The 288,358-nt window shown below is 41.9% G+C and overlaps 5 protein-coding genes across 23 annotated transcripts; 3 read left to right on the top strand and 2 right to left on the bottom strand.

The window, feature by feature from the left end:
* Positions 1-13,868: 13,868 nt before the first annotated feature.
* On the top strand, positions 13,869-140,762 carry MTSS1 (MTSS I-BAR domain containing 1). Of its 14 annotated transcripts, XM_074898442.1 has the most exons (16): positions 13,869-14,652; positions 29,691-29,752; positions 32,445-32,518; positions 105,504-105,588; positions 106,823-106,914; positions 108,667-108,741; positions 114,428-114,439; positions 119,676-119,833; positions 121,078-121,185; positions 122,111-122,208; positions 124,224-124,434; positions 132,002-132,121; positions 133,141-133,335; positions 135,467-135,631; positions 135,991-136,153; positions 137,505-140,762. In XM_074898442.1, exons 1-16 carry the CDS (start codon positions 14,581-14,583, stop codon positions 138,200-138,202), a joined length of 2,388 nt encoding a protein of 795 aa, XP_074754543.1. In that variant the 5' UTR covers positions 13,869-14,580; the 3' UTR covers positions 138,203-140,762. The 14 variants fall into 14 exon arrangements, with proteins under 14 accessions (XP_074754543.1, XP_074754549.1, XP_074754546.1 ...); XM_074898448.1 differs by lacking the exon at positions 133,141-133,335; XM_074898445.1 differs by lacking the exon at positions 132,002-132,121.
* Positions 140,763-144,846: 4,084 nt separating this feature from the next.
* NDUFB9 (NADH:ubiquinone oxidoreductase subunit B9) lies at positions 144,847-148,905 on the bottom strand. Of its 2 annotated transcripts, none has more exons than XM_074898462.1 (4): positions 148,777-148,905; positions 148,201-148,393; positions 146,119-146,232; positions 144,847-145,102 (listed from the first exon to the last, which is right to left on the bottom strand). In XM_074898462.1, exons 1-4 carry the CDS (start codon positions 148,860-148,862, stop codon positions 144,971-144,973), a joined length of 525 nt encoding a protein of 174 aa, XP_074754563.1. In that variant the 5' UTR covers positions 148,863-148,905; the 3' UTR covers positions 144,847-144,970. The 2 variants fall into 2 exon arrangements, with proteins under 2 accessions (XP_074754563.1, XP_074754564.1); XM_074898463.1 differs by having other exon boundaries at positions 148,201-148,360; positions 148,777-148,898.
* Positions 148,906-148,920: 15 nt separating this feature from the next.
* TATDN1 (TatD DNase domain containing 1) lies at positions 148,921-167,234 on the top strand. 3 transcript variants are annotated; one of them, XM_074898459.1, is made up of 12 exons: positions 148,921-149,007; positions 150,161-150,226; positions 150,863-150,912; positions 152,868-152,931; positions 154,141-154,284; positions 154,379-154,421; positions 160,461-160,546; positions 160,671-160,711; positions 162,118-162,194; positions 162,884-162,954; positions 163,876-164,002; positions 166,983-167,234. In XM_074898459.1, exons 1-12 carry the CDS (start codon positions 148,986-148,988, stop codon positions 167,083-167,085), a joined length of 894 nt encoding a protein of 297 aa, XP_074754560.1. In that variant the 5' UTR covers positions 148,921-148,985; the 3' UTR covers positions 167,086-167,234. The 3 variants fall into 3 exon arrangements, with proteins under 3 accessions (XP_074754560.1, XP_074754561.1, XP_074754562.1); XM_074898460.1 differs by lacking the exon at positions 148,921-149,007 and adding an exon at positions 149,046-149,457; XM_074898461.1 differs by lacking the exons at positions 148,921-149,007; positions 150,161-150,226 and having other exon boundaries at positions 154,154-154,284.
* Positions 167,235-167,365: 131 nt separating this feature from the next.
* RNF139 (ring finger protein 139) lies at positions 167,366-175,168 on the bottom strand. Its single transcript, XM_074898457.1, has 2 exons — positions 174,873-175,168; positions 167,366-169,814 (listed from the first exon to the last, which is right to left on the bottom strand). The coding sequence occupies exons 1-2, from the start codon at positions 175,051-175,053 to the stop codon at positions 168,004-168,006; spliced, it is 1,992 nt and encodes a 663-aa protein (XP_074754558.1). The 5' UTR covers positions 175,054-175,168; the 3' UTR covers positions 167,366-168,003.
* Positions 175,169-208,005: 32,837 nt separating this feature from the next.
* On the top strand, positions 208,006-242,510 carry TMEM65 (transmembrane protein 65). Of its 3 annotated transcripts, none has more exons than XM_074898464.1 (8): positions 208,006-208,549; positions 211,562-211,801; positions 230,856-230,900; positions 233,018-233,085; positions 234,364-234,418; positions 235,587-235,629; positions 236,633-236,738; positions 238,265-242,510. In XM_074898464.1, the coding sequence occupies exons 1-8, from the start codon at positions 208,207-208,209 to the stop codon at positions 238,358-238,360; spliced, it is 996 nt and encodes a 331-aa protein (XP_074754565.1). In that variant the 5' UTR covers positions 208,006-208,206; the 3' UTR covers positions 238,361-242,510. The 3 variants fall into 3 exon arrangements, with proteins under 3 accessions (XP_074754565.1, XP_074754566.1, XP_074754567.1); XM_074898465.1 differs by lacking the exon at positions 211,562-211,801 and adding an exon at positions 216,029-216,109; XM_074898466.1 differs by lacking the exon at positions 211,562-211,801.
* The last annotated feature ends 45,848 nt before the right edge of the window (positions 242,511-288,358 follow it).

A 288,358-nucleotide genomic window follows, 5' to 3' on the forward strand; every position in this document is an offset into this window, starting at 1 on the left:
GCCAAGTTTTCCTCCAAAGAATTCCTACGTATATTTCAGTTCCCTGGAGGTTTGCTTTAACAGAAACGTTTTCCCCATGGGACTAGAAATAGAGAGGAAAAGAAAGGGCAGTGAAGGCATGTGGGAGAGAGAGGAATCAAAGCTTCCCTCCCCCATTCCTTTCATGGGGAGAAGCTCCTGGTTATACCCTCAGGTGTCCACATCTCCCTGTTCTTCTCCACCTTTTGCTATTAAAAGTCTTCTCCCTTCAGAGCAAAAGAGCCCACAGGCAGCCAACTGCCTCAGCCTGGTAATGCTCTACCACTGGCACTTCTTACTCAGCGGGATCAGCCAAGTTCCTTAACAGCATCTTGCTTTCTTATCACATTTATACTTAGTCTTAAAATGTTGACAAGACTAACATGCGATGGCTTCACTGCTTTGTGCCCACAAGTGAAGCAAAGATGATGATTTCTTCTTCCAAGGTCCAGCTTACAAATGGCTTTAAGTGGGACTTTAGCTGAGGCATCCTACTAAGATCCTTCACCAAGTGCTTCAGCATGTTGTAGGCAGTCAGTGCTAAAGAGGGAGAAGAAAGAAACACGGCAAGGCATGTTTATGACAACCTGTTTCTCATGAATGTCTTGCCTTTAATCACAGATAATCAAAGCCTGACTTAGTCCCCAAACAGGAAACTTATTTCTCTTTTCCAAAATGTTTTTGTTTACAAACTGTCATTAGATGGTCTTGCTACCTATAGAATTGGCCAGGTCTCTTTAATTTGATATCAATAACAATCTACAGCCAGGCCATCCACAGCCAAACTATATGTGAAATAAAAGCAATTTCCTTATTTTGGTGAAAGGTATTTGCTATTTCAGTTATATGTGAGTGGTAGTGCTTTAGGATGATGTGGACCCTGGAGTTTCAGAAGATGTTTTTCCATGAAATTACTGCTTGGAGAAAAGTTGCTTGCAGCAGTACACCTTTAAGTCCTCTCCTCCTCTTCTTTTTTAACTTTTTTTTTTTTCAGGAAATCATCATTCCCACAGCTTGGAGAAGGAGGGAGAGCGGCATTCATAAGACCTGCAAGAAGAGCCACTGCTCCCAGTGAGCTACTGCAAACACATTGCAGCTGGTGAGGAGCAGCACTGTCTGTCACTGAGACCAGGTCCCACCAGCCAGCTGATGGTGATTTCCTGCTTCTGGGACAGGCTGGAGCAATTGGTTTGTAATCCGATTGAATTTTGGCTGGAACGCAGCCCGGGAGACTCACTGCTGAACCATTTCACTTTGACAGCTGGCAACAATTTGTGGACCGCAGGAACGCCTGCTGAGCTTTCTGCTCAGAGGTGGATATGGGCTTTTGCAGAGCTTGCCAATGTGAGAGACACCTGCTCCTGCCTCCCAGCTCCCACCTGGAGATGAAAGCCTCAGCGTCTCTGGAGACAGAAATTTTCCTATCACTTGTGAAATGCAGGAGCCCTCAGCATATAAACAATCCTTCTTTTTTATTTCCTTCTCTGTTTTGACCATTGCAAAAAATAATTTGATAGACATCTGCTTTAGTTTCAAGGACTAAGTTTAGCCGAGGGTCTTGCTCCAGATCAAGGTATGGAAAATAAATTAAATCAATTAAATCAGTGCAGTGCCATATCTACAAAATCCTCATTATCACATTTCACATACAATATGTTGTTATAGCAATAGACAATTCCTCCTCTCAGCGTTGTAAGTGGGAGACTTGCTACTACCATCAATAGAAAGTACACCGAATCCTGAAGAAATAAAATGGCAATCTGGCAGAACAAGTCTCAGCCATTGCGTAGACTGCAATAGTATAAATAACCACCTACATCTTGAAAAATTAATGTTCAAAAAGTTCTCTTTTATTGGGATATCAGAGAGACAAGCTGACATAGTGTTTCAAAGAGCTTATGCTGCAGCAGCCATGCATGTAATGTGCCCTCTGTGTATGGTCCACGTGGGAGCAGGAGGACCAGCTTTCACACAATAGTGTGGCACAGATGCGTTGCAAACCCCTGTTCCTCCTTGGCACGTTCAGTTTCTTGCCTGCGATGGAGAGAGGGGATGGAGAAGGAAAGCAAGCCCAACGAGTGATCTCAGTGGCAGAGAAATAAAAAAATCTGGAAGCGTATTTCCTATTTGTTCTTCGGCACCACTATCTCGGATTGCATTGGCAATCAATGCATGATTAATGCAAGGAAATAATATTATGCTCCTTGTAAAATTACTTCATCTAGCTGCATTTAAGTAAACTCATAAATAGAAATAGGGGAATGGAATATATTTATTGCACTACCCTGATAAATATTTTAAATGCACTGCTTGCCATCTTTGCATTTACTTTATTACTTGGAAAGCTCAGTACCTTTAAGAGCGAAGTTGCTGAATTCTACTGAAATTTAGACTCTTGGCAGGTGACAGACAAACCAGCTCACTGGCTTCTCGTGTTACCTTATTTTTAATCCACTGGTGCCACTGCAGTGCTCTGCAGTGTATTTTGTATTTTTTATGTAAAAATGAAGCATTTACATTTTTCAGTGAGATACTCTAATTCAACAATTTGAATACAAAAGCTTCTAATAACAGGCTCATCATAAAGAGATGGGGAAAGCAAGTCAGTTCTCAGCTTCAGGAGCCCTTTGTGGGAAAGACAGAAACAAAAGATTGGACTGGTTTGTCCAAACTGTCCAGCTCAGTTTGGATCTGCTCAGCTGAAATGCAGCCTTGTGGCACAGGGTGGGAGCAAAGCCTTCCCCCAGAGTAGCAGAGCACCAAAGTTTTAGTGTGTTGTGTCCTCTGTCACCTGACAAACCTAGCAAAAGTCAGCTGGGCACGGGATTTAAACGCTGCTGGTCTTCTTCTGATGGAAGTCCAGCCCCTGTCCCTAACCACAGAAATTCTTCAGACAGTGGGAAAACATTTTGTACACACTTGTTCCTCTAGGAGCTCTTCTCAAAACCCAGTCCTGCTGCCACCCAGCTTCCCCATCACTCCCTCCTCCCACCCAGCTTTGTCACTGAGACTTCACCGTGGGGTTGGAGATTTGGCCATGGAAAGACTGGATGTAAAAGAAAGATTTCTTCAAATCAGAGGTTAGTGAGGGAGGAAAAAGAAGTGGCATGAGGCGAAAATGGGGCTGATATCTCCCTTGGCCAATGCTTGCCACAGTCACTCCATCAGCAAGAGCACTTCTGAAAACACTGTTATTTTTATTACCTCAAGAAGAAAAGCATCAGCCAAAGAGCACAGGGCAGGGCTGTCACCAGCCCTCACCTCCTTTGTGCTTCCCCCTTCTTTAGGAAAAGATGTCTCCTGAATTCAACAAATCCCTCGCTTCTCTCAAGATGCTGGTCTTTACAGGAATTTTTTTTTGAATTCTAAGATATTATCAGGCTCCAATGTTATATTTTTATATACCTTGGAATAAAGTTGCATTGTTTCCCCTTGCTTCTGCGTTATTCACCTTGCCCTGCAAATTCTGCTGAGTGAATTACGATGTTTATTGCTCTGCCTTGCAGTATTTTTTTCCCACTTATCTGAACAATCTGCAAGAAAACCTGTAGGTAATGGTCTCTCCTCCTGTCATATGTGGTTGAATGACTGGTGGGACTGTTCACTCTGTCTCACCAAATGCCAAGCCAAAACCACACCCTCCATCCTGCTGGACAGATGCCACCATAGCTCTGGTGCAGCACACAGGGGTGTCTGGTCCCTCTGAGGCTGCAGTAGCCTTGTAACAAATATAGGAAGACAAGGGACAGAGTTTGAGCATTTTTGCATTAATTATTCACTTCAGGCCACATGAAAGTTGCACAGAGCTGCAGAGAACCGAGCCTGTGGCTTCGTGTGGCCCGGAGCAGAAAGGAGGGCAGCGATTTCATTCAGAGCAGTTTGTAGTGCTCTAGGTTCAACCAAGGGGTCTCCAGGTCCAGGCAGCTTTTCTCCTTGAACTACTGAGGAAGGCAAGGCAGTGCAGCACCGTGCTTCATCATGTCCCAGGGTGTTCAGTTTGAGGAAGAGAAGGCTGAGGGGAGACCTCATCACTCTCTACAGCTCCCTGAAAGGACACTGCAGAGAGGTTGGTGCTGGTCTCTTCTCACAAGTGATCAGTGACACAACAAGGGGGAACGGCTTTAAACTTCAACAGAGGAGATTTAAAATGGACATTAGGAAAAAATTTTTCACAGAAAGAGTGGTCAGACAGGGGAATAGGCTGCCCAGGGAGGTGGTGGAGTCACCATCCCTGGATGTGTTTAAGGGTTGTTTAGATGAGATGTTGGGGGATATGGTGTAGGGGAGAACTTTGTAGAGTAGGGCTGATGGTTGGACTCGATGATCCTGAGGGTCTTTTCCAACCTGAATGATTCTGTGATTCTCAAGGCCTAACACTGTCATATGAAGCAAAAATGTAGGAGAAAATTTGCCTTCTGGGATGCTCTGCTGTTGCTGGCCCTGTAGCCCTCTACAGCAAGACTGCAAGTATGAACATTCCCTTCTACTGATAAACCCAGATGTACCTTTACAAATGTTAATTTTTTTAGAGGAAAAATTAGATATACCAATCTAATTTGACACTAGTGAAATTTTAGAGGCAATTAAGTTGTGTTTGGGTTTTTTTTTTTTTCATTTCTTATCTAGTGCAAATCAGAGGCTACAAAAACACTTTCATATTATCAGCTGTACTTCTCAAGCTGGACTGAGTGCCCTGTTAATAATATGCCACCAGAGTGCAATGCAGACATCTCAGATGGCTGCTGTCAGAGGTCCAGGCTTACCCTCTCTCTGGGCCCTCCTTTTTATCTTAAAAATTGCCCTCCCCACTCTCTGCTGATGCACTGTAGAGAACATCATGTAGATGTACTATAGAGGGTGGACATTCAAGGAAAGGAGGGAATGGAGGTGGCACGTTTCTCTTCTCTTGAGGACAGTGTATGTTTGAAACATGGTGGGATTTTCTGAGATAACGCAACATAATGAGACAGCAGGGAAGGGGAGGGGAGCAGTAGCGGAAGATAAAGGCAACAGATTACAGGTTTCCCTGGGAAACTCTGTTTTCCAGAAAAATCATTGGAGGAAAATGTTATTCTGATTAATGTTAATTTGTCCCTCTTCTTTTTATCTCCAGGGCAGGATATAGGGCAGAGCAGAGACCAAGGAAATGGCAGCCACATCACCAAGCCAGCATTGCAGCAGAGTTGATGGAGTATCTAGGTCAGCATGCAGCAATTCTTCGCAGATGACTGAGATCTTCAGAGCTGAAGGCCAGCCTTGACGGTGAAGCCAAGCACTCCTTTTGCAATTGAAGGGCGTGAAATCTGCTCCCCATTTCAAGCAGCGTTGGTGGGAGGGCAGCCCGTGCCACAGCCTCTGTTGGCTGGAACTAATGCCCATTGGCCCTGCTCACCCATCCCTGCTCAGCAGAGCACAGGCTGGGAAATCAGCGTTGCCATAGGATTCACATACAAAAGGCCAAAAGATGTGGATGTCAACAAAGTACCCAGATATCCAGGGAGGATATTTTCAGCCCTAAAACCAAAACTGATGTGGAAGCTGTCCTCTAGAAAACGACATTTTGCTTTCTCACACAAGAGCAAAGTCAAATGTTAGCCAGAAATAATTTTTGTGTTTTAAATGTCTTCACTTAACTTCAAAGTTTGTTGCATTTTACGCAAAGTTCATTCACTCAAACACTTGTCTACTTTTTCCAAATATCCTACTTGGCCTAATGAAAGATATTACCTCTGCTGACAGCCTTAGTGTCCCCAGAAAAGATAGAGCTTTGGAGACCAGCACACTGTCCACTGGGCATGCACAGAGCATATATCACAGGATCTTTCTCCCTCTTGCTGCTATGCCTCAACCCACTGGGACAAGAGCATGAAAGGATCAGTGCTTTCCCTATATATCAACCCGGAGCATCAATAAGACTGGCAGCTGTCTCTTAAGATTTGTGCTAAGCCGTAGGTCTTCTTTAGAGTTTGGCTGACACAGCCATAGCCTTCAAAGTCAGAAGACACTGCTATGTCATCCTGTCGGCTAGCACAGGCCATCAGGACTTGTGCTAATTTGTGTTTTGTTAAAACATGCCCTTCATAAAAAGATGGTCCACTCTTGATTTGACAGCCACAGAAGAGGGAAGATCTGTTATTTCTCTGTACCGACAGAAGTTGAGAAAGTCATTCACGAGGTTCAACAACCTGGGTTGTTGAAAGAACCAGGTCTTGATTCCTGGCAGAAGAATACTTTTTGTGCTCAGGACCTAAACTGTTAAACTGTGATGCCAACCAGCTAACTAACCTGCCCTACCACTGAAGATTTAAAGACTTACTGTAGATGAAGTCCCCTTTAATTCAGGATTTTGAGTAGGAGTATTGAGAAAAGGACAGTGCCAGAAGAAATGTTCATGTTTCTAGAAAAAATGTGGCTGCTTCTGCATATGCTGTGATAGGAGGGTGGCTATTAACACAAGGATTTGGGGGCAGAAAATATCTGTTATTTGTATTTTGGATTATAACCACCACATTATAGGTGTTGATCTATTAATATTCACCCTGTCTAATAGCAGTATGCTTTGTCTGAACTAGTCAGCCTAACACAGATCACTCCTTTGTTTCTGCCATAGCAGAACTTGCTAGAATGGCATTTTTTATTATGAACATTTCTGCTTAAATCCTCCATGTTCTGATGCTGGGTAACTTCCTCTTCAAACTGGCATTATAGCTGAAAGAACAAAAAGATCCAGAGTAGAAAACACTTAATTTAGTGAGCACACAGTACTGTACTCTTTTTATGGGCACATATAGAGGTATGGCATTTGATAAGACCTCACACCAACCTCAGACCTGTCCGTGCATCTTTATTTGGTCCATAGAAATGACCCCGTGAGTTAAGTGCAGAGATGGTTGTGCATAGTCTGAGTGATGAAAACAGACGCATGTTTTGAACACCATACAATGCACATTTAATTGCATTTATTTAGTGGCCATGGTTAGAAAGAGATGTGGCTTTTGCACTTTTTCTGCTTGTAGGCATGTTACATTGAAAAGCTGTTCCGTTGCTAGCTCCTGCATAGGGATATACTCACTGGGGGCTAGCAGAAAGTAAGAAGGCAAGAACGATCTCCTGTAATCTCTGTACACTTTGCATCCTGCTAAAGTTGCACACAACTGCCTACTAAGACCAAAAAAAAGGCTGTTATGTGGCCCAGAAGACAGTTTTACCCAGCGTCTGATGGAGTTGGGAGTATTGCAATCCACATGATTAAACTGGTACAAAATGTTAATAATCAAAGACTGAAAGAAGATGAAGGGGAGAGGGAACGAAACTGTTATTATCCACTATTCTGACTGTTGAATCTGGACTATTCATAGTAACACACTAAGTGTATCTGTCCAACTGTAATGAGTGACAGCTGACTACTTAGCAATTAGGTTTTCCTTCCCCACCTCTGAAATTAAGGTCATAACCTTTTCTATTTACTTTTGGGATGTGGTAAATTAGAGCTTTGGCTTCATTACAAAAATTAATTAAAATAGTCACACAATGGCACCATTCATCGCTGCGCTTGTCCCTCCCTGCAGTATGTCCTCATGTCAGCTCTCTTTGGTTTTAGTCCCAAATTCCAGTACGTGCTAGTCTGCCTGTATTATTTGGATCAGTAAATTAGATTTTTCTTTTTGTCCATCTCCTTTGCTTCATTAGAAGGGCTCCTCTTTTTTTCTAATTCTTCTGTTTCTGTTTTTGAAGAAACTGCACATAGCAAGCTCTCAGCATGATCTTATCTCCCCTGAATGCTTTCTGGCCATGGAGTTTACAGCAGAACTTTAACTTGGACTCATAGCAGAAACCTCTACCTAATAATTTCTCCTTACTGGCATCCCAGGTGTCTAGATCTGGAAAAGAGGATTACCGTTCAAGTTGTTTTCATCAGAATTTCAAAAACTAAACACAACTAAAGAGATAGGAAAAAAAAAAGCGCCTGACTATTCCACATGTACAGAGAGTTGGAGGTCTGCCCATTGAAATATGTGGGTTTTTTTTCTAATACATTTTATTTTTTCTAAACCATTTCTTTGTGAATGTAGTGCTTGTATTAAAAGCTGGATTTATGGACTGCCAAAAGATAATGTTTTCTTTTATAGGAGAAAGTGTTGCATTATGTTTCACATGACTGTGTCCTGAGGTGGTTCAACACACTGAGTTCTGTGCGTACCAATAAATACAGATCGCAGAGATTTCAGGAACAGTGACCTACGAAAAATTGTTACTTGATGGGATGTACGGAAGAACTCAGATTCATTTTATATCACATTTAAAGGGAGAAATGGCTGACAAAGGCTTGGGCTAACGTTTGTGCTGGAGATATAGCCCAACAGGCAACTTTGATATCTATGTGTAATTATACTGAAGTCAAAGTTGTTGTTGCTTTAAGGAAAAGAACATGAACTATTTGAAAAAGTGACACCTATTACAGGCTTTACTTCTTCAGAGCATTTAAGTATGTATGTAATTGCAAGTATAACCTGATTTTTTTTTTTTAAACTTACTGCTTGTCTACACAGGTGCACTCAGGAAATTTTATCCAAATTAATTTAGGGTGTGACTTAAAGATGCATCAGCTAAACAGCTTTCAAACATAAAAGCAAGGCCAGTTTTTGTGGAGTGAATGTGTCCATGCCAGAACCTGATATAAGGTATTGAAGCCAGTTTGAAAGAGAGTTCAGGTCAACGGTTCTGGATATTTAAACCTGTGTTGGCTGTAGGGGAGACACAAGAAGGTATCTACTGGGGAATGAGCATGGGAATGCTTATACAGGCTGCCCCTTCTTTGTGAAACACAAAAAGGCAGGGTCCTCATCTGGGCTAAAATAGTCTTTCTTTGTAGGCTTAGTTTTCCACCAAATCAGGTCCTTGTGTGACCCATCCATCCATCATATGGCTGCCTGAACTCCAGTGCAGTGACATGGGGTGGTGCAGGAAGGAGGCTTGCACAGGGTGAAGGTGACCACGTAACCTCAGCCATGGGAACACCCTTGGCCATTTATTGAATTTCATCATGAAAGTGTTAAGAGTTTGGAAGGAGGTAGTGGACCTGTGCACCTTTTCTGAAACTACCAGCCTGAGATGGCCAATCTGAGGGAGAACATTTCACATTCCCACTACTGAAAAATGTGGCCTATCTGTAAAGCCCTTGATATAACATGCAAACCCTGAATGATGCTCAGCTTTTGTGCCTTGTACACAAAGATAGCTGGGGGAAGGCCTTTTTTTTTCCTACTTGTGGGCAAGAGGGAAAGGGAAGACTAATTTAGTCCCTTAAAAATAAGCATCTCGTCCTCTATATGCTCTAAATGAATGACATCCTGTGTTGGACTTTGCTGAAAATGTTGTGGTTTTTTTTTCTTCTGAGAAAAGCTTACAGCTGAAAATGAGACTGCATTGATGTTTTGCTGCAGAGTTGTTGCCTGTAGGTAGGCTTTAGATGGAGCTGTTCTATGGAAATCAATCCTGGTAAAGCAATAGCAGCTGTTATTTTGCCAGCAAGCAGCAAGCAGAAACAATTGCAGAGGTACTCCCACTACAGCAATGCTACTTGGCAATTTGAAAACAATTTGGGACATAAAAATAACCCAAATAACGCTGGAGAACCACAACATTGTTATTTCTTATATTCTGAAACCAGAGACTGTAAATACCTGCTCCTGAAAAAAAGTGAATTCTCCTTCATCAGGTCCCCACCTTCAAGTACAACCAGTGAAGAATTAAGCCTCTTTAGATACAACACAGATTTTTCACCAGTGATAAGGAGGGCATCATTATTTAATATTTGTAATGATGTTGGCATGGCTGACTCACATGGATTCTGTTGGGTTTGCTCCATTTTTCATCAATTCCTTTTGTCATCTTTCTGGTTGTATGGCCTGCCACCTTACCTCTCCATCCAATTAGGCAATGTAGAGTGAACTCATCTGCTTTTACAGACAGAGCAGGATTGTACCTGGTGAGCACTCTGAGGAATGAAGGAAATCATGTCAAGGACTGCATCTCTTGGAAGCTCTTGGGCTCTATTTCTTCAGCCTACAAAGAAGAAAACACCATCATCCTTCAAAATATATTATTAGAAAGCCTGAAACAGGGACAGAATGCTGGTTCCATTAAAAAAAAAAAAAGTATACATTTGTTTTTCAAGTTTATTAATATATTCTTACGAAGGCTTGAGGATGAAAGATGTGGCAATATAATGGAGTAGTATAATATTAATTTGCATCAATTTCTTAGAGATAATTCAATTAAACAGTTCAGCCTTTAGCAACCTATTTTTTTAAAATCACATCTCTTTTTGAACTGTCAACCACTTGAAGGAACAGCCCTTGATTCTTTCTTGATTGTATGCTAGATGAGGCAATTTTTCCTTGGGGAATAACATTAGCTAAATTAGGAACACTGTAATTTAAAGGTGATTAAATACCTTTTGTGATTGTTGTTCTATGACTTCAATCTGATAACACTTAAGTGCACGTGTAATCTAGTCTTCCACGGGGCTACTCACATTCCTAAGAGGACTGAAATCTTTGTAAGATCAGGACCCTAAATAAGCACCACAGTTAAGTGTTTTACGGCACATTGACAGAGTATATGTTTGTTCTGATTGCAATGACATTTCACACTTATGCTTGATGCAAAAACACTCAGAATGCTTTTAAAAATTGAGATTTTCATTTTAAGGAAGGAAAAAGCAAGGCACAGGAATGTGAATGGGTAGATAGTGGTCAAAATGCAAGTCCACCAACAGACCTGGGAACATGCTGCGGACTCTTGACCCTCACGGATTTGTGCCCTGGTTCTCTCTTCTGTACTTTGTGCCTTAGTGCTCAGCATGGGAGGAGCAGCAGGAACAATCCAGGCCAGGCAAACTGACCAAATCATTGCTCAACCTGCCCACTTATCTCCAGAGAAATTCTTTCTTAACCATCAGCCTTCTTGCGGTTTCAGTGGAATAGGCTTCTTGTCAGCAGAGTACCCAACACGTTGAAGGATGTCAGAACATGGGCTACTATTGTGCTGTTGACAAATTTTAAGGTTGACATCTGTTGGGGGTTGCCAAGTAAGGTGCACTCAGCCAATCCACTGTCAAGAAGTGGTGCTGGCATTTGCTCATGCACCAGGATATTTTACAGAATGTCATCACTTGGTAATGAAATGTTCCCCGGTAACGATGGCTCACAAACACAGAAATAGCCTTTGCCCATAAAAAAGTTTTGCAAATAATGCTTGCAGGAAGCAATTTGCTAAGAATCAATCAAGCAGATCCCAGAAATTATGTGACAGATGGTAACCCGACATTACCGCAACATCACCAAACTACTTTTTACTCGCACTTTAAACAACCATTTGGACTCAGGTCTTTAAAGAAAAATGTTAACTCTCACTCTTCAGCTGGTTGAAGCTGAATTGCCATCCCGCAGAAAATTCTATCATTAAAACTCACTAAAAGGCAGAATAAAATTAATAGTCTGAAATTTCCTTCAATGTAAGAGAAAAAAAAAGTTTCAGTTATCAAGAACCTATTTTGATGGCTTTAGGTTATATGCGCTTGCTTTATTTTTGCTGCTATGAACAAGCAAAACTTTTAAAATATAACATTAACACAATCATTATTCTAAGTGATATATATAATGAAAATTTAACAAAATAGATTTTGAAATAAAAAATACTGGAAAGAACAAATATTTTTCTGTTTGCAATGCTTCATTTTGATTTTTTTGTCCTATGAAGTTTGTTGAAATCATCTTGTCTCCATTTTTCACGACCTAGCACCTTCTGACAGAAAAATATTCCACCTGAACAGTTTTGATAAGATCACTCTAGAATGGAACTGGGTACATCTGAGTAACGGTGGTTTAGCAAGTTACTCATCATAACCAGCAATGTGCACAGTTTCTCCTTTCAAATTTGCAAGGTAAAAACTAATTCTCTTACATTGTATGCTTAATTTATTTCTTGTAATTTATCAAGGCTTGAAACTCTTATTTAATTTTCTATTGTATACCTGCATGCTGTTCCATTGGTGCATGAAGACTTGTTGCTTGCTACGGAGCAGACAGCCTTGATTTATTAACTAAAGCATTAACGCAGTCCTTAAACAACAGCCTTTTCTTCATAGAAGCTTTTTTCTCCCTCTTGTCCCACATGCATGGTGCACTCTGTTAGCTTTACTCCTGTAAAGCCTTTTACATTGGAAATTCTCATTCCCAGAAAGGGGGTTAGCCAAAACACTAATTATGCTAAAACAAGGATCATCCCAGAAACGGAGCAGCTGAAGAAAGCAAAGTGGGCCACCAACTCTCCCTGTCGAATTGCTGGCTGTGACTCTGTCCGCGGGGGAACACTGTCACGCTGGTTATGTGACAGCACCTAAAGCTCTGCACGTGATGAGCAGGTGTTATTATCACAAGCGGCAGGGATGTTTCCTGGGCTATTCTTTGGGAGTGAGGGTCATACAGAGCCACAAAATGAATTGCTCGGTCAGACCTGGGCAGGGTGTTTCCTCCCCACAGTAAGTGGGGAAAAGCAAGAGGGAAATTGCTGCAGCAGCCTGTGCTGTCACGGTCTCACTGGAGGCAGGGCACCTGTCCAGCCTTTTCCTCCAGGGCTAAATTAACACAGAGAATGTAATCTGTCACGTGCACGTACCTAGATACTGGCTGAAATGAAGCAAAATATGCTGGTGCGCACAGTGGCTCTTCTCTGGCAGAGTTTGTAGGATAAATTTTAATAACTCAAATTTCTAAACTTCCCTCTCAGCCATGGTTGTGCATGTACCTGTGTGTGTATGTATATATGAAGACAGACACCCCTCTCCACTTCAAGGTCCAAGTCTTATTCTTCCATACTTGCATTTTCCTCGTTCTACATCTGGTTCTTACTAAATCGCGTAGCAATGCACCCTGTTTCCCCCGTGAGTGTGGCTCCCCTTGGGTTAGCAGCAACAAGCTCTTTAGACCTCAGGTCCTCAAAAACTGATGAGCAGAGCTGGATTTTAGAGCAACGAAGAGTCTCGGGGACCCTCAGGACATTCAGCGTATGCTGCTGTCCCTGCGCTACGCACACCCATCAGTGTTCGCAAGACGTGAGCCACAGTCTGTACGCATGTATAAATACATCATTTTGACCGCGATGTTTCGCAAAATTTGGCACAGTGAATGTGAAAACTGTATCATTTTTAAAAACCCCATGGTTTATATAAGTTACTCTAACACCCTTGAATATCATCTCGTGATATTTATGACCTCATGTTTGTGGGACAGGACGAATAAACAGCCCCACGTAATCTACGACTAAAGGTGCTGTCGGCCTTACTACGCCAGGGTTGCACCATCCGCCGCCTGCCGCTCGGCTGAGGACTTTCAGCTCAATGTTCTAAACGGGTGGGCTCAGGCAGATGTTTTTCACCAGGAACGGCCGAATGTTGGCAATTTCGGTGAATGTCACCAGAAAAGCAGTTTCTTCGCGGAGTGCCCCGGCTCCCGGCGGGATGACGGTCACAGCCCCGGCGCCCGGCGGGATCGCGATCCCGATCCCGATCCCGATCCCGACCCCGGTCCCGGTCCCGGTCCCGGCCCCGCCGCCCGCGCCCACCGGGGGAGGCTCCGCTCGCGCCGCGACAGCACGCGCCGCCGCCCGGGCGCGAACCCACCACCCCGGCGCCCAGCGGCCGGGCGGAGCCAATCAGCGGCCGCGCCGGTGACGCGCAGGGGCGGGGCGGGGCGTTCCGCGCGGGCGGGCGCGGCGCGGCGCGGCGCGGCGCGGCGCGGGGCGGGGCGGGGCGGGGCGGGGCGGGCTCCGCCGCCGGGGGAGCGGCGGTCGGTCGGTCTGTCGGTCGGTCGGGCAGAGCTTTTACTGGAGAGGGCAGGCAGCGCGTCGGGGCGTTAGGTGCAGCCTGGTGCGCTGGGGCTGGCAGGGACCCCCTAGGCTGCGCCCTGAGGAGCGGCTTAACGCGCAATCCAAGCTCTTTTTATAGAGCTATAGATATATTTTTTTTTTCCTGTTTTTTTTCGGGGGTGTGTGCGTTTGCATCTGCCCGGTGCCGCGGAGCTGGCGGGCTGCGGGCTGCCGCTGCCCTGAGCGCGCCGCCGTGCCGGGAGGCGCGGGGGGCCGGGGCGGCCGCTCGGGGCCGCCGCCGCCGGGCTCGGGCCGTTATGCGCGGAGATGGATTCGGTGGCCGCCCGCGCGTGGGAGGGTAGTGCCCGCTCGGCTCCGAGTCCCCCGGCGCTCCTGAGCGGGGCGGGGAGCCGCCTGTAGCAGAGCCGCCAGTACCACTGGATTTTATTTTTCCCCCCCTTGGTAAATCTTTAGAGGTGTAGGCAGATAGGGGTTCAGGTGTATTGTTTTTATTTCTCTTTCCTTCTTGCCTACATCGGCTTATTTGCCCGCCCCCACCCCTTTTTTTTTTCTGTTTTTTTTTTTTTTTTTTTTTTTCGCGTGAGGTGGGACACCGGGGTGTCTAATTTATCTTTAGCTCAGTAGTGAAATTGCAGCAGTTTCTGCCTCCTCCAGTGTGCTCGAGCGAGGAAAATGGAGGCTGTGATAGAGAAGGAATGTAGTGCGCTCGGAGGGCTCTTCCAGACCATCATAAGCGACATGAAGGTAAGAGACTGAAGGGGCGGGGGGGGCGGGGGGCAGGTGAGAGGAAACCTCTCCCCACCTGCCCCGTCGAAACTTTGCACCGTGAGCTGCAGCTGCATGGGGGCGGTGGCGGTGGAGCGACCTCCCAGCCCGCCCCGGCCCTGGGCTGCTGCCGGGGGCACCCTGCCCCAGCCCTGGGTGCCTGTCCCCGCCGGCGGAGGCAGCCTGGCGGGGGCTCCGTGTAAACGCTTCACCCCCGTGGTTTGGGGCTTGCGAGTTGCTTGCAGGACACCCCCTCTCCCTCCCTCCCTCCTTCCCTCTTTTCTCTGTCTCTCCTGCTCAAACATGCAGGCTATTACCTTGCACCAGGGGCAGCGTTTTCCAAACCTCTTTTTAATTTATTTTTTTTCTCCTCCTACACCTCTTCTTATTTTTTGTTCTATTTTGGTCTGTCAGATCTCCAGCAGAATAAATGCAGTGAGGCAGGAGTGTTGTATGGAGGAGATGGGCACGGTGCATGTCAGCCGTGGGGTGGGGCTGGAAAGGGCAGTGTAGGGATTTCTGTGCCATGCTGGTGGGCACGATAGAAAAAAAAAAAAATCAGCCTGGAGATGCTCAAAAGTTGATGTGTGCCTGGGTTAAAATTGCTGCTCAGTCGGTTATGTGGTGTTATTTTCATGCTGTGTATACTCATGGAGGTGGCATTTGCTTCTTTCTGGGGATGAATGCAAAGGTCTCAACTTGCCGGCTCTCTCCTCTCTACTAGCCACCAGGAATCTCAGGCTGCGCCGTCCCCTTCTGCCAGAGGGTTCCTTTGAGAGAGGCGCTCCCCATCTCTCCTTGGCAGCCAAGGGCACTTCTGCAGGGTTTTCTTTGCGCGAGTGGGTGCCTCACGCCTTTCTCTCGTGGAAATAAACAGCGTAGAAGGTGGCTGTGTTCTGCCAGTCATGCCTCCCCCGAACCCCGGGGCCTCCGGCGCAGGGCCATGCTGCAGAATACTGCAGTGTTCCCCCGGACAAGGACGGCTTGTCTCCCTCCCAGGGCCGGCTGCGAAGGATGCAGTTGTCGGAGATGTTGAGGGACGCGTCAGATAATGGGGGACCGCCGTAGTTTAAAGACAGCCACCCTGCCCGCTGTGCTTCTCCCAGCCAGGGGCACGCGATTTCTCTGGGTGTCTTATCGCTGATGAGCGGGGGGGCTGCGGGAGAAAGAGCCGCCAAGTAGTGCTGGGGGAGGATGGGGTCTGCCCTAGGAGGGAGCCTGGCAGGGGTGAAGGGCTTCTCGTGTATTTTGGGGAAGAGGTGGAGAAGCTGCACTGGAAGTTATTTTTTGGCAAGTGTTCATATGCACTTTCCTCTCGACAGATCTTAGGAGACGTTTAATTAAAAGCATGGCTTGTCAAGAGCAGGCAGATTGCGGAGAGGAGGGGGAGTGTGTGTGTATCTGTCAAGACAATGCTGCAGTCCTGGCCGTGGTGTTCCTCCTCAGCCCCCTCGGTTTTTTAGTAACAACCTCACTTTAAAATAAAACAACAAACCTCCCTAAAAGCAAGAAACAATCACAAATTGTGGAATCGTTTTAGTGGGCTGTGCAGGGAGCACGCAGGAGATGTTCTGTTCCAGATGAAGTGCGGTTTTGGGTTTCAGCACAGAGGGACACTGAGTATGTTTATTCTCTGCTTCTTTCCATAAGTGATGCATTGGATTTTTCTTGCTCTTAAGCAAATAGGCCTTTGCTGTGTGGATTTTTTTTTTCTTTTACACATTGTTACTTGCATGGGAATGCTGCTCATCAGAAACATGTTGACATGAGCTTATGGAGATGGGCACAGGTGTGAATATTTTTTTCTTAATCCTCCGTAGTAGTGGAACCTGTTTTGTGAACTGGTAATTTACTGGTGGGGGGGAAGGTTTGGGAGGAATCACAGCAGATCTTTAGCAGCATGGTGGTTGTTACAGTCTAAAAAAATCTTGTTATTTAGCATGAACAGAACAAATAATTTTTACCTGTAGTTCAGTTTGATGCAGCTAATGCCCTACTGCTGATGAGATGATGAGATGCACTAGGGTTCTTTGTGAATTGTGCACAAAGGATCGTGACAATTTCTAAGAAAAAGTAGCTATTTTTGACAGCTAACCAGAACCTTTCAACTAATCATACCTTTAGTAGTAAAATGAAAATTAGCATTTTAAGAGCTGTTTCACGTAGTCAGGTCTGCGTGGGCAGGCTTCTGGCAGAATCTTGAAGATGTTGCGTAGGGGTCTGCCCACACATACTCAAGTGCACTATCTGTGCCTATTTCTCATCACAGGCTGTGATCAAGGCCCCACGTGCCCTGCAGTGCTGAGGGATTTGCTGCAGCATCTGCATTGTTTTTTTAACTAAATAATTTGCAGATTCTTTTTATCATATGTATTGCTCTGTAGTAAACTTCGTTGTAAAGATGGTAGGGTTAATCAACAGTGTATTAAAATTACTCTGAAGTCTTGCCAGTGGATGCAGATGGGTGCTGCAGCCGAGGTGATGAAGATACGGTACGCGTGGACTGATTTTTCTCTTTGTTCGCAGTAACACAGGACTGGCTCAGGTGTACCTGTTGTTAATTTTGAGCTCTCCTTGATCTTGACAAGGTTACAGAAACTGGAATTATAATCCTGAATAATGTGATTGTTTCCATTTACCTCTGTGCTGTGTTAACTTTGAAACTTAATGAGGGCAATATATGCTGGTATGACTAATCCATCACATTTTTTGATAGCAAGAGTCTCTTGCTGGCTGAGGTCTCTTGAACTGCCTTTAATATTTTCTCCAGAAACTCCAGATTTCTCTCCATCCTCTACCAAAAATAATTTTGTGGTTAATACTCAACAAAACAAGTTCCAAAGCAATACAGCGTATGGCTAAGTGATTTAGAGAAATGATGTTATTGAGTTAAATGTAACAATGGTTAATAAACATCCCATTTATCCAGCACTTTAATGTACATCTGGAACTTCAGTCTCCTGACAAGGGAAGTCCATGTCTTTCATGCAAAACAAGGGTCCCATTTGTTGAGTAGTGTGTGGTGTACATGGTGACAGGGTTGTTTGTGGAAAGTCCACAATAGGAATTATACTTGACCATTGTGCTCTAGAATTGGACTTCGATGCTTTGAGATTTCAAGATCAGATTAAAGAATCATAAAGGTGTGGGAAAAGTCTTCCCATTCCATCCTTAAATTTTGGTCCATTGTCACAGCCCTGGTGTTTCCTATGATACGTTACTGAGTACGTGGCACTTCTGACTTGTTATACTCTAATGAAAGATCTTTTTCAAAGCAATCGAAGTTTATAAAAGCAAAAATAAAACGTGTTTGTCCCATTGGAGGAGTAGTTTTGTGCATTGCATGCAAACGCTGTGTGGTTTCTCTTTGAACATGGCATACTTTCTGTAGCTCCCAGTGGGAAGGGAGCATTTGATCTGAATGGTTTGTAACTCATTTCTGGCAATTGAGAAATGAGGTGCTGTAATGTGCTGTTAATTTCAATATTTCTTGTAGTGCAAAGCAAATCAGTGCAGATAATTTTTGGGAGGGCCTGCTGCGGATGGGCTTTGAAAGATCTTGTCTTCTCATGCAGAGCAGATTCTCTTTAATGCTGCTTTTCCTTCTGAGTCTTGATTTTGCGTTCCTTTTAATTGCCTTGTTCTCTGCTATCTTGAAGGAAAACAAGAAAACACTTCTGAAAATGTTGAAATTGGCAGTGTTTGTAGTTCATCACCTGCTTGATGCTGGTTCTTTTGTTTTTTGCATGTTCTTTATTTGTCTCAACTCTTTTGCCAGCATGTGTTTTGGCAGGGCAGGGGCTTGCTGTATGTATACGGCACCTGACGCCCTTGGGGTGGGCATGGGGGAAAGATAAGTAATGAGTGGCTGATTAACACAGGTTGTCTGTGACTTCATTTACAGCAAGTGGGAGGATTTACTAAATTCTTACGGATCTGGTGTGGATTTACCAATTGGTCTCATCTCACCACATGCAAGGGATGTACAGCTATGAGAGGGACTGCAGATGTCATTCTGTCAGTGAACAAAACCAAGGCTCCCAAAGGAGGAGAAATTTTAGAAAATTTTAGCAAATCTTTTGTTTTAAATATGTGCTTTATTTATAGTCATTTAGCTGAAAACCTAATGAAATCAACCTTTTGCTTTTGGCAGTAACCTCTACTTCAATACTATAAAGCAGGTGAACCCTTCCCTTTACTCCATTACTTCTGCCGGGACTCTTGAACAAGACAGTGGTGCATCTTTGCTTTCAGTCATGCAAAGCTCTTGGTCAAAGCAGAAGAGAAAGACATGAACGTATGGCCATGAGAAACATTTATGTTTTTACAGCGTCTTATCTCTTGTTAGGAAGTGACCGGTGAGAAGCAGCATTTTAATCTTGCTTTTTATGGAAGATGGAGGCGGGGGTGGCCGCATCAAGGATTAAGAGCTGTTTGTTAAGTAGGCCTGATTTGCTTGTGAAGGATGGCCTTGTTCTGTTCACACAAATAATATAAACGGAGTGGAAAAAAATATTTGATAGAAATTCTGAGACAATTACTATGGCAAGTACAGTTGCAGGTCTTCTTGCATTCATGTTAATCCAAGGGACTGCCCACATGTATTGGAGAATCTGAGCAAATTTGTTGTATCCTGATGTGTTGTAATACGACAGCTCTTCTGCAGCTGTGCTTTATTTGAAGCTTGGGATCTCTGTGGAGATTAGGAATGTTCAGCTCAATGATTTTTAAGGTCTAGTTTCAATCCAGCTGTTAAGGATGATAGCTATTGTAAGGAAAAACAAATGTGCAATGGACAGGTACAGGTTTGGACAGAAAATGATATCTCTGTCCTCCCTTTCCCACGTGTGCTGGCCCTTGCATTTCGGACTTTCGGGCAACTGATCTGTTCCAAACCTAGCAAATCAACATTTCTTCGCCTTCCCCAGAAAGTGTGAAATTAGTTCATTTCCGCTCCATGTATCTTTCCGATTTTTTTTTTTTTTTTCCCCCTTAAAGGTTTCACCACCAGGGCATTTTGGGTGTAGCTGGCTGCTCTGATTTCTTAATCCTGCTGCCTTCCAACAACTTGCTTGCCCAAATGGTTGTTTGCATACACTGAAATTCCTTGCCTTTTCTAAGCAGCTGCAGTATCTTTCTGCATCCCAGAGGGGGAGGGATTGATGTGCAACGAAGGCAGAAGGATGGTGCAGGAAGAGAGCCACTGTGTGCCTGCTTAAATACTGGGGTTCAAGCAACAGGGCATAGCTGGGAAGATACTTACAAGTAATTTAGTCTTTAGGGACGTGTTCTTTCTTGCTCCAAATATTCTTGTGTGAGTGTTAACAATTTATACAACTGCTGAGCATTCACTACCTAAGTGTCTACGAGGCTGGCTTATTCTGTGGCATACCCAGGGCAAGGATTTTTGATTTCTCTTAAGAGTACTCTTTTTAGATCTGGCAGAATGCCAAGAGCTGCATAGTAAGGTTTGAGAGGTTTTAAGTGTGGAAAGAGTTGTGCAGTGCTGCATGAAACACAATTGACTGAACAAATGTTGGAAGACAAGAAGTCTGTGTAATTACAGGCTCTGTGCTGGTTAATACCTAACAGGGTGATATCTGGGAGAGTTTGCTGCTTCCTTCCTTAGTTCTGAGTGTGCATGAACTGTACAAAATATTTGATATAAAATACCCTAAACCCAAAAATTTTGTTTGCTATGTAAAGTACAGAAGTTCCAACAGTTGCTGGAATATTCCTGTGAATATGTAAATAGCATCTTCTGCTTAACAGCCTGTGTGTTTTCACCTTCTGAAAAACATTTTTAAGGTTCATGGTCTACCCAGAGACAGTGTGGTCTTGAAGATAAGCAGAAAGCATTACTCGGCAGAGAGCGGAACAGGAACTGTATCTAAAAAGGATTTTTGGTCTAATTCAGCACAGGCAAAGATGGGTACAGAGAGGTTTGAGTTAGTACTATAAAGAGGCTACTCTAGAGAGTAGAGTAGCTTCTTTAGGCTCCATACAGAAATGCATTTCCCTCTTCAAGTGTATGATTTCAATTTCAAAATTCTGTCTACCTTGATAATGTAAGGTGCTGAGCACTGCCCTGTTTACTGGCATCTGTGCTGACCTTTAAGGATGTTGACTGACTTCTTCCTGCTGGGCTGTGAGATAGCTTGAATGCTGAAATATTTGGAAGGATTGGAGACAAAATGTCTGGTAGCTTTGTGGTTAAGACCATAGCAGCTTTCATCTTCAAAGTGCTCTGTGTCTGACTTAGCTCCAAAGAATGGCTCCCATTTTATAGAAAGGCAGGCTATGGCTGCAGGTTCAGTGACTTCTACTCCTTTCCCCTAGGACAAGAAGGAATTGAGTGCATGGAGAGCACGAAGTTAATGAGGGGATGATTTTTTAAGCTCCCAGTATAATACATGTTTCTGTCCACACATACACACCGCTTTGGTACTGCTTAAGATGTATTACTCTTCGCTCCCTGTGATAACCCAGTGTTTGCAGACAGAAGAGATGACATCTACAAATGACTGATCAACTCTCAACACCTTGAACTCCTCTTCCGTAACTGAAATTACAAGACATCTCAGTTTCTTCGTGGAGAAGTCTGAGTGGAGTGTCTTAGCCATAGGCTGGTAGATCATGAAGAATTTGGCCATCTGTCTTGAGGCTGCATGTGAGCTCTGTATTTTTCACTCTTCTGGTTAATAATCATAAATGTGTTTTAGTTCATTTTAATTCTAGGGTGCTCTCTGGAGTACAAACCTCACTTAACAAATCACCTTGGATATTTTTAAAAAGAACACTTGCAGGAATGAACTTGTGTTGGTGTGCACAATGCTAGCAATGAGTGTTTAACTAGAGACATTTGGTTTGTGGTACAGAAAGGTTCAGATTTGTTCCCACTTTTGTCTTTGACATAAACTGCCATGATGCTTCTCACCCAAGCATGAGAATTATTTTTTTTCCACAAGACACATATGTGCTTTGTATTGTCACTGAAGGCCTTTGTGTAGTGGCTTAATTTGGGATTTTTTTTGTTAATAAAGCTTTATTTGTGCTGAGATGCCTCCTAACAGAATCGACCATGAACAAACCTCATGGATTCTTATTGTCCATGAGCAAACCAAGTGCCTTACTTGGAGCTTGAAAGTGATTATTTGTCTTCTCATGAGTGAAATGAAGAGAAGGTAGCCTGTGACGAGTGTAGTTGCACTTTACTGTCTGGCAAGAGCCAAAGTTCATAAAGTGCTAAACTTTGCTGCCTGCCTGCTGCCTTTTTTCCAGTGAGGTACTTCTGTGCTCAACTTGGGTGCTTGTCAGTACTTTGGCAATAGATACTGCCACTTCTTGAGTCCTGGAAAGTGTTTTGACTGCTTGTGTGATGGAGATTGTGTTGAGTGAACGCTCAGAAATTAGGGTTTGTCCTTGCTTGGGAAGAAGTGCTGAGACCTCAGTGGTGTTGGTGGCATTGCTGACACTGACTTGAGGCTATTCTGTGTGGGCATTAACTTGAATGACTGTCTCCTGATATTTTAATTATCTTTGTTTTGATCTAGCTGAAATATTGTGGGTTTAGAAAATAGCTGCTGAGTATGCACAGTGGACACTTAACGATTGAGTGGATGAAGAGTGGTATTGATGAATCTCTGAGAAGAAATCTGCTATTCAGGCTTGCAAACTTGTTCAGACCTGCGGGGTAAAATGTGGAACTAAAAGCTTCCTCTGGACGACCACTTAATGTCCCACTTTTTTAATGTAGCATGGGATAAAAGGTCTAGTTGTCGGCTAGTTGTTCCCCCCTCCTTGTGAGTAACTTCCTGTGTTTAGAGAGGAAGAGAGACTGTATGTTTGTGTGATGTATTTTCTTACAGTAACTTTTGTTTAATTACCTGATCCTGAATTTAAGCCACACCATGGCTGCTTTAGAACTGAGTTTCTTCATCTTGCAAACTATGAAATGGGACTGTGCACAGTACAGATTTGACGTGGTCCCTATTGATGTAGCAAGGGTGCCCACAAGTTGGGTTGTAACCCAGGATGCCATGCAGCAACCAAAGAGTATAAGTTTTCACAGGTCCTTGCTGTACTACAAATTGAAGTCACAACCATGGGGCAGCTGGTACCCTCCACTAGGAATGTTTAAATATTGGTTAGTGCAGTGTAGGCTTTATTATAATACAAATTAAAGACTCTAGAGCTCTAACAACAAAATGGTACCAGATGTAGGTTCCCTCCCCCTTTAAATAGTTAGTGAGGTCTAATAAATACCTGTGTTCATGCTAAGAAGTGCTGCATTTCAGTGCTTCGGGAACTGGGTATTACTTAGAGTTCTTCCAGTGGTTTGGGAATGTAGAGATGACTGATACCTATGTGATTTTTTTTTTTTTTTTTTTTTTTTTTTTCCCCAGTGGGGTGATTGCCCTTTTCTGGACTTTTCTGCTTGGATTTTAGTCTTGACTTTCTCAAGGTACCATGCTATAACCTGTTTTTCTCAATGTCCTAATGCTTTGTTTAGACTAAAAACCAAACAGTTCTGAAAATACTAAATGAGTGGTTCTGTGATGCGTTGAATACCTAGTTGACAGTTTTTTTTAATAGCATATGAGATGTCTTCAGTAGTGTTTTGTTGCATAATTTGCAATGTTGTGATAATATATTGCCTTGTGAAAACAAAGCTTGTCATGCATATTTATACTGTGTGTGCTGAGGGGAAACTAATTTCTAACCCTACAGTTCCCTAAACAAGTGGCAGAAATAATGGTGGTAGATGTATGGATACAAGACTTTAGGTACCTCTGCTTTCTTTCCTGAAGGGTAGTTGCAGGTTAAATGACATCTTAATCTGATCTTTGATATGCTTTCACTTGCATGCTCTATAATCTTTCAAACTCTAGTGAAAGATGCCTCTGTCTGTGGAAGGGGTGTTGGGCTAGATTTAAAGGTCCCTTCCAACTCAAATCATTCTATGATTCTTTATATTTGAAATGAGGTAAATGAAAGCAAAGAAGTCTTGGAATAACTGTTGTATACACCTGTGTCCTCATAAAGAGTGAAGTCTTTCTCACCAGCAAAACTTATGTTTTGGTCTGTTGAAAGATTGAGACTTACTATGGTGAGTGATTGGGAAATGGATGCAGCTTAGAAAGGTTCATGAGACAGGCTCTTGAATTGTTTATTTTTCAACATAAAGAGGCAAAGCAGAATTTTTTGGATGGAGAGGAGCAGTTATGAACTTTGTGTAAGGTCATGTTCATTCTCTGCTCACCTGTGTGTTGCTGGAGCTTTTGTGGTTTATTAAAGGACAGGGCAGTCCTATTGATGAGTCATGGGCTTGGCTGAATCTGTGGGTTGCACAGACGAATGTGTTAGTGTTTGGTAGCGCTTTGTAAATCTTGCAGTTGTGGCTGGCCAAGTGCCTTTTTCCCCAGTTGACTACTGATTCTTTTAGAAAAGAGGAAAAACTTCCAGTGCCAGATGTTAGCAGGGAAGGGAAACTGATTGTCAACCATTGCATCTTCCCATATGTTGAGACATCTGTGGCTGCAACACTTTTTTTAGACTGTCATTGTTTTCCTCTACTCCTCCACTTTTTCCTGTTTTTGCCTGTTGAAGACCCCCTGGAAAAGTGATAATCTCTATGTACAAACCATACTTGCTTATCCAGGCCATTCTTTTTGTGTAACATCTGCGACTTTGTGTGGTGTCTAGCACAATAAAGTCTCTTTGCTATTTGGAGGTAGTGTAGTAAATGCCACAAATGAGACATTTATAATAATCTTTGTGATTCTGATATCTGATAAAACTATATAAAAATATTTTGTCTTCAGCATAATTTATTTTGGAGGGGTAGGAGGACACACGCAGGAGCAAAGTGACAATTTTTGTTCCAAAGAGATGTATGTCACTTGGATGTGTTACTAGGGTGTGAAGCTTGATAGGTGATATGTGTTTGGGACTCTGCTTTTTTAGCTGGTCATAGCTGAATGACTACACTGAAGTGGAGAAGTCCTAACTCCTGTAACCTGTGTAGTTTTTTTTTTCCCTTTTACTGAAGTCTGTAGATAGTCATTGTTCACTACTCTTCTGGAAGGCATACAGCTCTTGCTTTGATAACTGGTGAGACAAAATCAAGGCACTGCCCGCCTGGTCCCTTTCTCTCCTACCTCTTTAGCTGGAACAGCCAAAAATAGATTCTGAATTTGCTTTACTGTAGAGCAGCTGGCGCTCTCCTTCTCCCTGCCCCAAAGTTTGGATGGGTTATTGCTGTGAACAAGCTACCAAACTGTTTCTGCTGCCTTTGTACTCGGTGGCCCAGCAAAAGCTGATAATAGGGCTGGAAAGCCTTTCTGATAAATGAAAGCACTTAAAAGAATTCTGTCAAGGGTTTTTAGAAGATGTGAGGCATTTCATCTGTGGGAGTTGGGGTGCATGGAAATGAATTACTAAAGGAGGTGTCTTCTAATGGAAAAAGAAGAATCATAACTCCTTAGCAGGAGTGACAGAACAGTTTTAAACTGTCAAGACTGCTGATACTTAAGTTGTAATCTTAAATAAATACAACAATCTGGGTTCCTATTCTTGCTGTTAGATGTAATCAATAACAATTTCAGTAAATATGATTCTTTGCTGCAAGTTTACCCTTCCTTTATTGAGAAATCGCTGAGAATCATCTCTTCTCACTCCTACTGCAGGATTGCTGGCCTGAAAAGAAGCAGAAAACAAACTTGTAGAGCTGTGTTTGTGTAGGGTGGCTGGTTCGCACAAAAAAAATTCTTCATCCAAGGTTTAAATGCTCCTTCCAAAGCTGCCTGTTAGTGATCACTGCCTGCTGTTCCTGGTGTGGTGGGCTGACCTTGGCCAGGTGCCCACCCAGCCACACTCTTGATCTTCAGTGGGACAGGGGAGAAAATAAGATGAAGCAGCTCATGGGTTGAGGCAAAGACAAGGAAAGAGCCTACCAGTTCCTGTCATGAGCAAACCAGACTCAACTAGGGAAGATGAAATTTGCTGCCAATTAAAATAGATTTGAATGATGACAGACAAAAATTAAAACGTCTGCCCAAGTCCATGGGTCTGGATGTTGGATGGGATTTCATGGAATCCCCAGCAGCCCACGGGGAGGATCCATCCCCAGGAGCTGCAGCTAAGGACAATGCTGCCTGGATGGACAGTGGCGGCTCTGGGTGTAGATGTCTGGCACTTGCAGGTGCTTTGCCAGCTCAGCCTGGTGCCTTTCAAAAACTTGTTGTGGTGCCTGTCCCTGAGGGAAAGTTGTTTCATGTCCCTAATTGCAGACTGGCTACATCAGTGACAGGCACGAGGCACCATTTTGTTCTTCAGCCCTGAGGTGGAAAGGTGGTTCCCTGCCTGTGTTTGGTGCAGATTAGCTGGAGGGGGCCCTTGGATCAGGTGACTAATCACCTGTAAACTGTCTAATTGAGCAGTAGGTAGGATAATGGCGTGTTATGGCTCTACTGGCCTTGATGGGTGGGTGAGCAGTGCTGAGCAGCTTGAGGGGACTTGGCACCATGGAGCGCTGTACAGTAATGGTGAAACACCCATTTCACAGAAGACATGTCAAATTTCTTTGTCCGATGGTGAAGAAATAATTGGGCACGAAGTTGTTTGGGGCAGAATAGTCCCCAGATTAAACCATTAATGATTTTCAAGAAAACTATTCAAACAAACCTGCACCATAACTGATTTCTCTTTTAAGCCACGAGGAGTTAAAAAGAGGATTTGTGATCCAGAGTCCTGTAACAGCTCTTCTCCGAGTGGGGCTGGAGGTGGAGGAGGCCTGCTGCTTTCACAGATAATGCCAGGGCCTGAGTAACCCTGAAATTTAAAGGGGGGAAAATTGATTTTCTTTATCAGCTGGTTGAAATTGGAAACTGCGAAAGGAGAAGAGGAAGCTCTTGGAGAGCCAGCATTTAAAAATACTGTGTTATTACTCTTTGTAAGTGGCTTTTGGTTGCAAAAGCACTTCATAACCAAAGACGTTTAATTCCACCTGCTATTTCTTTGCATTTAAATTGCGAAAGTATGTATGTCAAATCAAGGATTAAGTTTTATGGCTCTCTTAGCATGTGGTTTCCGCTACTGTTAACATTTCTCTTGATGGCTGCTTTGACAAAAGCGAGAACTATTGCAAACACAGAGGTGAGACACGGAGTGGCGGAGTGGCGGCAGGACTGCCATGCTTAAGGTGGCATGTGAAGAGGGCTTTGAGAAGGAGCTGCTCCCCAGGGTACTGGAGCCTTGCAATACTTACAGCACTAGTCTGATTCCTATGTCATGTCTTTGGTTTGCCCCCACAAACATCCCTAAATGGCTTCCTTGTTTCCTAGGTTCTGGCGATGGGATAAAACTCCAGTTACTAGGTCCTGTGAAGTGGTAGGCATTGTGCATTTATGCTGTGGGTAGGAATCAAGGGGGCTTTGGTTCCAGTCAAAAAATGTGGTGCTGGAAGTCTTTTTTTGGAAAAGCTCAGAGGGATCACAGAATTTATGTGGCAAGACTTGAGTTGTGTTCCTGACAGAGCTTGTGGACAGAGCCGGGAAGAGTGAAAGCAATTCTACTGGAACACAGATAAACTCCTCTTAATTTGCAGCTGAGTTTATTAGAATTCAGGGTTGTAGAAAACAAATCAAGATATCATAAGCTGAGTAGATAATTCAGGAATTTGTCATTGGTGTAGTACAGCTGAAAGGTTTTCTTAACAATTAAAAAAAACCCACAAAAAGCCCCCCAACAAACCCCACCACCCAAGTTATTGATTCAGTGATATTTTTTTTAAAATGCTGCATTTTTCTACTGCTCCAAATGAGGTCAGGTGCTTTTGGCCAGTAGGAGTGCCCATGTGAAGAGATTGTGTTGTTTTCAACCAACCAAATACAGCAAACTATTTAAGTGAGCTCTTAAGAGTTTATTTAAGTAGGCTTGGCTTAAAGAGAACATTTTAAAAGACATAGAATAAATAGTCGTGGAATTGTGTGGTGACTATTCTAATTTTGCTTGCTTTGTGGCCAGCCTGGCCACAAAAAAAAAGGTGTTTTCTTCCTGAGCTGTGTTTTGATAGGAGTATCTTAAGCTTCCCTATGAAGCAGCTAAACACAAGGCTGGTGTCAATCTCCTGCATGCCATCAGGCACGTTTAGCTGGGTAATACACCACTGAGATGGAAACATAATCAGGCTGCTTTGGTATCCTCTGCTTGCCGGCTTCGTTTTGCTCCAGAATCCAGTAAAGCCTTAGGCCCTGCTGTTAATTGTCAGGGCTTTCAGGGCTCCTGGCATACACATGCATAATGCATATACGGCATGCAGACAAACATTGAGAGACGTTCAGAGTAGGGGATTTCAGTAAGACTAATAGGTTTAAGGAAATAGCATTTTTTTCCTCTTTCAAATAACTGTTGGGTTTCTTTCACTTTCTTAAATGTCTGACAGTTTCTGCTTAGTACAAAGCACTTTATATTCTAGGTCTTGCCACCCAAATAACTCCTATTTTCTCTTCTGCATTTCCCACTGGCTCTGTCATGTGTAGGTACAATGAGGGTTTATGAACACCTGTTTTATATTGGGGTTTTTTGATTTTTTTTTTCCTTAAGTAAAAAACCCAAAAGCCTTGCTGAAAAAATGTAGAGTACCAGTAGGCTCCCTAGTGGATGTCAGGGAGCTGCCTTGTCAGGGTGTACCATGGAGCTGGAATTTGGCTGTCAGCTTTTGGGAAAGGGGCCGTCTTTGCTCTGCACAAAATGTGGCCTTTCATGGCAGTATGGGCAATGGATTTTGTTTTACTTAGAAGAAGAAGAAAAAAAATGGCAGACCAGTTTATCGAGGTGGATCCAGTTTGCTCCAAGCAACTGCACTTGCTTGCAACCTGTTCCAGTGAGAGCTGGAGTAATGTTATAGCCTTGAGGATCTGCTGTATCTGAGTTTTATTGTGTCGTTGCTTTGGTAACAGCAAGTTTTATACCTTTATTAAAGGAAGCAGTGATATTTTATTTTACTCCCTAGACTCCAATCACAGGGAAACTTTGAGGTTTCTTTCTACCACAATTTCTGCTGTTAACAGAAAATTTGCACTTGCTCTGCAGGGAGCAAGTTAACCTTTTTTTTTGTCTAAAATGGATGATTTTTTTAACCATAAAAATCAGTACTTTTTTTAAACTTTGCAGAATATCAGAACTTGCAAGAACACTTGGTGTCCATATTCTAAACAAAAATCTGGGCTTTTAATACAGTTTAAAACATGGAAAATAAATTTGCAGAAAACTTCAAGTCAGGAAGAACTAAACCTTCTTACAAACTTTGCATACACTCAGTGACACACTGCTTTATCAGCTTCAACTCAGAAATCAGCTCCGAGGTCGTTTGGGACTGTTTTGGAAGCAGGTCTTGTAGTTACAGTGCAGCTGTTGAGAAATTTTGTTGTCTTACGGCCATTGTGCATTTTCTGTGCCAGATTGCTGAGTTACCTTGAGACAATGTTTGAGGTGGTCTCTTGGTCAACTCAGACCTTTATTATAAAGGTTTTTAAAATTTAATTTTTTTAAAAAGAGGATGGGAACCTGGTAATGACACAGAGAATCCATTTGTAGAGAAGAACAACTGGAGTCATGCATTTGGTTTTGGGAGCTTCTGTGTACATGTTGTTGGAAAATCCTACCACCCCACTTCTGATAGGTTGGCTTTGCTGTGTCCATCTGAAGTAAGGCATTTCTTTGCTTTAGTTGAAATCCCTCTTCTTGCTCAGTGTTTCTATTTAGAAAATCTGTAAGGTCTCCTCAGAGGACCTTCTGTTTCATCTAGATTCAGAAACACTTGATGTTCCATCTGCTTGGGACGGGTGTCTAAGGATGCAAGAGAGAATTTTCTGGAAAAACACGTTTTGGTGTTAATAGATTAGGATTTAGTAAAGTTTTAGTTGTTGCTTTGCTTCTAGTTTCATTTAATCTGGAGTAGCAAAACCAGAATTCTCAAATTAAGTATTCATTACTGTGTCTTGTTCTTCTTGCAGGGAAGTTACCCAGTCTGGGAAGATTTTATAAACAAAGCTGGAAAACTGCAGTCTCAGCTCCGGTAAGTTTTGTGTGACTGAGTCAAGATCCCTTATAACTCCTTCTGCGTGCAAACATTAACTGCAGTTTCTGCCAGGATAATTTGCAAAGTATGTCCCAGTAAAATTGTGCATATTGGTCAACACCCATGCATGTAATTTTTTTGCATACTACTATTTCTGTTTTCATATATTTAGGAAAATACATAATTTACTACCAGATGTACATAATAAACATAAAATGAGCTAAATCACATGGCTTCTGAGGGAAAACTGGAAAGTTTATTGTTACTTAGCCCTATGTCGTCCTTTTTATTGTTGCAGAATACAGCAGGTTTATATTAGAAGAGGTATCAAAATACTGAGTCTGTGGTAGTCTTAACAGCATTTTCTTCTGCTTTAAAAATGAAGAGAATTCCTGTGGTGGATCATTCATTGGTGATTGTTAAAACTTTATCGGGGTTTAATTTGCAAATGGCTTTCTGCATTGCTTAATAAGTGCCATGTGTCATACTCAGACCAATTCTACTATCTCTAGAATTCATTCACTTGTAAAATCTGTTTCTGCTAATATGAATCTGAGCTCCATTTCTTCACAACTCTCCCTGAACCACAATCTGGCTGTGCTTTGCAGATCATCGGTGGTTTTTTTCACAGCAGCAGTGGTAATGGGTATGGTTATTGGCAGTCTATTTTGGGGTTCTGCATTGCGTTGTGAACCATTCCTGAAGAAGCTAGGGTTTAGGCTCATTTGCCCTAAACAACTCGAGTATGCTGTTCTGCCACACCATGCCTAAAATATCACACTTGCATGTGGTTTTTCCTTTTCTAGCAATCACATCCCGTTGAGTGAGTGTGGAAGAAGCAGGGGAAGTAGAGAAAGAGGAGGAATGGAGAACTTTCCTAGCCCTTTGTACTCTTTAAACACAGGCCTTCTGGGAAGGCATGAGGGGTATTTTTGTTTATCTCCCAGTCCTGTGGTGTTGCATTCAATCAATGGTAGTGCTTTTCTAGCTACAGGAACGTGCAAGCAGGCAGCTTGAAAGCCTGTGTGCGAGGATTTGCTGTTCATTTCTAGCAAATGTGAGCCTTTTACCTCTGGTTCATTTCTGTGTGCTCGGATAAAGGACAGCAGATGTCATCTGAGCTGGAGCCAGGTCTTCCTGGATCTTGTTACTGGAGAAATAGAACTTTGTTATTAGCAATAGAATGAATAATTAACAACATGGTATGTGAATAATGGCATGACCCACAAGTTTGGAAGATGAAGAACACAAACACTGTTAAGGAGAATCCCAGAAAAGATTATCTGGTTCCAGGGCTCAATATTTCTAGCTAGCTGTCAGGGGTTTTTTTTGCTCCCCCCTTTAATCTCCTGGGCATGTGGAGTCCTTGTGCATTTGTTTGGTCCTCTCAAGCCTGTTTTTTGTGTTCAAATCTTTAGTGCTGAGTGTAGGCTACTTACTACAGTGCCAGTTACGTCCTCTATATCTTGAGCATGTTTGGAGTGAGACTTGCATAAAACCTGACCTAATTAAGCAGTCCTGTGGTCCTTCTGGCTGAGGTCCTGCAGGTCTCTTGGGGGTTTTTTGAGGGTAGCAAGGAGCTCTTGAAACAAAGTGAAGTTGATTGTCCTCCTTCAGGATTTTGCCTGGGGAGGATGACTGTTACTGTCAGGAGAGGAAATCAGAATTATTGGCAGACAAGATATGCAGAAGCAGAATGACAAGGTAACTGTGGAGAGGGCACAGTTTTGCTTTACCTGTAGAGCCCTGGCCTACTTTCACTTAAACTGGGTCAACCAGAATATAAACCATAGGACATCTGGTACTGACCTGAGGTGTTTGGGGCTCTAGGACCTACTTTGTAGAACAAACATGTAGGAAAATTGTAACTCACGTTTGCTGTCCACTTGAACAGACATGTGGTCTGTATGTGCTTTCCAAACCTGGATGGAGATTGGGCTAGAGGGGTTTACGCTTTGGATTGTAGAGTGTCCACGATTGCTGGTGTACCCCTTGAGAAGGGGCTTGCTTGGAGGAGCACTGGATCAGAAAGGGGTTTTAAAATTTGGTTTGTTTGGGAGATTTGGGGGTTGTTTGTGGTGCTGTGTGGTGGGTTTTTTTTTTTATTGAAGTGGATATTTTTTCCTCCTTCTCTGTTCACCCAAGAACTCCAGACCAGTCCGATTTCCAAGAAGTTTCTATTTTCTGTTTCAAGGGATTCTCATGCTCCTCAGTTGAGAAATTAAGGAAGGTGTTTGATCAGGATCCTAGATAAAAGGAAGGTCCTTCATATTTATTCTTAAAACATGTATGTTCTCTGGAAATAGTGACTGTAATTTGTACACTAATGGGTGCAATATAATGTGTGTTAGATTTGTTTTTCATGTTTGACTGCTTAATATTAGTTCATCAGAGGAAATCAGCTAGAAGGGGGTGGGGAGGTGGCTGTGCTCTTTTGAAATAGCACCTGTCCTGTGCAATTCACAGCACAGAATTAGCGTGACTGCCTCCAAGTCCATAGTGCTAACACAAAGCGAGGAAGGGATTAAGAAATCGAGGGAAAAGGCTAAATTCAGATATAAAAGAGGATATTTTTTGTGGCCTCTGCAAGTTCACAGTGGTATTCTTTATAAGCCTAAATGTTTTTGGCAATAATTAAATAGGCAGCAATGAGACACTGCTAATGTTTTGTTATCTGTATGCATTTCAGGACTACAGTAGTAGCAGCTGCTGCCTTTTTGGATGCCTTTCAGAAAGTGGCTGACATGGCTACTAATACACGTGGTAAGCAGATGTGTCAATATTGAGTTTAACAAAATGCTGTGTGGTTTATACCATTTATCGTAATAAAAAAAGTCTAACTTGTTACATTGACAAGCAGATCTGTGAGACATCTGTTAGATGGACTTGCACTTTGGAAAAGCGGTATGTGAAAAAGGAAGTAATCTTGTCTACTAAAAAAAATGCTGGAAACCTGTAATTTAAATGTGTCATCAATCATGTGAACACTTCTTAATTACCATTTGAATTATATGTTGATGAATAATATTTTAGAAAGCAAGAGTTACTGAAATCTGTATTCACTGATGCTTCTGTACCTTAAGTAAATGTAAAAGGCTTGATATTCAGCTGGTATAAGTAAGCACAGGGTTGCTGAAGGTGGAGCTGATGCTATGGCCTTTGGGGTCTGCAGATAATGATAATAGTAGCCTGTACTTGTATCTTTGAGTAAAATCTTTGCTTGTCCTTACTTTTCTTGAAATCTGACATTACTGGTCAAAATTAATTTTCCTGGTCTGTGGGCCTCTCTGAGTAACAGTCTAAGCTTGTTGGTGAGTATGGAGGCCAAAATAGTGCAGCTGGCAATCTTTCCAGGCTGCTGAGTTGGAAGGAAACAAAAGGCTGCTTTTCTCTGATGTTGGATGCCCAGTGACCAAGGCATTACATGCAGATGTCCCTGCAGCAGTAGGGCATTCCCCATGGTCACAGTGTCCCTGTGCGCTGCTGCTGAAGGGCAAATCCAAAATGCATATGTCACTGCTGAGAGTGGCATTTGGTCACCTCTAACCTTAGAGGTTTTGTAACTTTTTAAAAAGTTTTAATGTGTCCTTATTTAACTTGGAGGGTAAGAAAGGAATATGCTAATACAAAGAGAGTGCATTTCCATTATCAGTGTGCAAGCTCTGTCAGACTTCCGTTTCCCTCCATTTCTGGCTAACAGGAGTAGTGGTAGCTGCTGGAACAAGTATCAAGCCACAGAATGACAAGAGGGAACCGTATTTTTTTCCTTTTTAAAGCTAATATTTACATTCTAGTAAGAAGTTCATCATTATATGTATACCTTCTGTAAATAATGGGTAATCTACTCCCATAAAATAATAAACACTTCAGAAAGTGGAATAAACGAAGGATGAGACCCAAGGCAGAACTTTACTTGGATTTCTAGCATGTCTTTCCTTTGAGCATGCTCTCTAATGTTTCTTATCCTTCCCCCAAAAGAGAAAACAAAGTAAACCTTACCAAAATCCTTGAAACTTTTCTTCTGGCTGTGCTGGCAGGCTTATAGAACTTGCATTCAGATACCAGAACGACTGAAACTCTCCTCAAACAAAAATGGCTTGTGTGGAATCTTGAAGGGTATTTTGCACTTTCTGCTGTGTTATTTGGACCATGTCCAACAAGCATCGTGTCTTGTTTCTTATCTCTTCAAACACATCCTTTACAAAAGGAGCTCTGTAAATTCAGGCCTGCCAAATTTGTATAGCTCCTCTGTCTTTCTGCCTTTCCTGACTGAAAGGATAGAAGGGAATCTTGTTTTTATTTTTAGAAAGTGGTGTTCTGGGCAAAGAGTCAAAATTCCAAGCTGGTGGTTCTGATCTGCCTCCCAACCCAACTTCCACTCGTGCTCATTCAAGTATTTACATATAAATCATCTATTGCCTTAGAGCATCTCTGAGGTTGCACATTGGTCTTTTAACAATACAAATCCTTCTAGCTTGCTGTGAAACAGGGATAAAAGCCTGGTCCCATTCAAGATGATGGCAAAACTCCCTATGACTTAATAGGGCACAATTTCATAAAAGTATATTTTGCTGTTAGTATAGACAACTATATTCAGAAAACAAATCTGAACAAACTTAATGGTTTTCTTCTCTGATGTGGGGATTTTAATGGACTCCCATTTTTCCTTTTGTGGAGTTATCTAACTTGGAACAATTCTTCATTACATTTTTACCTGTTACAGTTTTTATAAAATCATGCATCTGATTTGTCTAATTGAACACTTGACTATGCTTCACACTGTTTAAAGGGTTCTCAGTTAAGAGATTAACCAAAATCAGGAAAGATCATGTTCAACTTCTGGAGATACACAAGACTTGTATAGCACTTCCCATGACAAGGGCAGGGAGGGTCGGTGTATCTTAAATCATAAGGCTGGCTTGTTGCATGAGCCAGGTTCGGCTTCTGGAAACTGTATATGAAAATGCTGAAGCAGATGCCTGTTCTGGATTAGTTCCTTGTAGGATGACTGAAGCATTGTGAAGGTGGGTGCTGCGTTTTATTTGTAATTGCTTATAGTTTTACAGAAAGTGGTCTGTTATTTTAAGACCCACTGATGTAGGTGATGAAAGCGTTTCATCAGTCAGCAGAAGCACTCTCTGGCTACTCTTTAATCTGTTTGCATCAGCATTAGCTTTGAAAGAAGAAAAAGTGTTTACATGGATGTACATGTCCACACACACGTGAGAAGAGATGATTACCTTTGCAGACACCCAGTGCATATGTCCATCAGCTCCAGTCTTTGTTCCAGCTGATATCTTTTTCTACATTGTGTGCCATTACCGCTGCTTCCAAACATTTTTTGACTTGTGGTGCATCTTTCTGTGTCATTTACTTTCTTCTAATTCTGCAACGGTAACAATGTTTATCTTCACATTCCCATTTTGAGCTCAAATAGAGGTCATAACTGGAGCTCTGCCTACAGTAAAACCTGTGGTTGGATGAGTCAGATAACCTGTACTTTGCTGTATTTTCTTCACGTTGTAGCTTTTGAAGAAGGAAAAGCCATGAATGTAAAATATCCAGTGTTTTGAGGTGACTCAGTGCACAAATGAATTTCATGACCAGCTCATTTCAGCTTTTGCTTCCTTCTTTGCTGTCTCTCCATTTAGATGCCTGTCAACCCAAAGTTTAGTCTCTCTTTTTCCTTGAGTTCAGTTCCTTCAGTTCAATGATTTTTGATTTCAGCTTGACAAGGAAAAACATGGGGAAAGTAGCTCTGATGCATCTATTGCTAAAAGGTTTTATTTCTGTGGGTCTGATCATATGAAAACATACTTTGGATGGGAGACTCTGTGAAATTACGTTGCTAATTCTCTAATAATGCTAGCTAAATAGCAGCATGTGCTGTTTTTTGCTGGTACCAGAGATTTTAAAAACAGAATTCCTTCAGATGCTTTGACTTCTGAGCTCTGACAAGATACACACATCTATCTAGCGGCTTGTATTATTCAAGCTACATCTGTTTGGCATACAGCCTGGCAGAACTTGATAGTCTGAAGTGGTATCTGGTATTATTTCTCACTATGATTGCTAAAGAGAATACTCACAAAATCTTAATGTAAATAGATACTTCAGGATACCTTTAAATCCCAGTGACATTTCCTTTTGGGGAGGTGCGTGCTTGTGAGTTTTTCTAATATGGCTTAAGTCTTCCAGTATTTGAAGTTCTGAATGTTTTTATCCATATCAGTTCTAACTGAAGCATGAAAGAGATTTAAGTCTAATTTCATTTAACACTGTTTACCTGATATTTTGTGCATTAAAAATTTATTCTCTTAGGAAAGCAAGAACAGTGTATCCCAAATATAAACATATATCACACAAACATATTGTAAGTTGAGTTTGAACAGTATGTAAAAGGATGTGTGTAAATTGATCTGTATTTTGTATGCTAGTATTCTTCTGCTTCCCCTGCATTTCAGTGTCCTTTGTAGATAAGTGCTGGAATTCAGGAACTTGAAAAAGGAGGTGAGAAGAGTAACTATTTGTCTTGTGTTATGAGGGAGATTAATGTGAAGATGTGCACACTTCTGTATCTACATAATACACCATCAGTGGCTTCCGTGGAAAAAAAACTGTCCCTGTTTTAACCTACTTGCATCTTCACAGGTGTAAATTAAAATTTCTGGAAAGATGATCTAAAAGCTTTGATTTACCCTGAAGCTTAAAATTGGTCTTCAAAGTGAGATTGTTAATGAGGCAGCTGATACCCAGTCTTGTGGGTTTTTTGTTTTTCATTCATATTGAAGGGTTTTGCATATACATAGGTGTGTGTGATATTGGCAGATTAGTTAAATCACTTTAGGATACATTTCAGCGTATCACATGGCTTTCTCTGGCCAGTTGGATTCCACGGATTGTAATGCCTTGTTTCAACTTGGCAAGTGCTACTAAAGGTATGTTTTCCCTGCCTTTGGTAAATTTGACATCTGTCACACTGGTTGGTGCTATTTATGTTTTCCATCTGTTTCATTTTACAGATGTCTGAGAGGACTTTAAGGCAATGCAAAGCTACTGACAAGAGTTGCAGGAAATTCTGATTGAGGGTGCCTGGTGGGCAGAGAGGGTCTGAGGCTGGGGGAGGGAAGAGCTGTGGATGGTCATCAACCAGCTACAAAGGGACCCTGAGCAGACCTGGGAGCAAAAGTCAGCCTGAGCCTGCATGGCATGCAGCAGGGTCAGGGTACCAAACCAGCATAGCCATTTAAATGTTACCCTTTTGAGAAGCAGGGTATATCAGCCTGGAAGAAGTGCTGCATTGAAGTGTCTGTACTTTTTTTCAGGCCCATTAAACTTTATCAGCAAGCGGATATGTAAATACGGTTTAATGCTTTTACTTGCAAAAGTAAATCTGATTAATAATGGTGAGTGTCTGCCTCCGGTAGCTCTTGTCCTGCAGTATTCATTGACTGCTCTTCATGTTTAAAAAAGTTGCTTAAAATAGTACCTTTGCTGCAGATCTGTGTTCCTAGGCAGACTCTGCATCCATGTTGCTCCAGGTATTATGTGAGGTAGTCCCTCCTCTGGGTGTTTCATTGTCATCTTAACCAGGATATAAATGGTATGTATTGAAGTGGTTTTCCAAGGTGACAAGCTGCACAAAGTGTTGCAGTGCTGGAATTAGCATCTGTTATCTCCCAAGTAAGTGTGCCTTCTGAACCAGTATCTCGCTCGCTGCAAATAAGTCATAGTGTGACCCCAGGGATAAATTCTTGGTGCCACAGCAAAATGTTATGGATGGTACTGAAAGGTGGGTTTTTATTTGTTTATTTTCATGGCAAAAAAAAAAAGAGGGGATCATGGGGAGGGCAAGGACCACAATCTATAGCAGTAGACCTAAAATCTGTATAACATTTTTGAAATAAACTCTTATGCTCCTGGCTATGGTCTGGGGAGCTGTGATGATAATGTGTGCATAATTTCAGAGTGAAAGCAAAGCTTGGGCACGAGAGGAAAGGGGTTCTCATTGTCCAATTCTTTTGTCATTCTATCTCCTCTTTAAATTCAGATGCTCTTACTCAGATAACGAAACCTTTGTTTGAGCTTCCTGTCAGTTAAGATAAGACTTTGTAATAAGCATTTATTCCTCCCATGGAGTCTTTGAAGTGAAGTAATACAGTCCAGCCTTTTTCTTTGTGGATTTTCAAATATAAAATAATCAGGAAGAAAATTATTTAAATGAACCATTCAGTCTTCCATTATACTTTCATGAAGATGATGCAAAACACAGGACCAATTCAAAATTGTTGGCAGATAATTTTGAAGCTAGATGAGTATTACACATCTGTTGCATTTTGAAAAGTGGAACTTGAAAATTCCACTTAGAACTACGAAAGCTACAAAACACATACATGGCAGGAACTACTGTGTTATTTTCTGGTTTTGTACTTCCATCTTTCTCTAGACGAGTAGCAAATGTCAGTCCGTGTCTTTAACAAGTGTGGCACCCTGAGAACTCTGCGGCTGATGTGAGCCAGTTTGGCTGGAGCAGTCAGAATGGGATGAACATTTTATATGCCAAAACACAGGAAAAGTAATTTGGTTATTAATGACTAGATTTTTTTATTTAGGGGATTAACAGGACTGCTCTGCAGACAAAACATTACCATTGCCATTTCTTCAGGTGGGTGCATGCATTACAGCATAGAGAAATTTTAGTTATTTTGACCTTGTTTTTTTTCCTTTTTCCCCTAGCTCAGGGACCTTGGCAACGTTTGCACTGCTTTGATGTTCCTGCTTAAGGAGAAATTTTCAGGGCAATAGATATAAATAATTGCTATAATAACTTACGTAGTCTGCTACCCCTTGGTATGGTGCACAGTGTGATGCATAAGTAGAGTTTGTGTTTGCCCTACAACCCAGTATTTTTTTTGAGCTTAAGATGCTTTGCTAAGAGACTGAAGTGTTGTTAGGAAAGGGCTGAAACTGCCAGGTGATTGTGTATGCTAACAGAAGCAGAAAATTTGAATGCGAAGCTATCTTCTGTAAAGGAGAAAAATAAAAGGATGAGGGGGGAAGAAGCAAATAAGCTTTTTTAATACTTCATCCAAGGAGTGGGCAGGTGTGTCAAGGTAAGGCAGGCCTTTTTTTTTTTTTAATGACAATGTAAATCTACTATCACTTGAATCGGAAATCTTTTGGAGTGTGGGGAGTGGGAACAACACAAAGTTAACTATTCATATAGTCAATCTTAGTTATAGTTCCTTCCCTTCCTTATGCAGCTGTGTTGCTTGTAGTAAGGTAGGATACGAGGTCCTGGTTTTTCTGCAGGCTTGGGATGGATGGATTGATTGTTGTTCCGAACTACATGATGACTTTGTATCTCCGTGGGCATCTTCATGCAGAGCACCTACACTTCAGTAACTAAATACTGGTTTTGTAGCTCCGAAGAGTTTTCTCAGTCTTAACAATAGAAGCAAATTTTTGATGTCTTAAACATCCAGTTTGGGAAATAATGAGGAAAAATCACAAATGGTTCTGAGAATTTCCTTCAGATAATCTATTAGGTTAGAAGCAAAGATGCAAGGGCATCCTTTTGATAATGGATTTGAATGTGGATTTGAAAATGGAGGCTGAGGTTTTGGTTGGTGGTTGGTTTTCCCAGTGTAGCACATGTTCTTGTGGTGGGAGATCCCCTTTCAGGCTAATTTAGTCAGCCCTTTGATGTGATAAATTGCTAGTTGGCACATAGTAGCAATTCTATAGTAACCACAACAAGAGAGTTGTTGCAGTTGTTTTTCCTTTTAAATCTGTCACCAGTTGGATAGCAAAGGTAGCTGAAGATCTGCTTCCATTGCATTCTATTTAGTATCTTACTTATTTGCCATGAGACAGGAAGGGAGATGGTGTGTGGTGTGGGAGGATAAATAAAAAAATCAGTTCAGAGTAAGCTAGGTTTCTGTAAAGTAGGGTAGTGCTTCTTGCCTTGTGGACCTTACCATAATGTACTGTAGAGACAGCAGAGCAGTTGCAGTGCTTCTGCTGTGCTTTACAGCTGTCTTGAAATGCAGGTTCAGCGGTGGTTCTCTTGTTGGTCACCCCAGAGGCAGCTTCCAAGAAGAGATAATGTGTTGGTGAAGGATCAGGTGGGGCGATCAACTGGCCTCATGCAAGACGTCTCTGGGGAGGTGAGTGTGGACCTGACCAGACTCCAGGCAGTTACCTCAGCCTCACTGCACCCCACTCTGTAGGTTCCTAGAACCACTCGCAGAATTTCTTTATATCAGCAAGGTAATTTGTGCAAAGGCTGTGGCATAAAAATGCTTGCTTTGACTTGGGATGTCTTCTGTAACTCCCTAAGTCTATTCCTACCCTAGCTGGACAGAAATTATGTTTGTTTGTTTCTGATGACGTAAGAGGCGTACAAAAGTGAAATTACAGAAGACTAATATAGAGTGGAGTGTCCAGAACAATGTAGCTCTAGCTAATGATTAACAAAATTCATTAACAGAAGCACCAGTGACATTTGAATTGTGTAACAGGTTTTTTTGCTCTCTGTAAAGCAGTCTGCCTCTCAGGAGGATGTTCCTCCACGCGCTGTCGGGACAGTGTCAGGAGTAGATCGTATGTTTGCTCTGTGTGTGTCCATGCAAACTAGCTTTCCTACTGCCAGGTGATTTACTCAGTGATATGATTCATCTCATGTTTGCATACCTGCTGCTTTGCAGGGAAGCAGTGCATGCTCATGGTAATAATGACGTCTTGCTTAAAAATAGACCAGCATCCTTAATTTTCTTGTCCTTCTGTTTGCTTGATGATTTGTTGGGTGTTGCCAGCACAAATGTTTGTCCCTGTTGCTGTGCAAGCTGTTCACCCCTTCCCTCTTCCCCTACATGTTAGTTTTCTTCAGTGAAGCAGTTCCATGCTCTTTTTTTCCCTGGTTGAGATAGGAAAAACTTGCACTGTTCAGGCTTACAGGCTCATTTAGAGAGGTGGGGAAGAGTCCTTGCTGGTTCTTGAACTTCACTAGAAAATTAGCATCTGCCTAGGACAAGTAGTGCATTGTGCTGTATGTCTTCCTCTTCCACTCCCACGCCTGATGGAAGTTCAACCTGTAGAACTACTTCTGAAAAGTTAAAATAATATAATTACCTCACTGTTTTACTTCAGGGCTTAGAGATGTCCTCTTGTCTTTGTGCTTTCTACAGTGGTTTTTTCTACAAATTAATCTGTGACCTGCCCTCCATTGGAGTTGCTTTTTTGGATAGGGTGGAGAGGGAAGGGAAGATGGGCTGTTTCCAAAGGAGCTTTGGGTTGTTACCTGACTGTACTTCCTGTAAAATGTTTGGACTCTGTGTGCTTATATAAGCTTAAATTTTTTTACTGCCTTGCAGTTTTTGCTTTCATTATTGTTTTCACTTGGGCTTCTTGCATGTGAAAACAACTATGTTTTCTAATCTAATGAAGCCATTGAAAAATGCTGCAACCTTTGTAGCAGCCATCCCAACGCAGGCTTTGTGGAAACCACTTCAAAACTAATAGCAGTGGCAATTGTCTGTGTGGGAGGGGAGGAGAGCACGTTCATCTGCAGTGTGGTGGTGTCACAGGGTAGAAGTGGTCCGGGTTTGTACAATCAACCCCTGCAATTGTTGTGAAATTCTCCTCTCCTGCAGCATCTATTACTATGTAAAATTGAAATCTGCATGATTTCCTGCTGTGAGTGCCTGTGCCAAGGGACTGGTTTCTATAGTAACTAATATCAAGGAGCTGGCTGGCACTTCGCCTCAGAGCTGTATTTGAGCGTATTTTGTGGTTTGATGCAATCCTGTATGACTATTTGATTGATAACAAACAAGAAGTCCGAGATTGTGGCTGCCATTACTACAGTAGTAGTGCTGTGCACCTCGGCATATGTTGAGGTCTAAAAATAGGCATTTTGCAAAATGGAGTTGGAGGTGAGGTAGGGGTGTGTCTTTTTTTTTGCCCTCTTTTTAATTTATTTTTTTTCCTGAGGGAGAGCTGCTGAATGGAAACACTGAAGAATACACCGATGAGTGTTTGTTCTGGAGTCACTTCAGCCCACACCAGTGAAATCTAAGCCTAGGAACTGGGTCCGTTTTCTCCCAAGAATAACAGCCATTGCTGTTGCCACTATTCTGTTTTGAAGCAGAGCTGGTGTTTGTTCTGCTGAGCATAATAAATAGCACTGTTAATGTGGTTTCATCTGCAGGACTAGCTTCTGCCCTCACTTAGGCCCAGACACACCTACTAAATGTATTTGTTTTGCAGGGTTAAGCATGGAAGGGGATAGAGAGGATTGAAGCTTGATTTGTAGGTTGTAGACTCTCAGGGTGCCAGGCAATATGGAAAGCCTGGTTTGCACAGATTGCAAGTAGTTCAGAAAGGCATAGTGGGGTCAGGTGCATGAAAATTAAACTTAATCTTCCATTTAAGATCACTTTCAAAAAAAAACCAACCCCAAAACTTTTATCACCTTATGGAGGTGGAGGAGGAATTCAGAACAGTGGTCTACATCCAGAGAAGTACTCTAAATACAGAAACTGGACCTAGGCAGGCAGCAATGGTTTGGGTTTTCCCTTCACTCCCCCCCAAGTAGTTCCCCAGAATTGTGTTGAAGCCAAGCTTGAACTGTATTATGGTACTGCTGAAAGTATCAAGTGTGAAGATGTGTTTGTGTATGACTGAAGGTCAGTTTTCATGGCTGTCCTAGAAAAGAGGGTGTGTATGAGCGTGTACTCCCCCTGCTTCTCACCCAAGCCCTCTCCCCCACAAAGCAAACATCTTTGAGGAGAGGGTGAAGTTGTATGTCTTATGTACCTGTAGGCATGCACACGAGTGTGCACACACCTGGTTAAGTGAGGAGTGCCACTTGCTCAGCCAGCTCAAGGGAAACCCTAACTTGGCCACCCCAAGAATAGCCTCTTACTCATTTGGGGATGCTGGAGGGGGCTGAAGAAGAGTGTAGAGGGGAATAAATAGATGGAGGACAAAGAGGGCCTGCATGTGTTGTGCTAGGAATATTTAGGGGACATCAGGTACATATTCATGAAAAAATGAGGCTTTTTATTAAAAAAAAAAATGTTCAGACAGGTCATCTTTTATATTTGCTGTTTACATGTGCAAGTCCATAGTAAAAAAGTAATAGCGATGGAAAAAAAATATTACTGAATTAAGCTGGTTCTATTAAGAGTAATGATGCATTTGAATAATCTGAGACAATTTGACACTGAGATGACATGATTTAACAGTTTGAGAAGCAGGATTGGAAACTATCATTCAAGAATATAATGACCCATGTTGCTGAGAAATCATTTTTGTCTATATACTTTTGTAGAAGTAAAAGAAATTTCCCTTCCTTGCAAGCAGGTACTAAGTACTGAGAAATGAGGTCTTAGAACAAGAATTTGTTAATTTTACACAACATAGTAATGCAAGTCTGGAACACTGAGTTGTTATAAATAAATTAAATCTGAAGTACATTTACTAAATACTTAAAATGCATATTGTGATGGATTATCCCTGTTTTTAATGCTTGTTCATTTTCTACTAGTTTGCAAAATCACTGGAGTCCGATAGAGCATTCTTCCTTCTGATGCTGTTGTGAGTGTGTATTCATTTTAAATCTAGGTTATCTTGCATGGAGAATAGCAGCTCAGTGTGAGCATTGGTCACTTTGGTTCAAAGGTAAAGAGTTCATGTGTAGCTACTGTAGAAGCAGGAGTCTTGGTTATGAGTATAGTCAAGGGAATGTTTGAGCTATTAAGCTGAAATTTAGCTTGCTGCTGGGGAAATGAGTGCTGTCACTGAGTGTGTACCGTGATGCAAAGCTCTCTCCAGACCCTGTGATTCAAATGCACCGTGCACATTCAGGTTGGATAATTGATTTAGACGAACAGATTTTAATCTTTCATTGTAAGCTTGAGGTTGGCCTTAGTAGGAGTTATAAACTCCATGCTTCTCAAGCTGCATTTTAACAGTTGTCTCCAAAGTGGCTGCCTGTTTTCAGAGACTGTTCTTCACAATATATTTTTTGTTGTTGTTGGCAACCTCACTAATTTAATGGCTTCCAAAATTAGGAGTGGCATAAAAAGCATGGTGTATGTTCCCAGCTAGGGTGGAAACGTTCAACTTCTGGTGTGCGTCTGTAGAGACAGTGAAGAAGGTGGTTGGAAGGCTACTGTAGGGTGACTATGTACAGTGTAATTGAGTATTTTAAAATAAATTTACTTCTTAGAATAAAGGTTTCTTGATAAGGCTTTGTTTTAGAGTTAATGGGTTCTCTCAAGGGAAAAAAGCTAATACCTTCAAGAGTGCATACAACCACCTATCCGCGTGCCCATTGTGAATATTGCCAAGGAATTTTGGAACCAGCATGGCAAGACGTCTGTCCTGTGCTCTCTGAAGAGGTTGGTTAATGAAGGTGTGGTCAGGTTAAAAAGTACAATTATTCAGTATCATTTTCAAAGCTCTCCCCCTCTGTAATGTACTACTTTGACTGTTGCCTAATCTGTTGAAAATGGTCAGAATTTCAGCCTCTCTAGATCTCAGTTTTTGAGGTCATGATTGTCATGAATAAAGTGAGGTATGTTTTTGTGTTAATGCTTAACTTCTGTTTACTTAAGGTTAGTCCTAGTTTGGTTCCAAGTTATTTTCACATATGATTTTTGTCAAAAAAAAAGGAATCTGGACTCAAAATTTGTGCCCTCTAGATCTATGCAGAAGATGAAGGATGTATGAATAGCTTTCTTCTCTTGCTTTCTTTAAGAGAAAGATCATCTCTTAAATGAAATGTAAAAAGCTTCTCATGACCAATGGGAATAAACATTAAACATTAATGATGCAGCTTTAAGTTGCATGGAAACAAACTGGGGCAAGTCAGTTCATTTTACCTTTGATTCACTGCTTCCAACAGTTAGAGAAAGGTTGAAGGGACACAAGGCAAATAATCTCTTCCTTTAGCTCTTTTTTGTAATGATGTATCTTGCCACAAACAATAGTTTCAGTATGTAGATGCACAGAATTTATAATTTCAAGTATAATTTGGATATGGTTTTTTTTAAGCAAGCAATGTGACAACGGCAATTTACATAATTGCAATGATTTGTAGTTAAATGGAGATTTAGTTCTAGTTAAAGGGAGAGTAAAATAAAGACTTCCAACTTCCTAGAATAGTCCTGGATTGTAGAGGGTTTGAACATCCCCTGGGATGAAGGTGTGAAGTGGTAGTTTGACCACAAGACTTAGATGTCAAATATTGCCAGGCTCATCTCTCTTGTATGACCCATTTATAGCAGTAAGAGTTTCTTCTGGTCTTAATGTATGCAAAGTTTGTGCAAGTTACATAATTGTTTTGGAGATCCATTGTGAGATGCTATGTAACTACAGCAAAGTGACCGCATGAAAAATGCAGGGTCTGGAATTCCTGCCACCTGATTTCTTCAGTAATGTTATTTAGGATCCTAGATATGCTCTTTTGCATGCCCCTAACTACCCCAGAACATTACTGGGACTGAACAGGTGGATACCTGTTCACAGGATCTTGAGGGCAGCTAGATTTCTTACACATGCCCCCCCCCCCTTTTTTTTTTTTAAGTAAGAAGTCTTGAGTAACTGTTTTCTGGTGTTTCGTGGGTCTGTTTGGTTCAGTTATTTCTGCTTTGCAGAGGGCATTGTTTGTTTTCATTGGGAAGAGGCTTACCTGTGTTTTTTTGTTTTCAACTTCTGCTGTGGGTTTCAGTGCTTTTTCCTTTCTGTGGCACTACATGTTTCCTGCAGCATTTTCAGCATACTTGCATTAAGTTGGATGACTCAATAGTATGTAATTTGAAGAATAGCCTGGTTTTGCCAGAGGACCGGTAATAACAATGAGAGTACTGCATCTTGTTCATCTCTTGTTTGAATGGCGTTAGGCCTAGCTATGGCTTTGTAATTCTTTCTTGATCCCTAAAAACCTCAGGTGGTGCTCATATAACACATGCAGACCTTTCTCAGTGGTTGTATAGGAAGGATTAAGGCAGACAAACTTGTTTCTGCCACTAAAGAAGGTGTCAGACTAGACAATCCTGAAAGCCTTGTTCTTAAAACTCCACTTCCCTGGCCATATTAGTTCAGGTTTTAATTACACAATATTAAGATTTCTTAAATGCAGTATATTTGGACAAAGGCCTTTCCATGTAGCAATGAATGCTTCACTTGTAGTAATTTACCTCCTCTTTGTTTTCTGTTAACTTGTTTTAGATTTCAGTTCTGTAGGCAGAGCTACAACTCTTCTTAGGATATTTAAAAAAGGTCTACAGGGAGCTTGCTATGTGGGAAGAGTTGTCGAAGCTATCTGACTAGTTTAAGCTATGATGAAAACCATTTTAATATTTTTGTAAGGCTATTTTTAGACTCAGTTATGCTGGAGGAAGAGTAGGAGTAGAATTGCTTTGGCAGGAACGTGAGGAACAGCATCGCTAGGTTGGTTGAATATGTTCTCAATGTAACTTATCAGATAATTAAATCTGTTTGGGAAGATTTCTGCAGGAACACTAAACAGCAATGGCCTCATGATTTAAATATTGCTGAGCCACCTTAGTATGGACAACTGGACAGGTAGATGTTGGAGGAAAAAGTAGTTTTTAAGGTTAAAAAAAAGCCTCATTAGTTACCCTTATTAATAGCTGTCTAGTGAATAATTTTTTTTAAAGTATTAGGATGAAGCATGATTAGAGAATAAGTTGTTCATGCCACTGACCTGTCCAAGAGGCAAAGATGGCATGTTCCACCCAGTTGATGAGAGAACTGTGCTTTTATAAGTAGGGGTGAGTGAATGAATGGTGGCGGACAGGTGACTGCCACTTCAGGGTTTACATGTGGAAAGCATCAAGGCCAGGAAGCATCCCTCAGGCTCCTTGTCTCCATACATTTTTGTTTCTTAGCCAACTGAATGCCTCTGTGTCCTGCAGACAGTGAGCAGCTGGTCTAGCTTTACCCCTCTTCCCTGCTCATCTGCTTCACCTTGGTTTTGTCTGAAATACGTATGGCTGCAGCCATGTGCTGCTGACCACAGAAGTAAAACTTGGCTTTGATTTCAGTTTCATCTTGCAGTGGCTGGTCTCAGTCTGTGGGAGAAACTGTACCAGAGTTTCAAAGCATCGAAGTGATTCACAGCTAATTTTCTTTTTAAGGACCAGAAGGACCATTAGATCATCTGACCTGATTATCTCTGGAGGACTGGTCAGGGCTTAGTCTTACCACAAGCCTTGTGCTGGACGCAGCCATGGCTGCAGCCCTCCAGCAGAGAGAAGCGTGGGAATGGGCAGTGTCTGTGGAATTGCAGATGCTCTGGAAAAATACTCTGGCAGCATTTTTTTAATATAAAAATATATGTAAAAATTTTTAAACCAAACTACTACTCACAAGAAGTCTTGTTTGGATTGTCTTCTTTGACTTGAGTCCTGAAGGAAGTACACACACTGGATTCGGTGGTGTCTGTTGTCTCTGGATTTTGCATAAAATTTCCAGGTAGGGGAGGGATTGTCTTGCCACATCTCAGACTGGGCACAAAAACGTACTGCTTTCTGTAACATGTGAAGCTCATGGAAACAGCAGTGCCAAGCCATGGCCTGGAATGAAATGTCATGCCCAGGAATAACTAATGTGTGTAGAGAGCTGGTAACTCCCATTTTGCTGTGGCTAGCAGCAGCGAGAGTCTTTAAATAAAACTGCAGTGAAGAGATCTGCTTTTGTCCTTGCAGGGCTCATGACAACCTGTTTAGCACAGAGCTCCTGTGGTTCATGCTGGTGTTGGTGACCAAGTTCTCTTCAGAACTATCAATTCTGTATGCTTTCTTTTTGACCTCCCTCTGTTGGGTTGAGATTTAAAATTAACCCACCCCTCCCCATCCCCTTGGTAACTGATCTTGACCAAACTGCCTGAAGATTACCTCTTCCTATGGTACAAGCAGAGCTGTGACAGTGGCAACAGAGCCAAGAGTGGAAGATTGCAACTTGATTTCCTACAGACTTACTTCATTAATGAAATAGATGGTGGTAGTGGGTCACTTAACGCTTGCATATTTTGCAGCTTTTCTCTGTGTGAGGATGAGAGGAGACAAAAAGCACAGCTGCAACAGGGGTTGAGAAGTTGCAGGTGTGAGGTTGGCTGGAGGATGCCAAACTGCCATCTGTGGTGATGCTTTGTGATATTTTTTTTTTTTTTTTTTTTTGCAGTCCACTTGCCTAGAAATGAGAGCAAGAATATGAAGTAGCAGTGACTAACTGAATATAGCTTTCCTTCAATTTTGGCTGCCTTGTGTTTATCCAGAAGTCTGAAAGTTTAAGAGTTGAAATTGCATCAGGCTTAAGGGATGAATGTAGGTGGTGCCCTGTCAGTGTTCCATTTTTCAGGTACTTTTTCCTGTGTTGCTTTAAGCATGTGGAGAACCAGAAGAAAAGCTGCAGGTGTTACTTGCATGAAGTTGTATGAGGAGAAGAAAAGCAACAGCATAATGCTTTGATTATTTGTGTGGTTAGTACCCCTTTTTGTGCCTGTGTTCTGAAATGTTAAAGTGGATAAGTAGGGTAAGTAACCTTAAGCATTAAAAAAAAAGTGTGACAGTTGCCATAATTAAGTCAGTGATGTCCTGTATGCATTTTAAATTCCTAGTTCTTTATATGCTGTTAAATCTTTGTCTGGTATGCAGCATGTCTGCTTGTTTACAAAATGCCTTGGAGCTGCACGGACTCCCTCATACTGCGTGCAGAGTGGTTTATAACACCGTTAAGCATGTGTTGCTCTGACTAGAGAGATGTACTTGGAGCCGTGCTTTGGATTGCAGAGATAATAGTTTCCAGGGATGGTCATGAGGATCAGCAGAAGGAGCTTTGAGGAGTGCGTGGATACAGCATGATCTTTAGCTGAAGGGAAGCCCTTTGCTAATGACTGGGGTAGTTCAGGCTACTCTGAAATGCAGAGCCTGAGCAGCTATTTTTCCAAACAGCTTCCTAAAATAAGAGGGGGAATCTGAGCATGCTGACTTTCCTCTTTTCCTCATTTGCACTACAAGAAGGAGCTAGGCACAGAGGGAACTAGTTTTCTTTTAAAGTTGGGGGACATTTGCATAGGGCAAGTTACGTTCACTGCTGTCTACTTTTGAGACAATCCTCTTGGAAGTAGAGGCTTCAAGCAGCTGTGAGAGCAGAAATACGCAGCGCAGTGCATTATTTACTGTATTTGTCATTCTCATCTAGAGAGAAAATGTGCTGATTACATTCAGCAATTTATTTTTTTAATTGGAGAGAAATGAGATGCTGGTCTCCATTCAGCTTGGGGGGGAAAAAGGAAAATACTGCTTTGTGTATGTGCAAATTGAAATTTCGAGTATCTGGACAAAAGTGATGGACACCTAACAATAATAAACAAGTTAATATCTTAGTATCTGTTCATGGAGTTGATTGACTAGTCTTTTCATAACAGAGAAATTTACATATTTATGGAATGGTCTTACAATTTGGGCAATTTTTTTATTGAATTAAATTTAATTATATCAACTACTGATAGATTATTTTTCTTTTTATAGAGGGTGAGAGATTTTCCATTTAAAAACACTCAGAAGAATTAACAGATCATTTGGCAACACATGTCCAGCAGCTTGTAAAATGCAATTTTCATTTGCACTCCAGACCTCTTCAATTGGATGTGTCCACTATATCTGGAGAAAACAGCCTTAGACCTTGCAGACTTGCTAGCACTGCTATGCAGCTGCCAGACTGGAAGGGAATATTTTTATTACATGATATTTGAAATAATATCTTAAGGCTACTTTCTTGTGCTGCACATTTAGTAGTCTGTTACTTGCTTCAAAGCCTGTCTTTCAGTGGTAAGCATTGTATTTTTGGAGTTAAAAGCAGCAACAACTTCAACTGCTAGATCTCTGGTTTGTCTCCAATTCCTGTGACCTGTACAGTTAGTCTGTATGACAGGCTGTGACCTTCATGTGTCTTACATTCACAGTGGGTCCTAAAACTGCAGGTGGTATGACCTGTCATCACTTGGTGTAAAGGGACTGAAATGAGCTGTTCGAAGGCTTCATTGAAAGGATGTGCAGCTCCTCCAAGTTAGCAGATGGAAATGACTGGTGTGGTGCCTTAATAGATCTGCTGAATTAATTACTGCGATGGGCAGGAAAAAAATTGTGGACCAAGACATCATGTAAGACAACAGAGAATCCCAGGGTACCTGTTACCCAGCTGGACCATCATCTTTCTTCATGAGCAAGGTTTGTGGAGCCAAGTAGAAAGTATGGTCAGATTCAGAATATTCTTTGCAGAATTTGCTGCTTTGGGCACACAGGACCTCTTTAGCAGTAAATAGTGGCCATCCTAGTGGTTAGAGGAGCTTTTCTTACCTGCTGGTTGATTGAAGATGGAATTGCACAGATCTGCAGAGGTTTGTCTGAGGATTGAGGTTCAGTGCTTTATTTTAAATGGGATGCTCTGCAGGAGGAGTTAGTGCTGGATCCATGCATCTGCCATGCTTTGAGCTTTGTCAAGGCGCTGATCCTGCCAGTTATGAAATGTTCTGAAAACATGAGGCTAAACTGTGTTCAGAGCTGGATGAGCATGGAGGCTGAGTGACAATGCAATTGCAGGTCAGTAAACTGGAGGTTAATAGTTAACAGTGATTTAATGAACTTTCTGATTGTGAGACCTTTGAAACAGTGCTTGCATGCTCAGCACTGTGTATGTGGCTGGGCTTGCCTTGGAACAAGAATGTCAGGGGGAGAAATTTTGTTCATAGTACCATCAAAATAAGTTTGAGAACTTCTAGCTCTTCTGATTCCTGAGACATTTACACCACAGAAGTACTGAAAATGTAGGGGTTTAGTCAAGAAGCATGGTTTCTTTTAATCCATGAACCTTAATTTTTTTTCTAAAAGTAACAATGTTTTTTTAAGGTTTGCAAAACATAGGTCTTGAATTTTTTGTGTAGGTCCTACTGGTTCAGACCTCTCTAATAGCTCAGATGTGTTTCATTCAAATTAAAAAATACAGCAGCCTGTTTATAAACCTCCAGAGCAGTTTTATGGCATGGACACTAACTGAGGCTGCTTGTTCATTGCAAGAGTGGATTGGATATTTAGCTCTTAATTCCTATGAATAGAGTTTTTCTTAGCTAACCTCATTTGAATGGAAGTGGGAGAGTGGGGGAGGAAAAAGAAATGGGAGGAGTGTTCACATTTGTGGAGGCAGGTTTTTTTTTTTTAAAAAAAACCCCAAATGTTCTGTGATGTAAATATGCTGTAATACACACAGCATTGAAGTGTATGAAGTATATTGAATTTTTGTAGTTGCTGGAATAAACATGTTTGACCCTTTGAGATGAATAATAAGTTATAATACTAAATTTATCACTTTGTAATTAAGGAACCTGCCTTGGTAATTTGTACCACTGACTGGAATATGGGGAGTGCATTGAAAACATACCCTTAAATTTTGGCAGTTCTGTTTGTGATTATGTGCTGCTGTGTGATATTCTGTAGAAGACACAAATGAATCAGGATGGCTTCTGGGGCAGTACCCTGATGTTCAGGGATGTCCCAGTGCAAATTCTTGAATTCATCACACGTTTTGATCTTTGTGCTCACGTGTTTTATGTTTTCCAGTTGGTGGCAAATGTAACTTTCATGTGGGCAAGGGGGGTGGTTAATGTGGTAGGTAAAGGAAAAATCATAGGAAGGGGAAATCTCTTGTTTGCTTTATAAAGTATTTTCTCATAAACATTATTGGTGGAAAGTACTGCAAACTTACAGCAACATAAAAAGGAATTTTACTACACCCTCTTTGACACACTTGGAAGCTGGTTGTGGCACAGCAAGTCAATTTTCTGGACCTATTGGTATCTTCACTCTTACAGAGAATGCTTGGGTTTTGTTTAAATTTTTATCTCCGACTTCTGAAGACAGGATGCATTGCTTAAAAGTGACAGTACTTAATTTAAAACAAAATCTTCAACAAAATGGTTATCTTGCAGCTAGCATACATATCAGAAGAAAGGCTTGCTGCTAATTCAGTCAGGATTTGTTCCTGCAGTTTAAACAAGCTGAGAACATGGACAGAGTAAGTGTTTTTCCAGCTATAGATTTTTGTTGTTGGCTTCAGAATGTCTTCAGACTTGATGGTCAGACAGAATATAATGTAAGTATTTATATAAACAAATATTCTGCTCCAATGATAATGCAGCAAATCCTATTGGTTCCATTGTTTGTATGGCTGCAACCTTGGGTGCAAAAGTGTTGGGTTTTTTTCACTTGTTCTACACGTCTTTTTCCAACTCTGTGAATCGATAGAGCACATCTGTGCTACTTGAGAACAAACAAGTATGAAGTCATAGTCCCCTAAATAGCTTGTAGGATGGAAATGCTGAAGACAGCCTTCTTTTCATCTTCTGTGGGTCCTCTTGTACAGGACTCTGGAATCTTGGCTTTGATTCTTCGTGCAGAGTCTTCACAATATCCACATCTGGGCTGAGAACAGATCTGCTTTAGATCTTCATGGCTAATAATAACTTTAAAAAACAAAAGCTTCTAGCAGAAGAATGTTTGTGTGGTCTTTAATACAGACTAAGTTAAGATGAAAAAGAGAATCCAGTAGTATCCAAATAGCCTTGAACTGGTATCAGATGCCAGAGTTGTTCAGGCAATTTTCTCTCAATTGACAAAGAATCTATTTTTAATGTCTTGCTGAATCTTCTTTGTCACAGTTAAAATTACTATCTCATCTTTCTTTTCTGATATCTGCATATTCTCCCAGATATTCTGCATTGTATTCACCACAGTCTCTGTTTAAAACAGGGCATTTTGCAGAGCTTATTGTTTCCATTGTTTCCTTTTTGTAATAACATATTAGAACCTTTTCACTACCATATGTTTTTAATCATATTTTCTTGGTTAGCAGGATATTATCTATTTAAATGTTGCTGCTCAGTGTTTCTGAATAACTGGTAAAAGATGAATCTGTGTTTGACTAATTGCTTTGAATACACCTGCATCTTGTAAAACTACCAGTAATATACCAAGTATCACTATTTCAGGCACAGAAAAATATCAATTTAAATATTTGAGTAAACATATCAAATGTATAGCAGGTGAGAGGAAGAGAAAATCGATGGTCAGACATTTTTATTTTTAAATGTCATGAGGGTTGTGCCTAATTGTGAAATAGTGACTGAAAATGAGAGGAGGAAAAGCGATTGGCAGCGTTTCCTCATTCTTCTAAGAGGAAGCAGCATCACACTGCTGACCTGAGAATGTGTGCCAAGAGATGACATGAACATCTTGGATTCAAGTAAATGTTTGCTGAGGTCTGTGCAGTGACTGGGGGGGTAGGGTGAAGTGGGGAGGAGGACTTTGGGACTTCCAGTGTTTGAACAGAATAGGAAACAAGATTCAGATGAACCTTCTGATGAAAGGTCGAAGAATTCAAGGTGGCAGCAAATGCATTGCAGGTGTCAGCAGTGACTTGCGTTGAGCATGAACTTGCTCCTGGGTGCCCAGAGGAAGAAGAAAATTCTAATTGGATTGGGATGTTTTACACTATTTTTTCTTTGAAAACAGGCAAGTTCAACAACAAATTCATAACATCAAATTAATTGAAGTTCATGTGGCTTTAAAAGCAAGTCTGGCTCAATTGGTTTGTATGTGTTTTTATAAAAAAAGTATGAGTAAAGTTTTAAAATTCAAGAATAAACCTGTCTTTTCCTGGATTAAGCACCAGCTGTTGCCAGTGGATGTGGTGTGCAGTACATGAGATGTGGCCTTAATAAGTCACCTGTGATAGTTTTAAGCCCTGCTGGGACCAGAGACCACAGTGCTGTTGTCCCTCCCCCACCTCGGACACAAGTAGGGCACAAACCCTGGGATTGAAATAAGAAATTTAATACAACAGTGTAATAATCTGAACAACACAATAGCGATAATAACAACGAACAGTAGTAACAGTAAACAGGACAAAAGATATACAGAGAAATACTGCAGTGATACAGCCAGCCCGCTGCGTGTGCTTTCTGCTACCAAAGCCACAAAGGAAAGCTTCCCGTGCTGCCGTGCGCGGAACCTGACATCAGCATGGTGTGAGTAACCTGGCTAGAGATCCCTTCCCACTGCTGGGGAGAAACTTAACCCTATCCTAGTTGAACCAGGACATCACCCTTTGAGAGCATGCCTTGGTGCCACACCCTTGTTTGCTGGTACCATTTTTAGAAATAAATGACAGTCCATAAAGAAGCATGGACACAGACTCTGACATTCTGTATCTTTGGTCATGGGGGAAATGCTGTAATTTTGTCTTTGTGGAAGCAAAATGTAAATCTGTTACTGTATAATTAGGACTACACAGATTGTTTTGACTTCTCGTTCATTATGTCCACCCAACAGTAAATTTTCAAAACTATCAACATCTTAAACAGGGAGACAGAAAGGAAGACTGAGAAGTTTCATATAACCTCATGTGGAGGTGGAAGAAGTAAGGGTTAAAGAGATATATGAATTTAGTGGTAGCAGGTTTTTTAAATAATTGTTTATTCTGCCTTACTCATTTAATTACAGTTGTGTATTAAACTTTGTGTTTGCCATGAAGTAACCAATAACAGGCATGTTGAAGTTACTTTTTTCCAGAGACAAGTCTCTGCAAAAAAGTGTATTTGCACACCCATGTAGGTGTAATAGGTGTTTGCTTTTAGCTTCATGTACTTGTTGCACAGCCAAAAATGGGTTTCTGGACTCTGACACTTTTGAAAACCAGAGCTTGAATGGGAGGCCAAGGTTCACATTGGTCATGCAAGACACAGTTTGTTAACAAATATACTCTATGACAAGGAAACCAAATCTGGGGGATTACTTTGGAGGCTTCCCAGGCATGTAAAAGGAATGTTCAATCCTTTTAGTTTGATGTAAACTTGAGCTAATTTTCAAGTTCATATAGATCTTTGGCTCTTCCGTACCTCCTCAATATTCTGTTGGATCTGAAATCCTTGATTCAGTAGTAGTCCTAATTCAGTAGAATAAAGGGAAATTTTGGATTTTGAGGTAGCTGATTTTCGGTTGCTGCTCTTTCTGTGCATTTTCTCAGAACCAAAATACTGCTGAAGTAGCACAGTGGCACTGTTAATATTAAGCAGGAGGGGGGATTAGGGTGTAGTTCAGTTTTTGCTGTCATTACCCATTTTCACATGTTGCTACCAAAAACGTTTTGACTTCCTCTGCCAAGAAGCAGATTAGTTTGTTGCTTCAATTGTGAAATCTAATTTTCCTTTTAAAATACTGCATCATAAAGTTCTGGTTCATGGTCAGGAAAACTTTCTTGCAAAGTCTTTTGAGTCTCTCTCCCACAGAAACAAAATGGGAATTGAGTAGATATTAAATCAAGCAGCATCTGAATATGTAATTAGTCACCCAGGCCTTCAAATAGAAAGCCACTTGGAAGCTTAAATTTTCTTATTCAATTCTCAAGCCAAACAAATGTCTAATAACAGCATTAATTCTGGAATTTGGAACTGTTTTTTCACTACCATAAAAAGGTACACTTGATAACCATTAATACAGTTTGTAACTATTCCAGCAGTAGTTTACAAAAAGACTTTTTTTTCCCCTGCCTAGTTAATTTGTGAAAAGAAAATAACTATTTTCAGAAATCTAAAAGGAGGGGTTCAAATAGGCGTCCTGTTTGATGAATTAATTACTGAATATCCCTTTAGTTCTGAGGGGGCATTTTGTTTCCTTGTGACTATTTTCAAGAGGAAAATCAACTCCTGGGAAGGAAGCTATGGAGAAATAGTTTAACAATGGGACACACGGAATACATTAATCTAAATGTGAGTGCTTAAATGGCATGAAATGTGTTCTGGAAGATATCCCTCGGACAGAGGTAACCTGTGCTTGCTAGCAGAAAGCTGCATCCTGTTGATGTCAACCAACTGTGAGGAAATACTGCTGGCTTCTACTTAAAATAGGATTAGAATAGGCTGTATGGCTTCTATGAAAGCATATCGTTCTTGGCTTCCTGAGAGTGGTCACTTCATGAAGAATACAAAAAAAATTCCTTGCCTATCTCTTAAGAAGCTCAACTTTGGTTCCCCCCAAACTGCATGTGTCTGCAATTGCCAAATGGCTGATACCAGCTGTCTGCAGTCTGACTTGTAACCCCTTGGGAGGTAGTTAGCTGGTTAAATGGTTCCCAATGCTTTTAAGCACTTATGGCTGTGGTGTAGTGGGAACTGTCAGGTTAATGGTTGGACTAGGTGATCTTCAAGGTCTTTTCCAACCTAGACGATTCTGTGAAATATAGCAACACAAAGAACAGTGAAACTGTAAAGGTATAATAATATTTTAGGACGAGTAAAGCTTTGATATCTAACCATCTTGTTTGCTTCCTACAGACTAGCAGGACTTGATTTATATGGTTTAATTTATGCCAGTATTCTTTCACGCATTGCCTAACTTACTTTCTGAAGATAGCTGCCTGCTCTATAAGGAGTGGTAAGCATGCCTGGTCTATGCACTTAGAGCAGTGAATTTCATTATCTTTAATTAACTTTCAAAAAGATATTAAAACAGAGTTGCACTTGGTTAAGGACATGGCTTTGGGAAAAATAAATACCTGTGGAGTGCCTGATCAGAGATAAACAGATTTATTGCCATGGCTTTACTGAAAATCTGGTTTTGGCAAAATACTTTGTCTGAGTACCTGTAACTTCAGTGGGACAGGGAAGAAGGCGTATCAAGCTGAATCTTTCTCATGTGATCAGGTTCTTATGGGTGTGTACACCCAAAATAGAGAAACCACCAGAATAAATAGCACCAGTGTTTATTGCAGAACTGTATGTTCTGTTTGGCGTGCTAACATAGTGAGTAGTGTGAAATAGTAGCGATAAAGATGTGAGTATTTATGTAATTCAGTAATTCTTACAGTACTGTCCTCGTTCTTCTCCAGCTACAGCACTTGTTGCATGAGAACCCCACTTTATGCCATAGGATGTGATTTCATTTATTTATTGCATCCAGGGATTAATTTTGGGCCTGACAGTTCTGTGTAGCCACTTACGAATGATGTAGATTGTTTTGACCAGATTTAGCAAATGGAAATGTTTCTCCACATCAGTGACTAAAAATCTCCCTCATAGTACCTGAAAAATATGGGCTTTCTTGCCTTCTTCCTGGGGAATCACCATTTTGGCTTCTGTGGTCTTCCACATTACGATTACGACTTGTCATAATGTTCCACATATAGCCTGATGAGATAAATGGGATCTCTTCACAGAGGTAACATAATTGGAATAAACATAAAAATCATAGCCAAATCCTATCCATTGTTCTTGTCATTTTCTTCTGGCCTCTTTTATGGGAACATTGCTGTACTATTCACCCTCACTTTTTTATTAACTGAAATTTTGGCACATGTGACTCAGTTCATGTTAAGGTGGGATGATACAGGGGAAACTGACTTTCCTCATGACACTTCAGGGTGGTTCTTTGCACAGTGTTTTGTCCTTAAGATTTTCACTGCAACTGAACTCAGCACGTAAGGAAACAGTGGGATGGATTTGCTTTATTTGGGTTTAAGCCTATAGTGTGATGCCCATTTCCCCTGCAATACCCAAATTCTGCTTCCCTGAGTCTCTTCTGTGGTCTGTGTTTCTCAGTGGCAGTGGGTATGCTACTGCCTTGGTGAAATAAATACCTGCAGAGGTTCTAAAATGTGCTATAAATTTTCTATATAAATGTTTTGGTTTTGTTTTTGTTCTAGCCCTGATTCTGTTGCCAAATACTATTATCATCATTGGTCAAAGGAAATGAGGGGCCCAGGCTTCTACCAGAAATAGCATCTCTTTTTAATATACAGCCGCTTGTTGCATCCGTGCTTCTTGCACCTCACTGCTCTAGGAGGCAGCTGGTTGTGTTGCTTGCTTTGTGATTTCTGGGAGGCTGCCTTTGTTTATATCAGAACTAGTTTTGGGAAAAGGAGAGTTCACTCCTGATCTCTTCTCCAGAAAGCTGGTACTTGGTTATCTGATAAGGGTTTGTATCAGAGGAGGGCATTCATGTGATTGTTCTTGCTGGGGAAAAGAGATACACTGGTAGTTTAAATAATTAATCCCGTTCTTTTGGTCACTATTTTTTCAGGTGTGGTGTGTGTCTTCATTAAATCTTGCATGAGTGCTGTGTGATGAGCGGAATTCATTCCTGGCATTAGATGCAGAATGCAAACTATTTGGGACAGTAAGTGACCATGGGTAGGTGTGGAGTGCTGTGGCAGCACCTTCGTCTGCCCTGTCCCAGCCCCATAAGCTGGGGAAGGGCTGTGTTGGTTATTGCAACAAACAGCAGCAAATAAGCTGTCTTTGCAACAGGATAAGAAGGCTTTGAGAAGGATTGAAGTTCACAATTTAAGAACCACTTTAGGCTCCGTTCTGCTCCTGTAACTCTCCATACACTGCTGCTGTTTGCGTACCCAGCGGGTCTCAGTCTGTCTCACCCCTCAGTATGAGAAGATTCCCCCAAAAAATGCTCTTTGTGCTGTGGCTGACAGGAAGGTGAGGCCGAGGCCGTGTTCTACATCTTGTTGTGAAGCTGTTGTTTGTGGTTGCTCTCGACTCCTCTCAGAGCTTGTTTCCAAAATAAGCCGCTGTCTTTGTGTGCCGCAGTCTGGCGATTGTTTCCACAGGAACGTGTGGATGGTGGTGGCAGGCAGACAAAGCTCACGGTCAGCCCCCCAAAAAGAGGAGGGTGCCAAGCAAAACCCCAAACTTGAGTTTCAGTGAGGAACTGGCAGCTGTGCCTGCAAGGCTCAGCTGTGTTCTGTGAAGATGCACTGGAGCATCAAGGTGCTCTGGGGTTTGGAGCTGCTTCCAGCTGTGCCGTCATAGCAGGCGAAAGAGTCTCTTGTATTTGAAGACAACTGTCACTGTGCGCCCTGATGTGCTTGCATTTGTTGGTCTGAAATAGTACTGACACATGTAGTGCTGCATTAGTGCCTTCACACAACAAATGGGATGAAGTGATGGCTTTCATCACACCCCAAGTACTTCAGTACACTTTGTAATGGGTTTTCACTTCCCTCGGAGGTTTTCCTTGGCTTTGTCTTCAAAACAAAATCTCGAAATTTTTTTGATCCTTGAGAACAACACAGCATTTTTTCTTCTCATCCCCTTCCCCATGCCCCAAGGGGTGGAAGCAGTGATACTGCAGGCAGAGGCAAGGGTATTTATTGCCTTGGGGCTAGGCAGCTTCATGTGCAGGAGTTTGGAGTGGTGACAGTTTAACCCTTTGGAGCCCATTAAGCATATGGCCAAACAGCTGTTGCCTATTTCTGTCCTACAGCAGCTGCCCTCAGCCCTTGCAGCCGTAGCCCTTCCACAGCACCAGCTGCTGGGGAATCTGGGGAGAAAAGGGAGTTTTCATTCTCTGTGCACCCCCATGCTCCTGTTTCTCTGAACTGCCTGCCTGTGGGTCACTGGCCAGCTGGGAGGTTTTGTTGCAGGTTAATAAAGAGCACGGAAGTTTGGTGTGCTTTGGAAATACACAGGTGTTTCTGTGAGTAGCCACTTTAAAATTGAGGGGAAAATACAGATGCTTTTTCTATTATAATCAGTTTTTCTGTGAGTGGTGGTTTCATTTGTGGGAAAGCATTCACATTAGCAGAGAAGTTGGTTTTCATGCTGCATTTTGTATCTGTTTGTCAGCTTCTCCCTGTCTTAAGATGCTTTGCTTGCCCTTTTGATCCCTGAAACCCTCTCTGACCTGGGAACTTACTTATTTTCTTTTACTGCCTTTTAGGCCTCATCCATCCTTAGTGTTGCATTTTATTTTAACGATATAGGAATTAAGTATCTGAATCCACCTGTGGACTGTTCCCAGTAGCTCAGCTCCTGGTAGTCCCTAGCTCAGTATCAAGAACGCGTGGCTTGGTTTCCATGTCTCTAGGGAGTATCTTTCCAAGGTAAGCGTTGAGCAAGTACTTTCCTCAGCTGTGTCTTCTGACAAGCTGGTGAGAGGAAGCCTGGTTTCAGTAAATCACGGGAGGATGACCCACCATGGCCAAGCTCTGATGTGGTGTTGCACTGGCATAAAGAAGCTATTGAATGCTGAATTATGCCATTGCTGATTGGGATCAGTGAGCTGCCTCCTGATACTCTGATTTAGTCATGGGACAAAAGCCCAGTGGTAGAAATCTGTATTTCTTCACTGCCATTTTAAAATAACCCAAACAAAAGAGTTTGAGCTTAGTTGATGCACAGATGCCTTTGAGCTGGAAAAGCAGGGGTGAGACACAATGTGAGCAGTGGTTTGTGTTCTCAGCAGGGCTGTAGTCCTGTGACTAATGCAAGTTTGGGATATTTTTAGTGTTCTTCCTTGAGTTGTTTGCCTGGACCTCTCTGTGCTTGGGTAGCGCCATGAAGGTCACACACAGATATTAGACAGTTGTAAAGAGTGCTGAGAGGGCCAGCTGGGTGGGATGGCACTCAACCAGCAACGCTTCTGCTTTTGAGATAGAGGGGTCGGGGAAGGGCTGAGAAGTACTGGCGTGCTGCTTTCAAGATATCAAACCCAGCTTTCTTCACACCTCTAAGCTAAGGAATAGGTATGTGCCAGGAAACAAATCCAGGCATCAGAAAAGGAACGATGTAGTCTGTTTGTCTGAAGGGATTAGGAAATAATGTACAGTCTGCAACCCAATAGTCTGTATCTCTTATCTTGCACACTTCTATTCAGCAGGGAGTAGCACTACCCTCTCTGTGGACGGGAGAAGATATGCCATCACTGAATATATCAACAAAATTAAATGACAGGAAGCTCTGCTTACTGCATTAGTAGCTGGACTCCTCTGTAATCGGGTTCCCCCAAGCATTTGTTTTTCTGCTTCTTAGCTTTCATCTTGCATTGTGGGCGTTAAAATTGCTGTTGGCAGAGGGAGAAATTAAACCAGCCCTAGGACTGCTGCTGTCCTTACAAAATACTACTGTTAAATGAGTCTGGGAACTAAATGGTGTGACACCATCTCATGAAAAGATCCTAAAACTTACTGAGGGGACCAGGATTGAAGGGAAAGTATATAACTGAAGCTGTCCGAGTGTCTTATTGGGAGAAGCCTCTGGGAAAAGTGGGGATAAAAGTTGGGGAAAAAATGAGTCAGCCAAAATGACAGTTTATTTTCTTTATTTTTGCATAACTGGAAGGAAAGGATATTCTTAGGAGCAAATAAGAATACAAATAATAAATTGATTTTTTTTGTGTATATTAGATATTGAATGAAATATGCTGGACTACCTTCAAAGTACATATTTGCAAGAGCCATGATGAATTGTCCGAATTTACATTGCAAATCAGAGTAGTTCTTGTTATGTCCTCCTGTCTTGAAATGCCTCATGCAAGAGATGTTCAGCAGAAGCTGGCCTCTACTCCCAGTCATTCCCTCTGCTTCCCCTCCTTGTTTGTTCTTCTCTCTGTTTACCCACATTCTCTTGAGGGATGAGAGATGCTTTTCATTTTTTGGAAACTTCTGGCCCTGCCGTTGAGTCTGTGGTTTCCTGAGGAATGGTTGTGCGGGGTTTCTGAACAGCTGCTCAGGGCAGACGGGCTGATGGCATATGAGCCTTAAATCTCTTTCCATTACAGTAACGGCATTTCCCCCGGAGGCAGGACAGCTATCTGTCTAATGGAATGACACTTTTTTCAGTGCTGTCATTCCTTAAATATCAAATAAGTAAATTAATAGAGAGCAGCTGAATGTTTCTTCAGAAGAAAGTTTAATGTCACATAGCTGTTTGATGCATTGCCTCTGGCTCAACCACCTTGTCATAAAACCTGACATCATTTGTTCAGTTGTCTCTCAGAATTATTTGCTGCTTTTCAGGTTTGTTAATTATAAGTGATGTTACACATAGTCTGATATGAGCTAGAATTACAATGTTCAGATTGACTGCATGGAAAGAAAGCACACTTCAGTCATAGACAATGCAGCCTCCATCAATGTACCCGTCTGTTGATTGACGAATAGCTGAAGAAATGACTTATTAGGATTGCTCTAGCTCCAGCTTCCAGTACAAATAGGTCTTTTTGAGTAGTGTGGCACTGCCATAGGAGCCTTTCAAAAGATTTGAATGGGTTTTCTACTCTGTAGTCACTGCCTTAATCCAGTGATGCAGGTGTGAAACCACACTGCAGACTGAGCAGCTGTAGTGTTGGGTGGAGACTGATTTAGCTAAGCTGTGGTTGCTTGCCCTGTTGTGGAGCATGAACCTGTAACTGTTGTCTGAAGCACTCTTCCTCCCAAGGAAGCTTTATATTCCAAAACCAGAAGGCAACAACAAAAGCCCCACACCTTTCTCCCAGCTAACGGTTTGGAATAAGTGTGAATCAACTGTTAGTACAGTATGTCCCTAAAATGCTGTAAATTCAATAGGAAAAAAGGGGGTTAGAAAATCAGATTTCCAATAAATTGATACCTAAATGGAAGTAGGAGCTGTTAGCAGCATGTGCATTAACTGCTGACTGCAGTTGAGGGTCAAAGCAGATAAATGTCTTCTGCCATAGCTTGCTGCAGGACAGGTGGCTTATAAGGGCATAAATGCAACAGTGTGGAATGAGTGTTCATAGGAGTTCACATGGTTGTCATCTTGAGAGGTGTTCAAAGCAAGCCTGGCCATAGAACAGGGAATTGTTAAACCTACTCATTAAACCCCGAACTCTGAAGAGCTCTGAGAAAATCCCGAGGGAAATTTAGATCATTAGAATTGCCCCTGTTGGGAAGAACTCCGTGTGTTGAGCAGATAGCTTTCCGTGTTTCACAGAGGGCCTTTGTCCCACTGCTTTTTTTTCCCCAAGACCACAAGCTTCATGTAAATGTGTCAGTGTAAAATGGAGTCCTCAGTGTACCATTGAGCCAAGTGTTCTCGCACTACTGTGCGTGCCCTTAGCCTTCAGCTTGCTTTAACTGGGCTGCCTGACTGTTTATATGATGATGCTGTATTGCATATTATTTTCTAGAAAGTAAGTATCATATACTTTTCCCTATCTTTAAGTAGGTCAACTGTTAATCTAGTTGATTAACTTTGTAGCTAGTCAGTTAAATTGATTTACTCATATAAAGGGGACATATTTACCCACTGTATTGGTGTAACTCTCTCTGTAGTTTTATATAGAAGAATTGCAAAAATCTTTGCTGGGCAGAACCTCAAGGGGAAAACCCAAAGTGGTAAAAAACTAAAATAGGGAAGTTATTGCAAAAAGCAGTGGAAGACTTAGCTGTTTTCTAAAAACAAGTTTAAAGATGTTTTTGCCTGAAATTTCAGGCTATTAGCTCATAGGTATCTTAATTGGATGGTGATAATTCAAGGGTATTACAAGGCAGTACTTTTCAGAAACTAAACCATGAAATGTCCTTACACTTTGACAAAGGAATCACTGCAAGATAATGTTAGAGAGATTAGATCCTTTGGGGAGTTAAGCAGCCACTACAGTTTCATAGGGTAAGCCCGAAGTAGCTACAACAGCTTGTTTGTGTTGAGGAATGCACAGTGTATTATGGACCATCATACAAAAGCTGCCATGAATTATCCATGGAAAAGTGCCCTCAGATAAGAGCCCCTTGATGGTTGGTTAGTATAATTAATACAAACATCTCGCCGCAGCTTTACATTTTGGTTTAGCAACTCCTCAATTTGAGAAGAGTCTTGGGACTGCCTGGATTTCAATTATCTCCCTGATGCTGGAGGTACAGTTTTAACTTCATGTTAATTATGTTCCTCAAGGGAAATCCAGACAGCAAGCAATGGTTAGGGTTGTGCTGACAGCAGTGTGCCCCAAAGTAAATATCCCTTTAAGGAGTTAAAAGTGTAATGGTACTTTGTTGCTGGTTTAGAGAAGACTTTTTTTAAGGCCCTCTTTGTAGGATGTTCCAAATACAGAGTATTACTGGGCTTATATTCGAATAATTTATTCCACATCTTGCAGTTTTTGTGTGAATTTATGAATTATTTGATTAAAAAGAACTCAGCATTCTTGAGGAGAAAACTTGAAAATGTGAACTAAATGTGCTGTAAATAGTATAAAAAATTAGAAAATAGAAAAAACCTAGAAAATAGAAAAATTCTTAAATTGCAGTACATTTTTATTAGTGATGTTGGCTGTGCTGCAGTCATGGTAAGCAGCTAAGCCTTTGCTGTAAAAATGATAGAATTAAGCAAGTTTGAGCCTTCAGCTCAGTGCTCTCCCTTTGAGCCTGTTCAGATGGCAGCACTCAGGAACTGCCATGTAACAAAGCCCTTGGGAAACATTTTAGGCATTGCTGTCCAGAATAGGGTTGGCTTTGGAGAAAGACCAGGTAGAAGATGGAAGGGAATTTGAGGACAGAGCAGACAGAGCCCTTTCATCTAATAAGCAGAGGCAGCAGCTTCAGCCAGACCCATGGTCGCAGATCAAATCACAGGGGTCATCTTGCTCTCTGTAGCATTCCCAATTTAACAGAGCTCACTTATCCAACATACCCCAGAATGCTATTTAGTGATGCTGTGAATTACTGCTATTTTCTGTTCATGGGAAAGAAATGATGCTGGAGTGGCGACCTGGAAGGATACAAACACCCTTGGTACTGACGTGTGGGGAGGCACAGGGGGATGGCTGCGCTGAAGCTGCTCTTTCATAGTGGGGAGCTTGCGAGGGTGGAGAAAGGGAGGCAAGCAGTGCCTGGCAGTTCGGAGTTAATTTGAAGAATGTGTGTTTTTTTTTCTGTCAACACAGCCTCCTCCCAGTTTTCTTGCACAATTTCATAATTACAAATATTTCAGCTCTGGCTTCTACAACTATTACAGTTTCTGGAGGCAGATGTGCTGAATTTTGCTGGTTTTTGCTTTAGCAGGTAGCCTGGCACGTGGGCCTTTATGCTGGGTAGTTCCTCAGTATTCAAAGCATGGGGGATATGGGAAAGGCTTAGCTCTCTATGTGAACAGCAAAGCATACACCCTTCTGAGAAACATCCTTGTGCTGTAAATGCCATTGCTCCCACAGCCTGCTAGAATAGGGGTGGGTATTGATATCTCTTAATAGATGGAGCAAATCAGCTTAGTGCTGTTTTTATGGCCTTTTTTTAAGAGGGGAAACTGAGTTGGTGTTGTCATGACCAGATTTTCATGTGAAGCTTCCATTTGCAAAGCTGCTTCTCACTGTACTTTATCAGCTGGGGCCAGATCTTATTAAAACTCAAACAGTAGCCAGCTCTGACTATTAGCTTAATGGTTTAATACCAGCTTCTCCATAAAGTAAAAGCAGCAGGTTATTTAAAACATGTAGGTCAGATTGGCCTGGTGTTTTCCAGTGAGATTATGTAAAGACAGTGTTGTTGTAACTCTTGGGTTCAGCAGGTGTACCTGGTAAGGGGCATTTTTTTGTTGTTCCCCTTTGCTTTCTGAGGTCCTGTGCAAAGTATACTCACAACAGATTTTTAGTCTTTACTTCCAAATGTGATATTAACACCACAGTGTTTCTGACTCTTGTGGAATGGTATTCTTAATGTAAATGTTTCACTACAAGTCATTTAGCCTCAAGTTTAAAATGAGAATGTTTTCCTGTGAGAAATCTCTTACTCTTTCTTCTGCATGACGGCTGCAGTATAAAAAAAAATGGAAAATGAATGCTAAGTAGCCAGCCCATCCCCAATTTTTGGTTATTGAAGCTAGTAGCTGCAGAAAGTGATTTAAGTGACCTGCGTTTTTAATTCAGTGTTTCTTCAAGGATATTACTTACAATTTAAGGTGCTGGGTTATTTTTTGTTGTTCTAAGGACAGTTTACTATGCAGTATACCTCCTGTGTTATGGAAAAAATAGTCTTCGTTATAACAAGTAGATGTTTATGTACACTTAGGGCTATTTGCTGTAAAACTCCAAAAGGATCCTTAAATATTTAGAGCAGCCTGTTTCCTGAGATGGTAAAATCCTTAGGTGCCTTCTGTAGGAAGTAAGGAAAAGGGCAGTATTTACATGCTTAGAGGAGACAGATGCTCATCTGTAGGAACCTCAGCGCTGCAGAAAAGGTACTATTAACAATCTGTTGTAAACTTTGGTGTTCAAAGGGCAACAATAAAACTACCACTCAGCACTGGAACTCCAGTAAGTCTTTCTACAAATCTATCTCCTTGCTTAGTTGCTGTTAATTGGTTTGGTAATTGGTGTGACAGCTTTTTCTGGGAGCAGCAAGCCACTGCATTCTGGAAACAGCTTGGTATGTTCTTGCCATTTTAACTGGCTGGATTTAATATTACCAATTCACAAAGCAAGGATGGGGAAAATAGATTTTTGGTGTGACTTTGAGGTCACAGGCAGGTAACAGGGTGAATTTTATCATTCCAAGAAAATGACAGTTGTTACAGTCTTTATAGGCAGGTTCAAAATACATAACCCATTTAAAAAATAATTCTTAAGATTCACAGAAATTGCTTTTTGTGAGAAAGCAGTGATGGAAAACTGCAGTACCCTTGGAGGAAGGAAACAGATGGCAGGAAGAGCTTCCAGATACTTGACAGGCTGCAACAGACTTAAATGCAGGCAGTGATAAATGGGCACGAGATTGGGTTTTGCTGTAGTTATTGTAGTTTAGTCTTGCTAAAATGCCTGATGTGCTGTATGTTAGCAGTACCAGAGTTTTATGTCCTCCCTGCCTTGGTGGCCCCTGTGTAGCTGCAGTGGCCACTGGAGTGCTGTGAATGGGAATGAGGATCCAGACACTTACATGAAAAATAAAGTTTCTACATCTGACTAATAGCAGGACTTAATGTTGAGTAACAGTGAGAAGTGAAACGGAATTTAATTCCTGCATCTAGATTATTCAAAGCTGTGTGGCAAAAATGGCCATGTGAGGCTAATAATTAAAGAAGAAAACTTTTTTATTGTACATGCAGATGAAGAATCATCCCTCCACTTTCATCAAGTGTAAAGGTATGGATGCTGGGATTTCCGATCTTGGGAGTTTTATCAGGCACACAAGTGGCAGTTGCTATTCTATACCTCACTAAGACTGCTGGGAATACTAGAGAGCAGCCTGCTGCGCAGTCAGGACCTTTCCTGTAAAGGGTGCCAAATTTCACATTATTGACTGTAATAGGTAACAGACTAATGCATACTGAGGAAATCTTATAGCTTCTGATAGGAGCTACCAAGTGAGACTTCTGCGAGGCTGTCTGAACATGAGCAATTAAACAAAGCACCTCCTCCTTTTAGATACAGGTATGGCACAGCTAGCTTTTCTTCCTGGGATCACCCTGCCATTGTGCAAAAAAGATGGCTGTGCTGCAATGTAAGGCTAAAATCTTCAGGCCTTGGCATGAAGATACAACTCCACAGGGTTGTTTAGGCATGTGATTTCCCATTGCTTAAAGGCTCTGATACTTAACAAAGGCTTCCTCCTAGGAGTTTACAAAGTGTTTTTGTAGGGCAGTTTAGTCTTTTTACAGTGAGTGTTGTTTTTCCCCTCTGTTAAACAGTCTTTTGGCCTGTCAGACCTTCTGTATGAGTTTGCTTTCAATTGTGAGGTAGAGTTACTCAAAATCAGCTCAAGAAGAAGCTGCTTTATTTCCAGGCAAGGTGGAGCGTGGGCAGGGAGTTGTGCAAGCTGCGTACGTGACCAAGGACAGCTAAGTAAGCAGGTACTTACCATGAGCAAGCAGTTGAAGGAATGCAGACCGGGACAAATGACTTTGGGGTAATCTGTGGAACAGGAAAAGCAATTAAGTTGAAAAGTATCTGCCTGAGCTCAGGAGCCTGGGTGTTCTTACGGTTCTGGTTTTCACTGAAATCTGGATAGATTCTGAATAATGGTGCAGTGCTGCCTGAAGTGATTGGTTTCACATCCACTGTTTAACTGTGTGCAACCAAAACTCAGTTTGTGGCATTTGGGCTGAGGCAAAAGCGGGGTATGTATAGATGGGACACTCTGTCTCAAGTTCTGGAAGTTAATTCTGAAAAACATGGCCAGAAGGGACTTAAAGCCAGAGTCCACTTTAACAGCGACTGTTAAAATGAAACCATCTGGATGAGATGCTGTTAGTCCCACACAGAGTACCCAGACCCTACTCAGCACAGGCAATGGTGTAGAACAGCCCATAGGGAATATCTTTGAGAGAACCTGGTCCTGGACCACTTAGGGCTGTAAGCACTACAGATAGTTAAGTGTGAATATGATAGCCTCCTCTGAACATGGAAAAAAGCCCGAAGAAATTGCTCCTCTTTTGCAAAGCCTCAATTAAAGGAGAAAGTTAAATGGCTGTGTCCTCACTTGACTTGCTGATGTAATATTAGACTGGACTGTAGGAAGAATCTGATGGAGCAACCTTGATGATACCAGTGATCTGCCACAGAGATAAGTTGCTACTTAGTATCTGATTGAAAAGGTCATGAGATAAGATTTGTGTATTTGTAATCTGCTTTATTGCTTGCTGCTTCTTTTGCAGTGGCCACATTTAATGTTAGTCTGAAATGATTGTGCCCTGTAGCAAAATAATTTCACGAAATTTGGTGCTATGTTCATCAGGTTCTTAAAACAACATTTTCAGGTGGTGGGTTACTTCAGCCAGAGCTTGCTGTTCAAATGCATAGCTTTTGCATTTTGGTTTAGAAATGTAATGACAGTTCTTCAAGACTGAGTTGCTTTTGTTGTGCATGTTTTAATTTGAATGGCTCATGTTAGGTAACTCAAAGGGCTCCGTGCAGAAGAGGACTCCTTCTGTCTGTGCAGTGTCTACATAGCCAAATGGAGCTGCTTTTTAAGTCTGTGGCAACAGTTCACATGGAGCAAAGGACTACAGAATGCCTTTTGTTTGGAGGAAATACTGACAAAGATGCCTGGGTTGCTTTTTTATTTTTTTATTGATAGTTGGATTGCTCTTTTCTTAATGTCTTGAAAGTTTGAGTTTTGTTTCACCATCCATCCAAAGAAGGGGAAAAATTAACCTGCTAGTGTGAAATAGGGTCTAAGTGTATTATCTTTTTGCCCACTCTTGCTAGCCTGGAAGAGCGAAAAGAAGTAGGGGTGTCATTAAACTTTCCTCCATGGGCAATAAAGATCGCAAATAACATATTTAGTCACACCAGGATTACAGTTAATCCTATAGGTCACATCAAAGTAGGTCTCTATCATTGAAGTTGCGCACCCGGGTTTTTGCCTCCAAGGCTTGTCCACTCCTGGAGTCTATAATCTGCCTGTGTAGTATTTACTAGGAAGAGCTACCCTGGGGAGCTGCCAGTCTGCCCTGTGTGGAACAATTAAAACACCACCAGAAGAGATCTGGCAGGCATCTCCCTGGTGAGTCACTGGGCAGAGGGAGCGCAGCGCTCTGCATCATTCTCCCCAGCCTTGCTGGGTGCTTCACTATCTGCTTGGGGATACAGATACTTCATTTTTCAGAAATGAAGCTGCTCCTTTGTGATCCAGGCACAAAACTGTTGTCACTTAAGCCAAAATGGAATTCCTTCCTGGTTTTGTTTTGTCTCCTTCGGTGTTTGTATTGGCTTGGCATTTTCATATTTTGTATCCAGTGTCAGTATTTGTTTCTGGGAAGAAAGTTTTGCTTAAACTTTAATTTCTGCAATTTGTTTGTTTAAACTTGTTGGCAACTTTAAAAAGCTGCAATCTGCTCCATATGCTAGTATCAGTGCTGCTATTAATGTGACTGACTTCCAAAGTAAAAAGCAGCAATCAGGCAGGGAATGTTTTTTATGAAATAGTTGAGAGTATTTTCAGTTATAATAATATTTGGGAATATTTTGAGCTACTTTGTGGCCAGTTTTTAATAAATGTAGGGTTACTTTGGCTTGTACTGAGTCAAGTTTGTATAGTGCTTAACCCAGGAAAAGCTTTTTTCCACCATATACTTAGTGTATAACCATGACAACAGTATCAATATGATAGGCAACAACTGAAAATTACTGATTGAGCCCAGCAAAAGCTCCAAGGACAGACAGACATGTATTGTAGATAACAGGATGAACAGTTATCTCATTAGAGAAAAATCGTGATGGTATATGTTGGAAGTTTACCAGATGAACAGTGAAGTCTATGTGGGTTGGCCTACCTGAGACTGGAGCTGACACTTCAATAACAGTGTAGTCTGAAGGTCGAAATAGCAAAAGCCTGATGGAGGCACTGAAGAAGTCCAAAACCAGAATGAAAGATACGATTTTAAGTGCATTGGTAAAGCTAGATCAGGGGAAGGAAAGCTAAGTCGGAACAAAGCAACGGGACACATGTATCAAAAAAGGAGATATTAGCATTACCAAACCCCAAACTCAGTTACAGGTTTCAATACTAGGATGGATGGGAAAAGCACATCTTTGCTGCTTCTCAGAAGGAATCCAGAAGCACAGCCTGGACGTAACAGTCTGGAGAAAGGGTTAAACAGAAAGGGGCTCCCCATTAGCTGGGTCTGCCAGTTGGGTGGCCATGTCTCCAGCAATCAGGAAATGGGGCTAAGAACGTGCTTTGAGTCTGCCTTTTTTTTGGCAGTGTTTCATGCCTGAACTTCATCAAAAAATGGAAATAATCCAAGACGTTTAAGATGGGGAACAAGACTGAAAAGGAGAGCTAATCTGAGTCATCCGTGCCAAGCTGTTTATGTTTATATTTGAGAATACTGAAAACACAGATATTTTTTTCAAGGGTTGAGGATGCTGCACTCCTGCTGATCACAATAAAATTATTTCAGTGAGAGTTTGATCCCCCAGGAAGAAGCTGAGCAGAGTGCAGAAAGCCTGGGGATGAAGCCTTGTATAACCCCTGTAAAAAGCTGAAGTGGGAAGATGAGGAGAAAAATGGGAAAAGGCTAAACCACAAGAAACAAAGGAGTGGATAATTAAAAGGGGGAACATGGTTGCTTGTGCTGAAGGCAGCTGGCAGGCCGGGGAAGAAGGGAATGGGTTGCTGAATGTTGTCCAGAGAAGGTAATTATTTCTGGCTTCAAGTTATGGCTCTGATTCATATAATACATAAGGAATGTGTCTGTATTTTTCATGATGATCAGTCTGAAAGCAAATGCTGGAAATTTGCCATATGTGTAGAAACTTCTTTGCTGTAGATGTATGCCATGAAAGTGAGTGGGACTGAAGCAAAGTCCATTAACAAATTCCTTTATTGAAGGGAGTGAGAGGTGAATGCTCTGGACCAGATGAAATAGTTTTAAAAAGTGCTTAACTGTTGAATTCCTTTTCAGAAAAAAAAAATAAATTAGTATACACAGGTTTCTCAATAGTAAAATCAGTTTTCAAGTTAAAAAAAAAGCTGTTGGACAAAGGCAGTACAGGGTATATTTCAAACATTAGGGTTAAGATGCAAGAAAAATATCATACTTCATGTTGGATTGGCCAACTATTACAATAAATTGGGATACTCTAGACAGTTGGCTTTGCTGTGAGTACTTCATTGTGCAGTTTCCCACTTGTCTAGGCTTATTCCACGATCTTGGGAGCAGTCACTGGTGCAGCTGATGTACTGATCTGTAGTCCTAGGTAGATATATTAACTTCTGCATCTATTCAGAGAGCATGTGTACTTTGAGGAGGCTTTTGAAAATAGCCTGTGTCATTGTTATCTGATCTCTTAACTCCATTCAGACTGAGAATTTCACATAGGAATTCCTGTGATGAGATCTCCCTGGTGCAAATGGAAAGCTTGTGTGCCCAAAACCTTTGGGTAGGCTGTCCAAATCTCAGTGGTCTTGGAAGCCTGAGTGCTGATGAATTTATTACTTCCCTTGGTACACTGGTTAATCTAGCCCAGTTTGCTTCCATAAAATAGAAGCAAGAAGGCAAGAATTTGTAAAACAAACTCAAATGTTCGCTTATACTGTCATTTGGGAAGAATACCCTTCTAACTAGCTATTTCAACAAATCCAGACGAGAAAGGGAGAGTTGGGGTGGTTGTATTCAGATTGCATTATACAGCAATGAAGACACATACAGTCACGTACCCATGGCGTCTTCATTCAAGAGAACAAATTTCAAAACGGGCTTCCTGCTGAACAGGGCTGCTGGCTCCTTTTGCAGGCGGAGACAGGCACAACATCTCAGTTAGGCTACTGTACCAGCGGGTCTGAAAACAGGCTCTGCTATACAGGGAGCCAGGATCTACCAGCCTCGCAGTGCAGGAAATCTTAAATACCACTCTGGAGGTCTGCGATGATGTAGTTGCTGCTCTGACTGTGACCCTTCATGTCTAGAGATAATTTTGGCCCAGCTGTTATAAATTAGGAACCACATTAGACTTTATCTCATCTGACACGTAGTCAATGATCTACTTCTGCATATAGTTATTAATACAGAAAAGTAGGAGGCAGTTTTTAGCCCTACGTCACAACTTCAGACTAAAAACCTACGTGCTTTGAATTGCGTGGCATGTATAACCTGGGTAACAGGTTACGGGACTGTGCTGCTTCCTACATGGTAACACTTACACATCTTGAATATTACCACAGAAGATGGTCCCTGAGGACTGTTCAGGATGGTTGAATATGCAGTAAGTTTGCAGTTTGTTGAAAATGTCTAGCAGCAGTCTCTCATATTTAAGTGTATATGCATTTGTAATGGGTTTCTGTGGCTGTCTCTTTAGGATATGGGTTTCTTCTGCTAACCTGAAATGCAATCTCTGAAACATAAAAATGCCAAAACAAGATTTGTTTTCTGTGGAGTATAACTAGTTGGATTTTGTATATTAAACTTTCAAGTTTGGGGTTTGTGTAGATGGATTCATATTGTCTAGGGAAAAGTCCATAGCTGTATCTATGCATGTGGTTTCTTACAACAGCAGGGGTGAAGCTGTGATGGTACTTGCAGAGCAGATTCTGATTGTGCTGAAAATCCTCCTAAATCATTCATGTCTGAAGATGCCATATACGAAATTTGGCGGTATTGTGAGCTGCCCAGGAGAATATAACATAGAGGGTATAAAGCCTTCATGGGAGGTTGCTGGCTTTTAATGTCTCTGTGAATGGGAGATAACTCATTTGAAGACTCCACCCAAACGATGAATGTCGACGGGAAGGGGGGAACATTTAACATATAAGCTGCTGCCCCCCATCTGAGGTTACCATTCTAGGTTATGATGGAAGAAACCTTGGGGAGAGAGCACTTCAATGTTGCTGTGTGGCATCTGAAAAGAGGGCTTTCTTTTACAAAGCTGCTTGTCTGGGTCCCATCTCATGTTTTTTAAATTCTGTGTTTAAAATCATCTTCATAGGAAGAAATCTCTCTTGTTGCTTAATAGCTTCAGGCTGGCTTTTGAATGTTGATTTTCCATTTACACACCTGATTTAAATGAGTTGCATCAGATTTAAGAAACAGCACGTTATTGGGTGGACAACTTCTTTGCACATCAAATGGTTGTAGAGGGTTGCAGGTATTATAACTGGGAACTGTGTAATAAGAACAAAGTCTTGCCACACTGGTGGGAGCTCTCAGGCATCTGGGGAGGTCTGGATCCAAACTGTGTGGCTTGGATCTGTCTCCAGTAGGGAAGGCTAGCTTGCTCCCAGACTTTGCTCTGACGTCTAGTGCTGCTGCAGCAAAGCTGTGGGTCCTCTGCAGAACTGGGGGCTTGGTTTATTTATGTACTTGTTAACTTCATTACACAGCCAGCTACCTGAATGCAAAAGGTAATTAAAGAAAATAGGGTGGGTAGGGAGTGGGGGAAACCTTTGGTTTCTCTGTGGCACTAGAATTGACATTTTTCAGATTGTTTAGGCCTTGTCAGAAAATGTTTTGTTCAGCCTTTGTTTTCTGTTGAATCCTGTGTGCTTGGTTAGCCTCTTTTCAAATTAAAAAAAAAAAAGGCAAAAAGCTCCATACATGGATTGAAAGCTTTATCTGTTTATCTCCTCATTAAAAAGACTGTCTATGAAATGTGCTGACAGGGCTTTTACTCTCTTGCTTTCTATTCTCATCACATTTTCCACTGAAAGCCTTCCCTCTGCTATTTCTGTTCCATAGTAAATGGGGCTTTCTGGTGGTAGAGGCTCTGGACACTGTTCCTGGCTCCTCACAGGCTATGTCCATCACCATGGATGGGAAACCTCGAATGTGCAATTTGGACTTCAAGGAGGCCAGTTTGGGTGCAAGGGTTCAATTGCCCGAAAGGCAGTTTTCACAGCCTGTAGGTCCCAGTATCAAACGTGGTGGCAAACACATCACAGGTCATCTTCCAGTTAGATATTTAAGCAAGAGGCCATATTTTGAGAACTGTGTGCTGAGTGAGCTGCCAGAGCTGGTGAGAGAGCGCCTCAGTGGAAGCTGAGCTTCTCGTGAAACTCAGTCTCAGGACTTCTGGAGCGCTTTGATGGAATCATTAAGCAATTGATGGGCAATTTGCTTGGGGGAAAAAAAAAAATAGGTCTGTCAAGCATTATACAGTTTGAACCATTTAGAGAATGCTAGTGGCTGACTCTCCTTGCAGCCATATCATTAATATTGGTATTCTGATGAAATGATGGAGAGTAAATTTTGGTTACAGAAGAAATTGTGAAGAGTTACTTGTGGTATAAGCTGTCTTTTCACTAATGTAGTTGAAATTCTACCTGTGCAACCAATAAAAATGCCAACTGCTACCCCAGCAGTGATAATGTCAGATCTAGATTTGAGACACTGGACCAGTGGTATTTGCTGGTCTCCATCATTGACATGGATCATCCACCACTGTTTGCTCTGCTTTGGCTTTAACTTCCATTGCACCTGAGCAGTTTGAGAGACCTTGCTGGTTTAACTACCATGCTATGCTATGCCATTATAAAAAGATACACATTTTTATATATGTCTCTAATTAAAGTGTGTCTATTTTTGTTTCCATTTGCAGATAAGGGAGTTAGTAGATTAAACCAAATAAATACTGTGTTTCACTCACATGCAGTGCTGTGCCTCATTCTCCACTGCAACAAACGAACTTAAAAGGAAAAAGCTTCTTGCTGTCATAAACAGAAATGTAAAATCAGTGCAGGAGATGCATCAAAGTGCTCACGTGCCAAGTCCTGTAAAAGACAGTCGCCTGCAGGGTAAAAGTGTGGTCATGGATGAGCAGAGTAAACACTTTGTTCTGTTTTTTGTGTTGCTTTTACTGGCTCATCTCTTGTACAAAAAAAAAAATCCTGTGCAGCAACATGAACGTTGTCATGTTTGATATGTAGACAGCTGCAGGCTCAATTAATTCCCCCCTTCGATATTTTATGTTTTGTTTTTTTTTTTTCCAGAACTGTAGTGACTTCCAAACCCTCACGGGTGAGTGGCATTTATGGCTTGTTGACTTTGATTGAAATGAAGCGCAGAGTCCTGTTGACAAAGAGAGCGGGTGTGCATGTGGAAGTCTTCACTTGGGTGTCTTCCGAGTGGGTGGACGGCTGCTGGGTAATCCCTGGGTGTGCTTCCCGTAGCTTCACTGGCATTCGTCTAGCCCAAAGCAAATGAAATTTTGGGTGCTGGATGCATGAGGCTGAGTCTGCTCGGAGTAAAAGCGAGCCCTGGGAGGTGAGAGCAAGCAGCAGGCTGTGCAAGTGGAGGGGAAAGCAAAGCATGGCAGTCTGATGGGCAGCTCTCATGCACCCTCTTTGGAGCCTTGTGTACTGTAAACACATCCAAGGAGAAGTCATCTGTCGCCTCTTCCCCTCCACCCACCCATGCAGTCTCCCTGTGCCTTCTCTGGCAAGCAGGAGGAAAAGCTCATTAGTGTGCTCTGCCAGCACACACACCTGTAATTTTGAACACGTTTGTCGATGACAGCCTGACGTGCCTGGTGGTGTCTGACACTTGGATGCTGTGATACCTGCGTGTGGGAGGGAGGTGTGGATGAGGAGCGCAGCCAAGGGCAGAGCTGGGTGGGGGACTTGCTGCAGAGCCCTTACTGGGTTGCTGATAACATGGGGAAGGGGGCAAAGCATGGGGCAGCGTGTGGGCATTCTTCTGGGAGGAGGAGTGGGAACCTGCCCGTTCCTGTCCAGATGTTTGCTTTAAAAACCTTCCTTCTTGAATGCTTCATCCATGCCCATGGATCTGTATATTGGTTTTGTAGTCATAAGGGTTGTGTTGGCTTTTGGTTTTTTTAATAATAAAAAGTGATTAAAGAACAGGCTATCCTAGGCTGATTAACTAACTTCATTTTTTAGCTAATAAATAAGATTTTGTCAAAAGCACTGTCTCCCCTTCCCCAGTAGTAAAGCAGCGTGATGATGGATACATGCCTGCTATATGGTACTGTTTTTTTTAAGCTTCTGGCATTTCACATAGGTGACTGTGGGATATTCTAATGAAGCTGGAGTTATTAAAAAAAATTATTACATTTCAGGGATGTTTGGGCGTCACGCTTCAATACTGCTAATTAGATATGTGACCCATTTTCATTCTGCTTTAACGCTTGGGGATGGTGAAGCCTCATTATAAATACAAGGATACAGAATGCCCATGTTCCTTACTCTAAATAGCTTCTTCAAAACATGCCCAAAGGGCTTGAGGGTGTTTTTTTCGTGTGGACACTGATTATGTTTTCTTTTTCTTATAAGTGGGGAAGTGAGACAGGGGGATATTTCTTCCCAGAAATAATTGAACATTTTTTTTTTTCTTTAATTTGGAAAATCTAGTGGCAAATCAAGGTCCCGTTGAATTTTGTTTGCCTTGTTTTCATTGAAAAGTGAATCAATCTGAAGGCTTTTTAAGCTTAAAAATGCTTTTAATACTATAGTAGCTTCCTGTTAACTGATGTTTTCATCTAATAGAGTCAGTTCAGCTCATCTCTTCATGAAATATGCCAAGTGTCTGGCTGGATGCTGACGAGGTAGCAGCCATGAGAAGTACTTGTTGAGAAATAGCCAGCCAAAATGCATGTTGTGATGCAAAACTGAGGATGGAAGGAGCAGACAGCCCCTTCCAAAAACTGCTCTCAGAAAGCTCTTGAGTTTTGTGCTCTTTTCAGCAGAACTCACTTGTTTCCAGAAGGCTTGTAGACAGCAAACACCCCCCTCAATGACAGAAAATGCCAAACTCATTTGGGGGAGAACCCTGGGTGAGACCTGGGGATAAGTGTAAGTGTATTAAAAATAATATAAATGAATATAAGGTAACAGAGCGTTGCCAGGCAACTGTCAAAGGAGCTCTGGCTCCTGCGTCTCTGGGCTTTGCTGAAATGACCTCTTGCATTTCGAGCATCTTGCCTGCCTATGTATGAAGTGGTTGTTCTGAACTTTGCTGGTACACCTCAGAGGCAGCAATTTAGCTTGTGAGTGCTGCTCTACTTAGTGTTACAGTACTGACGTCCTCTGGGTGTTCTGCACTATCTTTAAAAACAAAAATAAAAAATTCAAGGAATAAAGGTGTAAAGACTAGCTGGAGTCAGCTCTCAGCAGCACACTGGTCACGACTAAATAAGTAAATTTTTGTGATTTGGCTGTGTTGGTGGGGTTAATCTGAAAGCAGGTGGGAGGAACTCTTCCTGGCACTCAGTTTTTAATGACTACACTAAATGAAGAGGTAAGCTGGGTTTTACCTCCGAATTTACTGGTTTGAGAACTTGACTTGTTAATAAATCCATGCCCAAGAGGCTTGCTTTAAAACTAAGCCTACTAAACAAGCAGGCTGTGGCAGAGGGGTTTGAGGCAGGTTACTGTAACTTTAGGATGGTTTTTTGGCTGTTTTGCTGGGATGCTTTAACAGGCTTTTTGGTGCAGAGGAACACAGGGCTGTGCTCTTTGCAGCACCTTCCTTTGCATGATAGTTTGACGTGTGCGCAGCAGATGATGAAGTTAACCTTTTCTGTTTGCCGAGGGGGAGGGGAAATAACCTTTTCAAAAGATGTGTTTATCAGGATAAACGTAACTTTTTACATTGTAAACATGGGCAACATGACTAGACTTTGGGCAGCTGCTTTATTGCTTGTATCATGTTCCCATTTGGAGTATGTTAGGTGATACTGTCAATCTCCACCATGAGAAAACCTGCTGTCTAAAAATGCCCAGTGTACAACAGGGTGAGAAGGACTCCATGTAGGAGTGATTTAAGCTGGAATCCTACAGTTATTTAAGCCGATTCTTAGCTTAATTCACTGTAAATATGCAGGGCTACACAGAGCAAGTAAAGGTTAACGCATTTATAAGCCTTTGAAGATCAGAAACAAACTTGATTTCATTTTGAAATTTGTGTTCAGTTGTGTGATGCCTCGCTGCTAAATATTCCTCAGAAGATGTTGGTGGCACATTGCATGGCTATTTGCTTTGGTCACAGGCTATTTTCCAGTTTTTAATAAAAAATACATTTCCATGTTTTTCCTTGTTTTCACCACTTTTTTCTTAATCCCTCTTGATTTTCTTTTTTTCCTGCATATCTTATTCTCAGAAATCTGAGCTGTTTTGGCTCACTGAAGAGTTTGAAAAGGAAAACAGAAGTTACTGAAAATAACTTTTGAAGATTTTCCCTGCATTATTCCCTGCACTCTATAGAAGTTACCTACTGCCTGGGCAGAGTCTTCAGCCTCAGCTGATGGTGTACTGAGAGTTAGTTAATACTGCACTGCTCAAATGTACTGTTCTCTGCAGCTGTTGATAAACTAATTTTCCTTGCAAAGAAAAGTGGGGAAAACTGCCTTTCAAGCAATGATTTGGATGAATTTGTTGAGTGTCTATACCCAAACCCAGTTTACTCCCCAGGAAAACATCTGAGTCGTGCTTCAGTGGAGGGAGGCTTGCCTGCTTGCTTGGGTAGGAATGCAGCTCCGTGTCAGGCCCTGCGTGCCACGCTGGTGTTTTGCATTCCACCAGAGATAGTGCCTGGGACTCTCTCTTGAGAAGAAAACCAGATAACACCTGTTACTGCTGGCAGCTGGTGCCTCAACAGCAAACAGACAGACAAACGGATGGATGAGGGCTCCGGCATTCCTGCCTACAGGACGCATAGGCTTGTAATGTCCTGCTTGGGAACAGATAGTTTGTCATGAAGAAAAATGAGTGATATTTTATGGTGTGACTAAATGGATTAGACACGCTGTGGATGTGTTATCCAGGAATTTTCAAGGAAGCTGATGGCCACATCCCAGGGATTTTTTTTTTCCCGTTAAATTAGCTCACCAAATAAATATGTTGAAACGGTGCATGTATAATTGACTGAAGCTTTCTTCTTTGGTGGAGCTGAAGTATAAGGGGGGTAAGGAAAGGGTTCTTACGAACCCTTGTAGGTATCTTATAGATACGTATGCAAGATTTTTCTCTGAAGATCACAAAGTCCAAATGTGTTCTCAGGAATAAAGACAGGTTTCAAAAAAAGAGTTAATATATATGTTTAGTTTTTCAAAAGAATATTTCAGGCTACATGAAAGGACTTTCACATCTCCTGGATTAAACTAGACAGAGTAAACATCTCTAAATATCACGTTCTCCTGTGAGCGCTGCATTCGGCAACCTGCCATACAGGGAAGGGTTGAAGAGTTTAAAGCATTTTAACGAGATTTTGTTGTTCCGCTGGTTGAAAAAGAGCTGAGATAATACAGTAAACACCTGAAGAAGCTATTGGTGCATATTAACAAATGTGGGTTTTTTTTTAAGACTTGGTATTGTTACAGGGGAACCATTTAAACAGGTTGAGCTGTGCAAGATGCTTTGTTTTACCGTGTGGCTGAATGGCTGGGTGCATTCTCTGGTGTGGGGATCATGATGTGCCAGTAATTGCAGTTAAATGAACATGGCTGGCTCTCAGGCAAATGAAACCTAATTTGTCACAGCTGTCAGAATGATCATGTCATGTTTGTTGCCTTCAGGAACAGTTTTAGGCTGCAAATCCTGTTAAGGTCCCAGCTTTTTCTTGTTAAATATTGCACAGCATGTTTGCTGACCCTAATATTTATCTTGGTGGCTTTTTTTAAAGGCAAACACACCAATTCTGTGTCTTATGTAAGCTGGGGTTGAACTTCTGTGAACCTTAGTCATGTGGGCTAGAGTTTGTTAATTTGGTGGACCTCAAGGACTTGAGCATAGCAGTAATTTGAGGGCTTGCATAGAACAGTAGAGAAATTTGCTCATGGATTTGTACAGTCAGGATTTTGGAAATCATGCTTCAAATTAGCTTTCAAAGAGCAGCCCTCCCAGGCTGGATTGAACATGTAGTTACACTTTACATTAGCAGCAGCAGACAAAAGCAGCACAGCAGCTTTGGATTTTGCATTTGTGCCAGCAAGAAATACAGTAGAATAAATGCAAGACTATTCGTAATACCTCAAAAAAGCACAGTAAGGTGTAGGCCATTTGAAATCCCCCTTAGTCATAATTTTGGTATTTACTTTTGTTTGTAGATTAACAGATTGGGTCTAAATTGGATAGAGCAAGTCCTGTTCTGTAAAACAAACAAATGCTAATTTTTGGAAGTCAAGCCTGAGGGAGCAGAGAGCTTTCCTGCTCTATTCTTCTTCTAAAAAAAGGAAACAGTGTTTTAAAAATAATATTTGGATCCCTAAAATACCTACAAGGCTGACTTCTCCTCCCCTCTCTCCTGGTGTCTGTGGTACTGCCCCAGAGAAAGAGGTGAAGGGTCTCTGTCCATAGTGTGTTACAGTGCAAGTCTGGAAAATGTCAGCGGTGTTTATGGAGCTACCTGGGGCGGGAAGAGCTCTGAGCCCTCAACAGAGAGGTCATGCAAACACATTGCTCGTGATGCAACACTGCCTGCCCCCTTTCTTGGTCACTGTAGGGTCTTGGGGAAATAGCAGCGTGTCTCTTTGGGCTGCAGCTGCCCCTCTCTACGCCACCTGCCCCAGCCTCTTGGGGATGATGTTGGGGGCACAGCTATCTGTACCTGCCATCAGCTTAATCCTGCAGCGTCTGCCCTGGTGGGATGTCTCCAGGGCTGTCCTTTCCTTTCTCCACCATTGCTTCTGTGGAGCAGTGCCCCAGTCCTTGTGCTTCCCATCTCCCCAGCAATGCTGGGGCTCGGGAGGGAGAGCAAGGCTGGCTGGGGGAGGAGCAGTGCCATTTGCAAGGGAAGGTGTAGGAAAGCAACTGCTGACCCTGGAACCTCCTTCTGCTCTTGAAATGGGTCTTCCTTCTTCTAGTCTTTCTGCCTGACGGCCCCTACCACCTCCCCCGGGTAGAAGCGCCATGGCCACACAGGACTTTGCCTTTGTTGCTGGGGGGCCTTGCACCGGCTCTGGTGCTGCCTGTGCATCAGTGTATATATAATACACTTGGAAATGTCGGATGGGGTGTACTGGAAGAAGAATAAATCAGGGAAGGTGGAACAGAACTGGTAAAAATGATCCCACAGAGCTGCCTTGTTACTGAAGCTTTGAGCACGTCTAGCTGCCAGAGCATGAGCAGGTGAACAGCCTCTCCTTCAAAAGTTTGTTTCCATATATTTTATCTCCAGTTCCTCTCGCATGATATGGATTGGCGTGAAAGTATCACTTCCATGACAAGAAACTGCAATCCCTGATGCTCAGTGCTTTTAAAAAGAAGTCTCAATCTTCTGTAATGGCTACATGACAGTTTAATAGTTGATAAAAGAAAAACAAAAAGTTACGCATCTTCTTTTGTAGATTGTAGGGACATGACATTGCAGATAAACATTATGAGCTTTAGCTTAATGATTTATTGAAGCTCATTTCTTCATTTTATTGTAGCTTTCAGTCTCTTACTATGCAGCTGTCTCGTTTCCCCAGAGAACAGAAGACTAGCTCAGAGATATAAATCTCTGTTAATGATTTTAAACAGCTATCTATTTGTATATAATATGAAACTTTTTTTCTTTTGCTCTGGGCACTCAATCATGGGATTAGGAGAGGATAATCAATAATCCTGAATGCACAGCAGAGCCACTCTTGGTGGTGAGCCTGGGTGCACTTAGGCTACATAGAGCTGTTGCAAAACCTCCTTGCCTTCTTTCAGCCTCTCAGTCATAGGCCTGGCTCCCCGTTCAGCATCTGAAGGTTTCCAGCTGAAACAGTCCCTCCAAGACCTGAAGCCTGCACTGTGTGCCAGAGGAGGTGAATATTTTTCCTGAGTGCTCACGTGAGATGGTTGCCTTCTACAACAAGAGAAATAAAGACAAAACTGTGCCATAGCTGGTTGGGAGCACTGTGGTGTTCTGTTCAGTTTTGTTTGTCCTTGGCAGATGAAGGTTGAATGAGGTTTGTCCAAACAGGAGGACCTGTTGTGAAATAAGAGATACTGTAGGCAGATGTACTGAGGAGCGTGCAGTGAATGTGAACAGATCCCTGGGTGTTAGCCAGGATGTTCCTCATCTCCTGTAGTATGTGTCTGAACCAGCCCTGGAGGGACCTTTTTCATCATGGAAAAAATACATAGACCTTGGAGCTAACATTTCCATCTATGTTTCGCCGTGATCCCAGGTCAGCTCCCATAATTGGGATGCAGGACCAGCAAATACAAGGTGTGTTTGGATGGGAATGACAATTACAGCTTTGCTATCTTTTCTTTTGTTTTACACACATTAATGATTTATCAGAAAGTTAGTGGTTTAGGAGATGAAGTGGGGCTGCGGGGTCCTTAGCTGTATTTTGTACAGGGAGCACACTGGTAGTGACTGAATATTGCTTCACCTTCAAAGCTCTCCGAAGGCTTGTGCAAATAAATTTCGTTAACATCCTGTTTGCACCAGAGACATGCTCCCAGTAGAGAAGGCAGCACCAAATTTAGCATTAAATGGAAGTGTCTACTTGTGGACTGAAGGTATAGATACCGCTTTACATCAGGTGATCTGGTGGTGTCGCTTCCAACAAGAGCAACACGGAGGCTTGTGGAGCACAGCAAACAAGCTTCTGAGACTGCCTGTAAAAGGTGGTGAGCTGGTGGTGTAGGACTTCCTAGAAGGTCACTGTCACCAGTACTGAATATACCTAGCACCAGAGGGCTCATCTGTGCTCTGGTGTAAGTTATGAAAAATCTACTGCTAAATCTTCTGTAGCCTCAAGGAGATGTGGCGAACCTGCCATGCAGAGGAGTCTGGTTGTGATGGCAGGTGTGTAATCATTTTGTGTGGAAAACAGAAAAAACCCAAATGTGCCATTGGTGGCTTTGCACTTGGAAAGTACTCTTCCTTCCTCCTGTTGCTCCTTGTAGCTTCCTTAGACCATTTACTGCTGGTAGTGACAGTCCTGCCCTTCATGGCATCATTGCTATGGTGTCTTTTGCTGGCCCTTTTGGTATACCTGCAAACAGGACTCACTGGAATAGCCCGTCTTCCCCTCCAACACGCTTTGTCCAGCAGTGTTTGCAGGCCAGCTCTAACAGTGACACCAGCATCAATTCCTGTAATGCTTGCCTTGATTTTTGAAGGTTCAGATCAAGGTTCCCAAAGAAATGGGTTCTTGGAGGTAAGGTTACCTGCTGTGAGTGTTCCTGTGATCAGTGGCTCATTTGTGTGTCTAATGTGTGTCATGAACTTACTGGACATAGCAGGGCAGTCCTTGCCTAGCAAATTGCTTGTCAACCCTGTGAGCTCACCAGCTTGGAGAGACTGTGGGACTTCTTCATCTTTTTCCACCAAAGTAGCTAATTTTTGGATTAACACAAGTGAATTGGGAAGGGTTAGAAGCAAAACACTGCAGGTGAATCCCTGCATGGTATGTTTCTGAGCTAAGTGAACTTTTATCATTGACTTAAAGATGTACGTGGGTAGCAAATAGGACATCATTAAGATTCACGATGCTGTTAGAGCCTGAGACTTAATAAATCTTCTTACGTGTGCCTTGTACTTAGTTCATGTACTTATTCTGGCCCCTGGGATTTATTTTTAGCCCAGCTTTTTTTTTTTTTTTTTTTCAGGAATTGCTGTGCCTCTGTTAAATGGGAGCAATACGCAGACTGTATCCTGGGTCAGATTTGCAGTGGCTTGTCTCAACCAGGCACAGATAGGGGTGGAAGATGCCTTGGAAAATGGAAGGGAGGGAGGGAAGGGGCAGGTTGGAAGATGGAAAGGACTGGATCTGGCCTCCTTCTTCTGCTTCCTGAATTAATGCACATTTGACATTTTCAGAAAGTCAATAAATACTCACAGGAAAAAGATTTGTCCACCTCTTTACTTACTTGCCCTGTCCATGACTCTGTATTTAGCTCTTCTGGGAATTTGCATGTGTTGTTTTACATATTAGGATCTCAGGAATATGAGTACTCGACCTGTCTGTCTTCATAAGGAAAGTGAATCTTTTTGCTAGTTTCTATGCTCTTGAGTGTGCAGTTATTGCGTGTACTCTGGGACTTATGTTCATGAATTTAATTCCAGGAGTAGGAACGTATTAGGAGTAATTGGAGGAGTATGTGTCAGTATTGACACTACTGGTACTGCTTTTTCTCTGTTACTGGAATGTTAGTAATAAGTTCTTATTGACTTTAAAAAACCAAGATGCTTACTTCCTGAGAACAGAGAGAAACATAAATAAACTAGCCCTACAGAAACTTGGTTGACAAATTCTCAAGTGTCTTTGCGCATGAGAGGGAATGTATGAGTTTTGGTGCAGTGGTTCTGTTTTGGTTCAGGAGAACCCAGAAGGAGCTGCACTTCCTGATGGTGCCTGACCTTCCTTTGACTTGAGTTTTGTTTTCAAGTAAGTCTGCCTATATCTCATATTTATATCTTTTTGTCTTTGCTTAAGTATTTGTCTTGTTTTGTTTCAATGCTGACACAGTCCATCTGAAATGGAAATGGTGATGCTGAGCTACGTCCAATTGGTGACTGGAGTTACCCACGTTGGCTTTTTCTGGAAGTGGCTTTAGAGGGTATCAGGGTTGAACCCAGCTGGTACAACAGGAGCTCTCCCATCTGCTCTGCTCTGGGGTGCAGTGGCACAGTAACAAGCCTGACTGAGCTGGTGGTGTGTTATTTAAGTTAAGGCACTTGCTGACTCATTTGCAGAAAGGCAGTAATGGGGAAACACTCTGCCTGCCAACAGACCGTGTACTGTTACAGTCACTCTGGCAACACGGCAGTGCTGCCTGTCAGGGGTGCCCACTACCTGCCTTTATTTTAATACAAAATTAAAAAAAACCTGAAATGGCAAGGAAGAAGAGTTGCAAAGCTGATTAAGGCTGCTCAAGCTGGTCTGTGGGGAGCAATTGGGTTTCTGGAGTGCAGATCCCCCTCATTTCATCCTTCCCTGTCTTTCTCCCCATGAGCTGCCCAGAAGTTTGGACAGGTACCCCGGACCTTGACCTTATGTTGACACAGACTAAATTATTCTTCTCCATTGCTTCTACATCATCTCCTATGCTAATTACTGCTCTACAAATCTACCCTCTGGTCTGATTTCTAAATACATTCAGGAGGCTGAGCAGCTCTGAGTATCTGCTGTAAACATGACTTATCCAGGAGGCAGTAAAGCTGCTCTCAAACTCTCGGAGGAGAATTAAGCCTTCATGAAAGCGACTGTCTGTTGGGCAGCTGGTTTTATCAGTCTGTGTTGGCAGATTAAAACATGTTTTGCTGTCCCTTCTATCAAATCAGGAAGAAAAAAAAAGTGTTCTCGTTACCAGCTCCCCAGCTGCATGTTAATAGAGAACTAATTGACCAAACGTCAGTCACTTGTGCTCCTTGAAGGAAAGGGCCGTCTCCCATGTGCTGAGCATAGAAGAGCACAACCTGTGTCTTTTCTCAGGCTGACAGTGGTTTTTACATCTTACCCAGCAGAGGCAGGAGCTGCTCGGGTTACATTGCAGAGCCCAGACTGCCGTGCCAGGGATGTATCTGCTCCCACGCTCCCTGGGATGTGGGATGTGTTGTGGAGTCTGCATTGCTTTTAGAAGGGAAAGGTTTATGGCCTCTTCTAGCCCAGCTGTTAAACATATACTTTATTCTGAGTTTTCCCACTGTAAACCTCCACTTGTGACGACTGTGGCATACCTCATTTTGTCAGAAAGCTCTAGAAGTCACCAGTTCAAGTTTTGAAGGCAGTTATGCCATTTCAAAATTGGCTGGTGTCTATTGAAGAGATAAAATTTTCTAAGTTGAAGAGCTTCTCAGCCCTGCACAGGTCACAGGTATTTGGGCGTTTTGGTTGCTTGCAGTGACTCACCAGGTTTTTCTTGTAGGAGTGCTGAGAGGTTGAAACATTGAAAGTGATTTTCAGAGGAGTTGGAAACAGGAGATCATGGTGCCTACATGCTGTGCCTTTATGTTGTTGGACAAACCAAAGTACAAGTTTGTAATGGCACATAAGAGTCTTGGTTTAAGGCCTTCTTAGAAAGAAGTATGAGATTTTGGACTTACGTGGAAACCAGATAGATTGCAATTTTCTTGCTTTCTAGTCATGAGGTTGATACATGACTTTACCAGCTTTTATTTGTTGCCAGCTTATCTTCTTGTTGTGTAAGATGAATTTCTTTTGTCTTGATTCACTTTCTATTGTGAGGCCACAGTTTTAGTTTTTTACCCTTGTAAAACTAAACGTCTCCCATTCATATAGGTAGGGATGTCTGTAACATAAATCTGCTGTAACTAGTCCTGGAGCCCTTTTTCAGTACAGTGTTGCAAAACTTTAATTAGGGCTTCCCTGTGTCATGGTAATATTAGACCCATTAAGCTGTAACCCTGCTTTAACACTTCTGTGAATAGAGTGCAATGCCTAATGAAAATGCAGTTTTTACTGGGATGAATGTGTTTATGTTGATGAAGCTATGTGCATAAGTGCTGGATCTTACAGATACTTTCCTTGCAAACCCCCGACTGATGTGTTGATAAGACTCTTGGTGAGCATAATCCTGGATTAAAAAAACATCTTATACTAAACATGGCCTTAAAATACAACCAGGGTAGGTATGAGATAAAAAGAACCCTTTCCACAGTGCAGAACACTTGGTTTAAGAAGTGAAAGAACATTTAATAAAAGGCTTTGATCACACTACCTGCTGTAGAACAAAAAGGTTTCGTTGCTCTCTGTGAAAGTTTGTAATTCGTTTTTTCTTAGTTGTTATGACTGTACAACCCCAATGAACAGACCATGGCTGTGGAGTTTGAACCCTGGATCAAAACCCACAAGCAGATGTTGTCTGAGGTAAAGTACTTAGCTTGCAGCCAGTAACAGATTCCTAAGCTTTATGAAATGGTCAGTAAAGGGTGACCAAAGGTAATTTTTAAGCTAAAACTTAGAAAAGTAAATTTTTAAACTTAACCTCTGTGCCCCGTGGTGCAGGCTTAGAAGAGATACTTCTGTAGTTTGATTCTTGGTAAATGTATTGGGCCATGGATTGGTGGAAAGAACATTTATCCTTCCCGCTAATTTATATTTGTGTTTTGGTAAACCTCTGGACTGTGAGCAGAGGTCAGGGGCTGGTCCTGAGAGTACAAGTGAACTTGAGTACATTGTGCCTGTGTCTGGGTTTGGAGAACTCAGGTGTTGAGGAAAAGTGAACCAATTTTAGAGGTCCAGAGGTCAGCAGGGTACATGCATGCTCTGGGAGTTTGCTGTTGCCATTGCTGACTCAGCTGTGTGGAGGAGGAAAATATGTTTTTCCTTTTTAGAATTGCTTATCAAGCTGTTGGGGGGAAAAAGAAATTACTCTGGAGGAGAGGGAAGAGCCTTGGCTGTCAAGAACACAGTTCAACCTTGCAGATACTTTCCTGTATAACTCCTAAAATCCAGGTGTGGTCGAGTGACAATGAAGTTGTATGTTACATATTATGCAGGAAACTTTATTCAGCTGCTCCAGCAATTTCCTGATACTGCAACACCAGCTGAGGAATGGATCAGGCAGAAGGTGAAGGTGGGTAGGTGTTCACACACACCACCACATTGAAGCCAATTCTGGAGATGTGAGACAGCCCCTTAAGAGTATATTTGCAGCAGCTACAACAGAAAATAAGGAATATGGTGTCTGATTTAGCTGCAAGATAGTGGATAGCCTGAGCAAGTGGAATAAGTGTATCATGAGATCAGTGAGTAGAAGAGGTCAGAGTCTTGCTTGTAGCTCACTGAAAGCTTGCAGCTTGTATCCAGGCACAAGCTCTGGACCTTCTTCCAGAGCTTCTGCTCACAGTATCTCCTCCAGAAACACCAGCCCCATTTCTTGGAGCATCTGGGATTTTCTGAGGCCTCTCCTTCAGTCCAGCACTGACCTGGACTAACACTGCTTAGTTTGCGAGGCAGAACAAAACTGTAGCTAGGGAACTATGATTCTAGTAAGCAGATCCTGAACAAAATTGAAGGCTATTAAAGTGTCTTAATTGAATTATTGCACTACAGGGCCATAGTGACTCATAGTGAAGCTAATCACCTGCTGCCTTATCTTGACTGCAAAGAATAGATGGCTAGTTAAACATTTAAAGGTCATAGTAATAGAAATTGTAATAGTGTTGCATTCACCCCCCACCCCCCCCCCCCCCCCCCCCCTCCCCTGAGTGTTATGCCTGAAGTTACTAGGGGAAGTCGAGAAGATGCTCTTTGGAGATCTGTATTCTGAAGATGAGTCTCAGTACGCTTATCTTTCAGGCTCACACTGTGGACCTCGATGAGTTCATTTATGAGAGAGGCCATGCTGAAAAATGTTGCATTGGCTTTGCACAAATTTCCCCAAAACACTACCAGTATGGCATTGGTGTTCTGTGGAGAATCAAATTATCCTAAAATTTGAATCACAGATATTTGGGGGATTCATTCTTGTTCATCACAGTGAATTCCAGGAGTAAAACTGGAGCTCATGTCTCTATTCTCACAGCCAGGCAGCTTCAGTATTTTCAATTTAATAGTTCTTTATTGTTCACTGGGCCAAGAGCCATCTCACAGGGTTTTCCTAGTTCTTCCTAAAGATGCTGTAGACCTCTAGTTTTACTGCATTGGCTAAGAAAAGAACAGACACTTTCCTTCTGGAGTTCACTTGTCCATGCAGACTATCATTCCTGTCCCTGTGGTTGGCCCTGCGGTCACCAAAGCAATTGTTGGGAAGGTTTTATAGAGAGAGGACTTGGCTCTTTGCCTGGGGGATCCTCCCATGCTTCCTGCTGTAGAAGAGTCTTCCAGGTTGATGAAGGTGATACACTTTTCTTATCAAAATGCTGGACGTGCTCTAAATAGCTCTTCTCAGTGATTCATTGTCCTTAGATTGCATCCAGTTCACTGCCAGGAGTCACCAGGACAGGTGGTGTCTGTCTTGGCAGCTCTCCTGGAGAAGCATTCAGATGATGATGGAGGAAAACTTACAGATGAAGTAACAAAGAGCTGCGCTAAAGCATCTAAACCTCTAGCTCGCTTAAAAAGTCAGTGGTGAGCAGGGAATATCAGCAGTGTGTTATCACTCCAATTTAAATATAGATTTGGAAGGAAATTTGTAGTATTTGCTGCATATGGATGTTTTATGGCAGGAAGCATATCCTGCTATAAAATGTATTGGCCTGTTTGAAAGACTGGGTTAAAGACTTAAGCCTGAAAGATTTTCCTTTCGGAAGTGTTGGCTGTACTAAATTGTTAAACCACTGGCATATTTTGAGCTTGACCATTTCCTTACTTTTTGGAATGGGTTGGAAAGAGCACAGTGCCGGAAGAATGTGTTTCCTATCATCTGCCAAGTTCTTGTACCTTGGTGGCCAACAAGCACATGAAGCTGAGCAGCACATTATCTAGAGGAGAGGTCTGGGCTGCAGACAACTGTTCTGTGATCTGGGAGAGGATGGACCTTTGTGACATCTGATGAGGTGCTGGGTGATGTTCTGTGTTGCTTTCTCTCTTTATGTCCATCTTTCTAGTGGGTATTCTCATCTCTAGTAGCTGTTACTTTTAGGAGACACCCTTGGATGAGTTAGTGACCTTTTCCAGGGCTACAGAACTGCTAGAACTGCTGTTGGGAGATGTTGATGCCAGTCCTGTAGAGACAGAAGGAGCCAAAACATCTGAAGGAATAGGATACATAACAGCATCCAGCTGTAGATCCAGAGATCCACATTTGTGCCTGGGTCTGCACTGTGCCAGAGGCTGTCCCTGATCAGCCTTGCTGCAAATGCACCATGTCACATGGGCCAGAGAGCCAAAGGAAGCTGACTGAGATCCTGAGCCCATCAAACACTTGTGCACTGCTGGCTGCAGAAAGTAGGGCGCCTCACCCATGAGGGCTGGTGGCTTGCCTAGATTGCAGATGGACCTTTCACCCCACTAACAAACGGCAGAATAAATTGGTGGGGGATGTATTTTTAAAAGAAAATTGCACAGGACTTTTACTTTTGGTCTCTGCCCACTTCTCAGAATACTTTTGCTTGAAGTGTGCCTTGGCAAAGAAATGACGAAGGTAAGTGCTCGTCTTGCCCCAAGTGGCTCTAGTGCCCCCAGTTTGACTTCTCCAGGTTAGAGATAGCTCAGTGTTTCACGCTATTGCCTGGCAAAGCCCAGCAGCATCAAAGTTGTTTGAAATGTGTCCAGTGTGGCTCTGTTAACAACACCTTAAAGCAAAGGTGCATTTTCAGTACCCAGCAGCTATGTTGGGATGAGGAGCACCCTGTCTGTGTGACTCCTTGGAAGCTGCCCCGCACAGGGTTCGGGCCAAAGGAAGGTGGTGCACTCTTGGAAAATAGCTTCTGCTGAAACTATCTCTTCCCCTTTTCTTGCAAGCTCATGTCTTTAGTATTTTTTGTTCCTTTTGCAAACGGCAGTTAAACTTCAAAGGAAGCTGTATCATACTGCCTTCTGTATGCACTTTAAGTTTAAAGCAGAGTCTTTTCACGTTTGATTCTTGGTAGAAAGTGTCCCTGGGGATCTTCTCCCTCCTTCTGCCCATCACAACTGCTGACTTGACTTGGAAGATCTGCCTCTAATAGAGGAGAGGAGTCATTGGATGTGTAATTGCTGATGCTGATTTGTACCTATTTTCTCTTCAGTCACTTTAAGTGCTTTAAAATAGTGTTAGGTTTAATTTTGTTTTCATAGCAGGTAACTTGCCATGTCCCCCTTTGGAGCTCAATACATTTTTTTATTTATTTGATGTGTACATTTGTCCCTAGTTCGCATACATTTTAGCAGACGTGGTGTAAAGCTTTCTTAGTAGAGAAACTGGAGCTCCTGGAGTGTGATTCTGGTTTTATTAATATTTACAATTCATCAGTCTCCACAGAATTTTTTAGTGCTTCCCACTTCTGCTGCCGTAGGGTTTTGCCACATCTCCTGTATAGGAAAATAATGCATGGCATAGAATACATTCCATGTGTATCCCTGGTTTATCCTGGGTTGCCAACTGAGGTGCCTTGTTTTTACACAGTCTGACCTGCGAGACGTGCCTTTCACAGCCTTTTGATTCTTTTGAGAACGGCAGATTAACTGCTTTCTTTGGACAGATTTTTTTCTGAACTGTAGTAATACTGCTTACATCAAGACCCATTTATACTGTCCTTACTCCCGTACCAAAAACCAGTTCTTTGGGGGCTATCTTTTTAATTGAATCATTTATTTTACCTACTTTAAACAAACCATTACAGAAATCTAGGCTAAAGCCTATTGCAAGCAGTTGCATCTGAAATGGATTGCAGCTGGACAGGTTAAACATGGCAATTATTTCTGTTCAAGGCATGCCCTTGAGTTCGCTCAGGATGAGTGACAGTGCTGCTGCCTCAGAAGACAAGTTCAGAGATAATCGGTGCCCATGCGAGTGCTGCATTGCAGTTACTGTCAGCTTACGTCACGGACAGATACTCCGGCAGCCGAAGGGCTGCTTAGGAGCCTGAGGAGAGCGTGGCTTTAGTACCACATAACAGATCTCACGGTCCGTGTTTTCTGTGCTTATTGCATATCTTGTGCTTTCTGCACAGGGCAGCCTTTATCAGCGGCTCTCTGTTCTCTTTAATGCAGTGTAAAAAGCTGGAGTGCTTATCCCTTTACAGAGTTCTGGTTGGAGGGCTTTTTAGCCTCATTTTTTTAATATGTATATTTAGAGACTTACACATGTCATACTGTGATTACAGCTTTTACACCATTTGAACCTGTCTGCTTTAATTAGCAGTTGGTGTTGCCATATTTATAGATAGATGCAAAAAGCACAAGCTAGCCATAGTTTTCAGTGCAGGCTGTATTTTCTTCTGTTGGCAAGTAGTTTGTATCCATTTTTCCATAGATAAACCAGCTTGGCAACGTGCAGATGTTGCAAGCGTTGGGTACTGATGCTTGAAATAGAAATGGACTCCGAAGAGGATGTGGAATGGAGGGAAATAAATCAGAAACTGCTGTTGCATTGGAAGTCTATTAAGACTGATGATACGTCACGCTTACCGGAGTGTAGCTCCAGAAGTTGACCACATTAAAAATGAGCACATTGAAAATACATATTTTTTAAAATTTTATCACATTATTAAGGTTTGTTTTCATTCTGGCATGCTGTGGTAATAAAACTAGTTTACCAGTACAAGTGTTTGGCTGTTTAGCATCATTTTGGTGGGTATTTGTATGAGTGGGAGAAATGGATTGATTCTTTCTGGAACAAGTTGTGTCTGGTCTATAGATGATGTGAAAAGCATGTGTGTGTTTTTCTTTTCAACTAAAACTTTAAATTTGCAAAAGTTTTGGCCTGCGTTGACCCTGCAATGCCCAGGAGAATGTCAGGGAACAAGAATGGTGTCATGTTATTAAACTCCAGTGTGTTAGCTGCTCCTCAGGAACTGTCTGCAGATGTTACTCTGGGGAAAACAATTTAAGGCACCTTTGACCTCTTTCAAGAAGCTCCCCTTAAATAAAAGCATAAATTACCTCTCAGTGCAGACGTTAAATATAGGCATGTGAGTGTTGTTGAGCAGCTCATGTGGGGGTCACTCGATGGGTATGTGGTGAGAAGATGCTTTGCTGTGTATGGCATTTGGTTGCCATGATACAGTTGCAATACATTTGTATTGCAGCCTGGGCTTTGCACTGCTTGTGGACTTGGAGTAGAGTACACACCATCATCTTGAAAAACACAGTTCATGAATCAGTGCCTTAAAGCGTTACTACCCATCAGGGGAAGGTGGGCAATTTTGTAACTGCCTCTTTCCTGCACATCTTCTCAGAGCAGCTGCGTCCTTATTTTGTGGATTGTATTTTTCACTGTCTTGCAAGATTTCTGCCTTTCAGTCTAGGACAGCTGAACATGCTGGTGAGCAGCAGATGGATTTGAGTCAAGCTTACACTTGGGGATTTGGGACTAGAGCCCAAGTCATAGAGCTTCCAAAACTTGGGGGCTCTCACTTCAGTTAACAAAATAAAATCTCATCATCTCTGTTGGCCCTGTGTGTTACAAACTGGTTTTGAGAACACATGGAAAGATGACTTTCTGTTGAGTGATATAAGGCTTTTCTTCCCCAGCATGTCCAGCACTGCGCTACAAATGTTGGTGCTGTGATTTAACCCTGGCCCATGTCTAAGCCCCAAATAGCCGCTCTCTCCCCTCTGGGTGGGGATGGAGGAGAGAATCGAAAGAGTAAAAGTGAGAAAACTCATGGGTTGAGATAAAGATAGTTTAATAGGTAAAGTAAAATCTGTGCACACCAGCAAAGCAAAATAACGAATTCATTCACCCCTTCCCATCAGCAGATGGGTGTTCAGCCATCCCCAGGAAAGGAGAGCTGCCATCGCATGTAATGGTTACTTGGGAAGACAAAAGCCGTTACTCTGAATGTCCCCTCCCTTCTTCTTCCCCCATCTTTGTATGCTGAGCATGCCACCATATGGTATGGGATATCCCTTTGGTCAGTTGGGGTCAGCTGTCCCAGCTGTGTCCCCTCCCAACTGCTTGTGCACCCCCAGCCTACTCACTGGTGGGATGGGGTGAGAAGCAGAAAGGCCTTGACTCTGTGTAAGCACTGCTCAGCAGTAACAAAACCACCCCTGTATTATCAACACTGTTTTCAGCACAAATCCAAAACAAAGCCTCATACTAGCTCCTGTGAAGAGAATTAACTCTGTCCCAGGCAAAACCAGCACAGTGAGTTTCCTCAAACTCTCTGTAACCATGTGCACATTTGTGTGTATGTAATTTCTGAGACCATCTTTGGGAGGATAGCTGGGTGAATTGTTCGTTCCTGCTTCACATGGCTGAGCAGCAAGGGAGAAAAACCTTTCGTGTAACAGTATCACTGCGAAATGTGGGAATATGGGTTACATGGTATAAATCAAGATGGTCTCTGGGGGGACTAAATAGGAGGTGACCTTTCCTGAGCATTTTCCTCTAAACTTGTAATTTATATGCTAGTCCTATGTATTGCAGTGCTTAAAGCCTAGGTCAGAAATCCTCCATCCAACTTTGACACTTTCTTTTGTCTTTAATGGACAAATTAATAGCAATAGGTCACAGCCAACTGTGTATTGTAGGTGTGGGTTGATGAGGTCTGTTAAAAGAACAAGGGAGCATCAGAGCGTGTGAGGAGCTGTGAGGTTTAGATGGATTTCCTGTATTACCAGAGATGTCAAATGACCAGATGAATGTTTCTGTATTAAAATCGGATTAACCACAAAGTACCATGAATTCATTTTTTGATAAATTCTAAGATACGCCACAAAAGTAAATGTACATGGATGCATTTGGATAAGTTAGCACTTGGGCTGATTGCTTTTTGTAGGTGAGCTTTAATTGGTTTTATATCATTTTGAAAATACCACAAATGCTATTTTTTCCCAGATTGGGTTGTGACAGTGCTGTTTTAGCTGTGTAAGGTGGATGTTTGGATTCCTTTGACATCAAAGCTTTTACTTGGATAAAACCAATAAACACTTTCCACATGTAACTACTGTGTTATGTTGACAAAGCAGTGTGAGGGGAGCACAGCCTTCCAAGAGGCTCTTAGAAAACTAGGTTTGAACTGCTGGGACAATGGACTCTGGAATTTAGGTAAGGAAAACAATTTTCACAGTGGCACTAGTCAGCAACTGGAAGAGGAGCCCAGGAATCTCCACCCCTAGAGACACTCAAAGTTGGACTGTAAGGACCCTAGGAACCTCATCAAAGTTGGCTCTGCTTGTAGTGGGGAAGCAGACCACACAGCCTCCTGGGGTCTCCTCCAGTTTTGTCTCCCTGTTTTTTCCATGAGATGCTGAAAGGAAGGACCAATAACCAAACACGTTACACCAGTATTTGGAGGGGAGCAGTCCAGGCACATGGACTTCTCTGCTGTGGAAGGAGGGACATCCCCTAAGAAGGGTCTTAACATAGTTTTGCATGCAGTTGCTACGAAGCCTTAGCAGCACTCTGTATATGGATCGCAGCCTTGTTTAAAATTGCCCAGCCCCAATTGGTTTGGTGATTAAGGACTTTAAGATGAGTAGGACTTGACTGTAATGGTAATAGTACTCTGAAGGTTTGTTCTGCGTGGAGTGTAAGGTGCAAATCCCCTCCTGCTCCTCTCCTAGGGGCTGTTTGGTGGGAGGAGGTACAGAAAGTGTTCTGTACTGCAGTGAGGAATGGCTAAAATGATGGAGAAATCGTGCTGTAAAGCAGCTTCTGTGGGCACAGTTAGTTTCTGCTCCCTTTTTAAGGCTTAAATTTCAGGATTTCCAGAGCCCTGTTCTTAATTCATCTTTGTTTTCCTTCTGCCTTTTGGCTTCTAGTCTTTTTCATTGATTCAAATCCTAGTTTCCTGAAGCTTCTTGCAGTTGTTCTTAGTAAGGGTGATTGAGTGATAGTTTAAAACTAGCTTTCTTGCACAGGTCTTATAAACCTGGTGTGCATTACATGTGTGTGTGTCACAGCAGTCAAATACAGCAGAATTACATGCATGTGCTCTTACAGTGGTTGGGACATGTTCACTACATGTCCAGCAGAGCTTGTTTGGAAGAAGAAAAGCAGTTGCTCTGTCCTCACAGAAAAAGATAAGCACGTCCTTGGTGTTTTCATGCCAGTCAGCACTGCTAAGTGTCTTGCTGTATGCTGTGTTTGTAATGTCGTACACCTCTGCAGCTTCATTTGATCTTTTCTACAAGATGTGCTTTTTTTCTTTTTGTAAATCAAAGAACTCTTGAAGCTTTTCTCCTGCTGCACTCTTCATGGTTTAAGCAGGCACACTTCAAATGCAGCCTGACAGCATAGGTTGTTTGGAAGGATTTGTGGGATAAACAGGAGTTTGCCTGTGGAGCATGTGAATCTGTGCATTCAAAGCAGCCAAAGATCTGGGGAGCACAGTCCTGTGCTTGTAAGCTGTCTCACCTGATCTGCATGAAGCCTTGTTCTTGTGTGCAGCTTGCTTCATTTGCTACTTACCAGTAAAGGAGAAAATGCCTGTACCTTTTCTAAATTCAAAAGTATGAATTCAGATTTTGCTGTGTCTTTTGATGAGTGTGTTTATTGAGTTTATGGCCAAAAGCACAAAGACCTCTGGTTTCTGTGCTTGGAGATGACTGTCCTCATTTCACTCTATGTAACAGGTGGAATATTACTTTTTTTTCAAAGCCGCGTTCAGTGTTGTGTATCAAATTCCTTCATACTGCGGGCTTAAGCAGCCAGCTGGTGTCAAACCCATGCGGTGAATTTCTCCTTTGCTTTTGTGAAAATTCATTATATTGTAGTAAAGCTGAGGAAGCTGAAGTTGAAAATAAGTGGGATGCTGCCAAAAATAAAAGCCCATCACTGAGGACAAAACTAGTTAACTCTTTGAGAACTTACCTGAGGAACAGTGCAACTGTCTTTATATATAGCAGTGGGCAAAATGAGCTTTGAGGCCATTCAGATAACTGTAAACATTAGTGCCCTGGATTCTTGTTACTCTTTTATTATCTGCCACTCTATTAAAGAGGTGTGCAGGTTCTCCACGTGTCTGCTGATGAGTGTCCTGGGTTTTAGAGGAGAAGTCTGCAAAGTCAGTGTGTTTTTAATCTCTAGGTTTCTAGCAGGCCATGTTGAAATGAGTTTGGAGGTGCACTAAATAAATCAGGGGGGATGAAGTTGAGCCATGGGTATTTCAATATATATTTGAAATTATTTTTAAATGACCTTTGGAGCACACAGAGCAGCTGCCTTGAGAAAGTACCAGAAAGAGTATGTATTACCTCTTGAAGCATCACCACCAGCATCCACCCCATATATGCCAGCTGCAGTTAGAGATCATTAATGCTGAGCAAAGCAGGAGGTTGCACCAGTGAGAGGGAACCATGTCCCTGAATACCTGGGGCGGGGGAAGAGCTTCTCCTTGCATCCAGGGACTAAGATGCTGCGTTCAATGCTTAGGTGTGCATTGAGTCTTTTGATGGTTTGATGATGCTGTATCTCTCTATAACTGAAATGTAACAGACTTTCTCTAAAATTTCTTGAACTGATAATTTCTTAAGGTGATTTGGATGATTTTTACTTCCCATTATGCCTCCATGATCTTTTCCTCCATTCACTAAGGAAGTGTGCTCTGTTGGAAGAAGTGGCAGCATGTAAAAATAGCACTGCCTTATCCTGCAGATCTGCTTGCTGTAGGGTTTCAGTTAGATCTGCTGACTTGAATTTAAAAAAAAAAATCTTCTGCTTTTTGCACCTGCTTGTTCTGGTTGTGCTTCATTCTGTGTTTTGGAGGCAGCAGCCATTTGGTCATAGCTGAAATCCTTGCTGGATTGGGATCAGCAGCACAGGTGGTTGGGAGACCTGAGTTAAGGAGCTTTTGACTTTTGGGGCCAGAAGTATTTACAAGGCCGATAACTAAACACAAAGAGGAGAGTTACCTGTGGGCGTTTCACAGCCTCTGTGGAAGTTGCCAGTTCAAAATAAGCCATGCGTGTTTTGCTGAGCATGTGGTAGAATTGCTTTTGGTGTTCCAAGCCATTTGCTCTAAGTGTATTATCCTTTCCCCTCATTGAATATTGCTGGCATCTAATCAGATTACATCGCAGTTCAAAGCTGTGCCCAGATGAAATAAGAGCCGTACTTCAGAAGTAACAATTTTGAGTTACTGCCTTCTTCACACATTGAGCCGACATTAAATGTTCATTTAGAGCCAGATTCACGAAGGTATGGAGATCAATGAGTCTGGCTATCTAAATAGGGCTGAACCACATCTCTGTCTTTTCACCATCTGGAACACGCAGTGGAGCGTGGTCCTTGGTGCAGTGAGTATCCCTGGCTGATGGAGCCAGCCTTTAGATACCCGTCAGCTGGCAGCTTGGCTCTGGGGTGCTGCACAGGTAAGGGTTTACCCTGAAATAGCAAGCAGGCTTGACCTTGCATACTTCAGCAGCTTCAGGAATTCCCTTTTCATTACAAAGAGTCCCTTCTATTAGCATGCTGCTTTTTTTTTTTTTGGAGAACAAGCTTGATGACTCACATTGCCTGCCTTTCTTAAACCATTAGTGGGTGTAGCACTGGGAGCAAAGCAGTTGGATCTGCTCAGATTAAGACCATTAGGTTTATGTAACTATTCTTAGAATGTTTTTGGAAATACATTTAACTATAAATTTGAAAAGAAAGAAATGGGGAAAAGGTATGGACAGTATTATTGGGTGCAGCTTTATTGTAATTACAGATGTTTAGCAGACCCTGTATGTTTTCAGTAATGAAATTATTTGTATTTCAAAGAATAAAATGTAAATAATGGCCCTTGGAAAACACAAGAGTGGTATTTACTCTTCTAAACAAATCTGTTTCTAATGATGCTTTATTTTTGTGGCATTAGAGCTTGGATGCGGGACTCAGGGTTTATAAAAATGGGCGACAAGCACCTGCGAGGTGGGGTGGATATTAATTTTTGAAAGAAACCTCCAGAAGCAAAAGGTTGCTGTCTATGCTGGCAACACCATCTATGAAAAGGAGAGGAGGAGGGACCAAGCCAGCTTGCACTCCTGACAAAAACATGCTCAGACTCGAGGCTTTTGTTACTGGGAAGCCCTTCTGCCTGGACTTTTATTGCTCTCTAACAGGATGTCATGGTTCAGTGATGCATTTTGTGTCTCTTACAAGTTTGTGAATCAATGACAGACTTCTAGGTTTCTCCAAAATTGAATCGATGTATCCTATGTCAACTTAACCTAAACCTTCCAAAAGCATTTTCAGCAATCTGTGTGACATCTTCTTTAAGCAGAGGGCCACAGGTGAGCTTTTCAGCATACCCTGAAGGCTGACTAAATCCAGACTTCCAAAGATCATAGCATGGCTTGTTCATGACCATATTTGATATGTTGGACATACTCTGTAGTGACCTCTGTGTGCATGGGTGAAATTCTGACCCTGCATTTTTAATGGCAACATTCATGTTGGCTCCCATGGGGCGAGGATTTTGCCGAGTGCTCTGCTAGGAGAACAGTTAGGGTAAGCAAAAATGCTGCTGAGCAGAGGAATAAGCTGCATCAGAAGAAGTCATGAGAGCTTTCTTGCATGTTCTTTAACGTACTGACTGAAACATGGTCATAGTCTGTTTTAAGGACTTCCTAAAGCTGGTGGTTTCCAGGGCAGGCTGTGGGCTAGGGATGGCTCACGTTTCCTGTTCCTTTTGCTTCTCTACTGCTTTAACTAGCTGCCACTGCCACTCTTCCTCTTAACTCTTCTTTCTCCTTTAAAATCAATGCAAATGCAATTTGAGGTCCTGCAAGTCCCATCCATGAGCAAATTGCTAGTTTCTTCTGCAAAAGAGAAAATAAACCACCTACTGCATCTTCTTTTCAGGATCATCTGAACTGCAAGGGGCTCTAGCAAATGTGACAACTTCGTATCAGGTCTCTATAAGTATGTTTTCCAAGTAATTTGCCCAAAAGGGCACTCGACTGAACACTGCAAGCAAGCTGTTCCCTTGCAGTGACAACTGCAGATGCAGTACATGACAGTGGCCTGCCAGGGTTGTTTTATTAAATACAGTTAATCTGAAAAGCTTAGGTGAGTTTGACCTTGAATCTGCATTTGTTGATCCAGTCTTCTCTGAAAGATGTCTAAACAAAAACTTTTTAAAAAAAATTCTTCAGGAAATGTTTTTTTGCTGGTTTTGAGCATCAACCTTCAGGACTTTGCCAAGCACTGCTCAGAAGGGCTCATAGTAGCTGTAGGAATAAGGGTGTCCTGTTTTCTTTTTCCAGCTGGTAGATACTGAGCAACATCCCTCTGTGGTCTGCAGTTCTTGATGTGTTTTTCCAACTTACAAGCCTTACCTGGAGGCGGTTGACACCGTGAAACATAAAGTGCTACCATCACTCCACTTTCAGGTTTCTGTCCCACCAGTTATGCTTACCATCCCTGTGCTGGCCACTTTTAGTCAAAAGCCCTCCTTTTCCCTGGCACTGATACCATCATCCTTGAGTTTCACAGAGGTATCTGGCATAAACAGTTTTGCAAGATCAAGGTTTGTGCCCCGTGTAATCAGTGATGGAAGCTGCTTGCTCTCCTAACAGCATGAGTTTGGATAAGAGTTGAGTAATGACCATTAACTTAAAATGTCCTACTGTTAGTCATCCTGTCATAGCCTCCATGTTCAGAGTTGTATTTAATAATCTAGCCTCTGTTCCGCTCCCGCTTTAATCTTTGCTCAAAAATGGAAGCCTCTTCTGATAACTTTGAAATTACAGAAGTATTACACCCATTTTTCATCATTCTTTCCCTTTTGGGAAAGAGGGAAATAGCTGGCACATTTGGACTCTGCCCTTGAAGATAAAGATGAGCTCGTTAATAAGTTGGAGCCTTAAAGGCACTTCCTGAAAGGCAGTCATCTTCTGAGCCTTCTGGGGTTGCTCAACAGTGAAGCAAGAGGAGGAAGATAAGAGGTCAATTGTAGTGGGTTGTTTGGAGTATACAGAGGCCATGCAGTTGTACAGCTGCACATTTCATCAAATAATCATTTCCTTGATATATGATCATTATTAAATACAAACATGATGACTCCAATAAAACAATTGAGTCTCTTTCCTACAATCTTTCTCTGTTGTCTCTCTGCAATGTTGAATGACAAGCAAGCATCGAAAGAAAATCATTCATGCCTTTATAGTGGACTCATTGTAGTGTCATGATCCATAGGCTTTCATTTAATTATCTTGCATGAAAATGGTTTTTGGTCTTTTACAGGCTTGGACAGGAATAGGGAGAAGCAGGGAAGGTGAGAGCAAAAGCACGTTTTGCCTTGCAGAGTTGCCTTTTACTTATAAGGCTGATGTTATCATCCGCTTTCTAATCAAATTTGACAGGAGCGTTTTGTTAAGCCACTTTCTCTGAGTGGGAATTCTGATGAATACAGCTCTCGTCTCTGGTTTCGAAGTATTACTTTACACCGTTCCCAAGCATTGTTTGTTTTAATGGATGAATTACTGTAGTATGTCAGAGAAGTAGGTAATTCATAGCCTCATTTTATAAACTGAGAGTCCAAGGCACAGTAGTGTAATTTGCAAATGCAGAGCTGTGAGTGGAGCCCAGGTCACCCACCCAACATACTCTTGGTTTGATGAAAAGTTTGCTAATGTGGCCGCGGTATTTCTCTTCAGGAAATTATAGCTACTGGAGAATGTCATGACTTTTTGCCAGAGGCCTGCTTGTATGTGAAGTGGAGACGGGCAGTGCTTTCATCATACTCTTGACACACTTTTGTTTCAGATGCTCTTTTTGCCACTAAGTTTGTGCGTTGATAGCAATGAAAAAGGAGTTATCTCCACTTGGTCTTCTGCCTGCCTGGCTCATGGCTCTGGCCTTGAGTAAGTGGGCAGTTGGTCACTTACGGAGCTGGTCTTTTTGAAAAGATAAACCGTAAATTAATTTGGAGACTGAAGCAGGTTTTGTATGACCATGGCATAGCCCAGTGCAATAAACTTCTTACCAGATTTTGAATACTCAGCTGTACGACTAATACCAGGACTTGCACACACGTTAATGTTGCTTGTAAGATCCATCTCTGTTTGCAGAGTATGCATTTTGGCCACCCACTCCTTCTGTGAGCAAACAACTACTGTAACATTGAATGATAATTTATATAAAGCATATGTTACTCTTGTTCCCTAAGGCTGTCTGGCTGAGGCTGGGTAAAACAGGCAAATCCAAATTATGTCCCTTGTTATGTTTGGACATTTTCAAACCACTACAGTGGTACAAAATGGTTCCCTTCTGCCACTTTGTGTAGCTAGCTGATCCCAGCCCTGTGGAAACAGAAGCATCACTGCAGTTCTGCTGGTGGGAACCAGCCTTCACAGAAACCTCCTGGCAGTTGAGGTAAACTGTTTGTACCGCACATGTTCCTGGAAGGACTGCTGAACGCATTGCTGATGGCTGCGGTGCTCCAACGCAATAAATCAAGGGGTGGTGAGAGGCTTGTATTCAATTTTTTTTGCCTTCTCAGGAAGTATTTTGATTCTTCACAGATAATATAGTTGGAAACAGGATGGTAAAGCTCTGTTTGGTGCTGCTAGAGTACTTAATAGATTGAGGAGGAGCAGTGGGATTCAGGCGTGGGAGGAGATGAGCTGTACTGTCCTTCCTTCAGACTGGTGGCAGATTTTTAACAAGGGATTGCTGAGGCACCCCCAAAATGCAAATTGCTTTGGCATATCTGAGGAAGCGATCATTTTCAAAATGCTGCTGCTGCTGTTTCAGCATCCAGAAACTCCGCGGGAGGTGCATCTGTACCTCTGTGGTCTGTCTCACCTAGATGGGTATATAGGGAAGCTTGGACATTGTTCTTGCCTCTGCTAATCGAGTGAGTGCCAAAATTAAAAACGCCCCTTGTCTCCTGCAAAGGTTTTCTCTCTCTCCTACACTTAATTAAACACCAGTAACATTGTCTTTTAAACAGGAATTGGAAATGCATATGACTTTATTGTAGGAGCAGGCGTTGAACAGAGACCGGTTCCCCTTTGCTGGGGCAGAAGCTTCTGGCACACAACAGCCTTTCAGTGGGCACCTGCCTCCTGTCCCCCTCTACCCTTGATGGAGCTGAATGGGACTGCATGTCCTTTAGCTGCCAGGCACGTGGTGGGATAGCAGTGGGTTGTGAATGAGGTGGCTCTGAGGAATAGAAGCAAAGCTCGCTCCTGTCTGTGTCCAACAGCATTGTAAGCCTTGCAGTGAGAGGCTGTAGAGAACTCTTGAAATGGTCCCATACATAGCAGGAGGAGCAGAGAGGGCAGCTGGGAAGACTGTATAGGGGACATGCATTCACTGCAAGTGTTATGTTGATATTTTGCAGTACTGCAGTAATCTCATTTCCAAGGTAGTTAAACTTGGTTTATTCTGAATTCAGATTACTGTAAACTCAGTTTATTTAAACTCAGTTTATTGATTGTAGCGAGTTACGGTTTTGCAGAGGAACAGGAATCCTTTCTTCTCGTAGCTATTTGGAGTGATTGTGTTCCCCAACGCTTCACTTTGAGGCAGGTTGAGTTTATCATTTAAGTGCAGTTTGGGAGGGATTTACAGTCTTTAGGGAGGGCTGAGCAGCACCTTTCTCAACAAATGGTTGGCAAGAGCTGCTGCTTCAGAAGTTCAAGTCACCTCGCTGACCCTCACCAGCACTCTCCGACTCCCTGCACACCTCGGCATGGGACGTTAAAATGGAGCCTCGCCAGCCCCAACCCACTCCCCGCAGCCCTCCCTGGGTCCACGCTGACGGAGCTGAGGTGCTGGCTCAGCCCTCCCAAACTTTCCAGCAGCGCCCCTCATTCCTCTTCCTGAGCAGGGGCCTAAACCCATCTTCTGCAAAACCTTGTATCCAGAAGGGGCATTAAAATCTTCTCAAAATTACTTTTTCCCCCTTTGCTTTGTTAGAATAGTCTTTATTCACAGAATAGAATTAACACCTCATACTTCCATGCTCTTGTAAACACTTATGGGTAACATGAAGTTTCAAAAGGTGGGAAGAACCAGTAACCCCCTCGTCCTCAACCAGCTGGGTTTGTTTTTTTCCTATGGAATAACTTTTTTGTTACATGCTTTATTTATTTTGTTCTGTGTTTTTTTAACAAGCACAACTACCAATGTATAGACCTAATTTGTATAGCTGTTCTGGTGACCTTGCCCATCCATTTGTACTACATGTTGAGGCAATATATTTATACTTTGGTTATTGGGATTTCAGTTAAATTTTTTTTATCTTGCAGTTTAATATTAATAGTAACTGACCCTTGTTTCCTAGTCTTCAAAACACATGGTACCTTATTTCCTATTTATTGTTCTGAAATTACTCTTCCTTTCTTCATGTAATGGGCTTAGGAAGGCAGTGTCACTTAACCATTGACAGTCCTTAATATTTCAGTTTTTCAATGAGTTTTCATCCTGAAAAAACTGCTTGTTGCTTAAACTCAATTGGGAATTGCTCTGCTGATGACTGTGGAAGTTTTTGGTTCATTTCTCCATCTGTTCCGTTGGAGTTGTGCTTCATTAGGCTCTGAGTTACTTTTCTTTGGCAGTGGCTCCAGAGAAAAATGCACATGTTTTGGGACAGAGATCTACTTTTTATTGTGGAGGTTGTCCTCTTCCTCCGGTTGTCTTATCTCCATTACACCTCTCCCCATCTTCTGTATTGTTTTCAAGTTACCGGAGTCTATGGCAGCTTGTGCAAGTGCAGCATTGCCAGAAGAGATGGGTCCGGATCCAGGCTGGATTCCATATGCTTTTCCCAGCCACCCGTATGCAGCAAGGCTACAGCTTTTCAGACTTACCAAATAATTTTATTTCAAAAGCTCCTTATAAAAACATGAGCAATTGGGCAAGTGACAAAGGACTTTCTGTTTATCTTTTTGAACAATGGAAAATACCAAATAGCCACAATTTGTTCCAGTTATTTAGTGTCTTTGTTCCAGAGCCATTTTGTGGGCACAGGATTTAATTCTGCAAGAATGCAGGGAGATGTTGACTTGGTTTTGTGCTTAAAAAATAAATTTGAAAAATTTTTTCAAGTTTCATTACTATGAAAATACTTTTTACTTGCACAATACCATTTTTAAAGCCTAAGGAAGATATTTTATTGTATATTACAAGTCTAAGGTTATTTTAATAATCAAATGAAACTTCTAAATAGATGCTGGTATCTTTGCCATTTCAGAGAATACTACAGTTCGGAAAAGCTTTGTACAAAGGTTGGTGTTTGAGCCCTGAGAGCAGTAGATGTGGCTAGTAGATAGGAACTAAGCAATTATCAAAACTAACTCTAACCAAAACAAAATGATATTGAAATTTAATAGACTGATCAAAGTTGGTAATGCTGATTGAAGTGGGAAATGGAGGAACATGTGCTTTTAAAAGGGAAAACTTCAGAGGAGGAACACTTGAAAAAATTATTCTTGCTGTCATGCAGTTGTCAGAAACTGAAATGAGTGAGGGTATGGAGCAAATAGTGCCACCTTCTGGCAATGTAATGAAAAATATGTGTGATCTGAGATGGTAGGTACGTGTGATACACTGATGGAATGTGTCAGTGATGTAGGATTTGTTACATATTCAGGAGGAGCAAAATCCTTCTGAGTCATTGGGTCTGAAGGATCTGGAGATGGGAAAATTGGATCGAATCCCCTAGGTTTGTTTCTAGAGTGTTGAAATAAACTGTCCATAGACACCCACTTGCTTGCCAGCTTTGCTTCTTGTTGTTTGACATCTCGAGCTCTTTTCTTTTAACTCTTCTGCCACGGAGTTGGGCCTCGTGGCACACAAAGCTGCTGGGAAGAACTGTGTTTTAATTGTGTTTAATTGGTCAGTTCTGGTCTCTGGATGAACAAGAATTAATCTCTACCCAAGGTGGTAGATATCCCTGAGGTCTGCCCAGTTAATAGCCTGATCAATTCTACTGTTATGAGTCTGGTTTACAGTTGTTCCGGAAGACTTGGCATCTGCCTCCTGGTTGGCATGCCTCTACACCACAGGCAGGAGTCTCATCGGGGTCTCACCTGCCTTGCGTTTTGTTTTTTAGGTGGTACCAGAGAGATTGGGTCTGCTCTCACCAGGATGTGTATGAGGCACAGAAGTATAGAGTCCAAACTCCGGCAGTTCTCAAGGTGAGTGGCTCTGTACCTGGACCGGAGCTCGAGGTTCATCTTCCGTTTGCTACTGGGAAACACCTGAAGCTGTTCTTTTCAGCTGATCTCTGGCCGTGTCACTGAGAACAGTAGTTGTTTCCTCCCCCTCAGCACAGCAGATGTGTCAACATGCAGGATTTCACTGCATGTTCTGGGGACTGGGCTGATCACCTCAAACCACTCTAAATGCTGCATATTCCTGCTGTAGGTTCCTGTTGCTTGGTGCTGAGCAGGCAGCTACTGATGTGACCAACCTGTCTTTGTTTCAGGACTTAAAGTTTTGTCACTGAGTTTTAAGGCAGCAGCAAGTATTGTGTTGCTTCCTCAGCTTACTGGAGAGCCCAAATAGTTTGTAGCCAAGAGAGAAACTTTCAGCAAACAAGTATGGAAAACACAAATTCTCTCACTCCCTTTTTGTAGTTAAAGTTAGACCATAGAAGTAATGGGAGAGAATTAGCTCGTGTAAGCTGGTCTATACATAAACGACCTACTTCTGTAGTAAGTAGTAATTTGCACTTGTGCCTTTTTTAACCAGACTTAGAAGTTATAATTGACCTGATGTGAAACAAAATGATGCTTCACCCTTTGCCTGACAACCTGGTGTTTTTTTTCCTGTTTAAAATAAAGATATATGTGAAATTGGCTGTGAGGAGACAACTTTAGTCTCCAGTTACCCCAGAGTTAGCTGTTTAAATGATTCAATCCCAATCTCATTAATTAGTGGAACATTACTAGTGCTGTATCATGGACTCGACTGGTGAGAGGTGAGGCACAGGACGTTGTTTGCTTGTACAACTGCTCTGTCTTCTTGTGCATATACATGTGTTATTTAAGTTTATAATCTTCATGGCTGCATGAACCTTTCTGGTCTCTGTGGAGTATCCATTTAGACTGCTCTTTGTGTGACAGATGAGTAGGATCTGTTTACATTGGCCCTGTTTTGGGTCACTCCTCTGGTTTACGCTCTGTTCCTCACTGTCCTGAACTTCTGTGCAGTAATTCTGGTTATCTTGTGATGTGGATTTTTTTTGATCCAGTCCTTTCTTTTGCTTTCTCCAGCGTAAACATTTTTATGTTCTGATATTTACATTGTGACACTGGTAGCTGTCGCAGCAAAAAGTAAAAATACTCCAATATTGACCTTGGCTCTCTATATAAGAATAGGGGCATCTGCAGGATTTGATTGCTCTTTGTGTTTTTTCAACAAAATTAGTGCTTTAATTGACTGTCTGATAAACCCACTTCAAGAACAGATGGAAGAGTGGAAGAAAGTGGCCAATCAACTGGATAAAGACCATGCAAAAGGTAGTTACAGAGGAAGAATTCTTTAATAGGAGTAAGATTGTAATATCAGCTTTTCTTCCTCTTTTCATGTTTGTACTGGGGAACTGAATGACGTGCTTAAATATGTATAGCAACTTTTCTCTTCTAAAACACTCCTCTCCCAAAGTGCCTAACAAATTTTTAACCCTTGCATATACATTTTTAAGGTTTAGTTTGTAGAGCCCCAAGGGATGGGTTGTTTTTCTAGACTGGTAAGAACTGACTAGCTTTGACTCTGTTAGCCCACTCTTACTGTATGATCTCCAACAGTGCTGAGGATTGCAGATGCTGCATCTATCCCTGCAAAGCCCCAGGGTGTAGTTAAAAGCTAACTATAAGATCATGTTATGTCTCAGACATAGTGTCCTCCAGAGAATGCACAGCCCTGTAAAACATTCAGCATCGTCACTTTATATCTGGTACAATACAGAAATGTGCACCTGGGGAAGGGGAAAGCTGTGTCGTTGCACATGGGATGCTCAGAGCTGCAGTACTGATGATGGCTCCAGAGGCTTTCCTGGGTGAACGAGCAGGAGGCAGCAGTCTTGCACAGCAAGAGCATGTTGATAGATGCCTTTGACTTTACAAAACTTGTATTTGGGATGATGGCCCTCTAGCACAGGTGCTGGAAGCAGGCTGCAGTTTACCACTGACCCTTGAAAACTGAAGGCTTTTACTGTGTCTGAAACAAGCAACAAAATCATAATTTATTTTGGGAAGGGTGAGAACTGATAGAAAGAAGTGTGCTTGGCCTCCAAAACAGGACTTGTTTCTTGCCTCACTATTGCTGTGGTCAGGTAGAAGCAGCTGAGCCAGCAGCTCTTGAAAAAATTTCCACGTTGTGCTGCAGAGGGTGTTAAGCGGGTAACGAGCAAGAGGGAGGAATCACCTGGGTTCCTGCAGGTAGGGGTGATCCCAGCCAAAGTGGCAGTGAGATTTAGTGTTTAGGGGGTAGACCTGGGTGTTGGGGGTGCAGTTGGCCCTGATACAGTTCCTGTCCCCGCCACCAGCCTGCTTGTTTTTCCATCTATAGAAGAGTAATAACATTGGCCTCCTTTGTTAAAGTATATGTGTATATGTATATACATGCATACATGCATACATGCATTTTATCTTTTTTTTTCTTTTCAAAGTATCAGTTTTCATATCTGGTACCTTTAGTATGCTTGGACTAGAGGTGGGATATTTTGTTCTGGGATTTTAGTTCTCCTGGGATTTGCAGCTCATCTGAAAATGAGGACAACTGCAGTGTGCTCCACTTCATCAGCAAGAGCTGGCAATGTGACCCTTCCTTGGGCAAAGTTTTAGCACCCTCTCCCTCTGCCTGACTCTCATGCTGGAGAGGGATCACAGGATATTCTCTGCCTTGCCATTTCTGGATACTTGTTTTTGAACACAGATGTTTCGAGAAACCTGTCATCTCTGTTTTCCATTCCTGAGAGTGGATGAGTCTCTGAAATGAAAAGCACTCTAATTTTGTACTGTGTTCTCAGTTGTTATTTCTGTAAAGGTTTTGTTTATTTGAGAAAGATTTTGGTATGTGAATGTACTCACACCCTAAAATGTTATATTAAGCCAAACGTATAGGCACTACAAAATGCAAGTTCTAAGTCACTTTGGTTAATAGTAGCTGTCTGCTTAAAATCTGTAGTCTAATGTCTATAAACATAGCCTTTTATGTGAAAACATTTGTTTTGTCATTATGTTGATAATAGAGACTGTGTGTTTTTTTAGAATACAAAAAAGCCCGCCAAGAGATAAAAAAGAAATCATCTGATACACTGAAACTACAGAAGAAAGCGAAGAAAGGTAACTTGCTTCATGCTTGTACTGTTAAAAACCTTTTGTGTGCTGTGCTCATTGACAAAGATTGAACAGCGATAGGACTTTCTACTATAATAATTCGGTCCCCTGTATTGTATTCCCGGTACATACTTGAACACCAGGGTACAATTATTATGTGTCATTTAAATCATATTCTGAAGCTGGTATCGAATGTTCTTATACAAAAGTCTTAAAACTGTTTGTACAAAGTCAGTCATGTTTAAAATAGAGCACTTGCTGCTAACTTATTCCTGTTAGGAACGTTGACACTGTAACATGACTTGTGCAGATACCTGTAAAATTTTCTAGAATCTTTTGGAATAATATAAAAAAGCGCCATTACATAAATGTTCTGTAACTATTAACATTTCTCACTGTTCTCCCTTTCTACCACCTTTCTTCTTTTTTTTTTTTTTTTTTTTTTTTTTTTTAACAGCCTATAATCTCCTAAACCTTACGTTATTCCTCAGAGTGTGAGAAGGTGGCATGGGTTGTTGTCAGGGGGTGGGCACTTGGCAACCATAGAAAACTAAAGATGAGTAAGAAAAGAAAGGGAGTTCTCCACAAAGGCAATTTGTCTTTTTTAGCAGCTGAATCCCATGCTCTGTTGCTCTCCCACCACCATCTTGTCACAGGAATTTCATCATTATGTTGATGGCAATGTGCATCACTGATAGCTGCAGCATTGCCGTCACTAAGGGTTTTACTTGGCTAAGTGCAAACCCCGCCAAGCTTTGCAAGAATGATATGGAGCTTGTACAGAAGCAGACTTTCTGGTACCCTTTCCCGGCACTGGGCTCTTCCTAGCTGGGTAGAAAGTGTGGTTTGAGCAGCTCTCAGCCTGCAGGTTGCAACTTGTGCTTCCCCTTTTGCCTAAAAAACTGTGAGCCCAGGGACAAGCAAAATAAATGCTGAGGCGGGGAGTTTCTTGAGCTTACACTTAAATTGTGTAAATGTTCTCCAGAACAGGTGAGCTGTCTCTAACTGTCCTTCCTAATAGGTGAGTCAATAATTACTCTGGTAGAAAGCCACATGACTGGAAAATTGCTCTTGAATTTTAGCTGACTTTAGATGAGGGAGAGATTGAACCCAGCAAGAGGAAGCTTAACTCAGTGGGCTGTGTGTCTGTATGTCTGTGCAGAAGTTTAGTGTTTTAAATCAGAATGGTCATCTTCAGGAGGACGTGATTTTTTGGGTGATGTGTAAACATGTTTCTCATTTTGTGTGATGAATTGTCTGACTTCAGATCAACAGCTTTAGAGAGTCTGCGATATTCCCTCTGTTTCCTTCCCTTTCTTCTCCCTTTTCTGGTCTCATTGCTTCTTGTCCCTGTGTGATAGAAACAATCCCTCAGTGCATGGTAGGTGAGAGCTGAGAAAACCATGTCAGTGATCTGGGAAGAAGGAACAATTTTTTGAACCTGTTTGTGTGGATTGACAGTTATCTGGCTCCATCTTCCTTTTATCCTGCTTCTGAGTATTGAATAAATCAATCTGCAGTCTTGGAGGAGGAGGCAGAATTTTCTGTAAGGTAGGAAGAGGAGAGAGAAGCACACAAAGCCTTCTGAATAAAAACCCCACTGTTCTCATACTGCAGACTCCACCATAGGTGCCTTTCAGCAGTGGTTAAAGCAAATGGACTTTCTCCTTGGATTTTCTGGGTTCCTATCTCCCTCCCAAAAGTGTGCCATGTCTGGTGCCGAAGGTCAGCACACTGGTGTCTTGTCCTCCCTCAGGATTAAATATCTTTGAGCAGGGAGTGGAACAGGCCTCATTTTGCTACCATTTTTATAGCAGCCATGCTATGATTGAAGACTTTTTAAAAATGTAATTTCCTTGATTAATTTTGCTGTTATGACATGCTTCTAGAGTCGTCAGTGAACCTGCTGTATCTCTGTGCTGTATCCCTCAGAACTGCTGTCACACACATGGTGTTTGGGCCCAGAGCACAAATCCAGTGGGGTTGAAGCTGGTTGCGGAGGGACGTGTATGGGGAAGGTGGGAACAATGGAGGCTGGCAGGGGAAAGGAGGAGCTGCAGTATTTTTGAGGAGCTGAGAGTTGTTCTCACAGCTCCTGGGGAAGAGCGGTGTAGTGAGGTGCTGAGGCTCTCATGGATGTGAGAACGTATACTCAGAGCTGCTGGCCCTGTGGGTTCCCATCACGAGTGGGTGGGAGGTGGGAGGGAATTCACCCTGTCTTCTTGCAAGTTATCTACAGCATTTAAATATAGAAAAAGTAGCAGATGCTTTTTCCCCTCTTTGCCTTTTCGATCCCTACCTTGAAAGAATAAAGCATTGGTCCGTTGTTATGAAAACTCTTTTGTATGTGCCCACCTTGACAGATCTGTTTAATGTACTACATGGTGAAGTACGTTGCTCTTGCTGTCACTGAGAGATTAAAAAAAAATCAAGAGGAGGTTTATTTGTAAAATGAAAGAGCTGCAGAAATGATTTTGCTTTAGGTCACAAATGAAGTTTAAACTATGGGAGGGCAACTCTTGGGTGAAACTGTCCTGGCAGGCATGTGGCTGAGTGCATGAATGTGTCTTACTGTGTCTTCAGCTTTCCTGTTTCCCTGTTGCTCAGACTTACTTTTTTTGTTCTGTTCTTCCTCAAGCAGGACCTGTCCCTTTGATTTTTCTGTAAAGTTACTGACTCACCTATGGGAACTCTAAAACAACCAATTCATTCCCTTCCTAGCGCTTGTAAGAATATTTTTGAATTAACCTTATGATGATCTGTGGGCAAGTGAGATGTTTGCTGAATTCTGGATTTGCTTAAATACTGATGCATGCTACTAAAAATGTCCTTCAAGCTTTCTCTGCTGTGACTGGATGGGAAAGTGGTTTTCTTCTGCTTTGGGCAGTTTCAGATCTAGGAACTCAAATATAACCCTCTACTTTTCTCATTCGTGTCATGGCAGTGGTGTCCTCTCTCCCTGCCGCAGCAGGCTGCAGAGGCTCCCTCTCGTAGCCGACGGCTGCAGCATGCACAGCAGCTCCTCGCTCCTTGCCTGCATCTCAAGGACACTTGGGAGAGAGGGCCATGGGCTGCGTGGCTTGTCCTGGCAGGAGTGCTACAGGTTGGGCACCCCACCTTAGTGCTAAGGGGCTGATACACTGGGGTTTGCCTGTTCTCTGACTTGTGCACGGTCTGTTTGTTCTGGTTCCATGCGGCCAAGATGAAAGTTCAGGCTGGGCACTTAAGATCATTTATTAGAAATTATGTTCGTAGAGTAGGTGTGTTAATTGCAGTAAAGGTGTTACCAGAGCTTGAAGTGATGGGGAAAACACCAAAACAAAAACGTGTTAGGGGTCCTTTTTGGAAGTTTGCTAGAGTGTATCTGGTAAAATGGCAAGTCTCTGTGTAAATGAAGGTCTTGCATTTCAAAAGACCTTATGGGGATCATTTCCATTCTTTTTGTTGTCTTTGACTATTAAAAAAATCCATATGAAGTCTAACTGTATGTACTCTAAATATGATCATGGTACACCTCCCAGATCCATGCAGTCCCTGGGCGTGTCGTGATCTTCAAGGTGCATCCTTATCCTTACGCCCTAGTTCCCAAGGGGAACAGGCCTGCAGGGCATGTTGCCCACCCCAGCATTGAAACTTAGCTCTCGTCTGAGCAGATGAAGCTACATAGTGCATGGAACTGCATATATCTTCTAAATTGCTCTTTGTTTTCAGACAAACATTGGACATCAGAAGTCAGCCCAGCTAACCTGAATCAGCAGAATAATTATGCATATATTTAAAATAAATTCCATGTTTAGGTTTCTGCTGAGTCAAGGCCTCATAAGTGGATCCATAGCTGCTAGAAGCTGTTGATGCTATATTGAATTCAGAAGAGAGACAGCAGCTGTGGCTCTGCATGTAACCAATTTGGAAGGTTAACAAAATGCATGATTCTTAGTTTTTTTAAAAAAAAAGCATCAAGTGACTCACTTAAAATACAACTGAATGTACATGTAAAATCTGGAGTGCATGTTGGCTTTATTTTCTGTATCTCAGCTTGGCTATTAATGATAAAATAGACAGGTTTCCCTTCTGCCTGTAACTTGATTGGTAGGTTTCATTTTCAGGTTCTTCATGTGACACTGTGTGTGAGTTTTGAGGAAAATGTTTAAATCCAGGTGGATTTGTGAAAAGGAGTTATATATAATGCTCCCAATAATATAACATGTGTTAATGTGAAAACTGAGTTTTATCTCTAAGCCATTTGTAGAAGTTTCTGCAGAGTGCCCTTAACATTCAGTACAACATTTCATCTGTGTCCCATCAACATTGAGTTGAGTGTCCAAACTCACAACCTCTACTTTTGACTATGCAGCAGTTTTGTAAAGTATTCTTACTTTTAATGAAGTTGAGAGATTAGAACATGATTATTAATTTACTGTAATACTGCCAAAAGTGCTTTTTCTTCTCCTCCTCCCGGTTAGCAAAGATGACATGTTTATGTATTAGAAAATTGTAATAGTGTTATACTCCTCTCAAGGATGACTGTGCAAACGCTGTGACTCTTAACTGAAAAACATAAAGCTCTTCAGTGTAGTTATCACTGAAAAACATCTCAGTTCTTAAAGCAAATGCAGACCTTGCCATTCAAGTACTTTTCACTCTTTCTATACTTGGCACTTGCCCTGTCTGGAGTGGCAGGCTGGGGAGAGAGGACCCCTGGCCAGAGCCTTTCCCTGCCAGGAGACAGCCTTATTCCTCTGAATTGATCAGCTGTGGCATGACCACTGAAGTGAGGGCCGGGACTCACTGTGGAGTCAGTATGGTACAGCTCAGGAGGGAAGCTAATGAGCAAATAACCCTTGTCAGCTGCAGGGAGAAAATCCTATGTGGATGAGGCCATAAGTGCCTGCAGGTTTTTATTTGTGTTTTTTTCTCCCCCCACCCCCCTGCAAGCTTATAACGTAAGCTCCGTTTCATAAAAATTCAGTGGAGACATTGCAAAATCAGTGGCTGGAGATATTTCTTTGATTTATTTTCATTCCTTGAGTTTTGAATGCCTCTTGGTAGTTCCCCTCTTTTTGACATTGAGCCAAGTTTATTGCAAAACTTTATATATAAAGTTTTTTAATTAAAATACGCATATCATGGTTAATCTTTTTGATGTTCTTCCACATTGCATCAGCAATTAGTTTTTTGCTTAATTAACAATCTATTAATGTAATTGCAATAGAGACCATCAAAAAGCACTGTGGTTACTGATGCAGCACCCGCCTGGAGTTTTGCAAGTTTGAGTTCCCTCTTGCCTATGAGGGGATGAGCTTTGTGCCACTTCATCAGTTTGACCAGAGTTTGACAGTTGTCTGTGTTGTGCACTTTCTCTGAAGCACAGTTTAACATGTTCTCACCTAGGAATCTGCAGGCTAAACAAAGTTCCTAAACTGGTTTAAGTCTCTTAAAATAAAACTGTATGGTAAATAACTGGGAGTTTAATTTGAAACAGCTCATCAGGAAGCAAAACTAATGCATTTGTCTTTATCATCAACGGAAGAAGTCAAAATAGTCTAGTCCAAACTGCTCGCTCTCTTGTCTTGGCACTGATGATAATGTCTAAACTCTAGGAATGCTGGAATACCAGTTTGACTTTTTTTATTTTCCTTTCTGTGTCAATTTTGTGTCCTGCAATTTCTCACCATGCGCACCTGCCTGACAGCTGAGGCTCTGGGTAAGTCTGTGCCATGCTGTAACCCTGGTGGCTGGTTTATTGTAGCCCTTGCTGTGGCCTCTTTATGGTGTCTGGTCTCTACTAACTGCCTAGACTTTAATTTCTAATGAAACTAAAATATTGCCTAATCTTAATGAACAAACCATCTTTTGATTTATTTTCTTTTGGCATCTAATTGGAACACTGTAAAAGAAGAAAATCAGTATTGTAGATAAACCTCTGGTTTATTTTAGAAAGGGATTAACATGGACTGATATGTCACAGTTGGGATAGACGTTAAATGGAATAGACACGTCATCAAGGTGATTTTCAAATAATTGAATATCTTATTGTTAATATGACTTTTAAAGTCTAGAGCTTAAAGTCCTTAGTGTTGTTCTTTGTAAACCTGTGATCCAAGTCCCCCTTTTTTCTGAAAATCGCATGCACCTTTTTTAACTGATAGATAAGAAATCACAGTATTTAACTTCCTGATGGGAAACGGGTGGAAATCAGCATCACAATTGTCTCTTCTTCAGCTGCCTGATCACATCACAAATCTGCTTAAATTGGAAGTTTTGTTTCAGTTGTATTGCAAATTTAAAGTAGCTGCCTTGAGATCTTCTTGTGAATGAAACGTGGTGTTTCTGAATTTGAGAGAAATAATCATACCTCCACTTGTAGGTGTAACAGTGTAGGTGTTGCCCTTTGGAGAAGCCTGGACTGATTAGATCAGGACCTCAGCTGGTGCTCCTGAAGCTGGGCACTGGTGCATGCTGCTTGTCTGCTTTTTTGAAACCACACTGTTTGTTTTTCCTGGTTTGTAATTCAATCTGGAAGTTTTCTTCGGTAACCTGAAACTCTTCTTTTAAGGGCCAAGGTAGCACTTTTGAACATGAGCAGCTGATTCAGATCTGGTAGCCACCAGAAAGACTCAGATTTGATTGCTGAAGGGGTCTGAAGTTAACCCCAACAACGCAGTTTTCCACGTTTCCGTAAACGGTGACAGAATTCTTCTGTTTTCAGCCTAGATCCATATTAGTTTATTTGTTGGCTTTACTGTGCAGGATTTAGAGGGGTTATTCATCGTGGCAGCTGAAGCAGGCCTGCTCTTGTAAAGAAGGTGGTTTGGGAATGAATGACTTGGAGCCTGCTTTGGTTTGAATGAGTAGAAGTGTACTCAGCATTGTCGCATACAGTGTAAATTCTGCCACTCTGTAAAATGTCCAATATTGGATATTCAAGTTCTGTGCAGACACATAAAAAAGTGCAAGGGAGTACTCTTTAAGTGAGAATGTGGTAAATAATAATTGTGCCAATATTTGCTATATTACTTTGTCAGGAACAGCATTAACTTTAGCAGTGAGACTTGCACTGAGAGCATTTAAAAATCATTATTCTCCTTTGCTGTTGCTGACAGCTTTGCTAGTTTAAGTTGTCTTATAAAGTAGAGGCATGAAATTGGGTTGAAAATTCGATTTACCTTTTTCCTTCTCCCTAAGACATTTCCTTTACTAAAGTTCTTTTCAAATGATGGTTATTTAAGATGCTGCATGAGGCTTTCAGGCAGGATTCACACAGAACTCTGTAAAACTGAGGTTTTAATGCATGTTGGTGCTTTAAAGCTCTTGCATGTCATGGCAATGATGTGAAGCACCTGCTCTGAAGGTAACATATGAAGACTGTCCTTGGAGTAGCAGCGGATTCATGTTAATATTGATGAGAAGCAGTTCAGCTCTCTGCAGTTCATTAGCTGCCACTTGCCTGTGTCAAGCCTCAAGTCCCCGAGCTGTCAGAGCATGGTGCTGTTGGGGCAGTCAGCCCACAACTTCTGGTCTTGCATTTCTGCTCCTCCCTGCAACACCAAAGTTCCACTTTGAGAAAGGCTGGATTTGAATTTCTCCTCAGTTTTCAGGTTGTTGACTCGTTCTTCTGAGTGCAACTTGACATGCTCTGCAGAACCATCCCTACATCGTGTTCATGTCTGGCTGGTTGCAGACCACAGACCTGTGACTACATTTGATGCTAATTGCTGATGCTGTTTGCTTTAGTGGGTCAGTCAAGCCTGTCTGCAGTTGGGGTAGGAGTGTCCTTCCAGGTGCACTTTTACAGATGAGACTGTTCTGCAGCTATTTTCTGTCATTACCATAGTTGTGTTGGTTTGGAAATGTTTCCAAATGGGTAACCTGAAGGCCGGAGAATGTGGGCTGGAGAGAATAATCATCTGCTGATGTTCCTTACGAAAGCATGCCTCATGTTCACAGGAAAAATAGTGCAATCAGTTGTCAGGGATGCCATAGACAAGTGGCCTTCCCCTTGTGATTCAAAGGGGAAAAGCCCTGCATTGCTCTCCAATGGTCATTGTTCCCTTCTGAGATAAGTAGCGGATTCAAACTAGCAGAGACCCAAGATGGGTGAGAGCAGAGGTGATCGACAGCTGGCCCTCACACCGTCAGTGTTTTCTGGGTGTAGGAGTGCTGTTGAGGGGCTATGCTCTGCTCTGCTTAGCAAAGGAAACTGGTTAAATTGGACAGAGATCTCGTCCTTCAAATTCCCGAGCTGTCTGAGTGCCATGGGAGGCAGCTGGCGATTCAGAGAGTGGGAAGAATTATGCCTGATTTCAAAAGACTTATTAGATTGATGTCTGCATTATGGAGCTTTCAAAGGATGTTAATAAAGCTTTCCTACTTCTAAAAGATGAGTTGCAAGGAGACATCAGGAGAGAGCTGTATTCATGCCATGTAAACATCTGCCTTCAGAGCCTCATCTAAATAATTCACCTAAGCTTGTTTCCTGCTCTGAATTATACCCCGGACAGCTTGTGTGTTTTCACTGACTGCAGAGGTGCCCAAAAGCCGTAGCATAAAAAAGGGTCTGTGAAAGTAGCAGTGAGGAGATGGTACATCTGTTAATGTCCCGACTACTGAATGGAATAAAATGGATCTTTGTAGAGGTACAGAGGATGCTGGAGAGTGATGCGGTTTTACATGCGCTTTTGCCAAAGGGTTAAAATACACAGCTTGAACATTGTCCTGATAACTTTGTTGAATTGAGTGGGTTACATAGGTGTAAATGAGGTTTATTTTTGCCCCATGTTTTGGGTGCTCTTCTTGCTCTGGTCCAAGACATAGTGCTCTGTGAGGTCCACATAAATCACCAAAATTCACTGCAAGTGAGCTCACTTTGTCAGTGTATCTTCTGTGTGTATCTTCTCACTGCATAGACAGATGCATTTAACAAGAATTTACTTCATTAAGGGCATTATCATATGCTGGAGCAGCTGAACTGAATAGGCAGTTCTCCAGAGCTAAACTAATGAGTGTGTGATTTAGTTTGCAATTAACGTATTTTGCATTTGGTACATCCACAGCAGTGAGCCAGTATCTAGGTTTGAACAACAGGACATTATTTAACCTGTTGTAATTTCCAGGCAGCTCTCAAAATAAGGGGTCTGAGTGATAATGCAAGTCCAAATGTGATAAGGAGTTTGAAAGAACAACTCCAGAGAAATATAATGCTTAATCGCTGCATCTAATAGCAAAGAAGAATATGGGGAAGGACCTGAAATGTACAGAACTGTCTTCAAGCAGAATGGCCCAGTTTGTCTCCTAAGGATGACAGATGAGAAGGCACAGGACCTTCAGGGAGTTCCCCCAAACTCTTCTGTAACTTGTTTCTGGCAGCTGTTAATTTTGAGAGAGAAATCAGGTGACTGCAACTTTCAGAGTCTGTTGTTGTTATTTACTTCCAAAACAGTTTTATGACCACATTACACGAGTCAGCCTGATCTAGAGGATCAGACATGGGGTGTTCCTGCTGGCAGCTTGGTACCCAGGTGGCCTTGGCGGTGGCTGTGCCAGTGTTGCACTGTACATGATTCTTCAAGGATCCATTGCAGAGCTCTGCTTGTGGGTATCTGTGCAGTTTTATCTGGACTATGTCTAACTCTTTACAGAGGAGATTTGGATACATCCAGTCTGTAATGCCACTAAGCCAGTGTGATTCTTTTTGCTTCCATTGCTACTCTCTTTCCTGCAGCTCTGGCTGTGTATCAGTGCAGGGGAGCTGATGACTTCTCCTCACTCTGGAGTACTGAAGAAATACATATGATAATAAGGCAAAGGTTTTCCTTTGTAACCTTGACCTTCAGTCATCTGCATTGTGTACTACACACATAAAGAGACTTTTTTTCTTCCACTTGCTCATAGCTTTAAATCCTCCATGCAGAAAGGTTATTGCCCATAAAAATAGATTTTTGGGGAGCAAACTGTAACTCACCCACTATTTTTCAATGTTGCCTTCCTGGTATTTAGCAACAGCAGCATGGAATATGTACCTGGATACCTAATTTGCATGTGATGGTGCTTCTGGGAGACGTAAGACAAATCTACATAACTGAGGTTTTAAAAAATATTTAGGGGTATAAGCTCCATGAAAACATTTGCAATTGGCTCAGTAATACTATGGCTAAAGCAGCAGCTCTTAGTTCCCAGAAGACTAAATTTTTGGCATGATGCAGAGTGAGCAGTTGTTGCAGAATAAGGTACTTAACTGTCACAGAAAGTTTTGGTATTATGGGTTTGCAGTAATTAACACAGTGAAGCTTTTTGATTGCAAAATATTGTTGGGGTTTTTTTATTTCCATAGACAAATACTGGACATTAGTATGTATTTAGGATGTTGGTAGATTTTTGTTGTTGTTGTTGTTTTGAATTGGAAACAAAGAAAACTGTTTTAGCCATTGCTTGTGTAGAGTACTTGAATGCAGTGGTCCAGTGATCCGTAACGTGTCCTTAATACCATCTCATATAGGAGATCATTCCCTCATTTAGTGACTCCACAGAGTTGTCATTAGGACCTTGACAAGCACAAAAGTAGAAAGGAAGAGGATTATACCTGAGGTTAGTGATTAATACTCTCGCAGTTAGTAAGATGTTGATTTTCAGCAAGGGTGATGTGAAGGGTTTCTGCAGCTAACATTTTGAGAAAATTCTTATGTGAAATGCTGTCTTTGGCTTGTTGAAACCTTTTGAATGGAGCTGGATTTCTATTCTGTGCAAAAGGGGAAAAAAAATGCTACGAAATGCTTAATTTATTTGGGAGAAAAACCCTTACTAATTTGAATTAAGGGAAAATGCTGGTTGAGAATTCATTGCAAAAGCACAATCCGGTAGCAGTGCTGGCTGAAAATAAGGTCTTCCTCTATGGATGTCAACAGTTTTCACAAAATGTACTCTTGATTGTTTCCTGCATACAGGACGGGGTGACATTCAGCCCCAGTTGGATAGTGCTTTACAAGATGTCAATGATAAGTACCTGCTGCTTGAAGAAACTGAGAAGCAAGCTGTCAGAAAAGCTCTGATTGAGGAGCGTGGTCGATTCTGTACTTTCATCTCGATGCTGCGGCCCGTGATAGTAAGAGCTCTCCCTTTTAAGTGGGTAAAATTCACAAACTAGATAAGTGGCCAAAAGCCTTTAAAAAGAGTAGCTCATTATGTCTTAGGAATGAAATTCCAGAGCCAAAATTCAACCTACATCTCTGCCTAGGAAGAGTTGGGACATTTCTTGTAGGCATTTGGAGTAATTCAGGGACTGAAGACACTGAATACTTTCAAGGTGACTAATGGGGAAACAATGGATGCAAAGACTTAAGTGGGCTTGAGTTCCCTATGCATACCGACCTGAGACATTGCTAATGCAGTTTTTTCCACTGCTTTTTTTCTTAACATCACTTTTTAATATAAATTGTCCTTACTTCTACTCCAGTGCTAGGTCTGATAAATGTTTCAAGACCTCCCTGTGTATATAATGACATTATCTGACAGATTGCAGGCTGCTTCCATGCAGTTTTCTGGCAGCTCTTTTCCTCCTACATGACAGCTTTTTCAGTTCATTGAAAAGGTTTGAGTATGTTTTCATCTTCTCGGGTTGTCTGAAGCCCAGCAATGAATCGTTTGTGGCTTTGTGCAAGCATGATGCGTTTCTGAAAGGTCTCCACAATGCTTGTTTACAAAGAGCATCAGTCTCAACAAAAAACCATGGTTAGAGAAGTAGGGAGGTGACGGCTGAGCAGGAGGAGGTGAATTCCAGACTCCGAGGACCTGGATGAAATTACCATGGTAGCTAAGGGATTACTATGGTAACTTACAGTGCAGAAATCATTTTGAGTTAGCTGTTAATGTAGCTTGATCCAGAATTAATCATAGATATATTAATGCTTTGTCCCTGTATAGTGCCTTTATCTCAGAAGTTTCCAAAAACTAGCAAAAACTATGAATTTAACCCCTGTTTATGTTCAAGATTAAAATCCTTAGGGTACATTAGTGAGTATACATAGAAGAGTTAAATCTTTTCCAAATGCAGCAAAAATTACACTCTCTTCCTGAAGATGTCACAAAAAGAACGCTGAGACTTACTTATCTCATTGATGAGAGAAAAGATTTCTGGGCCTCAGAACTTAGAGCGATCTTAAAGTAGTTACAAAACTCTAATATTTTTAACCCTCTTTCATAAGACATGACTGCTTAATGGGCACAGAAAAAGCAACTCCATTGACCACTCCCACAGTCATCAGCAAAAAGAAAAAGATAATGTGTTGTATTATGGGTGTGATTTTTAAAACCAAGGCTGTGATTAGCCTTGTTCTTTTGTCTTTTCAGGAAGAAGAAATATCAATGCTGGGAGAAATAACCCATTTACAAACCATATCAGATGACCTGAAAAGTCTTACCATGGATCCACACAAATTGCCATCTTCAAGTGAACAGGTTAGCTCTTGTTACTTGGAAAACATTTTTATCCGTAGCTTGTACCAGTTTTCCTTCTGTGCTATGAGAAATATTGCCTCCTAGCATTTAGTGGCTTAATGTTATGCTTGGTGGATGCATCACTAAAGCAAGGTCATTTTTAACATAAGCATTTAAAAAAAAAATGATTTTGAAGTACCAGCTGAGTGCTCCTGAAGTATTTGGTGAGACCGGGGTGAAGTAGCACTTTAAAGATGCCTAATTTGTGCTGAGAGTACATAAGGAATGAGCATCATCACCTCAACCTACATTTCAGCACCCCTGGTCTTCATGTGGTCGCAAGATTGCTGGGATTAGATAGCTTGACATAGTCTAACATTTGAGCATTTTTCCATGATGTCTTTAAAATGTGTAGGAAAATGCGATTCATTAAATCACTCCAAATAGGACCTTTTTTCCCACCCCTGCTCTGTGAACTCAGTTTTCTTGTAATACCTTAATTACCTCATCATTGACATAGAAGTGTAAGGGAGGGAAGCTTTCCTGTGGTTAAATATTGGATCTTCAATTAAGTTTTTAAAATACAACAGTTTTAAAACTGTAATAGTTTTTTAAAGGAAAAAACAAAACCAAACAAAACAGCTTTACTGCATGTATAAAATAAATCTCCAGTTGACTTTTTAAAGACTTTTCCATTCAAATCTGAATTTTGCTTCTGTGATAGCAGCCCTAGTGTTGAAGTATGGTAGCTCCTGGAAAGCCAAGGATGAAGCTGACTCTCCTGTGTAATATGCACAGTGTAATTCTGGAAGAGAACTGAGGCTGGGTCAGTTGGCACTGAAAGTTTGTGGTGGTGATGAATGTTGTATGAGAAGCGGATGCTTTCTGTTAATAGAGGGAATTTTTTTTTTCCACGTCCTTGATGCTATTGATTATCTTTCATCAGGTAATTTTAGATTTGAAAGGTTCTGATTACAGCTGGTCTTATCAGACTCCTCCATCCTCTCCCAGTACTACCATGTCCAGAAAATCTAGCGTTTGCAGGTAAGTAGACTGGTAATATTTAATTTTAACCTGTTTGGGGGCAAGGGGAGGCACATTCCGATTGTTTTATGGATTTGTGTGCATACTTAAATCTTAAATAACAACTGTTAATGAAATCAATCCCTCATGGTCTTTATCCGTTTAAGTGTGTGACTGGGAATATTAAAAAGGATGGGAATGACTGAACAACTTTGGAACTCAAAACAACTTGGAGGTGCTTTTGATTCAGTTCTTTTGAATCCATTTCAGATCAAAGAGCAGACTGTACTGAACTAAGCTCTGAGATTGTTCATTCATAATTTCCTTTCCTGTTTTTCATGTGATGACTTTTTAGATTATTCTAAGTAGCCATTACTAATCAGTAAGTTAAACTGTTTGAAAAGGAAAAACATCCTTGGCAATTGCCCTTTCAGTCTGGTAGATGGAAATGCTTTTTTGATACAGTTTTTTTTGACTGTTTAATGCTGTCTAATGCTGTCCTGAAATATGTTGAAACACTGGATTCTGTCTATGCTTTCTCCATAAAAACTGTTTTCTCTCATAAAACAGTTTATTAGCATGTTGCCCCCATACCCTGATGTCTATATTTACTCTTTCCTTTTACTGAAAAGGAAGATATCCTATTGTGTATTCTGCTCAACACCTTTCTAGCTGCTCTCAGATGATTATCTTTTAGTTTGCTTTATGAATAATGTACTACAGGTTCCCTGTGTATGAGCAAAGTTGCCTATAGCATGTCAGAGCAAGTGAACATGACTTCTTCTATGTACCTACTTGTCTCTGCATGCAGATATATATAAAAAAACTAAAGTACTTTTATATATATATGTGAAAACATGCATATTTAGAGCAATGAGCACAGGCTTAAAGATGCAATATCCTGAAGCTGTAAAAGAAAATGGCAAAAAAAATCGCCCCAATTCCATCATGTGTTCCTAATCAGCCTCATCTTTTTGTGTGGTATACCTGTATGACAACAGACTGTTGAGTATGGGTAAAACTAGGTAGAGCTCCTCTTACCCTTCTCCAAGCTGGCTGGTACATGTCGTGTGTTACATGGAGTCTGTGAGCAGGAGGTGTAGTCCTTGCCCACGTACCCTTTAGAGCCATCCCTTCAGCTAGTTAATGGGCTCCTGCCAACGGAGGTAGGAAGGTGCCTTCAGATTGATGCATCCTGCTAGTCCTGCTCAGCCACCCCAGCAGGAAACTTCAGAGGCGCCCACATTGCAGCTGTCATGTCGCTGCTGTCATTCATGGATAGTGGCGATTAGAAATCAATCTCTTTGTTTGGAAAATCAAATTTTTTTTTAATGGATATTAATTTGGAATATTTAATTCTCTGATCATCTTTCTTAGTAACTGAAGCTGCATACCCAGAGGCTTTACTTCAGTCAATATGCCATCACATGCTTTTTTTCTGGTAGAAAGCCTTCATATGTGAGTGAAACTTGTCCCAGGTACTCTGAAGCTTGGAGTTTGGTGATGCTTTCAAAGGTCTCACAAGTTGGCCTGCTGACTGACTGCAATGGCATGCCTTGAGACAGACTTTTAGATGAGCTATGATGCCTCTGAACCACCTGCTAGAGATCCTATTGAAAACTTGGGCCATGGTGCAAGAGCAACAAGGTGTAAGTCAGGAATAGGAGAGAGTTGTCAGCAGACATTTTCTGTGCAAGTGCTGTGCAAATCTTAGAGAGGGCATGCAGCAATCCCTTTGTCCCTAACCTGACTTTGAGTGGTTAGAGAATTTGATCATATGTGTGAAATCCAAGGTAAAACGCCATTTTCTCTCTGGTCGCAAGGGATACTGCAGCTGCTTATGGTTCTTTACTGATATATATGTGCGTATATATATATAAATTTAATTTGTCAACATTTTTTTCTTTTCCGGTTTATGCTGCCTGTTGCTAGAGACATGTGGAATGTTAATTGTACTGTATATGGGTCTCTCCCCACCCCGCCCTTGTGTCTTTTCCTCTCCCCTTTCCTTTCTTTGTTCCTTTTGTCTCTCACAGCAGTCTGAACAGCGTTAACAGTAGTGATTCCCGGTCCAGTGGCTCGCACTCGCACTCACCTAGTTCACACTATCGCTATCGCAGCTCCAATCTGCCTCAGCAGGCACCCATGAGGCTGTCCAGTGTGTCCTCCCATGATTCTGGATTCATGTCCCAGGATGCTTTCCAGTCCAAATCGCCATCCCCCATGCCACCAGAAGCACCTAACCAGGTACGTGCAAGCATGAGAACAAAAACCTGAGCGTGAGCTGGACTCTGTAACTTGGCTCACCTTTCAGAAAAAGGATCTGGTGTGGTTTCGGGGTACATTGGAATCAGGTTAAACACTGAGAGTAAGGTTTGTCTTACTGCACTTCATCCATCTGAAAGCTGGGCCTCTAGCTGGAGTTGTTTATGCTGCTTTTGCAGTTAGCACTGAAGTAAGGGATGAGTCGCTCACTCTCAGGGGATTTGGTTTTCACTCTAGCCCTGGAGGTAGCCTAGATGCCTAACTTTCAGATACATACTGATGAGAAATAGCAAGAAGTCCCACCTTACAGGAGGGAGCAATATTCACTTTACCCACTGAAGTTACCAATTAATATCCTGCACAGATTGCAAGTTGTTAATGTCCCGTGGCTGTTTGCTGTTTAATGGACAAATATCAGTGCCAGAACAGCCTTCTGACAGCTTTAGTATTGATACTGGCGGCTTCAGCATCAGAAAGACTACTTTTATTCCTCCCCTGCAAAGGGCCTGGAATACTCAAAATACCATTAGCGGCATCATATGAAATTGGTTTTACTGGGTTTTATGGTATCTCTTTCTGTGGATAGGCTTGCTCTTTTTGACTCTCAACTGAGCACCTTGCAGAAATAAGGTTTCTGCATGAAAATGAGAGGTATTTTTAATTCTTTATGGAATTCATAAGAAATGAGCATTTGTGTAGTTATATATGATTATGTCCTGAACCCAGTCAAACTAAGAGAATTTCACTATAAATATAATAAAAACTTTTCCAGGCATTTTTTGGTCTGCTGAAGAAAGTTGCTGCTGTGTATGTTCATGGCATCATTCCTATAAAAACTAACTGGCCACCTGCAGGCAGAGGTTTGCATCCCTCCATGGCAGGTATCTTCCAGTGCCTGAATTCTTTTTTCTGTTTTGTTTTTTTTTTTTTAATAACAAACCACACAGCAACTGCGGTATTTTTTAAACAAGGCTGAACTGCCATCTCACATTATAAATGCCATTGTAAATCTTAGTTACAATCAGAAACGGACCTAATATCCTGTTGCTGAGTATCACTCATTTTTAATACACCCTGATGTCGCTGGAGAAGATTGTCCTTTAGTTTAATAAATGTAGTTGCACTACTCCTTTACATGTGTTGGGGAGTAGATGGTTTTAATCCTTACAGTCAGCAAGTAGCCAACAATATCAGTGTTAGCAGTTACCAGGTGTCACCTGCACACTTAAGCTACTCTTAGACCACCTTTGACAGCACACTGACCCTTACTTTTTGCAGAACATTTAGTAAGTAGCAACCTTAGTGAAATTTTCGGGATATCATCCAAAACAACACTGGTTCATTTAGGCTTGGAACATGTTCTCAAGGGAAGTTGATCCATTTTAAAATATATTGACCTCTTTCATTTTAATAGAAATGCCTTCTTTTCAAATGAATACATGTCCTGCACTGTCCCAAGTCTGGACACATCAGCGTATTTTTATAGATGACATCCTAAAGAACTTTGAACTCACTAATAAAATGAATGTTTTGTTTCGATTGGCTATGGCTAACCTAAGTGAAATGCAAAAAGTAAATGAACAGTAACAAAGTAAACTGGAATAGTAACAAGGTAAGGAAGTTGCTTTTAAGATACATACATCAGTTATACATGCTAGCATCATCTTTGGTTTTCATAGTATCCACTGCACTTGCATAAAAGGGCAGTAATCTACATGATGATGCTATGTTTGCAGATGACGATGTAACTTCGCAATTGCCCTTAGCATGGGAAAACCCCAACACCTCTCTTTGCAAGTTCCCCTGTTAAGCAGGGAAGAGAACTTAGGCTGGTATCAGCTGGCAGAGCATCCTGAATGTTGATGGGAGTCATGCTGATTTGCGCCAGCTAGGTTGGTATGCTTTCACTTCATTTCAGAAACTGTCCATAAAGTTGCAAACTGATCCAAGCATCACTTGAGCTATTCATGAGCTGTAGAAGGCTGCAGCAGTGTGGTGTTGACCTGACAAGTGTAGTGTGTTGGTATAACAAATAGGTATGTGCTCTGTATGTCTCTAGTTCTGTATACCTTTACACAGAGGAAAAGGTAACAGATCATTGCCTGGCCGCTTCATCTTTGCTTAAGTGTCTTGCTTTATATGTTCAGCACTAAGTAAATCGTGTGTGTTGTGCTGACAGATAATTGTGATCGTGAGCTTACCAAGAAGCTGTTTAATTTACAGCGTTATTTCGTGTTGTGTGTCTCTAACCAACTGACAGATCTTCCTTGTGGTATTGTGCTTTTGAGGCTTGGTGGTGGGTGGGGAGGAGCAGCAATATGGGCTGCTGTTTCTAAAACACTGATGTCATCGTTTCTAGTAGTGACACTGAGAAAGCAAAAAAGCAAGCTCTGGAATCAACAAAGGAAATTAAAAGCTGTATATCTTGCGCAGGTGGATATTTAGCTGATGTTTGCTAGCTACGTGCTGTGACACCTGCTGGGGCAACAAAGCCTATTTTCTTTTAATAATGGATTAAAAAAAAAAAAAGTAAAAGGGGGCTACATAAAATCCCCGTATTATGGGAATGAGAATATATGAGCTCTGTGAAGCTTTTATGCTATTTTAGACAAGCAAGTGTCACTGAAAATTAAACCGAATTTATTCAAAATCACAGATGGGGGAAAAAAAATACCTCAAACAAGGAATTAGTAGAGACTTAAACAAGATACAGACTATACCAGAGGAGAGATGACTGGCAAAATGAAGACTGCTTTTCAGCCTGTAGTTTGAGTAGTAAGTCCTTACAGTTACCACACTCTGCATAAAAAATAGGAAAAGGAGCAATTATAAAACCAGACTCTGCCCTTACACTGGCTTAGTATGATCTCTTTTCTGCAGCGTTGCTGTTAACATCACTGGGACTAAAAGTGTTAGTCAGTAACAGATAGCTCTACATGTGGAAAGGTCACTGTAAAATGCTTTAATCTTAATTAAGAAAGTACGTTTGCAGATAGCTGAACAGCTGGAGAAGCATCACAGGTCGCTTTCTGGAGCAGAACAGTTTCTTTAAATGCCAGGTTTGAGGTGAGCCATGGTCAGCGTTGTCCATGGCATGTACTGACACCATGTAAAGCCCTCTGACACACCTGGGGAGCACAGAGTAGCTCTCGGATGGACACTGAATGTAGCTGGTGCTGCCAAACCCACACGTTGCCCTATGGAGTAGGCAAACTGAGGTCTGAGAGTGTCTGTGATGAAGTAATATGGTAGTAGTACAGTTATTTGATTTAGTACAATTTGATTTAGGAGGATTATAGAAGGAGCCAGTGGACTTGGAGTGAACACGCATGGGGGAAGCAATTATACAGTTGGATTTTAGAGGCTGCTTATGATTTTGTGGGGATGAAAGCAGAGAGAGAAAAAGAAGCAGATGAAGAAGAGAAAAAAAAAACTGTTGATGTGCTGTCAAACAGCGGAGGACTAAGTCTTTATTGTTAGAGTATTCTGGAAATCACTTTCCCTAAACAGTGAAGTAGAGGGAAACTGAATATGAACTTGCTTATGCATGTACAGATTAGCAGGCTGGAAAGATTCTGCTTTTGAGGAGACTCCATTGCTTGACATAGCTTGAAGTTAACAGGGGAAATATGTTGTTACAACTATGCAGTTTTCCATGTAAATTAATAAATTATTTTACATGAGACCTTAAAAAAAAAACAAACAAAACCAACAACCCCCAAAATAACTGAAATGCATCTGTAATTTATCAAGTATTATAAGTATTTGTTTCTCCTAAACTTCCTTTTTTAAGTTAAGTTTCCCAACAGTTTGTCCCTGACTAGAAAAGAGGGGACAGTAGAGACATGTTCCTGGAAGTGAGACAAATCAAGGAGGTGACCTCAAGTCACTATTCAAAGCTTTTTGAAAGGCAACTGAGATGTCTTCCACTGAGTGTAGAGGGACAGTGGACGAAGCTCTTCATTAGGATTTGGTCTCCTGGGAAGCCCTGGCCCAGGAAGCTCTGTCTAGCAGTTGAAGAAGGGAAGCGTTTAAGAAAGCAATATTATATTTGAATGGAAAACAGCAAAGGGTGCAAGTGCTCCACGATAACTGCAGTCATTTTATAGGTTAGTAGGACAACAGATGGAAAATATGATCATACAGTCCAGTAGCCCAAATTACAGGGGTTTTTTATATCCTTTCTGGAATTCATACATACCACACCAAGCAGTGGGACGCTGTCCAAGAACAAGCCATGGCACAATATCTGAGAGACAGACTGGATACCAAGCTACATATGTATAATGTACATTTGAGGAACTGGTTGTTACTGTGCAGAACATGGTTTTAGATTTCTGCTGATACTGTTAACTTCAAGGTTTTTCTCAGAAGAGGTGGTTTGAGAGAGAGCAGAACCACCATTATCACAGTTATGGGGAAAAAAAAAAAAAAAGTCCCAGGATTAAGATAGCTAAAATGAAAGAATTTATTTTAAAAATCATTCAAACTAAACAATCATTTGAAAAAGGAGTTGACTAAAATAAGTTGAAAAAATTCGATGGGATGTGAAAGTAGAAATTGCTCCGCCCAGTGTTTGCCTGTGCCTGTGCTCCCAGGTGTGTGTGTGCATCTAGAACAAGCACTCAAAACTTTGTAGACTTTTTGCCCAAGCAGTAACTGTGCAGTTTCTGTTTTCAGCCCCTTGTGTACTTTCTGCTAAGAAATGAAGGGTGGTCTGTGCTTCCCACACCCGGGTCCAACCCATGCATTCAAGACTGTTTCTGCATCTGATCCAGGCAGCCTTTGACCTGTTGCCACTCCACATTTTCTTTACACTTTTCTTACAGGAGTTCAATATTCTTCTATCTCCCTCTCTATTATTTTCTTAGTGTTATAATCCTTTTTTAGCAAGACCAGAGGCTCCCCTACCCTGTGCCTTGCAAGTTTGTCAAGATGAGGAGGAGACCCTGTTTCCCTACCACCACCTCTTGCATTTTCTTCAACTACCAAGGTGTTTTCCCCATGGCATCTTGGTTCATCCTTTGTCTAGCTTTGCCTGCTGAAAATGTCCATGCTGAGTTAGTGGGAGAGTCCGTCCTTTCATCTCTTTTCACTTTGGAGTCGCTTTATTGCAAAAATAAGTTAACCACTTACAGTCTTTTTTCCCCCATACCTGACATAAATTGAGTAGTTCTTTGCATCTTCAGAACTTGCGTTTTGGCCTTTTTCCATCTGTTTGCTACATGCAGCTTTGTTGCTAATAAACCTAATTTATGACCCATTTCTACCATTACTTGACATAATCTCATATAAGTTTCTGGCTTGTAATCAGGAATAGTCATATCAGATGTAAACTCCAAATTCTCACTTGTCATCATTGAGGCATCTGCAGAAAACAGGGTGGCATGATACTATATTTGGAACTCAGACCCTTCATTGCCTGTCCTGCCACGTGCAGAGTATGCAGAGCCAGGAACGTCTTTCAGGCAATAAGCATGGGGTAGTGTAAAAGCTAATTTTCTATAATGTATTTTTCTCTACAGATAGAAGCAATAGGCTCATCTCCATTTAGTGTACTATAGTTATGTCTGATGGCGGTCAACTGCAGCCCATGTTTGTCAGTGTTCTTATTTCTAGAGGTTTTTCTCCTGTGAAAGGAGTTGCATTAAATCAAGAATGTGACAAGTTCCAAAAGACATCAAGCCACTGCATCACTGGGTACCCCACTGCATACTTTCCGTTTGTCTCCTTACCAGCTACATGTCATTTGTTGTAGTTTCTTCTGATCTTACGTTCACCTCAACTCTTACTGCACTTTGAATATGAGCCTTGTTAGCTGAGCTTACTTGTACCCTAAACACATTTAATAGGTCACCTGCAGATCTGATCTAATGTCAGCATAAGATGGGATATGCGTTATTTCTATAAAATAATCCACCACATTATATGGTTTTAAAAATTTGTTAACAGCCTTTGCAAAGTTTCACTTACATACACAGTTTGCTACTAAACTTAAGATGCTGATACTGGATTGGTTTCTCACCAGCCCCAGTAGTCTTCAACAAAATCTTTATGGTGATTCTGTCTCAGGAGACCAGCATCTCCTTTTACCTAGGCAATTAGCTGTACAGTCCTTATATGTAGCTTCTGGTGACCAGTGAGACAACTTCTGGGTGTTAACAGTAATTACTCCTCTACAGTGCCTCTTATCCAGCTATATTTTATTGAAAACCCACACCAAGATCTCATCTAGGGTTAACTGATGAAATTTTACTTCAAATGAGATTTCTCTTTCTTTTCAAAATGCCATTCCTTGAAATCTGGGGCTTTGCCACACAAACTTGATACAAGAGTGCATTATCTCTGCTGTCATAAAATAAAATGCCAGGAATATCCTTAGACAGACTTGTTTCACAGGTCTTGGGCTACCAGATGATGAATTAGTCTTGCTAGTGTCCAATTTCCTGGCAGTAAATAGAGCCCAGTACTCTTCTGACAACTTTGCAGGTATTCTTGACCATTTCGAAGCTCTCGGTTAGACTTGCATGCACACCCCTACTGAGGGGAATGCTGCTTTCAAGAGGGAAAGATATAAGAGCACTGTAGTTGTTAAAATGGTCCATGTGGTTATTCACCTTGGCCTGCCTGTAGGTGAGTTAGATGCTGTTGTAGAGGTCTTACAGCAGCAAATGTACATAAACGCATGTGCTGGAAGAGAAGTTCCTAGCTAGGAGTAAAACGTTTAAGGTTTTTGATGAACACTCTATGTCCTGCACTTTCCTCTGCTCTCCATCCAAACCCCTGATATTTCTCTGTGTGCTGTTAAGAGAAAGCAGGTGGCAAGCACATGCCACCACTTATGCACTCAGCAGAGTACATGCACCTTCATACTGGCTGCTGGGCAGAAAAGTTTGAGTGAGAGTGGTTTTGGTGTATGCATACTACTCACAGAGGCACATGCATACAGATAATGCACTTTGGAAACCTCCAGTTTTGGTAAGTATCACTTATTTCTCTGTTCCATAATATTTGAACTCAGATGAGCTTTTCACAAGCACTTTTGCAGATAAGAATATCCAAGAACTTGTGAATGTAAGTGACGTTTGCTGCTCCATGTTTTAAATCTAAACTTTGTGTCTTTGAAGTACTGATGATCTGCTTTTCTGTATAAATCAGTTGTCTCAGTATATTGCATGTTTGGACTGTAGGTGGCCCCAGCTCCCTCAGCTGCTTGCTCTGAGACAGCTAACAGAATTGAGACGCTGAAATTGCAATGAGGAGTTGAGATCGCTGCCTTGATTCCCTCATTCTAAAGCAGTGTGGCAAGTTCTCGCATTAAGCAAATGGCTTATTTTGTTTCTCATAGATTTCCTGAACATTAGCAATGGTTTTGAGCAGTTTCTAATTGATTTTTAAAACCCTAACCCTTTGCTTCTCTCATCCTTCCCTCTCTCCTGTGTGTGTCTCTGTGTACGTGCTTTTTGTCTTTTTTTTTGTTTGTGTTTTTTTTCTTTCTTGACGGCTTGTGTATCCTTTCCCTGCGTTGCGGTGCTGTTTTATGCTGCAGAATTCGTCCAGCTCTGCCTCTTCAGAAGCCTCTGAAACCTGCCAGTCAGTGAGCGAGTGCAGTTCCCCCACCTCAGTCAGCTCAGGCTCCACCATGGGGGCTTGGGCCTCCACAGATAAGGTGAAAAACTTCATCTCAAAGACATACAAACCTAATAGCTTGTTATCCAAACTCAGCAACATTTGGACAAAAAAATTTTTAAAAAAGTGCATGGGACGCAGCCAGGATTCCACTCTGTGAAGATGAGAATAGGAACTGTTGCATGCTTCTGTAGAAATGAATCTGTTTGAATAAGCCACAGCAACACTTGCCTTTAAACTAGCTGCTGGGGAAAGCTACAAATTGGGCATTTTACAAAGGTACTTTTCTAAGAAAAGCTCCTTGTCCACCTTTTCTACTTAAAAAGATTGTGGAACACTGCCCAAATCCAGCTGGTTGCCTGACAAAGAGCATCTTGCCCAGGTTGTACTGTTTGTGGCTTCTCCCTTCTTTCCCGTTAGATAGCACGCATTAAACTGAGCAACTGGGGTTTGTTTTTGACCAAAACAAAAAAGAAAACAAAACACACATGGTTGGAATAAATTACGGGGGATACAGTTTGTATCAGGGGAGGAAGTGATAGCAATCTCCATTCTCATCTGGTAAATCCTTGCTGTTGTTTTTTTCTTTTTTTTTTCTTCCATATCATCACACAGCCAGAACACGTCATGTTTAAAGGCTGTATGCTTTTCCTCTCTGTCCAGCTACATAGAATAAACGCCACCAATGCAAATGCCTCCAGTATTGGAAATGTTTTGTTTCTATGTCCGCGGTCTGCAGGGTACCTAAATTGCAAAGGCTTTTTCACAGTGTGCTGCTTTCATGGACAGAAGGCAAAGCTTCTCAGCCTGGAGACCATGACTGCTAGATTGATGTCTGAAATTTGTTATACCAAATAACAACTTTCAAGCAATCTCACTTCTGAACCAAGCATTGTTTCAATTTTCTGTTGTTTATTTGCAGCAAAGCTAAGATTTTTCTTTCTTTTGTTTTAAGATACAGAAGTTTTCTCCCCAGAACATCAGTCGCAGTATATTTTCATATTCATTCTGTTTATATTAATTTCTCTGTTTTTGTTTGTTTATTTGTTTCGTTTCCAGTTGTCTAATGGGTTTTATCACTGTAGTTTATCAAGTGACCCATCCGTAGCTTCAGTTGGTGCAGGTCCTTTCCCTCATTTCCCGCCTGTCTCCCGCGCGTGGACTCGGGCTCCCTCAGCCCTCCTTCCAGACTACGTTCATTATTACACCATTGGGCCAGGCATGTTACCATCATCTAAGATCCCTAGCTGGAAGGTTTGTGTTCCTTTTGTTGTGGCAGTCCTCACCTCCTCATACCAACAGTGTGCACACGGCAGTTGTTGCTACCTTTCGATCCATGTAATTACTTGTTGATTTGCTCTGTTTAATATCACTCTGAATGGGCACTGCATGGTGATAATCAGAGAGCTGAAATCTGGTAGTAGATATTTCTGAATGACCTTGTCTATTCTGGCACTGCCTAAAACATATTAAAGCTGACAACACCTACGTAGGAAGGAACAGTTTAGCTCTGGAACATTGGTGAAAGCACTCTGGGCTCTATTCAGCGACAAAAGAGCTTGTTTAGCACCATCAAAGCGCTCACTTGAGCAGGGAAGTGCAGGCTTGGCATCCCGTTGGCTTAGTGAAACCATACATTGAACAACATGATGCTCTCACTGCGGCGGCTGTGCTTGGCCCCTGCCTTGGGGGTAGGCAGGCAGGCATGCTCTTGTAGATCTAGCTGGAGTGGTTTAAGAATGTGCTCGTCACCAGGGGAGCATAAGTGATGACCAAAGCTATCTCAGCTCTACTGCCACAGACTGAAAGTGCTCACCCAGCTTGCTTTGCTCTCTTGGGTGAGACCACCAAAACAGTCAGAGTGCAGTAACTTCTTTCAGTTGCTCCAGCTGGATCTGCGGGGATCTTCCTTGGCATCAAAATATCTCTGCTCTGCCAGAGCCTTGACTTTCATCCCTGCCAGGCGATTTCCCTGGGAGACTTCCCCAGAGCAAGGGGAGAAGGTCTCTTGTCTGTTGTCCTCAATCTTCACAAGGCTGATGTGCAGTTGATAGTAGCTGCACAGGTCTTAGGTGCCTGTGGATGGTTATATGATACTGCATATGCACCCTTGGACCTTCTTAGACATGTAAATTGAGATACTTGTTACAGATCTCCCTAACTTCTCTCTCCAGCAGCTGGAGACTGTTGAGACATACACACAGGGTGGCCACAATGGTCCTGGAGCTTCAGGGTAATTAGTTGTGTCTATGCTAGAAGCACTTTGCCAGTATATTTCACAGCAAAACACTTACAGCAAAGACACAGCTGCTAAGGCAAAGCGGAGTTTCATACGTGTTAATAAAACCAGAATACCTGTCTGCACAAGGGGCCTCTGTCAGTACAGCTGCCTTGCACTTCTCATACCTTGGACTGAGACGCATCAGTAAATTTTATAGTGTGGTCTTAGCCCATCATTAATTGTTTATCAGGAGGCTGTGCAGAGGCTGCCCAGCAGCCAGCTGCTGCCCGTGGTGGGGTGTGTGTGACCTGTTCTCAAGCAAAAGTTGTTTCTTCTATTTTTATTTTTAAAGCACCCTTTGTTTTGGTGAGGGAAAACTCTCTTAGCATTGGACTTGCCCCTGCAGCAGCTTGCATTTGGGGAGCAGCTGCTCAGCAGTGGTTCTGCGTCCCAGCACAGGTCACTGGTCAGTCCTGCTCGTTGTGTACAACGTGTGGTTTCTGGACACTCTCAGGACTTTGCTTAATAGAGCCCTGAGTGAATATAGTCCTCATGGCCTGAGGAATTTCTGTTTCAAATTTGGCACCAGTAATTCAGAGTGAAGTTAGTCTTTCTTCAGTACAGATCATTATTACAAACTAGATTTCAGCTAGTAAGTAAATTAAGAGGTTACTCAGAGTAATTTGCTCCTCTAATATCTATTAAAAATTCTGTGCAAGCCTAATTTTACAGAATTGAAGATGTGCGTAGCAGCACGTAATACTATAACTTGTGTACATCTAGACCAGCTGCATCACTGATTGGACATTTCTGTACGTTTTCTGCTGTTGTGCCAGTGATTTTGCATTTGAATTTCTGAAAATAAAGGCTTTAACACAATGGAATTTCATTCAGAGAAAGCTACAGTATTAAAATGTTAAATATCTTCATATAAGAATGCTTAGGTAGAATAGGAAATCTGGATTCCCTTTAATAAAGGAGATAGGTTGTATAAGTGAAGATTTTTAATACCCTCAAAATTAATTTATTTCTGGCCTTATTCAGAAAGGCACACCCAGTTTGATACATAATCTGTTGCATTAAAATTGTCCTTTTGCATAGTTTTACATGTAATTAAAGCACAGTTACTGATGCAAGCTATCACTAACAAACACATTTCCTTAGGACTGGGCCAAACCAGGCCCATATGATCAACCAATGGTGAACACGTTGCAACGTCGCAAAGAAAAGCGTGAACCAGAACTCAATGGAGGAGCTCAGAGCGGGCCACCAGTGCCCCCTGAGGATGCCCAGAGACCTCGGAGCATGACGGTGTCAGCTGCCACAAGGGTGAAACTCTAATTTTGAATATGCTGTTTGGTGCAAATGAAGTGGATGTGCTAGCTCCTGCCAGTACTTTTTCATGTGCTTTATGCTGGCACACGTTTATCTGACAAGCTGTACTGGTGTGGTGTTGGTGTGGTCAGTGGAAATTGCCTGGGCATGAGAGAATACGCCACTGGGTACTGGCATTTGCAGAGCAACACCACTCAAAGTGTGTCTGTTTCTAAGCCCTGGTAAATGGCTGGACACAATCCTGGAGGGTTGCAACGGTGACACGCTCTGCTTGGGAGGAGAGACAGCTAAAAGTCAGTGAATGTAGCCTAGCCCTTCTAGACGTAATGATTCTCTTTCCTGTGTGTAACCAGCAGGGTGAGGAGATGGAGGCCTGCGAGGAGCTGGCGCTCGCTCTGACGAGAGGGCTGCAGCTGGACACCCAGAGGAGCAGTCGGGACTCTTTGCAGTGCTCCAGTGGCTACAGCACCCAGACAACAACTCCGTGCTGTTCAGAGGACACCATCCCATCTCAAGGTACCCATCCAAGAGATGCTTTTTTTCGGAGTGTTCCCAGCTCGGCCATCATACACTCACCCCGTGGTGCCAAGGAGTTACATTCTAGCACCTGTCACTCACTGGCTTTGTAGTCAGGTGGGGAGAAAGGGGTGAACCTTGCTGTTGTGAACTTTTTTCCAGCTTGGAAAGCAGCCTGGATTTATTAACTAAATAGAAACCTGGATTGCTGCATAGTGTACTGAATGATCATATTTTCTCATGTATTACTAGAATTTTAGTATTGCTAGAGTTTCAGTTTAAGGATGCTACCATTTTAAAGAAGATGCTGGAATTATATTTCATGGGCTCATAGAATCACAGAATGGTTTGGGTTGGAAGGGACCTTAAAGATCATCTAGTCCAACCTCCCCCTGCCATGGGCAGGGACACCTTCCACTAGCCCAGGTTGCCCAAAGCCCCGTCCAACCTGGCCTTGAACACTGCCAGGGAGGGGGCAGACACAGCTTCTCTGGGAAACCTGTGCCAGTGTCTCACCACCCTCATGATGAAGAACTTCTTTATATCTAATCTAAATCTACCTTCTTGCGGTTTGGAGACCTTAACTTGGGCATACCCAGGAAGCTCCAATAAGGTGTTGGGTTTTGTACCCTGTTTCATAGCCAGCAGCAAGCTGAGAGGGGCCAAGTTTGGTGTTTGCAGTTCAGCAACTGCCGTGTTTGCTCAGCTGAGGTTGGTTGTGCTGTGCCATCACAGGAGGCAGTAGGACTTGCGGGACCTAGCCTGGCACAGCAGTTACCTGGAAAGGAAGGAACCCAATGCAATTATTAAAGCTGAGGCTTGGATTTCAGAGCTGACAGCTGGGATTTACTTTGTTTGCAAAATAAGCCAATTTGTTGCTGAAATCACTGGTACACAGTCCCCTGAGCCCCATGTTGTAGTCTGAAGTACACTTTTTAGTCACTGACTTGTTTTAAGTATTTGTATCTACAAGTGGTAACATATGGCTTGTAGGATGCTGGTTTTGGTATCTTATTGGCAACAAACATTGAGTTTTCACTACTTAATTAGTTCTTTTCAGAGAAGGTACTGAATGTGTACAGTTCTCCTTCTCTTTCACAAGAGATGTGGGCACCCTGCAGCAGCTTTAGGGCCGGACTGCCGTAGTGCCTGCCTTCAGTCATGCAGTCTGAGAGCCTTGGTCACAATGTCTCAGGCTTCCTTCCTCCTAAAGGTGAAACCTTTCTTAATGGGTGTTGACCTCCAGGCTTTTTTGGTTTTATATACTTCTTTGGTGACATGTACTGTAGATTTACTGATGTGATTCATCTGTCTTCTCCAGCTTGTTCCTAACTGTGTCTTTTGGCATCAGTTTCAGATTATGATTATTTCTCTGTGAGTGGTGACCAGGAGGCAGAACAACAAGAGTTTGACAAATCTTCCACCATCCCGAGAAACAGCGACATTAGCCAGTCCTATCGCAGAATGTTTCAAACCAAGCGTCCTGCTTCCACCGCAGGCCTGCCGACCACGCTTGGGCCTGTCATCGTCACCCCCGGCGTCGCCACCATCAGACGGACCCCTTCCACCAAGCCGTCGGTCAGACGCGGTACCATCGGGGGGGGTCCGATTCCCATCAAGACGCCGGTGATTCCTGTCAAAACACCAACTGTCCCAGATATCCCAGGAGGGTTGCCCGGCACCCTCGCTGGGACAGAAGAATGTCCCGAGCAAAGTCCCGAGTCTCCAGCAACAGGAGATGGTGGGCAAGGTGTCACCAGCATGCCCTCGTCCTCATGGAGCGGACAAGCATCTGTCAACCCTCCGCCGTCAAGCCAGAAACTGAGCGCTGCCGACGAGCAGAGGCAAGTGGTTCCTGAGAGCGAGGGGGAAGAAAGCGACCGGGATGGTGTCAGCAGCCTCGCACCTGCGGGCCAGCCGGAGCTCGATCCCGGAGACCTGAGTCCTGGGGATGTCCCGCAGGGGGAAGATATGCTGAACGCCATTCGGCGCGGCGTCAAACTGAAGAAGACGACCACGAATGATCGCTCAGCACCTCGTATTTCCTAGGAGTGGAGAAGCTGCCAGAGTACTAGCTGCCGAGAAGGAACTGTGAGGAAACTAATTTGTCTCTATCCATTCCAATCTGTAATCAATGAATTTTTTAAGATACTCGGTAACAGACAGTCTGAAAGTACTCTAAAAGAGAAAACAAGGTGAAAGAGCATAGTAAGACATAATCTTCACTGGTGTTTTAATTTGTAAATATCAATGATTTTTTTTCTGCATTTTTTTGATCTAAGTTACACTTTTAATTTTTTCTGAAGGTGCCAAATCCCATTTACCTTTTTTATAACTCTCTTTGTAAAGTTTTAAATCATAGGAGAAAAAAAAATGTCAAGTAGTTAACTTCAGCAAAGGGATTTAATGAAAATTTGGCTTTTTTGCAAGCTTTTGTAGAGCGCCTTGTAATAGTGAGGTTAAAAAATAAAACAAAACAATGGGACTTATTTTAAGGTTTAAGTCAAGCTGTAAGGAACAGATCCTTGTTTAAGTGTTAAAAAAAGTTTGAAAAGCAGGAATAAAAATTGACAATAAAAGCAATATATAATGCAAGGAAGAAACCTGCAGTTGGTAGAGTATTTGGGGGGTAGTGGGGGGAGGGAGATGCCATCAAAATAGCAGATGCTGTTGCACAAAAGTAGCCTAGTAGGATTAATTACTAGTAGCTTCATGGTAAATGCATCAGAATAAGCCATATTGGATTGCAGTGTTTTGTTTCTGTAGGGTGTTTTAAAGACTGGGGTTTTTCCACGTTTCTTTTTTGACTGCACAGCAACAACTCTCAGTCACATGCATGCAGCCTTAACTGTATAGGCTTGGTTCTTCCACCTTCACTTTTTGTTCCACTCATCCTTTCACTGAATACAAACAAGGACGACAGGCTTAAGGCAGTTATAAATGTGAAAACATTTTTAAAATGCAAGCAGGGAGTTCTTAGATATTATCAAAATGCCTTTTTCTGACTGTGCCCAGCAGGCTGGGCACCTTGGAAAGCCCAAATATTTTGAGAAAACACTTAACAATTTGACAGGTGTAACCAGCTTGTGATCTAATAAACTGCGAATGTTTCTTTCCAATACAGGGGCTTGTTTTTCTTAACTTCTTTTAAATGGCAGTTGATTGGCTTTTATTAAATACCGAAAAGAAAGGGGTGAAGGGTGGGGGGTGGGGAGAGATACCGTTTTTTTGATAATACTGGGAGTCTGACCACTATATTCTCTTTTTTTGTACTTTAAGTCATGTTTTTTGGAACGTTATTGATAGAATTATTAAGAGTCGGATTTTTTCCTTAAAGTAAAAGTAAGTTATTGCTGCAATACCCGTCTCCTAAAGCTGATAGAAATATGCAGACACCAGGGCACGACTCGTGTTCTGATCAGACAGTCCAGAAGGATGCCATCTGCCCACCCACAGCAGACCCAGACGTGGATGGACACCAGACTTCCGCATCCAGGATTGTTTAAAAATGCACCAAATAATACATATAAGGGGCCAGTTTCCACCGCACACTCTGCAGATTTCTGTTGGCTCTAGACTTGCCTACATAACCTCTTATGCTTTAATACATAACTGCATTGGATGTGAAACTTCTAGTAACTGTGTAGTCACTGTGTTCTATATAACATTTTACACTGCTGTGGTTGCTAACCTTTTTTTTTTGTTATGGCTTAAAAGCAAAAAGAAAAAAAAAAGGCATGATTCTTAGAAAATATTAAACCTTCCTTTCTTTGAAAAACAAGCTCCTTATTACAGATTATAATAAACAGTAGTGCCTGTGGTGTAGCCCACCAATCTTGATACAGTAGCTGATGCATTGTGCAAATGAGGCTTTGAGATGGTTTTTGCATAAACAAAAACTGCTAGGAGATAATCTCAATAGTTAAAAGTGTTATTTAAACCTTTGAAATAAATGGATGTAACTGTACCCGAGTACAGCTTTTCACTTGTTTAGTTCTTAAACGTTAGTATAATCAGTAAAATTTAATATAAAATGTTGCCAAATTCAATGTAGAAAGAATGTGACAAAACACTTTGGATAGTTCTATTGTTTGTGTTTTTGCATATTGTAAAAGCAGTGTCACAGCTAAAAAATAAAATGTTTCTAATGGTAAATTATTGTGGTTTAGTTGCTAGTTTGTACTGAGAGTTGACCTCTCCCTGTGCAGTTTTTTGTTCTAAACTGGTATAAATAATTGCTGTAAGTGTGTCTCCCTTCTACATTGTAATGATTGCTTAAGCCTACATTATAAATAAAGAACTGCTGGAAAACTTCTGTATTTCGGTTCTTAAAGACTTTCTGCTTCCAGAGCTTTGGAGATCAATGGTGTCCTTCATCAGACTTCTGAAGATCACGCAGGTTCCATCTGCATGTGGTAGAAGCAAGAGACAGTTGAAAAACAAGCAAATAAAATCACATATAGCTGTGTCTCACTGATGTGCACGGGAAGGGTACTAGTGGAACAAAGGTGCAGTGCTAACAGTGGAAATTCACGTTAAATAATAACTGATGACATTTCTCTGTCCCTTGCAGTTGTTATCTGGCCAGGAAGCACAGCCAGCTCGACATGTTTGTGCATCTGCTTCAGTGCTGGACTTCCTTTTGCCAGAGGAGAAAAATTGCTGCTGTCAACATTGCCTGTGCTTACAGCCAGAATTTATCAAGCACGCCACCAGTGCCGCCTCCTACATGCCCCTGAGTGATTGAAGACTCTTTTGTTCAGCTTTCTCAGGAACAAAGGTAGAGAGGGATGTTGTTCCTGCCTGCAGCTACCGTGCAGTGGCCCAATTTATTTCCTTGCCACTGCAATAGATTTATTTATGTCCAGAGGTTTCCATTTGTTATGGTATTGGGTTTGCATGTCGAGGTTCTGGAAGCAGGGTGGGCTGCAGGGGTGGCTTCTGTGAGCAGCTGCCAGAAGCTTCCCTCATGTCTGACAGAGCCAACGCCAGCCGGCTCCAAGACAGACCCGCTGCTGGCCAAGGCCGAGCCCATCAGTGAGGGTGGTAGCACCTCTGTGATAATCACAGAATCGTCTAGGTTGGAAAAGACCTTGAAGATCATCCAGTCCAACCACTGACCTAGCACTGACAGTTCCCAACTACACCATACCCCTCAGCACTATGTCGACTCTACTCTTAAACACCTCCAGGGATGGGGACTCCACCACCTCCCTGGGCAGCCCATTCCAACACCCAACAACCCCTTCTGTAAAGAAATGCTTCTTAATATCCAGTCTAAACCTTCCCTGGTGCAACTTGAGGCTATTTCTTCTTGTCCTATTGCTTGTTACTTGGTTAAAGAGACTCATCCCCAGCTCTCTGCACCCTCCTGTCAGGGAGCTGTAGAGGGCGATGAGGTCTCCCCTCAGCCCCCCAGTTCCCTCAGCCGCTCCTCCTACGACCTGTGCTCCAGACCCTGCACCAGCTCCGTTGCCCTTCTCTGGACACGCTCGAGTCATTCAATGTCCTTTTTGTAGTGAGGGGCCCAAAACTGAACACAGGAATCGAGGTGCGGCCTCACCAGTGCCGAGTACAGGGGTCAGATCCCTTCCCTGTCCCTGCTGGCCATGCTATTGCTGACACAAGCCAGGATGCCATTGGCCTTCTTGGCCACCTGGGCACACTGCTGGCTCCTGTTCAGCCGGCTGTCAATCACCCCCCCAGGTCCCTCTCTGACTGGCTCTACTCTAATAATGTATTTAAGAAGGGGAAAAAAACCTGCTGCACAACAGCAGCTGGAGACAGGAGTGAGAATATGAGAAAAACACCCTTGCAGACACCAAGGTCAGTGAGGAAGGAGGGGCAGGAGGTGCTCCAGGCATGGAGCAGAGGTTCCCCTGCAGCCCGTGGTGAGGCAGCTGTGCCCTGCACCCGTGGAGGTCCATGGTGGAGCAGATTCCCAACTGCAGCCCGTGGAGGACCCCACGCCAGAGCAGGTGGATGCACCCGAAGGAGGCTGTGACCCCATGGGAAGGCCACGCCAGAGCAGGCTCCTGGCAGGACCTGTGGCCCATGGATAGAGGAGCCCACACACTTTGGTCAGTTTGGGTCAGCTGTCCTGACTATGTTCCCTCCCAAGGTCTTGCCCACCCCCAGCCTACTGGTGAGGGGGGATGGAGAGACAGCCTTGATGCTGTGCCAGAACTGCACCGTGGTACCAAACACTGGTGTGTTATCAACACTGTTCTAGCTACCAGTGCAAAGCACAGCACTGTGAGGGCTGCTGTGGGGAAAATTAACTCCATCTCACCTAGAGTTGAGTCATGAAGACATTAAAGGAGAACTCAAGGTGGTTGGGCTGGAAGTATGTCCCATCTCCAGAAGTTTTTAGTTTCATTCCTCCTGTCTCTCTGTGGCTGTATCTCACATACTGCTTGGCCAGGTGCTCTCATTTTGAATTTTATCTCTGCTGCTTCTACAGGGAATCCAATTCACTTGCATCTGCAAGTGCAAAACATTTATTTTGTTGTGGGGTGTGGGTTTTTGGTGTTGGTTTTAATGCTGGCATGTGGGGTACCCATCATGTTACAGAGTATGTCAGACCTGCTTGAGTGCTTGTAAAAGTCAGGAGGATCTTTTTGTTGTTTTATAGCTCCCCAAAAAATGATGCGGTTGGTTGACTGGAGGGTGCAAAATTGCACATAATTAAAAAACTGAGTGTTTTGGTGTTTGCATAATTTCTGAATACAGTTACCAGGCAAGCAAAGCACAGAAATAGGGTTTTGGTGGAGGAAGAGGGGGCAGTTTTTGTAAGCTTGTATTTGAATAGAAGTTAAGACCCACCTGGTGTATACCCACCGACTGCCCCACCACGGTGCAGAGCACTCTAGCACCAGCCCGCCTGTGCCACCACCACAGCCCGTTACGGCTCTGGCTCCGAGCCCAGGGCTGCTTGAGCCAGGCTGGTGGAGATGGCAAAGCAGGCTCAGGGGCAGGGCAGGTGAGCTGGGTTTGCTTGTGAGGTTGTATTTCCCAATGAATTTTGCCCACATGTAGTTGTGGCCTTTCATATTCTGGCTAATGCAAGTAGCTGCTAAAGCAAATCAGCCTTTTTCATTTGGGGAAGTGCATCGCTGGTGGTGCAGACCCGGTGTTAGAAACCTGTACCAAGTTCGAAAAAGGGGCACAGGCAGGAACTCTCTGAACAAGCACCTTCAATATTGAAAAACAGCAGCGCAAAGCACGGGTACCCGAGCAGAGAGAAGACACAGCTCCGTGCTGAGCAGGTGAACAGCCTGGAGGCGGGGGTATGCTGCACAGCCCTGCTGGAAAAGGGCACACCTCGACCCTGCCACTGCCTTGGGACCAAGGGAGCACAGGCAGATCCTGCCTCCTGGTAGGAATGGAAATTTCAGCAGTGGAATATGTGAAGCCATTTTTCTGGAGGTTAGGATTTGTTTGGGTTTTTTTCCAAAATTCAGGAATATTTAGTACATAAGCTTTCTGAAGAGGGCTGTGTAAAATTTCTGAAAACCAGTCAGATTAAAGCCTTTTCTTATGCCCAAGCTAAGTACATTTAGTCCTTAAAACACCTGAAGTTAGTGCCTTTGCCATCTGTTATCTTCAAGCCTTAAGTTGGGAGTTCATGGAAAAACTGGCCTTAGGGTTAAATATGGTACAATCAAATAACTTCTGTAGAATGGACTGCAGTTGAGGTAACCCAAATCTCTCTTCCAGCCCTAAAAATGGGAGAACAGCAGAAGAGTCAGGAAGGTTTTCCTGTGAACTTTTACTAGGTGGCTATATCCCAGCTCTTCTCTTAGGGGAAGGTTAGTGAGTGCTGGTCAGCAAAATTTCCTGTCTTGTATTGATGCTTTGCAAACGTGTCCAGAATCACACAGCTTTTTGTACCGGTCCGTTGCATCGCATTGCCTGCCAGAACTGCTGGTGCCCCATCAACGAGCACACAGCAGCCCTGAGCCTCAGCAGGCCACTTGTTTTAACCAATACCACTCTGTAGTTACCCACGATCCAGTTTATACGGGGATGAAATTTCTTCCAGTGTTCTACATGTTATCTGTGCCAGCAAGAAAGTGTGGCGTTTTAAGGAAAGTTTATGTCTTGTGAGATTTGATACCCAAGTGAAAAACGCAGCAAAGAGCCTAACAAGGTAAGGAAGGAGGGCAACAAGTCATTATCCCTGAGCAAAGTTACAACTACCCTCACTCCAGGAGCAACCAAAGCCCACGGCTGTTGCTGTCAGTAGCTTGAAACTTCAGCTTTAACACCTTGCCTGTATTTAGTTCCAGATTCCAAGTTACGAGGCTGACTGATACAAATTTATTAATTTTTATCCACTCCCCCCACCTTTTCTGCAGCAGGAAACAGGCTCTTGGCAGAGTTATTTTCAGTTTAGTTGCTTATCATGTGATCCAGTAAATCTGCTTCTCCCACCCTTCAAGCTCACATTCTTTCTCTGAGAATGTGAGCGTTTGTGTGGCCAAATTTTTCACCCTCATATTTGAGTTTTCTAACTCTTTCTGTGAAAGCTGCAATAAAATTCGCTCTGGTGTCAGTACCCCAGTAAGACTGCTTCACAGGCTACTCAGCGCACTCTGACATCTTCGCTATACTGTGTGGATGTTAACAGTTATCTGTTCTACGCTGCACAAACTGAAGGGAAGCATGTGCATGTTACAGCAAACAGTATGTCAGAAAAATGCCTTCTCTTTTACTTTAGCTTTATTGTGTATTACTTAGAGTAGCATGCAGTCACTGACACATCAACTGCCTACAGAAGCCAGACCACTTCAATTCTCAAGTGGAACAATGCTTTCACATGGGTATCTCACGAGGTCTTGTAACATAGTGCCACCACAGCGGTGGCAGATGCCCTTCCTTACGAGCTGGAGGCAGAGCTTCAGTTCTTGGACCATCAGCTGGAGTTTCTTCCTCTAACTGCTTAATCTAGAAGACAAGACAAAGTTTCTTTAGTTCATAAATGCACATTTCCATAATGTGCCTCTCAGTGGCCTGGCACTAAGCAAAACTGGCCCCTGTTTCAGAAGGGAAGAACCAGCAGTGACATCGGCGGTTCACAGACAGGTTTCATGCTTCCCAGTATTCTAAACGCAGTAATCACTGCATGCTCCTATTACCTAATTAAGAAGGAAATTTTAGGAGTAAAAAATGATTTACAAAAGCAATCTCATTTAAAAGGTCATTATTTCCACATGATTCATGTCTACTACTGCTACACTAAACAGACGTAATTCTCTTGCTGCTTTGAAAGCTGCCAGATGATTACGAGTCCTGAACGACTTCCACCCCAGCCTGCAGACCACTATTTCTGCACGCCGCCAGCAGCCCTCTAGATGTTTTCAAAACATGTTTCTTGAAGCAGGCTTCACAGTTTCTTGAAGCAGCATAAGTGCTGGCTGCCGCTATTGTTAATTCTGGTAAAAGTGTCATACTGCAATCCAACTATTTCTCTACAACTGGAGAACTATTCTAAGAACATCAACTTTTCCCAACTGAACCTCAGTTTAAGATGGCCAGAAATTAGTCTTGATTCCCAACTGATGTCAACACTGTGGTAAGACACCTTCAAAGGTGCAACCAGAAACTGTGAGAGCTTCCCAGCAACAGAAAAGAAATTCTGTGGTCATTAATCTCCTCTCATCTCACTGTGGAATTTCTTTTAGCAAAACTGCTGCAACAGCCCTGCATTATCTGAAATATGGTTGGAGGTTCAGTTTTAACTTCAGAATCCCTTCACAGTCTTTGAGTTACAGCTTCTTAAAGATCTCTGTGTAGGCATTTTAGATCAAGTCAGTGTTTCACACTGACAAGAGTTCTAATAAAGCAGACTCTAACTGAGACTGCAGCAGGCATTCAATAATTTTTTCCAAGAACATATCTAGATTTAGCACAAAAGTATTTTGTGCTAAAGCAGCTTTACTTTGCACTGAGCAAGCACTGACCTCTTTATCCCAGCTCTCCTGCCGCAGCTTCTTCCATTGCTCTCGTTTGGCAAAGTAATCAGGATACATTGCCTTCTCAGAAGGATGCCAGTAATCCAAGCACCACTCAGGTAACTGTTAACAAAAACCATGATTTTTATATATTACTTTTATATGTGAAATCATACACAGTACACGCACACACAAAAACCTAAATGCAATTGCTGAAGCCAGTATTAAAATGGATAAATAACCCAGGAAATAAAGTACTACATAAAACCACCATTTAAGAGCTACCTGGCTATTGTTAGTCTCAAGGCCTTGTATGGCAGAGGTCAAGTACTTTCAATCTTTGTTTCAGACATTATCCTAAGTCACAGGAAAACATCATAGAGACCTGCTTAAATCACAGCATCCCAAAGAAAAGTCCCAGGTCATCTCTGTTTGCTCTAAGGTTCTCAAAATAATTCCATCTGGTGGAAGGGAAAATCTCATTTCTTCCCTTCCTTCTCCCAAAGGCAGCAGGTTAGACACATTCTTTTCTCCAACTCCTTATTTATTTTATTTGACAGAGACAGAACCTTACAGCTCATTTCTGCTTGTCTACAACAACTAAAAAAATAGTGACCTTTAAGATCTTGATAATGGTCAGACCTCTAAGACGTCCAGTCAAGAAAAAAGCCAAATTTAAAATACTGCATCAGCGTATCACTAAATGTTAACATTTTAAAGACAAGAACATTGATTAAAAAAACAAAACTAAACCTCACCAAAAAACCCCATTCTTAAAAAAATAAAATTAACAAGTTGCTCCAAAACTACCACTAAGTAACATTTACATTTCCAGTTTCCTACTGTATCATCACTGAGTAAACCTTTGACTGAACAGAAATAGCAGAGCTGTCAATAATATAAAAAGAAATCCACACACAGCAAACAGCAATTAAAACCATCAAACAGCCTGAGATCTAAAATATCACATTTTATAGTAGCATCCACAATGGACACTCACTGATCTATCAACAAGCCAAATCCCCGTGACAGCCATTTTGTGAAATGACAGTTTGAGCATATCAAATAGGGCAAAGAAGAGAGAACATAAACCAGTTTGTATTTCTACATGAAGACTGGTCTTGACCATTTATTCCTCAACTGGCCTTTTTGCTGTCCAGATTCACTGTTATCTCTACTACTGCTAAGGCTCACAACCTTGGTATAAGCTTAAATTCTCCTCTTCCCTTTTCACTCGTAGCTTCTTTTTTCTGCCTCTGATAACTACGTCAGATTCTCCCTTTCACATGGCTTCTTATGCATAAAGATCTGATCAGATCTAATCTTGTGTCAGCACTTTCTTCAAATCCAGGAGAAAATGGGTGCATGCACTCTCTAGGTTAGTATTAATTTCTTGTAGTACATTAAAAGAGCCAATGCCAATAAAGTGAAAACCCTGCGTTTTTCTATGAAACCTGTTTCTTTACTCCTAAATAGAACAATCTACCAGGGAAAAAAAGCCTCTAGAAATGCCTTAGGTTCTAAAAATACAGCTTCTATTTTTAGAGATACCACTTATCACAGTGACGCACAGATACGTATCTAGCACTACAGCATATGAAGGGAAATGATAATTTGTACCATTACTCAAAACGCTGGAAGAATGACGGGACCGAATGAAGTCCCCCGGCAGCCAAGCTGATATCTGACAAGACCAGAGAGAAACCAAAGCTGTGACCAGATGGCACCACAGCGGGCAGCACAGCTTCCTCCACACTGCTTACTCTCACAGCTCAGTTCCAACCCTTTCACTGTGCCTGCCTGACCCGTCGCTGAGCAGCTTCTATTTGGCAAAAGAGCAACGACTGTCCCTGCATAAAGAAGCTAGCTGTGTTCAGGCAGACCACCAAACTCCATTTTCCAGGATCTGACAAGCAGGACAGCTTCTTCCACACAAGCAGCAAGATGTTCAGCACCAGTAAACTACTACTGAAATGATACTGTTGAGCCAAGCTGCAGTGCTATGGAAGTCCACTTAAAGCACTCACTTTACATTCACTAAAAGAAGAGCAAGGCAAGCACAGTAATACAGAACTTCACAGGCCACCTTACCTTGTAGCACTCATATCTCTCATAGGCAGTGCCCCCCGGGGAGTCAGGGAAGACGTACGGCTGAGGATGCTGGTTCGCCCAGAACTCCTCCTCGCCTGCCCTCAGCAGCTCTGTAGCTTTCACCATATCCTTCACATCCTTGTTCTTATCGAATCGTTCTCTCAGGAGGCAGGCAAAGTAGCGGTACTTGTCTCTACAGAGATTGAGTGACGTACGCAAGAAAACACTAATCGCATACAGAAACGAAGTTTGGCAACATCACCAGTCACCCCTGAGCAAAGACAGGATTTGGTCAAGGGCCTCTGAGGAGCTCCTGTTCCTACATCGCCCTTTACTGTGGCAGGCGCTCCCAAGTGACTCTAGAGGAGGTTTCCTCACCCCTTCAGCCACTCCTGGGCCAAGGGAAAGATAGAGGACAAAGCGCCAGTCAAGTCCAACGCCCTGTCTCAGCAAGGAAGGGAAGGGAAGGGCAGGCCAGACCCCGCGCCAGGCCCCCGCCCAGCTAAGCACGGAGCTAGACAGCCCCGCTCCCAGGAAGGCCAGGCTTCCCCAGGCCCGTTTCCCTTCACCTCTTACCGGTAGATGCACCAGGACTCCAGGTGCCGCAGGGATTTCTTATAGAGCCGCAGCACCTTCTGCTGGTGCGTCAGGTAGGCCGCCATTTCGGGCCGTCCTACCCCTCACCTTCGCGCGCGGGGGCTGACGGGAAGCTGGAGGCTGTCACCGCGCGCAGGCGCGTCGCTCGCGCTTCAGCCGCCGCCACCATCATCATCATCGTCATCGTCATGAGTCGCGCCAAGTTCATCGGTGAGGGGCGAGCGGAGGGGGGTGGGGGGTAGGGGGTCCGCGCTCCTGGCCGCGGCGGGGCCGGTCGCCTCGCCGCCTGTGCCCGCCGCGGGGGGGGAGCCCCCCCTCTCCGCTCCGCTCCGCGGCGAGGGGCCGGGCGCGAGCCGCGCCGGTGGCAGGGCCTGACCCTGATCCAGGGCTTGTCGCCTCTGTGGTCCCTCTCAGTGTCGCCGGGGCCGCGATGCAGGCTGCCTCTGAGCCTGCAAGGAGCGTTTGGGAACGTTTCTAACATCGTTGGGGGCTTATCGGGGGGCTGCTGTGTGGCTCTTCAATCTCCAGGTTTTCTGCTTTTCTGACTTTTTCGCTTTGGTGCGTTAACCGTGGTTGTTTCCAATTGCATGGAAATGGCTTGGATGTATACGTTAATGTTCTGAGGCAATTCGGCAGGAAGTATGCAAATAACTTCAGAAGGTGGGTTCAGATTGACGCTTTATTTGTGGCTAAGCAGCCTAATATTACCTTGGAAAATTTCCCGTCCCGCTAGAAAACCCTGCTAGAAACGTGGGCTCTGGCAGCTGAGAGGTGGTTGTTCTGAGGCCTGTGCTTCAGGCGGGTCTGCAGGCTGCGGCTCGGGGAGAGCCCCGGCAGCCGAGCGAGCCGCACCGCGGGGCTGGCCGGGCTGCATTGCAGGTTCTCTTGTTCCAGCTGCTGGCCCGGCCGAATGGGCGCGGGCAGTGGGAGGGAAAACGGGCACTTACATGAGGCAGTCTGCTGCTGATCCCACCCGTGTAAAGGCTGTATGTGAGGTGTTGCAGTTTCTCTTCCCTGTTACTGCTTGTTGTCAGAGACAAATTTGTATTTTCATGTGAAAAGCAGAACTGCAATAAACAGTGTATGTGTATTCAGTCTGGTGATTATAAGGGCATATCTCATACACTCCAGAATAAGTCTGGAGTTTCACAGAAGGCCAAAATTTTATTTTTCTGACATTTCTAGTAAGGAGTAAACTCTCAAGTTATGCAAGTAAACTTATGCTTAAGCTTTATATGGCCTGTCAATGTAGTAGTCAGGGACAACTATGAAATGCTTTTCATTGTCTTCTCAAGTTGGCTAATGCTCAGAATTGAAATGTAGAATGACTAACATCTCATTTTCTATATTTGATTCTTCATAGATATCGGTATTAACCTAACAGATCCTATGTTCAGAGGAATCTACAGGGGAACACAAAAACATCAAGGTAAACATTTCTTTGTATCTGCTGAAAGACAGGATCAGTCTTATTAAAATCGAAGCCTCTTGTCAGAAAGTGAGGTTAGATTTTTTTTTTCTGCTCAGAAACTGGATGCTTATTTACTGTGGCTTGAAGAAGACTGTGGCTCGAAGAAGAAAGCATGACAAAATAAGTTAGATGTCCTAAGCAAAATATATTCTTTTCTACAGAATTGCTATTAAGTTGTCTTACTGGTAGCTCTGCTTCTAGAGCAAAATGGAAAATTGCTGATGTATTTATGTTAGGATTGCATGGAAGAAACTGATCTGAGAATTATGAACAATAAACTACCAAAGTGTAGTATTGCTGAATTGTAGCTACTAATCATAACTAATGCTTTTTTGCTTTCACAGCCTGTAGATACAGATGTAGAAACAGTCTCTACTAAAGTATGAGAAAAACTTCTGTTGACTTCTTGTGATTTAAAGTGGGTCTTCAGTTACTACATTTCGTTCGTGTCTTCTAAAGATTAATAAAGTGTGGTTTAAAGATTGTTCATGATAGGCATTTTGACTGCATGAAAGTGATTTTTAGTTGAAAAGTAGTTAAATTATACTGTAAAATCTTAAGTTAAATTTATGGCATTTTTATGAACTTTCACAGATGACTTTTTGGATGTGGTGGAGAGAGCAGTCAAAGTTGGTGTTAAAAAGGTAATTTCTTGTCATAAAATTTCTTTAATGTTTTTAACTGCTTTCTAATACTTTGCTTTTTAGTGCTTAGTATTAAAAGTTTCTGGAACTTGCAATGGAAAATGCAGTAACTTTGTTCAATAGCATAAAGCAAAAGTGTTCTGTGCAGAGGGTTTTCTTTCATTTACACAGATCGTTAGAAACTGATTATTGCAGTTCAGTGGTATCATACGTGATAGGTATGTAGAATTTCTTTTGTACAGTTTCAAAAGAAAGATGTTTTCCTCTGACCTACTGCAGTCGAGTACATAATTTTCCATGTTAGCTGTATTATAGGCAGCCTGTCATCTTGTATTCTGAGTGATTCAGTCAACAGTTACCCCTACAGATCAAAACTGAAAAATTGGTCTGGTCGTAATCCCTCAGATATTTCTCTGTATAAAGGAAATTTTTAATTGCAGAAGAGCCAGGAGTGCCCATAAAGTCTTACAATTGAGACATCTGAATGTCAGCTAGTAAATACTAGCTTATGTGTATTTAAATTGCATTATGAGCAGGTTTGTAACTCTTAGCTTGAAATCAGCGCGTTCAGCCGTGGACCACACTCCTTTAGTTATAATAGTCCAGCCTGCTTATACATCTCTCTCTAAACTGAATAAATTGTCAACACAAAAATATGAATTAAAAAAGAATACAGTGCACATAGTCACAAACTGTTGTACTGATCTAATATGGATTAGGAATAAAGAAATAAACCCACCTCTAGAAGAGGAACAGACATCTTGAATGTTTGCTCAAAGACTCTCATCTGAAAAGAGTAGGAAATAAACTGGGAGACAAAAAAAGAAAACTAGTGATGGAGAAGTTACCACACTGCAGCAAGTCCAGAATCATAGTAACTTTTACTGCATTTATATGTGCTGTGTAAGTAGTGTTTAATCTTTATACCACCCTCTGAAAGTGGCAATTTTCCTATTTTATCATCAAAAGTAGATTGGCTGCATAACTTTTTCAAGGTGCACAGTGGATTCAGAACTGGAGTTCGGGAGTTCTGTGCCCTTAGCTATGTCTTGAGTCTTGCTGCTGGCCTGTACAGTGTCAGAAGTCTATTTCATCCCAGACTGTTTCTACTTGCCTATAAGATTAATCTCTTTATTTGAAAATACTTCTATTTTTCCATATAGCTGCTGATTTATGGTAAATTTTTTGTGAAGTTTTGCCCTGTGCTGTATGTACGCTGACACAATTGCAGTTTAATTTCTTTTTCTGGTTATGTTGTTGGGACATGTCTGTCTCTAACAGCATACTGCAGAAATGTCTGACTTGGTGCTGATCAAGTCTGGTGTAGCATGTATAGGGATAAGAGTTGTCCAAAAGCAGTGTAGTCATGATATATTAGGACCTAGGCTGCAAGATCCTGCAAGTGGTAGTTCCAAAAACACTCTGAGCAACAATTCTGGTGTAATAACCTTTGATCTTGAAGTAAAAATAAAAGATTGGAGCCAGAAATTCTTAAATTTGTAATCATGACTCTGATACAGACTCCTTTGTTGGTTTATCTACTTAACTTACTCGCATCTTGTTTTGGGTGTTAGGGAGTTTTTAGTTTCTCCACCTGTAAAACAGGGAGGTTATTTCTGAATATCATTTCTTGAATGCAAATAAAGTTTCGAGTCATTATCTAATTAAGTTAATATTGCTGCAAATAGAAGTATTTTACTCATTTAATGGTTTAAATACTTATCATAGAACATATTTGATAAAGAAAAAAAATCAGGTTTTGATACGTATTTACTAACTCCTGAGGACCACTGAGGTTTGTTACCAATTTATGAAATTGTCGTGTATATATTTTTATCAGTAATTGCTTTCTGATGTTCTCTGCCTAGATTCTTACTTATATCTGAGTGTTTTCTTAAACATTCTGTTTGATGTTCAAAGGAGAACATACTTGCTGACACTGCTTTTCTTTCAAGTTTTTGATTACAGGTGGGAGTCTACAAGACAGTAAAGATGCATTGCAGCTGGCACAGACAAATGGTATTTTCACATTAAATTTGTGTTGTCAGTCAAAAATATAACCTTTTCCCCTCTCAGAATTAAGAGTTCACAAGGACCTTCCCCTGAATGTGTTTACAGAATCTCAGATTAAAATGAGAAGTTATTTTTCAGAGTGGGGTGAATGCATTGTGTATGAGTTTTTGTACATTTCTCTTTAGATCTCTGGATGTTGGAATGAGTCAGTCCTTCCTGTAATTTCTATTTCTAGATAAAAATGGAAATTTCAGGAAATTTCTGGAATAAAAGTTTTGTTACAAGAGTCCCTTCTAGAAATAAGATAGAATGCTTATATATGGTGTAGAATATATGGGTTTTGATGGGGTTTTGTTTTTTACTTAGCAATCTACCATGACCAGCTTGAACACGAGGGTTATCTTTCTCTTTATGATTCTCCTTGCTTTTCCTTTCTTTCTGTGAAGAGACAAATATCATTCCACTAATTACTTAAATATGTGTTTGAACTAAAACACATGTTAAAGTACTATTTATGAACAGAACCATAGAATAATTTTGGTTGGAATGAACCTGAGGAGGTAGTCTGGTCCAACCCAATCCACCTCCCCACTTCCATCAAAGCAGCTCTAGCTTTAGCATAAACTCACATGGCTTGGGGTGTTATATATTCTTTCCCTCCCCACCCGTGCTTTTACATTCTCCACAAAGCCACTTAGCAGAAGTGTTAGATTTGGCACTAAGGTAGTCTAGATTAGATACTTAGGTAAATCAGGTTAGATGTTACTTGTGGAATTCTCTAACAGGTAATGCAGAGACACATGATGGAAATTGCATGTTGTCTGCAAAACTTAAGCTGAGGATGACCTGATACGTTTTGAGTGAGGTGTGTTTCTAGATGATCTTAAGAGGTCTCTTCCAACCTCAACAATTGTATGATTCGTTGAGGGCCACTCCACCAGAGTAATTCAGCTTTTGAGTTGCAGTTTTGGTGTATGCTAAATTATGTGTATAAAAAGAAACAGGTGCACACACCCCCACTAGAGATACAGTCTAACATTTTTAAAGCAGTAAATAGCAGTGTAATAAAATTATGACCAAGATAAAGTTGTTCAAAGGAAGTTTTCTTTTAAAATGATGAGCAGTAAAAAAAAGTTCAAATACAGATACTGTCTATACCTTATATAAATTTTGTTTCTTTTTTTCTTAAAACCTTCTGATACTATCTTGCTTTAGATGTGTTTTACAGTACAGTTGGTTGTCATCCTACCCGCTGTGGAGAATTTGAGCAGAGTAGTCCTGAACAATATTTATCTGAATTAAAAAATCTGATTGAAAAAAATAAGACAAAGGTAATAGCAGTTGGAGAATGTGGCTTAGGTAAGTATTATTTTAGTATTTCAATTTTTTTTTTCAGACATATATTAAAAAATTCTAAAACACTTAAGTGTTTTTTTGTTCTTTTTATTTGTAGATTTTGATAGATTAGAATTTTGCCCAAAGGACACCCAGCTCAAGTAAGAAACTGTTGATGACTGTACATTGACTTGTAGCAATTTACAGGAGTGTTTTCTATCTTGTGTTCTACAAGGTAACATTTTGTCAGGCATAGACCTGCCATTTGCAGGGCTGGATATGGGTTTTTTTGGCAGAAATGGGACTTTAAAGAAAGATACATGTCTACATTCAAGTAGTGTTGTGTGCTAAATTTTGCTACCTGCCTGGTGTTGACTTAGTATGACTTTTTCTGTAAAATCGATCAGAATGTGTGGGTTTCTGAGTGTGACAGATGTTCATTTTTGCTAATAAGAACTCTTAGAGACTCATGGGGACAACAACATAATTGTAGTATGTGAAAGAAAAATTCAATTGAGTGAAAGGCATGGGGAAGGGAACAGAACTGTCAAAAAGGGTAAGTCAACAGTGGGATAAAAATGAGCTTTTAAGGGAGGTGTTAGCTGGGAGCACGTAATTGACAACTGATGAAAAAGGTAGTCTTGGAGCTTGAGAGATCTGTGTTTTGAAGTAGTATCTGCAGCATAGATACTGAATGGAAAGAAGCTATCACAGCCCCTAAAATCAACTTGCATTCTTGTATCGAGCACTTCTGTCTACAGAGGGAACTGACTGAAAGAGTGATAAATTCAGATAAGACGAGTGATTAATGAATTACTCTCGCATATTACTATTCTGAGTAAATTAGTCACTGGGGGGCAGTGGTTAGTTGTATTTTTTCTAATTGCCACATGTTAGCAGTAGGTAGGTTAATTTCTTCATAATGCTGCAGTCATACAGTAAAAAATTCAGCAAAGTGGACAGGACATTTTTGCTGGTAGAATTCAGTGTACAGTTCAGCCAAGCACATCTTGGAGCATAACCTATTTTCTGTGGCAAACTAGAACACGAGTGGAGTATCATATTTTAAGATCCTTACTGCCTTGATGTTATTGGAAGAAAAAAAATGTATCTGATTTTCCTTATCTGGTGAACTGCAGCTGAAGACCTGTAGTGAAAAACTTTTGATTAAGTGCACTGAAATTGGGTTGTGAGAAAAGAGGTGACAGGGTGGAACAGAAATATTTTTTAAAGTGGTAGGTGAGTCCTTCCTAATTATGGTTGATAATGACAGAAAGTCTTTATCTGAGCTATTTCAGTGAATCGTATGAAATACATAAATCTAGTTTCTCAGAGCTATTTGGGAGCCCTTCCTGGAAATTGCAGTTGGAAGGAGGTGATTGATGAAACAGACAGAAAGCAAGAAATGTAAGAGAGTGAAGAAATATTGAAAGCCTCAGGGATAGATGCCTGCAAACATTGTGTTTGGAAATGCTCTGTTTTCTGAATGGACAGCTTTCCCTGTTCCTCATCCTCCATGTGTTTGTGAAACATGGTCAGGGTTTATGGTTGTTTTAATTTTTGCTAATTGAATGCTATGGAGTTGGATACAGTCTGGCTTTCATGACTTTTAGCAGGCTGGGTGGTAAGTTCTTCGAATTAATAGTCAATGAATGCTTCATAAATGAACTAAATCAAAGGAAGGCAACATGTGAAATGCACGGAGGCATGTCACTGGTTTTCAGCTGATGCATGTTCAGGTGTTGGGGCAGTCAGTGGAATAGCTCACAAGCAGCTGCAGAGTTAGTTACCCTGTAGAAGAGAGGTATGGTAGTTTCCCAGGGGGTAGTATCTGAGCATGACCTCTATTTGATTTAATGTTTAATCATTATTTTCTAGTTAGTTATGCTGTGTTTTCTTCTGGATAATTTTCACCTGTAAAATAAACCAGTATTTTTTTAATCCTTTTTCTTGGATTAAAAAGTTAATAAAGGTGAGAGGCTAATAAAGATTAAATTCCTTTGTTGAAGCGGCCCTAAGATCTTTGTTAGAATTTTTCTCAATTCTCATAACTTCAACAAAAGGGGGTAATTTGAATGGTTAGTTGGATGAAGATACTGCCTTCATATTGTGGTGAAGGTCACAGTATAAATGGACTGATAAGTGTATAGAAGTCTTACTTGTGCTGTGCTACTGGGAGGCGTTTGTGGGGCTTATCGACATGGAGATGGGACGGTTTGTAATCAAGTTGGAGGGGATGAACAAAATCACTTGCACTGTTATTCATACACGAATTCAGAATTGTTTGGGGATATTCTACCTCATAAGGTGAGTTGGCTTCAGCACCTTTAGTGCCTGTTTCCACATCCCAAATGTGGAAATACCACAGTATTTGAACTTCATGGTCAAAACTAGACCTGCAAACAACCCTGCAGAAATATCTTTGAACCTCTTCATTGAGAAGCAACATAGAACCAGCATGTATTGAGTGACGGTCACTCATCCAGTAAAAAAGGTTGTTCCTTCAGCACTGGAACTAGAAGGGTTTAGTTTCCTCCTGACTTATTTTGTTACCATTCTGATTATTCTGACTTCTTAATGCTTTTCCAGGGTTTATCTATCTTTTTTTTTTTCCTCTCCAAGAACTTCCCCATTCACCTCCCCTTTCTCTCTGACAGGGCATGTAGCACCATTCAGCTTCATTGTTGCTAGGAATGGAAGAAACTTGAATTGCCTTTCCATTTGTAGGGACACTAAACTTTGTACATTCAAGACCACTGCCCTTCTCAAAATTAGATTGAAATTGGTAGTAAGTTACTTACAGGACTTTTTTGTAGCTCAGCCTCTAAAACATCACTTCCTTATGAAACAAGTCTTATGTTTAAAAAAACCCCCACCAATAATCAAGCAACTGTGGCTCTTTAACCACAAGAGCAATCATGAGTTCTAATTAAATTTGTATTTAGTCAAACAAGCTCAACTAAGCACAGAGTCTAGACTACAAAGAAGATTCAAACTATGTGTAATTAATTCTCTTGAATTTTTGTCAGTTTTTAACATTACAGGTGCTCTCTATTTCAGCTGTTTTATAGAGATCTCCACTGATAAACAAGGAAGGTAACTTTTATCAGAGAAGTCACAGAATGGTTGGGTTGGAACGGCCCATAAAGCTCATCTAGTTCCACCCCCCCTGCCATGGGCAGGGACACCTTCCACTAGCCCAGGTTGCTCACAGCCCCGTCCAACCTGGCCTTGAACACTGCCAGGGAGGGGGCAGCCACAACCCCTTTGGGCAGCCTGTGTCAGTGCCTCACCACCCTCACAGGAAAGAATTTCTTCCTTAGATCTTAACTAAATAAAGTGGCTTACTTTAAAGCCACTACGCCTCGTCCTGACCCTACACCCCCTGATCAAGAGTCCCTCCCCATCTTTCTTGTAGCCCCCTTTAAGTACTGGAAGGCTGCTGTAAGGTCTCCCAAGCCTTCTCTTCTTCAGGCTGAACACCCCCAACTCTCTCATCCTGTCCTCCTAAGGGAGGTGCTCCAGCCCCCTGGTCATCTTCTGGGCCCTCCTCTGGGCCCACTCAAGCACGTCCTTCTTATGTTGCCAGAGCTGGACACAGCACTGCAGGTGGGGTCTCACGAGAGTGGAATAGAGGGGGAGAATTGTCTCCCTTAGCCTGCTGGCCACACTGCTCTTGATGGAGCCCAGGATACAGTTGGCTTTCTTGGCTGCAGATATACATTGCAGTGTCATATTGAGCTGCTTCTCAACCAGCACCCCCAAGCCCTTCTCCACAGGGCTGCTCTCAATCCACTCATTGCCCAGCCTGTACTTGTGCTTGGGATTCCCCCTACACTTGTGCAGAACCTTGCACTGGGCCTGATGGAAGTTCATGAGGTTTGCACGGGCCCACCTGTCCAGCCTGTCCAGGCCCCTCTGGATGGCACATCCCTTCCCTCCAGCGAGTCAACTGCACCACACAGCTTGGTGTCATCAGCAAACTTGCTGAGGGTGCACTCTATCTCACTGGTCCATGTCGCTGACAAAGGTGTTAAACATCTCCAGTCCCAACACCAACCCCTGAGGAATTCCACTTGTCACTGCTCTCCCCTTGGACATGGAGCTGTTGACCACAACTCTTTGAGTGTGATCATCCTGCCAATCCCTTGTCCACTGGAGTGGCCCATCAGTCAAATCCATCTCTGTCCAATTTAGAGACAAGGATGTTGTGTGGGACAGTGTCAAACACTTTGCACAAGTTCAGGTCAGTAACATCTGTTGCTCTTCCCTTCTCTGCCAGTGCTGTAACCCTGTCGTAGAAGGCCACCAAATTTGTCAGGCACAACTTGGCTGTCACCAACCACCTCCTTATTTTCCATGTGCCCTAGCATAGTTCCAAGAGGATCTGCTCCATGATCTCACTGGGCACAGAGGTGAGACTGACTGGCCTGTAGTTTCCTGCGTCTTCCTTTTTTCCCTTTTTAAAAATGGGGGTTACGCTTCCCCTCTTCCAGTCAGTGGGAACTTTACCGGACTGCCATGACTTCTCAGATATGATGGATAGTGGTTTAGCCACTTCATCTGCCAGTTCCCTCAGGACTTGTGGATGCATCTCATCAGATTCCATGGATTTGTGCACATTCAGGTTCCTTAGGTGGACTTGAACCCGATCTTCTACAGTGTGTGGTTATTCATTCTCCCAGTCCCTGCCTTTGCCTTCTGCAACTTGGGCGGTGTGACTGGAGCACTTGCCCTTAAAGACCGAGGCAAAAAAGTCATTGAGTACCTCAGCCTTCTCCATGTCCTGGGTAACCAGGTCTTCTGTTTCCTTCTGGAGAAGGCACACGTCTTCCCTAGCCTTACTTTTATCACTGGTGTACCTATAGAAGCTTTTCTTGTTGCCCTTGATGCCCCTGGCCAGATTTAATTCTGTCAGGGCTTTGGCTTTCCTAACCTTATCCCTGGCTACTCAGACAATACCTCTGTATTCCTCCCTGGCTACCTGTCCTTGCTTCCACCCTCTATATCAACCTGTAATATACAGAAAATACTGAAAATTTTACAAAACTACATGACCAGTCGCATTGGGGTTTTTTTCCGATTTTGCTTATTATTTAGATGTTAAGAAAATGTAAATCAAACTAATGGTTTGCTGCTGCTTTCTCCTGATTGATAGGTGAATCATACACAGTGATATGTGAACACTTGAGTTTGCTTTTGAAATGCTTCTGATATCTGATGATGGGAATGCCCCAGTGCCCCAGACTCTTTTAAGAATAACACCTAAAGAAATCCAATACACACATACAGTCCCAGCCTGTTGGGACAGGCAGTGTTGTTCTCCTGCCTTCTCTAAATAATGTCATCTTTCAAATTGTGTATGGATACTGAGTCACCTATGCACTGCTCGTCTTCTGCCATGCATAAATTCTACTGTTTCCTGAGCGTTGGTCGTTTGCATGCCTAGGTGTAGTGCAGCAGACAGAAGTGGTAAATGATAATGCTTTGGGATCAGAATTAGCTGTCAATGACAAGTGATGGGTTAGTTCAGTGCTAATTAGTTTCCTCTAAAAACTGCACTGGGGAAGCTGGATACCTAGTTAGCTTCCCTCTGCCCATATTTTTATGTCTTTTCATAGCATGGCTGCTTTGCTGTTACTGCTCCTTCTAGGAGTAGAATGTAGGAATAAAATGAGTGAAAAGGAAAGGATGTAGACACACAAAGGGGAAGAAGGAAGACAGTGGAGGACTTTGAAAGAGTGAAGATAATAGGCAGAATGAGACAGAAGTAAGATGCCTAATATTGTTATTTGTGACACCCCAAGAGAGGAAAAACTGACCTTCATGGAAGGGCAAACAAAAACTCTGGATTGTTATTTTACAGGCCAGTCAGCTCTGATGCAGTTTTTGACCATCTCAGTCTGCACAATAAAACCAAACTCCAACCCTGACATTACACGAGTACATGCTTAGCATATGCATGTGTTCTTCAGTATTGATGCTCTTGGCCACTTATCTGTCTTCCAGCATAGATCACAACTATGATTATACCTCAGGAAAGAGTTCCTTTTAAGTCCTTGCACAAGGAAGAGCTTTTGCATGGCAAATGCATTAATTCTGTCTTTAGTTCTTGAGGACAAAAGCTGGAAGAAATTAATTTACTGTCTGTATTTGCTCTTACACTGTGTTTCTGTTTAAAGGTGTTTTTTATTTTACAGGTATTTTGAAAAACAATTTGACCTGTCAGAACAGACCCAACTGCCCATGTTTCTTCACTGTAGAAACTCACATGCTGAATTTTTAGGTGGGTTTAGTTTGAGAATTTCATATTCAGAGCAAGTTCTGAATATGTAAAATCTGGAAACCTGAATCTTTCACCTTTTTCTGTTATAAAGCTGTCTTACATTTTTATTTATTTCCTTTCGTAGACATAATAAGAAGAAACCGAGATAGATTTGTAGGAGGGGTGGTAAGTATGTATTTCAGTGTAGCATTCTTTTTTATATGCCTGTGTGTGAATATTGTTGCTTAATATGCAACTTCTTGTTTGTCATAGAATCTGGGTAGGCTTCCTGTTACATGGTTTAAGTTATTACTAATTAGTGTTTTCCAGTCCCTTCTAGTATTTTTATTTTCATTGCTTATTCAACAGGTTTTTTGCAAGGTAAGAAGATAGGCTGAGAAAAAGCTTTGCAGCTGACATGGGCAGTTTTTCTTGGCTGTCAGAAGGACAGTTTAAGCACCTTATAATTGACACTGGCCTTTTCCCAATTCATCAGTGTCTGTAACTGCAGTGCATTCAGACCACAGATAATTCAGATGCATGTTCCCAGTGGAAGCCATAACCTCAAACATTTGCTTCTTACGTTAGACATCATTTTCAAATTAGATCCAGATGTAACTTTTGATTACTTTAGGTATTCAGATCATGTACTTTAGTTCACAAGCATAAGAGGAAAAACTTTGGATGAAATAGTTAGGAAACTCCAGCGACGCTCTCTCAGGTTTCCATTATGGCAGGGTTTTCCAAAAGTAATAGATGCTTGGATTACTCTATCCTACTAATATCACCACACCTACAATAATATCTCAGTCCCCAGGTTTCCCTTTTGTTACTGCTAAAACTTTCCCCCCTAGTTGAGTACTTTGCATGTTGTGCTCTTATGTAATACAGTACAGTCTCTCCTTCCTTTCTTTCGCTTTTCTGCAAAACCAGTAATCAGTGGGGCAATGATGAGCAGGCAGCCTCTGCAGCTGAGTGTACCCCTCGCAGTGTGGGGGAGCAGGCAGTTGGCTTTGCTCCACTCAGGCTGACAAGCTGGCAGTTCCAGATGCATGACACTGTACATTGTGATCTCTCGCTTGCCTCTTCAGTCCCTGTGATAACCAGATAGACTGTCCCTCTAGCTCCAGTGGGCTAAAATCTGTGGAGAACATAACATGGTTCTTACTGTGTCCCTGACAGTGTGCCCTGTGGGGAATACTGAAGAAAAAATGTAAAAATTCAGCGTGCACAGGATTAGTTCCTGTGTATAAGTCTCCCAGCTGTCAGCTACAGGAAGTTCCTGGGCCAAAAGCAGTATCACTGGATAGGCCTTTTCTACACATATTTATCACTAATAAAATGTGGTGGCCACTTCTGTTGCAGCATTCAAGTGACTACAGCCTGAATTTTGCCCAAATTCAGATTCATGTGCCACATACAGAATCAGCTAAGCCATGCCCCATCTTTATGTTTGTACCAATGTGCAATGCATACTATCAGATATTTATGACACAAATAAAAACTTATATGTACTTTTAAATTATTCAAGTTTTATATTGAAGTACATATGTTTGTATATATGTGTGCATCTGTATTTATATATGTTCTAGGTACATTCTTTTGATGGCACAAAGGAAGAAGCAGCAGCTATTATAGATTTGGATCTTTATATTGGAATAAATGGCTGGTAAGTTCTTTACAAGAAATAAAACTATTTTTAAATGTCAGCTGTAGTGAACTCATTGCTTTTCTTTTAAACAGTGAGATCAAGTTTTCAAATCTCACTAGACTCTTAATCATCTGACAGATTTAGAATTTCACTCATTAGTCTGTTAGCTATAAAAAGTTCTTAACTCACAGCTCAGTGAGTTAATCTAGTCTTAGGTCCATTCTACTACCCTCAGGTCAATCCTTGTTTGTAAATAAATAAGGTTGTTGAACGTGGAAGCAGTCCTTCTGAAAAAGTGTTTAAAAAATAGCATAATTTTAAGCTGCCATGTCAAATCCAGGAGAAATGCAGATGTAACCTGAGCAGCCTCATCTACTGGTTACGCAGTCTGAATTCTCAGCAGTCATCTGGCCAAAAGCCAGCCAGCACTGCTTTATAAGTTGCATGGGTTGCCGAGGCCAGGCAGGTGTGGGCAGTGCAGGCAGAGGTTCCGCATGCTTACTAGGGTGAGACGGCTTCACTGAGTAGCTCTCCAAATTTGCTGTTTTCTGCAAAGTTCAAATTTACAGGCAGCACTTTGAAAAATGAAGCAAATCTTATTCACTAACAACATTATTTAGGAAGCTGCGTTTGCTGCAACACATTTCAAGAGGCAAATTACTTATTTCTATATACTTTGTTTTTTTAACCAAACTCTGATCTTCTAGTTCATTGAAAACAGAAGCCAACTTGGAAACACTGAAATCAATTCCTAGTGAACGATTAATGATAGAAACTGGTAAGATTTTCTATCTTGGTCAGTTTGTGACTTAAACACTATTGGGCAGCGAGATATGCTTGTCTAGCAATGATAAGGCAGAAGCAGGACCTAAGGAGTTCAGGGTAGGAAAAGGACTGGCTGTTTCTCCACTTTGGAAAGCAGTTTACAGGCTCCAGAAAGATTCCTTTTCAGCCTTCTGCTGGCAGGAGTGAGCTACTATGTCAGGTTCTGACACTGCAGGGGAAGATGAAAAGGACAAATGGACAAGCCCAGATTTTTAAATGTACTTAGGTACCAGAATCCTTCTTGATTCTCTTTTAAAATCTGGCTTGCTGGAGATGTGCCATACACAGGGTTGTGAGCTTGCCACTGGTAGCAGTAGCAGCATTTGGAAACAAAAGCTCTTTAAATGGGGTAAGGGAGAAGAATGCTTCAATTCCCCTCTTGGCCTAATGAGCAGTGATTTTAATTGACTGACTAGGGATGCCTTTTTTTTTTCTTTTGGCATGTTCATTTCAGTTCTCAATAACTGGCAATTATAAATACAGTATTTATTTAAATTTGTGAATATGAGAAAGGAAAATAACAAACTGCCTAAATTCTTAGATTTATTGGCACATGAAGTACAGACCTGTTGAAGTATACGGGAAGTTTCTGTGGAACACAGTGTATCTAGCTATCTTTATCACGTCAGAGGAAATTAGTGTTACATACTATTATTGCTGATTTTTTAAAATGTAAAATCCTGAAGGTTAATGGTATAAAAATCCAAAGATTGTGAAGATGTTAAATTGCCCAAATCTCTTAAATTCCGTTTTGAATCATAAGTCACTGCTAGAGATTGCAAGAACTTTTGTCTGTGGAAGTAGTTGATTAAACTATCTCATGCTATTATCGAACAATTGCATACTCTTAATTCTTTTTTTCAAATTAAACTAGATGCACCTTGGTGTGGAGTGAAAAATACTCATGCTGGATCAAAATACATTAAAACTACATTTCCAACAAAAAAGAAATGGGAAATAGGGCACTGCCTGAAGGACAGAAATGAACCCTGCCATATAATGTAAGTCTACTGCTGTACCATTATTTAAAATACTTCATATCTCACAGGGAAAAAAATTGAAAAAATCAGTTCACTGAAAATGTAGTAAATAGACATGAACTCTAAATGTAGTGAAACTTATGCAAGGTATTGCTTTATAGGCTGTGGAAAAATTTAAAGTCTTCATTTTCCCACTTCAGCAATTTTGAATGTAAAAAGCTCCCTGAAAGGAAAACCAGTACTGCTTTTATCTTTTCACTTGATACATTAAAGAAGGGGTTAAACCCTGTGAAGTAACCTGACTTGAATAAATTTCACTCGGTTGTTGTTCTAATTATTTTTAAAACTGACAGCGCACTGGAGCTGTGCAGCCCTCTGCGGAGGGGGCACTACGGAGACACGCAGTAGTGCCTCTGCTCGTATCACAGCGCCTGGGACATGAACTGCCATAACATCAATCTGCTTAGGGTCATTTCTTCAGGCTGCTACTGTGCCTACAAAAAATTAAGTTTGACAGAGTAGTGTGATCCTATGTAGTTTGGATGTGAAGAACAGCAGTCAACATAGAGAACAGCGAAAGAAAACTCCAGGGGCTTGTCGACAGAGTTAGAAAAGTGCAGAAACTTTTCATGTGCTTCATGGCAGAGGTGTGGAAAGCAGGGAAAGTTTAGTAAAAATGTTATCTCCATTAAATAGCACTGATGGATTAAATGCCTGAAATATCACAACACTTATTGAAGTCTGGTCAGTGAGTTATACCAATTTTCCCAGTCATCTTCTCATTACCAAGTCTCTGAAAAGAGGAAGGAGTTTGGGAAGGTTTCTTCTTGCAGTGAATGAATTTTCAGTAAATAAAGCTCACAGCTGTACTGATGCAGGTGCAAAGCCCATTTATTCGAGTTTTGTTGTTATTGTGAAGTCTGTATGTATATGGATGAAAAGCTGTGTAGATTACCTGTTTGGAACTAGCTTTTGAAATAACTGCTCAGGACAGTACTGAAGAATGTAGGTATTCAGCATCTAAACAAGAGTTTGAGAACAGAAGGAAGTTCTGCTGCTTTTTTGGGAGACCCAAAGAAACTCTCGGAGAGAGACGACCACTGATCATGCTAAAAGCACAGTAAGCTTACAGGGTGACATCTCCTAGTGTTCAGATAAATTTTATGCAGTTATGTCAAGTTGTAATTCCCTTTGAAATTGGCTTTAAACACAAAGTGCACACACTACCATGGAAGGGCTATTTCTAGGTTAGTCCATGATTTTGGAGTAGATGAATAAATCAGTAAGAACAGTTCTCTGGTCCCAGCTGGAGGACCTCTACTGGCACTGAATAAGGCTATTTCAGTAAGCCTGGGTGTGTTACCACCACCTCCCGTCTCCCCATCTGCAGCCTGAGTTGTAGTTGACACAAGTGTTCCAGAATCCCAGAACTGGAAATGCAGGGAGTCTGTTCTAGAGCAGTACACAAATGCTATACTTTGGCTTTTGCTTTCTGTTATAAAACAATATCTTATTTAGTTCAAAATTATTTCAAAGTTACTGTCCCTTTAAAACATTAAATATAACCTGTACTGATTGTAGAGTAGTAACCTGAGAACCTCTTACACCTTAGAAAAGGTGAAGTATAGTAAATGAGAACTGGTATTTTGTGACTTCTCAGAGAGCAAGATCTGCTGTGAGGGGGAAGATAGACTCAGGCCAGAGCATATTTAATGTTTAGGGTATATATACTGTTTAATATAGCTCAATTAGCAGGAAGAATTTTCCACTTGTCTTTTTTTTGGTGGTGCTGGATACCTCTCAATTTTGATGCTGGGTGGTATTTCTGCTTTGTATGTATTTTCAGAACTGCACTACTCACCCTTAGAAGCTATTTTTTTAAAACTTTAGCCACAAGATGCTCTTTTTTTTCCCTCCTTCAGTGATTTCATATATGCAGTGTTACATCTTGCATCCAAGTGGGAATAGATCTGTAAGTGCTACCAAGGCTCTTCAAGGGTGAAATTCTTTGGTGTTTTGTTACTTCTGTGTTGGCCTGATCTCACCCCATCTCATCTTAAGGGAATATCCCCTTAAACCCAGAAGCTCTTTGGCTGCAAAACACAGAAGTGGTCATGAAATGGGCTAATTCTGCATCTAGGAAAATATCTACATTCCAGTAGTTAAGAGCAACTTTCTCTACTCTGTCTTCCTCAGAAAGAAGTTTAGCTATTGCATAAGTTAAGAGACAAGATCTAAAACCCAAAACCACCAAACCCTACCACCAGGCTTGAGGTTCTTACTCTTTGCTCTGAAGGGTTTTTTCCTGCTAATAGAAGAAATGAAAGTATGACTCATCTTAGGAAGTGCACAGAATATTATTTTTTTTCCTGGAATGGTTGATATAAAATCAAGAAAATAAGTACAGAGAAAAGACTGCCTTGGTTTTCTGTTAGTGTTAATATTATTCACCCCATTTCTTTTGCCTCCTCTTCCTAGCTTGTATCAAGGCTATGGGCCTTTAAAAATTGCTCATTTAACATTAACTGCAAATATCTATATGTGTTAATCACAATTAATCTAGAGAATGAGGAAGTAGGAATAAGTTACTTTGGCAGCTATACTCTCAGATAAGGCTGTGTCTGGAATTTAAGCTTTGCCATAGTGCAGCTTTAGCCTTGAAAGGCTAATGAGTTTCAGTCTGGAAAATGAAGACCATTGATAAAGACACCCACAAAATGACACTTTCTTTGAAACAGAAAGCTTTTTAATTACCTCCAAACAAGAGTCAAAAGACCAAAGATGAATCTGTACCAGTGAGCAACCAGTGTTCAGTGTAAAGGGAATGGCAGTTAGTGACTTAAAAGTGAAGCTATTTGCATATCTGAGCACCTTGCCCTGTTGCTCTCAGCATATGTTTTTATTCCAGATTAATTTTAGTGACTTGTACATACACACGCAGCAGTCTGAAGTATATTCAGTACTGAGTTTCAGCCTTCTAATATCAATCCTTCTTTTTTAGTCAAATACTGGAAATAATGGCGGCAGTAAGAGAAGATGACGCACTTGAGTTGGCCAATACTCTGTATAACAACACTATTAAAGTCTTCTTTCCAAATACATAGTCATTTTTCTTACATTTATTCAGCATAACTTTAGTAAATATATTGCAAAAACTTAAAAATTATCATATCTGCAAGTTCTTATCAATGGAAGCCAATATGTAGTACTTTTTTTTTTTATGGTACAAGATTAAAGCTGCTTTTGAAAAGGTGGTGTGCATCTGTGCAGTTTCTCAGCCCTGTTTCCCTTTTGTCAAGATTCAGGATCAATTTTAAGGACAGCCCAAGCTAGCAACTCTTGTTAACACCTGTATGCGTTACAAGATGAACGCCAGGCTGCCGGGTTCACATGTAGAGCACTTCAAGCTACTACTGGTAATTCAGAAGTGTTTAACACATCAATGGCATGCTTTACTACTTCACCAGAAAGCTTAGCAGTTTCATCTTTTGTTCCACATATGCAAATGCTGTAACATTAAGTCTACCAACCTAATTCATTCTTTATTTTTTAAAAACACAACTCACTAGTTTTTAGCGATAAAGCTCTGCTAATACTGAATTTGTAAGTAAAGCTGCTTTGGTTCAGGCTTTTCATTTCTGATTTGACCAGCTGAACAGTCCCTTTTCACCAGTATTTTTCATTTGCATCCAGAACTCACTGATCAGGGATTACTGGTATACAGTCTTTGGCACAGCATTATCACTACATCAATTAAAGAGTGTTTTTCCAACCATCTTAAAAACATGTGAAAACATTTTATTCCATGTACAATAATGTACATAATTTTAAGGTGGTCATGAAAAAGACCAGCAAAAATTAGAGGTATATTTACAGTAGCACACACCACAGTAAACAACCACCATTCACAGACTCAACATTGAGATACTGCTGTTGTGCTTAAGTACAATAACTACAAAGTGATACTTTATTCTGTTGAAGTCAATCTTAAACAAATACCTCATGGCTTAGTAAAGGGCATCTTAATCACCAAGAGAGTTAGAGTCAACATTGAGAGTCTCATTCAAGTGCTGTGCCACACACTCATCATCTTCCTCATCACTATCAGAACTGTCATTATCTTCATTTAATTCATTTTCAGCATCAGCAGCTTCTTCTGCAACTTGTACAGGATTTTCATTTGGTGCCACAAACCCGTTGTTGTTAGAGATACTGGCATTTTCCTTGTCCTCAATATACACTTTCTGATGGCACATTGGGCAAGTGTCCTGAATGTACAGCCACTTCCGAAGACAAAGTGCATGAAAGTAATGGTTGCATGGCGTAATGCGAGCAGAGGTGGTGAACTCATGGTAGCAGATTGCACAGACATCATCTATTTCATGTAACCGACTTCCTTTTACCTCAGGAAGGGAGTTTATTTTCTTAACAGCAGTCCGGCGATTTATAAAAGTCTTCCAGCCATTCTTTGCTTGCAGGTAGATGTTGAAGTATGCATGTAGACACATCATGCAAGCGCGAATCTTGCTTCCCGATTCGAAAACCATTGTGTAAGCTCCATTTCCAAACATGATCACTCCAAATATAAACTCAATAATATTGCCAGTTGAACGAACGTAATAGACATAATCATCAAGTTTTTCCCATAGCACATTATAGTAGCCATCAATCATAAACAATATATAAACAGTGATAGAAACTATTACTTTTAGGCAAAGCTCTACACAGAATGCTGTAACTGCAAAAAGCCACGTATTTAGTGCATAGTGGTGCCAGAGGATGTAACTGAGCAGAACTGGAAGGATGAAAAGGCAAGCAGAAACAAACAGTACAGGGAAGTGTCTGCGAAACGATGACACGTGGGAGGCACTAAGAGACATGAGCACGGGGTCTGTCATTCCATGGATAAAATGCAGGACTGCGGTCAACAAAAGGCACATGTTTCGACTCAGGCGAACTAACCGTTCTTCTGGTTTCAGTCCACTTAAACCAGTCTGCAGAGCCAAAATGAAAAACAAGACGGGTGCTACAAAACCAAGCCTTTTGTCATCCTCATCAGTTGATCCGATGAAGGCCAAGATGCCGAGTCCCAAATAATGCGCTATTGAGGAAATGACGGCACTCATGCCTAACACGGTTAACGTAGAGTCACACCCACTTATGATCAGACTGCAGAGCAGCTCCCAGCAGTTATCCCATGATATCAAGAAGAATTTTGCTTCTGTATTAGTTTCAGCCATCTTTACAACATATGTTAATACCACAGCTTGTGCTGTAAGTCTCGTTAGCCAGAAGACACGTAGTACTGCTGGAAACCGAATCCTTTTCCACGTATCTTCCATCAATAGCTGTAATCCATAAATGCGATACATGTGCCTCACCAGCAGATAAACATATCGCACTGAGTAATAGAACCATTTAATTTTCGTAACTAAAATGGCTGTGGTATTTAGAGTCAGAACCAGGCCCGAAATAAAAACTAGTATCTGCCGGACATTTAAAGGTAATTCAACAACCAAGCCAATTACAGGAATCAGTATATCCAGGATGATGAGCTGAGAGTATATGGACTGCACGTTTAGCAATGTGACATACCCAATGCCAAAGGTAAGCTGAAGGATGGAAAGCGCCATCCACAGCGAAGGTCCTTTATGAGGGAAGATCTGAATTCCGAACGCGGCTGTGTAGTAGGCACTGTAGAAGTTTATGTGCAAAGCAGCATAGTAATTCACCAACACTGAAGTCGCAGCCAGCAGAAATGCCGAGGCGATCATATAAAACTTGAAAAGTGCTCGCTGTTGTAAGACCAGAACAACACTGGATACAAAGACACCTAAAAACAGATTGAAATCGTTTAGTTCTCAGCAGAAATTCAACAACAGATTTTTAACCTATTAGCTTTGGAGCTCCATTTATTTAATGTATCATTTCCTAACTAGTCACTTGCCACTTTGCATTCCCAGTGGTGCCCTTTTCAGAGAACAGACACAAGGACAGCGTAATCTGTGTTTAATACATCTGGGCAGCGCAGCTGCGATGAAAAGCCAGTGCAAGCATAAAGTCACAATCACTGTTAAATTCATCTGTGGTTTCAGACTAGAGCAGTGATAACTCCCAGCCTTTCAGTCTTAACTCCTGAAATCTAAGGGTAGACAAGTTCTAAAAGCAGAAAAGAATTACCAGATACAGCATCATCTTTATAGGCAAAGTTAATAAGGAATAAATGAGTGAAATTTATGAAGTCCCTTAATTCACTTGAGCAAAGCACTCGGCTACAGACGTCAAGCTGAAGTACTAAAGATAACAGTGGCCAGAAAGGTTTAGCTAAACCCTTTAATGGGAAAACAGTGAAAAATTGGTCATTTACTAGGGAGAGGGCACTCTTCTTCCAATTCCCTTCTATTCGCTTTAATTTCTGATAAGGCATCCTGAAACTAAAGTCTTATTGAAAAAAACCTCCACAGTATAAAGCTTTTGTACACAGAATCCAAAACTGCACCAATCGCCTCTTTGACAATGGCAGTGTGAACCTGCAGGGTAGAAGTCAGATTTAGATCTTGAAATTCCTGTTTGCTAACCTTTCCCTCACACTGATCATGAACACATCTTGACCGTGACTGGAAGTCTGCACTCTCCTATGTGAAATCCTACCACAGCATCTGTAGCACCTTGGCATTACATTTAGAACTGTGCAGTAAACTTCTGCAGCATAGCTTATGAATTTCATCACTACACACTACACAGGTAAGGGCTCTGCCCTAACAGATGTTTAATTAAACAGCACTTACCACTAGATTCATTCCCTTTTCTTCCCCCCCCCCCCCCCCCCAGGAAGTACACTGCCTTTGTTTTGGGCTTCTCAATCAGCTTCCAGTCTAGAACTGCTTCCTCATCCAAACCAATTTGGAGAGATTTCGATCTCTACAACTTATATTTAAGTTGCTTTCAATCTCTGTAGTAAAACTAATGAAATCACAAGTAATCCTCTTCCAACTGGAGGACAGTATCAGTCTTTTCTGACAATTGTCTTTTAGATTGTTCCAAATCCTCCATAATCAAGTGTTTAAAAAAAAATATTTTAAGCCATGGTATCTTGATCATGGGAATAAAAAAAAAATGCTAAGAACCAGCATTTGATTCCACCAGTAGTGTTACCAGCTGCTTGTATCAAAAAGACCCCAACCAACCCCACCCCTCCCCCCCAAAAGACCCCCAGCCTGGAGGGCTGAATAAGAAGGGAGAGGGTCAACATGCATCAACGGCAGAAGGCAGACTACAAAAAGTTATTAATGCACCTTAACAGTAGCACTGGCTCATACAAAAACATTCTCTTTAACTAATCATTAACCTAGTAACCTTGTGAAGTTGACCGAGGAAAAGCCTCAATCAGTTTTCAGCAAGTGCCTTGTATCACAGCTCTGTTCTTCCATGAATAGCTGGGTATGCCTTACATATAGCACTTCTTTTAAGATACCCTTGATGGTTTCCCACCATAAACACCTTTGGGAAAGCCCACACTGCTGCCAAGTCTGTACCCTTTGTCCTTTCTCACAAGTCACAGAAAAGACTCAGATGCCCGTAACAAGCTCATTATTTACATAAGTCTGACCATTTGAGCCAAACGAGATGCATTTTGCACTAAGCAGGCTGCTTTGAAACAAGCCTATTTAAAACCTATTTTTCTTCTTTGCAATTGCAGTAACAGGCCTGTATTTAGATACTACAGGTCATCTTAAAACAGTGACGTTTCACATGCAAGACATCCCTAAGAACAGTGCTACAGAGAGTCAATAGAAAAGCTAGACCTATTGGTTCCTCTAAAGAGGGGCTAACAAAAGGTAAAGCATTTCTCTGTCATCACTTGTGTGGGAAAGTCAAGACCCCCCCCCAAAGGAATCACAAAAGACCACAGGAGGCAACTCAAATCTGGGAAGGGGAGGTGAGCACTCCTCTCCACCATTTAGGTCATTCAGTCTATCTGTCCAGGACGAGACTTCCCCCTGCCCTGCAAAGTCTTCTCCAAACAGTAAATCTTTTCCCACTTTCCCTTGATAGGAAATGGCACAGCTCCTCCTTTGATAAGATTTGTCTCTTTCTGTACACACTGCTGCCCATCTTCACTGTTCTATCTGTACAACCCCACCACCAGCTAGCTGCTCCAGTATGGCCCCAAACACAACATTTAATCAAACCACACGCATTTACTTTTAAAATAATTTGTGTTACAATGAATCCCTCATTTTTTCCTTTAACTCCTGCAATGTCAGTATCTTTATAGTAGCACACTACCTAGGATTCAACCTTCAGTCTGTAGCAGGGTTCAGTTACCTTTGCACATAAGTATTTTAATCATGTGGAACTGCCAAATTATTTTTTCACTAGCCCTAGCCATTCTACTTTTCTTCCACATCTTTCTACAGACTACAGTATTTATTGTAACCCCCTGAAAAAATCAGAGTCCTCGCAGAGAAGGGACTGCTGTCTGAAATAACAGTTTCACACTCCTGGGGACGGTGGTTCTGCTGGAATTGAAACCATGCAAAGGTATGAAAGGTAAACATGGTGCTGGAGACAAAGCAAGGTTAATGAAAAAGACTGAAGAAAAATGGCACTCCAGTTGTAGAACTTGGTTCTGTGCTGTGTCTAACTCTAGGTACTTGTATGAAATAATCAGACCAAGGAATCCTGCAGTTAAAACTTTTTAAAAATCATACAGATCTTTATTAGTATTTTTGAAGAACTGTACTCACACCTGCAGAGTACTGCAGAACTGTTCAGTATCACCACTGAAAGCTATCAAATCTCTCCAGAGCTATGGTCTTCGTATCTAGAGGATAATTGTGCATTTATCCTATGCTAAATAGTATTGTGCTACAGCAAAAAATTTGGATCAGTCTTTCAAAGCCTGCAAACGATAGCTAAAAGGGCAACTTCCCTACTATTTAAATACGTTATGATCCAAAATAAGTATTTCAGTTTATCCTAACAGCAGCCAAAACCCAACCCTGTAATCCTTAAATTCAGATGAGGAAAAAATAAATGCAGAAGCACTGTTGTTTGAACCACTTGGAAGGTCTTTAACATCATCTTTAAGTGGTTACATTTTACTTTTTCTTTAATTTTGGAAAGCCAAGAACAACAGATGACTTGTCTCAAAGGGTAAGATAAATCTCATTGGCATAAACTGTTCCCAAAGCTCTTTTGCAGGAAGCAGGGATTACCCACTTCTTCCCCCAAACACTTCCAGAAAAGTTATCATATAAAGGCAATCCCGAAAACCACCTTCATCTGTTAATGCCAATATCACACACTTAGGAGAGCTCATCAAATAACATATCCACCGTTCTTATTTACATAGGATTAATTTCAAGGCACTGCCTACAGTGTCTGGATCATAGGACGAAGGACTCCTGAAAGCACAATGACTGCAATGTCATTTTTTAAAAAATTTTAAAATTATCAGTAGGAAGTGGTCTTGGCAATTCCAGAAGTATGAAACAGAAGAAAACAAAGAAAATGGGAAGTGGGGAGGAAGAAGCCCTCCTCCCCCTCCCAAAAGCTGTCGGTACCAAGCTGCAAGGCCGGGCAAAGGAGGCAAGTCATCACCTCCTCAGCCTCGCCTGTCACACGAGAGGCGACCTCCCCAGGCACCCTTTACCAAAGGAGCAGCAGCCCAAATAAAATATCTGCTTTGTTTTGTTACTTTCTCTTCGCTCTCCTCTTACCTGCTGTCTTGCTATAGGTCATCCTCTACTTTTTTCCTCCTCTCCTCAACTTCTGCGATGCCATTACCACCACACTTCTCACCGTGTACCTTTCTTTTTAACCTCGCTCCTCAGCTTCCTACCTCAACAGCCATACCACCTATTCCCTTCCTGGGTGTTTTTTTCTGCTATAAACATCAAACAAACCACAAAATCAACACGGCACAGGCTTGCAAAAAACTCTCCCTGTTCTGGATCCTCCTTTCCTTCCTGCCTCAGGATTCCCAGCTCCAAGATGTGATACATGATGCAGCATCACCTGTACAGCAGTTCACAGATTGGGGCTCCAACCCAGTTGAAGCCACCCAAGATATCAAGTAATATTGAAAATAGTATCGCCTAGTTATACCAGTGATTTTCAACCTTCATCCCAGGGAAAAAAAAAAGCTTAAAAATAACCATCAACGAGTTTGAAGAGACTTCTCTTTCGTTTGGCATTTCTGAACCGCTGTTCCTAAAATAAGGATTTCGCAGCATATTTCAGGAAAACATCACACTATCCAAAGTGCTTAAAAAAAAAAAATAAATAAAGTATAGCCGCGAAGTCACATGTTTTCCGCCGCGGAGGGGGCTCAGAGCCCCGAGTGGCCGCGCACATGGCGAGGGGCGCCCGCCCGCCCGCCCGCCGCCACGCCCGGCGCGGCCCCGCCGGGTCCCGGCGCCGCCCGAGGGTTACACCGGCCCGGGAAACGGGAGGACGGCTCGCCAGCGAGGAGGCGGGGGGAGCCGGCCCGGCCCCCCTGGCGCGGGAGTTGGGGACAGGCGGAGAAGCGGCCACCGGGAGGGGGGCAGGAGGAGAAAGGGGACCTGCCCCGAGCGGCCGAGCAGCGGCTCGGGCGGGGAGCCCGGGGCGGCAGGAAGGGGTCAGAGACAGGCCGCGACAGCAGCCGACAACAAGGGCTGAGGGGACCGGGGCGAAAAGCGGCGACCGGGCCCTGCCTGCGGCTGTACGCCAGGCCGGCGGGGGGGACAGACAGCAGCGAGGAGGGGAGCGGGTCCGGGCCCAGCGGAGGGAAGTGGGGGGGGGACACCGACGGGCGACTCCCCCATGGCCCGGCGAGCGGCCAAGGCCGGGGCTGCGCGGCGGGAGTCGGTCGGTCCGGCGGCGGGAGGGGAAGGTCTCTCACCCAGCAGCCGCAGCAGCACGCCCAGGAGCGCGGCGCACAGGGAGCCCCCCGGCAGCGGGGACGAGTTGAAGATGGCGTCGATGAGGAACAGGCTGGGCACCCGCAGCGCGACCTCCAGCCCGGCCCGCAGCCGCGGGCCCAGCCGCAGCCACGGGAGCTGCGGAGGGCCCGGGGCCGCCATTCCCTGCGAGGGGGCAGGCAGGCAGCCCGCCTCTGCCGCCTCTTGAAAAGCGGATGGGGCCGGGGGGGGGGGGGAGGGAGGGCGGCCGGCGGGCTCGCTACCGCCCCGCGCCCGCCGCCCGGGGCCCCCGCCGCGCCATCGCCGCCGCCTCCATGTTCCTCTGCGCTCCCTCGGCAGCGCCGGCCCCAGCCGGGCCGCGGCGGGGGGCGGGGCCGCGCGGGCGTCACGGCGCGCGGCCCCGCCCCCGGGCGGGAGGGGCGGGCGGCGCGCGTCACCTCGCGCAGCTCCCTCGCGCGCGGCCGGAGGCGGCGGCGGCCCGGGGGGGGCCCGGCAGCGCCCTGCGGGCTCGGGGGCGGGGCCGCGGGAGGCACGCCCCGCCCCGCCCCGCCCCGCCCCGGGTCCGGCTGCCCGCGGGCCGGCGGCGCGGGAGCGGGAACCCGCCCGGGTGGCGGCGCTGAGGGCCCGGGGCGCGGCCCCTCCCCTCCCGGCGGGCCTGCAGTGGCAGCGCAAGTACGTAACATGTAACCGTGCCTTAACTCCTGTCCCTAAACACCGCCGCTGCAGCACAAAGAGCCTTCCGTGTGCTGGGCGGGGCGCGCGCGGCCGCCGCCCGCCTCCCCGCCGCGGGGTGGCGGGAGCGCCCCGGTGGCCGTTCCCGGGCTGCTGAGCAAGTGCTTCACCTGGATGAGCTAATGAGCTTTTAACGAGGGCAGAATTTCCTGTTCTTTGGTGCGGTGAAAGCCCCGCCTTACTCCGTGCCCAACCCTAGTACAGGATCACAGGGGAGAAAAGGCATTTGCCTTTGAAATTTCATTCCTCGTGCAGCTTGATGGAAGCCGCAGATACAGGGGCTGTTGGAAACTTCAAGCTGACCCGATTGGAAAAAAAAAAATCGAGTTAAATGCAAATGTGTAATGCACGATAGTCCGTCTGAAGGAGGGACATTTCCCGCCCTGTCGCTGCTGCGAATTAAAAGCAGGTTTTAGGCCGCAGCTGCGATCAGCTGGTGAGCCCGCTGGCCTCTGCCACCTGCCCCTTCCTGCCAGGGGCTGCCTCCAGCTTCACCTGCCATGGCTCAGCCTCTTCACGAGCCTCACTAGTTCGTGGCTTAAGCCCCTGGAACTCATTCCATTATTTTCAAAGCATTTTGGATCAGGCAGCAGCAGTATTGCATAGGAACTTTCCTAAGCAATGCCCCACGCTAACAAAGCCAGAAATGTTGCCAGATTGCTAAAGGATTGTATTACAAAATCCATGGACGTGGACAAAGTGCACGTTTTAATCACACGCTGAAAGACATAACTCTGACCTAGTAAGTATCCCCGTGCTGAATAATAGAGGTTAGGGTTTAAAATGTGGTGTTTATTTTACTTAGATTTGGAGATGGCAGAATCACAGTGATTGAGACTTGCCTGAAGAGTTTTACTCAGCTGTGAGGCTGCTGAATATAAATAAAAGTATTTGATTTGGAATGGAAAGCAATGTAAACCAAGCAAATCTGGGTACTTGGTAATTCTCAAAAATTCACATGCAAATATTTATTTATATGAGGTGTCATTTCAAGGAATCAACAACTTAAAACACCACTTATGGAAATGGAATTCCCTGCCCTCCCAAGGTCCTTCCAACTTAATTTAATATCCTCATCAGTAAAGAGGATCTTAAATCTATTTTTGCAATGCAGGCTTCAGGGTCAGAGGCAATGCCGTAGATCATATTTATATTCCTTTAAGGACATGTGGATTAAATGGAATCCATTAAATGGATTTTCGGGTTTAAATACATGCATTTACAGGCATATTTTACAGATGTTATTTAGGCATCTAAGCACAGTCATGGATATCTGCAAATTATTTTGTGCATAAACAGTTCCAGGTTGCAAATATTCCAGAAATCATAGCGTTAGTAAAGCATATCAGATCAAATTCATACATATTTTATGCATGTTCTTCAGAAAACTTGTTGTAGAGTGTAAGACTCCTACTTTTAAGTTGTTTAAAAAAAATTAAACTTGATTATCATACCTACAATATGTAGAAATATGACACCTACTGGATATTTTTAATTTTGCAATTTGCACTGCATAGTTTCGGATGTGGAATAATAAACAAAATTTCGCTTTGTTACACAAGTATAACTCCACTGAATTTACTTCAGTTATATTTACAAATTCAGGAAAATCTGTCCCATTAGTTCTGGGGTTAAATGCAGTCTTAAATACGGTCTCAACTGCTTTGTAAATTTGGGTGTCAAATCCTTTTCTAACTAAATTCATATTAGTATTTCTATAAAAAATGTTTTCTTAGTTGGGGACTTCTGCAATTTCTTGTTCATAAACTAACATACAAATTAAGCAGAAATCTCCCTGATTTGTCTATGTAGATTAACTGTTAAGGGCAAATAGTCCTGAACTCCAAGGTGAAGGTTGTTCCGCGTATTGTTGTGGCTGTGTGTACCTGACTTGGTAAATGTGTCGGGTGTCAAGCCGACACCCCGTGACAAGGCAGCACAAAAGAACACGCCCTAGGGACCTGGTTCATAATAAATAAGAACTTAACACTTGAAAATGCTTTCCGAATAATTTAATACATCTCCTATATCAGGCTATGAGTCACAAAGTCACAGATTGATTTATGTCAACCACAGATATAAGTCCCCGGACTTCTTTTATGGTCTATACAGCAAATGGCAGAAGCTTGGAGTTTTACTCTCAGTCATGTGAAAATGATTTTGGGGGATTTTTTTGACAGCTAAGAGTGATCAAAATTAATATTTTTTTTTTCCAAAGCTATTAATATTTTTCAATTTGAGATTTTTAGAACAAGAGGAACTGTGTATATACAAATTATCAAGTGCAGCTTCTGATGGTTTCCTTGAACTACGGCTGAGTAAGTAGCATGCACTGAAATAACCAGGCATAAAGCAATCTTTATTATCTTATGGAATGATAGAACTGCATATTTTCTATACCAGTCTGCCGAGGCCGTGTTAGGGTCAGTGCCCATATATGATGGCCACATCTAAAATCACTTTTTGAAAATACAGCTTTTGAGTTTTTAAAACTCTGCCTTTTGCTTGAGTGCTCTCATGAGCCCTTCAAGCCAAAGGCTTTATTGGATTAACACCAATGTTTATATCATATATTACAAAATCACATGGTCTTGTAAAAATCACATTATTATAAGTAAAAAGAATAGAAATGTGGAGAGGGTTTTAGAGTACTTTTTTTTTTCCTAACTCCGAGATCCTGAAAAGCTTTAAATACACACACAACACATTTGCCTTGAAATACACCCTGTAAATTTAGCCTGATACAATAACAGTAAATTCTGTAAGAATGAAAACAGTTGACTGCTAAGAAAAACAGTGCAAAATATGCATGTCAAAAATTAGTTTTAGTTTGCAAGGAATGTAGAAATCCATTAACTGTTTCCAGTTCTCATTTCTCCTTCCCGGATACCTTTTGTGGTGAATTACCTGATATCATTTTGCATTCCTTATATAAGAATAGAGTTCTGTACGGTATATCTTTCATTGTGTCCTGACAGCTTTTTCATTTCTATCAGCACGTCTGATATTTGGGACTATATTTTGGACTGAAACAAAAATCAAGAGTCATGAAAGGAACCTAAAGTGGATTTTCTTCTCCTAGGATGATAATCTAGCATTAAGTAGACCAACCCACAATTTTTTTAAAAGCCGAATATCAATGTTTTATTAAAGTAGGCTTTGGTGGATTCAGCATGTGGGTGACACCCAGCTGTGCCTTGGTGAAGCTGCTCATTACCTTCTCCAGAGGACAGGGTGTGCCACCAGCTCTGCCTGCCTGAACGCAGGGTTCATGGCTTTGTCTGTGTGTGTGCTACTCGTGAGAGTGAGTCACCAGCTAATGCAGACAGATGTGTAGACTTTCCTACATCTAATGTGTTGTTCTGCAGTTCGGTATAGGTAGACTTTCATATGTGGCGTTTCCGATGTGGTACTTGCAAAATATTTAAAGACTAACATATTACTACTTAAGGCTTAATGGAAACGATTTATACTCGCACAACTATTTTTAAATTTATAATTAAAGACACTGGTAGTCTTTACCCAAGAATAGTTTATATCTGTGTCTTCTTCTGAAGAGAAAAACTAGAAATCAAGAGAACATTTTAAGGTAAAGCCTGTAAATATTGTTACTGACATAGGGACCTTTTCAATATATTAAGAATTTCCCTATAAAAATTAATGTGTTTAAGATTAGTTATTGTATTTAGTTTGGGGTTTATTCCTTTGCTCCAGCTAAATGTTGTGGCCTTAGATAGCATTTCTTAAAAGAAGCTGAGAAAGCAGAAGGCAATTTACCCATAGTAACCATTTGATAAAACAAATTGTAGTAACTTGTTTGTGTGAAAGATCAATTTGGATTTCACATCTGTGTGAAGTGACAATGTCTGTAACATATGAGCACTCATTCTTCTGTTTCCCTCAATGGAGAATGATGATTTTATGCTTGTTATTTGAAGAGAATGCTCACTTGGAAAGTTCAAAATGCCTAGAAGAGTTTTCTGTCTTGACAAAGCAAGGCGTGCACCGGAGAATCAAAAGACAGGGATGAGTCTTGGGTCATCTCTGACAGGAGACAAGATTTACCTACAAGTGCATCATCTGCATGAGGAAAATCTCGTAGTTCTATAATTTTCCCCATATTCCTTTAATGACAAACTTTCTCATTCTATTTAAAGTAAATAAATGTGTTAGGCCTTGCTGTTTATGGCTTTAAACTGATCAGAGAAAGAGCTTTTGGGTTTTGCCTCCTGTGAAAAAGGAGTGGTAAGAGAACTAACATTAACAGTTGCTCACTGGCGTATTTATCTCATTTCCTACAACCAGCATACTTAGCAAAGAGACAAGAAAAGAAAGAGCAGGGAGTATGTCTGAGGACCGTAGCCCCCTTCTTGGTGTCTCTTAGGCTACCAGAGAGGTGTACCGCCTGCCTCGGGCCTCTCTCCTCTGCGAGGACGGCAGAGTGGACACCACCATCTGGCTGCCAGCCAGAGCTCTGCTGCCCGGCTCCTGCGGAGGTACCGTGCTTCAGGCACTGCTCGCTCCTGGCTTTCTTGGCTCCAGTTTTCCTCTGTGCCGGGGCCTTTGGGAAATGAACCGCTTCTCCCTCATCCTTCACCTACACTGCGTTTGTTGTTGTTTTGTTTTCCAGGCACTGCATGGAGAAATGTCTGTCTTTCATAACTTGCCACACACACACATTGTGGCTTCTGCTGCAGAGGTTTGCTTTCTTTTCCAGAGCTGGAAACTTTGTATTCCAGACTTGATTTAAAGACAGCTAAGCAAGCAAAAACAATGGTTAAAGATCCTTTCTTATTTTATTTTTATTACTGCTAAGTATGCCTTTTTCTCTTGCCTTGATGTTTGACTTTTCAAGTGCATCTTGCTATAGACAGGCAATATTATGTGCCTGACTGTTGGGTATCATACCCCTTCTTAATGATTTCCCCAGTCCCCCCCAGTCCTATTATTAATCCATGGCAGAAGAGGCAGCCTGCTTTACTATAAATTAGATACTCAGTAAAAATAACTCTAGAATGTTAAAGTAGTAAAATATATTTAAAGTATCTCAGATCAGACACTTGAAATTTGTCCTAGGAATTGTTATTCAGTATTTTTCTGGAACTGAATATTAGTTTCTGTTCTGTAGATGTTCTTGGCTATTACTTCTTGTGAGCTCAGTATCTAATTGTTCAGAAAAAAATGTGTCTTTGCTAAAACAGATGGGAAGCTGGAAAAGCCTGAAAGCTGGGCCAGCTCATTTTTTCAAATGCCAGACAACAGTTCAGAAATGGTGTGCCTGACTGAGGAGGAGAAACAGAAATGATTGTGATATTTTGTGTGGAGCACATGGAAGAGCAAATGCTGCCATCATAGCAGTTTCTCTGACCTCAGGCATGCTTTGTGTTATACAGCTGTAAATGTAATAAATAAAATGCAGATTCAGTGTTAATTTTTAACCTTATTAATGACAATTTTCCCTTTGAAACCACAAATTAAATAGCAGCTGTACATGTAGAACCTTGCGCTATATGTTGTGTTTTTAGAGCTAACAAAAATAATTATACGTTACACTCAACTTTTCTTCCCCTTACGAGGTGATGCGTGGCTGCATGCAGTGAGCTGTACAGCTGAAAGGCAAGATCTGGCTATTCTAATTCAATATATGCAAAGCAAAGGCTTTGTAGAACTGTTTCTCTCAGATATTTAGCAACATCTGGAATATAATTGTAGAACCCTTGAGTTACAAATTGAAATAACAAAGAGCAAGGCAGATTCCTTCAACTTGGGACTCAACATTAGTTTTACCACTTGTGCTGTTTGTTTTGAGAAAGACAGAAGTGGAGAGAATCAGAATTATACTGGAAACTAGACATACTACAGCAGAAAATGTGGTCTTCCTGAAAAATCCTGCCTTGCAGAGGAAATCCCAGCTGTGGAGACATTAATGTCCCTGTCATGACTGGGCTGAGCCTTGTCTGCCAGAGCTTTCCTCTGCTTTTCAGTAGGACTATGTTCAACATTACCAAACAGTCTTGAGGTTTGCACTGTAATTGCCAGTCTTGCTGAACTCAGTACAAAGCTTCAGCAGAAAAAATCGTAGTGGAAAAGCTCAGTTTTCTGAAGCCACATGCGGAACAACCCTGCCCCTAGTTCCCCTGCCCTTTGCATACACAGTCCCAAAGGGGAGCTATTTGCTAATCTGTGGGCTACTAAATTTAGCTAGTTCTTGATAACTGAAAACGACTCAAAGGCCCAAATTGTACTTCTGGTCACCAGTGAGACCACTTCAAGCTAGTTAACACCAGTTAGTTAATATACAAGTAATTAAAAACAATTGAAAGTGTCAGCTGCTCTGTATAGTAGCTTTTATTATTATTATTATTATTATTATTATTATTAATGAAGCATACTGGAAAGAATAATTTTCTGGTTTTAGCTAAAACGAGACATCTCAGGGTGATTTCAGTCTTCAGAAGAGCTGATCTGAGAGATACTTTTTCACAGACAACATGTGAGAGACAAAAGTAGAAAGCATGTGAAGTTATACTAGAAACTAGACCTGCCACAGCAATACCAATCCTCTGGGAAGATCCTCTCCAGAAGAAGAGGATCCCAACATTGCTGCCATGAAAAGCCTTCAGCAACGTGTTTGTTAAATCGTTGAATCTGGTCAGCAGAACACCAGGCCTGAGTATTAACCATGCACGAGGCTGGGTCAGAGGGACTCGGGTAATTCAGACTGCGTATAGCTACCGTCTTGGTGAGGGGGTGGGAAGAAGAGAGTAGCACAGTTTTATCTCACATGAAGTAGAGCATAAGTGATTTGTAACATACCACAAAAGAAGGTTTGGGGCGATGACCAGCCTAGCCTTGTCCTAGGGAAATCCAGACCTTAGTATAAATGGTGATAAACTTCATGGGGCTGCTGCAGAAATTTGGACTAATGTCTAGCTGACTTTTGCCTGATGTAGAAAAGTTGAAGCTGGACATCCACTCAGCCTCACCTCCTCTGTTAATGGAGAGAAATAAGCTCATTTCAGTTCTTTGGTTTTATTACCATTTCAAGAGGCCTGGGGGTAGGATTTCTCTCAGCTGACTGCTGTCTTAAAGCCTACTCTACATTACTATCCAGGCTTCCTGAGAAATCCGGGAAGAGAGACAGACAGCCACTGTCTTAGACACTTGTCTTTGAAGAGGTGAAATCCTTCTCCAGAGATGCCAGGAGACATCTGCTCACGGCCTACCCAGGAAAACTGGATGGTTCCCAGACCTTCATTTGACTTAAACTGGATGAGAGAAATGTACTGCTAAGGGCTGGATAGCACAGTCTCCATCAGTGATGTAAGAAACGGCCTTGTACATTTTCAGAGGGTGCTGAAACTAGCCCAACTGATGTTTTACACGCTCGTATAGATGGCTCCAGTTCTCTATCCCTCTTAACTGCAAGTAATGTGGAGCACAGAATTTCTGTTTTATGAACTAGGTTTAAAATTGAGGCACTGAAAATATAAAAAATATGAGCAATTCAAGTATTTATTTTTAAGATTCAATATTATTTGCATTGATACGTATAATGTGTATACATATAATATGCATATAAGATGTTGTTTATATGCATTTATTATAAAGATATACTACATACTACATTTGATATTGAAAAGAAAAGGAAGATCAATGTTTTGTTTTGAAAACATCGTCACAGCCTTCTCCCTCTTTTCTCTCAAGTTCATTAGTGCAATGTAGTTCATGAAGTGTTTCGATTTTGACATGATTTCCTTTTCCTGCAGGATGGCTTTAACCTGGAAAACAAAATCTCATAATTCTGCTCTTGTGGGTTAGTCATAGACTTTAAAGGGAGTATTTAGGAGTATACAATCTAAAGTTCTATGTAACAGGCTGTAAAATATCAACCATTAGTTCTTATACATGAAATAACTCATGTTCTTCAGAAAGTGATTCAGCTTTGTTTTGAAGATTGCAAGGAACAAAGAATTGATTTCAGAATTTAACGCTTGACTTCTGAACAACATTTTACTCGCAGTTAGAAAATTCCTTGAAGCTTTCTAAGGTGATATCAAACTCTAGCATTGACTTTGATTAGAGCCACATCCAATATTTGCATTGGAACCTGACACCAACCACATGAACTTTGCTCAGCCTCCTGTTCCTCTGCACTGTTGGTGTGTAATAAATATTAATGAAAACCATAATTCCAGTTTGGAACCAACATTGTTTTCCTATAAAAGCCACGGAAACTTGTGATTTAAATATAAAATAAGCATAATAATGACTCTTTTGGCTGAATGTCTCCTTTAGACTTTGAATAAATGAAACTCTCAGGATATTTCAGGTATGAAGATAAAAGGAAAAACTCATGCAAATCCTTATGAATCAAGAGAGAGGAGTTTTGCACAGCAAGAAAGCTAAATTCTTCTGTGATAGGGGAACTTCACATCCCAAAGCAAGATTTAATTACAATCTACTTGCTTGGTTGTTTGCGTTAACAACTGGAAAAGCCCACAGGGTGCATTTCCAGCCAGCCCCTGGATGCTTGGTGGCCTGGCCAGAAGATGGCAGGCGTGGTTTGTGGGAGGAAGGAAAGTGTGCCAGACAGACAGGTGTTCTGGTTGTGAGAATAAAATAATTCACAGTCAAGACTAGAAACGTTAACATTATTTTCATTATCCTTGTAATGGTTGAACTGTAAGATAACAAAAGATAACAAAACCTGCAATAATTTACAGCCACGTGTGTACAGGGGGAGGGAAGAAGCTCTCAGGGAGGCAAGTCCTCTGGCCCCACTGGCATCCCTGATGTGGGACACGCTCCCGAGTGACGTGATGCAACACGGTGCCAGTCTTGCACCTGTGCTGCCCCACGCTTAGTGTATGGCTCTGAGAAAGCCACAGTTCTGAAAAAGCCACCGAAGAATCCCACACAGTTAGGTTACAAGTATTACCCAACACCTCCTCCCAGCTCAGGGCTTTCTGATCCAGCATCCACTCTCACAACTGGCAGATGTCTTTTCTTGCCTTATGAAATTACAGTGAATTGTAATCTCTGTTAATTCTTTGCTTTGTTCTGCTACTATTTCCTTCTTGCTTTCCATAACTTTGGCGTGGGGAGGGGCAAGGATGAGCATGCAATTAATTCAGATACTGCTTTACAGTCTGACATTTTTCCCTCTCAGACAGCTATCAAAGACTGGCAATTTCTGAATCCTTTCCAGAAATACAAGCAGTCCTTTCACTTCCTTACAAGTAGAATAATTCTCCCTAGTGTTCCAGCCATTGGTAACTGGGTAAAGCTCTTAGTTTATCAACTCAAAAATGAGTTGGCTAGAAGTGCAAATTTAGGAAAGCAAAGTACTTGCTTCCCACTAGGGCCTCAACATGCAGTTTCTACAAAGCTCCTATTCACTGACCTGGCATTCCCCAGTGTGGAAATACTTTGTGTTCATAGAGAAGACAAAGTTGAGGAAATTCACATGGCACTTAGAGTAAAATATCATGATGCTCATAATGTCTCTGAACCTGTGGGAAATCAGTCCATAGTTTTGGACCAGGACTGCAAGAATTGTGACTTTCTAGACCGAGGAACTTTACTGTAATTGTAAGGCAGTCCACTCTACTAGAGAGCGGAATTGCTGGCAGTGATTTTCATTTGTAGGCTTTAGCTGATCTTTCAGATATCCTGGACACAGGTCACTGGTTCCCCCAAAGGTCAGGACAGAGTTCTTGAACATAATTACATTCTGTAATGGAAACTGGCATAGGGAGCAAAGGGCAGGGTTGTGAAGAGGTGGGGCAATATTACAAAGACATTTGTCAAAGGTTTTGGGGCCAGATGTTACATCGCTGTAATCTGGTTGAGATGGCATAGATGTGTGGATAACTGAAGCCACATCATTGTTCTCCGGGACAGAATGAGTCTCCGGTGTCAGTGGAGGCAGTAACAGTAATGATGACGTAGCTGTGTGAGAAATTGCTACTAGTGAGGAATCTAAGAGCCTTAAATAAAGAATCCGATTAATTCTAGATGTGCATTTTCAACAGGAGATTAAAAGGCTCAAAATGTTTCCCATTGCCATGGACTTTTTTTCAGGGGGTGGTATTGTGTCTACATTTCAGTCGTGACCTGTGCACACTAAGCCACGGTAGTGACTGCATGCGATGGCGCAGAAGTGTGAGTTGGAATATTGCTAACGCTTGACTGGGAATCATCAGACCAGGTCACCCAGGGGCTACATTCACTTACGAACCAGGCAGACAATGGATCCCATCTAGAAAGTTCAGTTTTCTGTCATCACTCAGGGTGTGCTGAAACACAAATGCTGTCCAAAAACTCCAGTCTGTACAATCACTTTGCTTGCAGTGGAGCTAAAGAGAGGGGAAGAATTTTTGGGAAAGACAAATACAAACAAAATAGATCATACCACAGAGGGGAAAGGGTTTTTTTCCATTCATTTTCATTATAGCTATAATGAAAGAAGACTTTTGTTAACCTGATTTCCATAAGCCTATTTTGAGCAGCTAGGATTGTAATGAAAAAGGAATGAAACGGAAGCTTTAAATGTTTTAGTACTCAGAAGTTATGTGGAAAGGGTACAGGAATGATAGGTTTCTTCTGCTTATTTGCAAATACTGCAGCCTTACAAGAAGTTTCAAATATTCCTGCAAAGGATAGTGTTATACATGAGATTGTGGAAGAAGGCGTAATATCCTCATCCCCATTACTTCCTGTAAGATAAAATTTATTTATTTTAGTTAAAAGCACTGCAGCCTTCAAACCAAAACATATCCATATACCAGTTGATTTTTTTGAGGAAAAAAGGTCCAGTGGTAATCACATTTTCTGCATTATCTTCGCAAGCAGGAAGAAAAGAGGATGACATAATATGCAGTAAAGGATTATTCATTAGGTATTTCAGAAAGCTTTCCATCTACAAAGGCAGCTTAGCACAGAGATGAGCTTCCCAGTGAGCTGTGGAAATTCTGTCATTGACAGTTTTTATAACAGCGGGGTAGAGAAATAGCTAAAAGGAATATTCTTGATGATTTTTACTCAAGTATAGAAAGAGTACGGATAGTCATTATTCATTTCAAATAACAGCTTGTTGATATTTTTGATAATAGCAGATGTGATGAACTGAATAAAAATTACTATGAATACTTATTTTAATAACTTGCATCAGTGTACTGACTAAACATTCATAATATCTACAAAGAAAATGAAGTAGTGTTTCTACCATTTGTATTATGCCAATATGATGGGTTCTGTTCTGTACTGTTCTGTTCTACTCTAGTCCGTTCTATTTAGCTACACAGCATCATTTCATGGTGCATTGAACTGGAAGAGGCATCCTGCTAGAAAAAAATCTGAAAGAAAAAAATGTTTCCTGTCTACTGTCTGGGCAGTTCCTCAGTCCAGCTCTGTGTTTCTACACAAGCCGGGTCCCAGGACTGCTTTTGAAGAAATGTTCCTGGAATTGCACCCTCATTTTTCCCCAGATAAAACAAGCCTTCAGATACCAACTACGGAAAATGTATTTGTCTGGCATGGCAGTTCTTACAAAAGGATCTTTATTTGCACAGTCAGCAAAAAATATGCTATGTTCTCCTTTCTGAGAGCCAAATTCTCAGTCCCTACCCAGAGCCTTATTAAACAGGGCTCACTCCCTACTGATCAGTGCTGTGAGAAACCTTTTCAAAGTCACGATGGATGATTACGGGAGCAGCTCTGGCTCCTGAATGCCCCCTCCTACTATTCCCAGGTATTTTGGCCAGGGTGTCTCTAGTGCTGCTGTATGAGTCACGCTTTCTCTGGTCAACCATCTCTGAAATCCTTCCAAACAGGAGATGATGTGGAGTGCTCACACCGGCTTCAGCAGGATTTGGATCAGGCTGCCTGGTAAACTTTCTTGATCTCGTTGAGCTGATGGACTTCTGTGGTGCTGGTGAAATGTGTGGTCCCTTGTTTTACCTCCTGGCAGCACAGTTCAGTGGTGTTCCTTTAACCCAGCATGGAGCTCATGTGACTATACAATGAAACAGACTATGGCCTGAGCATCTTTCTTTTTTCCCCCTAGATTAGTTCCCTGATTTGTCTGGCCTGAGGCAGAGGATGGGACCCTGCATAAGAAGCAGGGTAAGGACAGACCCACTTCACTGAGCAGTGGTGGACATCCTTTGAAAACTTGATTACACTGTTTTTCATCATCTGTGTCCCAAAAAATTGCAGTTCACATATGCTAAAGGCTGTAACTGTAGAAACTAACAGCTTCAGTTACTTTTCCATTATCTTTTTCTTTAACTGGAAGGAATATTTCTTGGGAGTCAGAATTGGACTTTTTAACAAAAGCAAAATACTGAAATAAAATAGCCCCAGACTGAAAACCCTCTGTAATCCCTTTTGCTGAGGCCCTTCACAGGAAAAAAAAAAAGTATCATATGGTCTGACTGGGTCATACCCTTAACCATGCGTGCTGTGGGTGACTGTGGGAGGAGGGGAAGAAAGCCATGGAAAAAGCGTGGATACGTTAGACCTCAGAGTAATGCATCCGACTATCGAGGACTGAGTGGCCCATTCCATTATTATTCTCTTCCATTGCTGCAGTATTTTGTAGCACTTTGTTTGCCTTTTTTTTTTTTTTTTTTTCAGAAGCCAGTTTAAAAATAGAAACTGTCATGACAGGAATGTTTTTCTTGTGTTGTAAGATAACATCTCTAAGAATTATAAATGTGCCACTGAAAAAATGATTTATAGGGGTGTGTGTATGAACTTTGCATATTCCAAAGCCAAATTGATCTCCAGAAGATACAAAATAGTTGTAGCCATTGCCCAGTGTCTGTTATACAGGAAGCACCTGTAGTGTTTGTATTGTTTCATCTCTGTTCAGCATTCTTAGGGCTATTTTGAAAAACCCATTCCTCTCCCCACCAAGTTTAATCAATATTCCATTTCTGTCAAGATTTTTGTCTCAGCAACCAGCAACTAACTTTTCATCTTTAAGATTTTGTGTATTGGAATAACATCTACATTTTATATAATGGCCATAAGGTCAAATTATCAGCTGTTGCCATATTGTTGAACTCAGTGAAATTAAGGAAACCAGGTGAGTACATGACAGATGGGGAAAGTTTCTACAGATTGGCATTATTTCTGTTTAATGACACAAAATCAAGCAGAGGTGTCTAAATGTTTTTCAACTCTGAAGAGAAACTTATAAGTGCCATTTAACTTGCTTTCTTCTACTGTAACAGCAACCATTTCGTTAATAACAGTAATTGGTATCAAATTCCTGTTCTAGTAATACTGTGGCACGCCCTGTATGGTCTACAAACAGTGCATATTCAGTTCATTTCCGTTACCTGTGGGTAATTTCACCTTAGTCAGTAGAAGTTGACTGAACTGAGGGATAGGTTTGCAGCTCTTTTATTCGAAACAAAGTCTGAGAGAACTTTATGTCTCTGACATAAACATTATAGTGGCAGGTGCCAAGCATTACTTGAGACACTTGCTTAAGAGAAGCTGGTTTTCTTACCTGTGGTTGTTCTGAGCCTTCAGTGCTCATGCTGTCTGATGGAATCATCACAGCTTTCAACAGATTCCTTATCTTCTGATAAATCTCCTATTACAAGCCCTTCTTCTCCTGTTGTGTTCTTTAGTCTGTCATCCATCACTGACCTCCATCCTGGTTGTCACTCCAGTCACTATCAAATCTTAGCAGCTTTTTTAAAGGAAGGAATCAAAAATATTTGTGTATTATACCTGTATAAAATAATCAGATTTGAAAGCATTTTCTTTTCTAGCTCCTGTATTTCTCTGTGCTCTCCTTTCTCCATTATACTTAGTATAACTGTACTTTTAAAATATATTGTGTGCAGTACATCTTTCTATAAAATCCAAAAAGCACATCGTGAGATATCTGATACTTACAACAGTCAGTGGAATAGGGAAATTACAGGTCATATAAACCTGGCCAAGATGAAAGTGTTAACCAGAAACACACAGAGAATGTTCCTGGGCTGGACTAGGGGGATTAAACAACATGATCTGATTATGCTAATTTTCTTCATCTCTTAATTTCTTTGGATTGCTTCCTTGAAGTTGAAAGCAAAATTCCAAGTGATTTCTGTGGAGAGATATTTCACCTTTCATTTCCCAGGAAGATGTCCGCTTTGTAGGATAAGTACAGTGAGTATCTGCACATGATAAGTATAAATTTGTTCTCTTTTCAGCCACACACTTTGTGTGCAAGAATTCAGAATATGCTACAGTAAGTGCTGTGTTACATGGAGCTGGTTTTGCCTCTAACCAACCACTGTGACAAGGTTTCATACACTAACTGCTACTTCCTAGCACCAAATACCTGGCAGCTTTTCACTGTTAGATACCTTAGAGAAGCAGAGCGAGTCATTTACTCTCCTTTCCTCTGCACAGTTTCTCACTGAGGCTGTTTTTAAACTCATCTAGTTTTCACATTATTTAAGCAGTTAGACATATGAAACCCCTTGTTCTCACTTCTCTGTCCCTGAAAAGCAATATTCAACCAGATAAATCCATTAAGTTCCCGTTCTGGGACATATCATCACCTCTGCCGCCACGTACACAGAGAGGTGGTTGGAGCAAGGACCAATCTGCTGTTTTTTAAATGTCCCCCACTTCCATGTGTGCTTACACATCATTAGAGATGATAAATAAGGTAATGAAATAAGCTGAACAGCAACTATGATAGGAAGAGAAAGAAATCCTCCTTCCTTAGTTATTAGATGCTTTTTACCTCCTCTTTAGTTTTCACTTATGTGAAGCAGGAAGATTAGCTTAAGCAAGCAGCTACAGCAAGAGTTGGGAGCCAGCAGATTTTTAGGATTCATTTATCTCATAATGGGCTATTGAAAGTGATGCTGAGCCTCCCCTAATCGTTTTAAGAAGGCACACTCCCATAGCTGAGTGCAAGGTGTAACATCTTTGTTCCTTGAAATAATGAGAATTTCGCAACTGAATTCACTGGGGCAGGATTTGGTGTTAATGTCTCCTTCCATTCCTACTGCTTGTTCTGTCTGCTGGAGCCAGTGCCAGGCTGGCAGGTATCTCCTGGCAAGGTGGGTCTCCTGGGGGAGGATGAGAGGGTCGGAGCTGCAGCTTTGATACCTCCTGAAGGAGCCTTCAGAGCCCACCTCCCCTTCTCCAGGACAGCATAATGGCTGCACACAGGTCTGAATAATGCCTCCCACCTGTTGTCTTCGTTAACTCATCAGGTGTTGCAAAAACTGCCATAGCTGTGGATTGTTGACATACGAGAAAACCAAACTCCTACTGAGGCTTTACTTGATTTTAAAAGAAAAGAAAAGGCAGAGGAACATGTGCAGTGGCTCCCAAGTGGCTGGGCTCTGAGGCCACAAGCTGCTGTCTCCAGCGGCTGCAGGTATAGGCACAGTGCTCCGCAGCTGCACCGACTGTTTGGGCTTTGTGGGCTGGGGACAGAAACACATCTGAGACGTGTGTCACTAGCCGTGTCAACGCTGGCCTGTTAGATGGCTTCTGAAGAGTGGAGTGACCTGTCTGCACTGGTCACCTTTAGATATGCCCCACACAAGCTTCCCCATCTTTTTAGTCCTTGCTCAGCCTCTTCTTTGTCTCAGCTACTGCAGGTTTGGACTGGGGTCTGAAAGACCTCGGGCTGTAATCCTTGCTCTTGTATCTTCACCGCCCACCCAGGATCAGACCAGAATTGTGTGTAGCAGCCTCAGCCTCCTGAGATGACTGAATGGAGTAGGTTGATCTTTCTCCATTGTAACATGTGGCTAACAGTAACTTACGTGGATAACATTATTGCAGAGTATCACCTGGCAGCGTCACCTGTACTACAGATATTATACTCTCTGTTGCTTTCCCAGAAATAAGTAGAAAACCACTCTAAGTAGAAAGAATAAATTTGCATAAAATCCCACATTTTCAGATTGCTTTTAAACCATTTGAGCTGCTAATACGGTATCACTGACTTGGACACTGGAGTTTCAAGGCAGATAATAGAAGAAGACATTTGGAGTGAACTAATTTAGTATGGGATATTTCTGTCAGTAAACAAGCAGGAGCATATTCTACCAATTTAGAATCTGTAAAACTGAATGTCCACAGGAAAGGCTGAGAACACTGCTTTCTCCTTTCCCTACAGGGGTGTCCTAAAAAAAAACAGGAACTAAGGTGAAACTTAAGTCTCATTTTTACATATAACCAAAGTTCCTCTTCTGGGTTTGAACTCAGCCGAGGTGCTAATGAATCCTTCCATAACATCAATAACTAAATCTCAACAGCTGCATTTTAATGGGATCTTACTGATTCTGATAACAGTCCACAAAAAAAATTTGACAGTGACAGTCCAGCATTAGAATATATTCCAGGACAAGGAAATTTAGAGAACAGCAAGTTTGAATCCACCACACAGTGCAAAAAGTAAGCTTCTGAGTTTCATAATAATTAATCAAATCTGCATAAAGGTATACTATTCCTTTCAGCCCACTATGCACAGTAAAGCCATTATCTCAAAATTAAGAGTGTTTGAAGACAGTTAAAGTTGCCACAAACTTCACAGGAAAAATATTGACAGTAGGTTTCACTCCCTCTCACCATCTTCCCTCCTCCAGAACTAGCAAAAATAACATGAAATGTCAAGCACAACATCAAAATAATTCAAGGGTGATTTGCTGTTCCTAAAAATATTTGTAGCCACATAAACCATCAATTTATATATTATTGCCCGGACATGTGTCTGGCTGATGATGCATGCAAGCCAAAAGATATTTCTAAATCCAGCTGTTTCTCTTGATGCTGCAAGCCAGAAGCATGAGTGCAGTGGGACATCAGAAAAAGGCCCTGGTGTGCTGGTGGAGATTCTTCTTTAAGATTCAGTACTGAGACTTGAATTGTGAGAATGGAAAGACCAAAGAATTGGGATCATTCGTGAATGTAGGAAGAAGGGGAAAAGGAAGATAATGGGGCATCCTGCAGAGCTGTGAAGCTAAGAAGGAGAAATTAATGAAGATGATGATGAAAAGGAAGTGCTCCAAAAAAGAAATAAACAAATAACACCCAGTTTAGAAAGTGTGGGTGGCAGGAAGAACAGTGACACCATTAGTCACCGATAAAAGAAGTGTGGGGACAGGTATGTTAAGAAAGATGCTGAGTTCAGTCATTACTGCACTGCGTCTATGTAGTTGCATAAAACCAGTCAGTAAAAGAATCTTATTATTTGTCAAGGAGATAAAATTGTCTTCAATTGTTGGCTTCAAAGGCTTTGAAAAAAGTTTTCCTATGTTTTACACATGCACAACAGAGTTATATATCAGGAACAGATGAATTTGGGATAAGGTCAAAGAAAAGTGAAAATTGGTAAATATTCTATTCTATTCTATTCTATTCTATTCTATTCTATTCTATTCTATTCTATTCTATTCTGACTATTGCAGTTGGAAGGGACCTACAAAGATCATCTAGTCCAAATTCCTGATCAATTCAGGTCAGGACAAAATTTAAAGCACATTATTAAGCACTTTACCCAAATGTCTTTTAAACACTGACAGGTTTGGGGCATCAACCACCTCTCTAGGAAGCCTGTTCAAGTGTTTGACCACTCTCTTGGTACACAAATGCTTCCTAATGTCCTGTCTAAACCTCCCCTGATACAGCTTTGATCCATTCCCACATGTCCTGTCACTGGATCCCAGGGAGAAGAGCCCAGTGCATCCCTCTCCCCTTCCCCTCCTCAGGAGGCTGGAGAGAGCAATGAGGTTCCCCCTCAGCCTCCTTCTCTCCAAACCAGACAAGCCCAAAGCCCTCAGCTGCCCCTCACAGGACATCCCTTCCAGGCCTGTCACCAGCTTTGTTGCCCTCCTCTGGATGCATTCACGGACCTTCACACCCTTCTTGCACCGTGGGGCCCAGCGCTGCACCCAGTGTTCAAGGTGAGGCCGCACCAACGCTGGGTACAGCAGGATCATCACCTCTCTTGACCAGGCGGTTTCGCTGTGTCTGACCCACCCCAGGGTGCGGTTTGCTCTCTGGGCTGCCGGGGCACACTGCTGGCTCACACTGAGCCTGCTGCCCACTGGCACCCCCAGGTCCCTTGCTGCAGGGCTGCTCTCCAGCCACTCCTCTCCCAATTTAGACTTGTGCCCAGCGTTACTGCATCCTCCGTGCAGAACCCAGCATCTGGACTTGTTACATTTAATCTCTTTATAATTATATTGTATTATATCAATATATTTTTTTCTGCTGGATGACAATGAAAGAGCTCAGCTGAAAAGAGCTAAGTATGTGGATGAGGGTTGGACATGGATATGAATATGGAAAATGGATATGAACCTTTATGTTTCAGGAGATAAGGAAACCATTAATGGCACATTCTTAACATGGTTAAGAAGACATTTATCTTTTTCATGTTGTTGCCTAATATTTTTCTCACTGATGACAATTAGACACTGGACAAGATAATCAAGTATCTAACCGATGTAGTCTGATTTGGTATGATAATTCTCTTAGGATCTAGAAACAAGTTTTTAAATTCATGCAACTGATTTTTCATTTAAATTACTTTTATTTTTGCAAGTTTATCAAATAATGCAAACTTTCTAGTTTGCTATTTTGAATGATTGTATAAAGAGATAGGTAAAATATAGCTTTAATTTCAAATTAAAAAGGATCACAGCGACCAGGTAGTTTAAAAATGAAATTTTACAGGCAGTACATTGTATCTGAGTTTGTGATTCTTCCGCTGTAGTGAAATGCCAGTATTAGTATGCAGAAGCATTTGCTCCCTGTAAAATAATGTAGATTTCTCCAATATCTGTGGAGGAAATGATCTTCAGAGTGTTGTGGTCTACAAATCACCATCACATGACAGTATAAAAATAACCCAGTGGAAAACCTCTATTAAGAATTAAGAGCACATGTTCTTTCTCTCCAAAATCTCCCTAATTTTTATCATAGGTTTAAACAATATCAACTTACAGAAGCTGCTCCTCCTTTGCCTGTACCTGTCCCAAGCTCGTATGGGATTGATTTTCTATACTCCACAGTAGAAGCCATAAGAAACCATAGCAAGCCTAATAAATGAACGAAATTATTAAAATGCATTCCTCTCTGTCACCCTTTCTCCCAAAGCTCTGCTTTTTTTTTTTTTTTTTTTTTTTTTTTTTTTTTTTCCTGGGCTCTGCCGAGAGCTACCCTTAATCACCTCCGGAAGGAGCTGTGCTTTAATCTTGCCACAGTTTTGAGGAAAGCCCTACTGAATTTGGTTGGATGGCTGCCTGGAGATGGGCTTTAGATCTAAATCTGCTACAGGATTCTGAGTAACCAGCTGAGAGGGGCTATTTCAGCGAAGAGGTAGTGTTCACATTGCTAATGAGACCATGTTTAGTGTGCACAGAGAACTGCTGCATGGCTGGAACAAATCTAAGGATGGTAGAGCAGACTTCAAGTTACTTGATAATTTTCTTAGGGAGTATTTTAACTGGTGAATATATAAACAGATAAAAGAAGATGTGCATAGTGAATCAATATTCATTACTAACCTAAATAGTTTATATTGGTACACAGTTTTAAGCACACTTAAATAAATGGAAATATTTTCAAATCTACCCAAAACATGATATAGTTTGTTTGTTTTTAACATCTCTATTTGTTACTACAGAGAGGTGGTGACCTCTAGCAGGCTCTGTATAGGGCTATAGCAAAGCTGAGACTTCAGGGTGGATGTAATTGCTACTATCAGTTTTTAAAAACATACTGCACACCAGGGAGATGCTTTCTCAATTTTAAACTCAGTTGGAGCTATTGCATAAGCTTTAGGTGACTTGGACTTTTTCTAATGACTTTTTTAAAAGCCATTTTTAAAAGTCTTTAAAGCCAGTTCAGGCTGCTTGGAACATGACCTACAGTGGGGCTTTAAAAGCAGGATTAGCGGAAATACTTTGGAACCTGGCTTGAATTTTTCATATTATGGTAGATTTTCCTAGTAAGGTGTGACATTTTATCACATAATGGGACATGTGACTTTGCATGCCCACAGCAGGGCTGTCCATCTGTCCAGTGGGTCTCAGTCTGGGCTGTACACCTGTGCATCAGATCACACAACAAGGTAAGCCTGCATCATGATGCAAATCTGCACCTGAGGGCTTTGGCTTCTGGAAGGGCTCCCTGGCATCAGGCACCCGCAGCTGCAGAGCCATACGGCTCGCCTGTCCCTACACAGAAGCTGCAGCGGGTAAAGAGATCTAAGATGCAGCTGGCAAACAGATCGCAGCACCTAGTGTGTGGGATCAGAACACAGGAGAGAGTCGATGTGGCTGTACAGCAAGCACCTGGCCTAGAACTGCCACAGCAGAGGATGATGAAAGGGGAATCAAATGAGTAAGTCTCACATGCAGTGCATGAGACTTGGCAGGTCTTAAATCAGTGATTCACTATTAAGTGTTTTCACTGCTTGTTAAATAAAGTGGAAGCACCTCCTCCTAGTGAGAGTTAATTCACTGATGTTTAGCTATCTCTTTAGAAGTATAAAGTGCTATATAAATGTGTTATCAGAATGGCAAGGGGAAAATTTACCTGTGAATCCTTGGTTGCCGTGTATTCTTATCACTAGCATTTCATAATGGTTTTGGTATCAAGGTTATTGATAGGATAATCAATGCCAGACTTCTCTGGCACAAAGCTCACAACAGCAGCTGCAGCAATCATACTTCTGTGGGTATTTTGAACCAGTAAAACAAATTAAAAAATAGTGCTTGTAATTTAATCCTTACAGATTATTACATATTACATTTTCATGAATATGTATGTTCTCCCATACTTCTACCCACAGAATTTAACCTATTTGGTATTAATTCTGTACTTCTGCGTAACTGGATCCTTACAGAATATCTTTCTATATACTGGGCCAAGTTGGTTTTTTTTTTCCATTCATTTTATGATTATAAAGGAATTCTACACAGGCTGTAATTTTGCTTTGATTGTTAAATCTGCTATTGAGCAATTCCCTTTCTGATGATTTGCTGAGAATGCGATGGAAAAAGGAGACATTTCTGTCATATCTTCCAAAACAAGACAGAACATGCCCAGAGGTACAGTGCAGATACATGTAGAATTCAAAACAAGTTCTGTAACATATTTTATACATAATTCCACATTCTATATGAGAAATGCAAATTTCTAGATGGCCCTGGCTGTGTTACAGTTGCATTGAGCTCTCTTAAGAGCTCATCAAGATTTGATTTTTTTCTCAATTAGATTCCTGGCCCTTAAATTTTCTTTTACAATAAGATGCTTTTATTGCACAATAGCAGAGTGATAGGGCTTTTAAAGAGTGTAGACTTCATTTCCTTGAATTGTACAGATATTTTACATTGTCAAGGTGGGTTAAAGGGGTCTTATCATAATAAAAATAATTAAGCCTTTGATCTTGTTTTTGCCAAACACTAGCAGTATGTGTGGTAGAAAGTTAATTTCAGTGTTAAAAGTCTCAGGTCTGCATTTAAGATCAAATGCACTCAGGAATCCACTAAGATGGAAAGTTTAATTATCTAGACAGTTTGGAAATTTGGCATAATTTGTTCAAAACACTTCTAGAAACCTTAATTTATTCATTTGATTATACACAATATTTACAAATAGAGTTGTAAAGTAAAAATTGTCACATGTACTACCAGGTTACTCTGTTAAGTACCTCTGAGCTTCAAATTAGAATACTTATACACCTAAATATATGGTGTCTCAGTTGCTATGTGATCTTCAGATGTGCTGAGGTTTCCCCTAATGTCATTTAAAGTCAAGGAGGACCATAACACTAAACAAATCTAAAAGTTGCATGCAAGCAGTTTTAATGTCTCCCTACCATATAGTAAAACTCCAGTCCAGGCAATCACTAATAGTTTTAATGAATCTCATGATACAGTAACGTGGGGGTTTTGAGAGCTCATCTAAAGTTTATGTGACAGTCTCTTTTTTTTGTCTTTTTATGTAAGTTTCTAGTCATTGTGACAATAATAAAACCTTGAAAATATTAACAGAATGTACTTTACAAGCCCCAAACTCCCAAAGAATAATAAAAAGAGGAACATAACCTAAAAGGTGTTTTGTAAAGATGAATCAGTACAACATTCTAAGTAAATCTCTGATTTAGGCTGTAGGCTCAATTTTATGTGTCAAGTGTCTTCCATATATTGAAACTAAGCAAGAACTGAAGGTAAGTGGGAAATGGCTGACAGAAACTGGATCAGAATGAAAACTTATAGAAGTATTTTGATGCTAATTTTCTGAAGTTATTCCCAGTTTATAGCTGTGTTAATTGCTCTTCTGTATTCTGCCCTCAATATACTGTATTTGTGGCCAGCCATGGAATCAACAACTGCAACTTTCTATGCTGTGGAAAACCAAAGGCAACTCCTACCGTTGGGCATCCGGTATTATCCTATCCTGAAATTCTTCACATACATTTTGTGGTGTCTGATATACACTGTCAACTTTCTAAAAAAGGTTCTTATTCATTACTAGACTTCAGATTGCATATTCTAAAAAAATCATCTCATATCCTGGTTTATGGGTTACGTGCCATGTTAAACAACGAAGTCTCAAATCTCAAGTTCATTTGTATCTGTGCCTTGTGATGTATTTTTTAAAAAGAGAGCATAGTAAGCTTATAGAATTGCCAAAAGGAAGAGGTGAGGCATTGCTCAGGGGTCAGTTTTGGGACCGATGCTGGTGACATGGGGCAGTGGGATTGAGTGCACCTTCAGCAAGTCTGCTGATGATGCCAAGCTGTGTGGTGCAGTCGACTCACTGGAGGGAAGGGATGTGCCATCCAGAGGGGCCTGGACAGGCTGGACAGGTGGGGCTGTGCAAACCTCATGGAGTTCGACAAGGTCAAGTACAAGGTCCTGCACATGGGTCAGGGCAACCCCAAGCACAAATACAGGCTGGGCAGTCAGTGGATTGAGAGCAGCCCTGTGAAGAAGGGCTTGGGGGTATTAATGGATGGAAAACTGACTATGAGACAGCAATGTGCTCTCACAGCCAAGAAAGCCAACTGTATCCTGGGCTGCATCAAGAGCAGTGTGGCCAGCAGGTTGAGGGAGGGATTCTCCCCCTCTATTCCACTCTCAGGAGACCCCACTTGCAGTGCTGTGTCCAGCTCTGGGGCTTCCAACATAAGAGGGACGTGGACCTGTTGGAGCAGGTCCCAAGGAGGGCCATGAAGATGGTCAGGGACTGGAGCACCTCCCTTATGAGGACAGGCTGAGAGAGTTGGGGGTGTTCAGCCTGGAGAAGTCTCTGGGGAGACCTTATAGCAGCCTCCCAGGGCTTAAAGGGGCAACAAGAAAGATGGGGAGGGACTTTTTACAAGGTCATTTAGTGATAGGACAAGGGGTGGTGGCTGTAAACTGAAAGAGGGTAGATTTTTTGTTGGATCTAAGGAAGAAATTCTTTACTATAAGGATAGTGAAACACTGGAAGAGGTTGCCCAGAGAAGCTGTGGCTGCCCCCTCCCTGGCAGTGTTCAAGGCCAGGTTGGACGGGGCTTTGAGCAACCTGGGCTAGTGGAAGGTGTCCCTGCCCATGGCAGGGGGGGTGGAACTAGATGGTCTTTATGGTCCCTTCCAACCCAACCATTCTGTGATATACATAATGAACACAAGTGAACACAGTGCATTTTTTTGTCATATATATTGAAGAGTTTGTTCTTTCTCCTTATATAATCACATAACTAGCTCGTATATAGGAGAGACAGAAATCCGGCAAAATTGTTTTGCAATGGCTGGTATTACCACTGCTGATCATTTATTTTGCTTGTAGCAATGTTGAGAGCAAAACTTCTGCTCATGATTCCACTTGTATTTTGAAGTGGCATTGCAATCTCCAGTTTGGAAACTGCTTCTCTGGAGAACACCACATCCTTAATATGTCTACTGATGAACATTTGCTTTAGATCCTTAACATCATGTCAGCATTACCACCTATTTTTGTCAAGTACAATGTGCTTTCAAACCCTCCAAAGGAATAATTTTGTAAAACATTTACAAAATATATTTGTTAGTGGAAATACAGCAGAAAATAACAATGCTTGGTATCAACAAATAGGTCCTATGGTGATTCATGACTAACAACCTCTAGAAAAGTATTTGCTTCTCCCTCAGCTGCAGTTCATGTGCAAAACCCTATTAATATTTTTTTTTTCTGGCCAAAATACATAGTTTGGAGAAAAATACCAGTTCTTCACATAATAACATGTACTGACAATTTTATATTCTGGATTAATTTGAGAGTGAAAAGTGTAAAAGAACGTGATAAATATGGATGAAGTTGGTCTGGACTGTGGGATTTACCTTCTGCCACATGCCCGATACAAGATGCAGGATCCCTTGTTCTGCACAAGTTGGTAGAAAAAGCAGAGGAAGTAAAAGTGAAGTAGCATCTGAGGACAAGGTAGTATATATGTGCTTTAAAGGTGGTTTTGCGTGAAACTCATTGGCTAAAGCTTATGCATCTGGAAGTTAAGTATTTAAGTCATGGTGACTCCCAGTTCCCTTTACAGTCAGTGCTGATAACCAGGCATGAATAGAGGGTGGTTAAACTCATCAGACAGACCTCTGAGGTAACTCAAGTGAATTGCCCTCCGGAGGTGTCTGCATCCCTTCCCGTCTGTGTTGGGAGCCCAGACACCTACACACAGACACCTACACTGTAGATGCCACTATAGATACCTAAAAAGTTAGATGTCTAAATCTGAACTGGTTGCTCTAGTCTCTATAGTCCATGGAAATCTGAAATTCAGGCAGTAAAGCCCAGGAGGGAAATTACAGATCAGACCTACTAAGGAGACTGATAGAAAATATACAAGGGTAACACAGAGTTAAAACTGTACAAGTTTATGTTGCTGATCCAGATCACGTAGGCTTCAGGGAGTAAGAGGCAAACTTCCAAGAGGCAGCACAAAGATGAAATGCAAGAAACAGATGACCTAGCATGCCTGGCAGAGATCATTGAGGTCTAAGCAATACTGAGGCAGAGTAATAAAGTCAATAGCTTCTTGGATTACATTGCTGTAAAGAAATCAGGGAGGACAGGCTCTAGCTGTCCTTGCTATGGGCAAGCAGTCTTAAAAACTAAGGAGCATTGTTGGGGGCAAAGTTTTGCAAGCAATATAAAAAGACACTGGAATAAAACAAACAAACAAACCAAACAAGAATAGAAATATAAACTTGCAGTTCATTTTCCTGTTAAAACATCAGTATAAACTGAATGGTTATGGAGTAACTGAGTGATAGAAGTCATAGCTCCGTTGAGTCTATTTATCTTCAGGCACCTAAAAGTTTGGCTCAAACCCTCTGTTTACCAAATACAAATATCTACACAATACATAAATCCCCATAAAGGCAATTTATTCTCTCCCCATCTGTTATTTATTTTAACAGAAAAATCTTCTTGAAAAGAATTCCTGTATAGCATTAAAGTACCTCAGGAAAACAGGTCAATAAATCAATAAACCTGTTTTCAGATGTTGCAGCACTTGTTATCCCCACATGCATATTCTGTACGTTTATCCAACCCATATTTGAAAACAAATGAATTCAAAGAGTCTTTGCTGTAGCCTGAGAGCAAAAGAGAAAAGCAAGAGTACAAAAATGGGCAAGTGAATTGGTAAGAAATAGACTCAAGGCTGATCTGTCATTTATTTCTTTAAAGCAGTGAACAGTTCAGTCACCCTGAACAGTGGCAATTCTCTGTCTGAGAGAACATGGGTCACTTTATTCAGCAGTACATTCTTCCACAGGTTATCAAGGTGCTGGAAAATTCAAAAGAAATATAAGCAGCTTAAAAGCAAGGTAAATCCTTGGATTTCACAAGCGAGATACAAATGACTGGCAGCAAGCATTCTCCTTTATTACACAGGACAATTTGCTTGTGTATCCACTCTAACATCTTCCAAACAAATAGCTTAGGATGCGAGAGAGACCAGAAGCATCGGTTTTGACATTGTTCATGCAGCCTGTTGTCCCCCTAGTTCACAAATCTCATCTTTGACAGTGATCAATATCTGACCTTTTAATGAATATAGGAAACCCCTCAACAGGTAGGTACGGAATAACCTGCTCTCCATATAAAATGGCTTGTGACTGAAGTTTGGCTTCAGTCCTGACTTAAAATGTTCATTCCCCTTTCCAACTTTTTCATATTTAATTTTGATAACCATCCTGCTAAAGTGTCTTACCTTGTTCTGACTTCCTTAGCTCAGAGCACTTTCTTAAAGAGCTCACAGAGGACAGATTTCATAGCCTGCGTATTGTTTTATAGCTCTGAGCAACAGCACAGGGTAAAAATAAAGGGTGAAGGTGGACCTTGAGAGAACACGGGGAATAGAGCCAAGATATACTGCCCCAAACCTCATACTTTGCTACAATGAATATTGCCAGTTCAGGAGGAGAATTCCATCTGTGCTCCTTGATCAGGTCTCCTGGATAAGGCTGGTGTATCCAAATTTTGAGAATGAAATCAGGTTCTTTCTTTTATTTAGAAAATATAATTATTACAATTATCACCTAAAATACTAAAACATAACTTCTGCAGAATATATGCTAATATTATAAGGGCAATAGTCACACCCTTCCTGTAACAACAGCTTCATTGGGTCATTTAGAATTTAGTGCCAAGTATCATGTTGTGACTTGAGCAAACAATTTGCATCTTAGAGTAGAAGACAGGTTGCTTAAGGATAAGCTTAGTTCTCATTGGAGAGAGGAGGACGGGTTGAATTTTGGAGTTGGAGTACTATATCAGGATTGGCAATAATGACTTAAACTGGAAAAAGAAAGGACCAGCAAGGAGCAACAGTGGACTTGTGAAAGCCTCCAAAAAGCAGCTGCAGGCCCATTTAGAGTAATATACTGGGAAAAGCCAGGCTGAGTATATTAACAGGATAACGTGAGTGGAAGAGTCATAGAGCAGAAAATGAGAAAGAAAGCAAGCGATGAAGAGGAAAAACGAGGAAGACAGAGAAATCAGTGATGTAAAACTGCCTGAAAGCCTCTGGTGAGGGGTAACAAAGCTCTTGTTCATCACCCCTTTCACTGAATGTGTAAAGAGGCTGAACAACTTCTTGGGCTGCCCTTTCGGTGGTATTTAACTCTTATCGTCTGTCACTAATTAGCTTTGTTCAACAGAGGTAAACAGGATCAAGGGGCAACACGGTTAATGCTGACAGAAATGTTTTATATAGCATAAGGAAATGTCTGCTTCAGTCACAGCAAAAAATTATCAAGATGGGGTCACTATAGGTCATTTCATCCATTTTACACCACAAAGTGGTGAATGTCTCCAAGATCCTAATCCATCTGATTTGTCACGCTTTGAGAACTTTATCTTTTTTCCATGCTTCAAAGGAAAGGTTATGGTACAATATCCTTTGCATGATACCCCAGCGCTCAGAGGCCAGATGAAGGTGCTGGGCAAAGGTGCTTTAACAGCACCTGTGTGTTCACCTGACTTCAGAGCTCTGCAGGAGCTGCTCAGGCCTCACAGCAGGTCTCCCACTCTGGTTCATGCTCGGCATTTTTATATAGACAAAATGAATGTTACCAACCTGAAAGTATGCTCAGGCACCCCCTGATGAAAGTCTCAGCTTTACACTGATGCGGAAGACCCTCTGTACAGTGGAAATGCCCAGAGACAATTTTAGACCACCTAGTTCTCTTCCTGAGAAAACAGCTAAGTGGGCCCAATAAATGTAAACTCTGTATCCTGCTTTTCTTTGACATTCCCTACTGTCTTTTGGAAAATGTCTCTTCTTTCATACCGTTCCCCTGATACATTTTAATGTTCACTAACTGGAACAGTTCAGCCCTCTCACCTTACCCCATTTATTAACAAAATCATTTTTTTGAACTCAAATGATGTAATGAACTTCTCTTTTTCAAGTGGAACACAAATATTGGAGGATAAAGGGCAAAGTTTTCCATTATGTTCAGTGTGAAAAACTGCAGGACTCGTTTGAAGAAATGCTGTGCATCCATGTATTATAAATGTGGGAGAAATTATAGTAAACACCTGTTTTCAGCTCTTCTAAGTTAAAAGAAGAGCTAAGAGCTGGTCTAATCTAAGGCTTCACTTAATTATTATAAGAAGCAGATCCAATCTTTCAGAAAAATTAACCTTTAGAAAGTTGTTCCAGTCATTAATTATTTTCACTGCTAAAATTTTGTACAGTACTCTGATTCCCCCTAGTTTCAGCTTCAAGATTGCCATACATTGATGGGTGTGACTGTTACGTATAATTTTGTGGTGTGCTGAAAATGTTATTTTATAAAGCAAATTATTCAGAGATTATGTTAAACCCACAAACTTCCAGTTAATACATTGATATTTGGAGTCTCTTACTATGAAACAATTTTCCAAACCTTTAATAATTCTCCCAATGGTGTTTTGAGCTACATTCAATTTATCTTAGACAGAGGACACTGAGCTGAATGCAGTATTGTAAAAGCATTTACTTTGAAAGACATAAAAAGTGTAACTTCTCATCTTGTATTTGATAATTCCATGTTTATATATATATATATATCTAAAAGTACTATCCCTTTCAGACATAGCGTTCCAGAGGGAGCTTACTTCAGTGGTTGTCTGCCATGATCCTCAACTTTGTTTAAACCACACAACGTGCCTGTCTGCTTCCTGAATGTAAAAAACATGGAATAATTTACACGAACAAGATGAGGACCAGAAAAGGCCTTGACACTGTGTAAGCACTGCTCAGCAATAATGAAAACATCCCTGTAGTATCAACACTGTTTTCAGCACAAATCTAAAACATAGCCCCATACCAGCTACTGTGAAAAACATTTAACTGTACTCCAGACAAAGCCAGGACAAAGTCCTAAGCCAAAAACTGTTCTTGAAATAATTTATAAAGTTCATCAATATAATACTGCATATGATTGTGCAAAGCTGTATAAGGAGGGAAACAGCGATGGTCAGATCCTTTGCACTTAACCTATGACCTCCCAAGATTATTGTAACTTCTTCTTTTATTGCTAAGTGACAAGATCTTATTAATTTTTGCACTATTTCAGTAAATAATGATATTTTAAGCTTCCAGTCTTGTCTTACATTCATATTTTAGACTGTGGACAGGATCTTGAATTTTAGCAAGTGGTCAATATATTTCAGGGCTCCTTTTTAAAGTGAGCATTGTGTTGTGTTCTCTGTGGATTCCTCCATCTTCCAGCACACAAACAACTGCAGGATCAGACCCTAGCTGGGCTAGCAGGACCAGAAAAGCCAAGTGTTTTTCAGAAATGTGAGGCAGACAAAAAGTCGCTTGTCCATGCCTCTCTGGAGCTATTTATCTGCAAGTTTCCTAGAAATGTTGATCTGCCTAAATATAGTACTTAACTGGTAAAATACAAACTGTGCATAGTTGCAATTTATGGTATCAAACATTTACCAACCTTTAAATCTTGGTCTTGCCTTAACTAATAATGCTTACCTTTACACTGGGGAGAGAAATTATCTTACACCCTTAACAAAAAGTTCCGTCATGAATAATATTCTCTTACTTTCCCACATAAAAATGTTAATTATTAAATGTGCACTCAATGTTTATATAGGATGAGGGCTGCTTAATATTTCCTGCCAATCTCCACATACAGTCTTGTCTCCCAGCTCTGCAGTCCTTAGAAGGCCTTGCAGAAATTCTGTTAAAGATTGTTGGCATTTTTACACTAATTTCTACATAAACATTTTTCTAGCTTTTAGGGCTGAACATTGCCAAATTTCCCATGTAGCATTTTAAACAATTTCCTCCTACTTCTGTCAGCTGGTGTATAAACCAGCTTTATTAGTTTGGTCACTCATAAAACACATCATGTTAGGAGAAAATTAACCTATCAGCAAGAAAACAAGAAAATAAAGGGAAACTTCTGCATTTTTCAGAATGTTGTAAGAAACATGCATTTCAGCAGGTTTACAAGCTCTGCTGGAGTGTCAGGAACTAATGAAAGCTACTTTACACCACCTGCTGAATCTTGTTAAATAGATGGTCTGATTAATTAAAGTGTCAGGTTAGCCAATGACTTCAATTTCATTTTTTTCACAAAATAAAACTTCCAACAGAGAAAAACCTATTAGGTTATCTAGTTCATTTCCTGTCATTGCAGAATAGTCCCTCTGAAGACATTTTTATTCCAATTTGTTCAATTCAGTTTAAAGGCTTGGAAAGGCATAAGCCACAGCTGCTGCCCACAGAAGAATTTAGTTTGCTAAACCCCAGTCTCTATCTTCATATACAAGTAATGACTTTATTTTTGTAATAGTATCATGTCTACTTAAATAATGCCCTTGCACCTCTCTGGATGGTTGATGCTCCTATACAGCAAATACCTAAAGGCTATGTTAGAAACTCCCCTTTAATTGTCTTTGATTTCATATTCATTTCATCAGAGATCCACAATGGAACAGGGTCCCATCTATAAGGAAATCCTTGAGAGACTGGCACGATAGACTACTAGCCCCTCCAGACAAAGAAACTTTCTCCTTCAGTGTCTGAAAACATCTGCAATGTTTCAAGGACTGTCGAAACACCCCAAGAATAATCCAAATGCAATCACCATTTACAATAGGTGTACAGCATAGCTGGCGTGGGCTGTGTTGGTGGGAGAGATAGGAAGTCTCCTTTCTTGTCAGGTACCAGTGTTCCTTCGTTGCTCTGTATTTGTAGTCTGGTGCGATCAAGCTGTGTGAATATAATATCAAATATATAACATATAACATAAACAATCAGAAATATGTAAAACTGGATTAGTAAAGGTTTGGCATCTGGAAAGCTTGTTTTTTCCTGATTTTTCAGATGGCATTCTTTCAGGTGTTGAGCAATCCCATTGCATGTCTTGCATTTCTGTATGGAAGCATCCATTTTTATTGAAAAAGCTATCTGATTAAGAAAATTTTAACTAGGTCTCTGAATGCTTTTATGGACTCAGTTCGTTCAGTTCTCTGAAAGTGAAAACTATTCCTCACTGCCATGTTGCCCCTGAGGAGTAGCAGAAGATACCATTTTTTCAATAAAACACCTGGGAAGATAACTACAGGTCTGAACGTCTCCAAAGGGTTAGTGACTCTAGATCAGGAATAAGCACTGGTACAAAGAGTTACAGAACTGTAAAACATCTCGTCTGCCAGTCAGGATCTATTAGCTGCATGGCAAAAAACGCATTAACTGGAAATAGTTGCCAACACCCATTTATCTCCACTACGTCTCTAGCAGGGTGAAAATTATAACATCATATATCCAGGCCTTTATTACTTTCTGTATTTCTGCACTCCCTTGCTTTCCCTCTCTACAGTATACATACTACATGTAAATATCCATAATATTGAAGCATACCCTGGGTAAAACGCTCTGTTTATCATGAGATTTTTGGTTTTATACCATGCATTAACTCCGGAGCTGTAGAACTGGAGAGAAACTGCTGCTTTTTCACATAAAGAGAAGGCAGACAGGAGAAGTTAAAATTTTTTTGCTTTCCTCCCTTCAAGAAGGCAGCAGACCCCCCTGCTGAAGAAACCACCTGGCTGGACATCCCCACTCCAGAAGTCTGCTGCCTTTGGCATTAAAAGAGCTAGACATACAGCAATAAATTTTGAGTGCTTCCAGAAGTCGCTTACCTTAGTGTTAAATGAGCGAGACATACAAGTGAGTCCCTTGTGGTTATTTAGGTTCTTTGCAGTCTAACTACAAAATCTAATAATTTTTGAATACAGTGTTTTGGAAAAAACAGAACAGGGATTAACACCCAGGATGGCGTATGTACTAGGGAAGTGTTCAGACTGTGTGGCAAAACACATAAAATCTGTTTTTAAAAAGCCCTCTGTTCTTCAAGATGTAAACTGGGCCCTAAACGTGTGTTTTTGTAAAAAAAAAATAACCATTCTGGCTGGCTCCAACACAATGCCTGCCAATTAATTAAAAAGAATACGAACGCTGTATGCAGCTAAAGTGTACCAGACCAAAAACTGAACGCTGCGGCGCCGCAATACTCCAAGGCGAGGGCCTGGAGAACGGGAAGGAGAAGGAAACCCTTGTTTCTGCTGCGCTGCTGCAGCGCTGGAGGCTGGCACGGCCCGCGGACACCTCTTGTTACTGAGCGGTCCGGGGTCCTGCAGGTACCTTCGTGAGGCGATGATGCAGCGCCCGCAGGAGCGGGGTGCCGACCCCCCGCACCCCCTGAGCCGCCCGAGGCCGCGCGTCCCGCGGGGGCGCCCTGGGGGGCGCCGGAGGCCGCGCGGCCGCCCGCCGCCGCCCCGCGCCTGCGCGGAGCCGCCCCGCGCCCCGCCCCGCCCTGCCCTGCCGCCGGCGCGGGGCCATGGGCGCCAGCGGCTGAGGCGGCCCGAGCGGCGCGGAGCCGAGCGGCGCGGAGCCGGGGGGCACGGAGCGGGGCGCGGCGCCGTGACTGGGTGCGGGTTCCCCGGCCCGGGAAGCAGCCGCGTGCGGCGCGGCCCGGGGGCTCCGCGGCGGGCGTTTCTGGCGGCCCCAGCGCCGCGCCCTTCCCCTGCCCCATGTCGGCGTGGCTCGGCCGGGCGGCGCTGCTGCTGCTGGGGCGGCCGGGGGGTCCCGCCGCCGCCGCCCCCTCCTCCTGCCTGGGCTCGCTCCGTGGCCCGCCGCGCTGCTGCTGCCGCCGCCGCCTGGGCAGCCTGCGAGGCGGCGCCGAGGGGCTGCTCCTCCCGCGGGGGTCGTCGCCGCCGCCCGGGCGGGCGCTGGGCACCCACCCCAAGAAGGAGCCGATGGAGGCGTTGAACACGGCGCAAGGGGCCCGCGACTTCATCTACAGCCTGCACTCCACCGAGCGGAGCTGCCTGCTGCGGGAGCTGCACCGCTTCGAGTCCATCGCCATCGCCCAAGGTGAGCGGCGGCTCCCTCAGACCCCGGCCCGGCGGCCCCAGGGCCGGCGCCCGCCGCCTCCCTCCCTCCCGCGCCGACGGCGGGGAGGGCCGGGCCGGTGCGGGGACTGAGCCCCCGAAGTTTGGCGTTGGGCTGCGGCGGGTCCTCCCGCCCTCGCCCAAGCGACTCCTTCGGGCGGCCGAGCGAGTAGGAAACTCCAGCAGGACGAGGCATCCAGAGGCGTGCGCCAGCGCGTTTCAGCGTAGTCGGGTATAAATGAGACACACGACCTGAAATTTAGTTTCTAGAAGCGTCTGCAGCACCTTCCAAACTTAAAACGACCCGCTTGCCAAATCCTCGGTGTGTTTGTCATCTTACGAGGAGTTTTGGGGAGGCGCGGGAGCCATTTTTCGGAATGTGTCTCTCTCATAAAACCCTCTTGACACTCGTGCAGCAGTAAATTGATTTCAGATCTCTTAAGAGACGCCGGGCTGCTGTTACTCTGGGAGCTCATTCATGAATTACACTTCCCCGCACAGAGACCTGCCTGCTTGCTGGCATTGCTTCTTGGAACTGTTGGTTCTTATGCGGGAAGGTGTGTGTGTGTGTGCTGGGGAGGCTTATAGATGTAGCTTTGAACATAGCGCTATGCAATGCCAGCTAAAATAGTTCACGGTGATTTTTTTTTTGTGTGTGTGATCCAGCTGTTCTTGCCAGCTCGACACTTTTCCTTAAATCAAAGCCTGACAAAAACAAATCTTAATTCAATCTCGATACTTCTGGTTCTGATGCTTGCTGTAATTTACAGCCCCTGTAGCAATGAAGATGATAGCAGGTACTTAAGAGATCAGCGTGCATTTGATCTAGGCCTCTTTGTGACTTTGATAGTAACGTGCCCTTGGAAAGGACATTTCTGTGCCTTGTGGCTCCTCTGTGTGTCTGTAAGAAATCTTATGGTGGGCAGAGAACAGGTCCAGGGGTCAGCTATGAGAGTGCTGTGTTCAGGAAGAGACCGGACCTTTTCAGGTACCTCTTCCGTTTTGTTTATAGCACACTTGCACTAGTGTTTCTACTCAGAGCAAGAGTAGGTAAGTCAAATGGTTCATTTTAGAAGCAGCACTGCTGTTTTGCAGAGCGTGAATCGGTTGTGTTTGTTTCCCAACATAGTGGGAAGTGTGCTTTCAGCTGTAAGTTGACACTAACTTTTGAATACTAACAACTAATACTTTTCCTAAATAAATCCTTCCAACCTTCTGAAGGATTCTTGCCATGAGGTTTTTGTGTGAGTTTTGATCTTGGCAGTTACTGTTCAGGTGAAACTGGGCTGCTCACAGTGCTTCTGAGTACTTGGAGGAGGATCATGTGCTGGATATCAAAATGAGACTTTAAAATGCATTTCAGTATAATGGCTCAAGGTTTATACGGAGATAATTCAACAGATGGCCCTATTTAATGTCTTGCTGCTCAGTTTCTGTTAGAAATAGACTTTGATATTATAGCTATAAAATACTGTGACTTTCTGATGATTCAGGATTTAGAAGACAGAGTAACAAAAGCATTAGTTTGAGTTTAGAGACTTTACTGCATGGGATCTTATTAGCAAGCTGCAAATTTATTCCACTAGTGGAAATTGCAACTCACATGTGCCTGAAACTCTGAGCATTAATCTCACTGGAGAGATCATTTCAACAAAACCGCAGCTGTGGGCTTCGTAGCCTTGCAGGTGAGGGCTCCACAAAGTGTTGTAATGCCCTCAGACCTCAGTCCTTGGGGTCGGATTCTTCATCTGTCCATCTAGTAGCTTGATAAGACTTTTTTTAAAATAACCACCTTTTCCTTTAGCCAGCTCCTTTCATTTTATTTTTTTTTTACTGCAGCATAACGGCTGTCAGCTCTAAGCTCAACTCTAAGAAATTATATTTCTACATGTGTTGTGGAGAAAGAAAAATCATAATCAAGAGGGCTTCTAATAAGTCTGTTGAATAAGAATTAGGGGGAAAAAAAGTAAAACTGCAGTATGTACCTTGAGTACATTCCCTTATATTCTAGAGAACTAAAATCGTGTGGACAAGAGCGGAAATGTGTCACAGAAGTCATTCAACACTGATAAAATAGGTGCTCTGCTTCTGTTAGGTGCCCCTACCATAGCACTGGATCCTCTCTGGGGTGTGTGTGCACCAGCTGCTCAGGGCTGAGGAAGGCAACGGTAATGCCAGAAGTTCCTGGGTGGGATGGATTGCCCATAGCTATTTTCTGTAGGGTGTTAATAGCGACAGAATTCAGACTTTACATGAAGAAAGGCAGTGAATGTAGAGCCAGGCACTTGAGTGTTGGATATGTATCATCACTCTCAACACCCAGGAGTGCCAGAAGACAAAGTGAACAGAACGACTGCATTGGAAAGAAAATGATATGATTTCTAGGCTAGATGTCGATATTCTGTACTTCACATGCTTTATTGTAGTTAGGTAATATTTTGTATGTTTGCTCTTTCCTGCTGTTGAAGTGGTGACTGTGTAGGAGTGATCTAACTAGGTACACGGGTTGTGATTGTGAGTAGCAGATGAGGGGTGAGAGGTGTTTGTGACCTGCTTTCCAAGTATTTTTTCCAATCTACTAGTTTCACTTTTGATTTTTACAACTGATGATCTCAATCGAAGTTGTTTTGGAGATGTTGGGTTTCTTCTCAATCTCCTCATTTGGTGGCAGCATGCTATAGCTCCCAGTAGCTGATTCTTTAGATGAGGTCACTAATTCTGATTCCAGTGAAAGTGATCCAAATGCAGCTATCAGATTCGCTTGTCTACCTCCTGAGTAAATTCTGTGTCCTGTTTGAGTCTGGAAAATCAAGTCTCTCTTCAATCATGAAATGCCTATGCAGTTTTGCCACTGTGCTTAAGCTTGTTTTGTGCCTGTGATCTTTTCATACTTCTATATGGAAAGGGAGGTCTTAGTCCATACCCTTCTTAACACAGTCCTTATTGGGTTAAGTTTTGACCTTCTTCCTTCACTACCTCTTCTGTGCCCTAACAGACCCCATATCAGCTAGGGGAAGCTGTCAGCAATATGGGGAGACCTGGGCACATCAAGAACCAAATGGGGCCTGTTCCTCAGCCCATTCCCAGGCCTACCACCAGAAGGATGCAGTTCCATCAACTAATTGCCCTAGCGCGAAATATGACAGGACACACTATCTGTGGCCTCCGCTAATGGCAGAGGCTACAGGGAAACCCATCCTTTGCTGCGGCTGCTACGCTGAAGGACGGTCCTCAGGTAGGTGAGTCGTAGCTGTTGACCTGTAAGTTAGGTGAGTCTCTGAAGCGTTTTTGAAACTTAATACCTCTGTTTGCGCTGTAGTCACAAAAGCTGTAGGTGGGGAGAGGTTTGCGAATGTGTTCCTGCCATCATTTTGTCACCTGTCTTACCTGGATATTTATGTCTGGACTCTTAGAGCTTCCAGATGCTGAGTGCTGGCAGTTGGTTTAAACAGTTGAGCTTATTAATAAACTCAGAGATTCTTCTGTTTCTTTTAGTGCATCAGTCAGAAGACAGCTTTATCTGTGAGTTTATGATAAAGGATGGCTGTGTAGCTGGGACCCTGAGTTGAAAGTAATAGATGGGTTTTGCATAGGAGAAGCTGGGGGGAAGTCTATGAAACTGGATCTTGATGGATTGTTCTTGAAGATATTTTGAGAACTGTCCTGATTTAGACTATGATCTGTATATTATTATCTTAAAATTTAGTCAAAACATCACTAAATTGCTCTTTTTAAAGACAGCTGCAAGACCTTCTCACCTGGATTTAGTTGTACTTCTTCATTAAAGTATTTTTTTTCCTCTCCTTTCCAATCTTGGAAACATGAATAAGGTCTCACATTTTCCCAGTAAGAGGCCTGAAACAAGGTTTTTAAGTTTCCACTTGTGTTTCTTGTAAGCATGTCAGCCACACCAGATGCAGATGATGCATGTGGACTTGAATGCAAATATTTAGTATTTTTCTTTCTCATAGTTACAGCACCACTGAAGTAGCAAGTAGGCGAATGCATTTTAAATGTAGTAGTTCTGCTTTCCTGTTTGTGGAAATGGTGCCCCATAATCAAGGCTTAGTTTTGTTGGCCACAGGCAGTCAAATCCTTCTTCCTGTTGCTCCTTTCTTGCATGGGGGAGATGAAAGTGTAAAAATCTTACTGGCAACATGGAGAATGATTTCATGCCTCTGATCTTCTATAGCAATTTTCCATTACAGAAGAGCGGTATTAGAAAAGAGATGTAACTTCTTTAAGGGACTAATATTCAGGTTTTCTACCTTTACTTTCTAACGTATGATAAGAAATGATTCATGAAAGTGCTTCAGAGCAGTGTGGCAAGAATGGTAACAAGGTGGAAAAATACTCAAGGGCTTTACTTGCTTAGATAAGAAATAATAAACTTAGCATGTCTGCTCAATCTTTATTTCTTCTAAGGGTGCTATTGTTCTTATCTGTGCTGGGTTAAAATACTCTTGAGCCCAGATGTAACAGTTTTCCATTAATAGTACTAACATGATGGCTATCTAGGGTCTCTTAAGAAATCTCAGGTCTTGATAGTGACAGAATCCACTGTTTTCCCATCTTTGTGTACATATATATAAAATATATGTACAATATATATCTTTGTATATAATATATATATTTAAAATATGATGTATGTACACTGAACACAATTCCTTGGAAGCACTAACTTGCATTTTATATTTTAAATGGAAGGCTTTTGTGGTGTGATCACTAAATAAAAGGCCTTCTGGAGTGTAATTGCTTGTTTCTCTGCCTGTTGAGGTTGTGTATTAACTGGAAAACATTCAGAAATCCAGTAGCAATGCAGTTTTGACAGCTAGTTTTGTTGGCTTAATTTGTAGGTCTTGGAGAATGCAGTCTCTAGCTAGACTCTGTTTGAAAGCACTGGTATGTCATACCATACATAGTTTAATAAATAATCTGACCAAACTGGTGCATTCTGATAGAAAAATGTTTATAATTTCAAGTTACTGCATCTTTGTTTAAAAAAAAAAAAAAAAAAGTGCAGGTAAAGGGCACTTGCTTGTATGTGTTCAGTAGGGCTGACAGCTGGGGCAAGCTTTTAGCCATTGTTGGGTGAAGTCTTACTTTGGTGTCAGAAGAAACATCTCTGGTTTATGATCTGGTGTTAAATTTATGAGCAATCCTGTTTACTGGAGTAGCTTAGGGAGCCTAGGTGCCTCTACTTCCACAGCTTTAAAAAGAAAATTTAATTCAGAAGATTCCAAATGTTATCAAAACCAAATGGCTTTTACTGAGGTTTTTAGACACTCCAAATGTAATCTATGAAAAAGATTCCCTTTGCTGCATGAGTCAGACACTTCTTGCTAATATGAACAAACCGGTTCATCTGCCTTGGTGGTTTAGAACCGCTCAGATTTTAGTACCTTTTTTTGTTAGAACTTAATCTGTGTTAACACAACAAAGCATAATTTGATCCTTCTGGAAGCACTTGTCTTGTTTGAAGAGTGATTTCACGCTGCAAGTGTGAGGTTTCTTGGGAGGACTGCCCAGCCCACTGAGCTGGGAGAAGAGGGAACGGTCTTGCTGGTGTGCTTTGGCGGGTATGATGGCGCCGGGGGGGGGGGGGGGGGGCGCTCTATCTCTCTCTACAGGCCCAACATACGCAGGTTAACTCTGAGCTGTGTGTGGAGAAAGATCATCTATCTCTCCCTTGCTGTGACCTAGGTCAAGAAATTGTTTTTTAACTCCAATGTTTGGTTGCTATTCTAGGAAAAGGTCTTCTGACAGGCTGCTGGCAAGCATCTAATTTGGAAGTTTGAAGTGTCCTGTCCAGCTGGTAAAATGGCAAACTCTTGCCTGCCTGCATGCAGTCCCTTTGTGTTCTTAAACCATCACAGCACAGCGTACACCAGGACTACTGCTAATGTCACTGCTGAGTCAAAAATACTCAGTGCTGAAAGGAGTATTGTATTTCAGATGGAAACATGTGCTACTTCTCTTTGTGCTACTTCTGTTTTTGCTTCTGAAACTTTTAAAAACCCTCCCTCTTCCATGAATCGTGGAGTCCTCTCATGAAGGCAAGAGTGCAGAAGGAGGAGTGCTACACAGACTCTACTGATTGATTTTTTTTTAACAGCTACAGATAGAACTGTTCTATATTCAAATGGTGGTCATCTGTTTAATGCAAAGTATTTTATTAAACAGGGTAAAGTAAAATTTATAAAAGACTTCTCACCCTAAATGTCAGTTAATGCTAATATTAAATCCTAGCCATTTATTTGAAATTGATGCCTTTCTGCCATGGGGGGAGAGGGGCGAAGTGAGGCGTGTGAGTTAAATCTTTTTCTAGTTGCTCTGGCACTATTTTTCTAAGCCTTAGTGAAGAGAGGGAGAAATCATAAGCTGTATTCAGCCTTTAGCTGTCATGTGCTTCTCTATATGTGGAATACTCGATGCATAAACCTGCTGCGGCTTTCCCAGGCCTTGATGCTGAAGAGCAGGGCTCTGCCTTCTGCCCTCTTCAGGGAGCTGAGATGGAGCCTGGCTGGGGGAAGCTGGTTTCTCACTCTGCTCACAGTGGTTACGTACAAAACTCCAAAGCAAAAAATGAACAAAACCTCACCTCCAAAATACGCTCTTGGGCAGTAGAAAATCTCTATTTCCATTGTTCATTCTAGCACTTACCGTGTTTCATTAGTCAGTCAGACATTGCATGTCTTTATTGCAGTGTTCCTTCATGTTTAAGCTTTATTTCAACTGGATTCATATGTTTTATTCAGACTTCCTTTTTTAAGTAACAATAAAACTGCAAATTTATGTAGCTTGGGGAATTTGAATTTTTCATTGTGTTGTCATCTAAATACACACATAGTATTTTATGGAAATGTTAACTATATAGAAAAATTTTCATAAAGTTTTAACTTTGAATAGATTTGGTAATTCTCTTTTTCTGCTTTAAACTCCATTTGTAAGGCTTATTCTGTTCGTGCTAATATAGATAGTACTTTGGGACAGGGCTATGTGTATATTACTTAAGTATTAGAAGGGGCTGAGATTTAATGTTGTAAACAAGAAATTAGTGCTTGGTCACACATGGTAAAACTATCCTGAAACTGTTCTCTGAAAATGTCAAATGTCACCGTAACTGTCTGCCTTTCAACCACATTCAGCAAGGTGTTGTTTTCTGAAATTCATGTTGGTTTTGCTGTTGTGGTTTGGTTTTCTTCTATATTTTGAATTTTTACTTGTTTGGGTAATTTAAAGAGGGTTCTAATCTGAGTTCTCTGCTTAAAAGCAGAAACTTTGCTGTATATTTTTGGAGAGGAGAGACTGCAAACATTCAGGTAGAATCTATGTAAGAGCTAGAGAAGTCCAATCATCTTAGGACTTATAAAGGCTCTTTCCTTGCTGGCGGATACTCCTGTATCAATTGGAAGATTTTTAAATAATGACTTATTGCTCTCTTGCTTTTGAAAACACGTAGCATCCAGATATCCCAAACCACTGGTACGACTTGAGAAGTCAGCGAAGGAGGTAGTATCACCAGAGACGACCAGTACTTTTGGTACAGTAAAAAAACACCCAAACCCAAGCAAAAAAGTGTGTTTGCTATGATGTGGCATCACATAAGACCAGGCTGCTGGTTTGACAGACTTTCTGCTTGCTTGTTTTGATGCAGTTGGCATGTATTGCTACAAGAAATAAATGTAGACAGTTTTTGTTTATTTATGTTAATATAAAGCCCTCAGTCTCAAGAATTTCAGTGATTCCCATAGTACTTCAGGGACTTAATGTGTCTGAAGAAGTGTTTCAAGTCCAGGCCTTGTGGAAACTCCTGAGCTATACCATAGTTTCTAGATAATATTTGGCCAGAGATTTTAGACTGTGAAACAACTTCACTTACTTGAAGTTGTCTTCTACCTTATGCCTTTTCATAGGAAAATGCTGTACATTACATTACATGGTCAAAACATAATGCAGAAATATTACCATTAAAAAAAAAAAATCTTTAGTTAGTGCCTTTGCCCTTCCCCGCAATTAATGTTTTAGAAAGGTAAAATAGAAGATTGCTCTAATTAAAATTTGTTTTCCATCTTTTGCATGTGTTTAAGCATGTGATGTGTACAAAAAGGTTGTAATGCATGAACACCTTTTAAATCACAAATTAAAAAAAAAATCTAAACCTTGAGCCATTGTTCTTCAACTGTATCTGTCTTATGTAAAATAATACATTTTATAGTTATCGGGAGACAGATTTTCCTTTTAGCTGGTACAAGGGGGTGCTTCTGATTTAAGTATTTTCAGGAAAGATCACTTGAAATGCAACTTTTACTTACAATGCAACTTAAACCTTTGAGTGATACATTTGAAACACTTAAATCTCCCTGTAATAGACATTCATGCAGTGGGTCTTGTTTATTCTGTGAACCCAGAGATACTGTTTTACTGTGTAATTGAAATGAAAAGAAAATGAAATCTACCAGTTTCTCTAAGAAAGAAATTATTTGAAGCTTACTCACACAACTGAAAACTCTTAGCTTTAGTCAGCCTTACTTATTATTTAATCAATCCAAATATGGAGTGGTTGATGTCTCCAGGAGAAAATCTTTCCTAAAAAGAATGTAGAAAATGGAAAAATGAGATAAGTGTATCATGCAGATACAGAGTACTTAAGGAAGCTGTCTTGGATCTCTCTGGTATTCTTTATTTTCTTTCCAAGAAGTGACTTATCTGGGGAAAGCTGGACTTGAGTGTATGAGCTGTCTTGTGTCCTCCCTCCTCCTTTCTTTCTCCTTAAATTAGCACAGTGTTATTTCAAAAATCTGAAAGCACATGTTTTTGTTTCTGTTGTGTTGCTGCATGTGAGAATTTTCTTTACACTGAAAAAGCCCCTTGGAATTTTGGGGATGTGACTAACCCATGCCTGAAACAAAACCCTTGCTTCCTCTGAAACAGAGGGACATGGGGAGTGTTTTAAGGCAGAGCCCACAAAACACCATATTTAACCCAGCAGAGTGCATAATTAATTCAAAACTACAGGATATAAAAACATAGCTGTTTTTTCCAGTGTTCATTTACTTTGGATTCTTAGATATTTTAATGTTAATTATTAATAAAGTATCCACTGTAGCAGCCATTGTACATTCTGATACTTGTGATATCTTTTTTGCTGCATCATTTGCTAGTTTCCATTTGTATGTGATGGGCTCATGTTCATCGCATTTTGGATATTCTTTGAGGTTTTTTAAATTTAATTATGATCAGCTGAGATGACTTAGCTTTTGGCAAATTCTAGCAGGCTGTTTTTTTAACTTACAAGTTTCTCTCTAGATAATAAAAAGAACAAATAGGAACATAATTAAGACTGCAATATTATGTGTTTAGAGATGGGACATATTCTGTATCAACCCTCCTGTTGCCTTAAAGCAGACATAAGGAGCAGGTGTCTTGTTTTATTTTCTCCTACTGCCTGTACCCAGAGATAAAACCTTTCTTCAACATGCTTGCTACATTTACTTCACAGCTTTTAGAATGTCAAATAGGAGAACAGGCATTTACAGAATTAAAACTTGCCTTACTCTTTAGCAGTGATCCTGGTGAAAGGCTCCCCCGTGACCTGGGGCAAGGATGAAGCCTTGAAAAATCTTATTAATTTCAAAAAGAATTGAAAAGTTGGAGAGAGAAAGATTTCTACAGTGAGGCCAACTTGAACTGAGAGGAGCCAGAGGCATGGGTCTCAGCAGTGGCCCAGGCTTTGGTTCACAAAGCTCACTTCTCAGAGATAGTCTGGGACCTGTTGGCTGAACACCAGCACTTCTTTCAAAACTTTCTTGGAAGTCTTCAGGCGGGGTTAGGAGATGACATGGTATGTGATTCTTGTCCATGCCATGGACAGGGGTCTCTGCTTTGGGGTGTGTTGATGGATTTAAAGTTGTATTGTCACAAAGCTTAGGTAATTCCTTCAGGTCCAAATGCATCTAACAGGTACCTGCTGCATTTTTCTTTTAGACTTCATCAATTTCTGGTTACTGTACTGTTAAAATAACTTTTTTTTGTTCATGGCTTTCAATTATTTTCTCTTGATAGCTTTTGACTCTAGACAGTGATTCATCTCTTACTGCTGGCCAGTTTGCTTTAATTCATAGAATCACAGAATGGTTTCGTTAGAAGGGACCTTAAAGATCATTTAGTTCCAACCCCCCTTCTGTGGGCAGGGACACTTTACATTAGACCAGATTGCTCAAAGCCCTGTCCATCTTGGCCTTAAACTTTTCCAGGGAGGGGGCATTCACAATCCTTTTGGGCAACCTGTGCCAGTGCCTCACCACCCTCACAGTAAAGAATTTCTTCCTTCTCTCTAATCAGAACCTGCCCTCTTTCAGTTTAAAATGATTACCCTTTGTCCTGTCCCTACACTCCCTGATAAAGAGTCCTTCCCCAGCTTTCCTGTAGCCCCCTTTAAGTGGTGGAAGCCTGCTATAAGGTCTCCCTGGAGCCTCTTCTCCAGGCTGAACACCCCCAACTCTGTCTGTCCTCGTAAGGGAGGTGCTCCAGCCCCCTGGTCATCTTCTGGGCCCTTCTCTGGATCCACTTGGGCAGGTCCACATCCTTCTTCTGTTGGGAGCCCCCGTGCTGAACACAGCACTGCAGGTGGGTTCTTATGAGAGGAGAATAGAGGAAAATCACCTCCCTCAACCTGTTGGCCACACTTCATCTTACACTGAGTGTGAATCATCAGCCTCCCATTAGGATATTATTCCATTTTCATAGCAATCTGAATGGGTAGGAATTATGTTTTATTGGCTTTATTGGGTTTCATGGAAGACTGGAGAAAAATGTGCATGGAACAACACCAGTTTCTTTAGCCAGTTGCTCTTTTGAATACCGTCAGTTTGTATTTTCAGATTGCAAATAGCTTTTCAATCCAGCTGTTTCTTTGCTTCATTAAGTCCTGACAACAGGCTGATTTTTACAAAGCACAACTAAAGATGGGGTGTTATAAATGTAAAATTATCGGTTTTGTTCAAGATGCAGAGATGTAAGAATTGCCAGCTGGATCCTGTGCCATCTTGCCTAATAAAGATTTTTGCTATAGAGAAAATGGGAGAGCAGCTTGAAATTCCTTCCCCCCCCCAAGTTTTCCTGTTACCTATTTATATTATTTCATGGAATAAATTAAATAAATCAAACTAAATAGGTAGCTGAAAAAGTGGCAGTCCTATTACGAATAATCAGCCTGGTGACCTTTTTCCTCTTGAAAATGTCAGACAGACTTTTTATGTCTGTGTCCTTCTCCCTGAACAGAAGGAACATAACAAAGGTGCTTTTGTGGTGCACAAATGGCCTGTCAAAGATAACTGGTTCTGGTGGGAAATATATGTGACTTTTTTACTCATTTATTGCATCTGGTTTATCAGAAGGGGAAAAAAAAAAAGGATTTGGATTTGATTTCACTGTTGGTTTACTTCTCTGGGTTGGATGCTGGGAACCTATTGTATCAGCCTTGTTTCCGTGCTTATTTCAGTTTTTACAGTTGGCCACTAATATGGCTGAGTTTTACTGTGTCTTATGTCTGACCTTGTGTTAAAACCTCGGCTAAAAAAACTCACCTCATTTTAACTATTCTTTCTCAGCTGTGGAGGAAAAACATTTAAATGGCTTCCCTGCTGTGGTATAAGAGCATGCACAGATGAGATGTGGACAGGCTGATGTGTAATAGATGCAACTTGTCTGTATGGGCGTGGATTCACTGTTGGCTTCACCCGTGCTGTTGTGAAGGGAGTGTCCTGTTCTTCCTGGCCCAAAAACCTCTGGGTGTAAAAATCCTACTTCTGCTTTTCGTGCCGGCACTGCTGTTCTTCTCTGGGCCTGGCTGAGCACAAGTGCTAGAATAAAGGAAGAGTCCCAAAAACATGATCAGGAGGGAATTTAGGAAGGGAAGAAAAGTATCGAATCACCCCTTGCTGCAGGAGCAGCAGATCACTTCAGGGTGCAGTTTTGTATTTGACATAAGGTTCTGTCTTTCCTGTTTTCTCATGGGAAGTGCGATGAGATTTGTGTGCCTCAGGCAGGAGTCTGTTCTGGGATCCCACTGTGTCACTAACAGCACATACAGTGACTTGCACTAGTGAGCAATATTTTGATCTCCCAGGTTACTTTTTTTTTGTATTGTCAAGTACTTGCAATTATATCTGGTAGCATTTTTTTACCTCAAAATTAATCTTATGACTATGTAGGGAGCAGTGTTCTCCCTTCTTCTGGCTCTCTATTTAGGATTATTCTTTGTGGGAATATGCTGCCCTCCTGCATCACACAGCTCTTTGCTTCAGCACTGCAAAAGGCATCCTCAGCCTGAATACAGCCTTCCTTGCTGCTGGAGAATAGGCTGTGTAAACATTGTCCAGATTTTGGAGAAGTTGGTGACAATGAGGGAGGGAAGGACACTGGAAGCACACTGAGATCAGTCCCCAACGCACAGTATGAAAACAATTGTAGTAACACAGATTTCATTAAGGTCTTCAGTAAATACTGGCATTACACATATGTCATTGATCCAGGCAGTACACTAGTGCCACAGCGTGCTTTCCACTGCCAAGGGGAAGAGCTTTAAATAGATTAGATTCCATATTTTCTCCCATGTAAAAAAACCAGAACAGCCTTATGGGTGCAGAAGACCTTGGATTCAGCTGTGGGTTTGAGTTCATAATTTACTAATTCTTAAGCTGATTAGCAAAACTGGAGGTGGAGGGTGTAATTTTAACACCGGACTTTGCTGTGTGCTCATAGTGAAATTGTGACAAAACAGGTGAAAAGTAGCAGTGTAAAAGAGAAAACATGCAAAATTGAAAAACAGACGCTGCTAAGTGGTGGAACCCCATTTTTCATTAACTGTCATTGGGTAGTTTCTCAGGAAGATTAAGCAACATTGGGATTAAATAAACAGACCAGATGTGTAGTACTTCATAAAGCAGAGGTCCCGAAGTGGCTTTAGAAGGAGCGTGTGCGCACAGCTGTGACATGCAGTGGTGTGACGTGGGCTGAAGCTTGCATTAGCTCTGCAGTTGGGAGCTGCAGAGATGCATGTGCAACTGAGGTAATTAATCCTCCTGAGAGAGGGCTTGTGCTTACCAAAGGCTGCAGAAACCCTGACTGGGAGAAGACTTTTTTGTTTTGCAGAATAAAGGCAATTGGTTGAAGAAGTTAGAAGTTAACTTAGAACTGTTCACTTATAAGAAGAGTAGAGCACAGTAGTTTTTGTTTTCCTCTGCTTCTCCTTATTTATATGACTTTACAAAATTAACAATCTTGGTAATTCCAGATCATTTTCGTGAACAGAGTCAATTTTTTTAGTAGAATTTAAAATTCACGTTCAGAATAAATTAATAAATAATACAGCTGCATGACAACCCAGTAGATATTCCATATTCTTACAACATAAAAGCTAAAAGAAAACATTTTGAGGTCAAGTTCCATGTAAAGTGTATTTTATCTGTTTTTACTTTATATCATATAACATTCATTCCTTCAGCCATTTGCCACAGATAGCTGACATTGCAGCTTGGCTTTGACTGTGCCGAGTGTCACATGTTGAAGTTTGATTGGTTTCACCAATGCAGCCAGAGGCTTTTTTAAGTTGCCTGGGGAAGGGAAGAAGAAAGGTACCGAAGTGATGTATCTGCTGTGGCAGGTTAAGAGTTAAGAACAGCTTCATTGTTACTGTGTTATATAGAGATACAAATAATCCCAGTGTAATTGATGGCTGGAATTTAAATTGTCAGGGGTTTGTTACAGTGTTTCTTTTGCTGACAGGTATGAATAGTTTCTTAAGGACTTCAGGGGACCTCATACTTTTGTTTATTTCCCCGTGTGAGTCTGTAACAAAATGTTTGAACATAATTCAGTTTATCTCTCATTCTGGTTAGCTGTCTTAATTCTGAGACAGATGAAAAGCAGTAAACTTTACATGCATTTAAAGTTATTTCAAAGAAGCTTGTTTCTGCACTTGCTTCCAAGATTGTCCTCAAGCAGGGAATGAAACTTTCTGCTTAAGAAAAGGCTGGTACTTAGTGGTATATTATTTAATAGCAGTTTGTCTTCAGCTTTCTGTAAAGAGTAGAGTTCTCTTAAAGGAAGAAAAAAGAATGCCACCAAACATCAAATTTGCCAGTTGCCCTCCTGGTGTTATTGCACTGCTGTAACTGCCTGCATGTGGTGTTGGCTGTTGGAAGGGTTGTTGCTGTCCCACTGAGTACAGGTGCTGGTGCTGCTGGTACCAGGTCTGTGGGAAGCACTGGTGTTGCTGGCCTTGGGTTTGCTCTTACGGTAAGCATCTTTCTTGATATTAGCCAAGTTGCTTTTTCTCATTTCAAGACCCTTGGGTTCTGCAAAAGTAAAATCTCGCATCCTGTGCCTGGGAATGACAGTATAAAGAGCAAGTGTGTTGAAAAAAGCCAGTGAGTGTAGAGTGGACCTGGTCCACAGCTGCTATGAGGTGTTAAGTCCCCCATGTTATTAATACACTCAGTTTTGTGCTAGGGCAGCGGAGGAGGAAGCATCATGGTTCCCCCGGGTGCTGCACAGGCTGTCATCAGTCAGCTTTGTCCTCCAAGGGGATGTGCTGCTGGCTGCGAGCACAGGATCATGTGCCTGGGCTCGAAAGCTAACGCTGCTCCCTGTTCTTCATAAATTACCTTGCCACCTCCCTCTGCCTTCTTCCTGGGGAAACAAGTGTGGGTTTGGGCAGGTGGGGGAAGGACATAAGGAAGAGGAGGAGTGGGAATAAACAAACTCATCTCTCACCACCTTCTCAGATTTCTTTTTTAAAAGAAAAATGTTCCTGGGGGGGAACATCATTAAATAAAGGCTATTATAATTATATATATAACCCCCTGGTTATTTCATGAGCACTTGTATGTAGTCGTCAATGATGCCTAACACTGCTCTATTTAAAGGTGATGAAAGCCCTCTACTAGATCAGATCTCTCTGTGCACAGAGCTCTGATAAGTCTTGTTAACAAATCTTTTGTGGTGTCCCACGGAATTGCTTTGCTTATCGTGTTGAACCTGCTACGGAGGACAACTAAAAACCTCATCTCACACCCTGATAATGCATAGATACTGCGGTCTTACTTGTATCCAGGTCAACACTGTTGCTGTGCCGCTGCTCTGTTCAGCTGCAAACTGGTGAAATAATTGATAGATACTTCAAACCAGAGAGGCCCCAGCAATATCAGTGCTGACAGAGAAGTGCCAACACCTCATTTTACTGAAACAGTTAGATGAGGATGTTTGGATGAGATTAATTCCACTCTGATGCTAGTCTGAAGTACTTATCTGGTCTTTTTCCATAGCTAGTGGAGAGGGCTTTAGTAATCCCAGGGGAAGATTCATTAATCTGAAGACGAAAGTTTTCTGTGCTATTGGGAGGTGACCCCCCTCCAGCTCTCAGGAACTCATTGGAGAGAGTGAGGAGGGAAAGAAGACCCAAGCTCCTTTTGGGATGGGATGATGGGTATTACTTCGGTGTTTTGAGGCAGAGAATTTTGACTCTGGATGGCTCACTCTAGTCAGGGAATTGCTACAGCCAGTTTATTTCTTGACAGCACACAAGTACCTTCTTAGTTTTTATTTTTTTCTGTTAAATAATACATAACCATTCACTTCCAGAATGCACAGAGCAGAATACCACATTACTGTTCCTGTTCAGTCTCGTATCAGTGTTACTATAGCATTGCTATACAAACACTTCAGCTGTTTTTTTTTAATGTTTTCCATTTCTCTCTTAAGGAGACGGCTCGAACTCTGTATTTCTATGATTACATCTCTATTACAAACTGGAAGTCCTTTCTGCATTGTCATCATTTTAGCAGATTAACCCCCTTGAATCTTGAGTCAAGCATCTTATTTTTAATGTTTTTCAGCTTTGATTTGAGACCTTGTTAAGCAAATGACTGTAAATCCTATTTTGGTGAAAACCTGCTTGAGTGGAAATGAAAGGTTGACCTTTAAGTTTATAAGGCACTGATAGAATTGGATTAGATCAGGGAAAAAAATCCTCTTGGTGATGAAGACAGTGATTTGAGTCTCTGGATACCTGTTTGCATTTTATGCTCTCCCTAGGTTTCTGGTCATGGTTTTCACCTTAGGTCTCTGTCTTGCTAAGCATCTTTAAAACAATATGAATGGTGTATCACATTTTTAGAAGGGATAGTAGAATAAGTGTATTGTATACTCACAATATTTGATGATGAGCATTCAGTAAGCACTGCAGATAAAGCTGAAATTAAGTTCTACAATATTTAAACCTAGACTATCCTGCATCTGGTGAGAAATGATGTACATTTCTTTTGCTAAATGCATCTGTTCTAGGGAGTAACTACTGACCACTAGATGAGGTGGTACAGAGTAGTTGTATTCCCAGTCACAGAGGTTTTTTCCTTTGGAGCAGGCTGGCTGCATCCATTGTATGTGGCACTTAGCCCTGGATTTGTCCTGGGGCCCATATGTCTAGGCTGTCCACCTGCTCAGAGGGGATCCCAGGAATGTACTAAGCCTGAAATCACTCCTGGGTTTTGTTCTGAAGGGAATTGGTTGACTGATGCCAGAGAGCAAACAGGACTCCAGCAAAGCTTGTTCAACACTTGGTCAGGCAGATAAAACAACAGATTCAAATAAAGATGATAATCTCTTCTGCTACTTCAAGGCTTTTCAGGGAGGGAAGTGGAATATGGCCACTGTGTAATTTTCTGCAGTGTTACAGACTATTAAAAAAAAATAATCTTTGTCCTATTTGTATTTATGCAGAATATTTGTTTGGACATAGTTATCTTTTCAGGGGTAGTCAAGAAATTATCCTATCATATCCTCTGTCTATTCATCTCTTACTAATGCTTCACTCAGCTTTCTCGTGTGCATGTGACTGAACGGGCTATTGGCCAAGTTTATATTTAGCACTGCACGAGTCAGCATCCTTTCATGCCTTAATTGCTGTAGTAACAGGAAACCGTTTGTGAGTTATAACAAATGATGCAGATTTTTTCTTTGCTGTCAACTCATGGATTGTTTTTCCTCATCTGAAATATTATGGGAACCCAACTTAAGATCAATGGATATGGTGTTTCAACTTTGTATTTTGCTATATGTACTGAGATTTTTGCAGGTTTTGTTCAAATATCAAGAAAAACAGAGGAGAAACAAAGGGCTATGGAGATGTGCCTTATGAGTTTATTCCATGAATGAACTCATACATCATAGTCAGAATTTACTCGTAAGGATCCACCTCTAGAGACTGAACAAAGCAATAACACACCTCATTTCTAGGCTCCAATCTGGAATTTTGTACCTCTTTTTGATAGATGCATCAGTTGCTTTGATTTCTTGTTCTGTGCAAGTGAAGCCTTTGCTGCATCCATGGTGTGTATCTGAATGATTTGTTGAAATGACCTGGACAGGCTTTTTGGAGGAAACCATTTGATGCACTTGAGACAAAACCCTCCCTAACTTCCAGATGAGACACTATCCTTCAGAGCCTACAATGAGGTTGTAATGGATGTGAATTGTTAATATTTTTCCTATTGCTATTCCTTCCCTTATTGATATTCAGTGTGAAATCATTGATCTTAACAATTTGCTTACTGTTTAAAAATTCATAAAACTCTGCTCGTATTTTTGTCTTGGATTTAACACTACTCAGCTCTAGCATGTATCTTCCTAGGCTAGCCCTGGCCATAGTACCTCCTAACACTGTTACGTGTCTCTTGCCCCTGGGTGACAGTAACAGATTTAGCTATAAAATTTTACGGCAGTGTTAGCTGCAATTTTAATAAAACATAACACCTGCCTTTAGGCTTGCAAGTTCTTTTGTACTAGTTCTTTAAATATGGGTAACTCAAAAACTGGTGATGACAGCTGTCTGGTTTTTAGTTGGGCTTTTGTACCAACTGCCTGAATAAATGCACCTCCATTATCCGTTAGTAAATTGGGGGGGGGGGGGTGTCAGCTAAGGAAAATAATCTTAAAACTAAATAGCAAGTACTGTCTCGGTTTAAATTGGCTACAATTGCCAGAGTGAATTTAACTTGCTGGATTTGGGCCAAGTAGTGGATAATGGTGGTATTTATGTTGACAGTTTTATATTCCCCCCTGAGTTCTATTTATTTTTTAAAAAAGTAAATCTTCAGTTAGCAAAAAAGTGATACTGTAAATTAAAATAGATCAAAAACAGTTTAAGAGGCAGTTATATTTCTTTTTCTGCTCCCCAGACTTTGCTAATTCGGGGTGTGTGACCTGTATTGCACTTGAACCTTGATTTATAACTTCATTTATGGTAATGAATGTCAGTTGCAAAATAGCACTATTCCTATGCTGCTATTTCATTTCATTTTGTTCCTTCTGCGATAAGATGAATTCTGGTGTCTTACTGAGCACTATGGCACAGGATGAGCTGGTGAATGGCTAACATGAAATGCAGTACTGGAGTACTTCAGGGTTTTTTTCCCAGACATTTGAAGTCTGAACTGTTGGATTCTGACTGTATTCAGTTCTTGTTTTGCAATTTAGATTTTTATTTTCCCTCAAGTAAAACAAGAGAAGTGCATGTTTCCTTTGCTGTACTCTGAAGATTATTTTTTTCTTGTTTTTTGCGGAGCCTTGACAATTCAAATAGTCAGAACAGCTTCCTATGACTAAATACCCTATTCTGAAATACATTTTGCTATCTAGAGTTTTAAAAAATTGCTTTAAAGAATTTTTTTGGCTCTCTGCGAGGTGTATTCCCCAGGTGCCTTCATATGTTGCAGAGTTTTGAAGTATGTTATGCTTTAAAGAAGTGGTATTGGAAGTGATTCTGTAAAAAGGTTATTGGCTTTCATGACACAGAGGTTATTTAATTCTTCCTGCTTTGATTCTTTTTTTTCCTCCCAATGTCCCAGCTTTAAACTAAGCCTTGGCCTCTGCAAGTAGAGCTAAGCTGGTCCAGCCCTCTTCCCCATAGCGGGCAGTGCTCTGTACCTCGCAGTGGCAGAGCATACTTCAGCTGTCTGTGAAGTTGTCTTTGTGCTTAAAGGCATGTTTTGGTGCTCCACAGGGAAGGGATTTTTCCTTGAGTGTGGTCCTGCAGGTACCGTGTGACAAGGTCCTGGGCATCCTGGTCTGATTTGGCCATCCTTTGAGCAGGGCTGGGACTAGATGCCCTCTCTAGGCTAAAGATGTGTCTTGGCTCAGTCAGAGAGAGTGTCAGGATTGGAGCTTCCCTCTCTGATGCATGAGCAGGGCTGACCTGCACTGCTTACCTGAACTACTTCTATCAGACTTTTCCTATCCCTGTCTCATTAGTACATGTGATCCCAGATCTTTTTTTCCCAGATGAATTTTTCTCAGTGATGTGAGAAGCTGTATGTCAGGCATGCTTCCAGATGAGTTTGTCAAGACTCTCTTTTTATAAAAAAAAGTTCTTACATATGTTCTAAGAAAGCTGTTACCTATGCAAGGGTTTCTTATGGCTGGACAAGAGCAGTCTGGTCTCCAGAGCATCGTGCCACCATGCTGTCCTTAGTGACATCTCTTTTAACATTTGACTGCCCTAGTGGTGTTGAAGCACCTTCGGTGCCCTGCTTCATAAAATAGCTCTTTATGAGGAATCCCATGCTGCTGAAACAAGTTATGTCAATGATAAAGCAATTTTCACTTATATTTGATCACTTGCTGTTTTCCCTCTACCTTGCACTAATTTATCTTTCCTCTAACTCCAAAGTAATGTCTTCAGCCTCTCCTTTTAAAACCATCCCAAGATAGTCCCTGACTTAGGCTCTGAAGGAGGAGGTTTATGTCCTTTTTAATTCATGCGACTTGAAACTCCCATTATTCATAGATGTTAAAGTGTGGGGGGTTTTTTTCCATCTCCTACCAAATGCTTGCCTTCAATTCCTCCTTTTGGTAGTAAGTTTCTAAAATCGGTTATACACTGGGATTTAGCTTTTTTTAAATAGCTTTCTAGCTACACTGAATAGAGTGTAATTATGTAGATTGTCATGTGCTATCAAACTCAAAAGTCAGTTGTAGTTAAATCCACAAGACTGATGTTCTAGAGCTTTGTAGTAATTTGTTACAAACCAGATAGTCTTCTGTATTCTGTGTTGGTACCCAAAATACTTCACTTGGGAATTATCTAAACCAACTGGTTATTGTAATCAGGGCAAACTATGAAAAAATGTCTTCCTCAGAGATAAATAGAGTGTTTCCTGGAAGTTTATGCTGTTACAGTTTTTCATAGTGAAATCCTTGTATCTGAAGAATAGATAGTACTTCAGTGGGGATGGTTTCAGTGGCAGTGTCACATGGACAGTGTGATAGCTGGCTGATGTCATAGCTTCCTGTTGGAGCAGAAGGCTGTGGAGGGCAGGCAGCACTCTTCTCAGTGACCTCCTGTGCTTGAGTTCATGAGTCTGGGTTTTCATTCTCACCCTGGCATCCAGCAGGATGGAACAAGAGGAGGTTAGAAAAGCATCAGGAATGTGATGGTGCTGGCCTAGGTTGCCTGGCCATCCCCAGAGCATCTAGAGCTTCTGGAAACAGTTGCCTCAGTTAATCTCTTTGGTCCAAAGTGGCTCTGATTTTGCCCAGTTTTGTACAGGTTTGCTGTCTCTGAGAAAAGCTGCTGCAAGGGCAGTACCAGTATATATAGACAGAGCTCTTTTTCCATGCTTCTGTAAAAGCTCTGCTTAACCTGGGAGGATGGAAGGAGACCATATGCAGACCAGTGCAGAGGAAGCTTGTGTTGGGAAAAATGGGTCCCATCTCCAGTCCAGTCAGTCCCATCCAGTTCCTGAATATAAACTGAAAATTTTGATCTGATGTTTTCTGGCTGTCAGGCACCAGTGATGCCTGTGGCTTTGGAAGACTGGCTCTTGCAGGGCTCCCCCTGTTTAATAGGGATGTTCGTTCTCCAGCCTGAGGTTTGAATCTCTGAATTCCTAGGCATTTTCTAGGGAAAAAAAGTAACCTTTATTTCTGTAATATTTGTGCTGTACTTCTCCTGCTTGCATGATAAGTACAACTGGTGTTTGCAGAGCTTAGGTAGTTTTGCTGGGCAGAGGGAAGAAGCAGCTCTTCAATAACTGCTAAAGCTTGAAGGTTCTTATAGTTTAAGACCTTAAATTAATGAAATTATTTTGGAAGTCAGTGTCTTGGTTGAATGAATACTGGTATTATAGTATAACCATTTAAAAAAAAAAAAAGTTAAGTGAATATTTCAGTTTCTCCTTTACAGTAGCTTTGAATATAGGAGTGACTTGGATGCAGGGATACTCACTCTAGTCTGCACTGTTCAGACGTATGCTCAAATGCTGTGTTGGCAGCATTGTTTTTTCATGTACTTGGGTGCACCAAGTAAAATCTGAGTACTTGAAGTAGTGTTGTAGACTCCTGTCATGTTTTGCCATTTTTTATCCTTTTCTATAGAAGTTACCTAATCAAAAGCATGGAAGCAACTTGTCAAAAGCTCAGGGTTCATAATACTGGAAGATACTGGGGCAACTTTTTTTCTGCTTTAAAAGGGGTCTTATGCTCAATATCCACATTTAAATCAAACAAACAAACAAAAAAGCCTAAAAACGTAGCTTGTTTTCTTTCCCTTGTCCCTGTGAAATAGGTAGCTGTTGCTGCATTCTGTGCATCACCTCTATTAGATTCCTTCAGACTGTTCTGTCATGTTCAGGAGTGACGTCCTGGTCCTCCCAAGCTCTTAATGGTTTGAACCCAGGATATCTGAAACATTCATCAAATGACCAGACTTGATCTGCTGTTACTGAAATCAGTGGTCTCTAATGTTGTAGTATTTTTCGTTCATTCTCACGCTAGTCTGTCAGAACAGAAAAGACAGAGTTTGGGGTTTTTTTCAGACTTTCTCTGGAGGAAAGAAGGTTGTCTGATGCCTGCCTAGAGGACCTCTAAAAACAAATACTAAAATGCAGTTCTTATTAAATGTCTTGTTTTTCTCTAATTTTAGTGTGTTTTTCTAATTTTCAGTAATAAAGATGGCTGTTGGGTGGCTTCTAATGTATGCTGTTACTTTGCATAATCACTATACTAGTTTAGTCTTGTAATATTCTAAGACTTTTTAGCTTTTAATATCATCTTACCTTTTGTAAAAATAATATAAATGTAGATGTAAAGCATTTTTCTTCAAATTTTAAAGCCTTTAAATAACACGACTGCTTTTTTGCCTGTTAATAATTTGGTAAACACTTCATAATATAATAAACTGAATTTGTGATGAACTAGCTAACTTTCTTATTTCGTTTTGACTTCTCTAGAGAAGTTGGAGGTTGCACCACCATCTCCAGGACAACTGAAACATGGTAAAAGAAGAATGTTTGTTGAATGTGGTTCAGTACTTGTGCCGTCTGTCTTTGAATTGCTTCATCTTTCTCCTACAAGTGCTGGTCTGTCCTCATCCCTGTCATATGGAGTAACAGAAAATGAAAGCAAGAACTAACAGTCACCCTGCCTTCTTTATTTTCATAACACCTCAGCTGGAGAATGTGCACCATTTAGTGAAAGTAGGACAGAAAGCCCAAATGAGACCGTGCTGTTTAAAGCCAGCAGCAAATGTTTTGTAAGCTGAGTGGTGTTGATGCTGCAGTACCTTGTGGGGGGTGTTGTGTTTAAGCTTAAAACTAATGACTTGCTTCTTATCACATATATTTTAAGTGAAGTGAGAAGTGGGAGAAAATTGCAGAGAAATTAGGAATAGGTTTGGTATTTTTTATGATACCATAGTCATTCAAATTCTGATTTAGCTTCCAAAACAGGGTATCTTTGTGTTTTTAAACTCTGTCAGTGAGCAAACGTATTTAGTTGAACATTTTCCTATTCTAGGTATCTTCGCTCATTTTTCTTTGGGTTTTTTGCTTGGTCCCTGGTGTTCTGTTTACTCTATGGAATCCAAAATTCTGTCAACTTCAGTAAGAATTTGAGCTCCCTTTGTAGCTCCAGAGTTTGATGCACACATTTTGAAAATGCTAGGCATCTGTGTGCTTTTGTTATTTATGTTTTGGGGAGTTTTGTCCTGTGATGGTTTAAAAAAAGAATAATAATTTGGAAAATTTCATACGTTCTGTGCTTTAGTCTTTTACCTGTGCATTTAAGATGGTATGTGTGTTCTTACAAAGTAGTTACAGAAGTCCAAACATGTTCCAATACCTGAGCATGAATAACCTCTTGAGTGTGACTCTGGTTTTTTTATATGATTGTGGGTTCTTGCTGTCTGCACAAGGTAAACCTAAAAGGGACTTATACCAGTTTCTTTTCACACGTGTCTGAGGTTCATGCCCTTTTCTTTCTTTCCTCTTCATATGTTTGCATCTCAAGTTTATAAAATACAGGAATTATTGGTCACACCTGAAGTGGGGAAAAAAACCTAAAAACCCTGAATAGCTGATGCATCTAAAAATGTTAAAAAACCCAAGAAGTTCTGACTTTCTAGGCTGTTTTTTTAGTCATGTAGTCTGTCTTCAGTGCTGTATTTAGTGTTAGGATGCTACCACCTTGGAACTCAGCTGGAGGCAATGCTGTGCAAATTCAACACTTATTGCCATCAGAAACTTACAAACTAAAACTTCAAAGAGAAAATGGAGCAGGACGAAAGGGAATGCTAGAGTAACACTGTGCTTGTTAGAAATTATTCAGACCTGTATATTCCAAGTTCTTGCAATAGAAAATATTTTTAAATAGGGGTTACTTGGAGTTTTGGGAGTGAAAAGAAAAAAAAAATGCATGAAACAAGGTGGCATTTGATGTCTTAATGTATTGAAGAGCAGCTTCAAGTCTAACTTGCTCTCAGCATAGTGCCCAAACAAAATCAAGACACAGAAGTTTGAGTTGAATAGTGAGATAATCAATGCTGTATGACATACTAGCATTTGCAGATTAAGCTGAAGGGGCTTTGATAACAACTGCTTAGCTCCAAACATTCCTCTTAAAATATGAATTTTTAGGAGTGTGTGAAGAAGATGGAGCTCTTGCACAGGAATAGGGAGGAACTTTCAGAGAAAGAGGCTTTATTTCGAGCAAGAGAAGAATGTGGGGAGTATGGTGAGATAGTTTGGCAATCCTTCATTGATACTGCAACATCAGTTAGAAATAAACAAATACTGTCAAAATTTGTGTAGTTTTAAATATTTCTCTTATGCAGTAGTAGGCATAAGTGGCTTCCATCCAAAATTGTACAAGTGTTTGCAGAGTAAGTTGTAACTGGTTCTTCACAAGCTACTAGTAACACTTAGGGGTAGCAGAAGGTTTTACCAAATTTGTCAGAAATAAAAAGATCACTAATAGAAGTAGTAGGAAAGGGATTTTCTTTATGTTGTCTTTGTTTCTCTTAAAGGCAGTATTAGACTGACATTTCAGTAGTTCGTGTGAACTAGTGCACTCCCTTATGAATATTTATTTTCTCTTTGTTACTTATTTCTTTTAGTGTTCTTCCACAATGCATTACCTTTTGTAGGGTTTGGATTTTTGGATAACGCAATTATGATCGCTGCGGTAAGTTTGTTATTTAATTCCTTGATCGAGTTGGTAAAATTCATATTGTACAAGTACTACATGAGTAAATGAGAGCTTCAGGAAGACTCTGTTCTCTCTGTATTGACTCACTAATTTCTATTTTAATTTTTCTTTTTTAAAGAAAATGTCCGTGCTCTATTCAGCCTTTGCAGAATGCAGTGTTGTTCCTTCTAAGGGCAATATTGTAACTGATTTTACTGAATTGAGGTTTACTTTTTTCTTCTCCTAATTTGTTCTGCATAACACATTTATGATCATGTAGTCAATATTATTTTTTTTGTACTGACTGATAATGTGATTATAATGTGTTGGTGAATAGTCTTAGGGGGTTTTGTTGGTGTGTTCCTTTGTTCTCAGGCAATGTTAGTGCTGATATTGATTTGAGCTGATGTAGCCTGGCATTTCTGGGTAACACTATGAGATATTTTCCTGTTCATTTGGAAGATGAAATAGGCTAGTGGAACAGGAAGATGGATAAAGGCCAAAGATACTGTTCCTTGTGTAGAACTATCATTGACAGTGTGATCTTAATCATGGGATAATTCAGGTGGGAAGGGACCACAGGACCCAGTAGGCCTTTAGTCTTGCTCCTGCTCGGGATTTTCTCAGGGTCTCTAGTCTAACCAACCTCCTGCGCAGTGTAGGGTCAGCTTTAAGGTCAGATGAAGTTGTTTGTGGTTTTATCCTGTGGGTCTTGGGAAGATCCAAAGACAGACACTCCACAGCCTGCCTGGGCAACCTGTTCCAATAGTCAACTGTTCTCACAGTGGAAAACATTTTCCTACATCCAACTGGAACGTGTCGTCTTTTAATTTATGCACCTTGTCTATCATCTTTGGACCTTGAAATGCTGTTCCATTGTACAGTTCACTATGATTTAGTTTCTTCAACTGAAAAAGTAAGGAGCTATAATACGATGTTTTATTTGGTCAGTATTTGTAGAAGTTTGCATTCAAAGCTATGCATTCAGCTAAGAATTACAATGGGGAAAATGGTGTGCAGAAATAGGAATTACAGTTTTGTCCATTAGGTGGCCATTATAAAACAATATAAATTATTAAAAGAATATCAGAACTAGTCTCTTATCCTAGGGGGAAATACACATGCTAGGAGGGTAAGAGCTGTGCAAATCTAGTAGAATTACTGTCCATTTATCCTTTCAGTCTTAAGTGGTAAACAATACTTTCGCCAATTAATTCAATATAATGTATTTTAACTCCAAATCCCTTAAATAATGAGAAAACTCTTATTTTTCAGGGAACCCAAATAGAGTTGTCAATTGGAGTTGTCCTAGGAATTTCAACTATGGCAGGCAAGTAATAAAAATACAGTATGTATAGACTAACATGGTACATGCCTATATTTTAGGCTGGAAGTGGGCCACAGGGCTAGAAATAGCTCTTCCTTGGGCTTGCAGCTGCCTTTCTTAATAAAGAAACAATCTTTGGTTGAACCAAGGATGAATTCCATTTGCAGAAATGGAATTTCAGTTCAAATAGCTTTTGAAAGCTTGTTGGGTTTAATCTAAAAGTTCAAATCCTAGGTTGCTTGGCAAAGTGTATTTGCATTTCTGTAGTGGAACTGCTCTAAATTCCCTAGTGTCTGATATTTATGTGTGTTTCTATACATATTTGTAAGTTGCTGTTTGCTTGCAGTGCTATGTGAAGATCAGTGTTGGTGTCCTCTTACTGCGTTGGCGGGTGTTCTTGGCAGCTTCTCTGCCTCTGTGTGATACCGTGGGAAGGCCAAGCAGCCACCCTGTTCCTGCACTGGCCAAAACTGATAAGCTCTGTTCAGCAGCTTTGTTGCCTCTGCAATGTCAGAGGAAAAAGTCTGCTCATGGATGCACCAACTGCAGGTGCAGCATTGTTCAAAAGCATGCAGAGAGCTTAAATGAAAATGTATACAGCAGAACAAGTTAATTTGGAAATTTGTAGCCCTCTGTTGCAATGCAAGACAGTCACATGCAAGCTTATCTCGGTAAGATCTGCTGTGAAATCATGTATCTTAAGTGTGTAACTTTATTCAATCGTATGTACAGTATTTATTCCTAAACTGACACAGTTCATGGATATGTTGGAAGGTTTATCAAAGCTACATACGAGTGTAACAGCTCCTCTGGCTTCCATTGCTCCTGCGCCCCTTCAGGCACTGGAAGGCCTTGCTTGGTGTCCAGCTTTAGCTGTATAAAACTGGCAACTGCGTATGGCCATATTTAACTCAGATCTGAAAAGCTGTTACATTGATTTCCAGGTGTCAGTGTTGTATTTTTTTATATTTCTCAAGTTTTCTTCTATTATTGTTAGTCTGCTGCTATTATTACAAACTGCAATGAGGTCAGAAGAAAAACTCTAAAAGAAGCTTACTTCTAGTCTTTTGTCCTATAAGTACTGAGAAAAGAGAGAGGAACTGTTTGGTTTTGTTTGTAATTAAAATAATACTTTGTCTTCTCCCATTCTCTTCCTTATTCCTCCCTCCAGCTGCAGCTTTGGGAAACCTTGTTTCAGATTTAGCCGGACTGGGGTATGTCTGAACTTGTGTTGAGTATATGGTTTTTTTTCTCTCTTGCAAACACTGTTGGTGCTACTGAACTAAAATACATAAACTGCTGAAATTGTTTTTTTTTCCTAGCTGAGTTTTGCTTCAGTAAGCTACATGACTGTAGAAGTGTATTCTGTCCTTCATAAGAAAAGTTGAACTATTAGGTGATTTTTGTTGAGGTTAAAACTGCAGTGCCGTAGTTCTGAGGCAGAATAACACTCCTGCTATTACAGTATTATATATTTTAAGTGATAAAATTGGGGTTGGCATTTAACCTGATTCAGTGAACTCTGTAAGTAATGCTTGATTTTAAGGAAGTATTAGAACTTTTTCTACAAAAAGTGTGTTCATTAAAATACAAAATGGAAAAATACATTTTTCGTGATGTAATATATTGCTGTGTTAGAATATACCTAATATACCTCCTCAGGTGGTTATGCCTAGATCTGAAGACATTTCCTTCTCAGATAAAACAATTCTGTATCTTTAATGTCTTCAGATCTAGGCATACCTATTTCTGATATAAATAGATACACCTAACTATTTTTTAAAGAAAATTTCTGACTAATAGCTGAAAATAAAGCTGTCTGTTATGCCTCTTTTATTCCCACCTTCCCTCTAATTCTTTTCTTCTGCGAATAACAAAGGTTATTACTAACTAGTGTGTGTGTAACCTTTCCTCCAGTAAAGGTTACTTACAAGCTCTGCAGAAATGCAGTAATGGTCACAACAGTTGTGTCTCACTGCGATTTTTTTTTCTGGAAAAATTGCCTATTAATTCAATGAGAAGATTAGTTACCTTACATTGCAAAATGTGACCATCAGAAGTCTGATTGCTTTCCCATATTTACTTATTGGTGGCTTTACCAGTAAGCTGAAGGGGAAGCTATTAATTTTAAGTTAAGCACTTCAGATATTTCAAAATCCTTATTAGACGATACTGTCAGATCCAAAATTATTTGTACTTGTTTTCTTGTTCTTACAGTCTTGCAGGTTATGTAGAAGCTTTAGCTTCACGACTGGGTCTGTCAATCCCTGATCTGACACCCAAACAAGCTGATATGTGGCAAACACGTCTCAGTGCACACTTGGTGAGTATCCTGTAGGTAGGCACTGTTTGCATGGAGCCTTTTTTGTTTAAAGCAATACGTGATAAACCCTTTTTGCCACTTTTGCCATTAAATACTTAATAGCCACCAACATTTTGGCCATTTCCTGGAAGATTTAGTTGTGAGCCTATGTCAGGGACCATCATGAGACTGGATTGTTTTGGGCTTGGGTGGTTTGAATGACTAGTAACATGGAGGTCTCAGCAGTGACTTTGTATTGTATGCAGATACCTGGGTCGAACTCTGGCTACTGTGATAAGACAGCTTATTTGAAAGTTATGACCTCTTAGTGGTTTACTCCTATACTTTCTTTGTGAATTTCTTGCTATTCATATACCTGTGCTAGTATGTATTCATTTCTAATATTCTGAATTAGCTTCAATGTGGAATTAGCTTTCCCCTGGGTAATCTTAACTTTTGAGTAATATTCACTGCCTGCATTTACAGTTACGGGACACTCACCTTGCAGATTAATTTTCAGGATGATTACTTAATTAACATTTAAACATCTGAAGCAATCCCACTTAGCAATGAGAGTGTTAGTTTATTTTGATTAAAGAAATATTATAAGAAACTGAGTAAAGAAACGGATATTTCTTTCACTTTCCTAGAATGAACCTTCATGGGGAGAAGTATCTTTGTAGATTTAAGGGAAGAGGAACACTTGATGAAACAAAGTTGGGGGGGAAAAAAGTCTGCTTTTAGCAGTGATAGGTCAAAGCATTGAGTAGGAAAGAATTGGCATGTTGTCAGTGGGCTGCCCTCTAGTCTGTCTGATGTAAGTCGTCTTGGTGGAAGCTGAGTCTGTGGCAAAATCCTGTTATTCCACTGCAGTTCATTCACTTTTCTGTGAAAGCACTTCTGAGCATCTTCACCTGTATGCTAGCATTTTTTCTTTTTTACCCACTGTCTCAAGTTTCTCAACACTATCCACCTACAGCTGGTGATGTGATTTGGATGTTGCCTGTGTTAGTTCTTTCTCTCCTCTTGACTTTCACATCTAAGTCAATTATGAAATGTTTTCTAATCTTTTTTTTTTTTAAGTCTTTGCCTTGTGCCTTTTACAAGCTGTCATGTTTCCAAGAAATTCCTTGTTCCTGACTTTGATAATTTGCATTACCAGATGCAAGCAGATACATTTATAATGGCACCTAAAATGTGGGTGGGAGGTGTGTGGTGGGTTTTTTTTTCCTTCCTTGTCATCCTGACCATCCTTCTAATCCTTTTGAATCTGTCTCCTCCCTTCCACCTGTGCACCTCCTTCTGAGTCATTCCCTTCTTTATTCAAAATTTTTGTCTTTATATCTCTCTTATCACAGCACGTGCTGTTTCTAACCTTGTCATATCTGTGTGTCTCTCATAGATTTTGTTTCTAGTCTGCATGCTAGGAAAAGTGTGGCTCCCAACCAAAAACTAGAACAAAGGGTCTGTTTTCCTGGTTGTGTTGGTACTCCACAGCAAATGACTAACAACTGATCAATGAGAAAATTTTTTCCTCCTTTTTCTAGGGTAAAGCTATTGGAGTGACCATTGGCTGCATTTTAGGAATGTTTCCTTTGTTGTTCTTTGGTGATGAGGAAGAAAAACTGGAAGAAAAAAATTAACCTTTTTACAAGACAGATACAAATGTAAACTACTGTACCTCAATTATTCAATTACGCTGTCAATATTTAGGAATTAACAGACAGTAAAAAATGTATAGACTTGGGAACAAAACCTTCAGCATGTCGTTTTATGGAAACACTAATTTATTGTGGCTTTGTGTTCAGTACTTCTTTTTATAAGATATCATTTAACTTTTTATTTAATTGTAAATTTTTGAAGTGTTTTCACTTACGGCAACTGATGTTTACCACTTTCCCTTTTGATCTTATTCTTTAATGGATTTTTACTGTAATAATCCACCATGGGTGACAGTATCACTCTTGAGTTGTATATTGGTTGCTTAACAGTTAATTGCATGACAAAAATTTCACTGCTGTCCATCAGGTCCTTCAATGCAGATTATTGAGAAGGTCAGTGATGAGTAATTTGAAGTCACTCGCTTTGCAAGATGACTGGTTTTGTGGAGGCTCTCAAAATGAGTAAATAACAAACAAAATAAAGTTTCAACACAATTGACCAGCACTCTGCAAACATACAAACAGCAGGTTCATATGTCTGTGAGAGGAGGACAAAAACTATCACCACGCAGACTTCTAGGATTTAACAACAATCCAAAATGCTTGGTCACTCACCTAGAAAATGAGGGCTTTCAACCTCAGGGAATTTCTTTGGGCAGCGTCCTGACCCAAGGGGAGAATCCTTGACCACAGTGCAACGATCCAGGAGGGACTAGCTCAAAATGTCTCCCCAGGGGACTCCGTTTATACCTGAGCCAAGTCTGATCTGTGGTCAATGTCAGCCCTTATTGGCTGAGGGCCCCAATTACCATAAAGCCCTGAGAACAAGGGCACAAAAAGAGAAATCGGTGGCTGCTACATTTCAGCGGCCAGGAAGCCCTGTTTTCACTGGGTGGGTGCACCTGCCACAACTGGTTGCCCCCTCACCAGCCATCATTTTGCACTGCCTTTGGATTAGATATTTTGGTTATCTACAACAGTCTAGTTTGCATTTTTTCATAATTCTGACTAAGTGTCTCTGAATTGTCTTCTGAGATTATCATTTTAATGCTTTGACAAGGTAAGTGTTTCCAGTGTAGGCTCTTTAGCAGGTCCATTTTTAGTGTGTTTTAACACCTTCTGTACTTCCATATTCATGCCTCTTTTTTTTCTTCTGTAAACAGTGTCTTGAGAATTGAGTTTGAGATATCCTTAAATTTGTGTTCCTGAGTTTTGAGTGTGGTATTAAAGAATTCAGACTAACTGTTTCAAAACCACAAACAACTTTTTTTTTTTATTGTTCTTCTTAAAGTAAGGTGTGAATAGTTGATTGGGTGGACAAGACCAGGGAACGCTTCAGGGTATGAATGAGATGTAAGTTTGCGTTGCAAGGTTGTAATGGGTGGTTCAGCTGAAACAAAGTGTACCACCAGTCTGGATTAGAGGACCTGATTTGCAGATTATAACTTTGTATTTAAGTTTAAGACTTGCTACTTTTTTTTTTTTCTTTGAGACAATTAGTTAAACAACAAAAAAAGGAGACTTGCGGCCTTTTTCCTTTTTTGCCTTTTATTTTGGCAGTCTTGATGTATTATAGATCTGGCAGTGCAGCCACATGTAACTGTGCTTTTTTTATATGGTCATGAATAAATTTGATTACAACTATTGAATATTCATATTTCAGGATCTGACTTGCCAGTAGCATAATGCTAAACTGGTAACTGTCGATTAGAGGAGAGAGTTTCTAACCCGTTTGAATACAATTTGGAAAAGACGCTAAGAAGAGAGGCACAGCCAAAGTGCACTTTAAAGTTTTATTGCTGGAATTGTTAGTAATTCTGAAACCTAGAAATAAATATTTGAAAAAAAATTTTAAAAAGAAAAATCCCCTGATGACACTTATTTGCTGTAAGGAAAAGTCTTACGGTAAGATATACATCTTACAGAGGTCATTGCTTATCTCATGGTCATAAATCTGACTTCTCTGTTCTCGTTGCTAGGAGCCCTTTAACAGCAGTACTGAATCTTGATATCAACCTTTAATGAAAATGACAGTGTTGTATCTGGTTTTTGAAAAGCAGACTTTAAAAACTTGCTGTGAGTAGTCCTAGTAGCATGTACTGTACATTGTACATTAAACCATGAGAATCTGGACCAAACTGTAAAACTGAAAGAAATCTCAGCCAGGCATAGAACACAAATGCAGGGGTGTTTTGGCTTGCATTTTCAAAGTTGGAAGCTTTATAAAAAAAAGAAAAAACAACCAACAGAAAAACCCTCCAACCACAAAAAAAAACCAAACCAACAAAACGCAAAAAACAATCCTGCTAGAAAATTATGCACTCTTTCCCCAACAGATTGCTGCTGGTTTACAGTACTTCAGTGACAGGTCTTTTTTTAGCCATCCACACATTTGTCTTGCCTTAAACTCTTAACTTTTCTTCCTCTGCACTACTTTTGTTTCTGGTATGTTTCTATACAAAGCTGTAAATATTTCATGTGTGTTGGTTTTGGTTTTGGTTTTTTTTTTTTAAACTGAAGCACACATCAAAACAGTTTTGCATAGCTTTTTTTGTAGCTGTTTTTACAGTAATTCCAACACTGTTTCCCTTTATGATACTGGCATCTTCATTGGAAGAAGTGGCCAAACCTCTGTTCTTTGCTGTCATACCGACTGGAACACTGTTTTCATCACTCTTTAGCTTATGAGAACAATTGGACGGCTGTGTCATCTGTCATAGTAGTATTCATTTTATAATGGCAATAGGAAAGACCATGTACTGTTGTTAAATAGCTTGTGCATGTAAACTGAGTACGTTTTGTTTCTGTATGTCAAACTAATGTACTGCAACCAATGCTTTTATCGAGAATTAATGAACTAAAATATCTTCAAAGAAATTAATCATGTTGTCTTGTTAAAATATTTAGCTGACCACAAAAATGTGGAGGGCAAGTGACACATGGTAAGAAATCTGGGTGTTTCAGGCTGTTGTCTGATACCATAATCTAAATGGTAACTTCCGGGGGTTCGGTGTTGGACAAATGTGAAGAAATAATTAGTGATTTGAGAGGAATAGTGGACCTGGATGCTGAGAGAAAGTGCTTGTTGGGGTCAAGCTGCCACCCTGAGTACAGTAGTGGTAGCTTGCTTTGCCTGCAGTGTCCACTCTTGTGTGGATGTGGTACTGCTTTGTGTGGCAGGGAAGATCTGTGCCCTGTCTCCTTTCAAGGAGGGTAGGTTTTTCTGGGGTATGTGGATGAAAGTAATCCCTCATGCTCTGATCACTTTTTAAAATACTTTTTAAACACTTTTTAAAACACTGAGGAGAGAGCCCTAACAAAACACTCGTTTTTGTTTTCTCTTGTCTTCTCTCTCCTCAAAAGGAAAAACAAACACTACAGGCTTATTCAGAGACTTCAGTATTGCTCCATTTTTTTATTCTATCAGTTTGTTCTGTGTCAATAGGAATTATTCTCATTGAAGGGCTGGTAGACCTGAAATTGTGTTTATTTTAAAATGCTGTCTTTTATTGTAATTTAAAATATAAATGTATTTTTGACTGTATGTTATCTCTAGGGACAAAGAACATCTGATAATACAGTTACCCAAATCTTTTTGCCAATATTTTCTCATTCATATACTTTTACCTAAATTATTTGAATTCCGACAACATATTTTGTATTGTCTTTAAAATTGTCAGACTTTCTGTAAACTTTTGTACTACAGCAAAGCTGTTCTGTGTTTCTTTATTAGACCAGATGCTGGAGGGGAAATGTTAATAATATCCTGTGGGTATTCAGCCTCAGTTATACAAAACAGGAATTTATTATTTAAGTTGTAAGAAAGTGGTCCTTTGTCACTGTCATGGGAGATACGACTGTGGAGTGGTACTTCTCTCTCTTCATGCTTGGAAGAGAGCGATTTAAACAATTAAAATGTTTCAGTGGTAAACTGTGGTGTTTGTGGTTAATATTAGTCAGAAGTCCACTTGCACTTGAACTTCTGGAATTAACTGAGGTTTTGTATGCAAACTAAGCCTTTTTGAACTTTCCTGGACTTTGGAGCTCTTCACCTTTTTTCACTCCTTGGTCAGTCCCTTTTGTGGATGTCTGTGCATAAAGAAGTGCTGTGAATAAAACATCTGTACTGGAAGGATGCTCTCATCTCGTTTTAACAACCCATAGAGGTTGGCTGTTATTTTATTCTGATTGCATTGTATAGTAGAACTCTTCGTTAATGTTGTTCAGAGAGTCTATCATACTTCTAGTCAACATTTCCCTCTTCTCTGATGTTTTACATGGTCTAGTGACAAGCTGACAGAGCGGCGATGTATAAACTAAAGACTTTAATAAAGGATTGAGGAATTAATCATCCTGCTCTGAGACTCTTATGTCTGGAATTTTTTAACCTAACATACTAAGAAAATAGCTAGAGCTACAAGTTGCAGTTAATATGCTCATAACACAAATTCAAGCACCTGTTTTACCCTTGTCCCAGTGTTCAGGACCCTTGGCATCCAGAGCATTGCTTCATTACACTATTGGGGTGGGGACAGAGGATTTTGGGGAAACTTGGAATTTAAAAGCCAGCTAAGATAAATGCAGAAGGGTTTTCTTGTTTTGTTGTGGAAAGTTATCTCCCCCAATCAAAACAAATGCTACCTTCCAGAGATCTGAGCTTTGCCCAGCCCTTGCTCCCCCAAGAGACTGTAGTCACTAATATTTGAGCAGGGCAGTCTTTGAGCCTCAGGTATGTAATTCAGAATAGTGACCTTGGGTAGCAACAGTGACTGTGGTGTGCTGATGTAGTATCTCTCCTGCGAGTAGATGATGCCAAGATAAGGTCTCTTGCATCAGCATGAAGAGAACTGGCAGGAAATAATTCTGGTTTAACAGTCTTCACCTCAGTAGTCCATAGGTATCTAAGCAACTGACTTAAATATTGATGCAGCTATGAATGCAGCTCCACAGTCTCAAGAGTTGCTCCTTCTGTGTGTGTGTGCAAAGACTTAAGTTGCTGTGAAATACTAAAATTATCCAAGACATCAAACCTGATGCATTTTGTGTTCATTTTGTGTTCTATTCTTTGATACTGTGCTTATTAGTGTCCTATTTACTTATCATTGATTATGAAAAGGGCCTTATGCTTTTGCTTAGAGGGTTCAAGTCCTCCCAGACATGTAAGTATTGATATTACCTATCAGTAAATAGGTTGTTTTGCAGTGGATTGTGAAGCGTACTGAATGGGACCATTCACTGGTTAGAAAACACATCTGAAGAGTAAGATTTGCCAAACTGGACCTGCAGCTGCCGTTCTTGTTGGGAAGAGGTTGTCCCTGAGCAGGATGGTAGTGCAGTAACAGAGAGTGCACTCTTGTCTTTGCACAGCACTGCTGCTTGGATTTGACAGGGTGATCTGTTTGCATTGTGGTGATGCTATCTATTTTTGCTGAAAATGGCTTTTCTGTTACTTTGAGGTAGGAACAGGGAGGAAAGGGAGTAGAATGGGATTCTGCTGGGTCATTTTCCCTACATGGGGATGCATAGATGATCTGTTCAAAGAGAGAAAATTGTGATTTGCATTCATGCTACTTCCTTGCTGTTCTCTGTGCCTCAGAGTGCTTTTAACATGCTGGGGAATTGGAAGAAGGTTTATGAGGCTTCCCTCCCCCAGAGTGCACACCTCAGACATTAAGCTGCTAATAGTCCCTGCATAAAGTAACTGTCAAAGGAAAAATGATAGTAAAATTCCCCCTTTTGAACACAGGAGTCCTCGAATAGGAAGAGGAGAATGATTACAGGTGACTTACCTTTGCAATACAATGGCCTGGTTGCCAAAGACCTCATCAAAAGTGAGTTAGATCTTAAAAGGAGAATAGCCCCTTCTGGTGAAGTTTCAGATAAGCTTTGATGCGGATCTGCAACTTTTTCTCTACATGGCTTCCCCTGGTCAGTTACTTGTCCCGTTTTGTGTAGGAGCACAAAGGTGGTGTTTTCCTTCTACGCGCTTTCCTCTGTGAGAGCACCAAAACCTCTAAGGGATGGCAGGACTGGGAGAGAGGCTGTGACGAGAGCCATTGCTTGTAGGAAAGCATCCCAAGAGGAGGTCATGATGTGACAGGCAGCCTCATCTTCATTTATAGTCCTCAGTTGCCTTGTAAAGGCAGGCAGACAGTGGAATGGTTCCTCTGGGGAAATAATTTATTCTGTTGTATTGTGTTAATTTATGCCAAGGGTTATACTGGCAAGCTGAGGAACAGGGCAGTTATTCATTCAGATATTTAAAGAAGAGGAGGCTACCTTAATGTCTCTTAGAATAAACATCTCCTTATCTCCACAGTAGATTAATGGCCTGGGTGTATGTTTTGGCAGATTATAAAGTCCTAGAAAAGCCGAAATGCAGTTGCGTGTGGTGTTTCTATGGGTCTTCTAGATGATTGGGGAGTGTTCTGGGTACTGGTGAACTCAGATGTCCTGCAGGCTTCAAGGCTCTGTTTTCATATATGTTAGGGGGATTCCTGAAATGGGATTTCTCTGCCTAAATGTAGCCTTTCCATTTGCAGCTGGGCAACTTCATCTGGGTTACACGTGCCATGACCCCTTTGCAGGTGGTAGAAGTCAGCACTGGAGAATGTATTTTGTCTGATGTATTGTAGGTGTCCTGTTCAGGGTGGGATTGGTCATGCTCTGCAGGCAGGACGTTACTGCTATACAGCCTCTGCACTAAAAATACAATGTTTATGTTAATCCTTGTCCTCTATTATTCTCCAGGCTTGATATTTGGAGCGTGTTGGAGTTAGCCCTATCCTTTGGCCAGAGTTTGCACAGGTTTTGATCGACATGGTCTTCACTGTGTTGCTTCTGATCAGTGAAATTACTAATTGTGCAAATCAGCCTGTAGGTGAAATGGAAGGGTTTATTTCGAACTGAAATAACTAGTTCACTGGATGGGAACTGTTTACTGTTCTAAAGCAAACCTACTTTAATTGCAGGCGCAGCAGCTTGGTAGTGAAGAGGGGTGACAGGGAAACAAATTACTTCTTTAGAAACTTTCCAGCGGGGAAGAGCTGCTTTCTGGATGGCTGTTCTCTGTGACACTCCATGTGGGTAGCAAATTGTGACTTTTTTGTTTTCATTTCAGCTGCTGTGACAAACAATGCAAATGTCACATGTTGCACAGCAGTGGGGCTCCCCGTTGTAATTTGCTTTGCTTGAAAAATGCAATCTGTTAAAATAAAGAAATTGGCCAACAAAAAGGAATTTAATAGCATACTTAAAACTAATGTGCTGCTGAATGCTGTCAGCTTGATGTTGCTGAAAGTTGGTATAACACAAAGGTAGGTCAATGGTGTAATATAGCACAGTGTTAGTGAGAGTCATTAAGAGAATTGTGGCCTACAAAAAGAAATTATTTTTGTGAATATTCTGCAGCTGCTCCCTCAGTGCTGGGTTTGCTTGTGTCTCCTTGAATCACTTGTAGTTCTGATACCTGCGTAGGGGGCACATAATGAAACGCTGAAGAATATAATTGCAAAATAAGAGAACACAGGAAATAAACCCTCCTTTCAAAGAAATACAAACAAATTAATTTTATTAAAAGATCTGAAAAAGTTACAACAGCAATCTTTCAATCTAAACCAGTATCTTTCATTCTGGCAGTCCCACAGATCATTGCAAAGCTTCTGAGGTTTCTGGGTTCTATCTGATGAAAACCACTTCAGCGCAGGTCCTGTATTGACTTGACTTTGATTTAAACCGAGTCATAGTAAACACGTGATGGATTCTGCGTGTTTTATTTCTTAATCCTTTTATTTTCCAGTTTAATCGGTTAGGATGCTCCCTGTATGTTCAGTCAGGCTGCGAAAAAGCAAGCGTTGCTGTTTCTGTTTTGTGCTTGTCATTGTAAATGATTACTGAGAACAATAGTGTGGGTTTTTTTCCTATACGATAATATAATAGCATATATTAAAACTATTATCATATAGTTCCTAACTGGATAAATGTTGTTAAGACAGCATCACATGTGAACAAAGTCTTTTTTCTCACTCTGAATCTAAAATGGAAAAAGTTGTTAGGATGCACTTTCTTTTCCCTGTAATCATATAATCATAGAATAGTTTGGGTTGGAAGAGACCTTTCAAGGTCATCTAGTCCAACGCCCCCTGCACTGACAAGGGACATCTTCAACTAGATCAGGTTGCTCAGAGCCCCGTCCAACCTGACCTTGGATATTTCCAGGGATGGGGCATCTACCACCTCCCTGGGCAACCTGTTCCAGTGTTTCACCACCCTCACTGTAAAAAAATTCTTCCTTATATCTAGTCTAAATCTACCCTCTTCTAGTTTATGATACCTCCTGTAGCTGGAGTAAGAAGGCTTTTTCAGTAGGCTCCTACTGGTCATGCAGTCTAGACACCAACCACAGCGTTCCCTTTGTTGCCTCAGTCTCTAATTCTTACCCATAAGCTTTCAACCAACTTGTGGCTATTTTTCAGAGACAGTTGTTCACACTCTATCCTATTTCTTGATGTAGAGGGCAACCTCTCTGCCCATTCCTTCCTTGCCTATGCCTTCTGAACAGCCTGTAGCCATCTATTGCCACTCTCGAGTCATGGAATTCATCCTACCAAGTTTCAGTAATGGCAACTAGGTTGTAGCTTTCTAGCAGCAGGGTGTTTTCCAACTCCTGTTTGTTGTCCATGCTGCATACATTGGTGTAGAGGAACTGGACTGTCAGCCATGTCACCTTCTTAGAGGAACACCCCTTAATTCCTTTGAATTATTTCACTGGTGTTCCCTTCTTGGCTCCTATTACCTCAGGAGCCCCTGGCTTATCTCCATATGACTTAAGTGTGCTCCAGTGTACCCAGCACATCACAGAGCAGCGGGCTGAGGGCCCTCACTAGCACCATCCCTCCAACCTTGGTGTGTTGTCCCACAGCTTGTCACGGACAAGCCTGATATTATCCCCCCCACCCTTCAAGTCTCATTTAAAGCTCTGTCAATGATCTCTGCTAGGTCATGAACCCCATCCCACGCCAGCAGGCCTGGTGCTGTGTAGACCGTCCCGTTATCAAAACCTCCCAAGCTGTGGCAGTGACACCAGTCACGGAACCACGTTTTAATAGACCGGATCTGTCTGTTTCTTCTAATGCTGCTGTCCACAACTGGAAAGATAGAGGAAAAAATTACCTGTGCTGAAGATTCCCTTACCAACTGTCCCAAGACCCTGAAGGCCCTGAAGTCTCTTTTGTTTGCCTTTGGACTACACATTGTGGCTTCATTGCCACTGACACGGAAGAGCAATAATGGGTAATTATTGGTAGTCTGTGTTTCACTTCAGTTAGGTGATGGCAATTATTAGCACAATTTATGATTTGGCTATTTCCTTTAAAAGACCTTTCCAGCCACAATGGAAGATACAGTGGTAGTTAACTTGTTCACTGTGTGGTTACCATACTGGTTTAATAGGTTTTGTTTGCTTCTTGCTCTTTGAACTAAGCATGAAGCCTTCTGTTGCTTTCTGTTATGGCGTTGATCTTGTATATGGCATGGTGAAGTGGCACTGAATGTTGCTGAAGAGACTTTTTCACATAATCCACCACCAAAATAATCTGGCTTGTGTCATCAATTCATAGAAATCAGGTTAAAAATGTTCTGATGAAAGCCCTTTAAATATAAGTCTCCAAGATATATTATGACTCACACACACTTATGATCTGGTCTAGTGGAGTCATGAATCTCTATATTTAGTTCCTGTAGTTTTTTAGGAAGTATTTAGGAAATCATCTGATCCAGCTCTGTGAGTGGAGTGATGAGTACTCTGACGCCTGCACACAAGCCCAAGCCCGGGCATAGTAGTGCAGGAGGCATGGTGCCCATGTTGCACCAGTGCCACCGCGTGCCCTGAGCTTTGCCACATTGACAGCTCCGAGAGCTCAGGTGAAGTCAGCAGTAATTCCGGTGTGATCAGAGTCCCTCGGGGGCAGCGTCCATGCTTTGTACCTGTGAAAGCAGAGACCAGAGAGCAAGCGCAGAGACTCAGAGCCTGGAAGGCTCCTGCTGCCAGGAAGCAGGACAAGAGATAAGAAAGAAACAGTCTGCCACAGGACAAGTGACAGGTCGGTGTCTGCTGATGTACCAGGGTTTGTGTCCCCTGATCTTGCCTATGTCTGGAACTGTCTTTGACTCAGTATGCACTGTGGGGTTTGCATATTTTATCTCACATACTCATCTAATCTTATTCTGGGTAAAGTTGGCTGGTAACTTCCTTTTGATATGTTGGTGATGGGGTAATTGCTCTTATTTCCTCCAGGTTGTAAGAAAATGCAGAGGGAATGGTGGTGGCACACTTTCTCAACGTGCTTTTTTCTTTACATGGATGCTGTGGAGATGTGTAAATGTTCAAAAAGATAATAAAACGCCCTTAGCTGTTGATGCTGCTGTCCATGAATGACTGTTCTGACTACGCTTGGCAGTATCATGTCTGGGATGTTGCGGACATGGTGATGCTGTAGTTCTTTTGAAAACTGTGATCTACAGCTTTAATACATTTTGCTTTCAATAGTGGCTGTTGGTTGGGGGTTTTTTGACCTTCACTTTTAACTGTTCTCCAGATTGCTGCTTTGAATTGCAGTGTGTCATACTAAGTAATTCCTCCCCATGGTTGGTGTATATGCACACTGAAAAGTATTTATATATCGAAAAGATATCCCTTTTAACCAGTCTTAGTCACTGTTGAAACATACTGCTCTTTTCTGTATATCCTATTAATTCTGTGTAGCACTATCCTCTCTGCAAGTAAGTAATCTCCGTTTTTCCTGTGCTTATAAACACAGGATGGAGTATTTCAGGGATTGTCACAAGACAGCTGTAACAAATAGGAAAATTTTACTGCTGTTACTTTTCCTTCCTCCTGCTATTACTCTCTGTGCAGTCAAAACTGTCTCAGCATTCATTACTGCACAAAGCAGATGTTCTTCATGTTCTCTCATCTCTGAATTTCCAACCCTACTCGCTCTGAGCACTAAATGGTTCCTGATTTTCTTCTACATGTGCAATTAGATTTTATTTTGTATTAAAAATGTTTGAATTTCTTCCTGACCTCTTTGAATCCTTCTTACAGTATGCTGTCGCTAGCAGAAGTGTGAGCAGTAGTTGAGAGAAGAGTGTATTTTTTTAATTAATATTTTGCTTGCTATCTTCTAAATGCCAATTATGTCAAATTGTCCTTATTCTTGGCATTACTGGCCACCCATGCAAAGAACATCATCAATATTTTTTTGCTGTTTTTCTCCACAATCTTTGTGACTCTTTTTCTTTTCTAGCTTTTCCCCACCCCCCCATCATTTTCAAGAACTATTAAATGTTCAACCCACAAGAGGAAATTCTCTGGTTTTGCTGATCTTGGGAAGAGTGAATCAATTTATAGAAACTGGCAGTTTTGTCACTTAATAACGTTTCTGGAGAAACCTGGCACATGAGCTTGTTCTGTTTGGAGGGTAGGATTTGTCTCACTTAACTGTGGCAATCTAGAAATCACATGTACCTCTGAGCCACTCTGAGAGCCAGATAGACATCTCCAGAGGATGCTTGTGTGTCTCTGCTTCCAAAGACTAACTAAGCTGACTAACTTTAAATTATGCCTCAAACTTTAGACTTGTTGATGGAAATGAAGTAAATCCAATATTGGCGCCTTATGGCTTTTGAACTGCATGCAGCTTTCTGGCTCCTCAGGACTGGATTCTGTGCTCATGGTACATCATGTGGTGGGCTGTGGGCTGGGTTTGAAGGTTTCCTGTCTGGTCATCTGAATCCTGGGAGAAGATGAGCCAACAAAGACCTCTGTATACCTGAGTCACTGTGGTGACCCAGCCCAGTGAAATGGGCTTTTGGAGATCTGTTGAAAAACTCCTAGGGCTGTCCCACATTCATTTCCCTGACTCCTGTGACTCTTGGCTGTATGATGGTTTTGATACATGGCTTGTAGAGTCTGGAAGATGGGTGACTTTTGCGATCAGTATAAGTGAAAAGAAGAATAATAGTGGCGGGTGAGATAATTTATTTTAACATGACTGTGCTCCAAACTTGAAGCAAACTCAAAGCTATAATGAAGTCTTTCACCTTCAGGACTAGACACTACTAAATTGAAAATAAAGGCATTATTTCTAGTTGTGGTGCAGGATTGGCAGTCTGACATTTCTATTGGCAAGCAACAAAAAAGCTGCTGTCCTTCACTGAAAAAAGAGGGAGGCTGTTCTGTTCTTGGCCTGAAAGAAACATAGTGCCTCATCCATATTGGAGACTTGCCTTGAAGTCTTAAATCAAGTGACTTTTGGAAAAGCAGCTCAGATTCTTTGCTAAGCTGCTTTTACAGTCTCTAGTTCTCTGTACAGCCTGGGGGCTGGGCCAGAACAGATACTGGTCATGGTGTATCAGGTCATCTAGGCAGTTTGAAGCAGATTTGTCAGGGCTGTATCCAGAACACACCAATAAACGGAAAATGTGCTGAGAATTCTGTGAAATTCATTGAACAGATGACAGACCCTCAAGTCCAGTGGCTGCTGGTCTAGTTCTCCACTGTATGAGATGCACAGGTTTTATTAGCAATGGGCAGTATCTGTATAGGATGCATGATGGGTGTCTGAGGAAGCGGGGAGGCCCCTTTTCCTGGAGCACTTGTTAAATTAAACTTGAGACTAAGATGCAGCTGCCACAGGATGACCCCCTATCGTGCACACAAGACATGTCTACCTGGGGCAGACTTGGGCTGTGCTGAGAACTGTGCTGAGGCCACACCAAATTCTGGAGACTAGCCCCTTAGCTAAAGGTTGATAGGGCCTATAAGATCTGTACATAGATGAAGGGCATCTAGCCATAGATGCAGTGCATTCCTGCCCTCTGCAGTGCTGTAGGCTTATCATTTGTCAATTTAATGGGCTTCTAACATCAAAGTACATATATAAGAACTAAGGGTCCAGACTGTTGAAGCTGGAATTGCTCAGGTGTAGGAAGATACTGTTCAATGTCTCCTTGCAGAAATGTTCTGGATAGAGGGCTCACAGTATGTGAGGTGCAGCGCCAACACCAAGTAAGGTGTGAATGTTCCTTTAGCCTAGAAGATGAGGACTTTTTGTGGGCACAGGATCACACTGACCAAATTATAATAAAGGTTTCTCCTTAAGATGTGGAAAAGCTGGCTGTTCTGTCACAAACGTGACATTGAGCATGACATTGAGACCATGGAGAACTTCGATTCCCATTGTCTCAGTGTGTCCTCTGCCTGTTTGATATACTCACTTGTCCTCTCACAGCCGCAGACCCACTTGCTGACCTGATGTTTATCCTCTAGTCATGTGGGTGTAGATGTCTGCTGGAGAAATTCATTAAGGGAGCTGCTGGCAGACAGGGTGAGTGACAGCCAAGGGGTGAGAGAGATTTGGGTTCACATCAGCAAAAGGAAGCTGTGATGCTTTTAAAAATCAGTTTGGCACTGAACACAAAAATAACTGTCATAGCAGCACAGTGCTAAGTCCAGCTACTCATACTGAACACTCAGTGCTGTGGGAGGGGAGCCTAAAAATTTTTCAGAAGACCACATCTGACAAAAAGAGAAAGGGATGCAGGGCCAGTGGGAAGGGGGCGGCAGGACGAAAAGTCGTGTTGGTTGAAATGGGATGTAAGCTTTTTTGAACAGGGATGTTATGTATATGTGAGGGATGCCTGGTATTATGGAGGTTTACTTAGAATGCAAAGGATGGATGGGTCAAACAGGGAAGTGTGAGAGAAAACACTTGTTTGTTTTGTTTGGGCATTAAAAACTGAGCTCATGGGGGGCAAAAAGTGATGAATCAGCAGCATAGAGGGTAGGGAAATGAAGGAGGACTGAGAATTAACTTCTAAGAAATCGAAAGAAAGAAATTAAGAAGAAAAAATGGGGAGCAAAAAGTGATGAATCAGCAGCATAGAGGGTAGGGAAATGAAGGAGGACTGAGAATTAACTTCTAAGAAATTGAAAGAAAGAAATTAAGAAGAAAAAATGCTTCAAAATCTTATCAAATGAACCAACTATAATAAAAACTTGTGGGTGTGTGTTATCCTTTATGGATATTAAGGCAGGAAGCAGGAGTGCAGACATGTGCCTTGCCAGCACTCTTTGAGCCCTGATGGTGGGTGTTACTGTGAAAATCAGAGATGGTTTGGTTGATGAGCTCGAGAGACTGTATTTTGTTTCTTTGACTAACCTGCTTGGAAGGTTTGGATTCTGCATAGTTTTCCTATGATCTCGTTTTTTTTGCAGATGTTGTGTGACTTATTTGGCAGAGGGGTGCAGTTTTTTGCATTTTAAAATGGAAATTGAATAAACTGGGGAAAAAAAATTCTGTATAAGCTCAATAGCAGATAGAAGTCAAGAAATTTCCCTTTCAGCTGGCTTCAAAGCCATCTTCACATGCATATTTGAGAACATGCTTAATCATTAATCTTAACATAGATGGATTTAAGTCAAGGGGCAACAAGGTTAAGTCAGCATATGAATGGCTGTGGTATATTTCTTTCACCAAAGATCACATTTATCTTGATGACATCTCTGTTGGAGCTCCAGCAAATGTACTTTTCCAGGGGAAATATGAGGAGGAATAACTACTCACCTGACTGTTCAAAATACAAACCTCACTCTGCTGTTGTATTAGTTCTCAAGCAAAGCATGAATGTGTGTTGTTTCAGATAAGCATACAAACTGAATCACAATTCAAAGATCATCTTTATCTGAACTTTAAAATAACGTAATTTATTCTGTGGTATGTGTGTCATTTCTCAATAGTTCTAACTGAATTTGGGTAACCTTCTACAGAGACGGCAGGCTTAGTGGACAAGCAGAGGGTGATGGATGTTGTTTATCCTGCCTTTAGCAAGTGGACAGTGAGCTGGACTGAAAACTGCCTGAATGACTGGGCCCAGAGCCATGTCCAACTGGAGGCCAGTCACTAGTGGTGACCCAGGGGTCAATACTGGGGCCAGTACTGTTTAACCTCATCATTAATGAACCTGGATGATTGGACAGAGTGCTCTGTCAGCACATTTGCAGAGGATGTGAAACTGGGAGGGGTGGCTGGTACACCGCTGGGTTGTGCTGCCATCCAGAGGGACCTGGACAGGGCAGAGAAATGTGCTGACAAGAGTTCACAGGGTCCAACAAAGCAATATGCCAGGTGTTGCACTTGGGCAGGAGTAGCCCCATGCACTGCTACAGTCTGGAGCCAACCCCAGAAAAGGCCCTTGGGGTCCTGGTGGACACCAAGCTGACCATGAGCCAGCAATGTGCCCTGTGGCAAAGGTGACCACCAGCCTCCTTGGGCTGCATTGAGCAGGGTATTGCCAGCAGATCGAGGGAGGTGATCCTTCCCTTCTGCTCAGCCCTGCTGAGACACATGTGGGTGCTGTGACCAGAGCTGGGCTCCTCAGTACAGGAGAGACATGGACATAATGGAGCAAGTCAAGTAAAGGGCCACAAAAATGGTTAAGAACTGGAGCATGTGTCATATGAGAAAGGCTTGAGAGAGCTGGGATTATTTATTCTGGAGAAGTGAAATCTCAGGAGGACATTAACCATGTGTGAATACTTGACTGGGAGTAGTAAAAAAAGCAGAGCCAGATGGTTCTTAGCGGTTCCCAGTGTCAGGACAGGAAATTCCATTTAAACATAAAAAACCCTCAGCATTTTATTGTGAGGGCGCTCAAACACTGGAGCAGGTTTCCCAGAGAGGTTGTGGAGTCTCCGTTCTTGGAGATATTGAAAACCTGACTGAACACAGCCCTGAGCAACATGCTGTAGGTGACCCTGCTTTGAGCAAGGGGTTGGACTAGGCTATCTCTAGAGGTCCCTTCCTATCTCAGCCGTGATGCGATTCAGTGTGTACGATGTATTCTTGTTATCCTGTGAAAAAAAAAAAAAAAATCTTCACTGGAATGAAACTGCAATTGTTCAGAGGTTTTTGGTGAAAAATAAGAGAAAATAAGCACTATGTACCTGAAAGTTAATTGGTAGTTAGAACCTGGAAACATCGCTATGGTCAAGTCCATGTTTTACCTCTTACCTGATTCTCAGTTCTTGTCAGAGAAGGAAGGATACATGTTTTGAATTACACTGGGAGGGTTTTGGTGGTTGAAGCTGGGACTGGAAAAAGTGCCTCTGAGTTTCCTAGTGGAAAGAGGCTCCTGCAAATAGCATAGCAAATACATGGTGTTACCTTTGTGTGTGATGTTTCACAGCTGGATGGGGGTTCCTAGATGAGCTTGTCCGCTTCTGTGCCTCCCTGTCTCTGCCTCCCTGCCAGCAGTAAGCAGGACCAGGATCCCTACTGCTTTTTAAATGCATCTCTGATTTGTTGCTTATTTCTATCTCGCTTCCCTTTTTGTGTGAGTATCCCCAAAGATGTTGGCTTTCCAGGTCAGTTGTCTCTGAGCAGCCGGGGGGTACAACAGCTGTTAGGGTCTGATCTCTCTGGAGCAAGTTACTTGGAATGCATGTGGACAATGCAGCCTAATCCTTCTGTAGCTTCCAGGGCTTAGCATGAAATAGCTCTTCTCTCACAGGCCAGGTTTATCTCATTGCAACCACTTAACATTATCCCTACCCTCTGGGCCATTCTCCTTCTGAAAGCTGTTGTTTTCTAATCAATGCTGGAAAATATTGATCCCTGGAAGAAGATCACTGAGTAGCCCTCATAGATTTTGAGGGCTCTGTCTGAACTGAAAGTGACAGCAGTGGGAATGGGCATTTCTTTTTGTCTGGTGGGGAGAGAAGAAAACTGAAGAATTTTATTCTAAACCATCTTCAGTATTAATCTGTAGCTTAAAGAGCAGCGGGAGAGGGGATATAATCTTCAGTTGACTGGTGGTGGGCACAAGGAAAAGCCTGGTTGTAATGTAGGTGAAAATGATGTTAGCAACAGGAGCTTCTGGAATACCATCTCCTAAATAGTGCTATTGGGTTCCAGGCACCCCCAGTGTAATTAATATGTGTGTGGACTGTGGGACTGCAGCTGGAGAAAATAATTTTCTTCTAAATATATTTGTCATTGTAAATAAAATAACTGTAGGGGAGGTGTTTTTTTTTAAATAAAAACTGTTGCACATCATCAGCTTTATGCAAATATTAGATGAGATGTATCTTGCTTACACATCTTTAAGGTTGCTGGAATAAAACTATTGGAAAACATAAAGGCTGTTATTTAACAGCAAATCAACCCTGATTTTCCTGAACAATTCTGCTTTTCATTCCTTTGCTGCTTTACAATGTGCAATGTGGGGAAGGCCATCAGACAGCTGTGCTGATAAGTTCTGGTTAAACTGTCCTACCTGGAGCCACAGCGAGACCTTGAGCAACGCATGAGCCTGACATGATGAAAACACTTTTTTTTTTTCATCTGTCTGCATTAGACCCCTGGATCTTGGGTTTCTTTTACAGTCAAGACTTTTGGGCACCTCTGGAAGTAGTGTGAATTCTCTATACCTGAGCCTGAGTCCAAGAAGAGATCCTGCAGTAAACCTGTACCTTGGGAGTATTTAAAATAATGCTTGTTCTGTAGGATTTTCCGGGTGAGCAGTAGAAACTATGCTGATCCCTACCCATGGGGATGCAGGGTTGAATTACTCCATCAAGAAAGAAATCCTGCTGCCTTGTGCATAGACAAGAAAGAGGTAGACCTTTTTTTCTTTACCCTTTCCTCCCTGACTTTCACAGCACTCGGCAAAGGCAGGCCCTTGGCGTTTCCCTGCCCAGCAGCTCCAAAGATGGGTGATGAAGAGTCATTTCCAGTGTGGCAGAAAATGGTTCAGGATGAGGAAACACATTTCCCAGTTCTTCCTCAGACTGCACTGATGCTCAGCCCTGTGGCACCAACACAGTACCCAGATAACATTCAGGCTGATACAGAGCTGGTGAGAGCTGTTGTCTCTGGACTCAGGTGGGACACTGGGGGAGGCCTTCACCAAGCCCTGAGACTGGAAAGAGCTAAAGAGAAGAGGCAGGGTCCAAAATACAGAAGAACAGAGTATGGCAAGACAGTCAGTATTTGCTATGAATTATACTTGGCCTGGTGGGAGGCTCAGTTAGGGTGGGTCAGGGTTGGATCCTGAATACTTCTGGATATCTGGAATGACCTAAACCTGAAATGTAGAGGGAAACTGAAGATTTCCAGTAATTTTGAAACTCGGAGGAACTGCAGCTAACAGGCAAAAAGCCTCCTGCACATTGATGCTTGTAAATTTGACCCTATCAGAGAAAAGGTGCTCTGTATGCAAACTTGAAATATACTGTTAAAAGTTCTTTGACAGTATCTGAACCCTGGAAATTAGGGACTCACCCAGAAAGTGTCTCAGTCCTACAAAGACTTTCCTCATTTCTAACAAATGCTTTTGTGTGTGTCCTTGAAGTCTCCCAGGGGCCAACTGCTTCAGTGTGAGACTCCTTCAGCAGCCGTGGCAAAAGCTGAGGTTTGCTGTTTACAAGTTCGGTCTTGTCTCATGGGAGATGAGCTGCTGGAGAGAGCTCCTTCCCATTAATGTCTGAGGACGCCTTGGTCTCTGAACACTTAAAATTCAGCATGAAATGAGGCTGGTCTTGTTAAACACTAGAAAATTGTTGCTGACAAGTGTTTGTGACAATTTGTAAACAAACAAGAGATCATAGGGTGTAAGGTACATGTCTGTTTTTAAAAGTAAATGTAAATATTAGGCTTAGAGAGAACCAAAATTGTGTTGCAATCTGTTCTGCAGGCTGTTGGTGCCTACCATTTCAAATGTCTTTCCCATTTAGGGTACTCATCTGCTGTGCCTTTGTGCAGAGGATTTTCAGGTTGTCATTGAACCTGTCCCCAGCACTGGTCAAGACTGAGAAAACACAAAGATCAAAGATGAGCAGAGGTAGGTGACCGATATAGAAGGAAATCATGGTGAGGATGAGGACGCTTAAACCCATCACCAGAAGTGAAAGCCCATGAGACCAGTAGCATTAAGTACAGAGAAACCATGAGCAGGAGTCATCCCTTCAGACACTCTCACTCTAGTATGGGTCCTGATAGAAAGAAGAAGTATTTAGATGCCTGTGATAATTAGAAAAGAGAATGGTGAGACTTAGTTGCCGTTTGAGAGAGGAGACAGGCATCCAGTGAGCCACGCAGCCACGGCAGAAAAGTGTGCTGTCGCCCGTCTGCTCGTGGCTTGGTTACAGCCTGGTCTTGAAAGCCAGAAGGAAAAGTATCCAGGTGAAGGGAAACTTTCAGAGAGTGTTTCAAAGCATCAGGTCTTTGGCAGAGAGAATGTCTTTGGTGCACTGTCGGGCTAAACACAGACATGTTGCTGAGTTGAACCTGCCAGAGATGCCCATGATGTTTTTTGCCTTTTAGACAGGCTGCATTTGAGAACAAGTATGATTTAGAGGGAGAATGAGGACTTTGCAGTTTGGTGAGCAATTGTATTTTATTCCTATTTTTTATAACCTCTGGAGGGACTGCTGTAACATCTTGGACATCACTTTTGAGGTCTTGGTATAAACCTGAATAAATGAATAGCAAACAGGAGGGCAAAATGAAAATACATGAAACGTTAATTATATCTTTGGAAGAGAAAGCAGTCTCCTGGAGGTTCCTCACGAGCAGGTTCTATTTGCACCAGGGCTGTTTAGCAGTTGAGCCCTTGGGACTGACCCAACAGACACAGCAAGTGCTCCTGCAAATCAGATGTGGAGAGTCTTCCATGTTTTTGAGAATGATAGGCTAGTTTCATTCATATGATCCACGTGTTTCCTAAATTTGTGCTGCAAGCCAGCCATCCCATACAGGTGAATGATCAGAACCAAATGGTAGTCATTGCTTGCACACAGACATTTGTAATGGTGCTGTATTTTGCAGCAATTCACAGATATCTCCAACTATTAGCTAGAATAAATCCATTCTGCAGGTGGAATAGTTTCCCAGTGAAGAGTGTAGTTTCATCAAAACGGAAAAGTTTACCTGATACCTGCTGATTTTTATGGGTCTCTAGCTGAAAGGTCTCTTTTCTTCCATTTAAGTGACAAAGTGTTTCATTTAGATTTAGGTCTGCAAAGAGATTATTGTATTCCCTTCAGTGTAATACAATATTCTAACTTGAGTGAGTGGAAAGGATGCAAATGAGAAGTGCCAGAAGGAGCAGAGACAGAGTTTGTTCTGTAAGAAATAAACATTTAAAAGAAAATTTATAATGTTGAAGTTTCTCGTCAGATGCACTACCAGCAATATTTGTGCTGATTAATAATACATTTTTAGGAGAATTTATATATACTGACTGTGATGATGTTTGATCTTAAGATGTGGTGTACTTAGGGGCTTTATTATTAAGGATTTGGAGCAGCCGTGTGATTACATAGTCTGATCTCATGGAGTCCTGGAATTTAATTTTATTATTCTCCTCTAAATCCTGTTTCTTATTCCCTTAAACTGACGCTTGATGCATTGCTTGGGTTTAGGGGCTTGAATAGATTGGGGTGGACCATAATGGCAGATAAACCCTGGGTGCAGAGGAGGAGACATACGGATGATTGCAAGAAGTGGGAAAGGTGATGTGTTTGGAGTCTGGTGCTTTTCTGAGGCACAGAGGAGGAATCTGGCACACGTCACAGAGCTTCATCTACTTCCACCTTCCTTTCTGTAGCATGGAGGGGGTGACTGGAGGGCCCCAGGCCTCCTGCCATGAAGATGTGGTGCAGAATTGCTGTTGCTGGTGGCTGCCCTCTCACAGGCAGCTGCTGTCAGAAGTCACGCAGCGTTTCTCTGGTCTGCCGGGAAGCACTCGTAGTCCGGGTGCTTGGGATCTGGTGTGCCAAAGGGGCAGTGTTCAGCCATCAGCCTTGAGTAATTAGTTTTGAAGAGATACTGTCATTCTGAAAAGACACCAGGCGCTGGATGGGTTTGGAAGTGGGTTTATTTATTCAAAATAATTCACTTGCTGGCAAGCAAGATAATTGTCTTTCCGGACGCTGCTGCAGGCACCAACCAGGGCGCTGCTCCTCAGCATTAAGGCAAACTGAGCCTCTTCTTCAGTGGGACACTGAAATGTTGCTGTCCCCTTTGCAGACACACTTGAACGTGTGCCTAGAGCCAGGTTGCAGAGAGGTGGCCCTGTGCTGTCCCACCGTGGCACAGGAAGGGGGACACGTGGGACAGATCCAGCCACATTTGTGTCCCAGGTAGACAATGTAAGGCTGGGAGGAAAGCTGTCTCCTTTCCCAGCTGTATGTATTTTCATGTAATCTTTCTGCTCATAATTTTTCTACATCTTGACTTGACAATTTCTGTCTTTCATCCTTCTCCAAAACTCAGTTCTTTCATCTTGCATGGAGGAGAGGAATAATTTCATGGTTAAGGCAGCTGAATGCTTTGTTCAATATATTGAACATATATAACAGACTGAAAAGGAGAATGAATAATAATAGCACTAAACATCTGGGGGCAGTAAAAAATCCAGACCAAATGTAAAGAATTCCAGAAGGATTTTTTGGGGCATAGTGCCAGGGCAGAAAAACATGAGATTCAATGCATGTAAGTGTACAGGGATATACGTGGTGAAAACCAATCCTGACTTTATGTACCAAATTTTTGGCTCCGAGCTGACCGTTACCACGCAGGAGTAATATACCTGGGATATGATAGCTTGTGTTATGAAGACGTTGACTCGGTTGCTCAACAGTGGTCAAAAAACCAAAGTGGGATGCCCAGGAATCAGTAGGGAGAGGATGGAGCAGCAAATTCTGGGACTCCTGAGCCATCTCAGGAAATCAAGCTAAGAACCAACTCAGGGTATGGAAAACTGTAGTCAAACATCTCATGCAAGCATTTAAGTAAGAGTAAGCAGGTGTTATACATAAGGGTCTGTCTATATTGGAGCACACAGCAAATTCATGCCTAAAACCCATTAGATGTTTATCTGTAGGCATCACTGCTAGTGTTGTGTAAAGAAGAAAATTCACAGTGATGCAATGTAAATTTTTACTGGCACGAGTTCAAGACTGAGTACATTATTCACAGGAAGCAAAGCTACTGCTGAATTATTCAGGGCTTGCTGAACAAGTGTTGAAGACCCAATTCCACCAAATCACCACACTAACTTAATTTGTTATTTTTTCATTATACCACAGCCTGCAAAGCCAGGGACTTCTAGCTGTTGCAGCTCTTTCTCTACAGGCTTGGTAGGGGAAAACAAATATTTGATGCAAAATAAAAATATGTATATAATGAGAATCAATGGCTTTTCTTAATAAATGGCTGTATGATAGCGCAGTTTGTTTCCCCATTTCCAGCAGCTCAGGGGAGGGTGTCTGGAAGTAGTGTGGCAAGTGCTGGCAGCTGATGTGGCAGCAGGACCACCCTGCTCTGGCTGCTCTCTGTGATTATGGAGGGGAAAATGTCTCAATCCTGTCCTCCTGAGAAGACTTAAGACACCAAGACCCTGCTTGCACACTTGGTGCTTCCTCCTTGTTCTTCGCATCCTGGGCAAAGAGTGAGCCTGGTGGGAGCTGCAAGGAGATGTGGGTGTTTCTGCAGAGCATCCCTGGCAGCAGGTGACTTGAAGAACAGTGACTGCTTGCAGGGACTGTGGTTCAGATCTACATGAACAGATGGGCAGAGAGGAGGGGATAGAGCATGTGGTTTGTGCATCACCACTAGCCGTCCTCAGGAGACTGGGAATTCCTGAAAGTGGCACGAGTCATGCTGGAGGTTTAATTTATCTAAGCAGTAAGAAGCTCTCATTTCCAGAGATTGTAAGATACATCTGGTGTTTGTTAAAGATTGAAAATTACTTACCCTTAAAATGAGATTTATGGAATTGTAAAGAGAATCTCCATGGCTTGGGGAAAAAAAGGAGGATTTTACATGTTATTTTCAGAATTACTATACTTTTGAAGCTGTCTTTAGAGAGTGGGACATGTCTCCATTTGGCATAAATATTGTGCAATTAACATGAAGCATATACTGGCATTTTGCCAGGTGAATATCTGACTTCATATGTAATTTCCTAAAATCCATTGTGAAAGGGTTTTCTTTTTCTGCCTGCATAGTTGTAAGTTGTAAGGACTACTACCCTCTCTTGGTTTTTCAGGGAGGTAACAACGACATTACCAGGAGAAGTCCTAAAGCAATGAAGAGAGATTTCAGGTCTGAAAGGGGAGGAATGGGCACAAATTGTGTTCTCCTCCATCCCTTCAATTGGGGGGATGGATGAAGATTACAGGAGAACTGAACAGATGAACTTGTGGTTTCAAGACTGGTGTTACCGTCAGGACTTTGGATTTTTCAACCATGGGTTAGTGTACAGGACACCAGACCTTTTGGCATTGGATGTGAAGCACCTGTCCCAGAGGGGGAAAAGGGTCTTGGGGCAGGAGTTAGCTGGGCTCATTGACAGAGCTTTAAACTAGATTTGAAGGGGGAATGGGGCAAAACATGGGCCCATCTGAAGTGCATGTATACCAATGCACACAGCATGGGTAACAAACAGGAGGAGCTTGAAGCCATGATGAAACGGGAAAATGATGATGTGGTGGCTGTTACAGAATCATGGTGGGGTGTTTCCTATGACTGGAGTGTGCCAGTTGATGGCTACAAGCTCTTTAGGAGGGATAGACCAGGAAGGAGAGGCGGTGGGGTGGTGCTGTATGTTAGGGACTGTTATGATCGCTCTGAGTACAAGTGTAGTGAAGACAGGATGGAGTGTCTTTGTGTTAGAATCAGGGGGAAGGCCAACAGGGCAGATGTAATAGGAGTCTACTATAGGCCACTCACTCAGGACAGAGAGGTGGATGAAATATTCTACAGGCATTTAGGAGAAATCTCACGATCGCTTGCCCATGTTCTTGTGAGAGACTTCAGCTTCCCAGACATCTGCTGGAAATACAACACAGCAGAGGGGGACAGTTTTGGGGCCACTCCTGTTTAACATCTTTATTGATGATCTAGATGAGGGGATCGAGTGATGACACCAAGATGACACCCAGTTGGGTGGGAGTGTTGATCTGCTCGAGGGTAGGGAGGCTCTGCAGAGAGACCTGGACAGGCTGGAGCCATGGGCTGAGGCCAACTGGAGGAGTTTCAATAAGGGCAAATGCCGGGGGCTGCCCTTGGGCCACAACAACCCCCAGCAGCGCTACAGGCTTGGGGAGGAGTGGCTGGAGAGCTGCCAGTCAGAGAGGGACCTGGGGGTGTTGATTGACAGCTGGCTGAACAGGAGCCAGCAGTGTGCCCAGGTGGCCAAGAAGGCCAATGGCATCCTGGCTTGTGTCAGCAATAGCGTGGCCAGCAGGGACAGGGAAGGGATCTGACCCCTGTACTCGGCACTGGTGAGGCCGCACCTTGAATACTGTGTTCAGTTTTGGGCCCCTCACTTCAAAAAGGACATTGAATGACTCGAGCGTGTCCAGAGAAGGGCAACGGAGCTGGTGCAGGGTCTGGAGCACAGGTAGTACGGGGAGCGGCTGAGGGAACTGGGGGTGTTTAGTCTGGAGAAGAGGAGGCTGAGGGGAGACCTCATCGCCCTCTACAGCTCCCTGAAAGGAGGGTGCAGAGAGCTGGGGATGAGTATCTTGAACCAAGTAACAAGTGATAGGACAAGAGGGAATGGCCTCAAGTTTCACCAGGGAAGGTTTAGACTAGATATTAGGAAGCATTTCTTTCCAGAACGGGTTGTTAGGTGTTGGAATGGGCTGCCCAGGGAGGTGGTGGAGTCCCCATCCCTGGAGGTGTTTAAGAGTTGGATTGACATAGCGCTGAGGGATATGGTGTAGTTGGGAACTGTCAGTGTTACATCAGTGGTTGGACTGGATGCTCTTCAAGGTCTTTTCCAACCTAGATGATTCTGTGATTTTCTGTTAAAGAAAGAAGATAATTGGCCAATTATGCACACACATTGACTAAAAGACAACATAAATAATGAAAACAGCTTAAAATATCTATCTGCTTTCTCAGAAGCCTTGGCATGTTCTCTGACTGCATAAATACACAACTTTGGGTCAGGCTTGGGGCTATTTGAGCTGGTGATTGATGTAAAAGGTAAATGCTTCCCCAATATTTAGGATCATTAATGTGTAAACCATTGAACTGGGAAACAGAGCTAGTGGGAAGAGTGCTAGTGAGGTGGCCAGAGCAAAATCACTGCTGGGTGAGAAAATATAATTTGTAGAACAAGACAAAACATTGCATGTTAATAATTCATTTGAACAGAAAAAAAAAAAAAAAAGCAAGCACCCTGCTATTGCTTATCTGTTTTCCCTTTCCTGGTGATAAATTGATACAACTACAGACCTCTACATCTACTAGCCGTGTTTACCAGGGCGAAGCTCTCCCTGATGTTACTGGGTGCCATCCAGGGCTCATTCAAAAAAGCCATAGCAAAAATCTGATTAAATTCAGTTGATCGGGGCTACCATTCAAGACCTTTCCAGACCTGTACTGTCATATTCCTAATTGGTGATGGCTTCACTCAGGAAAACTGCTGCACTTGCAGAAGCCCCTGGAGATTTCTGTAGCATGTACAGTGCAGCTGAGGCCAGCACTGGTAACTGTTTTTTTTCACATTGGTAAGGTGCTGCAGTTATCTGTGGCATGATCTGAATAAACAATGCTAAATCTATACTTTCTAGGTGAATTTCAAATGACTCTGCTAACATCTGTCATTCAAAACAGCAGCATATTGCTCAGGTCCACCTGACAGCTCTTAGACATCCACCTAATGCAAAAATCTCATTGCTCAGATTTTCAATAGCTTTTTCCCCAGCATTACCTTGGCCATTTTGGGAAGACTTTTTCAAAAAGACCAGTTATTTTCTCCCAGGTGAAGGTGATCTTAAATGCCCGTATATGCATTGTTTTAAATCTTCTACTCTGAGTTTAGGTAAGTGCATTACACCCTGAACCCATTCCAAATAACCAAAATCCTTTTCTGTATTTCGTTTAGCTCTGTCATGAGGGCCTAAACTTGTTGTTAAATAACAAAGCCAAAGACGTTTTTGTGCCTGTAGGTTAAACACATCTCATGAATCTCACGAGGTGAGAAGGAAGGAAGCATTTCTTTCCAGAAGGGGTTGTTGGGCGTTGGAATGGGCTGCCCAGGGAGGTGGTGGAGTCCCCATCCCTGGAGGTGTTTGAGTCAGGGCGACATAGCGCTGAGGGATCTGGTGTAATTGGGAACTAGTGTAGGTTAATGGTTGGACTGGATGATCTTCGGGGTCCTTTCCAACATTGATGAGTTTGTGATTCTGTGAATCACATTTTCAAGTCACACATGTTAATCCATTCTGAACTGGCTTTCCTGTGGTTACCCATACAGATAAGAATTCTTATTAAATAGTCTGATTTATATCTCTTTCCAATCCTTTTTTTTTTTTTTTTCTATAATGGCTTATTATTATGCCATTAAAAATTATGAGCAAACATTAGATTTAATCACTTCAATGTTTCATAGGCAAAGTTTGATTGATGGGTTGTCAGGACAGCTTCTCAAAATATGAGTTCTTTGTCTATCTTAACGCAACACATTGTCATGACACATTTTTATTAGGCAGAAAGCAATGATTTGGAGGAAAAATCCCCCTCTTGAAGCTCTTAGCTTCAGCTTGAATATGTATGTCTGAGTCTGGAACTTCAGCATTTTATTTGTCAAAGTTATTAAGTCTTTTTTTTAATCTGAATATACAGTTCAAACACTTGAGGTGCTTATTTATGCAGTTCATTTTCATGTGCTGAAACCCTCCCAGTGCACATCCTTCTTTATTTGGCTTCCTTTTATAGGACAATCCACACAGGTATTCCTAACCCACCTCCCAGCCCCGCTGCAGTGCTCTCCTCCATGAACCCTGCAAGGTCTTACAGGACCCTCTGCCTGCTCTTATCAATGACAGTGGGCTGGCGGGAGAGAGACTGTGAAATAAAATGATGGTGAGAGCATTCCTTATCAATTAAAGGCATTTATGGGATTAACAACCTTTGAGGACTTCATTATTTTCTTTCTGCTCTTTCAGAGTTTGACTCTTTCATCCTTTTGTACCTGGGTTTTGAAATAGGATGTCCTGTGTAGAAACTCAGTAGACTTTGGAGTCATCTTATGGAAATGAAGCTCTTGACATAACATGCATGAAAATCTGTAGCATTGGCTTTTACTATCTGAAATGGTTTCTTCTGCTGTTGACAGTTTCTGAACAGACCCAGTGACAATGTCATGAGGAGTGTCCTTCACTATTAACTCCGCAAGAGTAGCAGGTATTTTTATGGAAAGGGTCACCCTGAAAGGTCACATTTTGTGCTTTTAGTAGTTCAGTTTGCCTAACTTCTTTAAGTAGAAATCATTCTTCTTGTTGGTGATCTAATCAATGGATTTTATGCTTGATCTACATCTGTTATAAATGATTTCCTTAAAACTCACTTTTTAATTGTAGACTGTTAAATAAAAGTCATCCGGTTGGTTGAGACTAACTATAGTGAGTCAGAATCTCTTTTGGGTATGAGTCATCATTAAATCAGTAGTAATGACAACAAAGTAATGCTCCCTATAATTTAAAACCTGAGAACAACCTTCAATTACAATTCCCACTATTTTACACTGGAAACCACACTGACTTTTTAAATTTGTCAGACAGGAAGCTTCAGGACAGAGGCAGACAAAGCAATAAAGGTCTGAGGCAGTACACCTTTGATCAGTGGTTTGTGTTTTTTCAAGGAAGATGCTCTGTTAAGCTTTATCAAGTTCATTTTTTTGTTACTAAAAAATGTTTGCTTTTTTTTCCTAGCTTTCTGTCATTACTTTTTAAAAAATTAAGGGTAGAGTTAGACTTGTGGTGTCTAGCCACCTCAGCCCCTCTCCCATATTTAGTGGAGAAAGGTAGACCTCTCCAGAGGTGAGCTATTGCACCCACCTGAGTCCCTGCATTAGGATGGGCAGTATCTGCTTTTGGAGGAGCCTGTTTTCCTCTTCTGACAAGATGACCCCAGACAACTGCCTTACTTGTGCTTCTCTTTCAGAACAAACAAGTTTCAGTGAGAGAAATCCTGCCTGTAGGCAAATCTAGCTATCAGAGGGAAAGAAAATTTTGTTTAGAATCCCATAGAAAAGCATTTTACTGATACCCACTTCAAATGAATTCAGTTACCATTTGAATTTTATTACATTTAAGAAAACTCCAGAAGTATAGTTTCTCTCTTTCCAGTATGTAGCTGGTATAAATATTTTATTGCCACGAATTATATGGGTCCCCCTAAAGGAATATCTCCATTTTATTTCTATCAAACTTTCACATGAAATTTGTTTGACTTTGAAACTCCTTACCAGTACTTGCTCTTGCATCTTTCTGCTGTGAAATTAGTCTGCTTAGTAACATAAGTCCAACTGCTCAGATTGGGAAATATATAGAAGTGAACCCTTCTAGGAGCTCTAAAACTATTAAAACTAATACTTCACTTTCTAATTGTCTGCTTTAGGATCTGGTATCTTGTGATTTACTAAGCACAGATGTAAAACCTATATCCCTCTGCACAAATCAGAAACACAGCCTGGCTGGAGGATAGAGCCTTTGCCTTTCAGTGAATATGGGCTGCCAGAGCACAGTGAGTTACTTGTCACTTCAGCATCAGGAACCACACGAACACAACTGGGACACATGGAGAAGACTAATTATGTATCGCCCACCTGATTGCTCACTTGATGAGAGATCATCATTTAGCCATATTGACTTGATTGCTACAGCTCACACCTGTAACCTAAATGTATCTGTGGTCCTTGTCAGCCTGTAGTCAGTGCTGGGCAGTGGAAGGGTGTCTGAAGAGCCACAGCAGCCCTGTTTGAAATAGGAGTAGCAGAAGGCAGGGGTCATCATCTGCACAGAGGTGACATGACGCAAATGAGGTGGCCAAAGGCACAAGACAGTTGTGAACAAGCATCTAGCGCCTTTGCTGTTGTCCCTGACAGAGCAGCCCCTCCCCTCTCTCTTTGTACAGAGCATTAATGTTGTAATGCAGGTGATGAAGCATCATGGCAGGAAGAGGTTTAGGAAGCAGCTGAGGTGAGGTGTATGTAAATACAGGTGAGGTTTTGTCCCTGGTCAGATGGAGAGCAGTTAGTGACAGTCCAAGTCCTTCCGTAAACAAAAACATTTATATATGAAAATTAAATGACAAAAACCATCCCAAAGTGACTGTAGAAGTCTTTTGCTGGTGTGTAGCACTAGAAAATTATTTCCACCACATGTCCTGGGATGAGCTGTTGTAGGAGCGGTGGGAGAGAGAAGTCAGAGGTTTGCTGCAGGATTAGCAGGTACCAGTATCCTTCAACATCCCAAATGCCTGTTGAGTATTCTGACATGCTGGGGTGGAAGTCAGTTGGAAGGAACAGCACCCCATGGAAATAAATAGAGCAATGGGTTTTTGATGGGGTGGTCAACAAGTGTCATGGGGCAACATTTCACCTTGATATAAGAAAGAAATTTTTTATGGTGCAAATAAACAATCACTGGAATAACTTCTTCAAGGATGTGGTAAAGTTCTTGTCAGTGGAGGTTTTCAAGGTATGGTTGGACAGCGTGCTGGATAATTTCATCTAGGCTCCTCTTTCCACACAAGGTTGCACCAGATGATGTTTTGAGGTCCCTTCCAACCTGAACTGGTCTACAATTCTATAAGTAATAGCCTTAGCTGACATAGGCCTGGATGCGGATATGTGAGAGCCCTGAATTTGTTCTTGGGATCCATCTACGTATTATGCTGATAACACTTTTCTGCAGAGTTGGCACTATATTTTCTTAGGGCACAGTTGCTGCTGAAAGATGCCGGCAAGAGAAATTCTGCCTGCAGCCTTTGATTGCCCATACCAGGATGTGCCAGAGTAACTCCAGTTGAGCAGTTGAGCAGTATAAGGGGAGTTAAGGACTAAATACATTGCTGCTGCTCCTGTGCAGCAGTAATTTCAGTATTATTTGATAGAAGACCAAGCGGCACAAATCTTATCGGCTTCCATCTTTTTACACACTAAGGGCCAGACAATTCAATTTTCCTTCGATTGCTTCACAACACCAGGCTAACACATATTTAATGAAATCAAAAGCATTTTTCTTCTCTGAAGCCTGATACATTGGTTAGTTGGGAGGTGGCAGAAGAAAAAACAAATGTTTGTATACCCTGTTGTGGGTATACAAACAGCTAAAGCACTCTGTGGGTTGCTACTTCTCATTCCAAACACATCCTAGTAATGCATCCCACACAGGGGATAGCACAGCATGAAGCAGAGGTGTGCAGGATAAAGATCACCTCAGTGCCATTCATCAGTCCTGTATTTGTGAGCTAGTGAGACTACAGAGTCATCACCACTAAACTCCAGTCCCACTTATTGCACCAGTGTCACATGTGTTGCTTCAATCTAGATAGGAAATTGGAAAATAGCAGGAAAGGCTTTAATCAGTCCCAGGGTGCTGTGATCCAAGGGTCCTTCTCCCATGCTGGGAGTCACAGCAGCTGATGTAAGCATGGATTGTCTGCATCACCAAGGCACTGCAAGGAAAGGACCGGGAGAAGTCCTGGAGCTCACTCTGGAGACCTGAAGAGCAGACTGACTTCCTGAGGTCATCCAGACCTCATCCCCCTCAAGGGATACAGTGGAACTGGCTGTTCCCTGGACACCCATCCTCATGAGCTGGGAAATGGGGAGGGGAAGCAGACTGTGGTCAGCACAGTTGAAGAGGAGGTCATCAGAGACCTGCTGCACCACTTGGAAGCACACAAGTCTGTGGGACCAGATGGATTACACCCAAGGGTGCTGAAAGAGTTGGCAGATGTGCTCGCCAAGGTGCTTTCCATGATTTACCTGAAGTCATGGCTAACTGGGGAGGTCCCATTGGACTGGAGGTGGCAAATGTGACACCCATCTACAAGAGAGGCAGGAAGGATGATCCAGGAAACTATAGACCTGTCAGTCTGACCTCAGTGTCAGGGAAGGTCATGGAGCAGGTCATCTCGAGTGCCATTAAACGTCATATAATGGACAACCAGGGGATCAGGCCCAGTCAGCATGGGTTTATGAAAGGCAGGTCCTGCCTGACAAACCTGATCTCCTTCTATGACAAGATGACTCGACTACTGGACGAGGGGAAAAGCTGTCGATATTCTCTACCTGGATTTTTGAAAAGCATTCGACACAGTTCCCCATAGAATTCTCATCATAGAAAAACTGGCTGCCCATGGCCTGGACGAGCGAATGGTCTGCTGGGTCAGGTACTGGCTGGATGGACGGTCCCAGAGAATGGTGGTCAGCAGAGCTAAATCCAGCTGGCCGCTGGTCACAAGTGGTGTTCCTCAGGGCTTGGTGTTGGGACCATTTCTGTTCAACATCTTTATTGATGATCTTGATCAGGACATAGAGTGTATCATCAGTAAGTTCACAGATGACACCAAGTTAAGCGGGAGTGTCGATCTGCATGAGGATAGGGAGGCACTACAGAGAGACTTGGATAGATTGGATCGGTGGGTCAATGTTAACGGGATGAGCTTCAACAAGGCCAAGTGCCAGGTCCTGCACTTGGGCCACAACAACCCCCAGCATGGCTACAGGCCTGGGGAGGTGTGGCTGGAGCTGTCTGGAAGAGAAGGATCCAGGGGTTCTAACTGACAAGCAGCTGCACATGAGCCAGCAGTGTGCCCAGGTGGCCAAGAAAGCCAACGGCATCCTGGCTTGTATCAGAAATAGTGTGACCAGCAGAAGTTGGGAGGTGACGGTCCCCCTGTGCTCTGCACTGGTGAGGCCACACCTGGACCGTTGTGTCCAGTTTTGGGCACCTCAGTACGAGAGAGATCTCGAGGTGCTGGAGCGAGTGCAGAGGAGGGCAACTAAGCTGGTGAAGGGCCTGGAGAACAAATCCTGTGAGGAGAGACTGAGGGAGCTGGGACTGATCAGTTTGAGGAGAAGGCTGAGGGGAGACCTCATCCCTCTCTACAGCTCCCTGAAAGGACACTGCAGAGAGGCTGGTGCTGGTCTCTTCTCCCAGGTGATCAGTGACACAACAAGGGGGAACGGCTTTAAACTTCAACAGAGGAGATTTAAAATGGACATTAGGAAAAAAATTTTTCACAGAAAGAGTGGTCAGACAGTGGAATAGGCTGCCCAGGGAGGTGGTGGAGTCACCATCCCTGGATGTGTTTAAGGGTCATTTGGATGTGGTGTTGGGGGATATGGTGTAGGGGAGAACTTTGTAGAGTAGGGCTGATGGTTGGGCTCGATGATCCCAAGGGTCTTTTCCAACCTGAATGATTCTGTGATTCTATGATTCTATGTTTCTGAGCACACCCAGACCCAGGTTTATCCTCCTTCCTGTAAACACTAATACAGAATTTAACCAACACTTCACCTGATGTCAAAGTTGCACCCTACAAGTGTCTTGTAATTTTACACCATTATGGCTCCTTTCTAGCCTTGCTCTATATTTTACATTCTTTGTAATGCATTCAGCAACTCTTGGTAGCCCAGTATCTTTCTTCTACTTCATTAATATTTTGATAAAACATGCCATATGGACCTGGAACACAAGCTAGGATGTGGATATTTTTTCTGTTAGCATTAAGGATCCAGACAATCCCAAACCACTTTGGAGATGACCCATTTGTTACAGCATTTGGTGAACTGCCAGGTGTGCATAGTATCTAGCTTCTATGACTTGATGAGTTTGCAAGTGTGAGTGTTTAATACTGCCAGCTACGAACTGCTAACCGGACCTCCAGGGTACATAGGCTAGAGTCTGAAAAATATTGCAATGCAAAGTAAGACCAGTAACTGTGTGACACTGTTTGGCCGTTGGTGACAATGTTGTTCAGTGGTGACAGAAATGGAGCCTGACATATTTATCAGTACTGCCCTGTTGCAGGTTGGCTGTGAGAGGAGCTTTGCAACTGGGAAAGAAGAGGACTTGCCTGTGCAACTGATGTAGAACTGCTTCTTCTCTGTGTGTACTGGGGCTGTATGGTTACTTCCTTTGCTCCACCAAGAAAACTGGAGATAGATACTGGCTTTGGAAGCAGGGTAGGTTTTCCTAAGATAGACCTGTCTCTACTTATCCTGCCAAAACCTGCAACTCCAGGAGCGGTCTGGTCCAGGATGCTCACTTTCCCCCAGAATAGAAGGATTTGCTCTGATCTAGGGGAGGATAAAACACACGCTCCGTTTCTTGACTAGTCTTTGTGTGTGACCTTGAACAGTTATTTCAGCTCTGTGCCTCAAGTGCCCACTTATAAAATGAGATAGTGTCTCACTTATCTCATGTGGGTGCTCAGAAATATCCAGAGAGGCTGGATAAACACCAACAGTACTTTTGGATGGGAAAGTTGCCAGTCACTGGTTTCTGGTGGCCTCCATGACAAATTCAGGAGCAGAGGGACAGCTGTTGTGTGTGCCTTGTGTGTAATAGAGAATAGTGACAACTTTTAACAGCTTTGTTCAAAATCACATAGACAGCAAATGATCTGGTTTATGACTAATCTTAGCTGCTTGGTTAAGAGAGGAGGAGAGCTAGGGCTTCCTCTCCTCCCATACAGAGCGATGGCAAAACACCAAATGATGATGAGAAATGACTGTGCAGGCTAGAAATAATGAGCTGCATCAGTGGGATGCAATGGGTAAGAGGAAAGGGCAGAAGCCAAGAAACCTTTGCAAGGTGAGCAGATGAGAAGCAGTTTTCTCCAAACAGATGCTGCTGTTTTCCTCACAAAAATGCCTAAGATGCTTGAGAAGTTAATCAGAGGTTTATGAAGGCAGGAGGAAAAGGTGAAGAGATGCATGGCAGCTGGCCAATGTTTTAAAAATGACAGCAGCTTCTTTAACATAAATAAGGCTGTTAACAAGTCATTGGGTTCTTGGCTTATACCTAAAAACATGCATTGGCAAATGAACAAATGAACCATTTCATTAGCTTATTCACAGTGTTTTATGCCCAATAAATACTAATTTGTGTCAGGAAAAAGGTGAGGTTATTTCTGGCATATCTAATTATAAGATAAGTAGTTTTCTCTTCTCACTATTGTTTTGAGATGCTCGGTTAAAATCTGAAGTGAATAAAATGCCTGTGAAAACCTCCAGTCCCTTGCAGAGTCTTTACAGAAGGAGAAACCTCACACTTGCTCAGGGATGCATCCTCGAGACTGAGAGTGTTTTATTACACGCTGCTTGTGTTGCAGAGATGCATGCTCAGGGCGTGAAGGTGAGCTGGCAGCTCTCAGGAATGACGTTTCCTCCCTGGTTTGCATCAAGGATTTGGTACGATGCGGCTGAGCTGGTGTCAGCACTGTATAAATACATACCAAATACATACCAAAATAGAGGTGCGGCTCCAAGGAGTTCATAGTGCGAATAAGTGGGGTAGGAGGAGGGGAAGGGATGGGAAGCTACTGATATCACCAGGATACAGATGAGAGGTGAAGAGGAATAAAATTGTTCTGCTTAAAGTCACACAAGAATTCTGTACCACCAAAGCACTCAGTTTCCACACTTCCCGTCACAGATGGAATATTAACACCGTAATGATTTAGCAGCAAATCAAGATTTATTAATGACTAGCAGCACTTCACTATTAGCCAATTTAAGGATTTACAAAATAATTCGGTAAAATACATTATGATTAAAATAGCAACTTAACTATCTATAAAGTATCCTAAATATATATATATATATATATGTATATTCGTGAACACAAGATGTACAAACACACAGACAGACAAAAGTATTTGGGTACAGTGAAATATGTATGTACCCACACTTGTGAAAATAGCTGTGTATACCCAAATGCATCGGTAGGTAGGCAGGTGGGTGGAAGTGAAGCTAGTCCAAAGTTAAAATTTCTCTCTTCTTGAGTTTAGAGTAAATACTCACAATGCATTGTCATTCCTCAGTGGGTGATAACTGACACTCGAGTGAGTCGACTTTGCTCTGGCCTTCCATCGGCTGTAATGGCAGATGGTACCTTGAGGAGTTGATACCTGAGAGCCGTCCCAGCTCAGGGGAGATGCTGGTCACAGGCCCGCTGCGGTCCAAGAGAGCTCAGAGGGTCTCACTTGGGATTGCTATTTATAGGGTCTGAGATAATTGACTTCTGCCAGATACTTTTCCACTCCAGCCCAGCTTAAGTATGAAATATTCTGTTGTTTTCCACCAGTTGCAAAGGTCAAGAAACTGATGGACATTCAGTTCTGTTACTGTTCTCCCTTGGCCACGTCCCAGCTACTGGTGTACTCAGCTGTTACAACTATTGCCAAGCAATGGGGAGAGCAGGAACCAGGCTCATCAATGCGGGGCCTAAACACTGGTTCACTGCCACCTGCAGTCCGTACCTCCTTAGGTTGGTACGTGGCCCAGGAGCAGGGTTGGAATCACACCAAGACCGAGTCGCTCAGCAAGGAAGCGGGGAAGGAATTGCACTACCACATCTCTGCACTGCAGGCCAGTGGCTCATGTGGGTCCTGCCTCCCAACTTGCTGCCTCTGGCTCGGTCCAGTGGTAAGGGAAGTCTCCTTTTTGTCCATTTTTAATATGGGCATTTTCCCACATTATCACATCCAAAATCAGTGGTGATTTTTGTTTTCCTTTTTCTCCATGTGGTTATTCATGATTAAAGAGCTACAGAAAACTAATAAATCTTGATTTATAAATCAAGTTAAAAGATAAATTACGAGTATAGCAGCTGACACCTGTGATTCACCTTCTTTATACAAACTCATGTATTTTTGCTGTGTGAATTTTTTATTTTAAAAAAATCTGTTTCCCTTTGCTAGAAATCTGCCAGGCAGCACTGAAAGTGTTTCCATGGGACATGCTACAGCTAAGAAGTTGAAAGCAGAGGTTAGTGGCTGAAACTCTTCAGCTTGTGTAGCCCTGTGGGGTCCTGGGAGGCTGGGTCTGTGCAACACGTGTGCAATGCTGGGAAAGCTAAAACCTGTTATTAGACCAAAAACCTGCAGTTGCAGTTTCAGGGCATTTTAAAAATTTGCAGCTTCTCCTTCGGGTTTGTGTGGGAGACAACGTAAGTTTAGGCACATAGGTGCTGCCCTTAAGGAACAGCCTACCTGAGGAACTTAGTTTGTAGCTGCCTTCACTGAAATCCCCCCTTGCCTTCCTCATAGAAATCAGGATTCCAGCCTTCCTGTATTGACTTCAGCTCCCAAACATGTGTTTGTATTGCAACAGTACCATGAAGAGTTTAGACCTAAACAGCAAATCCCACAAATTAAGTGCTCAGTTCTACATCAAAAATCATTATCTCTGTAAACAGAGTGATGTTCCAGAATCGATTGGAAACATGAATAAAAGAGAAGCTTTTGCAGCAAATAGTAGGGCAGAAAAATTCTCTTATCAGCTTACCTAGAAGTAATAAAAGTGGTTCTTGTTTGTGCAGCAGCCAAGTTATTGCTGAAAAAAAACCCCGAGAAAGTAATAGCTGATTATACTGTGTAATCTTTTACTGTAACAGGCTGGTGCACATGAGGAAGGGGTACAAAAGGAAAGAAAATACTCTTGACAAATCCACTATCTCCAGCATGAAATCAATCAACACACTATTAAGAGAACAAGTGCATTTGACTATTTGAAAAGCAGCAAATACCTGAGCACAAGGACAGAAACAGTTCTCCTTTAACATCTGGCCTGTTTATCACAATCTCTGAGGCAACAGTAATTTTATGGTTGGATATTTACTTTCATTTGCACTGGTTCTGTCTCTGACAAATCATGTAATGTTTACCTGCCCTCCTTGCTGTGTTTTATGGTGGTAACATGTGCCCTGAGTCCAGGGCTCTGGTTTACTGAATGCTATACAAACACCAGTTCCTAAATCTGGGGAAGTATGAATAAAATTTGTCAGGTAGCAATTGGAAAAGTAATTGAATTTTACCGAGTTGAAATGAGCCTCTTGGAAGCAAAACTTCAGCCTCTATTGAGCTAACTCTGATTTGTTTGAACTCAGCAGGAGTACAAAAGCCATACTGGGTACTTCTGAGAGTCTCACTGACTTTATTTTCATAATTATCCTAAGAATACTGCTGTAGTCAGGCACCTCTGGCCTGAATTCATGTTTTCTCAATGCATTTATGTGGATAGAGGCAATGTCTCTCACATTGCATTTTGACAGGTGAGCTGTGATTTGGCCATTTCTTTGCAGACTGTTGTGCCAGAGGCATTGGGGTGGGAAATGGCTCACCCATAACCAAACAGGTAGGCAAGGGAAAAGTTACCATCAGCAGAAAACATTCAGCAAATGAAAACATTTCAGAGTTCTTAGACATGCTATGGCATTTGCACAGCCATTAATCAGCACCGCAGAATGCACACGCTTGTTCACATGCTTGCTGGCAGGGCTGGTTTTGCTTAATATGGCTCAGTCGCTTCTTATGGCACAGAAACCACTTGCAAGCTAAATGAAAAACTCTTGTTTGTGCCATGATTTATATGCTCATATAAAAAGTGTCCTCATGTTTTACTGCCTACATTTCACTCACAACTATAGCTCCATCCTCTATTTTCTTCTCCCTAAAAACAGCTCCATACGATCCCAATAGGTATAATTTTTTTCTATATATTTGCTCAACGCATCACTGGAAACACTCTCACTGACTGCAGTGTGTTTTGATTTGCATTGTAGGCAAGTGATAGTGAAGTTACAAAGTCAGGTTGTTAGAAAAAGACAGGATTTCTTGGTGTGTCTTTGGTACTGTGTAGTCAAATGGGATTTCAAGTCAGCAATGAATATTACTGGTTTTCAGAACACTTTCAGGAAAGAGTGATCTTTCATATGTGACCTACTACTTCTCTGAACAGTGAAGTAGCCAGATTCCTCAAAGGATGCTTACATATAAAGGCTAATTTGCAACCGGTCTGCTAAGGATCTCTTAAATATGACATATATACATTTTCTGCTTCTACTAAGAGGAGAAAGATGTGTCCAATATTTACAGGAATCCAGCAATCTTCTTTCTGTCTCTCTAGACCTCTTTTTATTCAACAGTACAAGAGAAGTTAAAAATTCTTGCCCAGTGGGCCCGTTTTAAACATTAATGTCTTCAGAAATGTATTCTGAACTCTGAGCAGAAAGTACTTCTTATGCTAAATAAAGATGAACCCTAAATTTCAATTTCAGGTTTCATTTTTTTAGCAATTCACTGCAGCAGCAAAATTTGTATTCACTTCCACTTGGTTCATTTTCTTGAACTAAGACATAAAAATGAGTTATTCTTTTTTTATTCCCCCAGGGCAGGGAGAGAGAATGGAAGCACAGGCTTTCTGTGAGTTTGTCACTAAGTTGGGATTGTCATGCAGGTAAAAGGATTCGGTTTGGAAAAATCCAGATAAGGAGGATATTCTTAGAATGTAAGAAATTTCATCAAACTGATTGAGGGGACAGTATTATATAAACAAACTTTATTTTCGGGTATAGGTAATTCTGATTACTCAGTGAAATTAAATGCTAAAGGAAGCAATAAGCAATTACTACACCATTTCCTTGAACTGTGTAGCTGTATAGAAAATTTTGAGTAAAACCAATTATGATGACAGAAATTGCTTTGTTAATGACAAGGTATTAAAAAGGAATACACATTCATAAAGGGGAATTTCATTCTGTGTTTTGGAAACACCTCTGGTAAGCGGAGATGGATACTTTCTTATTCATATCGTGCTTGGTTCAAATGCTGCGTAATAAAGGTCAAAATTCTGTGTTCTTTGTTAAAAAATGAATAGGGGTGATGGATTGTGAGTTTTATTTTAGCGGGGCATTCCGTTTTATGAGGACAAATATCTCTTCTGTCCTAAGCTTGTACAGCCTCCGGCACAAGAGGCAGTCAAGGGTTTTTGTGTTTCTGACTGCTAACAATAGATAAACATCTATAACTAACAGTGACACCATGGTGAAAGTGGTTTGTTGTCTCTGAGATCGGTCAGAGTCATGGTGGTCACGGTGTGGGTAGGTGGTCTGTTTTGGTGCTGGTGTTCAGGCACAGGCTGGAGCTGGGCTGAAGCCAAAATCCATCAGCTGTCCACAGATTTACCTGGTAGAGTTTGCAAGACCAGCACGAGGTTCCAGGGGAAAGAGTGTCAGTGTGCAAGGGTAAAAAGGACCACAAAATTACCCCGAAGGACAGGCTCAGCTCAACCTGCACTGGCCTCACCTTACTGCACTTTACCAGTGGTGGAAAATGTGGCCCTGAAGAGGTCGAGTGTCCCAGCCAGATCAGGGCCACCAACACACTGCAGATGCAGCCAGGAGTCTGACATGCAAAAAGTAATTCCTGTCTGCGGAATGACACAAAAACCTGTCAAGACAAATGATTTCCAAGTCCAAAACTGACATACTTAGGCATCAGAGTGCCTTTCCTCTCAGTAATGGGTGGGGAAATGAGCTCTTTGGGGACAAGCCTGGGCATCACTGTGGAGAGTGAGTGAAAGCAGAAGCTGTCAAACGCAGTTGGGTATGCGGTATGGGTATTTGCTGTATGAGTGTGCAACGTAGTGTGGTGTTTGCAAAATAATGAAGTGTTGCCATGCACCAGCAGGTTTCTGCAGGTGCTGAGCTGGGCTCAGAGATTGTCAGATAGAGGTGTTTGTTAAGCTGACGTCTGCTTGCAGCTCCTGGGGTTTGTCTTCAGCAGTGAACCTCACTCTGGATTGCTAATGGGAAGAAGGTGCCGCAGACACCCGCCTGGGCAGAGTGCCAGCACCAACCACCAGCAGCATGGCACGAGTGTTATCCAAAACCCAAAGTGGAACCTGTCTCATCTGTCTTCACATCTCTGCATGTGAGGCAGTGGCTGCCGGCTCCTCCACAGGCTGTGGAGATGCTCAGGCAGTTTTACAGTCTGACTGGCTGCCCCTCTGTTACATCTCCAGTATCACCTGAAGTGCCTGTTTCTTTCCATGGACTGTAAAGAAAGCCTGAGGAAACTAATAGGTATGTATACTGTAGTTAAAGGAATATCATCCCCAGGCACTGTGCAAGAAAATCTTTTCAACTAGAAAAAAACAAAAAACACAAGGAAAAGCACCAAGGCTGACAAGTTGCTTTTATCGTTTTCTTTATGGAGTAATTTTCCTTAGTCTTGAAGAGCTGGGAGGAGATGTTACATGCCTATAAGCATCTCAGGAACACGTTAAAAAAGAGGCAGCATAAAAGTCATGTTTTAGTATGTACAATGTTGGAAGAAGATATGGATATTTATAATATATTATCACAGGAACCATTTTATTATCCTTTAGGATGCACTATCGAAAATGTTTAGGAAGTTCTGCTGTCCCCAAGTACCCTGACATAAATTCTGGTCTCCTCACTGTGTAGGAGAGTGAGTGTAGCACCAAACTGAGACAAAAAAGCAGGAAATTGGGAGGAAGGATCACCGAGGATGATTTACTTAGGGATAACATCATGTTTGATGTCATTGAGAAAGTGTTAAAGGAAGGTTTCCTGAGGGAGCCTTGTTTGGGAGCTCAGATAGCAGTAGATGTTTGCAGGCCCTTAGAAAAATGTGTGGTGTGAAGACTGTCCAGGTTGTGTCCCCTCCTGTGAGTACAGCCTGTGATGGTGCGCAGGATCATTAACCACTTGCTGAAGTGGACACACCCTGCGGTCCTGCCAGAGGACTGCCCAGGCTGCGGTGGGACCCTCCTGCACCCTCTGCCATCTCCTGGAGGGGATGGGGGATGGTGTTTGTCTGTGCAGAGCAGCACAGCTGCCGTGACTGATGTTGGCTTGCTTCAGAGCTGCCTGCGACATGTCGCGCTGATGTGCTGCTTGTAGTTTTGTGTTCGTTGTGTTTAGACCTTGTTGTTGGGATTCAGCTCATGAACTGTACGTCTGTATCTGAGCACGCCGTCTAGACGCTCTTTATAGTCCATGAAGGAAAACTGGCACTTTCAAAATTTCATTCATGTAATTCTATAGTTTTAGAGTGAAACTACATTTAGAAATATTTAGAATAAATCATTTGGATGAAGGTGCTTGTATCCCTACACTGACCATATGACAGCCCATGTTAACCAGCTAAGAATGAGCGATATAAAGCTAAGTGAAGTGAGTCTCATGTTCTGCTGGTTTTGACTGGGGTAGAGTTAATTTTCTCCATAGTAGCTAGTATGGGGCTATGTTTTGGATTTTCGCTGAAAACAGTGTTGATAATACAGGGATGTTTACATCCCAGCTGAGCAGTGCTTGCACAGTGTCAAGGCCTTTCTGCTTCTCACCCCACCCCACCAGCAAGGAGGCTGGGGGTGCACAAGAAGTTGGGAGGGGACACAGCTGGGACAGCTGACCCCAGCTGACCAAAGGGATATCCCATACCATATAACGTCATGTTTAGCAATATAAAGGTGGGGGAAGAAGAAGGAAGGGGAGGGGATATTTGGAATGATGGTGTTTGTCTTCCCAAGTACCCATTATGCAAGATGGAGCCCTGCTTTCCTGGAGATGGCTGAACACCTCCCTGTGGATGGGAAATGGTGAATTACTTTCTTGTTTTGTTTCGCTTACATTCACAGCTTTTGCTTTACTTATTAAACTGTCTTTATCTCAACCCACGAGTTTTCTCACTTTTAACTTACCGATTCTCTCCCCCATCCCACTGAGGGAGAGTGAGTGGCTGTGTGGGGCTTGGTTGCTGGCCAGGGTTAAACCACAGCACGTGCTGGATGCATGAAGCTCAGTGAAGTGAGTCTGAAGTGGTGCTCTAGGGTATGCTGTCACTTAGGTGGGTTTGGTTTTTGTGGAATTTATGTTGCTGGATGAGTAAGATGTGAAAAAAAAAAAATGAACGACCACAAAGTGTTGTGGTTCAGTGGCTACCTGGAAGAGCAGAGTTGGGGGAAGAGCTCTACATTTCTGAGACATTTCTGTGCTTGCTGTGTCCCTGTGTGTGGATGCGAAGAACACGTCTTCCATTACTGATAACCAGCCATGGAGACACCGAGGCCTGGCAGTGAGCCTGATCCATAACTGCGGGTCCAAAACCATCTCTGTATCACACTGAGACATCCACAGACATCGGATACCTGGGGTACCTAAGACCTGGCTCAGAGGGGATAGGCACATGTACAAAGCTGTGTTGGAAGACCTGCAGGAGCAGGAAGAAGCATCCTCAGCAATTGGCACAGACATCATCAGCATTTCCTGGGACACGGGGACATCAGAAAATAAACACTTGAGGAATGCATTGGTGTGGATGCTGGCAAGTGACTGAGGCAGCCCTCAGCCCCCACCCAGCCCGGCTGGTGGGTTGTGCGCTGTGGGGGGAGCTGCAGCCCCATGGTGGCCCCCCTCTGCCTCATGGCCCCAGACAGGGCATGGGCCCCTGGGCTTGATGCCACAGGGAGACTAATATGTATTTAATAAACTGAGATGAAAGAAAGTTGTAACTTAAAGACTTGCTCTCCAGTCTCACCCTGGATTTCTGGATGGGGGATACAGCAGTTAGCAAAGACAGAAAGCTGCAGACTCCACTGCGAATAACTTATTCAGAAAGGGCATTGGCTTTCTTGAAACATGTATTTTAAAATACTGCCTGGAATATTTCATTTTTTCCCCAAATATTTACCTAGAAAATAAATATGCATGATGATTTAATTGAGTAATAGATCATTTGCTGATGTGGACTGTGGTATCGATCTTGGGAAGCTTCTTATTTTCCGTTAGAAAAAGACAGAGTAAATAGATCAAATCACTGTTAAGGTAAAAATGTTGCTGTTTTAAGACCGTTCTTGTCAGTTTCATGTCATTCCTTTGGGGCTTTTGCAAATCAAAATATTGTTGTCATGCTCCAAACGGCTTTTTCTTATTAATCAGAATATCTTTTCTGACTGGCATGTATATTTTTGCTCTCCCGACATCTCTCATTCTTTTAATTCTCTATGTTAATAATTGTGTCAATCAAAAAACTCATCACAAATCTTTTGGTGTGGTGCATGTCCAAAGTCATGTATTTCTTTGGTAACGTTGGGGCAATTACAATGATGAGAATTAAGACAGGTGGCTGCTCTCTGCTCCTTCCTGCTGTCTCTGAAATGTCAAGGAGCACTCTGATGGAGCATGTCACCTCTGCAAATCTCACCCTTCAGACTAAAGTTTACAACATGCTGAGGAATATTTCTAATAGCTGTAACTTTTGTTCTCTGACACCCAACAGATTTCAGCACATTTTAATGTTTTGCTGTCAAAGAGATCCTCCCATTCAGTGCTTAGAAATATGCTTCTTCATCCAGTGTAAAGAAACTGGTCCTTTATTACAATTTCCCATATTCAAATGTATCCTTTTGGATTGTGGCCATTTTACCAAGTAGTTCAGATCACTTTGCAAAGGCAAGCCAGTCTCCTGCTTGCTTGCTACTTTCCTGATCTTGCTATCTTCTCCATATTTTACCAGCAAAAAGCCTGTCAGTCAAAGTATTTATTTAATGCTGGCTCAAAGCTTGATCTCTGCAGGAGCCCACACCAAACAGATTCCCTCTGGCGTGGTCTGCACACAGATGCACTTGGAGACCCATCCGTGAGCCAGCCTTCAATGCGTCTATAATGCTTCTTCCGACGCCTACAGCTCTCTCATGCTTGTTGATTGATCAATGTACCATGTAAGAGTCAACTGTCTCAGAAGGGTCCAAGTATAGCATACAGATCTGTAATCTCATTGGGAAAGTGCCTGAACCTTCCTTTCACAAGCCCATGCTGCGTTACAGTGTGGCCCCTCAGATTTGTTGATCTAGACCCTAAATTAAATGGTTGTTTTAGTGTCTGGGGTCACCATGTCGTTCTTTGGCAGCTTTGGCAGCTTTTCAGCTTCACGGTGATTTCCCTAGTTTCCCCAGAGACATTGAAGCATTTCTGGTTCTTCCCTCTAAGACTCTTGGCTGAAAATTTTAGCAGATGGCACTGCACCTCCTCCTCTGTTCCTCCTGTGGGTTGAACGCCACATTCACCAACATCGTGTGGGTTAAATATATCCCTCTGCTTCGGTCCCAGTTTGACATCAGCAAGACAAAGTCTGGAGTGGGGGTCCACACCCCTCCAAGCACAGGGTGACTTGCTCAAGCACTGATGGTGCACAGACCACAGCTCCCATCCCAAACGTGCAGGCAGCCTTCCTCTGCCATGCCCTCTGGCAGAACAGTGTGCAGGACAGGTACAGCACAATCAGTACCTATGTGGTATGAAATAGTACTAACATATACTATACATTTCACAGTCATCTGGGAATTGAAGAGCTAAACAGTTATACAAAAAGCCTGGCAACTGTCTGTCTAAACCTACACATCTAAACCTGGTGAAAGCTGATCTGAAGATTTTCATGTCAAAATGTCACCAAAATCAACATGGTTTCATGCAAAACACTGCAGTTCTGTGGCACTTAGGATTTTCTCTCTGACTACACGTCTCCTGAGGAGTGGTTGACTCTGACCATAGGCACAGCCCAAAGCAGCTCGTGGTGAGGTGAAGAAGCCATAAAATTACTTTGAATTTCCAGACAGTCACCATGCTCCCCCGAGCACGTTCTCCCTGAAGATCTGTAATTGAATTAGCTCAGCAGTTCTCCAGTAAAAGCAGTGATCTATCCACACCACAGCTGAACCATGTTAAAATACCACCAGAATGATGATCCAGGCAGGCAGAAGTGTTCATGTGCAGCCCCCAGCTCTTCCTTCAGGGCTCCTAAACTGCTGTTGAGGGGGAAGTTTTGATAGCAGAAAACATTAAACCAATGAAGATTATTAAATAGTCCTTGTGTCTTATTACTGGTGAACAGTCAGTCAAAAATAAATTAATTTATTTTGGGCTTGTTTGCAAAACAGATTTTGCTTAATATGCCTCAGTCTCTGCTTATGGCACCACTGAAATCACTTGTAAATTAAAGGAAAGGTTGGTTTTTTCTTGACTTAGTAAATAATATTTTTGCCTGTAAATTCCTATGCCTTTCTTACTGTTTTCCTCCTGCAGTTGTCTCCCATCTGTAGTTATATCATCCATTTACCTCTCTCCATGGAGAAGAAAACATCACGATCTTCTAGGTCAAGCTGACTAAAGGTGTTGGCTCCCTGTGATCCAGCACTGTGGCAGGATAATTTCAGACTTTTGGTGGGAGATGAGCCAGTCTCAGTATTGTATTTAATAGTTACTTGCTGCTTACAGGCAAGTGAAATAACACCAGCCTGCAGACTGTGACTCTTTGTCAGGGGGAACTGTGCAAGTGGTAGGACCTTCTTGTTGGCATAAAACTGGAGAAGACATGGGGCAAATCATGTGCAGAGCGGCTGCCTCCTTGTTTCAGGCACCATGTAGCTATTGCTGATACTAGTCACCAGTACCCGACAGTTCAGGCTTTCATCTAGCACCAAATGGACCTCGTGCAGATAATATTTTGTTTAATATAGTTACTAAAGGTACTTTTGTACGTGCTTGTAAATGTACCGGGCAGTGTCTGTCTCGTGTGTGGCTCACAGATGGTGGTAGTTTGGAGATGGCAGAAGAGGGAAGATTTTTAATCTCTTGGATGTGTAAGTGGGCACCCCAGTGAGAAAAGCTCTCTGTGATTCAGCTGTTATTTCTAGCCTCAGCCCCAGTGCCAATATCAGGTGAGCACAAGGGAAGTGGTGGCTCCTCTGCAGCACGGTGCCACGTGTTATCGATCGGCGGAGCAATCTCATCCTCCCTGGCAGTGACCGAAGCCCGTGCCAGGCAGGGCAGGGCAGCAGATGCTGCCTGATGCAGGCTGGTCATTACGCTGGCCCTGACGTTTGTTCAGCATGTTGACTGAGAACTGGGACTTTCACAGTTCAAGGATGTTTCATCCAGATTTCACTGAAAAGATGCTGTATAAAGAGCTCAGTCAGTTGGACCACTGTGGACTAGACTTCAGTTATGCTCAAAGTCAAAGGCAACAAGATGACAGAGGATGGCATTCAAGATTTTTCTTTAATGCTCTGTTTCTTGCCTCTATCAGGGTAACACATGGGATAAGGCAGTAAGAAAGCATGAATTTTGCAAGATGCTTCTTTGGAAATGTTTTGTCAAGATTTTGATACTTGCAGAAAAGAGTTATAGTGAGTTTTTGTCCATTTGTTCTTCTTATAGTAGGCAAACATCTCAGAAAACTAAGGCAGATTCAACAGAACAAAGGGAGACAGTGAAGATGGTGGGTCAAATTTGGGTCTGCTTAGCAGTACAGCAAGCTCTTTAGTGCAGATCTACTTGTTTGCTTTATATACAGTAACAGCCATGACTTCAGAGAAATTAAGGCAAATATTTCAGAGAAGGTTTCAAGCTGCTGCCTTCTTGGTACCTAGAAAAATTTCCTTTTAAGCAACAGATTCATCTCAGAAAAGTAATCTGTATGGTCTGAGCTGCACCACAAGCTGCTGCCTGTACCTAACGCGGTCTAGCTCCCTGCATGTGAAACCTTCCTCTGTGCTTTCACTTACTTTACTGGAAAATAAAGGAGCTGATGGGTGTCCTGTGCTGCCTTAAAGTCCCTGTGTGCTGGAATGTTTCTTTTAATGAGCTGACTTATTTCAGGTGTGAAGGACACCAATAACTCTCACTAATTTGATAGGAGCTGTAAGCGCTCAGCCCATAAAATATGGAAAATGGTGTGTGGAGGTGGGTAAACACACATCATGCCAGACAAACAATAGAAAGCTGCAGTGCACTTTTCCCCTAATCTGACACATACATCAAATCCTATGCACATATTTTTCAGCATCATTTCCCTTTTTATAACGCAATCACATTACCAGGAAATTAAAATTAGCCATGGAGAGACAGATCCTGCAAGTGGAGGGACTGAAAATGGGCAGAGCTTTGTCAGGAAACAAAAATCAGGCCAGCTTTATTTCTACACCAGGTGTTGTTTACTGCAAAGGACTTATTTTTACTTCAGAACTCAGTTAAAGAAAAGCCCCAAACCAGCCATCTACCCCCAGTGCATAAACTGACTTTCCAATAAAAAGCCATACTCAGAGAGAGCTTTGCAGCAAAACTTGTGCTGCAGAATGAATGGGAAGATTTTGCAAAGTGCCTTGCCAGTCTTCTGCCATTATCACTGGTGGGAATGCAGGTGCATCCATGAATCTCCAGCCTGTCTTTCCCGAGGTGGCTGCAGAGACTGTCTCCAGGATCTTGCTCTGTGTATGTGTGTAACTGCAACATAACCAAGACCACAGCAGCTTGTGCCTGTCTACTGCCTTTATGGCCCCAGTTTCTTCATTTTTAATCTGAACACTGATCCTAGCTGCTTCTCCCCACTTTTCCTTTGGTAAAACATGTGGGAGCACCTTGAATACAAAACCTGAACAGATTTTTTTACCAAGCTTGAAAGCTAGTCTACCTTTAAAATTATTACTTTTACAGTGAGCTTTGATTATTATTAATAATCTGCTAATACAAAATTAACATGTTATATAAACAAATTTCTCTCCCCCAGCCTCAAAAATAATTTTTGAAAGGTAGTTTTACAATCAGTTAAAGTACTCCTGTTGATTGATTTTACTCTGCCTCCTCTAGATTTCACAGATAACAGTGGAGTTATATATAGTGACAGAGTCTGGCGGCAGTGAGGAAGAAGTATTTCCCAGGGAGGCTATTACTGGTGTGTGTTAGGCAACTGCTGCAGGCACAGTTCTTGTCCCACCAGCACAGGTGGGAGACTCAGTGACTTGAGAATATCATGTCAGTGTGCACCTTTATTCCTCCTGCACCACTGAAGTCAAAGGGTGCCTGGACATCACTTGAACGGCAGAGGAGACATCACTTTCCATGCCATGAGGCAGCACTGTCCTCTGAGTGGGAACACTGCAGACAAGAGATTCAAATTGTTGCTAATTCTGCCATTATCTCTAGGATTGTGGGTGTATAAATACTGAGCAGCCAGTTAATTTCTATGAGCTTTTGGGAGCAGGGGAGTTCTTAAAGGCATTTATAAAATATCTAGGATAGTAAGAATATCAACTTGGCAGGGAGCTATTTTAGGTGAGGTCTTTATATTATAATACCTCTACAGTGGACTAGGGAGGAAAAATGGGCAGGAGAAGGGTTTCAGGTGTTCCTCTGGCTTCATCAACACTGGTCTGCTCGTGCTGCACATTTGAGTCTCGAGTCCTGAGTCCTGAGTGACACAAGGCATAAAAGAAACAGATGAAGATTTCAAAACCACTTCCTCAGTTATCTGATCTCTAGCCTAGAGCAGTTCTTGCAGTAATAGCTGTGACTTGGCCCTACATCACCTTCTCAGTGTTAATTCAGGACTTATTCCTCCGGGCCAGCACCCAGTGGCAGGAGAATGGGGGAGTGAGATCTCACTAAGGGCAAATAGGAAAACAGGGGATGAAAGTTGGAGAAAGGTGGTCATACAAATGTCAGATAGGTCATTTATGCAGGGTTATACAAAGTTGTGAAGAGACAGCTAATCTCATCAAACTCATACAGTCGATTCAAGCAGTGCATCGTCTTTCAGCTGTCCAGAAACATCCAGAATCAAATCTGTGTGAACAGAACAACTCAGCCTGGCAACTAGGTACAACTAGGAACAATTAAGTAAACCACAAGGAGAAATACTATTGAGTAGTTCAAGCATCAGATCTGGCGTTCGGACCTGGGCACTTCACCTCTATCTGTAACACCACCCTACCCCTGCCCCGGCCGTGCGGTGCTCCAAGGCAGCCAGCCCCAGCCCCAGCGTGGCTGGCCTGGTGCCAAACACCAGCCAACAAACCCTGTATGCCTGGGGCACCTCTGCAAGGCAGCACATGGTCAGCAGCCTCTGCAGCCTCCCAGAGAGATCCCACGCATTGCTGCATCTCACATGTGCCCTGTGTTGTCGTCTGGAGGGGTGAGAGGGCATTTTGACTCCTCCTAATAAAGAGGTTATAAATAAGGTAGTCAGCCTTTTCATTTGTGCTTGATTACAGCTGCTTCAGCTTCTAATGTATTTTGAAACAGCAGCAAAGCTTTATTGTAGAGAGAAGGAAAGATGTTTGTCCGTGAAGATGAAACAGCCCAAGTCTCACTGAAGCTCCAGGTGAACTGAGGACTGGAGATGCTGGGCCACCCCACAGGTCGCTCTGGCTCCATGATGTGAAGGATCAAGAGCTCTGGACACCAATGTTTCCTCTCCTGCCAGAAATTTTTTCTGTGACCTTAGCCAGTTTGCTTAATAACTGTGGCTGGATGAGGCTAAAGGCATGTGTCTGTACTTGTTCCCTGCTGCTGAGCCCAGCTGGCATGGGGTGGCCTGTGTCTTCTAGGCAAACTTTCAGATTGTGCAGTGTGGCCACATCCAGACTGCCTGTTGGCAATGGTGTCTGCTCCATGTGCACCCCTGAGTCATATCTGGGGAATATCTGGGACAGTGCTTGCTGGCCTGGAGCCCAAAACTGTGCCAGGACTATGGTAACAATTTAACAGTATGGAAAATCGATCTCCTGTGCCAGGGAATGTCTCCTTTGAGATCTCCAGACAGAGGCATGTCTTTACATCACCAGAGGTAAAATTGTAAATGTGCACGCACATGTAAATGCATAAGTTATATACAAAAGCACACTTATGAGATTAAATATAGGAAACTTTTTTAGGTGCTTGGACTATAGCAAAGGTATAGCCTCTAATGCTTAAAAAAACGCCAGTGGGAATTTGGTATCTCTGGGTATTTGAAGATCTAGGCCACAGATTCTGTCCCAGAGGGATTGTGGTCCCACCAGATACCTCTCTGCTAGCAGGAAGGAAGAACCAGCATAAATGATAATATGCATTTGCATTTGATTCTTCCCCTGGTTGGCATTATCTTCACTTGATAAACTATTGTCCTTGCTGCCAATCACTCCCCCTATGCTGCTTTTATGCCAGACCACATAGAGGAAGCTCAGAGGTACTTACAGTGATTTTGAGCATGCTGACTAGCCTTCACAACCCTTGGTGCCCCAGGAACAGAGCAGAATGCC

Source organism: Athene noctua, chromosome 2 (assembly GCF_965140245.1).
Source record: "Athene noctua chromosome 2, bAthNoc1.hap1.1, whole genome shotgun sequence".
Lineage (NCBI taxonomy): Eukaryota > Metazoa > Chordata > Aves > Strigiformes > Strigidae > Athene > Athene noctua.

What these genes read in the sequence shown, in the direction of transcription:
- TMEM65 (XM_074898464.1), top strand. Translation starts at nt 208,207, where the DNA reads ATGTCGGCGTGGCTCGGCCGGGCGGCGCTGCTGCTGCTGGGGCGGCCG. An exon ending in GTCCATCGCCATCGCCCAAG is followed by an intron (nt 208,550 to 211,561) that starts GTGAGCGGCGGC and finishes GTGCCCTAACAG; the next exon opens with ACCCCATATCAGCTAGGGGA. An exon ending in CGCTGAAGGACGGTCCTCAG is followed by an intron (nt 211,802 to 230,855) that starts GTAGGTGAGTCG and finishes TGACTTCTCTAG; the next exon opens with AGAAGTTGGAGGTTGCACCA.
- RNF139 (XM_074898457.1), bottom strand. Translation starts at nt 175,053, where the DNA reads ATGGCGGCCCCGGGCCCTCCGCAGCTCCCGTGGCTGCGGCTGGGCCCG. An exon ending in CGTGCTGCTGCGGCTGCTGG is followed by an intron (nt 169,815 to 174,872) that starts GTGAGAGACCTT and finishes ATCTGTTTTTAG; the next exon opens with GTGTCTTTGTATCCAGTGTT.
- NDUFB9 (XM_074898462.1), bottom strand. Translation starts at nt 148,862, where the DNA reads ATGGCGGCCTACCTGACGCACCAGCAGAAGGTGCTGCGGCTCTATAAG. An exon ending in AGAGATATGAGTGCTACAAG is followed by an intron (nt 146,233 to 148,200) that starts GTAAGGTGGCCT and finishes TTTTGTTAACAG; the next exon opens with TTACCTGAGTGGTGCTTGGA. An exon ending in AGGAGAGCTGGGATAAAGAG is followed by an intron (nt 145,103 to 146,118) that starts GTCAGTGCTTGC and finishes CTTGTCTTCTAG; the next exon opens with ATTAAGCAGTTAGAGGAAGA.
- TATDN1 (XM_074898459.1), top strand. Translation starts at nt 148,986, where the DNA reads ATGAGTCGCGCCAAGTTCATCG. An exon ending in GGGAACACAAAAACATCAAG is followed by an intron (nt 150,227 to 150,862) that starts GTAAACATTTCT and finishes GAACTTTCACAG; the next exon opens with ATGACTTTTTGGATGTGGTG. An exon ending in AATGAACCCTGCCATATAAT is followed by an intron (nt 164,003 to 166,982) that starts GTAAGTCTACTG and finishes CTTCTTTTTTAG; the next exon opens with TCAAATACTGGAAATAATGG.
- MTSS1 (XM_074898442.1), top strand. Translation starts at nt 14,581, where the DNA reads ATGGAGGCTGTGATAGAGAAGGAATGTAGTGCGCTCGGAGGGCTCTTC. An exon ending in TGCCATCTTCAAGTGAACAG is followed by an intron (nt 121,186 to 122,110) that starts GTTAGCTCTTGT and finishes ATCTTTCATCAG; the next exon opens with GTAATTTTAGATTTGAAAGG. An exon ending in CTAAGATCCCTAGCTGGAAG is followed by an intron (nt 133,336 to 135,466) that starts GTTTGTGTTCCT and finishes ACATTTCCTTAG; the next exon opens with GACTGGGCCAAACCAGGCCC.